The sequence below is a fragment of the Oryctolagus cuniculus genome, chromosome 7 (assembly GCF_964237555.1).
Source record: "Oryctolagus cuniculus chromosome 7, mOryCun1.1, whole genome shotgun sequence".
NCBI lineage: Eukaryota > Metazoa > Chordata > Mammalia > Lagomorpha > Leporidae > Oryctolagus > Oryctolagus cuniculus.
Window position 1 is genome coordinate 51,432,971 of NC_091438.1, and position 288,358 is coordinate 51,721,328.

General features: G+C 42.3%; 1 protein-coding gene and 4 long non-coding RNA genes across 11 annotated transcripts; 1 reads left to right on the forward strand and 4 right to left on the reverse strand.

Moving 5' to 3' along the window:
• Positions 1 to 6,686: 6,686 nt before the first annotated feature.
• TBX15 (T-box transcription factor 15) lies at positions 6,687 to 149,614 on the forward strand. 5 transcript variants are annotated; one of them, XM_008264587.4, is made up of 9 exons: positions 20,106 to 20,464; positions 23,008 to 23,144; positions 92,245 to 92,458; positions 97,624 to 97,725; positions 99,827 to 99,998; positions 101,033 to 101,200; positions 114,410 to 114,474; positions 130,982 to 131,079; positions 147,201 to 149,614. In XM_008264587.4, the coding sequence occupies exons 3-9, from the start codon at positions 92,358 to 92,360 to the stop codon at positions 147,983 to 147,985; spliced, it is 1,491 nt and encodes a 496-aa protein (XP_008262809.2). In that variant the 5' UTR covers positions 20,106 to 20,464; positions 23,008 to 23,144; positions 92,245 to 92,357; the 3' UTR covers positions 147,986 to 149,614. The 5 variants fall into 5 exon arrangements, with proteins under 5 accessions (XP_051714716.2, XP_002715743.2, XP_008262809.2 ...); XM_051858756.2 differs by lacking the exons at positions 20,106 to 20,464; positions 23,008 to 23,144 and adding an exon at positions 6,687 to 6,823; XM_002715697.5 differs by lacking the exon at positions 23,008 to 23,144 and having other exon boundaries at positions 19,782 to 20,464.
• LOC138850562 (uncharacterized) lies at positions 15,557 to 21,110 on the reverse strand. The gene is made up of 2 exons (XR_011390496.1): positions 20,601 to 21,110; positions 15,557 to 16,599 (listed from the first exon to the last, which is right to left on the reverse strand). It is a non-coding gene; the product is annotated as an uncharacterized lncRNA (long non-coding RNA).
• On the reverse strand, positions 101,532 to 135,228 carry LOC138850563 (uncharacterized). Its single transcript, XR_011390497.1, has 2 exons — positions 135,093 to 135,228; positions 101,532 to 101,668 (listed from the first exon to the last, which is right to left on the reverse strand). It is a non-coding gene; the product is annotated as an uncharacterized lncRNA (long non-coding RNA).
• A 5,478-nt stretch (positions 149,615 to 155,092) lies between the features above and the next one.
• On the reverse strand, positions 155,093 to 183,307 carry LOC138850564 (uncharacterized). Of its 2 annotated transcripts, XR_011390498.1 has the most exons (4): positions 182,546 to 183,307; positions 175,385 to 175,531; positions 156,304 to 156,439; positions 155,093 to 156,160 (listed from the first exon to the last, which is right to left on the reverse strand). It is a non-coding gene; the product is annotated as an uncharacterized lncRNA (long non-coding RNA). The 2 variants fall into 2 exon arrangements; XR_011390499.1 differs by lacking the exon at positions 175,385 to 175,531.
• Positions 183,308 to 183,394: 87 nt separating this feature from the next.
• On the reverse strand, positions 183,395 to 213,161 carry LOC138850565 (uncharacterized). Of its 2 annotated transcripts, none has more exons than XR_011390501.1 (3): positions 212,989 to 213,161; positions 184,472 to 184,586; positions 183,395 to 183,924 (listed from the first exon to the last, which is right to left on the reverse strand). It is a non-coding gene; the product is annotated as an uncharacterized lncRNA (long non-coding RNA). The 2 variants fall into 2 exon arrangements; XR_011390500.1 differs by lacking the exons at positions 183,395 to 183,924; positions 184,472 to 184,586 and adding exons at positions 190,822 to 191,333; positions 199,908 to 200,026.
• Positions 213,162 to 288,358: the final 75,197 nt, after the last annotated feature.

Here is a 288,358-nt window from a genome sequence, read left to right on the forward strand (position 1 = left end):
AACTCTTCTCCAGAAATGGCATGAACTCCAAAGAAAGCGACCTAAACTGCCCAGAAATGTTATTGCTGGAAACCATCACCTGGGGGCAGTCTTGTGACTGTTAAGTCTCTGCCTCACAGAGGAAACTTAACTACTTCTCCCGGCCCCCCAACACCTCCGCGATGTGCTCCGTTTCTTTATCTGAAGTTAAGGGGTGAGGAGAGAAAGGGGCAAAAGGGTTAGACGGCTTAGGGGCTAAGCCTGACACCCTGCTCAGCCAGCCAGGAGGCGATACCACGCGAATGCGCTCGACGTGGTCCGTGGTCCCCAAAAGGTGTCTTTGTCTTTGAAACGCGAAGGCGCAGGAGCTGAAGCGGCGGCGTGGTGGGGGCCGCAGACAGCGCATTGAAGTCACTAAGGACCTTCGCGCGGAAGCAGGGCGGGAGAGGCCCAGGGCCCCAATAGGCGCGGGATCCCGACTCACACGCGCGCCCCGCTCTGCCCGCCCGCTCGTCGCGCCGGGTCAGGCCTGGAGCGTTCTAGGACCCTTGACTCGGGTCCACGACCCCGCAGAGCCCTGTTAGCCCAAGAGAGGAAGCAGGTGTGGACACCCCCTCACCCCAGGCGGCTCACTAACACGAGCCCAGGAGGCGTTGCCTCGGCCTCTAGGCCTGCCCCTAACGGCTAACTTCGGCCACTGAGATCTGGAAGCGCTGGTTCACACGCTGCGGGCTTCCTCGGCTCGCTCCCGGCTGGAGCCTCGGGGCTTGAGGCGCACGGTGGCGAGGTCGGGCCGACTCACGGACCGCCCCCTGAGCCCTACCACTATTTGTACCTGTCGCGCTGTTTCCGATTCAAAGGGGCTAATGTCTGAGCATGTAGAGCCGGCCCCCCCCCAAGACTCACAAAGTGCCAGAGGATAAAATCCGTGGAACGGACACAGCCAGCGGCCTCCACCCGGGCCTCAGCGCGAGCGCAGCGGGCCTGCGAGTTACGCTACGACGGCCACAGCCACACGCTCGCTCCGGGCCGGGCTCTGGATTTGTGCAGGAGATGGCTGCGAAGCTTTTCCCTTCTGCACCCCCCCCCCCCCCGCCCCGCCATGGGTCACCGAGTTAAAAGGGGGCAGCCTCAAAAGGAGGAAAAGGATAACTTTCGGAGGGAGAGAATGTCTCAACTCTTCGAAGGGCTGGGCCTACGGTTTCAGCCACGTCGCGGCCACGGAGGCCGCGGCGGGCCCAGCTCTCCACGCGCGGCGGGCGCGGTCTGCGCGGGCGGAGCGCCCAGGCGAGGCCCAGCGGCGGGCTCCACCGAACTCGCGCGCGCCCGCCCGCGCGTGTCTCCGGAAGTTGTGCCCTGCGAAGTAGGCCCTTCTAGGAAACAGGAGACAGGCAGCCGCCGATCAAAAGCTAAAGAAAAAAAAAAAATGGTCGCAGTTTAAAATGGCACTTCTTCCTCCAAAAGGCGAGGAATTGGGCAGCACTCGAGTTAGAGAAGACGAGAAAACCCCACTCTTCTTCATCTCCGAGTCCCTAGAAGCAAGGCGAGGACATCCTTTCGCCCAAGTGGTCGGCGGTAGCGGGCGGGACGCGGCGCAGGGCGTCGGGGAGTGAGAGATCGCCGACCCTCTGGCGAGAAGGAGCCCGCGGCCGAGCGGCTTATTCGGGGCGCGGAGTAGGCGTCCTTGAGGCTGCGGCGAAGAGCTCAGCCCCGCCGCTGTTTTCCTGATTATTTATTTTCCCCCTTTACACCCTCACCCCCAGCTTCCCAGAGGTACCAGAGCTCCGCGCTGCCGGGCTGCCCCGCCTGGAACAAAGGCAGGCAGCACTCCCGTCAGTGTCTGAAGGTCCAGAAAGCGCGGGATTTGCGCCAGGCGCCTTCGGCTTCGCTGGGTGAGGGCCGGTCCTGACCTGGACGCTCTGCGCTGCTCCTGGAAGGGTGGAAAGCGCAGAGCTGCGAGGCGAGCGTTTCGCTCCTCCCGCTTCCTGCGCCGCAGCGGCAGACGGCTAGACTCCCTTTCCCGCCTCGCTCAGGCGCCAGGCTGCAGCGCAGGGCAGCTTCGCTGCCTCCCCCACGGCGGGCCGAGCAGCTGAACTCGAGCCAGGGGAGGAAGGACCCTCCCAGCGTCGCAGCCGCCCTGCTAGGAAATTGAGCGATCCGACGCCGCAGGGCTATGAGCCTGGCTCACCTGTACAGGTGCACTGAAAATGATCGTAGGCGTTTAAGTCTGAGCCTATGTTCCCAAAGGCTAAGTGGAAAAATAAGAGCGATGCCCAGAAAAGGAAAACCCGTTTGCTCAACTCGTTTAAGGTGAAAGTAAAAATGTTTCCAGCTTGTTAGAGCCGGATAGTTTTCTCGGTGGTGTACTTCACTAGACGTGGCTAGGACGAATGGTCCATTAGGAGGTCCAGTGCGTTCCACAGTGCAGAAAGCGAGTCTTCGTGGCGTTTTCTCGTCGCTGCCTTCCCATTGGGGTAGTTGTACTTAGCTCCACCGCGGCGCGGGGGTGCTGCGACACAGCCGCGTCTGGACAAGGTCGGTGGCATTCGGCCCCCACCCTCGACTTTGCCCCCAATCCTTCTAATGACATTTTCTTCTGTAATTGATTGCTGGCTTTTCTATCAATTGGGTCGATTTTGCCTTCCTCTCCACTTTGCTCCACACACCCTCCCCCAATCAAACCAAAAGGAAAAAAAAAAGCGGATCTGGACTGAATCCCTGTATTGGCACCTGTCTTAGTGTAGACTGGATTGTAGAATTAGAAAACACTGCTCAGGAGTGTTTGTACTCTCAGATCTCTATGCCAAGGCTGCTCAGTCTCTTCTATCAGCTCCTGCTAGCAAAAGATCTGATCGTCCAGTACCAAGGAGAGGCGATTTGACTTTCCTGACTATTCCTGAACGCCACAGGCAACTGGCTCATCTGCTGCTACATGCCCAGGATAGAATTTGCTGGCCTGATAAAGCACTGATCAAGCAGCTGCCTTCCCAAGGGCATGTGAAAATGTTTTAGCGCTGTGTGACTGGCTGGTCAAAGCGTACAATGTTTTAGTGGGGACTGAGTTCAAGAGACCTATAGTACATGGTGACTACAGTTTCTGACAGTGTATGGCATCTTCCAAATTCCAAATACAATGTTAGTTATCTCAGCTTAGCCATTCCACAATTTATAAATATTCCAAAACAACATATTGTAGCTGATAAGTAGTCAGAATTTTTGTCAGTTAAATTTTTAAGAGGCTAAATTATACTTTAAGCGTTTCTTAAGTTTCTGAATTTGAAAAGTGGGAAAAACTAGGTCTAGGTTCAGGGTTTTCTGTTTTCTTTTTATAATTATACTCCATGTAAGTGAATCTCTGTGGTCACATGTACATTTGTGTGTACATGTGCCTGTGTGTCAGTGCTTGTCGTTGCAAGTATACACTTGTGAAGACTGTCCTAAGTCAGGCTTTCCTTCTCTCTGCCATATCCATTGAGAAGAAATTCGTTGATTGCAGGGCTTGTAATTCCCAAGCTCCCTAGAACACTCCTGGAAGAGGAAAAGGCTTTAGGAATGGGAAGCATTATTTAAAGGGGATTTAGCATTTTCTGCTTCTCAGCATTACCCCCAAAGGTAGTAAGACTGGAAGTCAGAGCTCAGGGCTGTCCCTTCCCCACTTGCACAACTGCACAGGAGGAAAAGTGCGAACTCCTAGGGCGCCAGCAGACTCGTTACCACCTCTGGCAATGACCCAAAGTGTGTGTGTATCCTGTCGTGTGAGCCACATCACACTGAGGATTCAGAAAGCCTCACAAACTAGCTAGGAAGCCAAATTGGAGTTGTTGGCTGAGTTTGTACTCAGATACATGTACATACATATGCATTTGTATTTGCAGTGGAAAGCCTAACAAAATGTCCTGTTTGTGATTGCCATTTAGCGATTGTTGAGGGAATGAATAAATTTATGTACATATCTATTCTGTCCAAGTCAAGAGCTTTTTTTTTTAAAGTAAGTAGGCTTGTATATGCATATATATAATATGTGACAATGAACTGTGTGCACAGATATAGCAGGATTTTTTTCTTTTTAACATCCGATTTTTACCTTCCAATTCTGAGCATTCCCTCCCTGTGTCCCTGCTAGGGATGTGGGTCTCTGGGTTGGTCAATGTTTCCAATCCCCACCAAAGCCTGCTAGTCAGCCAGTAAAAGCAGATGAATTGCTTCTGTCATGTCCTTACTTTCCTTGCAGATCACACTCATGTTTCTGTAGAGGTTCTTCTGCTGATTTCATCTTGCACACCCCCACATTTCTTCACAGTTGCACCAGGATGGGTACTTGTTGGGGTTCACAGCCTGCAGTCAGGGAAGCAGCCCCTGGTAACTCACCGCTGCCTCATCAGCAGTTTCAGAGTCCCTAAAGTTCTCAGGAAAGCTTAAGGTCTTAGTCTGAGAGAGGACTGCCAGTTCCAGGAAGGACAAACGCCGCGGTTTCCACTTCAGCTGAGAGTCCTCCCCGTGTTCTAGGTTTGTTTTACAAACCATGCGTTTAATCACAAAAGTGTGTGATTTAGAAATTACAGACCCTGCACCTCGGAGAAGGGGTCTTGTGCCAGGACCTAAGAGCTCTGTGGTTTCACTCTTGCAGTATACTGGAGTCCTCATTCCTCTGAGCGAGTTGGGCTATCCTTTCGTGTGCCCCAGCCAGGCCTGCTGCCACCTAGAGGATGCTCACACCCTCTTCTGCCCATTCCTCAGACCTGCTGCGCCCTGGAGATGGCAGGATAGAAGGAACAGCTAGTCAGTGCTCTGGTCACTGCAAGGCAGGCATTCTGCCCCCTTTAAAGCAGAATGAGTCTGCTGTGACCAAAGAGCCCCCAGAAAACAAGAACAAAGACTCCTCCCTTTCCCTCTGCCTTCCCCTTCCTTGTCTCCCACCTCTCCCCCTAGCATTTGGGAGTCCCAGAGGTCCACGAAGGAAGTCCTCTCTAAAGGCTTGGCCCCCAGAGCAGCTGCCTGCTTAATCACGAAAGGAGTATTTTAAAAGCTCTTCTTAAAGCCATAACTGCCACACGCACACGCACACACGCGCGCGCGCGCACACACACACACACACACACAAAGTGTGACAGCTGTTTCAGACCTCATCCCAGCCCTTCAGCAGGGACCATATCCCCTTCTTTAAATGAGATGGAGCAATGATCAAGACTCTGAGCCCAGCGCGGAAGAGGTGGGGCAGCGGAGGGGATGTCAAACTGCTTTCCTTTGGAGCAGCTCTGTGGTGAGTACCTTCTCACCTCCCCAGTGTACTCCTAGTCAGCCCTGCGCGAAAGGGTGTTGAGGATCCACCCAGGAGACAAGCTAGAACCCGAACAAAGTTCTTGCAGGGAGGCCTCTGATTTGGGGTGAGAAACCTGCAGACCTCAGTTTCCTCACACCTGCCCCGTTACATCAGAGGCTGGAAAGGGGCACTTTGCAATTTGCTAGTGCTTTACTGTTTATAAAGAATCAGAGTGTTGACAATGCAATGGCGTCTAGCGCAGGGACCTCTACAGCCCGCAGCCTGCCTTCTAGAAGTTCTCTGGGGGCTACTTTCTAAGTCGCTTAAAAAAAAAAAAAAGGAAACCAAACGCCAACTCAACAGTGTTGAATCAGCTGCTTGCTCTACCTGGCCCGCCCCGATGTGATCTACAGCCGCGGTCGCTAACGGTCACCTGGGGACAAATTAAGGCATTGGAAATGCTGAGCTTGAGAAGTCGAATTCCTTACACTATCTGGGGTCGTTAATCAGCCCGCAAAAACAGCAAGCAGGGAAAGTAGCCCGAGGGATGGAAAGACAGCATAGGTCTGTGCTGGTGTTAGCAGGGCTCAGATGGGATTCAAATGTAGGTGTGCACACGTGTCAAATGTGCTCAGAATGGGAGCCGAGGCGTCCCAGGAAGCCTAAGGCCGCCCCTATGGCCCCAATTATTACAGACGAGGAATGTGGACTCCGTAATCTAGAGACTTGTGCAAAGTTATCTCGCGATCCAATGAGCCAGAGAGTCGGGTCCACACCTAGATGCAGCTGTTTCCCGAAGAAAGGACAGTGGCTGGTTTCTCCCCCAAGGTGGTGAGAAGAATAGAATATTCGCGTAGGCAAGTTGCCGGTCCCCTCGGGAATCCACCTTCAAACGGGAGGTGGGGTTAAAAGTGGTGCGCCGCTGCGGAAAGTCGCGCCCTGGGAAAAGTGGGAGCCGCGAGATTTGCAGAGACCGCGGGCAAATATCTGCGCGCGCGTGTCTTCTTTCTGTGCCGACCAGGAACAGGGACGCTTCGCCACAGGCCACTCTACAGGGTAGGGGGTGGGAGCTTGGGACAAATTCCATCTCCTGGAGATTCTGGGCAATCTGGCTTTTAGGGTGGGCAAGGGTCCTCCAAGGCACACGCGCTCTCTGCAGGTGCCTGTCGCTGCCTGACTGCAGCCCGGTACCGATTCGGAACCCAGGAGTCCAGGCCGGGACCTGCCGCCTTCAGAGCCTCGACGCCGGGTGCTCAGCTTCCGGCCACGCTTCCCAGCAGGCTGGCTGTGGGCACCAGGCTCCTCCAGAGCTTGGCCAAGCCCGCTCCTCTCTGCAGCCCTATACTTGTAGGGACAATTTGTTCAGTGAAGCTCCCTCAGACAATGGAAAGTTCCGAGGTTTCCTGGACTTTGTGTTCAGGAGGCGGGGCCGGGACCCGCTGACGGCGGCTTCTCCAGCCCCGTTCCCCCTCCTCTGCCCCCTCAGCGACCGGGCAGCAGAAGGAGGAGGCTAGCATACTCCTGCCCTTCGGCCGGACGACCTGCGACTGCCGCTCGCGCCACCTCTGCACCTGCCTGGCTGAGGTGAGATGCCTGGTGCGCATGTTGAGGGCGGTGCTCACAGACCTGTGGCGAGCGCGGGCTGCCCGGGGTCGACGACCTCAAGTGATGGGCGGGAGAAGGGATTGCGAGGCGGGCTGAATCAGCCCCGGAGGAGTGGGACGAACAACAACTACAACAACAACAAAAATTAGGTGACCTGGGCAAGGGTCCTGACTGCCGCTCAGGAACTTGGGACCTATCAGTGAAGTTAAAGGGACGTTGGTTTCTTCATCTAGAAACGAGAGTAACACCGCGTTTCCTTCTCCCTCCACAAGGAGTGAATGCTATCTGGTCCGAGGTTCGGGCTGATGGGAGGCTGGGGAGGCGCGGAAACCACGGCAGGAAAGAGCAGGGGCGCTCTCGGCTGTTTTAATCCATCCTGCTTTAGTAGAAAAAAAAAAATCAAAATTTTAAAGCATCAGAAACAGCCACGCAGGGACAATTCAGACCAAGTGCAATCGGGTGACACTGCGCACTTGGTCTTTACGGGAAAGACCGCCTGCACCTTGGCGGAAGCCGAGTCCTTCGGCTCGCCCCGGGGCCCGCCCGCAAAGCGCGCAGGGAGCCCGGTGGGGACGTGGCGGTCCCTCTGCGTGTCTTGCTCAGGAGGCACGGTCCGCAGGCTGGGAGAGAAAGAACCCTCATCTGCCACTTGGCTCCAAAATAACCTCCTCGCGAAAGCGGGGAGGCGGCTAGCCCCTTCCCGGGTACTCAGCCCCGGCTGAAATCCAGCTGCTTCCGCCGCAAAAGCTTCTCAGTCCAGAGAACTCCCCGCACGCCCATGGCGGCTTCCGGCGTGGGCACCCGGGCCACACTTGGCAGCTCTCGGTGTAGCCCGCGCCTTCCCTCTCTACCGTTAAGGAAAGCGAATGGGGCCCCAGGGAGATTTGCCCTCACCAACCAGGCCTGCATAATCACCCAGGGGCCGGGGTCATATAGAAAAGTCCACAATTAAGAGCACAGCTGCCTACGTCTGGGACTGACCCGGGTCCCCCGAATAGTCTGATAAACTTAGTTCGCCCCAGCCCTTCCAGTGGAGCTGCCACCCTGAGAGCGAGGGAAACGACACGGAGTCTGCGGCAGTTAGACGAATAGGGGACAGGGCGACTTCTTGGGGTTTGCGCAGTTTATTGGAGTATTCGGTGACTCGACGGCCGGAACCAGCGCTCCCTCCCCGTCCTCAGCCTCACCACGCCCCCGGCGCCCTCTGCAAATGCGCGTCTCTGCCAAGCCTAAGGACTGTGAGCTCCGCGAGGGCGCTCAGAGTTGATCGGACTGGGTACCTTGGCGCTCCCGGAGCGCCGTTTCGCGCTGCCCCGCTGCGCGCCTTGCGCGGTTGGAGGGGAAGGGGATGTAAAACGCAATGGCCAAAATTCACTGCAGAGAACACTTTGAAGTTTGGCAACCGTGACCGCGCCACTCTCCCCCTATTTCTCCTCCCCATCTCCCCACTCTTCCAGATGCACCAGAAAACGGCACTTTGATCTTGCATATATTTCTTTATTTTTTTCTGTAAAAAGATGATTGGACCGGGGATAAAATAATGTAATTCTGCGGGCGCAGGGCTGAGAAGCGGCTTCCTGGGCCGGCCGGGGCCTGAGTCGGAACGCCAGGCACATCTGTTCGCCCGGGTTTGCCTCGCATTCCTCCTCGCCAGGGCTTCCACCCACTTCCCCCGGCGGACCCTCGGCCCGACTCACCCCAGGCAGGAAGCTGGCCTTTATTTGTCTTTGACTAAGATGCTGGGAAAGGTAGGGGGCGGGGAAGGGAACGCCGGCGAGTGCAAGAGGAAAAACTGACTGAAATCCAGGTTGGGTGGTGAATTCGACCAGAGTGTGGGGGTAACGCAGAGAAAGCCCCCTAGCTTCGCGGAGAACTCTCCGCCCCACACCCTCGGCCCCAGTGGTGGAGGCGTGGGCGCAGCTGCAGGCCTGGGGCGGGGGGCACTTTTCATCTGTCTTGCCCGCCACGGGGAGCACAGGGATTTACTGAAATAAGATCGACCTGCAACCTTTCCCGGCACTTGGCCTAATAAGCTCAAATTGGATTAAGATTCGGGAAAATATTAAACCACGTAAAGAGCCAAACACCGGCTGCTCCCCACTGACTCCTCCTACCCTCATACCCAGCCAGAGGTCCCGCCCCCCTCTGCTTTGGCCAACCTGGCCCAACTCTCTGGGCTCTAGGGGCTGACTCCAGGTCTCCCATTCTCTGAGGCCCTCAGCCCTTTCTCCCCAACATCACTTTGATCGCTTTCTAGTCTCTGGTAGGGATCCCTTTTCTTGCATCCCTCTGCTACTTGGGGGTCTCGGGCCCAACTCTTAGTCCTTGAGAAATGGCTGTGGGAGACCTGCCCTCCCACAGGCACACTGGCTCTGCCCTGCTGCGTGGGTCTCTGTGGGAGTTTGCTGTGTTCAGCACCCTTACCTTAGCCAGGGGTTTCAAACCCCAGGTGGTGGGCCACCTGGCCCTGCCACACCCGACAAGAGATGTGAGCTCAAAAGACCCATTCCAGAACCGTAGTCCTCTACCCTGACTCACTCCAAACCCTTACACTGTGGAGATGTGGGGGGCAGACCCCTCAGGGTTGGAGGTGCAGGCTTTCTGCTTTTTGCAGGGATAGGGTCAGAGTTTCCATAACTGAGAGGCAGTCATGGCCTCTTCCCCTCTATTTTTCTTTCCTTTTGTTTCCTTTGTCCTTTTCCTTCCTTTTATTTATTTTCCTTTCCTCTCTCTTTCTTTTTTTTTTACGGGTAGAGTGGACAGTGAGAGAGAGAGACAGAGAGAAAGGTCTTCCTTTTCCGTTGGTTCACCCCTCAATGGTCACTGCGGCCTTTGCACCGTGCTGATCCGAAGCCAGGAGCCAGGTGCTTCTCCTGGTCTCCCATGCGGGTGCAGGGCCCAAGAACTTGGGCCATCCTCCACTGCCTTCCCGGGCCACAGCAGAGAGCAGGAGAGGAAGAGGAGTGACCGGGACTAGAAACCGGTATGCCGGCACAGGATTAGCCTATTGAGCCGCGGCGTTGGCCTCCTTTTCTCTCTTTTTAAGTTCTGTCTTTTCCTTCTACTCACTCTCCCCTGCTTCCCTAGCCTTTACTTTCTTGAGCCTCTTTCTATCCTAAAGGCTATAATCCACTTTACTCATGCTCCAAGAAAACACCTGGTTGACCTGCCTAGACAGAGCACACAGGGGACGCAGTGGGAAACTGGGAGAGGCACGAAAGCTCCCCCGTGGCAGAGTCTTCAGGCCCAGGTGAAGGGCTGAGAGGCCCTCCTAGAACACAACTTTCCTCGCCTTGCCCTTCTGACAGCCACATTCACACCTCCCTCGCCTCACCTTCCCCAGGAGACGCAGGAGGACTGCATTTCCAGTCACCCATAAAAACTCCGGAGAAATAGGAGAGACCGCAAGTAGGAGTCCCACGCTGGACGGAGAGCCGGCTCCCAGAGTTGGCTGGCAAGGACGTACATCTTAGCACTGAGGGTAGCTCGCTGGCCGGCAGACCTGGCATAGGTGACCAGTGAGGACACGAGGGGATGGAGGAGTGGTTGGCGGCTCAGGCCTGGAGTTTGAACGCAGTGTTTGCGCAGAGCCATGGCTGCCAGTCAGTGAGACTGGATTTGCCATCAAGGGGAGAGAAAAAAATAGCCCACGAAGAGAGGCTGCCAACATTCCACTGAGAAACCTAAAAAGGGGGAAGAGGGAAAAATTAAAGAGGAAAGGTCTTCTTGCATTTCAGGCTCTTCTCTCTGCCCCTGGATCCCGCCAGAAGCGGCCAGTGGTGGCTAGGGCCAGGGGCAGGCCCCGGGGAGCTGACTGTTTCCCAGCTAACCTCCTTCACACACCAGCCAGGACCCCCCAGGCCAGGCTTGGTTGGGGGTGAGACAGGGGGTTGGGAGAGCTCTGTCCGTGGCCTCAGCAGCGGGAAGAGACTGCAGCTAGCCAGGAGCCGCCGCACCACAGACCTCAGGCCGCACAGTCTCAGAGATGCGCCCTTCGAACCACCAGGACTCCGACGGCGGCCCGGTGCTGCCCGCCTAGCAGGGTTTCCAAGGCTGTTCTGTGGCCTTTGGGAACCCTCCTTGGGCGCCTGGGTATGTTTATCTCCTTTTCCCGAAAAATTAAGCCAAGAACAGTCTCATAAGCCGAGGCTGTTCTTCAGGTCGCCAGAGGTCTGTGCCCTTATGCTCAGACTCATGGACTTGGGGGTTTGCTCTCTTTATCACCTCTCCTGCGAAGACTCTGATCTCCTAGGCTTCTGCTGCGAGGAGATACACACCACTGTCACCAACAAGCGCTCTGAGCTTGTTGAGACCAGTCCTTCATTAGCATTTCAAGTGGATCTGGGCAGTAGGGACGGTGATTGAACTGCAGGAAGGACCCCCTAGTTGAGTCCTATGAGCACGTGTGGAGGGGGGGGCTTCAGTGCGGACGCACTTGAGGGCCTGGCACAGGCGGATGCGCCTCGCTAGAAGCCATGGCATTAAGCAGCTAGCTGCCTGCCGGATTAACGCACCTGTCCGCTAGTCCGAGGGCGAACACCATCTGCTGGGCACTGGGGGCGCGGGAGGGGGGACGGGGTTGGGGAGCATCCACCAGCGCGAGGACAAATTCCACGGGACGCCAGCAGGTGCTTCAAACCGAGCTGCAAACAGAACGCTTCGCGGTGCCTCCGAAAGCGTGTGTGTGTGTGTGTGTGTGTGTGTGTGCGCTCGCGCGCGTGCGTCTGCAGCTGAGACTCGATGACGGGTGCGGCTGGACGTTAGGAAACCTTCAGAGAATAGGTGCCTTTGGAGTTGAGCCAATAAAGGATCAGAGCCATGAAAAACTGAGCTTCTAGGGTAAAGCCAACTGGGGCTCGGCGCCGCGAGCGAAGGCCAGGGGCGGGTCTGAGACGGGCGCCGCAGAGCCCCAGGAGTCGACCCAGACCTTGGCAGCAGCTTAGTTAACCGATCCTAGCCCAGGGGCCAATGCTTCCCGGAAGCAACCACGGAGGCTCAAATGATGACACCCTCCTGTTGAGCACAGGGCAGCGCCTCCTCCTGAGCAAAGAGGAGGCGGGGAGCCCCTGCTCCTCCAAGCTCTCGCTCTGGGGATGCTGCCTTCCAGGTAGACTTCCGGGGCTGCCCTGGCCGCTCATCCTATAGACAATTCTATCAGTGCCTCCCAGACTCTGCCCAGGTCACTTGCAGCCAGAGAGAACCCAGGTGTGCAAGTCTCATGCCCCTGTGCACTGAGAGAGGCCAAAGGTATAGAGGCTGAGAATTCTGTCCCTAGAGCCAGATGGCCTGTCCTAAAAGTTGTGAAACTCCTACCAAATTGCTTAACTCTAACGCCCCTTAGTTTTCTTGTATGTAAAGTGGGGCTGGAACTGCTGGCTCTCAGCTGACAGATCCTGAAGTGAGTGCAGAGAGACAGTGGAAGTAAAGCATTTAGCATGAGATCTGGCAAAGGGTAAAAGGCTGAGGAAGTGTTAGCTCTTCAATAAGTGGTGCAGGGCAGAATGAGGGGAAATACAGAATGAGACTTGATGCCAAGGGAAAACAGTGATAAGCATGTCTTATGTTTTCTCTGCTTTTCCCTCAAGGAGAAACAGCATTGGCTTCTATTGTATTTTAACTGGGTTGGAAATTCTTATTTCCAGTGGTGAAGATTGTCAAGGATAGTGATACTGGGATTTGGTGCAGTTCTAGTCCTCCCTTGTACCACTGGCCTTTGCCCTTGAGTTCTCAATGCAGTGGACACCACTGAGAAGCAGGAGAGCATAGATTTGCTGATTGTTTCATTCTGGGAATACTTTATTAACCTGGATTTGTTGGCTGTCCTCTGAAGTCCTTGGGAAATATGTGAATTAAGTGAGTGTTTTCACTGATTGGCCATAGACAACTTTCCTTGCCCCTGAATTTTGGGGATATTTGGCTGTGGGCCACAATGCAAAGCTTCCTAGGGCTGTTTGAGTGCTACCTCCCTGTGATGGGACTGCTCCATCCTCACCACATTCCCAGCACCAGGCCCAGGGTCTCTGGCAGTGCCTGCCTGTCCAGACACCCACACATGTCTCTGCTTTGAAATACTTACCAGGTTAATAAGGCATTTAAAAATCATGTAAATACTGATCAGGTTAATAAAACATGTAAAAATGTCCATCTGCCTCAGCCATTCAAAAGCTCAATTGAAAGGGCAATCAGGCCTCTGGTGTTGGTAATCTCTTTACCCTGGCTACTCTCAGCATCACCAGAGATGCTATCCAGGTCATCCAAGAGGTCTGGCTCCTTTTCACCTGCTTAGGTTTGATTTCGGGATGAAAAAGCAGCCTATGAATTATGGGCCAAAGCCAAAGAAAAAAACTGCCATGAGCCAACTCCCATCCCAGGGCCAGCTCTCCCTGCTGCCTCCCCCAAGTCTGAGGTCAAAGGCAAGCACAGGCCTGGACACCTCAGATACTCTGACCTTGGAACGCTGGAGGATATAACTCCCTGGCAGCTCCTTGCAGTCCTGTGTGCTTTTTTACACTCTCCTGGAATAATAGACATTTCATTCCGTACTAATGTGGAAGGGGAGACTGATCACAAAGAGCTATAAAAATCCATGTCAGCCTTTGTGAGTGATGGCTCAGAGAGGCTAAGCTCCCTCAGTTCCACTAAGGACATTTTTCTCCTTTTTATTAGTGATAAATGAAATCCAGTCACTTGGGGAGGAGGAGTCACCATTACATCAAGGTATGAATGCCTCCAGTTGATTGCATTTAGCTGCAGGTCCTCATGCCCTGATGAACTTAGGTATTAGGTGCCTCTCTTCTGCCAGCCTCAGCCTCCACCACTCCCAGGAAACTGCAGTCTCTGTGTCATGTGGCTGCCATGGAATTGGATTGCTGGGACTGTTGCTTTTTCCCTACTAAGTTTTAGACAATGCTTCCTTTTGGTGGAAAACCAGAGAGAACCCTATACTTTTGTTTAGCCAACTCCCTGTAAATCCAGCACAAAGGGGGAAATGGAGTCACATTAGGGGACAATCCTGCAGGGAGTCCTAGTACCAGAAAGAGCTTGAAAGAATTCTCTACATGGGAGATGTCTGGTACCCCAGTTTGCTTTCCTGGCTGAAGGGCAGGAAGGGCTGCATGTGATTAAAACCAAAATAAGACAAAACCCTGCTGCTACCACTCAGCCCCACCATTTCTTATTGTCCAGTCCACCGATCCCTGCCGGGGCTCAGGGGCTTAGGACAAAGCCTTGGTCTTCCCCAGGCACTGGGTGACTTTTTCTTAAGATTTACTTTTTATTTGAAGAGCAGAGTTACAGAGAGGGAGAGGGAGAGGAAGAGAGAGACAGCACGCACGCGAGCGAGATCTTCCATCCCCTGGTTCACTATCCAAATGGCTGCAATGGCCAGGGCTGGGCCAGGAGCTTCATCTGGGTCTCCCATGTGGGTGCAGTGGCCCAAGGACTTGGGCCATTTTCTGCTGATTTTCCAGGTGCATTAGCAGGGAGCTGGATCAGAAGTGGAGCAGCTGGGACTGGAACCAGCACCCGCTGCAGACGGGTTAACTTGCTATGCCACAGTGCCAGCCCCTGGGTGACTTGTAAGGGGTGAGGCCTGAAGACTGGATGCCCCTCTTTCCTCACCTTCTTTAAATGCTTCAGGGGCCCTGACTACAAAGGCAGCTCTGTGCAGATGATGGAGAGGAGGTTACAGGGCAGCCACATGGACGAAACTTCAGGCTGCTAAGGAGAGCCAGAGGGAACATAACTGGAGACAAGAGATGCAGCACACAGACCCCTAGAGATTTCTAGTCTTTTGGGGACAACTGAGTGTGTGGCCAGGATGTTTCTCCGTATGCCTGTGTGTGACACTGTGTACCCAAGTACTTGTTTCCAAATTCACGTTCAATTTTAGAAGGGCCTTGGGTCCCTGGGTGTGAATGTACAAGATACACACAAAATGCCTGTCCCTGGAAAGACACACACATGGCTTTGTGTTGTCATGCATGATACATGCATGCACTAACTTTGTACTTACAAGTTTTCTTTAAACAAGCACCCACATTCATTCCGGGGTGCACGCTGGTGGCCTCAAAACCCGCCCACTTTGGGTTAGATTCTGTAGGGTTGCCAAATAACACTGAGTTCCCCAGAGTTCGGAGCGCAGGTCCAGCCCCGCGGAAGAGAGGCCAGGCAGAGGGGCTGTGGGGCCTCCCAGGAAGCCCCCTGGGTCTCGCGCAGCGCCCCAGGCCCACCACACCACAGCGCCTCGGGATCCAGGGGCAGGTTCCTCCCTCGCGCTCCGTGGGCTCCAAGTTTCGCTTCCTGCGAAGGCGGGCAGGCCCCAAGCCCAGCCCCGCACGGCTGGCGCACGCTGAAGGCGAAAGTGGCTGCAGCGTTGCGCGAAACGCCGGCGGTGGGGAAGAGGAGCTGTCCTGGGGGAACAGGATTTCCTCGCCTCTCGGGCGCGGCCGCTGCGGCCCTGGCCACACAAGGCTCCCTTTGTGGAGGGGCCCTGCTCTTGCGCAGACCCAAGTCGGCCAACAATAGCGCAATGTTGCCGCCCGCCGGGCCCGGCTCTCCTGGCCACACTCGGGCGGCCGAAGGCGAGGAAACCGGGTGGCGCTTTTTTATAGTCACAAATATAAAATCGGGGCTTTCCCCCCTTTCGTTCGCCTCTTACCCCAACGCCGATAGAAAGCAGATAAATTTATGAAGGGCGAGCTAAGAGAATAATTACAGGGTGAAGGCCGTTAAATTTTATTTCCAGTCCCAAAGGCAAAACCTGCGATTTTATTGCAAACATCTGGAAAGACCGAGAGGTGGGCATGCTGCTGGTTTAAAATAAAAATAGAAGATTTTATTTCGCGAAAACAAAAAAACATCATTAAAGACCTTTTGCCCCCGCGGACTTTCATTTTTAAAAAGTATGGGGTGGGGGGCATTGAATTTCACTTAGCCACGCACCACGGCCCCAGCAGCTCCAGACTTAAGGAATCCGGCCTGGAGATGCGGTCTGCGCGGGAGAGTGCGCGCTGCCTCTGCGGAACCCGCGCTGTGCTTGCGTTTCCAGAACTCTTACCCCCTCCCCCTGCGCCCAGGAGTCCCGGCCAGTTACTTGGCCCCCTTCCGTGCCTTGTTTGCTCGTCCAGCCAGTTTGGGGGGCGGGGGGAGAAGAAGTGAAAAGTGGGAGCGTTCGTCCGACATTCTCAATCACATCAAACAATAAAATGCCAGGTCTGTCCATCTTCCGAACGAACGAAGGTCTCGCCTGCTCTGCGTACTTATAAGGTACTTAGAACTGCTCGCTCTGCAGTCCGGAACCTGAGTCCTTGATGGATGGACCTGCCTGAAGTCACACCGTTCCGGCTGAGCTGGGCCTGGTCGGTCCCTGGCTGCCACCTCGCCTTGGAGTTCCGTGGGTTTCTTCCCAGCCCGTAGTCGCCTCATAATATTTTATTTCTCCCTTCATGACCAAATTCATTGCTATTCGCTTACCCCAACGGGGCGTCCGGCCCACGTGTTTAGGGGCAACCTAACATGCCCCACTGGTCAACTGTTTTTAACTTTGTTTTCAATTACTCAGGACTCCAAAATCAAAGCCGGCTGGTGGGTCACCTTGGTCTTGAGGCTTTAGCAGTGCCGGTGTTTAAGGTGGTGTTTGGTGTGGGGTGATGGGAGGAAAAGACAGGTACCTGTGGTGGAGGTGGGGTTCCATTGCCGGGAATGCCCGTTTCTGTTTGTGACTGTTGTCCTAATGCTGCAGAACTTTTTTCCCTCTGGAAAAAAAAAAATCAAAATATCTGGACATGATCAGTTTTAGGTGAGCACTTACCTTGCTACCCTTCCCTTCTCACCAAAGCAAAATCTGGGCTTCCCCTTACCCTATGTCCCTGTAGTGGCCAGAGACACTCGGAGGGTCTCTCCTACCTCCTCTGAGTGCAACAATCTCTGCTTGTTCCTTGAAGACCTGCAGGGGTAGGAGGGCAGCTTGTATAGAACTCTGTTCTGGTCAGTCAGCTTCAGGCCTGAAATAGACCAGACAGGGACTCTGCTTGGAGGATCCACCCAACCTGCCAGATTTGAGCCTGTTTTTGGGAAACTGGCAAGTGCCCAAGGAATTAGCAGTGTATATTGGGGATACTACTCTTATCCTTAAAGGTAAAAGGAAACAGAAACAGGTAATGAAACATACTGAAAGCCCTTTGACACCACCAGTGGAAGGCAAATGCATATCATGCTTCCAGATTCTACCTTTACTTGCACAAATCCTCCCTTTCTACTTTCCTCTAACCACATACAATTATGCACTTAGGTCACACATTTTAACCATTCCTCCTGCATCTTTCAGTAGACCTGCCTCAGCCATCAGCAGAGTTACACACCAAGAAGTATGTGCCCTTGGAAAACCCTTAAAATTAACCTCCGTAGCGCCACAGAACATTTCACTGCCTCTCCCATTTACCGAGGGCATACTCCTTATTTTCATGACATTGCCAAATCAACCTGTCTTCCCTTGGGTCCAATTGGTTTTAGGGGCCTAACCCACATTTCTAGGATGTGTGCGTGTACAGGATAGGAGTGGGAAAAATCCATGTGCAACCTGCAGGAAGGTGGATGAACTCCCCCGAGAACTCTTGGTAGAGCACATGTTTTGGGTGGGGTGAAGAGACGTTGCTCGGGGTCCTCTTTGCACCTACTCCAGACACTGGGCATGTTTCTTGGTTAGTAGGTAACTTTTGGAAAGGCTTTTGGGACATCAGGGAGAGTGTGTGGCCTATGGCGTACATACATGTCTCAGCCCAAACCAGGCCTGTGAGAAATTGGGTAGGCTCCAGTCTGTCAGAAGATGGTGTGGCAGAAAAGCTGGGAAAGTCCAGGTGCTTGCCTCTTTGCTCCCTCCACAGGGCATGGGGCATGGGCCGTGGGCCTGGTGAACCACACAGTTGGGAGCGGAGGAGAGCAAGGCCTGGGTTGTGGAGGAAGAAACCTGTGTGCTCTCGGCTACCTTGTCTCCAGCTCCTTGGCTGAAGCCCCATGGCAATGACTGCTTGGTCACTTTTAGTGGTGGCTCCTGGAACCCACACATAGTGGTAACTGAGGTGGGAGACCTGCCACTGGCCACCCAGGTCCCTGGAACCTAGAGGCAAGGTGGCAGGAGACACTGCGGGCCTCAGTGCCTGGCTAGAGCTGCCCAGGGCTCTTGTAGGAACTCCCTGGAGACCTGGGAGCCTGAGGGTCAGGACGCAGGCTCTGGCAAGGCCCAGGGGGCCAGCCCTGGCTGCATCACACCCTTCCAGTGGCTGGGCTTTTCCCTGTTCTTCCCTGCATTTGCGTTGCCAGCTTTTCTCTCCATGGGGGTTGGAGCTCAGCTGGGGAGGGGATGGATGTACAAAAGTGGCCTTTTCTCTGCTGTCTTCCAGAGAGGCCTAAGGCACTCATGACAGTACGTCCTTGCTTCAGCACCAGAATTCTTCCAACCATAGTTCATTGCAAGGGCTAGATTTCCCCTCCCCCTCAGCAATGCAGCAGCAAAGGTGGCAGTTCAGAGCGACAGGCCATCCCTTCTCCCCTCAAGGTGGAAGGACACGACTTGGCAGGAACGGGTTTTGGGGGCCTCTAACACGTAAATTTAGAGGTTCAAGCCCTGCTCAGGGCCTGGTTGTCAGCACCAAGCATCCCTCAGGCCTTTTGGGTCTGCAGCCTGCCCTGCCCCCCCCCCCCCCCATGCTGTCTCAGGCTTCTCGCAGGGATAGAACCCTCCCGACCAGGGCACCAGGGCGCTCGGACTGAAGTATCAGTCTCTGTCTAGGCCGAGATCGGCGAAATTCGAGACCTTTTCCAGCTTGGCAGGAACCGCTCCTCTGCCGGACTGAGCTGGCCCAGCACAACACCCCGCTCAGGGTCTCCTGCAGCCCACGAGTAGTGGCTTGGCTTCGGAGGAGGGGATGGGAAATAAAAACGGCCGGCCTTAGGTTTTAAGTTACCCAGAAATCCCTGATGAATACATTCTCCTGAAAGTTTTGGTTTTTGTTTTTAAAGGGAGGAGGATGAGCGGGGCGAGGGTAGCTACTCTCTCCAGTAGACGGAATTGAAAGGGAATACTGAGACAGGGCCTTCGCTGTCACTAGTTTCTAGCTGTCCTTGTCCAATATCTCTGTGGGTTTTCTGCGGAATAAAAGCCCGGAATAGGCGAAGCGCAGCCCAGCGGCCGCACCGCGGGGACAACTAGTATCCTCGCGTGCGGGCCCAGCCGCGAGAAGCCTGTGGAGCGCGCTTTACACCCGGCGCCCCCCAGTCCGCCTCCAGCGCCCCGGGCGCCAGTGTCTCCGCCACCAGGTACAGCTGGAAGGAAAAAGCAGTCTTAGCCGTTTTCGAGTACAAGGCTCAAGAAGGTGACGGGATTTTGGTGTGTTTTGTTTTGTTTCGTTTTGCTTTAACCGGAGCTGCTTTTAAAAACGTTCCACAGGGACGCAGGAACCTGTGTGGCGAAATCCGGGCAGAACCGACAGATGTCAAAGCACCTGGAGACAGGCGCGAGATGATCAGAGTCGTATTCTGCCTTTTTGGGGGGACAGTTTAACATTTTGTGATAGCGCCAGAATTCGAGATCTGCATCTAAAGTGACCGCGAGCCTTTGTAGGGTCTATGAAACCCAGCAGTTTTGGGAGGAAGACGTGCGGATTAAAGATTTGCAGGAGTTTGTAATCGCAGGGTTCGGACCTCGACTTTCCAACATCCATTCCAGTAATCCAAGGAGGCCCGGGAAGCCAGGGGTTAAAGTGGGTCCGGGAGCGTCCGGGGGACGACCGGCGCGCGGCCTTGGCCCGAGCCTCAGTCTCTCCCTTCCTGCCATTGGCCCTCGCTCTCAGGGTTTCTCTTGTTCCCTCTTTGCCATTGGTTGGGGGCTGGCCCTTTTCCCCCCTTCGTCTTTTTCTTCCTCCCCCCTCCCTCTCCCTCACCCCTCGGACAGGAGCGCACCGCCTGCCCCCTCTTCCCTGGGAAGGGAGGAATTTAGAAAAAAAAAAGTTTCCCAGAAGTTTGGATCAGAGAAGGACGGGAAGCCCGAGAGAGGAAGAGGGAGAGGGAGGAGAGAAAGGGAGAGGGAGGGGAGAGCATTAAAAAAAAAAGGGAGGGGGGGGAATGAAGTCCAGTCTGCACAGCCTGTGAGCGCCTGCCGGGGTGGGTGGGAAGCAGGACTTGGGCGCTCATGCAGCGGGCGGGCGGCGCTCCGGGCGCTTGTTCCTAGCGGCTGGGGCAGCTGGGCGCGCCGGTCCGATCCGGCGGCGGAGGGCGGGGGAGGACGCAGGGGGAGGGCGCAGAGGACCAGCGCAGCCGCCGCCTCTCCCGGGCCCGGCCCGGCGGGCGCTCGGAGAGTGAGGGCGCGGGCTGCTCCCTCAGTAGCGGGGGCCAGCGGGGTCGGGGTGCGGGCGGCTAAAATGAGTGAAAGGAGAAGATCTGCAGTCGCCCTGAGCTCGCGAGCACATGCCTTCTCCGTTGAAGCCTTGATCGGCTCAAATAAAAAGCGGAAACTGCGAGACTGGGAGGAGAAGGGGCTGGACCTGTCCATGGAGGCGCTGAGCCCCGCAGGCCCACTCGGAGACGCGGAGGACGCGGCCGCACACGGTCTGGAGCCCCACCCGGGTGAGTGCGTCGGCTGGTACCACGGGAGGCGGGTGGAGAGGGGACGCCAAACGGCCAGCCCGCGGGTGAGGGAGGCCCAGCCGCTGCCGCCCTGCCTAGCTCCCCAACACAAGTTTCTTTTTCTTCGTGCAAATACCTCGAGTCTTCCTAATCTCGCCGGAACCAATCTGGGGGAGGCTGGCCCAAACCTTGCATTTTCATCGCCAGCCTCAGTCGAGGAGGGCCTGCTCTCTCACATCCCCCTTCTCTTCGGAGCAGAGCGCAGCGTTCAGGGACGGGATGCAGGCCCCTGAGGTTAGGAGGGGCGCGGGTCGGAGGCGGCGGCGGAAGCCGGGAGGAGCTGGGACTCGCCTGCGGGAGGAGAGGCGCGGCGTTCCAGGGCGGCTTCCTAGCTCGAGAGTTTGTCTCTTTCTCGGCCGTCCACCGCGATCCTCGCCCTTGGTGGTGGTGGAGCATACTTTTATTTCTCCTCGGTTGGTGTTCATGTAAGCAGGAATGGCTGTCAGCCCGCTTACCCTGCGCGGTCTGTGGGTGTGTGTGGGGAGGGATGCAGTCCTTTGGGTCTCGGTTCCGCGCACCTTCCGCGCTTACACTTGGAGTGCAGGGACATTGTCGATGTGTGCGTTTTAACCAACCCCTAGGAAGGGGGGAAGACAACATTTCGTATTAAGTGCCAAGATTTCAACTGTGCAAAACAGCCTGGGGGAACAGCTGTTGCCGGAAGAATCTTGTGCGCGCGCACAACACACACACACACACGCACACACACACACACACACACCGCTAGCAATTTGTTGTGGCGACTTCAGAAACGGTGCAGCCGGACTTCTAAGACCATGCCGGAGGTGCTCCGGCTGACCAGCCTGGGATGGGCCGGTCCCGGGTCTGCTCCCCGGCAAGCCCAGGGAGGAGGCGGCTGCCCGCACATGGGGTGGGAGCGGCCACGGGCTCGGGAGCTTGGGGATCCCGGCCGGAAAGCTGGCCGACCAGAGAAGGGACAGCTGTCGCTTACATTTTCTCTTTAGGCAGTGACAGTTCAATTTCCATGCTCCCGAGGCTAATAATAACGCGATTAGCGGGTGACCTGTAGAGACAGGGTTTTATGAATTCTCCGTGTTCTTGTGGCCCGTTACGGAATTTGGGTTTAGTGCTGGGGAATTATTTTTATTAGTCGATGAAAAGAAAATTAAAAGGAGATTTATTTCATCCGTTCAAGTGTTTCCCTGCCTTTGGATGCGGGGGCCGATCCACGCCGGCCCCTGCGTGGACAATCAGGAAAGGAACGCGTGGCTAATGCGTGTTTCCCTTCGCGGGCCAGACCTTGCTTCTTCACCTCATTTATCTGTTGTCAAGGTCTGGGCAGGGCCTTCCCACGGCTAGTGGAACTCGCGGCAGGTCTCTGACAACTCAGGCTTTGCAAGGTCCCGTTACTTTCCCGAAGGTGGCAAAGCTAGAGTGACACCTCTGACGCACGGCAGACGCCCCCCAGGCCGGACCTTTTTCTCCTGGGAGGCTCCCAGGTCGTTGGGAGTCTGTCTGGAGTCCCATTTTCAAAATCTGACGGTCGGGGGCTCGGCTCAGGGTTTCTTCTCATCGTTCTCTGCAACCAGAAGTGGGGAAGAAAGCCTGAGAGGCTTGGGGCAAAGAGAGACCAAGAGAGGGGCATGAAAGTGGGGGTGTTTTCTCCAGCGTTCTGTTCACTCGCCCCGGCGGGGAGGAGGTGGCGGCGACCCAACATGGAACTCGCTTTATGTAACAGCCTCGTGGACCCGTTCCCGTTACTGGATCTTTTTTTTTCTTTTAAAGAAAAATATGGGCTTTGGGACTAGGGAAAACGAAATATACTTGTGGGCGAGGGTGCTGCAGGAGGAAGAAGCAGGAGGCTGAGCGCCTTCCGGCTTTGCCTGTCCTCCTTGAGGGCCGAGGTCACCCACACGCGCGAGTCTCTGCAATGGCTAAGGCTTTCTCAAGCTGCATGTAGGACGGGGAAGGAGCGCCCTGGCGTGGAGACCCAGCCGTCCCAGAAGCAGAGGTGAAGGTGAGGCCGCTGGGCGTGGGTGAGAGCAGAAAGCGGCAGCATGGTTTGGGTGGTTTTTAGAATTGTCTTTTTCTTCTAAACAGCGCCCTAACAAGCTAGGTGCACGGAGAACCAACACAGGCGACCCTATAGCGGCCAGGGCTGCGTCTCGCAATTCCTTTTAAAGCTCTCTGCCTGTGACAGCAGAGAGATCACTGCATGGCTTGCCAGCTCCAGGCCTACAACAAGTCCGGGACAGGAGAAAAAAGGCAAAAATATAAACAAAATTTGCCACTGGACAGGGAGAAAGATTACACACACACACACACACACACACGAGCGCACGCGCGCACGTCACACCCGAGACACGCTATCATTTTCACCATCCCCTTTCTCTGACTCGTATCACCGATTCAGTGCGCCGGATCCGAGCGCACCTTAAAATCCTGGGATCCTCAGACAACCCGAGCGTCCGACTCTAAGTTGTAACTTGTATTCAAAGACGCGGCCTTTTGCTTTTTCACAGCCCGTTTTTCTTTCCGCGTCTGGACAGAGCCGGCTTTAGTTGGCGCCTGAGGACCCGCAGCCTGGGGCGCCAACCTGCAGCTGCGGGGGACCAGCCCGGCCTGCGCGCTGTAGGCACTCACCCCGTCAGAGGACACAGTATGTATTTCAAAAATTTCCACCGCTCCTGGTGGCCCGGAAAAATCCCAAGGCCTCTAGGATTTGGAGAGGGGCCTTTGAGCTACTCTCACTGTCAGACCCGCGCGGGCACTCGCTTTCGGAGAAGCCTTGAGGAGGACTTCATCGCCACAGACTGGAGGGGGCGGGGGGGGGGTGGTGGTGGTGGTGGTGGTGTGTGTCTCAAGACCCGTCTCCCAGGAGCCTAGCTCTCGCTTGTCCCCGCCTCCCGCCCGGCAGCAACAGAGGAAACTTTCCAGCCAGGAGCAGCCGGAACAGCTGCTCAGGCTGCGGCCTTGGAAGTATATTTCAGGCGCCCAGCGGCGCCATCTGCACTCGGACCCCAGTCCCGGCTCTGCCCGGCTCCCCCAGCTCTGGTTTGGGCCTTTCCAGCTCAAAGCCTCAGCCGAATGCGGCCGAGGCCAGGTCTCCTGCGGAGCGAAATAATTCAAACCTTCTGCGCAGGGATTTCCCCCCACCATAGTCTGCGGGCCTGAGCTCTGCAGCCGCTGCGCTCGGCGGCGCACGCGGGTGGGCATACACAGGCAGGCACGGCCAGGGACGCGCGGGCAGCTCGACACTGTGCGCACACGTGCCTGCGTCCTCGCCGCGCGCGCTGCTCCGCGCAACCCCTAGTGGAATGAGGCAGGAAACCCTGGCTGCTGCCCCAGGCCGCTTGTATCTTTCCAGTTACCCAGATCAACCAGTCACTTGAATTAACCTGCTAGTTTACGCTTTGCTTGCTCAGAGTAAAACTCCGCGATGTGAATCCTGAAATTACCTCTTTACTTACCCTGCCCCAAACCTCAGCAGGGAAACGGGGTGACGTTTAAGGGGATGAGTTGGAATCTAGTCGGGGAGCAGGTACTTAGAGAGGGGCGAGCACCGGCCAGGGACCCAGACTGACAGCAGGGACCGGATTTGCTGCGCTCTGGTAGAGGCGCTCGAGGTTCTGCCAGGAGAAGAGGACCGGGTAAGAAACCCTGGCTCCTCAGTGCTGCGAGTATTCCTTGCATGGGGCGGGCCTCCAGGATGCCTGGCTCGGACGCTAGCCAACAGCCGAGGGTAGGGGCTTTGGGAGGTTAAGAAAGGCTTTCGCCTCCTAGGTCAAAACCGGCGTCAGTGAAGGCCACCCCCTTGGTAAGTGACCCAGTGTGGAGAAGCAGCGAGGGGGAGGGAGCTGGTCGGGGGATGTGGAGACTGAATTTGTCACCGGCGTGTGGGGATGATTGTCCGCTGGGGCCGAGCCTAGCGCCTTTCTCGCGTGCAGGTCGGGCGGTGGCTGAGGCAGAGCCCTTGGGAGTGCGCACTGCTCTGGCTCCCCGACCGCAGTGGGGATCGGGTCTGCGAGACTCTCTTTCGGTGTAAAACTCTGGCCCTGGCGCGGTGGCACCATGGAAGCCAGTAGGAAACGGAAAGTCATTCGACTATCTCTACCCTCAAAGAAATAACAGTGAACTTCGCGTGGAAAATGGGGAGCAGAGGGAACAAGGGAAACCTATTCGGACGGACGTCCGGCCTTTGGGCTGGGATAGGGAGGAAGGCGGAGTGTGCTGTGGCTTGCACTCGGGAGGTGACCCCGTCAAGCTTCTGGGGACAATGGGATAAGCCCAGGAATAGCAGGCGGGGCCTTGGGGCACTGGCCTCTGCCTTTTGCTGCCGCCCACCTCTGCGCCTGGCTGCAGTCCGGCTCCCGCGGGAGAACAAGCCTGGCGGGCCGCGATGGCTTTCCTAGGCAGCTGAGCTCACAGCCCAAGGTGCTGCTGCAATTCTGAATTCGGGTCTTCCACCCTGCACTGTGTTCAGAGCTGGCCGTCTTGGGTTTTGGTTTTATGGGTGGAATTCCCGGAAAGAAAGGTTCACTGTAGTAGAGGTGTGTACGTGTGTGCGTGTGTGTGTTTGGGTGGGATGGGGAGGCTTCATGGAGAGAGAAAGAGAGAAGTAAATTTTTGCAAGTGGAGTTGGGATTTAAATTTTTCCCGTTTTGACACAGATCCGCTGTTGTTTTCCCGACAACTGAGCCCCTCCGACCAACTTCTTCAAATGGTATTAAACATCTTTCCGTGATGAAAGTCAATTAGTTTAAAATATCTCCAATGAGTAACAGAGCATGTGAGGAGAGGGCGAAGAATGGCAGAAATACCTACCCTGGGTGTTGAAACGAAACAGATATTGGTGGTTTGTGCTGCCCATTTCTCTGCCTATTTTCCTGTGCGCGGTGGACCTGAGTTCAATGGAAGCAAGTCCCCCATCATTAATCCTTCATGTTGGGCCACGTGGAGAGGGACAAGTACATTCTACTCAGAGACCTCAACTTTGTGTCTGTGTCCAAGCCTCTCCTAGTGCCTCCACTGCTGTTACTCAAGAGTGAATTATTACAGATCCACCACATTCTACTGCCAAAAAAAAAAAAAAATACAAAATTAACAAAATGAGAGAAATTTTTGGGGATCCCGATGATGGATTCTGGTAGATTTTTATTTCTCATACTTGAAGAAAAGCAATTACTTTTTAAATCAGAGAATTCCTTCTTAGGATGACTGTAGATAAAAAAAAAAAAAAAAGGCTGAACTGTGCGAATTCCACAGGGATAAAGGGCAGATTGGCGTGTCACTTTCTTTTCTCTTTTCTGCAAATACAGAAATCCATTTGATGATGTTTCTGGAAGCGTAGCTGGTTATTACTTTCTACTCTCAAAGACATTCAATAGGGGCTACTACTTAAGTGGTTTTCCCATCTGAGGTTTATGTTTTGACCTTTTGGGATCCTTTCCACAAAAGAGGAAAACAGGGAACTGGTGGAATGTGGAATCCCTTTCCCTTCTCTTTCATCCATGTGGTTTACTTTTGCTTTGCTTTTTCTGGTTTCTAATAAGCCTGGAATTTTATATGTGCATGACTGAGATACTCAGGGGTCTGCACAGGGAACAGCAATTAGCAAATTTATAAATCAGGGTCTGTTTACACTTCTTTGGAGGGAAGGATAATGATTAGTTAATTTAGGTGAGGCCCTTGCCCTAAGTGTCAGGGGTGGAAAAAGACTGGGTAGGGAGAACCTGCTGTGCAATGGAAAGCAGTGAGAAACCCAAGCAACTGGGGAGGACCAACCCACATCTACTCAGAGCCATTCATGGCTTCACTTTGCGGCAGGCATCCTGCTTACTACCAGAGGGAACACAGGCCCTGCAGTCATTGTGTTTTATTCTACACTTTTTATATAGTAGTGTCTAGCTTTGTGCTCTACAGATCAATGTACCCACATATACACAATACACACATTTATAAACAAGTTTATGTGTGTGAACACCATATACCCCCAGAAAGCTACGTCCTCATCAAAATACCAATTCTGAGTGGAATACAGATAATATTTCAAAGACAAAAAACCACCTTTTTTTGTACAGCTAGTTTAAAAATTGGGAACTCCAAAAACTGGGGAGAGCAAAAGGTTGTCCCTTTGCATATCGTCGAAAAGTCAAAGAGAATCTCAGATTTGAAACTTGTAGGCACCTGAGTGTTTTCATTTAATTTTTCAATGAACTGAAAACTTTGACCTAGAGTCTAGGAGAAAACGCCAAGAAACGAGCCGTACCGCGGTGCTCCTTAAAGGAACCGGGAGAGGAACGTTTCCCAGCTAAATGTGACGCTTTATTTGAATTAGGCCATCTTCCTTTTTGCTGAGAACGGTGCTTTTTATTCTGAAGAATAATTTCATATACCTCCATGTCAAAAGTAAACGGACTCACTAAAAAATCTGGAGAGTAATCACGGCTTATATAAATAACGAGAGAAACATCACTATTTGGGGAAATAAAGAACATAAGCAGAAAACGTGAAACCGTCCCCTTTTTTCTCTGCCTCTAATTTCTCTAACAGCAGCGGTGTTGAAAAAGTTCACGGAAAGGACGCAGTCTCTTCATTCTAGGTTTCCTAGACCTTTTTGAAGTCCCTTCGCACGGCTGCCGAGCTGATTCCAAAACGCCACCATACAAAGTAGAGATTAGGACCCAAGCAACCCACTACAGGAACCAATAGAGCTGCCTTAGAAGGGGATTGGCAGAAGTCGTCGTTGGGCACCTAGCCGGGAGCCTTGCAGTTTGGACCTGGTTCTTCTGGGTGAACCGATTTTCTTACCCGGCAGGGCCACCTGGTCTTGACGGCCCCTCCGCCTGGAACGTTCTGTTCAAGCCCCAGAGGAGAAATTAATCCCTTCGCTCCTCCTCCTCCACGGGCATGGAGAACGTCCATCTTTATCCCCGTCTCCAAAGATTTCCTATGACTTTCGGCAGCGGAAGGAACTGGGACGGCATTTCTTTCCGCGAACTGGGCAGTAGGCGACAGCATACACAACTTAGCATCGGGCCGTGGCCGCGACTGCGGTCCCTCGGCCCCGGGCTCGGGCCTCGGCGGCGCCGCGGGGTGCGGAACGTGGCGGGGCCAGGCGCACCCCGGCGGCGCGGTCTTCAGCGCGCCGCCCCGAGTTCCTGCTCGCGCGCCCCGGCCCGAACCGCGCACGCGGGGCTGCTTGCGCACCGGGCTGCTGCGGAGCCTTTGAAACCCTGGAGTCCCGAGCGGGCTGGGGGTCGGTACTCTTCTTAGCTCTAATTACATCCTGGAGAAATGCGGGGACCCTGGGAATACCCGGGAAGGCCTTGGTAGAAGCCATTCCTCCCCCAAAATACCAGAAAAAATACGGAACCCAAGGAGCTTACACCTCGAGCCCTGAGGGGAGTTGGAGTTTTTGCTTTCATCAGGCTGAACAAATTTCCGAGGAATCAAACCGACTTCAAACATTGGCAATTAGAAACCAAGAATCCTTCGGCCCGAAGAACTTTTAATCCCTAACCATTTCCAAATGGGTAAATTCTAGGGCCAGTAAATATCCTAGTCCGCGTGTTAGAAAGGAAAGTCGTCCTTTGGTTCGAGACACACAGAGGTCTCTAAAGGGTCCCTAAAGGCGCACAAGGGTCCCTAAAGGCAGAGCTGCCTGAGGCCCAGATGCCAGGAATTGTCTTCCAGGGCAAAGGGACAGCCAATGATGTCTTTCACGCTGTTCTTGGGGGAGTACAAGTGATGAAGGAATTGGTTTCTTAAAAGAAGAGGAACTTCCCAACTCTACGGAGTACGTTGAGGAGCGAACGTTCGTGTTAAGGGACAACTGGCTTCTGTAAGCCTGCGTTCCGGAACTTGGCGTTACTGAGCGGAGGGGAAGAAGCCGCCGGAGGCATCCTGGCCCGGCAGCCCCAGCCCCATCAGGGCCCAGAATTGCAAGTCGAGGGATTCAGGGACTTGAGTTGCTTTCAAGATTCCATTATCGCTTCTGAAAAATAAATAACTGATTTTCACAGAGGGGAGGGCCAAACATTTATTTGTGCCAGTAAGTGATTGTGAGCTTAGCAGTACTTTTTTTTTTTTTTTTTTTTTGGTTCAACAAAGTTTCCTCAAGTCGTAAGCAAATCATTTGATTTGTTGTTGTTGTTTCTGACAGCAAAACGCAGAGGGGCTGTACATAGAAGGGCTATCCCTTTGTACAACTTCAAAAATGGGATTTGGTTAGAAAATTAAAGATAGAAGATTTTCAGAGTAATACTAAATTTTGAAACGCTTCAGAAACCTTAGTTGCTACTGTGGTTCTTGGCGAATCTTCACTGTACTACAAAGCTTTCCAAAGAGACCTTCGTGGTCTATATTGTCTCTGTGTTTTGGGAGGGAGGGAGCTGGACTTAATTAGGAGATCTAGGTCCTTGCGCTGGCTTTGCCATCAATGTTGGAATCAGGAATGTTTGTCTTAAAGGTAGACATGGCAGTGCTGAAAAAATATTTTTAAGTTGTTTCTACCCGTGGATGAGGCCTCAGTTCCTGGTTTGTGAAATGATGGAGGTGGACTCAGATGAAACCTGAGTCCTCTTATGCTATAAAATTATGTAATCCTGATAATTTTCATTTTGTTGCACAAATGTTAACATTTTCTCCTAACTCACCTTGGCTGCCACTTGATCCATCCCTTACTTTGTTGGAACGAGGGAAGTTTTATGCTATAGTTGTGGAAAGTAACAGTAAAACAACAGAAGGAAAAACGGGGGGGGGGGGTCTAGAATTAAGAGCTTTAATAAAGCTCTTGAAAAAGTTTTATATTAATATCACATGTTCAGAAATCCTGGATCATTGACTTTCAGTCCCTTGTGTTTGATGCAAATTATTGCTTCTTGTGTGAATGCTGCTGAAAGGATATTAGTGAATTTAAAAGAAATGTAAATTTCTCATGCTTTGAACATTTTCTGTGCCATTTCCAGAAATAACTGGTAAAATTGAGTATTTAAGAAATGAAGATTGAGGAAAACAACTTCATTACTGGTACACTGAAGTGGTGCCCCCTCATCCACCCAAATGCGTCGCCCCCACAACTACTTGAGCCTGATGGAAAGCACTCGTAACTATTTTCCATGTCTAGTCTGCTAAGCCGAGATCTTGATCTGGCAGAGACGTGAGAACGCTAAAAGGATGACTTAGTAACAGGCAAAACGCTTGTCAACAAGATAGATCAGAAGACAGCTTAGTATTCAAGACCTCTATTCATAGCTCCTGAACTTGAGGGCAGGGTCAGACGCAAAACTGGGCCCAGTACACACCTAGGAGGGTTTCTCATGTTTCTGTCCTGTGAGAATTTATGCCCTTACAGACTTCTGCAGCTGGGTTCAAACCCCACTGACCGTTCCCCATCCTCATCCGATGCCCTGTGCTGTGCTGCCCTGGTGCAGACTTGTGTAATCACGGGGCATGTGGATTTACTAGTTGTGCTCTCTCACTCCTACCCTATAAACTGCTGTAGGTCGGGAACTTGTCTTCACTGTTTCAGCGTGAGTGGCTGCACAGAGGAAGCACTCAGTAAATCACAAAAATACGAGGCATTTTTTTTAGTTTGTAGAAAAATGGAATTAAAAGATAAGTTTATTTTGGTTAAAAAATTGAAATTCAAGCAGAGTTTTTTCATAATATGCATTTTCCATGAACTCTTGAAGGCCCCTCATAGGCATGGATTTCAAAATAATTGTACAAAAGTAAACTTCTTTTTTATTTCAATTTTTCCCACAAGCTTTCTGCAGTACTCTTTTATATATGTATATATGTTCATATACACTTACGGATATATATTAGTGCAGTGGGTGGCACACAGTACCTGTTCAGTAAATGTTGCTATTTGTCATAATTGTCCTGACTGTGCTGTCACTGTTCTTACTCTTCAAAATATTCTGGAAAATGGAATTCAAACATAAGTTTATTTTGTTGCAAAAAATTGAAATCCATGCATATATATGAGGGGTTTTGAAAACGTTCATGGAAACTGCATGTTATGGAAAAATTATGTATGGATTTCAAAATGTTTTTGCACCAAAATAAACATGTCTTTAATCTTATTTTCCATGCTCTTTTGACAAAATGCTCTTGTGAGATACTGTTATTATCTGAATAATATTTCTGTTCGTTGCAATGAGAGAGCGAATTCTATGGTCCAGTGGTTAAAAATCTCAGATTCTTAGATTGTTTGTATCTGAGCCCTGGTTCTAACACTTGCTAGCTGTGTGACCTTGGAGCAATTGGTCCATCTTTCTCAGCTCTGGTTTTTGTATCTGTGAAACTGGAATAATAAATGTGTTTATTAGGGTGTTGTCCTGAGGATTAAATATGCACAACAGGAACAAAAGATTTAGTCCAGTGCCCATTACTCCTGTAAGTGGAATTGGTTGTGATTATTCACCCTAGTGAGGAGCGTGGGTAAGAAATCACTTTAAAGTGTAAGCTATGACAGCCCCCCCATCCCCCCAACCAATTCTTTTGCTTTAATGGAATGTCAGGGACTTGGCATGGGATCCTCACTTTGTTTATAGCCTATGGTTAGAATCTACAACATCTCAGTCCATGTGGCTAATAAAGCCAAACAGAACTTTGAGAACTGTTACTATTCAAGCTTCCACTGAGGCAAAAAGCTAGCATGTGAGTGGGCATCTGAGGGAGGGTGGGCCTCCAAGGGAGGGGATCCTCTAGCTGGCATGGTAGGAAGGGGGATGGGCAGAGGCTGCTGCTGGAGAGGCTCAGCTTTACCAGCGACTCCCAGGGGACGGAAGGGCCTTTCTGGGTGGAGGAAAGTGGACTCACACCACAAGGTCTTGCTGACATTTTTACCTGGAGTCTAGAAACCTCCCAGAGGTCATGCTTTATCTGATTGGAAATAAACAGCCTCGTTCTTTGCAAAGCTGTGTTCTGATGGACTCCCAGGAGTCTAGGCAAAATATGCTAATTAGCTGAGGTTGCAGTAAAGGATGAGTGTGTATTGCTTGGTTGAATAAAAAAAAAAGTAAAAAGTAAAGAGCCTGAATTAAAGGAAGATCTATAACTAAGTGGTACGTCAGGGAAGAAGAGCCCGGGAGGTCTTCTTTAAAGAGGAACAGCGGAAGTCCCAGCCGTTGTGCTAGAATCCACATCTGTCTGCCCTTCCAGAAAACAGAAGCCTGGATTTGGTCATTTACTATTTCTTAAAAAAACACTTGCTACACCCTAGGATTTTTTGTATTGTTTCCTGGCAGCAGAGGAAGAAGGTGCCTTCCCTGGGGAAGAGGAACAGAGAAGAGATCCTTTCTTGGACTCCTTCAAGGAGCCCAGGACCCTTCCTCAGAACTGCTCAGGCCCTGACCATTCTAGTAGAGAAAGGAGCTGCCCTTTCCTGCTGGAATCCAGACCTCGGTCTTCAAAACTCTCTGCTCAGCCATTGCATATCCCTGACAGGTGTTCCCGCACTTCCCTAACCCCACAAGTGTCACCTTAGCTCAGAGTGCCCATGACTCTCATTAACAGAGGTCACACTCTGTACCTGGTACAATCTGATGGTTGTACTCACATTCTCCCATTACACCTACCCAGCAGGACTCAGAAGGAGGTAACTGTGTCCCCATTTTATGGAGGAGGAAATTGAGGCTCAACATAAGGAATGACTTAGCCATAGTCACACAGTTCCATTCAATTTAAGGCAGGGGTGGGGAGCCTTTTTTCCGCCCAGGGCCATTTGGATATTTGTAATATCATTTGAGGGTCATACAGAATTGTCAGCTTAAGAATTAGCCTACCACAGATTTATTGAATTTTGAATCCCTGACTTCAGTTGCCTTGGCAGGGCCAGACCAAATGTTCTTGTGGGCCTTGTGCAGCCCATGGGCCAGATGTTCCCCACTCCTAATTGAAGGAATCCAACCAGAATTTAAATCCAACCACATGTGGCCCCAGAATTCATATCCTTGACCACTATGCTACCTTGCTATTGGTGATTCTCAAATGTTCTAGGGAGAAGTTTTAACTTTTATAGATGGAAGTTTCATGTTTGTTGCCTGTGCTGTCCCCCAAACATAAGTTGTTGATCATAAGTGAATGAGAGCTTATGTACTGTTTCTGGGTCTCTCCCTTCCTTTCTTGTCGGTGGTAAGTCCCTTTAGTGCTAAGGCAATTCTCTGTGCCTGCAGGTGTAGACCTCTGTGTGATGGCAATGTAGAGTAGAATTTCTACGCCATGATCTTGGAGTGGGACACTTTGCAGCTTTCTCAAGGTGACTTGTTTTTCTTTGACTTCAGTGCTCAGAAATCTCGGTGTCTGAAGCATCATGGTTACACATTGCACTTGGTCTAAAACGTCCCTGTCTTAAATCCCTTCATGCAGTGAAATTCAGGGGGAAACTTGAAGTGTTCTGTTTTACCCATTCCCTTCTCCATTCACAACAGGATGGATGGAATCTTATTGGTAATTGATTCAAAATGGAACAGCTTAGAAACGTATCAGTTGCAGTGACAGGCAATTCGTGCATTTCTAAGTACTGTTGATTTTTTTCAAACTCAGCAATCACAGCTGAAATCCCTTTGCCATGGATTGAATTTACAAAGGAAGAGATTCTGATTTCCACAGTGGCTTCTTTTTAATGCCCAAGGATTAGGAAACTGCCTTGAGGACCCATGGCAAGTACACCAGCTCTTAGAGTCGCGGCTTTAACTTTAACCTTTGAGTGACTGCTCTGATTCATTTATTTTGTAACAGCTCTATTTAGAGCGGCCTTGTTTGGTATGGGATCAGTTATTTGCAGAAATCTCTCATCCAGATAAACACTTACCGTCTGTACTCCATTACTCTTCTAAGACTGTAAGTGGATGAGATGCCAGCAGTGAATTTCAGAGTACTTTACAGTGGGTTTCAGATTTTTTGGGTCCACCTGTTCATTGTCTTTCCATCACTTTTCCTCCCACTCCAAGTAATCTTCCTGTCTTAGGAAGTCTGATGTCTCCAACAGGGATTTGGAGAAAATCTATTGCTCTCCCCATCCCACCTGATTCCATGTGTGGACTTTGAACATTAATGTATTTCTTGGGTATTTAATTGCACAGTCTGTCATATTCCTGATTGTTGTTTTGTTCAATGATAGACAAGTGGCATTTAGAAGCTACAAAGAGAAAGATGTAAAGTTGGACTCTGTTATAAAGCTTTGCTTTCTCCTGTTACTAGCCCCACTCCGTGCAGGCAACTGATTGATGGGATTTGATACGCTCTTGCAGCAACAGAAGCATATGAGTCTCTAGGCCCATTTCCTTTCCCAAGGAACCCATATGGAGCCAAACTCTTGAAATATAGAATGTGGCAGGGGATGAGATGAATGCTGCAGTTTTGGGTGGTTTACAGGATCTCATCCATGAGCTCTGTCCAATTAGATATGTAGATTTTGCAAGATACAGAAGCAGCCAGGTGCTGGCCGGTTCACCTCTCCTTCAGTGTTCTGTCCGGTAGTTGCATGACCCGATCACTCCTGGGAACGTCAGACCCCATCTGGTGCAACTGTGCATTACCCAGATTAGGCTGCAACATCACAGAGATTTAAGGCATCTCTATGATATTCTGACTGGGTGGTAGGTACTGCAGGAGGCACTTCCTATGGACACAGGCAAATTTGGTTGTTGTAGCGGGAACAAATTAGTAAAGAAAGCCTTGATGTGTGTGTGTGTGTGTGTGTGTGTATGTGTGTAGAGGATGGTGGGGGGTGCTCTGGGGTGTTATGGAGAGCTGAGTGTAATGGTTGCTCAGCCTGCGTGGGTGAATTGGTTCCGGATGTTAACATTTTTTCCTTGGGGCTTGACTACATTCTTCTTTTTCTCTGCCTGTCTGTTTTCCTGCCCAAACTGTTAGGCGTCCACAGCTGTGTGGCTCATTGCTGGTGAATATTGAAAATGCTAGATCCTCTTTATTGCACAGACAACTTTGGAGTTTGTGTATAGGTATAGACTTTTGAAGGTTTTCCACCCAGCATATTTTTTTTTTTTTTCAAATTTCGAGGGCTTTTTTGTTCCTCGTCTTGGCAGCCGAGTACTAACCCTGGAGTGCATTAGATGGCCTCTGTTGGGAAATGAGTATGAGATGTTATGGAAAGCAGACCGCCCTTCATATCCTAGAAGCAGAAAAAGTTGGTTGGTGTGGAAAACCAAGACAGGCAAGGAAGCAGCCTTGCCCAGTGGAGAGAAATGTGGGCTTCAGAGACAGGGAGACCAGACTTGAGCACCTGCCTCTGGCTGTGTGCTCTTGGAAAACTGACTTAGACACTCTGTGCAAAAATGAGGGTAATAATACCTAGTGCAGGACTGTTGTGAGCATACAGCAACAGATACAAATATTAAGTGTTTGGCACAGTGCCCAGTATTATCATCAGTTAATTATCCTTTGGTTTGGGGCTAGTGTTGTGGTGCACCAGATTAAGCCACCGGTTTGAATCCGGTCTGGTCTGCTTCTGACCCAGCTTCCTGATAACATGCCTGGGGAAGCAATGAATGACGGCCCATGACACCCATGCGGGAGACCTGGATGGAGTTCCTGGCTCCTGGCTTCAGCTTGGCCCAGACTTGACTGTTGTGGGCATGGGGTTGAACCAGTGGATGGAAGAACTCTCTCCCTCCTTTTCTCTCTCCTTTCTCTCTGCTGCTCTACCTTCAAAAATAAATACATAACTACATTTTTAAAAGATTATCCTTTTGGTTAACTGAGAAAACTCAGAAGCTCTTCATTGTTTTTAGGAGAAACCATTTGGAGAATATTGGACACAAGATCTCACTAAACCGCCCTGCTTTCCTTATCATCTACTACTGCCTTTATCATTGCATAGCTTTCTCATTGGCTGGCTTTTTTGCATCTTTCGTGCCATCATTCCTGATCCTGCTTCTGTTTGGAGCATTTTTCTTATTGCTTTCCCCTAAAATTCTTTCTGAAGAAAGTTTGTCTCACTTTTAAGACCCATCTTAAGCATGCAATGTGACAGGAACTCAATCCAGGTCTCTTACATGGGCAGTAGGGATCCAACCATTTGAGCCATCATTGGTGCCTCCCAGAGTCTGAATTGGTAGGAAGTTGGAGTTGGGAGCTGGAGTCAGGAATGAAACCCAGGTACTCTGACGTGGAATGCAAGTATCTTAACTGGTATTTTAATTGCTAGGCTAAATGCCTGCCCCTTTTCTCCATTTTAGAATTGATTACAGAAGAAGGAGTAATTCAGAAACCCATAAATATTAATATTTTGTAACTTTCTTATAACACATTTTGCCTTGAATTACAATTTTTTGGAGAACATATTTATTTTACAAACCCTGGCCAGACTGAAAAGCCCTAGAGAGCACTGTATCTTACTCATCTTTGAATTCCCGTTAGCACTCAAGGAACGTTTGCAAAACTGAATGGGTAGTGGTCAAACTTGAGTGATGGGTTTTGTAACCATAGATGCCACTTTATAGATGACTTGGATTCAAGATGATTCTGGGGGCCCAGCATGAAGTGCTTGCCAGTTGCCTCTAGGTGTGATCTTCCATGTGTCAGTTGATCTCTATATTCCAGAGTGTCCATCTATAATGGAGCTAAGACCATTGTATTCAAGTAAGAATGAAATAAAGTTGTGATATTAGCAGGCAGTCTTATAGATATAAATGGCTGCATGCTTTTTGCATGGAGTCTGTCTTGGAGCTTTTGCTGATGACTTACTACTTAGAGGCAGGACTCATTAGTGGAGGTGTCTCTACTCCATCTCTCCCTGTTTGTTTCAGCTCTTGGGTCAACAGCAGACTCTGTTTTTTGCCCAGTAAGAGAGAAAAAGTAAATAGAAAAAAAGGCAATTTGAAAATCTCCTGTGTTAAACAGAAGTGCAAAGAATATTCCTAAATGAAAGACAGATTGCCTATGTTGTCTGAGAAAACAGAGTTGGGTTAGGTGCACACAGAATGATAGAAATTCTTCTGGCTTTTCCTCCCTATGATCAGTGGGGAATAATGTGAATGAACTGACAGGAGGCCCCCGCTCAGAGCTCAGCCTCATGAAGGGGGAGAAAGCAGGTTGTCAGGAGAAGAAAGGGAAATGCTTCTGAAATGCAAGATCTTTAAGCAAGCTGGAGGCTGAGGAATAAGAGGGGCTCTGTGGGCATGCTTTTCAGAAACAGCACAATCACAGAGTCAGGGGCAGAGATAGGAGGAATATCAGATACGTTTTGCTCCTTGTCAAATTACATATAAAATCGTTAGCATTATTATGGTCTGACTCAGAGAGTCAAAGAGAAGAACAATGTCATTTTGCTCTTTCTCTTTGTCCCTTATGCCTTATGGTCTGCTTTGCTACTGCCTGTAGATGGAACTTGCTATGGAAGAAAAGGGCTTGCAAATTTATATTCTGGCTACTGTGCCTTCAGTGGCTAACCCTGTGTCATTGTGGGGTCTGCAGAGCTGGTGGCTTCCAAGTCACTGAACTGCAGAGTGGAGAGCCCCAGACTTACACAGCAAGGCCAAGCTACCTAGGGCAAGTCCATGTCTTGAACTCCAAGTGGGAGAAAGAGAGTTTTTCTGTCCTCCATATGTAAGGAAGCAGGGTAGCTGAGGCTTTTTTTTTTTTCTGGTTGAAGATCTTTGATCCTAAATTATGAGGATGTTTCTTCAAGATGACTTTGTGGTCTCTTAAATTTTAGTAGCCAATAGGCCCTATATGTGTCCTGGTACATTTTTGCAATCTACTGCTCCAACATGGTGCTTATTCCTGCTCCTCTTTAGAAGGGGAATGTAGCCCAGGAATCAGTGCTGGTGGAGTGAGGAATGTGATAATTCCAATTGTTGGCCATGAAGAACCCTGTTTGCACACCTCAGATGCTGAGGCAGGTAGATTCCATGCATTGCCCATAAAGATTTGAAAGTTCATCATTCACTCATTGGAATTTTGATTCTTTTTTTAAAAGGCAGAGTTGCAGAGAGGAGAGAGAGAGAGAGAGAGAGAGAGAGAGAGAGAGAGATCCTCTATCTGCTGGTTCACTTTCCAAATGGCTGCAACAACTAGGGTGAGCCAAGCTGAAGCCAGGAGCCAGGACTTCTTCCCTGTCTCCCACATGGGTGCCGGGGCAGAAGGACTTGGGCCACCCTCGGCTGCTTTCGTAGGCACATTAGCAGAGAGAAGCTGTAACTTGAACTAGTACTCATATGAGATGCTGGTGCTGCAGGTCTTGGCTTAACCTGCTGCACCACAGTGCTGACCTCTGATTCTTTTTAAAAAAACTTATTCAAGTTGTCAGAGAGAAGGAGAGAGACTAAGAGAGCAAGAGCGAGCTCCCTTCCACTGGTTCACTCCCCAAGTTCTCCCAGCAGAAGTGGGCTGCACCAAACCTGGAAACCAGGAAGTCAATCCAGGTCTAAAATGTGGGTGACAGGGATCAATTATTTGAGCTATCATCTGTTGCCTTCCACAGCACACATAACAAGAAACAACTCAGGAACAAGATTTCAGGTACTCAGATACAGGACTTAGGTGTCTTATCCACTAAGTGAAATGGCTGCTCAGGCATTCTGATTTTTAACTAAATTATAGATTTATGTTGAAGAGTCTGCCATAGTCCAGAGAAGCCAGAAGCATCAGCCACAGACTAATGCTTGAAGGGCATTGTCTTGAGCTCCCTTCTTTTCTGTTTCATGAAGATATGGGCACCACTGAGTAGGGGGCAGGTAGGATAATGCCTGAGGCCTATCCTTTGAGCTGCATGAGGTTCAGGGAGTAAGTTCCATGTGCTAAGGAACTTGGTGCAGGGACTCTGGGGAAAGATGTTCTGACCACTGTGCCAGCTCCTCTTCATGATTTGCAAAAGACTTATTAACCCAGATCTTGTTACTGGTCTATGCCAGATGGTGTATTGATTATAACATCTGGGTTGTTCCACTTTAGGAAAACCCCAAAACTGGCTTTCTAATCCTGTCTACATTTATATTTTTCAAAAAAGCTTGAAGTACCTGGTACTCAAGATTGAACTTAAGGCCTGGTGTCTATCTGGAAAGGAATTTGGCCAAACAGGAAGCTCCCTGTGCCAGACTCAGTGGCCATGCCCACTGCAAGCTATAGTCCAGCATCTCTATCACATGCTTCTCTTTGGATGGGGCCTGTGGCACCAGTACCCTGTTTTGGAAGCCCAAACCGGAAGCTAATTTCCATGCTGAGAGCTTCTGGGTCATCCCTTCTTCTTCCAGCAGCATCAGCAAAAACAATCTCTTTATCTACAAGTGCACAATGCTATCAGCACCAACACTTTTGATTTTCTGAGTAGTCTTGGTATTCATACCTGTACTTTATTTTAGCCGATGGGACTTAACAGCTAGGTGCTGCTATATCTCACTTTTTGAAGCATGTAAATTTTTTACAAAAAAATCATTTGAGTGATAAACTTACTTTGTCAATGTACAAGGCATGTTTGCTATTTTCAGTTGTTTTACAATGGAGTGCCATGCAGGAAAAAAATCCATTAATAAAATGAAGGAAATTCTTATTGCTTTGGTAGAACCAGATTTTCATATGCCAACTTTGATAAAAGTTAGCTATATTTTCCCATAACAAATTCTATATCTTGTTTTGGGCTTGGAAATTGATCCATTTTGTAAACTTGATGGCTTAAAATTCACCTTATGCTTTGCCAAACTCTCAGATTCAGTGTGTCCATTCTTGAAAGTGACAGTGTCAGTTTGAAGGAATTAGAGAAAATTGATAAAATATTTTCTTACGTTATGGCTAGGGACAAGCCTCTAATTCCATTTTCAGAGTAGAATATTGAATAGAAAGAAAGTCTCCTAGGGGCCGGAGCTGTGGCGTAGTGGGTAAAGCTGCTGCCGTCTTCAAAGCCAGCATCCCATATGGGTGCTGGTTCGAGCCCCAGCTGTTCCTCTTCTGATCCAGTTTTCTGTTCTGGCCTGGGAAAGCAGAAGATGGCCCAAGTCCTTGGGCCCCTGCACCCATGTGGGAGACCTGGAGGAAGCTCCTGGCTCCTGGCTTCAGGTTGGTGGAGCTGTGGCTGTTGTGGCCAACTGGGGAGTGAACCAGCAGATGGAAGACCTCTTTCTCTCTCTCTCCCTCTCTCTCTCTCTCTCTCTCTCTGCCTCTCCTTCTCTCTCTCTGTAACTCTGACTTTCAAGTAAATAACTAAATCTTAAAAAAAAAAAAACTCCTATGAGGGAAAATCTCAGACACCCACTAGGAGCAGGGAACTGGCAAACAGATCAGTCATTTGCCCACTCCAATTCATCATTTCTTTGTGTAAATGAGGGGGAATGAAGCTTGACAACAACAATCTTTCAGAGATAAGGAAGATAGCCTTGTGTGGCAGAGAAGGGCTCTGGCTATGTGCTGTTCTTTTTCAGAAGATGAAAAAAGCCTCTGCTGTGAGAATTTCTACACACAAAAGTACCATGAACCCTCATGGGTTCTTTTTCTTCTCCCTCCTTCCACCCTGCCTCCCTCCTTCTTCTCTCTTTCCTTCCCTCCCTCCCTCCATCTTTCTGCCTCTCTCTCACTTTCTTCTTTCTCTCTCTCTCTTCCTCCCTGCCTGGCTCATTTCCATGTTTGCCTCAGAGACTGTGAAGGCCAGTTTGAGACCACTCAGTGGTTCGTCCTGCCAATTCGGTGGCCTGAGTGGTGGGAGCTGCAGACCAGTCTTCAGTGGTGGGTTGCGCACTCTGGTCTTTAGTAGGGAACTGCTGAATAGGCACAGAAGGCACCTGCATGCCTTCAGATCAGTCTGCAACCTCACGGTGAGCAGCCGTGAACTCAGGAGCTGGGGCCGCCCATTCACCCTGAAACTCCTCCTCGCTTACAACTTTTTCGGCATTGGCCTGCTCTTCTTTTTCAATCTTTCCAGGATTTCTGTAGAAGCAGAGATCAGGCATGACCTCCCACGGGTGTGCACGAGAGATGGTACCACATATACACAGAACCTCCTGGGCCAGCATCAGGATCCACTGGAGCATTTTAAAGCAAACCTCAGACATCATGTCATTTCTCCACTCAGTGCTCAGTAACTGAGTGGATCTCAAAAAAAAAAAAAAATCACTTTCTGATGGAAATACAATCTCATCATCACACATAACATGAGTAATACTAATTCCTTGTTTTCATCTTAGTCCATTTTCAGTTTGTTCTGATTTGTTCGCTAATTGCTAAGCCATCATTGCCATCAATTTTTCTTATCCTCATACACAGTTCTTTTAAGGACGCCACATACCAACAAGATTCTGTCCTATTTGATGTACCTTCTGAAAGGTGGGTCATCAGTACAGATTTGTGGACCCCAGAACCAGAGACTCCTTTCAGGAGTTAAAGTCTGTGTTTTAAAAAGTCATTAGATGATTTTGGAAAACTGGGTTTGGAAACCACCATTCTAGTCCACTTTCTTATTTTTTTTTCTTCTCTTTAAAAAGTGTGTCTGGAAGAAAAGGGAGTGGAAAGTACATGTTTGGCACTGGTCAGAATGCTCTGGAACCTGTATTTTAAAAGTCGTTGTAACAGTTCTACCAGCACCCAAACAAATGTCATAACTGAGAACATTCATTACTTTAGCAAAGTCAGGAAATTGCTTTTCGTTTTAGTAGGAATGGCTTGTGGCTGTTGACATAGTGTGGGGCAGTGAGTAACATCTGATTACAGGCTCCCTCGGCAAATGAGGCTCGGGATGTTCTTCTGGTTGTGGAAAATGCAACTTGTTATTTTATGGAAGTCATGGAAAATGAAACTCCACCAGGGTTTCAACACTGACAACAGAATACTATTCTGGAAATGAACTAAATTAGAATTAAATTTAATTTTATGCAGGTTAGCTCTGGGAGCTCTGCTCCGTATTTACAACTCTCAGAATATTTAGGCCTGAATGAAATGGCGAATGGAATAAAATGCAAGTTTAAAAGTGAAACATTTGGTTAACCTTTTCTTTTGTCTCAATGACTGTAAATGACTGTTTTGAGTATGTTTTTAATCTTCTACTTGTGACTGTTCTTCACTGATGGATTTGCTTTACTGGATTGGTGGATTAAATGCTCTTTTGCTGGAATGCAACTATATTTCATCTTGATTGAAATATTGCCTAATGATACGGCATGCAGGTCATTTCTATAATACTTTAATACAGTGCTCCTGCATTTGGAAATCTGAAATAACCACCAATTATTGAGCCATTTTAGTTCTGCAGTTTTGGAATCATTTAATTAAGCCCCTGACTAGGTAAAAAATAATACTAAACAAACATGTTGGTTACTATGCAGTCATGAAAATTTACTACAAACTATTTGCAGATTCCTCAACAAATAAATGTACACTTTGGTGAGCAATTGTTAGTGGCCTATATAACTTGATATTTGGTGAGTTTGTATGTGAAGGTCAATGCTGTAGACATCATGGGATCAAGCCTTTTTTTCCTCCAGTGACACTTTGCTAGCACCCTTATAAGAATATTGCACTTTGCTTGCACCCCTATTAGAATGGTGATAGTTTTGGAGTACAATTGTTTGTCTGTGTCTATCCATTTCATTATGCCTGGTCTTTCTTGTAGATCAGGAATCTGTTCCCAATATCTCCATGTCTCTAGCACCCATACCATCCCTGGCTTGCAATAAGTGCTCAATAAATGTGTGTGACAATAAACGACTTGATCATATCTTTGGATTTTGTTTATACCAGGCTGTCAGATTGACTATTTTGATTGAACCAACTGACTGCAAAGTCCTATAAAATTTCTTTCACTGGAAAAATCATTTGAATAATATAACTAGCATTTTACATTTGGATAGCAGTTTTTTTGTTTTGTTTTCTTTTCCACCTGTCCCCGGATGGAAAATCACATTGATCATTTCATTTGATTCTCTCAAAATTATGCAAAAAGAAGCCACTAGTCATCTTGTCTTAGAAGTGGGAAACAGATGAAGGCAACATGTCCAAGATCACAATCAGGTATGAGCAGAGCTCTGGGATATACCTGTTGCTCCCTCATTAGCCCCAGCCTCAGTAGTCTCTTTCTCTTACCCTGGGCTGGGAGGTGGAGGTGAGAGTGTGCTGCATTGGGAAGAATGCCAGCTGGCCTCAGAATGGAATGGGCAATGGTTTTTCTCCCAATTCTCTAGGGGTCTAATTGAGAGCTGGGCCTGTAGGCACATGGTGATGATGAGGAGGAACCAGTGTTCCTAGACCCAGAACATCTACCTTACGTTTCCCCGGCTACTGCCCAGGAGGTCCAGGACTGCCTGCTTTGTGCCACTTGGTAAATCCCTGCCAGGTTCCAGTGATTGTTAGATACCTCTCCTGGGCTGGGTCTCTGGTTACCTCTACACCTGTCTGAATTCCTGTCTGCTTGTCAAGTGTTTTCTTGGGTTTTTCCTGAAACAGTGAATCAAAGCCTCACCATTGGCCGGCGCCGTGGCTCACTAGGCTAATCCTCCGCCTTGCGGCGCCGGCACACCGGGTTCTAGTCCTGGTCGGGGCACCGGATTCTGTCCCAGTTGCCCCTCTTCCAGGCCAGCTCTCTGCTGTGGCCCGGGAGTGCAGTGGAGGATGGCCCAAGTACTTGGGCCCTGCACCCCATGGGAGACCAGGAGAAGCACCTGGCTCCTGCCATCGGATCAGCGCGGTGCGCCGGCTGCGGCGGCCATTGGAGGGTGAACCAACGGCAAAAAGGAAGACCTTTCTCTCTGTCTCTCTCTCTCACTGTCCACTCTGCCTGTCAAAAAAAAAAAAAAGCCTCACCATCACAAGATTCATCGTTCTTTTCTTCTTCAAGTACCAAGTCCACCTCTGAGCCTCAGAAGATCTTGCTGACCTGCCAGTTTCCATTCTCTTATAGGCGATTCTTCTCTTTTACATATACTTTTTAAAAAAATCAGATAATTTGTACACATATTTAAAAATTCAAGTGACCCAGAAAAGTAATCAGTGAAAAGCATAACATGAAGAACTATTCCCATCCCTAGTCTCCCAGCTTATCATCCCAGGATAACCACTGCTACCGGTTTCTTTTGCATTATTCCAGGTATATGTATGGTGTATAAGAGTCATTATATGAGGGGTCAGCGCTGTGGCTCACTTGGTTAATCCTCTGCCTGCAGTGCCGGCATCCCATATGGGTGCCAGGTTCTAGTCCTGGTTGCTCCTCTTCCAGTCCAGCTCTCTGCTGTTGCCCAGGAAGGCAGTGGAGGATGGCCCAAGTGCTTGGGCCCCTGCACCCACATGGGAGACCAGGAAGAAGCACCTGGCTCCTGGCTTCGGGTCGGGGTAGCGCCGGCTGTAGCAGCCATTTGGGGAGTGAACCAACATGAACCAACGGAAGAAAGACCTTTGTCTCTGTCTCTCTCTCTCTCTCACTGTCTATAATTCTACCTGTAAAAATTAAAAATTAAAAAAAAAGTCATGGCCGGCACTGCGGCTCAATAGGTTAATAATCTGCCTGCGGCGCTGGCACACTGAATTCTAGTCCCGGTTGGGGCGCTGGATTCTGTCCTGGTTGTTTCTCTTCCAGTCCAGCTCTCTGCTGTGGCCCAGGAAGGCAGTGGAGGATGGCCCAAGTCCTTGGGCCCTGCACCCCATGGGAGACCAGGAGAAGCACTTGGCTCCTGGCTTTGGATCAGCGTGGTGCACTGACTGAAGCGCGCTGACCGCAGTGGCCATTGTGGGGTGAACCAACGGAAAAGGAAGACCTTTCTGTATGTCTCTCTCTCTCACTGTCCACTCTGCCTGTGTTAAAAAAAAATCATTATATGAATGATATATATGAACCATTATGTACACATGTACACCCTCAAAATAAAAACACAGATTGTGGTATGTAGTGCTTTGGGCTTTACAGCTTTAGTTTTTGTCCAAAAGATTTATTTATTTATTTGAAAGGCAGAGTTAGAGAGAGAGAGAGAGAGAGAGAGAGAGTGCAATCTTCTGTCAACTGATTCACTCCCCAAATGGTCACAACAGCTGGGGCTGGGCCAGACTGAAGCCAGGAGCCAGAGCTTCTTCCAGGTCTTCCACATGAGTGGCAGGGATCCAAACACTTCTGCTGCTTTCCCAGGCACATTAGCAAGGAGTTGGATCAGAAGTGGAGCAGCCAGGACATGAACAGGCGCCCATATGGGATGCTGGTGTAGCAAGTGGTAGCTTAACCCACAATGCCATCCCCTATAGCTTTAGTTTTGAGTTGTTGTATTAGAGATTGATAAACAGATATATTTGCAAGTTCCTCTCTGCCCCTATTTTAAAAGTCACATGGTAGTCTGTTGTGTGGACCTACCAGAATGTTTATCACCTCTATTTTAATGCCTCTTCAGGTTGTTTTCAGTTACTTGCTTCTTTAAATAAAACTCCATGATTATTTTGGGATGTTCTTTGATAGCATTTCTTATTTATTTATTTATTTATTGACAGGCAGAGTTAGACAGTGAGAGAGAGAGAGAGAGAGAGAGAGAGAGAAAGGTCTTCCTTTTTCTGTTGGTTCACCCCCAAGTGGCCACTACGGCCGGCGCGTTGCAGCCGGCACACCATACTGATCCGAAGCCAGGAGCCAGGTGCTTCCTCCTGGTCTCCCATGCAGGTGCAGGGCCCAAGCACTTGGGCCACAGCAGAGAGCTGGACTGGAAGAGGAGCAACCAGAACAGAATCCGGCGCCGCAACCAGGACTAGAACCCGGGGTGCCGGCGCCGCAGGCAGAGGATTAGACTAGTGAGCTGCGGCATTGGCCTTTCATAGCATTTCTAGCATAAATTCTAGAATCAGAGTTGTAGAGTTGAAATCATGACATTTAAAAATTTGATGAATATTCCAGATTACCCTCCAAAAAAGTTGTTCAATTTATGCTTTCACTCTCAGTGTGTGATGGCTTATTTTTCCATTTGCTTGCCAGTGATATATTAGAAAACATTTCATCTTTGCTAACTAATATCCTTGTCTTTTGAAAAGAGCTTGCAGAAAACATTTTTTTTTTATCATGGATTCTCTTTAGTTCTCCCCCCATTTCTCCCAAGTACAGAGCTTAAGTTTATAGATCTGGAAGGCAATTCCTTCTCCCCTTTAAACAGGCATTAGGTTTTGTTTAATTTCTCAGGCTTCCCTGCTCCTCCATTTATTACCAATCATTACTTTAACTTGTTCTTTCAGGATCCTAGGGTGCAAGTCTTCAGTGCCAGAGGCTTTCAAGGTGTTGAGTAAATAAGAAATGGCAGCAAATATTTCTTGTTAGAGAAGGAGAAAACAAAAGGCATGTCACTCAGAATTTTTGGGTGCAACTGTGGTTCAATTATCTTCAGATGTTTGAAATCAAGGCTGTTTCCAGATCATTTCAAAGAATGGCAGGGTAACCTGCTGAGACCCGTGTGAAATGAACACCCTGTTACAACTAATTAGTGTTACTGTTTTCCTTGCAGTTGGGGGTGAGAGGAAATATATGAAGGGTGTTTATCCCTTCCTGTAGTAGGGAAAGCATTGGAACCACTGGAAGAGCCTGGAGGGGACTCAGACTCTGACTCTGACTGGCTAGTCCCACCTTTCTCCAAAGAATGACTGTGAGTGGTGTATTTAACCCCAGTGCTTTTGCCTCCTGACCCATGCACAAGTCCTTTGGGTCGTTTCTACAAGAGGCCCGAGACAGTCTATTCAACCAAATTCAACAACTATTTACTGAACACTCATAGTGTGTACATTGAAGTATCTTTGCCCTGAGGACCTTGAAGCTAGATGAAAAGGACACTTGTGTAGATAATTTGGAGCTGCTGCAAGTGTGTGAAGATAGTGTGATGGGCTTAAGCTCGATTTAATCCCAACTCTATCCCTTACTAGCTCTGAAAACTTGGGCAGGTTGCTTAACTGCTCTTGACCTCAACTTCCCTATCTATAAAGGTTTGTTCTAAGAATGACATAAAGTCATCCACAGTGATCATTTCATATTAGTAAGCGTGATGTAATCAGGGCTGTGCTTTAGGAAGACTCATGTGACAGCAGTAAATCAGGTGCTAAATCATGCAATGGGGAAAGAAATAGGGAGATCAGAGTTTAGTCAGGATGGGTTGTATCTCCTGGCAGTGACAAACCAACTATGAAATTGTAGTGTTTTAATATATAAAAGCTTATTTCATGATTTGTCTATGCTCCGTGATACCTGGGACCTCAGCTGGCTCAAATGGCTGGCTGAGGTGGTATAACAGAGAACATATGTCTGCATTCTCAGTTTTTGCCATTGGATAGTCTCCTCTGTGCTCTATATGGTTCCCCCCTGCCCCGTCTCTCTCTTCAATATTTCATTTATTTATTGGAGAGGTAGAGTTACAGAGAGAAGAAGAAATGGAAAGAAGGGTCTTCCATCTGCTGGTTCACTCCCCAAATGGCCGCAATGGCTGGTGCTGCTCTGAACCAAAGCCAAGAACCAGGAGTTTCTTTTAGGTTTCTTATGTGCGTGCCCAAGCACTTTGGCCATCTTCTACTGCTTTCTCAGGTCATAAGCAGAGAGCTGGATTGGAAGTGGAGCAGCCAGGACTCAAACCGGCAGGCAGAGGCTTAGCCTACTGTGCCAATGCGCTGGCCCCTCTCTATGTTTTTAACTTGGGTTCCTCACTGCATGAAAGCTGGGGTCTAAGAGCATGTGTTCTAAGAAGATAAGCTTTGTTGTGCAAATACATGTCAAGCCTTGCATCTTGCTTACAAAAGTCCAGTTGGCCCAAGCAAGTCACATGGCCAAACCCAGAGGAAGTATGAAGTAGACTATAAAAGGTTCCAAATAGTGGGAGGTTTTGCTCACCCATTGGGAGCCACTGCTAGAAGTGCATAACACATGGAGAGAAGTCTGGACACCCCCAGCACGGCTGTCTTCTGAACAGTGACTGTAGACTGTAGGACCCAGTCTGCTTCCATTTTGTAGTCCTGTGGTCTCAACACATAACTTCTAGAGAGGCTATGGAAAAGGAATAGGATTGCACGGGGCCTTTAAGTTAAGCGTGTCACAGTCCTTTGGTCAAAGAGAGTCATTTCCCTGAGTAAATAGGGAGGGCCTAGATGGTATGGTCTGGTGCTCAGAAGATGAGGAAAACAAATAAGAAGGAGACTAGGAATCTCTTTCATGGACCTTTAGGAGGATGCCTGTGTTGGTCCATGCAAGAGGCAATTCAGGTCTGAAATGAAATGTTTAGAGAGAGAGTACTAAAGAGAGGACTGGTTTGCTAAAAAGAACCCTTCAAATGCATGTTAGTAACCACAATACTTTTGCAATATTTTAGATAAAATAATGTTCTGTATTTGCCACCTTTATGCTATATATTTTTTTAACCTTCTAAAACCAGCATTTATTCTTTTTCTTTTCCTCTGTTAATATCATAGTTGGGTTTTTCTCCATGAATGCAAGGACCCCTCATGGATTATTCTATTTACTTAGGGATGCTTTCTCTATTCTTATTATCCAACAAAGATGTTAGACTTCATAGCATCAAGTGGGACTTTAAGAGATTAGACAACTTAGTTGCAAACATGAATGCTAAACTCTTAAAAGGAACTTGATTATTTAAAAAATTTGTTTAATTTGAGATGTAATGAGAGAGAGAGAGAGAGAGAGAGAGCAAGCTTCCATCTTCCAGTTCACTTCCCAGCCTGAGACTGCTAGAACCTGGCTAGGACTGAAGCCAGGAGATGGGAACTCAATCTGGTCTCTTACATGGGTGGCAGGAACCAATCGTCTTGAACCATCACTGCTTCCTAGGCTACACATTAATGGGAAGGTAGAATTGGGAGCAGAGCCAGTATTGGAACCCTGACACTCCAGTGTGGGATGTGGGTGTCCCAAGTGGCGTCTTAACTGCTGTGCCAAATGCCCACCCCAGGGACTTGATTTTTATGTCCACTTTGAGTGTTGAGAGATAAATCCCATAAAAGTCTGCTTCCTTTTTCTGGAAAACATTAATTTTAACAGAAATGAGGGATTGACATGAATTAGTTCTACTTTTGACATCTCTCCGAACTTGTAATTTAATCATGTGATGGTATTCCTAAATTTATACATTTTACTGATGCAGTGGCCAGTGTTTATGATTGATATTTCTCCAAAGACCATCATTGGCAGCAATCTTACAGGGCCCCATTGAAATAGGAATGGATCTTGTGCCACCATTGCACAGCTCAATAAGCAAGTAAATGGGCTGAGGAAGTTATTTAGAGGGGTAGAGAGAGGTACTTCAAATCTCAGAGGTTATATTTTATGAGGCCATGACAGTTTTAGCTTGTCACTTGGTTTACCCCTTTTTGAAAGTCCACGGTCTTTTATAATTTCTTGGGAGTGGTGATGGAGCTCATTGAAATTTGTGGAGCCTAATCAGTCCTCTTACCCATCTAGATGATTGATTTTGAGGCCGTGGGACAATGCATCACTGTCTTTTTTTTTTTTAAAGATATTTATTTAAAAGGCAGTGTTACATCAAGAGAGGGAGAGACAAAAAGATCTTCCACCTCCTGGTTCACTCCCGAGATGGCTGCGATGGCCAGGGTAGGGCCAGGCCAAAACCAGGATCCAGGAGCTTCTTCTGGGTCTCCCATGTGGGTGGCAGTGACTTGAGGATTTGAGCCATCATTTTTGCTTTCCCAGGCATATTATCAAAGAGATGGATCAGAGTGGAGCAGCCAGGACTCCAACAAGTGCCCATTTGGAATGCTGGCATTTCAGGTAGCAGCTTAACCTGCTACACCCCAAAGACAGCCCTTGCATTCTTGTCTTTGAAATACAGAGGAAGCATTGGAGTAGAAGCCTGCTTGACTTGGGAGTAGTGATAATCCTTAGCCTCCTCTTCTTCATCTGAATTGTCATTTTGCCTTAAAGGTATATGGGTGCTGTTTGAAATGCCAAAGTTCCAATCTGTTTCCAGGCTTTACCTAAAAAAAGCTACAGTCTACTCCTATTCATTGGAATTTGGAACAAATTATAACCTTGCATAGCCAACGTTTTTGGCAGTACTAGTCAGCAATAATTGACTCTTATACAATCTTCCTTAGAGTTCTGCAAAGCATGAATGTACCTTCTGTAGAACTCTGTCCTTAAAGAATAAAGAAATTTTGTTTGGTAGGATTTGTGTGCAGTGTATCAGGATTTTTGGAAAATTGGCATGTTCCCATGATATAAATGGTAACTGTGGCTTACTCCTTATAGTCCTTCAGTAAAAATGGAAGTTGACCATAACTGAAAAAGTTGTTACCTAAACGTCCACATATTGAGATGCAGGAGGGCCACAACTGTCGCTGTCTGCTTCTGCATGGGTACCACAGTCTGTCTTGATGTATGAGCATGTCCTAGCCTAGACTGCATGAATCTTGATGACAAGGAGCATGCCTTAACTGTTTCCCATGCTCCTCCTCAGAACTCAGCAAGAGCTCTCCTGTGTAGCAAGTATTCAGATGTTCATGAAAGTAACTCAGCTTATGGTAGGGAAGAACTGGGCAGAGCAGATTGTGCTCCCAGCTCTGCCAGTGCTAGAGACAAAACTTTGGACAAATCAGTTTTCTTCCCTAGGCATCAGGACTTTCATGTGTAAAATAAGAGGGCCTAGTGAGATGAAACTTTTGGTCTTTATTAGGTCTTCCTCATCAAGTTTCTTGTTTCAGAAAATTGGAAGGAAGGCCCAGGAATATGAATTTTAGGTAGTAATGGGGCATTCCTCTGACACCTCCCTTTCCCCATGCACTTCGAATAATGCCCCTTTGCCCCAGAACAGATGTCTGACTTTTCCAGCCAGTGCTGTGCCAACATTGAGGCTGCTCTGTTGCATGCCCTTGGAATGAATCTCACTTCATCATAGCTGTAATTCATTCACTCATTCAACAAACATAGCTGTAATTCATTCACTCATTCAACAACCCAGTACTGGGTGCCGGGAGGCACAAGGATGAAGAAAAACAGTCCCTGCTCTTATGAAGATGGGTACATAATCGGAGAGAAGGGATGGATGTCCTGGCAGGATATGGCTGTAGGTGCACAGAGGCTGGGGTGAGAAAGAGGAGCCAGAAAGTAATTTTTAATCTCCTGATTCCCATCAGGTTTCCATGCCACAGGGAAGAAGGAGGATCCTGCATCAATTCCTAATCCTTCTCACAGCCCAGCCCCATTACCATCCTGTATTTCTGTTCCACAGCCTTTCCTGCTCCTGCTGTCTACAGACCTGTGGCTATGGCCACCCAGCGTCGATGACAGCAGGAGTAACAAATTGCTCCTCCTTCACACCGAGAGGATGGACTGGGCCAAGTCCAGGATGATTAAATTGCACTTCTAGCCACTGCCTGTTGAACAGACTTCGTTCCTGCCCTCCCTCCTCCCTCCAAAGCAACAAGTAGCAAACATTCAGCGAGACTGAGTCAGAGTGGCCACTTGTCCCTGTTTCCTCACACCCACTCAACTTTAGAACATGAAGCTCCAATCCTCAGGGAAACTCTGCCGACTCACTCAATAGCCTACTTGGGCGGCTGTGTCATCCTCTAAAAATTACAACCTTTGTCTTCCTGCCCTGGCAAGCCTCCCCCACAGTCCTTCCCCTCACTCTCCAAAGTGGCCTCCCAGTCACGCTACTGTGTTGTTTGCAGACTTGGGTGCTTTTTGTGACTGGTTCCCTTTTTTTGAGGTCCTGGGAGGCAGGAGAAGCTTGGTCGCTGACTCTGGCCACTTAGGTCAGTCCTCTCAAAGGCTGCATGGTGAAGGTGCCAGTGCAGTGAAGGGCTGCATGTGTCCTCCAGGTCTGATTTGCATCCAGTTGTTTCCATTCATCTGCAAAAATGCATGGAGCTCTTGAAACCAGAGCTTCCTGGTGTGAATCAGATGAAACCTGAACTGGGCGGAAGGTGGCAAGTTTTCCAGTGCAAGCCTAGCGGGTGTGCTTGGGTGGAAAGTCACGTCAGACCCATAAACACAGCAAGAAGGAGAAGCCGCCAAAAGCAGAGGCAGAAATAGCCGAGGGGTCCCCCATCCCGCCTCACTCAAACCACCAGCTCCTGCCAGACATTCTTAGCCCTCGCTTGGCCTTCCCTCTTTCTCTTTGTTGCACTCTCTCTCTTCCTCCAAGTTTTGTTTTGTTTCAGGGACTCTTCTGCTAGCCTGCAGGGATACACTTGCCTTGCCAATCACCAGGTTGCTGGACCTTTTCCTGGAGTGCAGGGGAGACTGAGAAGCTGGTCTCTGTCAAGGGCTTCTCCTCTTGAGGAAGCTGCAGGAAACATGCCTCTCGACGCCAGCCCAAGGCAATATATTCCAGGTGTCTGTACAAGAGGGAGAAATTGGCTCCTAACTCCCGTTTTAATCAGAATGTTTTTGGATGTGCTGGATTTGTTGCAGATATTCATGCTTATTCTGGTTTTGAAGTCAGATTTCAACTCAGTCTCACTTGGTCTCTGTGTAGCTCTCAGTGCTCAGTGAACTGAGTTCACTTGCTACTTAATAATGATGAATTAGGGGGCTGCAGTAGGACTGACACTGTTCTGGAAAACAAAGCTCTGTGCTTTGCTAGTGCTCAGAGTGTTAAGGTGGTTTTCGGAGCGTGGTAAAACTGTATTGAAACAGGTGCTGCAGTGGCGGCAACTCCAGGGAGGGCTCAGCTCAGCTTGGCAGGGATGGTGTGTTTTTTCCAGCTACAGAGACTGCAGCCCCTGCAGTGCTGACAGAGGTCAGGTACTGGAAATATCAAGGACCATCATCTCCCAGGCACCAGCTCGAGACACCTCGTACATTTCATGTTCAGACGCAGAAGCCTTGAACACCTGGCAGAACACAGCTTTCTGCCTTCCAAGGGAGAGCTGACAGTCTCTCTCGCAGATGTCTATAAATACATACTCTTATTCCCCTGAAAGCTTTCTGGCATGGGGCAGAGCAAATCCTTCACAGCCCAGCATTCGGAGTTGGGAGGCCTCGGTGAGGTAATGCGGGAGGCATCTAGCACAGACCCTGCTGCAGAAGAGGCCTTCTACTCTCGCCCTTCCTCCCTCAGTTGCCTACTCTTCTGTCCCTTACTCTGGCCAGGAGAGTGACCAGATGTGCATTTAACTTCACATTCTGTCTGTCTGTCTGTATCTATTTATCCATCTATCTATCTATCTATCTATCTATCATCTCTGTATCTAATGAAAGATGTTATGCCCTTTGATGAGTGGAGAGGCATCTTTTCTCCAAGTTAGAAAGACACCCTATTCATTAGTATTGATACTGCGGTATTGATACTGCTAGGTAGTATTAATACTGGGGCACTAATCATGGTCTTCTACCCGTTCTTTCCAATTTCCTCTTGCTTACTATTCTTTTTTTTTTTTTTTTTTTTGACAGGCAGAATGGATAGTGAGAGAGAGAGACAGAGAGAAAAGTCTTCCTTTTTGCCATTGGTTCACCTTCCAATGACCGCTACGGCTGGTGTGCTGCGGCCGGTGCACCGTGCTGATCCGAAGGCAGGAGCCAGGTGCTTCTCCTGGTCTCCCATGGGGTGCAGGGCCCAAGCACTTGGGCCATCCTCCACTGCCTTCCTGGGCCACAGCAGAGAGCTGGCCTGGAAGAGGGGCAACTGGGACAGAATCCGGTGCCCCGACCGGGACTAGAACCTGGTGTGCCGGCGCCGATAGGTGGAGGATTAGCCTATTAAGCTGCGGTGCCGGCCTGCTTACTATTCTAATCTCCGTCTCTGCTTCTTTTAGGGCGAGGTCACTCCTTAATGCTTTCCTTCTCTATAACCAGGCCATTGCAAAGCACAGGATGAGGAGTGGCCAGGTGGGATTGGTAGGAAGTTGGTGAGAACCTCAACATGGCCTAATAAAATAATAAATTGATAAAATGAAGGCTAAGGAGCTATGAGGATTTTTTAAATTCTCTGTGGGTGTAGGGGCTGGTGGGAATATAAGAGGATGTTGTGGTGGGACCAGGTTAAGCCTTAGATTGTGTATTCTAGGACCAGGACAAGGTGAAGCAAAACTCGCCTTACTAATTGAATAAAAGAGTACTTTAATGTGCTATTTTATTATTTTAAAAATGATTTCTTTATTTAAAAGGGAAAGAGAAAGCGCCAGAGAGAAAGAGAGAGAGAGAGAGAGAGAGAGAGAGAATGTATGCCTCATCTGCTGGTTCACTTCTCAAATGCCTGCAACAGCTGAGGCTGGCCCAGGCCAAAGCTTGGAGCCTAGAATCCAATCCAGAGCTTTCCTATGGGTCTTAGTAACCCAACTACCTGAGCAATCACCTGCTGCCTCCCAGGGTGCTCATAAGCAGGAAGCTTGCTTTGGAAGTGGAGTTGGGATTCAAACCCAGGCACTTCACTGTGGGATGCAGGCATCCTAAGTGTCCTAACCATTATGCCAAATGCCTACCTGATAGTGTAATATTTGAAAAACTCAAAATAAGTGTAAAAGATCTATGATAAGCTAAATATAAAAATATTAGAGTGAAATTGGAACCAGAGGCAAAGGAAAAGTCAGTAATATTGATCCTGTCTGCCTTAGACTGCTCAGGCTGACCTAACAAAATATCATCAACTGGGTGGCTTAAACAACAGGAGGAAATATTTTCATAGTTCTGAAGGCTGGATGTCCAAGAGCAAGGTCCAGCAAGAATAGTTTCTGGTGAGGGTTCTCTTCCTGACCTGCAGATGATTGTCCTTCTGTGTCCTCACAAAGTGGAGAAAGAGAGATAACAAGTTCTCCACTGCCTCTTCTCGCAAGGGTACTAATCTCATTGGACTAGGGTTCCATACTCGTCACTTAGCTGAATTACCTACCGAATGCTGCATCTAACTGTCACATTGGGAGTTAGAGTTTCAACTTAGGAACTTTGAGGGGACACAGACATTCAGTTTATAACACTGCCTTTAATAGTCTAATAATTTTTTTCATTATCCATTTTGTATTAATTTTGGACTTTTAAAAATATTGCATCAAAATACTTATCTTGTTTACTCAGTTTTACACTCCAGGCTACTGTCTTGCTCATCTCAGCCTAGACTTGGTCCTGACCTAGGGAAATCCCAATTCCCAAGTTTGGAATGGGTCCATGTACCAAAACATCACTTTGAGCTAAAGGAGTAGTCTGACCACCAATTGGACTGGGTCCAATAATGACCAAATTCTTCATTTCCTTTTTCTTTCCTAACTATTGTCAAGTGTATGGTTGCATTTTCAACACTTAATTATGTTCATTGTTTCACCATGGTTTGTATTTAACCCAGTACTGCAATAATTAATTAAATATAATATTCAGTAACCCACTCTAATTTCCTAAATTTCTCGTATGAATGGAGGTAGGCAGGAAACAGAGACCCCATTATGAATCAACAGCTCTGGTAGGCAAACTTTTGTTGTGACTTCTGTAATTTTGGAATGTCAGCAGCTCCAATCCAGTTTGAAAGACTATAAATGTCTTTGGGTTCTCTGATGGTATGGTTATCTTTTCAAAATCTTTTGGATGTTTTTCCAAAGTGGTTAAACATTTTTAACTTTTAGTTTTTGATATACTTTCAAATTCACAGAAATAGTATAGGGACTATACAAGGACTTCTGTTTGGATAGTCTTTTCCCAGTTTCACAAATTCTTTATATTTTGTTCCATTTGCTTTCTTCATGAGTGCATATGCACACATTTATACATACCTGTACAAGATCTTTTTATGATGTTTATTGGTAAATTGTGGGCCTTATACATTGACTTAATCTTTTATCTGACCCACAGTCCATATTTAGATTTGAAGTTTTGTCCTAATGTTCATTACCAATATTCTTTTTTTCCTGATGCAAGATCATGGTCTTAGTCTAGTCCGGCTGCTTACAACAAAAATGCCATGAACTGGTAGCTTACAGACAGAATGTCTTATAGTTCTGAAGGCTGGGAAGAGTACGTTCAAGATACTGGCACATTCAGTAACTGGTGAGGCCTGTTTCATGGGCCTTTCCAGTTGAGTGCTCACCAGGTGGAACTCTGAAGGCAAGGAAGCTCTCTAGTGCCTGTTTTAAAACGTTACTAATCCAGAGTCAACACTGTGGCACAGCCATTTAAGCCACCTTGGGATGCTGGCATCCCATTTCAGAGTGCTGGTTCAAGTCTTGACTACTCCACTTCCAATCCCACTTTTTGTTCCTATGACTTGGAAGGCAGTGGAGGATGGATCAAGTGCTTGTGCCCCTGTCATCCAGCTCCTGGCTCTTGGGTTCATCCTGACCCAGAAGTGGATGTTGCAGCCATTTGAGGAGTGAACTACCAGACAGAAGATCTCTCTCTTCTCTCTTCCCCTCTCCCTCTCTCTGACACTCTGCCTTTCAAATAAGTAAGTAAATACATCTTTTTTTTTTAAAGGCACTAATTCTACTCATGAGGTATATGCATCCTCATGACCTAATCGTGTCCAAAAGCCCATCTCCAAATATCACCATATTGGTGATTAAGTATAATATATAAATGTTGGAGGAACTTGAACCTTCAATCTATCACATATTGCATTAAGTTCTCAAATCCTTTTAATTTCCTTTAATCTGGAACTGTCTCTCAGCCTTCTTTGTCATTACTGACTTTTTGCAGTGCACAAACCAGTTATTTTGTAGACTATCTCTCAGTTTGGGTTTGCTAGCATTTCTGCATGTTTAGATTCAGGTCATACATTTTGGCAGGAATGTCACAAAAGTGATGTGTCAGGCAGCACCGCAGCTCACTAGGCTAATCCTCCACCTGCAGCGCTGGTATCTTGGGTTCTAGTCCTGATTGGGGTGCTGGATTCTGTCCCGGTTGCTCCTCTTCCAGTCCAGCTCTCTGCTGTGGCCTGGGAGTGCAGTGGAGGATGGCCCAAGTGCTTGGGCCCTGCACCTGCATGGGAGACCAGGAGGAAGTACTTGGCTTCTGGCTTCAGATCACCATAGTGGCCACCTGGGGGGTGAACCAATGGAAAAAAGAACACCTTTCTCTCTCTTTCTCTCTCTCTGTCTAATTCCACCTGTCCAAAAAAAAAAAAAAGTGATGTGTCCTCAGTGTCTCATATCAAAAGCACAGGATGTTGGTTTCTACACATTATGGTCATATTAACTTTGATCATTTGGTTAAGGTGGTGTCAACCAGTCCTTTTAACTGTAAAATAGCGTATAAACTTTGAAATTAATATGAATTATGGGGAGATATTTTGATGTGAACATATTGTTCCTAATCAAATTTTCATTCACTCATTTCAGTGTCCATGTACTTTTTCTTTATCATTTCTTCTGGGTTTGTTAGTGGTCCTTCCACTGTAAGGAGAGCTTTGCCTTCTTATTAATTAATTAATTTATTGTGGACTAAATTAAGTTCTATTAACAGATTGTAACCTGTTATCATTAGTTATTTTGATACTGAAATAAATAATACCTGAGTTGGTCCATGGGAACCCCTCCTCCCCTTCCTTTTTTTTCTTTTAAAGACTTATTTATTTGAAAGTCAGAGTTGGAGGGGGGAGGAGAGAGAAAAAGAGAGAGGGAGAGAGGGAGAGAGAGCGAGATCCTTCATCTGCTAGTTCACTCCCCAGAGGGCTGCAATGGACAGGGCTGGGGGCCAGGCCCAAGCCAGTAGCTAGGAGCTAGGAGCCAGGAGTTTCTTCCAGGTCTCCTACATGGATGGCAGGTGCCCAACTACTTGGACCATCTTCCACTGCTTTTCCCAAGCTATCCACAGGGAGCTGGATTGGAAGTGGAGCAGCCAGGCTTGAACCAGTGCCCTGTGGGATGCTGGAATCACAGGTAGTGGCTTTACCTGCTACACCATAACACTGGCCATTGTGGAAACTGTTTCAAATGAGCTTCTGTGTGACATGCCACCATAATTCTTTCAGTTGCTTGCATTCTACTGCAGGGAGACTGACAGGCTAACCTTTAGTTTTCCAATAAAATATGATTAAATTTTAATTTATTAATATTTTATATATTTTTTATTTTTCTCCTTGTGGAAAACTGGATGTTGTTAAGTTTGTTATACTATGAAAAGTATTCTATGATGCTATCAGTATTTACCCTTAAAAGGCATCACCAGTGAGCCTTATTTGAATCCATTTTTCCGATTTTTTAAAAAAAGATTTATTTATTTACTTGAAAGTCAGAGTTACACAGAGAGAAGGAGAGGTGGAGAGGCAGAGAGAGAGAGAGAGAAAGAGAGAGAGAAAGAGGTCTTCCATCTGCTGGTTCACTCCCCAGATGGCTGCAACAGCTGGAATTGTGCCGATCCAAAGCCAGGAGCCAGGAGCTTCTTCCGGGTCTCCCACGTGGGTGTAGGGGCCCAAGGACTTGGGCTATCTTCTGCTGCTTTTCCAGGCCACAGCAGAGAGCTGGATCAGAAGTGGAGCAGCTGGGACTAGAACTGGCACCCATATGGGATGCCAGCACTGCAGGCGCAGCTTTACTCCGTAGCACCGGCCCCTCATTTTTCTGCTTTTGTTTGTAATCACAAGCCTGGATGTGGTCTACCCACCTGCATTAATACATCATTTTGATTTAAATAGTTGGCTTACTTATGTTATGTTTGTTACTAATTGCAACAAGTCCTCCTACTAACTCAATTTGCTTCTGTCAGTTCTGTGCTTAGCTCTTCTTGATTTCATGGAACATAAAACTGGCTCCCTGCTCCCAAGTTTATGTTCTGGTAAGGGAGACGAGAAGGACCTAACAAAGCCTTGACAAATACCATATAAGAATATGTAACTCTACAGTATGTTACATGGGTGCTCAGAGCAAATCTCCCAATGCTGAGGAGGAAGTGGTGGGTGGAGAAGGCAAGCAAGACTCACAGCTCATAACCATTAGGATGCGAGGTCTTTGTAGATGTAGGATGAAGTCTATGCCTATTTACATTGCCCTGAAGGATGAACTGTTTTATAGACATCCTTTTACATCTGGACTATAAATCTCTACGGGACACATGTAAGGAACAGTAGACTACTGTATGTAAGCCATGGGTCTCACTAAATTTCTGTGCACAAGCAATTAATGGAGCCCAGGTTAGGGTCCTGGAGTTAAATCAGAAGAGTGTTCTTAGATAATTCCCTTTTTTTTCTCTTCCTAGTGACCCCGGAAAAGGGAATTCTTGCCATTTGTAAACGTTCTCTGAGAGCTGTATTTCTAGATCCTAGCAGAAAGAGGATTGTCCAGCAGACAAACACTTTCTGTTGTAATAGTTTTATATTTCCACATTGTGTATACAAGATATTGTAGCTGCCTTGCAGGCAGGGCCCTATGTTATACTTACTGGCAACTTACATTAGACACGACTAATAATTATACCTTGATTGATTTTCTGGAACAGTCCCAACTGCATTGGGATGTGTGATATGGAAGATAGAGTGAGATTTATTGGCTTGCATAAATACAAAGCTTTTGCTCTGTTAATGTCATATTGAGGCCCTGGTATGGGTTTGGGCTTTCTTTTGTAGAAACAAAATCACTATAGAAGTTCTAGACCTCCCATTTCCTAAGCATTCGTTTTTTTTCTTTTGTTTTCTTTAACCCTTTCTCTCTCTCTCTCTTTCTTTCTCTCTCTTCCTCTTTCTTTCTTTCTTTCTTTCTTTCTTTCTTTCTTTCTTTCTTTCTTTCTTTCTTTCTTTCTTTCTTTCTTTCTTTTTCTTCCTTTCTACTATATTGTCCCTATTTAAATGACAGATTGAGTTTTAAAAGAAGAGGACTCCCATGTATTAAAAACTCTTTTTAAATAGAAATAAATCATGGCCTAGATGATCTCCAATAGTATATATAGGCAAAGTTAGAGCAAGAGATACCTTCCTGTCAACTGCTATGTAGGTGACACCTATGCCACCGGTGAACATAGATTTTTACATTCTTGTTGGGCATCAGTCTTTGGCATGATAAAGCCTAAAGCTTGATATCTTACAATTTTTTCATCCAAGAAGATTCTGGAACTTTCCTTTCTATGGTTGAGGGGTGGGTGCTGGTGGAACTTGAAGGCTGTGCTAAACAAGGACCTATCCAATCATTCAGTGTGCCCATCTGAGATGCCTATGTGCATCCATTGTGGAAATCAACAGTTGGATTAGGGAAATCCCTCTATTTGAAATGAATATCGGCTTGAGATATTAATCCCAGAAATATTTCCTGTCTTTGAGATTTGCTAGTAGGCCATGCTTGCTTAAGTTAAAGGGTCAGATTTTCTTGCAAGCACTTGAGCTCTCTTGCTATTTTGGGTAATCATCTCTCCACGCACACATGCTTAATCAGGAACTGGAGCATAGTGAATTTCATTGACTTTGCCCCGTGCCTGCATTAGGATCTCTTCCTTGGCCAAGGGAATGCACTTGATGGGTTTGCCCCCTTCTGTGATCTTGTTATAGGGCTTTTGGTTCGATGTTGTTGTATGTAATCCTCCCCTATGTTAACAGGCATCCCTCCAAGTGAGGACAAGATCTGGCCCATGGAGAATGATGGCTTTGCCACGGGATCTCCTGGGGACAGGCTGGTGCTTTTAGAAGTGCCCTGTGCCTTGATCTTAATTTATCTTGTTGTATTCAATGTCACTGGAAGCCAGGAAAAGGCCAAATACCTGACCTCCATTCCAGGGCTGTGATATTGCACCCACTTCAAGCTTCCTTTGATCCTTACTTTGGCAAGCCAAACAGGGGAACTCCTTAGCTTTCCTTGGTCCCCAAAGATTCATCTGAGTTCGTCTATTTATGACAGTCTTTCTATTACAGTGTGGTTTAGTTACAGATTGGGGAAAAGGAAGACTTTGCTAGCCTGCTGGAAAGCAGCTGATCAGCCTGTTGATAGTCTAAGTGTCCATGTGAAGATTAATGTTCCTCCCTGTCACTCCCTAACTGTCATGTGACAATTCTTGAGAGTACAACTTTGACTTTTTCCGGTCTTCCTGGTTATGAGAACTTAGAAGGGTGGGTAAAGGCTACTATAGACAGCTTACAATATTGATGTTAAGTTCACTCCCACTCCAAATAAAAATAGCCCCTTGGTTCCGTTAATTTTAGGTTGTTTATTTGGAAGTAATTCAGAGCTGCTAAAATAATGCCTAACTTTGTAGAGTAGATGTGAAAATATTCATCTGAATTCATTCATCAAAACTCTCATGTAATGAAGAGAATTATTGATGTTTTTGTGAGTGAGACCAATAAACAACAACAACTACAAAGAAATTTGTAACAACCCTGTGTGAAAAAGTTAATGCTGGGTTAGTAAGACATTGCACATATTCTAGGCATGTGGTATTTCTCCTCTTTCTTTACCATAGAAAATCTTACTGTGTGAACTGTGAAATAATGAGACTTCACTTTAAATGTGTTTTATAATTAGAATTTTGAGTCAGTCCTTTATAGCTTTATTTCTAGTTGAAGTAAGGCTCTGAGGGTCCCTAGGCCCTGAGTGTTGGAGGGTGGGAGGTTGGGAATGAGTGGGAGGTTGCAGACCCCATGTTTCTACTGGGGTTGTGGAAGAGTTGGAATTTTCCCAGAGTATTTTTATATTCCATTTTGTATTTATAGTATATATATATATATATATATATATATATATATATTCTTTGGGTAGCTGACTGAATCTGGTGTTACAGGGATTAAAACCAAAAGGGGGCACTGAGAATGAATTAAATTCCAGTGACTCATTGATGAAGGTAAGATTTAGAGGACAAGCAAGAAAACAGTCTGAAAATATATCAATAGCCTGAACATTTAGTTACAAAATCAAATCCTAAAGAGAATACTCTTACCTGGCCACAGTTTTTCCCAGAAACCAGCCCTTGTTGATATGGGAAAATGTCAATTTGTGGGTATGTGTTTTTATTTTACTTTTAAAGAATTTATTTATTTAAAATTAGAGAGAGAGAGAGAGAGAGGAAGAGAGGGAGAGAGAGAGACCAAAAATGCCTTTGTAGTCAGGGGTCTGGGCCAAGGTTGAAGCTGGGAACTGGGAACCCAATCCAGGTTTCCCATGTAGATGGCAAGAACTCAATTATATAAGCCATCATTACTACTTCTCAGGGTCTTCATTTTCAAGAAGTTGGAATCAGGATCCAGAGCCAAGAATCAAAGCCAAGTACTCTTTTTTTTAAAATTTTCAATTATCTTTATATACAGAAGATCAATTTAGTATATATTAAGTAAAGATTTCAACAGTTTGCACTCACACAGAAACACAAAGTATAAAATACTGTTTGAGTACTAGTTATAGCATTAATTCACATTGGACAACACATTAAGGACAGAGATCCTACATGAGAAGTAAGTGCACAGTGACTCCTCTTTTTGACTTAACAAATTGACACTCTTGTTTATGGCGTCAGTAATAGCCAAGTACTCTTATATGAGATGTGGACATCTCAACTGGTATCTTAACCAATGGGCCAAACAACCATTCCTATGTATTTTTCCCCCCGTTTCCATGTGTTTTAAAGAAATGAAATACTTCCCCTTCCCCTAACCTCCTTTTCGGCTGTTTTCTCTATTTTTGCACTGCTGTAAAAGGCATGAGTTTGGGCTGAATCTAAATATGCAGTGCACCATTCTTTTAAATGCTACAGGACTTTGGCTGATGACAATGTTCTCTGGTGATTTCCTATGCTTCATTTCTGAGACATTTCAAAGTTTCACATAAAAGAAGTATCTTATTTCTGTCTTTTGTGGGTTCTATTGCAGATTATTGGCCAAGAAAAAAGTCCTTGGTAGCTTTCTGGGCCAAAGGGTAGTTATTGTTCCATTTTAGAGGTCCTATTCTAGTTCCCTTACAAAGTTTATCCATATTTCATGTAGGTATCCAGTCTGGACATTTGTGGATGTGTGAGTGTTCAGCTCTATGTTAGGGCAGACTGCTCAGGTGAAAGAGGGACTAAATACTTGGAACTGAATGGTTGGTCCCAGGAGTATATGTATTTTTCTTTAAATTATTTTATTTATTCACAAGTTGGGGTGGAGAGGGAGAGAGAGAGAGAGACAGAGAGAGAGAGAGAGAGAGAGAGAGAATCTCTTCCATCTGCCTTTTTGCTCTTCAAATGGCCGCAAGGGCCTGAGCTAGGCCAGGCTGAAGCCAGGAGTGGGGAACTCAGTCTGGGTTTTCTATGTGGATGGCAAGGGGCCCAACTACTTGAGCTTCCACCTGCTACTGTGTACAAAGTCTCACAAAAAGAGTAGAGCTGAGGCTCTTACCTCTTAAGGAGGACTGTGTAAGTGAGATGGAAACTCACACTTAGTAATTGGGAATTGAGAGTCTGTTTCAACACGAAGACATCGTTTTTAAGCACAGAAAGTAGGTTCCTGTATCATCTTCTACCACAGTTCTACACTCCTGGAAACTGAAGGCATTAATAGAAAATCACATCAGATTTCTAACATTGGTGAGACAAGACCCTCTCACACTTGCAGAAGGCACAGGACAGAGACGTAACCTTCTGAGGGCTGTAGGGGTAGGGAAGCTTTCAGACCTATCTAGGGATGAGAGACACTGACACCAAATTGGTGACCTTTGGAGTGTGTGGTAAAAATTGGAAGGATGGGAGCAGGAAGCAGTTGTGGTCCAGCCTAATGGTGACCTTTATGTTTTGCCTCCTGGAATCAGAAACAATGAGGTGCTGCAACCAGGGCCACAAGGCAAAACAGAAAATGGCACCTGTGATTACAGCAGGTGAACGTTAGTGACTGCCAAGGAGAGCTGCAGAGCTATGCAGTGACACTGCCAGCCGGAGGGGGAGGTCCAGGGCCTGGGATTTCACAGATCTCCTGCTCTGGGCTCAGAGCCAATGACTGTTATTATTGTTAACCAAAACCCTTTCAGTGACCTTTCTCTGGTGGTGAGAAGTAAGAGCAGCACAGGTTACCCTATTTCTTTTTCTTTTTCTTCTTCTTCTTCTCTCTTTTTTCAAAGATTTACTTATTTGTTTGGAAGGCAGAGTTATAGAGAGGCAGAGACAGGGAAGAGAGAGAAGAGAGAGAAGTCTTCCATCTGCTGGTTCACTCCCCAAATGGCTGCAATGGCCAGAACTGGGCTGATCTGAAGCCAGGAGCCAGGAGCTTCTTCCAGGTCTCCCACACTGAGTGTTGGGACCCAAGGACTTGGGCCATCCTCTACTACTTTCATGGGCCATCACTGATGCTGGAAGTGGAGCTGCTTGGACTTGAACTGGCGCCATATGGGATGCCGGCACTGTAGGCGATGGCTTTACCTGCTAAGCAAAAGCCCCGGCCCCCATGTTACCCTATTTCTTGGCAGAGATATGTTGCTGTTATCCTGAGGAGTTGCACATTAACTGTTACCTTGTGTGTGGAACTCTACAGAACTAATGTAGGACTATTCTAAGAATTTAGAATACCAAGCCAATAAGGGGAGGTATCACCTACTGTTGTTAGGTAAACTTTTTCTCTATTATTTTGCTATACTTCTTTTTTTTTTTTTTTTTTTTTTTTTTTTTTTTTTTTTTTGACAGGCAGAGTGGACAGTGAGAGAGAGAGACAGAGAGAGAAAGATCTTCCTTTGCCGTTGGTTCACCCTCCAATGGCCGCCGCTGCAGCCGGCGCACCGCGCTGATCCTGGCAGGAGCCAGGAGCCAGGTGCTTTTCCTGGTCTCCCATGGGGTGCAGGGCCCAAGCACCTGGGCCATCCTCCACTGCACTCCCTGGCCATAGCAGAGAGCTGGCCTGGAAGAGGGGCAAGCGGGACAGAATCCGGCGCCCCAACCGGGACTAGAACCCGGTGTGCCGGCGCCGCAAGGTGGAGGATTAGCCTATTGAGCCACGGCGCCGGCTTATTATTTTGCTATACTTCTAAAGTTAGAGTTTGTACACTTTTAGTCTCTGGGTAAGGGGACTCTTTTCCTTCCTGTCAAAGAAATTTGTTCCAAATGAAGTATTTATAACGTTATAGATAGTTTCTAGTCATTTGGTTTCTGGAGTATTCTGCTCTTATTGCAAATAGCCACATAGCATCTAAATTGTGTAATGATTCAATATCTGTTATTAAAAATTTAAGTCTGTTGCCTTATGAAAATTACTTACGTTGCTTTTGGGGTGTAGTAGATGCTAGCACCTTTTCAGAATGTCTCCATGACATGCTAGACTTCCTTTCTCACTGTCCTATTTGGTAAAGAACCAAGATCACATGCTGGTTTTCTGACTGGCACATCTGCTCCTCCATGAGAACTAGCAAGCATATTGTACTTTTATACCAGCAAGCTTGGAGAAAATGAAACTGTTCTTTGTCTTATTTTTCTGATGATGGTCTTTGGACTCTATCTGGCATTCTGAGTAAAGCTTTTCTGTTGGAGAATGGCCCATACTTATCGAGACAAAACATCTGATGTCCATTTAAGAACAAATGAGCAACAACAAAACCACTTTAGCGGTCATGCAGCTCAGGCCAGTGCCACTGACATGGGCCTCTCTGGGAAGGCCTTGGCCTGGCCCTGTATGTAGAGTTTGCTCTAGGGAAGTTGCTTCTGTATTTTCTTCTGCTGTTATTGGCAAGTACTTTAATGGTCCAGTGTGGTTCTTGACCTCATTTAAACCACGTTTAAGGCCAAAAATGAGACCACATCATGTGGGCTCCTGCCCCAAGGATGCATGGAGAAAGAAGTCCTCTTCACACCACCAAATCTTGGCTCTGTATTCACTGGCTTCGTCTTGGCACCTTTATCCTCAATCCCTTCTTTGTCCCCTCTCAGTGGAGAAAAAGCTGGAGGTGGGTCATCCTCTGTAGAGCCACAGGCCTTAGATCAGCAGAGAAATCTTTCCTTCACAAGCCACCTATGCCTAGATCCCAAGACTGTGTGTCTGTTACTGTGGAGAGGGACCCATCTATTTCCAAAGTGTACTTCTTCCCTCCTCCTCCCCATGCACTCCTCTAAGTTGTGCCATGTATCTATAAATTTTAAAAAAAATTAATTATTTTTGAGATAACATTTTAAATTTACATTATAGCCAAAGGCTTAATGCTCAACTAAGTAAAGAGTTCAACAAATGAAAAGAAAAAGTAAAAAGACCACAGTTCAGCAGGGAAAATAGGCAAGAGCTATAAACCGTAATCTGATGAAAAGATGTTCAGACTCACTCATATATAATAAATTTTAAAATAGTCACAAAATAATTAAAACTATAGTGGTATATAATTCTTAACAGTTTGATGAATATTTAAAACAAATTTGACAAAGTACCATTTTTACAACAAAATGGATACCCCCAGGCATTTCTTTCTTTTTCTTTTTGTTTTTTAGTTTATAACAATTTTTGAGCTCACATATAAAAGGGAGAGCATGTGGTATTTGTCTTTCTGTGTCTGATTTATTTTACTTAACATGAAGCCTTCCAGTTCTGATCATTTTGATGCCAGTGATAGAATATCATTCTTTTTAATAGCTGAATAATATTTCATTGTATATATACCACATTTTTTTGTCCATTCACCTGATGATGAACACCTCAGTTGATTCCTTATTTTGGCTGTTGTGAACAGTGCTGCAATAAACATGGTGGAGTAGGTATCTCATTGATACAGTGAGTTCATGGTTTTTGGGTGTATGTGTATATATATATATATATAAACAGACTTGCTATATAATCCAGCAATTCCACTACTGGAATGTGTGTATATATATATAGGAATATATATGTATATTTTAAAGAAATCATCATATTTTTTTCCACAGTGGCTGCACCAATTTACTTTCCCACCAGCAGTATATAGGTGTTCCCCTTGCTCCACATCCTCACAAGCATTTGTTGCTCTGCCTTTTGGATAATAGCCATTCTGACAGGGGTGAAGGGGGTATCTCATTGTGATTTGGATTTGCATTTCCCCAATGGCTAGTGATGTTGAGCATTTTTTGGTATATTTGTTTGCCATTTGTATTTGTTCTTATGAGAACTGTCTACTTAGGTCTTTTGTCCATTTCTTAACTGTATTGGTTGCTTTTTTGTTGTTGGGTTTTTTGAGTTGGAAAGATATTCTGAATATTAGTCCTTTGTCAGATAAGTAGCTTGCAAATATTTTTTCCAATTCTTTTTATATATCTTCATTATATTGATTGTTTCTTTTACTGTGCAGAAGCTTCTGAAATTGATATGAGCCCATTTGTCTAGTTTTGATTTTGTTGCCTATGGTTTGGGGGTCTTCTCCAAGAAGTTATCACCTACACCAACATCTTTGTGTGTTTCTTCCAACAATTTCTTTTTTTTTTTTTGACAGGCAGAGTGGACAGTGAGAGAGAGACGGAGAGAAAGGTCTTCCTTTGCCGTTGGTTCACCCTCCAATGGCCGCCGTGGCCGGCGCACCGCGCTGATCCAATGGCAGGAGCCAGGAGCCAGGTGCTTTTCCTGGTCTCCCATGGGGTGCAGGGCCCAAGCACCTGGGCCATCCTCCACTGCACTCCCTGGCCACAGCAGAGAGCTGGCCTGGAAGAGGGGCAACCGGGACAGAATCCGGTGCCCCGACCGGGACTAGAACCCGGTGTGCCGGCGCCGCTAGGCGGAGGATTAGCCTATTGAGCCGTGGCGCCGGCCTCTTCCAACAATTTCATAGTCTTAGGTCTTATATTAAGAACTTTGCTCCATCTTGAGTTGATTTTTGTATGTGGTGAAAGGTGGGGATCTAATTTCATTCTTCTACATTTATGCATCCAATTTTGCCAGCACTATTTCTTGAAGAGATTATCCTTCCTTCAATATACTGTCTGGGTACTTCTGTCAAAAATCAAGGAAGGTATTTATTGTGCTTTCATATAGGGTTTGCTTTTTCAATCCAACAACTAGGACATATATTAATATAAATATAACTCAAAGATCATAGAATGGAAGTTGTGACTATCTTGGAGTCTGTGTTGGGTGATGACTACAACTGTGGGTCATATAAAAGAACATAAAGATTGTTCTTACCTTAAGGTTGTTTTGAGACTTGTTAGCTCACTGAGAGATTCAGAGACAACTTGCATTGGGGATCACAAATTCAAAGCTTCTGTGTTTTCCTCTAGTATCCTCCCAACTCTCAAGGTCCTGAAAATCTGGACCACCTTGGGCCACTAGACCAGTGCTGACAGAGAGGCAGAAAAAGTAGCAACTGCTTCTGTTACTCTCAGACTTGAAGGCCTCGGCTAAGGGCCTCAGCCAGGATCCTGCCAAGGTCCTTGGCTTTCTTGAATGACTTGATCACACACTGATGTTTCAAGGCTGGGTGCTCCCCAGCTGGAGTCCTGAAAATGCTTGCATGGCATCCCTGGAGAAGGAAACTAACTTGAAAGAAACTCCCACAAAGTAAATCACCAGGACCGGATGGTTTTCATCCAAGAGTTGGGGAGGAAATGAAGTGTGAAATAGCACAGATACTGATGAAGACATTAGTTCTCCATTAAAACCACAACTGTGTCAGAGCAGAGGAAGTTTGCTAGTGTGATGATCTTATTGCTAGAGAAGAGAGATTACTGGCAGCTCTGATGCCCCTGGAAAACCTGGAAAACTTGGAAAGGATAACATAAAATATGAGCAATGACAGAATATCTTATATTCCCTGACAGCTAGGTAAGAAGGACATAGAAATCTTAGAATATGGTAACAAATGTTTAATATGTATGCTGCTGTTCCCTACTTCGGTGTCCTTGACAGACATCACTAATCAATCGAGTACTCTTCTCATTAAGCCTGGATTGGGCCTCATGGTCCTCTTTTTTTTTTTTTCCTTCTCTCAACTGCTACCATCAAATGACTGGAGTTGACACATATGTTGAAACTCATATGCCATTCCTTGCCTAAGAGAGTTTATTTTATCATGGACCACATCAGTTCATAGTTAAATTGAAAGGAATGACAAGAAGGAAGGCTTTCATAAGTAGTTTAAAAGCATGACAAAAAACTGTCACATTCTTTTCCCTAAGAACTGAATGACCAGATCACCTATCTCCAGAGATAAATAATTATGTAAGCATTAAATACAGGTGTGTAACCCCAACCCAAACCATGGTAGACCCCCTGGACAGAAGCAAAGTCACTTCCTCTGAGGCAGCAAGCCGAATGTTGCAGGAGGTCCTTTTGAGAAGGAGAACCAAGGGCCACATGTTTCATTAAATATTTCCTTACGGAGCTGAAAGCAAGTTGTAAACCCTGAGCCCTGCCACAGTATTTGCCTCTGTGAGGCAAACAAATGGGTATACTTTAAGAGAACTAAACAGAAGCTCAGAGGAGAAAAAAGTCAGGATTGTTGGGCCCTGGAGAAACTGAGTAACTTTATGGAGAACCTGAGTTTTCACTGGGATTGACTTTTCACACCGAAGGAGCAACATGACAGCTCTGCCACAGGTCTGGAAAACCCATGGGCCTGTCCATGGAACATTTTGCTTTGTATTGAGCGGTGTCTCCTGTTGCTGATAGTGAGTAAAATAACTTGGCTCTCACAGTTATCCTGCAGCCTGGCGAATGCCTGCGATGGAGCTGATATGTGGATTGCAGTCTAACCATTTATTTTTTTAAAAGATTTATTTTATTTATTGAAAGATAGAGTTACAGAGAGAGGTAGAGCCAGAAAAAGAATGAGAGAAAGAGAGAGGTCTTCCATTTCACTGGTTTACTCCTCAGATGACCACAATGACGAGAGTTGAGCTGATCAGAAGCCAGGAGCCAGGAACTTCCGGGTCTCCCATGCGGGTGCAGGGGCCCAAGGACTTGGGCCATCTTCTACTGTTTTCCCAGGCCATAGCAGAGAGCTGGATCGGAAGAGGAGTGGCTGGGATTCGAACTGGCACCCATAAGGCGCTGCAGGCTGGGGCTTTAACCTGCCACGCCACCGCGCCAGCCCCAGTCTGATCATTTAAAGAAGATATCTGCCTGCCCCTATTGGGGATACAGGTATTTTGTTTGATCAGGAAAATGTTACTACATAGGTTAAATAGTGAGAATCAGGTTATAGTAAAAGCTGCTTGACATGGGAAGAACCCTAAATGTGCTTTGGTTTCCCACTGGGGAGATAGCCAGGTACTGTGGTTCAGAGACTGAAGGAACAATAATATGTTGGAGTTCATTGTTCAGCAAACCCGGCTATGAGTTGCCACTCTACCATAAGATAATCCGTGACCTTGTGCACATCTTGCAGAATCATAGGTCATGTAATGAGATGCTAGAGAGATAATTTTGTCTAGATCTTTGCCTCCTAGTAGCAAGCGATTATCATCTCTATTTTAGAGATGAGGCAATAGTTGCTTAGCAAGAACTAATGAAGTACCCACCCTGGGGGAGGGGTGAGTGAGAAGAGGAAAGAGAGGAGAGGAGAGGAGAGAAGAGGGAAGAGTCCGGGCTCCCAGCAAATAGTGTTTCCCTCACCATTCTGCTTCTCAGGGACTCAGCTTCCTCATCTCTAATGGGCTCTGAAGATTTAGCAAGTATGGATTTAGCACCATGTTAACATGTTAACAAATCCCTGTGGGCTAAATGGTTACATGTATTGCTGGTAACTCACATTTCTAAAGCCTTTATAGTTTACCAAGTGCTTTCATCTGCCTTATTTTACTCTACTGGTGACTCACGGAGTTGGATAGGTGGTGTGATTTCTTACGCACTTTTCAGCAGGGACGCCACAAGGTTAGATGGCTTGCTCAAGGTTGCATGCTGAGGAAGGGTCAGAAACCAGGGCCCCTGCTTTTGTCTTGTGATTCTGAGTGCAGGGTCCCTTTCACCATAGTATGACAAATAATGCAGAGTGGGCTCTATTTATTACTCACTTTAACAACAGCAGAGTCTTCAGCGTCACAGTGAGGTAAAAATAGATGTTTAGCTGTGAGGGCGAGGAGATTCTCGGTAGCAAACAAACTGAGCTCACCAAAATGTTCTTCTCGCTGGCAGACTGGGTTTGCCGTGGCCTTTAGGAAAGCCTTGGCAGGCCTGCAACAGGCTGCCTCACTGACCTGCTGTGTCCGGTGTCCCCTGGGGAGCAGCTGCCTCTTGGCTCCACTGCCAGATGCAGGCTCCACCTTAGAGGACGTGGGGTAGGGGGGTTGCTTTTGAGGCGTGGGGACCACCGGCTGAGAGCACAGCATCAGGGAGGGCACTGGGCTGTGTCCCACAAGAGCAGACCTGCTGTGGTTTTGGCACACATGAGAAGGAGCAGCGTGGCCAGCCTGGGATCCCTGTGCCGCTGAGGTTTTTCTGTGAGATGGGGGCAGGAAAATGAGAGCATGAAAGAATAGAAGCAGCAAGACTAGAGGAAAGTCCTTACTTTCATTGCATTTTATTCTCTTAAAGATAATTATACTCCACCGATTTCCTAAAAAGATTGATGTGGATTATAATTTGCTCAGCTTACATACACATGTATTTGTGGTTAACATAAAGGTAAATGGGAAATAAGGAAAGAGAGAGAAAATGAAATGGTCTCATGGGATCATTTAACACTCAGTACTGTCACAACCACGTCTTCTCCATAAGGGAGACAAAAACACTTCTTAAAAGATGCACCACTAGTATACTAGGTCACATTCTACTGAATATTTGTCCCATCGCAAATATCTGGCAGAGGGGAAATACTTTACATTATAGCAGAGGAGAACTTGGAAAAATGATGCTTGTGACAGTTGAAGGAAACCCAGCAAACCAATGTGGCCCTTGGCCTTTAAAAGTCAGAGAGTCCTTTGATAAACCCATAAATTCCAAGCATCCTTATCCCAGAAAAACACAAGCTCTTACAAATTTATCTTCTTCATTTTTTAAAAAATGAGATTGCTTTTTAAAAAAGATTTATTTATTTGAAAGGCAGAGTTAAACAGAGAAGAAGAAGAAGAAGAGAGAGAAAGAGAGAGAGAGAGAGAGAGAGAGAGAGAGAGATCTTTCATCATCTGATTCACTGCCTAAATGGCCAGGCCAAAGTCAGGAGTCAGGAGTTTCTTCTTGGTCTCCCACATGGATGCAGGGGCCCAGGAACTTGAGCCATTTTCCACTGCTTTTCCAGGTGCATCAGCAGGAAAGCTGGATTGGAAGTAGAGCAACCGGCACCCATATGGGATGCTGGTGCTGCAGGCAATGGCTTAACTTGCTGAGCCACAGTGCTGGCCCCAACAAATTTAACTTTTTTTTTTTTTAAAGATTTTATTTACTTATTTGAGAGGTAGAGTTACATACAGTGAGAAGCAGAGACAGAGAGAAAGGTCTTCCTTCCGTTGGTTCACTCCCCAAGTGGCTTCAACGGCCAGAGCTGTGCTGATCCAAAGCCTAGAGCCAAGTGCTTCTTCCCGGTTTTCCCAGTCTCTCAAGTGGGTGCAGGGGCCCAAACACTTGGGCCATCCTCTACTGCTTTCCCAGGCCACAGCAGAGAGCAGGATTGGAAGAGGAGCAGCTGATGCCGCAGGTGGAGGATTAACCTACTGCACCACGGTGCCGGCCCCTTAATTTTTTTTTTTTTTTTTTAGAGATTTCATTTATTTATTTGAAAGTCAGAATTACTTAGAGAGAGAAGGAGTGGCAGAGAGAGAGAGAGAGAGAGAGAGAGAGAGAGGTCTTCCATCTGCTGGTTCACTTCCCAGTTGGCCACAATGGCCAGAGCTGTGGTCTTCCATCTGCTGGTTCACTTCCCAGTTGGCCACAATGGCCAGAGCTGTGCTGATCCAAAGCCAAGAGCCAGGAGCTTCTTCCAGGTCTTTCCATATGAGTGCAGGGGCCCAAAGACTTGGGCCATCTTCTATTGCTTTTCTAGGCCATAGCAGAGAGTTGGACAGGAAGTGGAGCAGCCGGGACTGAAACCGGCGCCCATATGGGATGCTGGCACTGCAGGTGGCAGCTTTGCCCCTTGTGCCACTGTGCAGACCCCAACAATTTTAACTTTTAATTTTAAATGATTTACAGCGCCCAGTTCCTATTCATTGACTTCAGGTTAATTATATTTTCATTTAAATAATTAGAAATAATTTCATGGAATAATTTTCCTTCGTAAAAAGATTCGCTGCATGTATTTGAGATGATTATAGTTAAAATATAGATGAACAACCATCATCACACAAAACTTCAGATTTCCAGGACATTCCAAAGCCTATATTATCTGTATTTTAAATATGCTTTTATTTAATGTTCACTTATAACTTTACCTTAGTCTTTTATTTATTTTTAAAAAAATCCTATAGGCTGTATACTCTATGGTAATTTGTGTCTGATAACACCTGTGTTAATACTTGGTATAATAAGGAAAATCTGCCTTCACTGTTAAATCAGTTTTGATTATGTGTAGAATATGGTATACAAAGTAATACTTTAATATATACAACTGCTCATATGCCATCAATAAGATCTCATCCTCCAGACTTGTGAATTCTTGGAAAAAATTGCTTCCACATGTTTCTAAAACTACTTAAGGTTTTGACTGGTTGGTGGTCCATTGATTCTAAATATGTGACCTGTCAAAACGCCATCTTTAAACTCCAGTGATGCATAGAGGCTTGGAATTAGGCAGGGCTGAATTTATTACAGAACAAAGGGAGGTGATGATTAACACACCCATCCGAGCAGTAGGGGGGAAAATAATCCTTGAATGGATTAGATGCCACGATCCTAAAACCACATTCTCTGAGTGTTGGGTCCTTGCCCAGAAACGGGGAGAGGCCAAACACTGATGCCTTTTAAATGACAGGGTATCTCCATGGGACTCTGCTCAGGGACACTGGGGCAGAGAGTTGAGGGTCAGCTGGGAAAAAGCCTTTCTCTCGTGATCTATCAGAGTTGAGGATGGAGACTCGCTCTGTGTGCCATAATCTTCAAAATGGACAGCCCACCTGATTAGTGTTCTACAGTTATTTGTCTGGGTGGGCATTACATTGAAGTGTGAATAAATGGGACTTAATTTTTTTCTAACCAGAATTAGCATAACTTTTATTTTTGGATTTTAGGCTACTTTCAAGACTGGCATAGAGGCTGCCAGTTAGTGTACATCACTCTTCTAAGTCAAGTTATAGATGGGTGTTCTCTGTTCACTGGCAAGCTCTTGTAGATTCTGAGCACTCCCAGGATGTATTTTCAGGGAAACTTATAAGAATAGTCTATGAACAGAGCACTAAACTCATCTTCTGATTGATTTTCCTTTTGCTCTCTCCTTTGCTGTGCAGTGCAAGCTGCATAAAAATCCAGTTTTTAAAAATAGCACTGTATACTAGAATTGATGGAGACCTACTCTCTCAGAAGAGGCCTCCAGTAGAAGGGTGCCCCCTTGAGAGGGAAAGAGGCCATCAGAAGACAGTTGTTTTGATTCCAGTTCCCTGAGAGGAGGAGGAGGACTTGAATCACAAGCCCAGGTGCTCAGGAAATCTCCTGTCACTCTGTGATGGGCTGGAACATGGTGCCATGTCCGAAGCTTCTAAATACAGTTCAGGCTGGGTCATCATGACAGATGCTGAACTGGCACTGCTACGGGAATTGAAGTGGGAACTCTGACAGTGTTTAAATGCCATGGCCTCTGGGCTCAAAGTCTTCCTAGGCCAGGACAGGGAGAGGCAGTGCAGAGTTATGGAGAAGACGATAGGAACAACTTTGGCAAGGAAATCCTGCTGCCTCGGCGACACTACCACTCCTTCAGAAGGCAACAGACACCCAACAACACACCAGCTATTTTAGAAGCTGTCAGTTTCTGAATTGCTGACACACTTGGAGGACACTGTCTCTTCAAGGGTCATTCTGACCCTTCAAGGTAGGTAACCCTGGGGAAAAGAAAGAGGCATGCTATAGCCAAGGTGTAGACTGAGGCATGTATGGAATTAAGTGACCTGGTCAAGATGACACAAAGAGTCAGGAATGGAGTTAGGAATAACATGTTGACTTTGGGATTCCCAAATCAGTCTGAACACAGGAGACAGTGTTAGGCAATTCCTGCACTCACCTCTTCTTCTTGGTCATACCAAAAATCCACCCTGGGGTTAGGATCTTTTGATGACTCATTCCCTATTAGGAAAGATGTTAGAGGAACACGGAAAAAAGACAAGAGAGATTTGACAAGTGGGCTTTTCCTGGTGGGTCTGGGGACATGGGATGTAAGAGTAGGTCATAATTTTCGCTAACGTCCTAAGCTGCTATTGCTGAGGTGTAAATATAGACACCATTATTAATACAATTAATTCAGGGTCTTGCATTCTCAGTGCTTGCCCTGCGCCTCGAAATTTTTTTCTGCTTTCAAAGCATTTGACTTTAGGTTTTGTGAAATTAGTGTTGGGTAGCAGATAAGTACAAATTCTGTAATAAGAAAGATCTGAGTCCTTCTCTTCTCTCTAATACTTCTAGGTGGGTGGTGCTGGGCATGTTATCCTAGCTAAGTCTCAATGATTTCACTAGGTAGAGTAACAGTGCCTGCCTCTCAGTCTTCCCCCTCATCCTCCCCGGGAGCTTCACATAGGCACTAGATCTTTGGTGTCTTCCCAGTAGATATTATCCTGATCTTGGGGCTGAGAGTGAGTGCTCCTGACAAGGTTGTTAACCTGTAGTCATGGCTCCCTGCAACCTCCCAGCTCTTTTCTGTCTCTCTGACCTCTTAGGAAACCATGCCTCTGGTCTGCCTTGTCACCCTTGGTTGCTGTCTGTGCCCCTCTGTTGAAGGCTAGAATTTGATTCCCTGGCCCCTATTCCTTGTGGAAGATTCAACATACATCTTTTGGGGCTGGTGCCATGGCGCCATAGGTTAATCCTCCACGTGCAGCGCCAGCATCCCATGTGGGCGCTGATTCTGGTTCTGGCTGCCCCTCTTCCAATCCGGCTTTCTGCTAGGCCTGGGAAAGCAGTGGAAGACGGCCCAAGTCCTTGGGCCCCTGCACCCGTGTGGGAGACCTGGAGGAGGCTTCTGGCTCCTGGCTTCGGATCGGCTCAGTTCCTGCTGTTGCGGCCATCTGGGGAGTGAGCCAACGGAGGGAAGACCTTTCTCTTTGTCTCTCCCTCTCACTGTCTGTAACTCTACCTCTCAAATAAATAGATAAAATCTTAAAAAAAAAAGAAAAAATTAATCTTTTCTCAGCGTTCTCCTATTTCTGTCTTTTTTCAGATCTAGTTTTCCTTCTCAAATAGTGTGGCAGCCACTGTGGGTCAGAACATCATTCAAGCAGACACACAAGGTTTCTAACATGGCATTTTCATTTTTTTCTTTGATTTCCCTTTTCCTGCCTTTTTACCATTTCTACTAACACCTTCCAGTTTTGACAGTTTTTGCTCAAGGTCCTGAAATATTTTCATTATGTGATATTTTCCTAGTCTACATGTTATATTTTCTTTATTGAGATTTACTTTTCTCCATTTGAAAGGACACAAACCTTATTTCTTCTTCCCAGGAAGGTGGTTGGGAAAAGATAGAACCCTATGGCCACCTTCCTTTCTGAATGATAGAAGGGATTCATATTTAATATGCTCCTCCCATGCGCCAGTGACTACTGAGAGTCATCAGTATTTCCCTATTATCCTCATTTTCAGATGAGGCGAGTGACTTAGAAAGGTTATGTTACTTACCTCAGGGTGTGGGTGCTGCTAAAGATGGCCTGTGCTCTTTCCCTTATGTCACAGCATCCCATACCACTGCCCACAACTGAGGCATGGGGTGTGGGGTGATCTCATGAGAACACTGTACTGTTTGTGCAGGAGGCCTTCTGTTCCCTGGGGAGGAGGCTAGCTCCGCCTCTCCATTTTCTCTCAGTGTCACTGGCATTTGTGGAAGGGCTTGATTCTTTCCCATTTTATCTTAATGTCTGTAAGCACCTTCTCTTTTTAGGTTCATGTGGAGGAGAGTGAGTGTCTTGAGTATTTTCTAAGTGTTTGACTGTGACTGCTGCTCCCAAAAGTGACTAAACTCACCAAATTCATTTGAAGTTCTAAAAACTTTCAAGTTGGACCTTGTCAATGCGTTCAACCCAACTCATAGTCATGAAAGGAACAAGACAGTAGAATTCCAGTAGTTCAAGTTATGATGTCAGGAGGTAACTCTGATATTTACTAGGGATTTCCTTGAGGATTTGGCATGCAATTAAGAGACCTCATTATGACGAATATATTTGTCCCTTGGAAGAAGATCAGAAGACTAGCATATTCACGCTTCTTCATCTGGTTGCAGTTTGCCCCCTCTCCTAAGCTCTTCTCTGGTTGTGTTCCTTGTCTTGCTTTGCTAAACATGCAGTCATTCACTCATTCATTCAACAAAAACATTTTATTAACAGCATAGTAGGTATTAGTCACTGTTGCAAGTGCTGAGGAATAACACAGATGGGTCATGGATTATGTGGATTGCTGTTATCTAAACAAGTCTGGTAGAGTTTATTGTCATGTCAATGACAAAATTTCCTTTTTTGGGAAGATCTTTTTCCTTTTGTCCCATCTCTGCCTTTGTATCTCAAAGATATTTCTTCATTAGACCCAGAAAAGGTCTCTGAGCTGAAAGGTTTCTCTGACAGCCGAACTCCTACAGCATTTCGTTGCTGTTTCTCTTACATAATGGTGCGTGAAAATTGACATTCATTATCTGAATCTTCTTCTATTGATAATCAAGATAAATACATCTTGTTAGAGATTCATAAAACTTTATGAAGTAGGCCGGTGCCGCGGCTCACTAGGCTAATCCTCCGCCTGTGGCGCCGGTACTCTGGGTTCTAGTCCCTGTTGCTCCTCTTCCAGTCCAGCTCTCTGCTGTGGCCTGGGAGTGCAGTGGAGGATGGCCCAGGACCTTGGGCCCTGAACCTGCATGGGAGACCAGGAGGAAGCACCTGGCTCCTGGCTTCAGATTGGCGCAGTACACCGGCCATGGTGACCATTTTGGGGGGTGAACCAACGGAGGGAAGACCTTTCTCTCTGTCTCTCTCTCACTGTCTAACTGCCTGTCAAAAAAAATAAAGAAAAACCTTTATGTAGTAGGTAATAATGATCTCCTCATTTTACAAATGATAAAACTCAGGTTTTGAGAGGGAAGTGATTTGCTCAAGATTAGACAGTTGAAACAAGAAGAGGTGAACTCTAGAATTCAGTCTTGAATCCCAAGCCCCAGCATGCCATGTGCCATGCTGGTTTTCTACTATTATATGCTTTTATTAGACTTGCATATCCTGTCTCTCTAAAAGACTGTTTAAGTTCCAGAAGGCATGGAACCATATTTTATTAAAATTTGGGCATTGTCAGACCCAGGATAGATATTAATAATTCTTTGATGAACAGATAAATGATTCATTGAATGGATGAACTTAGACAATTACTAGAGAGTTGTCATGTACTTGTCACAAGTCATGAACCTCTTATATTCACTGAACGATGTGGTCCTCTGTTTGCAGAGTGGGGTGGGTTACATTTTAAGCTTGGTGTATCTCGTATTCTTGCATGTCATTTGAAAGGCACTGTATGTTCCTGTCTGTGCTCAGATGTTTATCCTACTTACATGTGTGAAATTGCTACCTCTGTGTTCTCTATGATCTGTGGTAACTAATAGAGTACCTAAAAGGTAGTCACTAGCTGCAAAACTGACACTTTGTGTTTTGATGGCTGTGAACAGCCCTTGTCTTGACTGTTAAGGAACAACATTTTTTTTGTTTGTTTTCTTTCTTCTTCACACTATTTGTTGAACTCAGTGTAGGGTTGATCTTAAGAATATAAAGTTAACTGAAAATAGATCTTTGTAAAAAATAAGAATGGGAATGGAAGAGGAAGGAGGAAGGGTGGGAGTATGGGCGGGAGGGAGGTAGGGTGGGAAGAATTACATGTTCCCAAATTTGTATATATGAAATGCATGAAGTTTATATTCCTTAAATAAAATAAAAATAAATAAATAAATTGCTACCTCCAGAAGTGCTGTCTCTAGGAGTTCTAGTTAAATTAAACTTATTGCTTAAGAATTGGCTGACTAGTTCTTCCGCTTTAGTGCATCAGCATGAATTTGCTTTTTTTGTTTAAAAACACTTATTTATGTCAGAAAGAGATGACAGAGATAGAGATAGAAATAGAAGTAGAGATAGGGATGGAGATAGAGATAGAGACAGAGACAGAGATAGAGACAGAGATAGAGACAGGGACTCTCCTATGGGCTGATTCAATCCCAAATGCCTGCAACAGGCAAGGCTTGGAAAGGCTGAACACAGGATCTGGCAACTCAATGCAAGTTTCCCATGTGGGTGGCAAGAACTCAGTTCCTTACACCATCACTGCTGGCTGCTGTGTTAGCAGGAAACTGGAGCGAGCCAGAGCCAGGACTCAAACCCAAGCACTTCAATATTGGATGCAGGCATCTTAACTGCTAGGCCAAACACAAGCCCATGAATTTTCTTACTTAGTCAGTGCTTAGTGGGAGCATTCTGACAAAGCATAAAGCAAGTGATCCTAGGCCCTGGGAGGAAGGTCCGCTTTTCACTTCACAGAAATTCAAAGACCACTATACCAGATATATAATGGTGCTATAGCAGTGGGGCTGAGGTTTAGGTGGTGGTGGGAGGTTGGAAGTCATGTTTGCAAAGAGCAAATAAGCACTGACTTTGGGACGAGCTAATGTGTCACTTCACCTAGAAAAATGTCAAGAGCATCAGAGATAGGCCTGTTTTGACAGCTGCTGGCCCATCATTGACTGGTGGATCTTGAAGACCACCCAGTTGATCAGAATCAACTTTTGGAGGACCTCTGGTGCAAGGGGGGTTTAGGCTGGATATTGCCATGTGGCCTGTGGCCAATTTTTGATGATCTATTTATGTGTTATCTGTGCATTGATCAGGAGTTTTTTTTCTGAATCAAAAGTTGGTCTCACAAATACAATTTTATGATGAGAATGAAATAAAATATTTAATATCTGGGCTGTTTTAGAAAATCCAGGACCCATATTTGTCCATTATTTTTTCTTGCTCTTCCTGATATGCATGACCATTGGCATGGAATCTTATATATTATTTACATTTTTTATTTAAAAAATTTTAACTGATATGTTAAAATTATAGCATTTATAGGGTGATGTTTGAAAAATGTATACATTGTGTAATGTCCAAATCAGGGTAAACATATATCTGCTCAAATTCTATCATCTCAATCTCAACTTTTTTTTTTTTTTAAAGTACACTCTTGGTTTTTATGGTCACCTGGTGTGCAATGAAACCCCAGAACTTGTTTCTCCTATCTAACTGTAATTTACTATTCATCAATCAACATTTGCCTATCCTTCCCCACCCCTTACTCTCCCAGCCTCTGGTAACCATCATTCTACTCTCACCTTCTCTTTTTTTAAGATTTATTTTTTATTTTTAAAGATTTTTTTAAAGATTTATTTACTTAAGATTTATTTAAGATTTTAAAGATTTTTTTTTTTTAATATTTTTTAAGATTTATTTATTTATTTGAAAGGCAGAGTGACAAAGAGGAAGGGAGAGACAGAGAGAGAAAGATTTTCCATCTGATGTTCACTCCCCAAATGGCCACAAAGGCCAGAGCTGGGCCAGGCTGAAGCCAGGAGCCAGGAGCTTCATCCAGGTCTCCCACGTAGGTACACTTGGATAATCTGCTGCTGCTTTCTCAGGCACATTAGCCAGGAGCTGGATTGCAAGTGGAACAGCCAGGAATCGAACAGCTGCTCATATGGGATGTTAGTGGTGCAGGCAGTAGCTTAATTTTCTGTGCCACAGTGTTGGCCCCTGAGATCAACCTTTTAAGATTACACAGGGGCTGGCGCCACGGCTCACTAGGCTAATCCTCTGCCTTGCGGCGCCGGCACACTGGGTTCTAGTCCCGGTTGGGGCGCCGGATTCTGTCCCGGTTGCCCCTCTTCCAGGCCAGCTCTCTGCTGTGGCCAGGAAGTGCAGTGGAGGATGGCCCAAGTGCTTGGGCCCTGCACCCCATGGGAGACCAGGAGAAGCACCTGGCTCCTGCCATCGGATCAGCCCCGCGCTGGCCGCGGCGGCCATTGGAGGGTGAACCAACGGCAAAGGGAGGACCTTTCTCTCTGTCTCTCTCTCTCACTGTCCACTCTGCCTGTCAAAAATTAAAAAAAAAATTACACAGGATCTTACATATTAATTTGACACTTTACTGGTTGTCAAATACTTTTACATTCATTACTATCAGCTGAATTCTATTCTAGCATAAATGTCCATTTGGGACTACCAAGGGCCCTGAACTCTGACTTCAGTCTAAAGGAAGCAAACTCTGCACAAGTGAGAACTTCACCTTGTCCTGTCTTTCCGTGCAATTAAAAATGTCTCAAAGTCCAAATATCTTCCAAGTACCTTCCAATGTCACTTTGCTTGTTGATTTAGGATGAAGCAAAAGGATGATTTGACATTGACGGTGATTTCAATATCTGTTACATTTAGATCTTTTACTCAGGTTAGATTGGGGACAGGAAGTGAAATACAACAAAAAAGTCCTTTTACATTTGCACTTACTTATTAAATAATGTGAGCTAGTGAAGAGGCCTAAAATATTCCTGAACATAACTGCCTCAGTGCTCAAAGAGGAGAATTTCCACCTGATCTTGGTTTGAATTTTATTCTCTTCAGAAAGAACTGACAATGTTTTTGTTTTCATGGAGTTATCTTCTGATTGAGTAATCTGAGCATGAACTTTCATTTCTTTTTGTTGTTGTCGTTTGTTTTAATGCATTTTATTAGAATCTGTAAGCCTTAAGCCTTCCCAATCTTCACTGTTTGATTTTTAAAAGTTTTTTTTTTTAATTTGAACTTTGCATTTCTTAGTTCACAGCAGGAAGAGCACAGTGCTGCAGTTCTAGTTCTGAAAAATGGGCAACCGAAGCTTCAACCTCAGTGTCAGACTAAGTCACATCCCATTCTGGTACCTCCTACGTGCATATTATTGCGAAAAGCACCCCCCCCCCTTTTTTTTTTATTTATTTGAGAGGCAGAGTTATAGACAGAGAGAGGGAGAGCCAGGCACAGAGAGAGAGGTATTCCACCAGCTGGTTTACTCCCCAGATGGCTGCAACATCCAGAGCTGGGCTGATCTGAAGCCAGGAGCCTCTTCCAGGTCTCCCACGTGGGCGTAGGAGCACTTGGACCATCAATCACTGCTTTCCCAGGCCATTAGCAGGGAGCTGGATCAGAAGTTGAGTAGCCATATAGGATGTAGGCACCACAAGTGGAGGCTTAACCTGCAATGCTCCAGTGCCTGCCTGTGGAAAAGCCTTTTATTCAAGGCTCAGTTCCCACATTTGTAAAATGCAGCAATAATGTGTAGTTCATAGGGCTTCTGTGAAAGTTACCTGAGAAATGTACATGCATTATAGAAAGTGTCTAGTATAGTGATTGCTGCTTCTCTCTTTTTTGCCTATATCTTCAAAACAAACTGGAGAACTAGAGATTGGCTCTTTAATGGCAATGAGCCTTTGTCTACTCAACAAGAAATAGATACAAAAAATTACTGCTGCCACTTCTTAGCAAGGCCTCTTTAAAGGCTTAGGTCTCAGAGGTGACTTCGAGTCCTTGCTCTGGTTCTATGTGTCCCTGAAAGAAGTGCTGGTTGTTAGGTGGAGAGTGCTTTGGTTGGCTAAAAAGATATGTGCTCTTAGTCTCCTTAATTGGCTCATTGGCATGGGAATTGCAGGCTTCAGATTACCTCCCCCTTTTTCCTAAATAGAACTTGGAGAGCATGAAAAGCTCAGAGACTCCTTTCCATTACTGAAGTCATCTAACAGGCTCATTTGAGTGTTTGCTATCACCATAATTTTAGTTTAATCCGACCTGGGTTATAGTTCATTCCCTTGATGCTCTAGACTGAGTATCAAATTTGGGCTCAGTTCGTACTCAGGTCAAATGTTCTGCTTCTGCCATATTTAGAATTAGTCCATGAAAAGTTTTATCACCAGCTTTCCCTGAGCTATGCAAAAAATCAGACAGCCCAGAACCTATTCCCACTGTAGAAATACTGTAGAACTAGGAATTCACTTGCAATGGTATTTAGAGTTTTGCTGCTGTTGATGATGATGGGCATCCCAACGTAGCTATAGGAGTCTTGGTTTCAGAGGCTATGCGACTTAGGAACTAGAACAGGATGACTGTCCTACCAGGATGATAGGAAATACCAATCAGTATCTGTGCACCAGTTTCTGACCATTGTTTGGGTTGAGTCTCCTTCATTTCAAATGACAGCTAAATTCTACTTGTGGAAATGCATTGTACATCTAATCTCAGAAACTTCTACATTTCTTATGTGACTATAGTTGTCTTCTACCATCTGCCTTTTTTTTTATACTAAAGGAAACTCTTTATTGTAAACAAAATATAAAGTACAACAAAACAAACATTGTGCAAATTTTGAGTCATGAGGGTTTTTTGAGAGACTATTTTCCAAAGAGTCCAAGTTTTTCTGTCAGAAATCTATACCCAATGCACAGAAAAATATTGAGTGGGAATATATAGTGACATTTTTCACTATATAGTTTAAACAGTTTATGGTTTTACCACCATGTGTATCATCCACTACACAACAGAACAGACATACTGTTAACAAAAGGGAATGTTCTTTTTTTTTTTTTTTTTTTTTTTGACAAATAGAGTTATAGACAGTGAGAGAAAGGTCTTCCTTCCATTGGTTCACTCCCCAAATGGCCGCTATGGCCGGCACTGCGCCGATCCGAAGCCAGAAGCCAGGTGCTTCCTCCTGGTCTCCCATGCGAGTGCAGGGGCCCAAGCACTTGAGCCATCCTCCCCTGCTCTCCCGGGCCACAGCAGAGAGCTGGACTAGAACCCGGCACCCTTATTGGATGCCGGTACCGCAGGCAGAGGATTAACCAAGTGAGCCATGGCACCAGCCCTGGGAATGTTCTAATAATAATTTTTCTATCCATCTACTTTATTTTTTTCTTTTAAGATTTTATTTATTTTATTTGAGAGGTAGAGTTACAGACAGTGAGAGGGAGAGACAGAGAGAAAGGTCTTCCTTCCATTGGTTCACTCTCCAAATGGCTGCAACGGCTGGAGCTGTGCTGATCCGAAGCCAGGAGCCAGGCACTTCTTCCCGGTCTCCCACGTGGATGCAGGGGCCCAAGGACTTTGGCCATCCTCTGCTGCTTTCCCAGGCCATAGCAGAGAGCTGGATTGGAAGTGGAGCAACTGGGACTAGAATTGGCACCCACATGGGATGCCAGCTCCCAGGCAGAGGATTAACCTACTGTGCCACGGCGCTGGCCCCCCATCTACTTTCATATCCACAGAAACCTCCTATAAATTAACAGGACAACATCTGTCCACCTGTGAATAATGCTTGCTAACGTTCTTTTTTTAATTTTTATTTTTTTAAACTTTTATTTAATGAATATAAATTTCCAAAGTACAGCTTATGGATTACAATGGTTTCTACCCCCCCCCATAACTTCCCTCCTACCTGCAACCCTCCCCTTTCCCTCTCCCTCCCCCCTTCCATTCACATCAAGATTCATTTTTTAAAAGATGTATTTATTTATTTGAAAGGCAGCATTAGAGAGAGGCAGAAGCAGAGTGAGAGAGAGGTCTTCCATCTGCTTGGTCACTCCCCAGATGACCACAATGGTTGGAACTGTGCTGATCTGAAGCCAGGAGTCAGGAGCTAGGAGTCAGGAGCCAGGAACCAGGAGCCTCCTCTGGGTCTCCCAAGCATTTGGGCCATCTTCTACATCTTCTACTGCTTTCTCAGGTCATAGCAGAGAGCTGGATCACAAGTGGAGCAGCATGGACTTGGACTGGCGCCCACATGGGCCAGTGCCACAGCGCCAGCCTTGTTAATGTTCTAATTCAGTAAAGCACACATTATAGTCTCATCACATAAGGGCACTTCACTGATGACACAACCATCTTTTTCAAGGAGTTATCTAAAATTCTTGCTACCCCTTCTTCACAATATATATTATGATCTTCATTTTTCCCCTAAACAAAGTGCAGTGTATCTTAGAATCTACAGAAAACGCATTGATATACAATTTTCAAATCTACACAAGAAACTGCAGATCAATTAAAGTTCAAAGCTTAATAAAATGCCTAGATATAATCATCTGTTAAGTTTTTAAAACAAAAGTGGGGGTGGAATTGTAGCTATACATTGCAAAGAAATTAAATTAGTGAGGATTCCAATTCTTTGGGCCTTCTTTAGCAATGTATAGCCATTCAATTCCAAATATCAACAATAGTGTAAAAACACCTGCTGTAGATGTACTTAATAACTACATCCACGAAGGTGGCCAGAAAGACCAGGAATAACAAACAAGATAACTCCAGGAAAAGATGACACTGTCTGAATAATGCAAGTCAGCTCTGTAGCTCCACCTCTTTACCATAAGATTTCTTTCTAGTCTCTCAGTTCTCGAAACTAGTGCTTGAGAAGAATCACATTGAAAAGTTGGTCTCAAGTATCAACAGCAAAAGAAAGTAACAAATGTGCACACAGTCTCCAAATGTGTGCTGCCTGTGCTCCATCTTACACACTGGAACCAGGCTATTGTACCTCATTTACACAGGAGAGGTGGCAAATTATTGACACCAACTTGTTATGGAATTTGTGGTCTGGAAGGGAAATAGAATTATCATTACCTTCATATAAAAAGAAAATTTTGGCTGGTAGAGAATAATGTTGGACATCCAGCATCCTCCTACAATGTAAAATCCATGTGTTCAGGAAGTTCGGTTTGTTCCCTGATGTTTCTAGGTTCCAGAAGAGTGACTAGCAGGTAGTTAATGTTCCATATTTATCATTTAGTGGAGTTGAACTTGGCTTTTTACTTTCATCTCTTAACTTATCTAGCCTCTTCCCTTATGGACTCTAATCTGTGGCCATGGCAGTTTACTTATAATTTTTTTAAGAATGCCAAATCTGTACATATGCTCTTCCTACTACTTAAAATTTCGGGAGAGGGGAGGGTTGCAGGTGGGAGGGAAGTCATGAGGGGAAATTTATATTCGTTAAATTTATATTTGGAAATTTATGTTCATTAAATAAAAGTTAAAAAAAATGAATGCTAAAAAAATTTTCCCTATCATTTCTTTGCTTGCTGATATTGAACTTGTATTTCAAGTCCATATTCAAGTGGCACCTTACAGTCTTCTTGATCTTCTTATCAATGACTTTCTGCCTCCTCTTAGTTCCCTAGAATTTTGTTCTTACACCTGTTGTAGTGCCTATCACACACAGTTTGCATGTCCTGCCTACCAGATGGTGAGCTCCTTCAGAGCAATAATTTGTTTTATATTTTTTATTTGTACTTATTTATTTTTAGATTTACAAATTTTAACATTTGCCATGTTAATTTCTTTTTTAAAATAATGATTCATTTTATTTATTTATTTATTTGAGATATAGAGTCACAGACAGTGAGAAAGAAAGAGAGAAGAGTCTTCCATTTGCTAGTTCATTCCCCAAATGGCCACAATGGCCAGAGCTGAGCAGATCCGCTCTGACGCCAGGAGCCAGGAGCTTCCTCCAGGTCTCCCATGTGGGTGCAGGGGCCATCTTCTTCTGCTTTTCCAGGCCATTAGCAGTGAGCTGGATCAGAAGAGGAGCAGCCAGGACTAAAATCGGTGCCCATATGGGACTCTTGCGCTGCAGGTGGAGGATTAACCTGCAGCACCACAGTGCTGGCCCCTTGCCATGTTAACGTCATGTGTGGGCTTCACATACATATATATGATACCATTTTTCTGGAGGAAGAGTATGTTGCAGTACAGAGAGTACAGGTCAGTGATTATAACATTTATAACTCCATATACCATATAACATGACATCAACATGTATTTTACACTTTATGTATGTATTAACTTCCACATATGGGAGAAAACATGAGGAATTTATATTTATGTGTCTGGCCTATTTCACCTCATATAATAATCTCCAATTCTGTCCACTTTGTTATAAATATCAGGATTTCATTCTTTATAAGGCTGAGTAATATTCCATTGTATATAATACCATTTTCTTTATCTAGTTATCAGTTGATGAACATTAGGTTGATCCATGTCTTTGCTATTGTGAATTGGGTTGCAATAAACATGGTAGTACAGGTATTTTTTTTCATATATTGACCTCATTTCCTTTGGATATATTCCAAGAAGTGAGATGGCTGGGTCATATGGTAGATCCATTTTTTTGTGTGTGAAATTTCCATATTGTTTTACTTTTCCCACCAATATATGACCCATTCTGTGCAAAGAAGAAATAAAAATGCAACAAGATGTAGTCTTTTTTTTTACAGGCAGAGTGGACAGTGAGAGAGAGAGAGACAGAGAGAAAGGTCTTCCTTTTGCCGTTGGTTCAGCCTCCAATGGCCGCCACGGCTGGCGTGCTGCAACCGGTGCACCATGCTGATCCGAAGGCAGGAGCCAGGTGCTTCTCCTGGTCTCCCATGGGGGGCAGGGCCCAAGCACTTGGGCCATCCTCCACTGCACTCCCGGGCCATAGCAGAGAGCTGGCCTGGAAGGGGGGCAACCGGGACAGAATCCGGCGCCCTGACGGGGACTAGAACCCCGTGTGCCGGCGCTGCTAGGTGGAGGATTAGCCTATTGAGCCGCGGCACTGGCCCAAGATGTAGTCTTTACGTGCTTGAAATCCTTAGCCAGTAGAACTGATGTAATCTGGATTTTGTCCTCAATAATATAAAAATGTAGGTAATAGCAATAACTATTAGTTTTATATGTTAAATTTGTTATGTGTTCAAAGTGTAGGCAGAGAGCCTGACACGCAGTAGGAGCTCAGTAGATGTTGACCATTAAACTGTTTGCATAGGATAGCTCTTATGAGCTTATATTCATGTCACTGTTCATAGTCAATAATAGTTATAAACCTAATCATCAGATTGTGCCTTATCATTAAGATGTACTTTTTGATCAGGACAATATCTTAGACCCAGCTCATGCTAGTAAAGACAAGGAAACAGGTCCAGAAAGCCAAAGAGACATTCAGAAATCCCACTGCTGGTAACTAACAGAACCAAAGATGTAAGCATGCTTTACTCACCATAGTGAAGAATGATTCCTCAGAATTATCTGTTCAGTGGAGATGCAGAAAACCTAGAACACTGTAAAATATGCTTTAATAGTGTCTAATTTTGATACTAAGTGTCATTAAAATGAAACCTTTTGCAATGTAGGTATTTTCTATTTATGTAACTGAAACAGATTGTGGTTGGTTTGCTCTTGTTAGATTTGGTGGTCTCTCAGCTGCATTACTAATGCATCCATTAAACATTAAAGTTAAAGGGGTATAGCACCTCTAATTAAATGTGCATGTGCTGTGCTATAAAGATTAAGGAAATTGGGGACCAGAATAGTTATGTGACTTGCCCAAGATCAAACATATTTAAGCCATTTCAGTTGTAGGAGTGGTTAAAACAGTTGAGGGTTGTTTCAGAGTTATTGGTTGCACTGATCAAAGTTGAACATGGTAAGATTTTGGGAAGATTTGATCATTTGATAGGAAGGCAGAGAGCTACATTGCACTTTTCAATTTCTCTTAGTCTCAATTTCCTTACCCACAAAATAGACAGAAATTTATATGTTGTTGCATCCCTATGGGCTGGAAAGATGAATCAAGAATTAAGAAGCTGTTTTATTACTGCTATCATTGCCATGGCTTGAGAATTGAGCTTACTCTAAACTAAACAACTGTCTGTGGGAACTTAGTATTGTCAAAGCAAAATAGGCTAGAGATAGAAAGTGAGGAATTTTATAGTTAAGAAATATTTCTGGGCCATTCAAGTGAGTTCCTAATGGTTAATTTTTAAAAACAGGGAGTCACGAATTTCCAAGAATAAAGAAACTCAAAACCAGAGGTATTTTTGATTTTCAAGGAACTTACTGTATTTCTGGATAGATGTTATTTGATTAAAATAACCATCTATGTTTCTTATATTCATAATTTAGCTAACCTGATTACACATTCTGATTAATAGTTAAAATTGTTGATCTGGTTAGCTTAAATATTTTATATAACTATGATTTAGAAATGTATTTTTACAAAAGGTTAAGCTTTATTTTTACCTAGGCAATTGGTATTAACTCTGCAATTACTATTTTAGGGACATTGTAGGATAGCTTACCTTACAGGTGGCCTTAACTCCCGTAGAGGTTTTAAAATTACTGTGCAAAGTATAATGTTCATTCTGAATTATCGCATCTAAGAAATAGTTGAGAATGGATAATTGCATGGTACATTCATGTTACTGCAAATGTGGGCTGGTGCATATATTCAGTATATAAAAGCACTGAGCTCCATTTTGTGAGGGAGTAATTACCTTTGAAAATGCGTTTCCTGGGCACATACTACTCTTCCTCCACAGACTTGTCTGTTTCCTTTCTAGTAACTAGAAGTTTCCCAAGACTGTTCTGACTCCCCGAGATTCCTCTCTGTTTTGAATTTCTATGAGAAATAGGATGTGATATGTAATGTTGTGGGAAACTGGGGAGCTAATTATTTGTGTTGATTTCTGATTATTTGTGAAGGCTCCCTGTCTCTGTCTGTACTGTGAATACCTTAAAGAGGGGTCTTAATATGTACTTTGGTATTTTTCAGGGTATAGCACAGTGCTGGGCACACAATAAGCACTCAATAAACACATAATTAATCAGCACTAACTGGGAAACTTCTCAAGGTCTGAGATTCTGTTTCTAATTATCCACATGGTACCTCATCGTGGGCCATATGCTGATAGGTGCTAATTGATTTGATTGAAACTGTAAACCCTTTGAGAATACCCACTCAACTCTTTAACTCCTATGATCATGTGAATCTGGGTCCCTAGCCTTTTTGTTCATTTAACTTGTCTTGCCCAAGCAGTTGTAAATCTGATGCTTCTTATAGAGGTTGTCTGAGTTATCATTTGCACTCAAGAGGATTCTTAAATTCTTGAAGTCACTAGAGGTGGAAGAGATTCTACAAGATTTTAGTTCAGTCCTTCCATTGCATGATGAGGAAATAGGCCACCTGTGGTTAAGTGACTTGTCTAAGGTTCTTCATTAATCCATTTAATGTTACATTTTGAGTCCCTATTTTATTACAGTTGACAAGTGAGTTAAGAGCAGAGTTGATTTCTGGATTCTCCAGCTGTAGTCCCCCTTCTAACCACAACTTCAATATGGCTATTATTAAATATTTATCACTTACCGAAATGATCCCGTTTCATACCTTTCTCTCTTCCTAAACATAGGTTGGAGATATTATTTGTCCATAACTTCTACTGGGCCCTACTTAGGGTGTTTATTTGCAACTCTTTCATAATTGTGGCACTTTAAGATGAAGAGATTTCATAACACTTTACTCTCAAAAGTAGATCAAAGTTATTTTAAAAATCCTTGTCTTGGGAAGTTTTGGAGAAATTCAGTAGATTCATAAGTGAGGAGCTCTTGGACTATCACAGAAACAAGTGGGATTTGGAAATCTTTGTCTCAGGGGATCTGAATTATTGTATTTGACTGAGTGTGTGATGCTGCAATGACTGTGCTACTGAAAGGAACAGAGATCAGGCTAGGATGCAGATTTGTTACTCTGTAGTATCTCTCATCTTAGAGAAGTGGTTCTTCTTGAAAGAGAACACAGGCCGGTGCTGCGGCTCACTAGGCTAATCCTCCGCCTGCGGCGCTGGCACACAGGGTTCTAGTCCAGTTGGGGCGCCAGATTCTGTCCCAGTTGCTCCTCTTTCAGTCCAGCTCTCTGCTGTGGCCCGGGAGTGCAGTGGAGGATGGCCCAAGTGCTTGGGCCCTGCACCCCATGGGAGACCAGGAGAAGCACCTGGTTCCTGGCTTTGGATCAGCGCAGCGTGCCAGCTGCAACACGCCAGCTGTAGTGGTCATTTGGGGGGTGAACCAACGGCAAAAGGAAGACCTTTCTCTCTGTCTCTCTCTCTCACTGTCCACTCTGCCTGTCAACAACAACAACAACAACAACAACAACAAATAGTTGCTACTTAGTCCAAGGTATAAAATTATATGCTTAGACAACTGAAACCTAATTAGAAAACTTTTAAAGTATTCTCCCCCCGCCCCAAAGATAGTGACTAGACTAGTGACTGTGGGTAAGCTAAAGTTTTTGGACTGACTTATCCTAGATTTGTAAGTTTCCTTTAGTTCTGCATCAACATGAATGTATTTAGAAATGATGTATGAGGGATTGGGGAGGACAAAAAGAAATGACAATTTTCTCTTAATTGGTTTTGACAAAGTCATGGAATGCTCTTGCCAGAGATGCTGCCTGGGTTTGAGAGAGAAAAAGTTGAAGCAAGAAGGAATAAAAATAAGAAACTGTGGGATGTATTGTTCACAAGTCTAGAGACTGCTACAGCTAATAGAGGCTGGCAGTGAGATGGTCCGGCATTCTGTCCCATCCTTCTTCCATGTTCTGAGTGTGAAGGACTTATGTCCCAGAAGTTCTGACTGTTGGCAGCATTGATAAGTGATCTGTCAGAGCAAAATGCTGCTGTTCCCAACACTTATTCTTTTTTTTTTATTATTTGACAGATAGAGATAGACAGTGAGAGAGAGAGAGACAGAGAGAAAGGTCGTCCTTCTGTTGGTTCACCCCCAAAATGGCCACTACGGCCGGAGCTATGCCGATCCAAAACTGGGAGCCAGGTGTTTCTTCCTGGTTTCCCATGTGGGTGCAGGGGCTCAAACACTTGGGCCATCCTCCACTGCCTTCACGGGCCATAGCGGAAAGCTGGACTGGAAGAGGAGCAATCAGGACTAGAACCCGGCACTGCAGGCGGAGGATTAACCAAGGGAGCCACAGTGCCGGCTCCCCCCAACACTTATTCTTATATGTGTCTATTTATAGGGAAAGCAATTAGAGTCCTAGATGTTAAGGGTGGGTTAGAGAAATAGGTGCTTAGGCTTGGCTTTCAGCATCTCTTGACTTCAGAAAATCACTCTAGCTAATCTGAATTTGGAAATTTTAGGACATACAATTCTGAGCAACAGGATCTTAAAAGTAAATTTCCAGACAGCTATTTTCTGATAAATCTTATTCCAGCCTTCTTCACCAGTCCACTGCCTCGTCCCCCGTCCCACTTCTGTTCACAAGTACAGAAGACACAGAGAGGGACCATCTGGCCCAGCATGCCAGCTTTTTATTTGGTTGCTCTCAATCCCACCTTCCTGTTTGGATCACCCCTCCCTTCTTCCCATACTTCAGAAACCAATCAAGGTGTCTCCTGAACTCATTTATTCCCTTTGTTTCAACCGCTTTTTTAAGTAACCTTTTCCATATGCTTATATACTTGCATATGGAACAGAAGCTTTTTCTCCATTCAAAATGGCCTGATCGGACTCTTAGGAAAAGCCATTTACTCAAACATGTGACAAAGTGCTTCTAAAGATCCTAAACAAATTTTCATTACTTTTGATGACTAGGGCATATATAAGTGGAGGAAAAACTACTGTGTTTAAAAGTAGGTGGCTGACGGACACTGATGCTGAATGATACGGAATTAAAGATCTCGTTGCTGTTAGCTTTGACTCTTTTTCCCCCAAATGAAATGGTCTAAGTCAGATTTGGAGCAGAAGTCTGTAATAATTATTTTACTTTAATTCAGCACTTATTTTGATACCCCTGTTTGGCCTCATTTGCTTCAACATGGGACATTAGTACTCTTATATTGCCTGTTGTGGACCAATTTTTTTCAGCTGTTGCTAAAACTTACTAAAATGCCAGATGTCATGTTGAAAACATGAAACCTGAAAGAAGGTCATAAATCACAAAAACAAACCATAAAAAAAATAATAAAATACCCTGAGTGCCGTGCTCTGGAGCTTCCCAGCTTTAAGTCTCCTTTTGTTCACCCCTCTCCCCAATCCACCGCATGCCCCAGCCCCCATCTTTTAGGGCCAGGGGTGGGGGCAGCCCAGCGGTTTCTCACCTAAGGCTTGATTGTTTGTTTTGCAGATTCAGAGCAGAGCACTGGTTCAGACTCTGAGGTACTCACCGAGCGGACTTCCTGCTCCTTCAACACTCACCCTGATCTGGCCTCAAGTGCTGCAGGCCCTGTGCCTGCTGCCATGTCTTCCATGGAGGAGATCCAGGTGGAGCTGCAGTGTGCTGACCTGTGGAAGAGGTTCCACGATATTGGAACGGAAATGATCATCACCAAAGCAGGCAGGTAAGGACAAGTTCTGCTGAATAACCAGATTCAAAGAATCGAAAGAAGTAGGAGCCATTCCACCCCTCTTCCCCCGGCACATTTATTCATGGTAGCAACTTGCACTCACCATTCTGCATTTGGACATCTTGGTTGTGGTCCTATTGTATTTGCTGTGATTTTACCATTTTCCTCCAGGAGCCTTTCAAATCTGAATCACCTCTACCTTCATAAACACTTTACAACTACAAATGTTATTTCAGTGAATCCAAGGTACCTCAAAAGTTCATGAAAACAGAATTAAAGATAAATTTATTTTGGTGGGGAAAAATGAAATTCATGTATACAAAGGATCAAAGTTCATGATATGCAAAAATGATGCATGAAATAAAAAATTGTTTTATACTAAAATAATTTTTGTAAATTCTATTTTTCTACAAGCCTTTTGAAGTACCCTTGTACTGAAAAGTTACGGTATCTTAACAGCCAAAAGATTAATTTCTAAAACAATTGTTACCTCACTATCCAATATCTTCAAGGAGTTTTTTCTGCAAATAATAACATATCTTCTTCTTTTTAAAAAAGATTTATTTGTTTATTTTATTTGAGAAGTAGAGTTACAGAGAGCAAGAGAGGGAGAGACACAGTCTTCCAACCTCTGATTCAATCTGCAAAAGGCCACGACAACCAGGAGCCAGGAGCTTCTTCCAGGTCTCCCACGGGGGTGCAGGGGCCCGAGCACCTGGGCCATCCTCTGCTGCTTCCCAGGCTATTATCAGAGAATTGGATTGGAAGTAGAGCAGTTGGGACTCAAACCAGCACCCATATGGGATGCTGGCACCACAGGTGGAGGCTTACCCTACCATGCCACAGCGCCAGCTCCATAACTTATATCTTCTAAGACATTAAAACAATAAAATGCTTTTAATATTTTTTTGGGTAAGAACTGGGCTTGGTGAATCTTCTGAGTCCTTTTTTGTTGATCTATTGTATTTTATTGTTAGCTTTAAATTATTAAAAAAACTTTAATAGTACCCATGGAATATCTTGAAAAAGTTGAATCTCTTGAAAACAATTTCTTTTGAAATAAACACTTTTAGTTAAGTTACTCCTTTATTGTTCTTTCTCAGCTTTCCATTCTTAGTTATCTGTTTTGTGCTGGACACTCAGCAAATATTGTGCCATTTCAGCTTCATAGGAATCCTATGAAATAAGACATGGTCACCCTTTAGACAGATGAGGGTGCAAAGGGTGAAAGAGGTCAGTTAACTTGACTAAGGCACAGGGGAGTAAATTGTCACTCCAGAATTCTACATAAAACTGTGTGCTCTAAAACAATAGTTCTAACTTAAGAAATGATTGAGTTCTTGGCTTTTGTATTCAAAATTAACATGATTTAGATAAAACTAAATTTGGACTAAGCTTGAGCATATAGGAATGTCTAACTGAAATTAAGTAAAAATAATTATACCATTTTCATATTTTCAAAGCCAGTCTGCTCTACATAGTCTCACATCTTCTGCAGACCAGAAAAGATCTACCTCACTGCTCATAAGTTGTTCTCATGAAAATGGCTATTTAAAGTGAAATAACATTTTGATTGGATCCAGTTCATCTACATGATGTAGAAATTTCCAAATACAAAAAAGATATCACAAAAGCATGAGGTTCAACTGAGCCTGAAATGTTATTTTCTTTCTTTTCTGGAATCTTCTTCCTTCTGTAAGTTGTAATAGTGAATAAAACCATTAAAAGACTTTTTAGGAGGAGCAACTTTGAAGGAGAATTACTGTCTATGTCAACTCTTTTTAGGTGCTTGGGTTTTAGTATACTCTTGTTCTACATTTTGTGGTATTAGGCTTTGAAGAGAAGAAAGTAATTCAAAGGAGACTTTTTTTAGTGTTTCATAAGAAAGGAGAAATATTACAATTGATTTTTTTCTAGAAAATGTTTCAGTTTTGGTGTTTTCACTTGAATATTATTAGGCCTTTTTTTTTTTTTATATAAAAGTGTTTCTTTGAGAGAGAGAGACAAAGAAAGCTCCCATCCACTGGTTCACTCTCCAAATAGTGACAACAGTCCCTAGCTGGGAGCCAAAGCCTTGAGCCAGGAACTGACCCCAGATCACCCACCTAGATGGCAGGAACTCAATCACTTGAGCCATCATTGCTGCCTCTACAGGTCTGCAATAGCAGGAAGCTGAGATTGAGATCATAGCTGGGTGAGGAACCCAAGCACTTTGACATGAGATGTGGGTATCCAAACTGGTGTCTTAAATGCTAGGTAAATGCTTTCCCCAATACTATTATGTCTCTGTATTTCTCACTCTTGTTTCAGATATTGCTGCCTTATTACCTATACTCCAGTGAATTTAGTTTATGATTTCCTGTGAAAACAGCTGTAAGAAAGAAATACTGCAAAAATAAATCAATAACTCACCTTGATACCTGAATATATCAATCTGTTCCCCAACACAGACACACAGTTTGTTCTTTAATTATATCAAAATCTATTGTTTATCTTTAGAAACTACACTCATTGTCTGTGTATTGGGTTGCCTCAGCAGCTGTTGTTGCTGCTACATGTAACTGCTCAAATAAGTCTAGATCAACTCAGAAGCATACAGAGGGCTCTCTCTTCTGTGAATCTGTTGCCCTGGTTAATTTCTTCCTTCTCACATAATTTTCTTCCCTATACAGTATTCATTTCAATTTTAACCCCATGTTCTTATTCTCACTTAGGAAATCTTAGTCACTTTAGGGGCTAATGTTGTGGCACAGCAGGTTAAGCCATGGCCTGTGACACTAGCATCCCACATGAGTGCTGGTTTGAGTCTTGGCTGCTACACTTCCAATACAGCTCTGTGCTAATGGATCTGGGAAATCCGTGGAAAATATTCCAAGAACTTTGGTCCCTGCCTCTCACGTAGGAGACAGCTCTCTCTCTCTCTTTCTCTCTCTCTCTCTCTTGCTCCTCCACACTCCGTGTAACTCATTTAAGTAAGCAAATAAATCTCTAACAAAAAGAGAAAATCTTAGTCATCATAGACTTCACATACCAATAATCTGGTTGATTCAGAACTACTGCAGTCTACAGAGCCCTTGATCTTTGAATGTACCAATACAAGCTGTATAATCAGCACCACGGACAGAGCTGCTTGTAGGGCTGAATGGATTTGGAAGACAAAAGAACTGGCCTAAATTTTGCTATTAAAATTAAAACCAAACACATTTATTTTTGGGAACTATGAAAGACTAGTTTTTCTCCAGAGTGTTGTGTTGTGATTGCACTTAATATTCTGTACTAAAACACTGACATAAAGAATAGGCATGTTGCAAAGATTTTAAAAAGAGAATTAACTTTAAGGCAGGAAGGCACTTTAGAGATTATCTAGTCACTTTGCTTTGTTTTATAGATGCTGAGGTTGAACTGGCTTATCCATAGCCATGCAGTTCATTTATATCATAACTTGGGCACTAGGAATAGATGGGTAGCTTTGTATATTTGTCCCAGACAAAGCAAGTATCAGTTTTTAAAATATTCAACCCATTTTCTTGAAGCCACAAAGAACAGAAATCCATTTCTTACAAGGCAATAGAGCTTCTATAAGTGGTTGAAAGGAACCACATGTCTTTAGCAAAGGCAGTGACTTAGAGAACTGTCTTCCCATTCCCTACAAGATGTCCTCCAATCATTTATATTTAAGACAATGAGAAATCATTATTAGTGAAAAGGGAATTACTGAGCTCTAACATGTGTATAGGCCAGGGTTCCCAAATTTTTGAAAAAAAAAATGTAGATCAAAGTGCCTGATCTATTGTGAATATTTGATTTAGTCATTATGAGTAGTTCACCATCAAAATTTCATTAGCCCAATATAAGACTAAAATATGGGGCTTTCTAATTAATAATTAGCCTCTGTGCTTTTGCTCGTATATGACTGTGATGTCATTGACCACATGCCAGGGTATATTTGGTCTTTATGTTGCTGTTGCTGGATGAGTAGTGAGTGTGACACTAGTACAGAAAGTCTCTCCTATAAGCAACAAGTACACACTTGCAACATGGCTGCCTGGGGTCAGGGTATGGTCTATGGCCATGAAATGGGGCAAAGCCAATTAGGCCATATGTGGATCAAGTCTGTGACCTTGACCTCATTAGCACCGTGCTCTGCCCAGCTCAACTAACTAGCCCCAGATGGTTAAGCTTAATGCCGTATTTTGTGTACACATACCCTACAGCACATTCATGGAAATCCAAATTTTTGAACTGAGAACTTTTTATGTCTGGCCTGATTGAAAAAAAGCTAGATGTTTTTCTTTTTTTCTCATGGTTACCGAAGAATGGTGAACTTTATTCTGGACTTGCTGAAACTCAATACTTCTTTTGGTCTGCTGCCTCTCCTCCTCTCTTCAATTATGAGAGAAGTTGTAAAGTTCCATATCCTGACCTCACTTGCTTTGGCGAGTTTAACAAGCCATTGTGGTAGAAACAAGGTATTGCCCAGAGGCCACTAGAATTCATTTGGTATTTGCTCCCCATTCCACAGGGTCCTTCCTCTGACACACACGTTGACAGCCTGAGAACTTGCAGATTTTTTTTCCTTCAGTTTTCTGCATAAAAAATAACCTTTGGTGGCCCTTTGTTTGGGGACTGGTAGCACCTTATTCTTTTTCTTCTTTTCTAGAGAAATTATTATCAGAGTGGTCATTTTCAAATAAAATCAGTCAGTCAAAAGCATTTTATGATCACATACAATAAACTGCAATTTACAAATTTACACTTTACAATAAGTAGAGTATAAGATACCATATCTATCTTTAAGATGATTATAGTTAACAGGAACTATATATGTGGATATACACATACACACAAACACCTACATATACATATATTATGTTAAAGATTAACTAGAAACATGGAGCATTGTATTGTATGAGCCCTTTGAATGTATGAATCTTCAAATTGGCCAATTTATATTAAAGAGATATGTTTGTTTCAGCAATAAAAGTCTCTAACTTATTTTATAATTTCCAAAGTGCAAACAACGAGCCAACTTTGAGAATTAGAGTGCACTGGATAGTAATGAGTCTAGAGTATCTTATAAGAAGGTGCATTTCAATATTTTACCTCTACTACTTCTACCTCTCTGATTGCTGAGTTCACTACCTTATTTCCCTTCATAGGAGGATGTTTCCTGCCATGAGAGTAAAAATCACTGGCCTAGATCCACACCAGCAGTACTATATAGCAATGGACATTGTACCTGTGGACAATAAAAGATACAGGTAAGAATGACTGTGAGATATGGAATTGTGGGCATCACCAGCATACCAAAATAGTTTTTAAAGTCATTAGATGAAACATTTTAGCATGCATACTGTACAGGAAACATGAAATGGAGGATATACAAATGGCCTGTGGCAGAGCACCATGCAGAAAGAAGTGAAGGTAGGCAAGCCGAATTCAGTAACAATTTGGCCTGGCAGTCTCCCTTTGTCTCTGAATAGAATGGGGTTGTATATTGTCTCCCCCAAATCATATAGCTCTTCAGCCTAAAATTAATTTAATTAACATTGAAAGTGATTAGCCTACTGAATGATTTGACTTCTGAATGCCAAGTGAGTAGGGATGATTCATTTTGGAGAGCATAAGGAGAAGCAGACCAGTGGAATAAATCCAATCATATTTCTAATGGATCACCCTGAATGTGATGGGGAAGAAGAATATACTCGGGTAAGACTTAAGAAGAACATTTACTTAAGGAGAATTATTATTCTTAACATGAGTTCTGCATAAGTTTGTAAATAACTTTCCCTCAGTCATTAAAAATGTAGTCTCCATGTCTCTTGGGTGATTCATACAATGATACTTAAAAAGTTTGTGGAAAAGGAATTAAAAAATAAGTTTGGGACAAGGGGTTATTCTAGTGGTTGAGACACTTGTATCTCATATCAGAGTACTAGGGTTTGATAGCCAGCTCTGGTTCCTGATCCTGGCTTCCTGCTAATGTAGATTTTGGGAGGAAGCAGTGATAACTCAAGTATTTGTATTCCTGCCATCCATGTAGGAGATCTGGATTGAGTTCCCAGTCTTGGCTTTGGCCCTATCCAGGGGCCATTGTAGGCATTTGGGCAGTAAATTGGTGGACAGGAACCCTCTCTATTTTTCTGTCTCTTCCTCTCAAGTAAAAAATAGAATAGAAAAAAAGATCAACTTATCTTGAGGCAAAAATTTTTAAATCTATTTTTAAATCTATTCATAGTTTCATAATATGCATTTTCCATGGAGTTTCCTGAAGTTTCCTCATATGTAGTTCTCATCAGAAAAAAGTAGCAGTTTCTTAGATATCTCAAGGTTTCCATCAAATCATGGAATCATGGCTTGTTTTTGAAGTATTTGGGGATCAAGGACCTGACCCAACACTGATGATTTGGAGATGAGAAATGAGTGGGGAAGGCCAACACTAATGTGTCAGGGGGACAGGTACATGGCTGGGATTGCAGGACTCAGCAAGAAAGATAATCTGGTCAGTTCTAGAGGATATTGGGAACTGTGATTTAGATCAAATGCCCCAGGCTGCCAGGTCTGGGTCCCGGTCCTGTGGGGTCCTTCAGGACTGAGAACGTGGGTAGTGCCAGATCTATGGAGATGGAGATGACTCTTCAGAACTATGGGAAAATTGGCAAGGCCTGGGACAGAACTGATTTCCTTTGCTACCAACAACGTCTCATTTCCAGTGACTTTGAGAGAAAATAATGTGGAGGATGATGAAGTCCAAAACTCGATTCCTCAAAGAAAACACTATATGGGAAGATTTGGTGGTGTTTCTAGGAATAGTTGCACTAAGGCAAAGACCTTCCATTTGTGTAAAATGACTCAAAATTCAAATTGTTAGCAAGGAAATGGTTAACAAGTGAAAGACTTGGAGGGTCTGTGCACATGGCTGCATTTTTATAGGACAATATGGAAGATGTTTTTAATAAGGAACAAAATCCTGAACAAGTGGCCAAGGGATTATATGGTTTGCATTTGAAAGGTGAAAGGTTGCAGTAAAATACCTTTTCCATAGCTAGACACGTGGGTTCAGGATGCCTGCATGCACACAGGGGTGCATGGTAATGAGGGGGAGAAGAAAGAAAGAGAACTGTGAGAATGTTTTTCCACCTTCCAGCTGTAGCTTTGATCATTAACCACAACCCTTATCTGCCCTCCCCTTTCTCATCCCATTGTCCATTTCACTTTTCCTGGTTATCTACTTTCTCTTTTTCTCCTTTGCATTCCATTTCATTCCCATTACTTTTCTTTGTCTCCCCCTTTCCTGTCTTTATATGTTTCCTGGGCCTCTGCATCTGTCTCTGAATTCTGCTCTCTTCTTGTCCATCTCAGATATGTGTATCATAGCTCCAAGTGGATGGTGGCTGGAAATGCTGATTCCCCTGTGCCTCCACGAGTTTATATACACCCTGATTCTCTAGCTTCTGGAGACACCTGGATGAGACAGGTGGTCAGTTTCGACAAGCTCAAGCTAACCAACAATGAATTGGATGATCAAGGACATGTGAGTCAAAGAATCCTATCTCTCCCTCTTCCACTCTTCACTCATTTGCTTTAAAGCTATTTAGTCCCCTACTTTTCCAAACAGGTAAAAATAAGAATCTCTATGCCACTGTAAGTTATTTTAAGTAAGTAAGCAAGCATTAAAGTATTTTTTTCTTCATCTAACATTTAGCAGACATCTGCTATGCATCAGGTTGTGTTTATCATGCAAAGTTCTTGTACTCAAGGGAGTTACAGTCTAGTCATGGAGGCAAGATAGGAAAACAAGACAAATTAAGCAATGGTAAAAGAAATCATAACATTCAGTGAAATAACTCACAAGGCAATAACCTAACACAGGGAAGTGAATAACAATTTTGGCTGATTTGTCAAGAAATTTATGAATTAATAGGAGACAGTTAGGTCGTAAGGCTTTCCAGGCATAATTAGAGCAATAAATGTTGATTTATCTTTGGCAGTAAAATATGTACTGAATTTTCACTGAATGCCAAGATTCATACTGGGTAATATGGGAAGACTGAAGAAGTTAAAGCCATAGCTCCTGTCTTTAAGGAAATGAGAGTTTCCTGAAGGGATGAGAACACTCATACACCATTCACTTTTCATGTGACATAAAAGGATGTCCATAAGTTCAAAAAATGAGTGCAAATAATATCAAGTAGAATTTAAAGACAGTGTGAACCTAGGCTGAAAATTCTAAGCTATAGTGAACAACTTTTTGTATGTAGAGGTTGTGAGGTATTTCAATGAAGTGTTTTCTGTGTGTGCTAGAACAGTCATTCAGTGTTTATCCAACTGAAGCAAACAAAATGCATCTACTACCCAGGACAGGGAATACCCTGCTCCATAGTTCCATGAATGCTATCCTTCTCACCATGGGCAAATACACTGCTTTCCAGTTTCCTGTATAACCCACTCCCAATCTGTGCTCTTCCTATAATGCTTCCTTCTTGTGATTTATATTGCATGAGATCTACAAAAGATGTAGCAACCTTAAAGCCATGCCTGTCATAATGGTTTTCCTTTTCATTTCAGATCATTCTGCACTCTATGCACAAATACCAGCCTCGAGTTCATGTGATTCGCAAGGATTTCAGCAGTGACCTTTCGCCCACCAAGCCTGTCCCTGTGGGGGATGGGGTCAAAACGTTCAATTTTCCTGAGACCGTGTTCACCACAGTCACAGCATATCAGAACCAGCAGGTAAGTCTGCCTTTGTGAGTATCCTGCTAAATAAGCTTTTTTTTTTTTTTTTTTTTTTGTCAGAGATGCTTAGTCCCTCTACATGGTACTGGGGAGGTGGAATGAAAGACACCAGCCTTGCAGTGCACACAAGACATTGGCAATAACAATATGGTAATGCTCAGTCATGGCTGGCATTATCTAGATTTGGATCATAGGACCAATGTTCCTAAATTGTTTTCACGTCTCTCTTTACTTGTACCTGCCTTTCATTATCTCTACTATATTCTGAAAAATGATTGTCATAGTTTGGAATTCCTTCTCAGTATTGAGGCTTGATATTCTATGTTACCTGCCATTTTCTATGAATCCTTCCACCAGGCTACATCAAAGTCATCAATCTTCTCAAATGCGATTTGAGAGCCATCTTTTCCATGTACACTTTTGGACTAAATTTACTTCCTGTGTCCACCATTCCCATCATGAGATCTGTACATTCATTTAAAAAAGATGCGTTTATTTATTTGAAAGGGAGAATGACTGGGAGAGAGCAATATAGATAGGTAGGTAGATAGATAGATAGATAGATAGATAGATAGATAGATATTCCCTTTGCTGGTTCACTCTCCCAGTGGCTACAACATCCAGGGCTGTGCTGGGCTGAAGCCAGGAACCAGGAACTCCATCAAGGCCTTCCACATGGGTGACAGGGTCCTAGTATTTGGACCATCTTCAGCTGCTTTCCCTAGTGCATTAGCAGAAAGCTGAACAGAAATGGAGTAACCAGAAATGTAACTGGCACTTCAGTTTTGAATGTTGGTATAACAAGTGGTAGCTCAACCCATTGCACCACAACATCAGCTGCAGATATGTGCATTTTTATGCCTGTAACACATTCAAGCATTTCATAAAGATTTATAGAGAACTTACTATGTTCTAGTGTTTGTAGAAAAATAAGAGGTGGTTAGAGCTAATTAAGATGGTTCTTTTTCTTAAGAAGAATTTTAGTTGAACAAAGACACCAAAATATATAATGATTATACAGTGGAATAATTCAAGGATAGAAATGTGGACATGGTCTCAATTTGGGAAATAAGGGAGGTTTTCCTGGAAGATGTGACACCTTTTTTGATGATAACATATATATATGAACTAGTCAGACCAATGCAGGAGATGTGTGGGTGGGGGAGGAGCCAGAAGAAGCCAAGTGTGGAAGTATCATGGGCATTCTAAACACTGTTCTCTTTTTGAGAGGGTGGCTAGATGGATTTATAAGCATTTTCACTTTATGTAATTTTCTAAATGTTGTATATGAATACCATTTTTTTAAATTGGATTCTATTTTATCTTTGAGCAAATTGTCTGTTAAAATATTTATTTATTTTATTTGAAAGAGTTACAGGGGCTGGCGCCGCGGCTCACTAGGCTAATCCTCCACCTTGCGGCGCCGGCACACCGGGTTCTAGTCCCGGTCAGGGCGCCGGATTCTGTCCCGGTTGCCCCTCTTCCAGGCCAGCTCTCTGCTGTGGCCAGGGAGTGCAGTGGAGGATGGCCCAAGTACTTGGGCCCTGCACCCCATGAGAGACCAGGAGAAGCACCTGGCTCCTGCCATTGGATCAGCGCGGTGCGCCGGCCGCAGTGCGCTGGCCGTGGCGGCCATTGGAGGCTGAACCAACGGCAAAGGAAGACCTTTCTCTCTGTCTCTCTCTCTCACTGTCCACTCTGCCTGTAAAAAAAAAAAAAAAAAAAAAAAGAGTTACAAGGATAGAGGAAGAGGCAGGGAAAGAGAGATAGAGGAAGCGGCAGGGGGAGAATCTCTTCCATCTGCTGGTTCACTATGCACATGGCTGCAATGGCCAACACTGGGCCAGGCTGAAGCCAGGATCCAGGAACTTAATCCATATCTCCCACATGGATGGCGGGGCTCCAAGCACTTGGGCTATCTTCTGCTGCTTTCCCCAGGCCATTAGCAGGGAACTGAATCTAAATTAGAGCAGCTGGGACTTGAACCAGTGCCCACATGGGATTCTGGTGCTGCAGGAAGCAACATTACTTGCTATGCCACAACACTGACCCCTGAAACAAATAGATTTTTTTCTGTTTATCTTGCTTAAAAACTTGCTTTCTTTTATTTGGAGCCTTCTTGAAGCAAAATAAGATTGTATTATTATGTTCCATACTTTTTGTATTGCTTACATGCAATTGAGCAAAACATTCATTTAAAAATTATTTTTCGTGTGCTTACTATGTACCAGGAAGATAAAGGTGAGTTACAGAATCTTTGGCTCACATAGAAAGGCCATTTCTATCTTTTGTGGTGCCTCTGAATAAGATTCCTTAAATATCTTTACCTACAGAAGACTCTGATATATGACAATATCTTACTCAGTAGATGCTAAGTAGTATAAAGTTGCCAGACTTTCTTAGCAGCTATAAAATGTTTCCAACTTCAGATTTTTCTTGTGGTTGGCACATTTGATCTAAGGTAGAAGATGTGGATGCCTCATCTGATCTAATGTAGACGATATGTAGTTTGCTTTTGTTGTTATTTTAAAAATGGTTAAACTCTCTCAAACTCCTTGGATAGTAAACTGTCAAGGGCCATGGAGGGTCTACATGGAAAAGCTTACTTATCATGGTTTTTAAAGCCTTGATACAAGATATGGCAGTAATATAGATATAACCTTTGGAACTACTGGAACCTTGGGATTAACTCTAGCTCAGAAGAGGGGAAGTAAGTCCAAGTTCTTTGAATAATTGACCGGACTTTTCCAAGACTACCCCAGCTACAATTGTAACCATTGGTTTCTTGTGAAGATAGTGATGGTGATGTGGCAATAATTATTCCAACTTTAGGATTTCATTCGTAGAACAAACTAGAACACTGAAGAGTCAACATTATATCACCTCAATGGCATCAGTTCTGGAGGCCTGGAGAGCCATTGTTATAACATGAATTGAAACTAGAAATCTGTAGCTCACTTTGCCAATGAAAAAGGACCAAACATGAGTACCAGAATTTCCCTACACTTCTGTACCTTCTCTTATAGCAGTGTCCCCAGAATCCAAGCAGATTCCTTTTGTCTAAATATGTTGTCTACTTCTAGGTTGAGTTGGTTAAAATGCAATTTGGCAGTTGATATACCTGGTTTAATTTCTGACCTTTCCACTTACAAATTATGTGACTTTGAGCAAGTTGCTTAACCCTTTTCAACTTGTGTTTTCTGGTCTAGAAGTGTGCCTGCCTCATAGAGTTATGAGGACTAGATGATGAGGCAGCAGACATAAATTCACTGACACAAACCTGGCATATAATAGTCAGCCTACAGTGCTCTATGGCTGAATCTACACAGACAGAAAAGAGAGTGGGAGAGTTGGAAGAGCTGCACGGGCTCTTGAAAGGGTTATGATTAATAGATGACTACTTTGACCTTTCTGTCCTCATGTCATGCTGATGAATTCATGATTGCTAAAATTCAAAATAATTGAGTCATACTCAATTCTGCTCATTTTAAGAAAGATAACAGTTTTTACCTATTTAATAAGCCCACAATCCCTGGATAAATCAACCAGCATGATTGATTAACATTGCTTTTGGCTGTGTAGATATGATTTAATATAATACAATGACTTCTAATATAACAAAATAGACTCAGGTATTTCTTTTGGGAATCTTGAAGTCTGTATCCCATAGGATGAGCTGTTACCTAACACCAATTTTCAGATTTGTCCTGAAGATGAGTGTACCATAAATTGATCTCTTTTGTGTGCTATATTTACCTATTACTGTCTTTTTATTCCCTTGGCATTCTAAAAATGACAAAAATAAATATTTTCTGAAGAAATTATTCACTCTCTTTCTTTCTTTTTTTTTTTTTAAATTTGACAGGTAGAGTTATAGACAGTGAGAGAGACAGAGAGAAACGTCTTCCTTTCATTGGTTCACTCCCCAAATGGCCAGGTGTTTCTTCCTGTTCTCCCATGCAGGGGTAAGGGCCCAAGCACTTGGCCCATCCTCCACTGCCCTCCTGGGCCACAGCAGAGAGCTGGACTGGAAGAGGAGTAACTGGGACTAGAACTGGGGCCCATATAGGACGCCAGTGCCACAGGCAGAGGGTTAACCAAGTGAGCCACGGTGCCAGCCCCTGCTCTATTTCTTTTTAAGGGGTTGGTTATGAGTCCTGTGCATGAGCAAGGGGAGGAAAGTCAGTGGTAGGTCCTCAGAAGCTTGTTTGGAGAAGCACAAACAAGGAAGGACAATAGAACAGATATAGTCAAAATAGTACCCAATCTTCCTAATGAGAAGTTGTGTCCTGTTCCACAGATAGCAATGGACTAGACACTTGGATACCTGTATTTCAGTCCTGTATGTCCCACTAGTTACTCTGAGCAATTTATTTTGTCTTTCTGGGCTTCAGTTCCTTTTTCTAGAAAATGAGGGTTTGACTGATGCTTTCCAAAGTCCCTGATAGCTAGAGCCTAGAACTCCATCCAGGTCTCCCAGGTGGATGGCAGGAGTCCAAGTACTTGGACTTTTATCTGCTGCCTTCCAACAGGCACCAAATGGATTGGAAGCTGGACTGTAAACTGCACTCTAATGTGCAATGGGGCATTGCAAGTGAAGATTTAACCTGCTGTGCCATAGCTCCTGCCCCTCTGCATAATTTTTTAAATGAGAATTTGGAGCAATTGTCATAACACTGAGGCAGCTGATACATGATTTTCAAACATTAAAAATTATTAAAGATTCATGCTTGTAAACTTAAAGAAAGTCCTACAACAACCTAGACCAACACATTTTTAGCGCATTCATATTTGAGAGATGGGACCATGGTGTTTTGTTGCTGATAAACAAAATATTCCAAACTGTTCTGTTCCTGTGTGACTCCTCTCAGTCCAGCCCATTGTGAAAGCCTGTGTCCCTGTTGATTTGCATCTCATTCCCCAGGCTGGACGCTTGCCTCTTCCCACATCCCATCTTCCAGTAAACTCTGTCGCTTGTACTGACAGAATCTTATCTTCTTTCTAATCTCATTACTTCTGTCCTTGTTCTGGGCTGGCCGTCTCTGCACCCTGCACTGAATAGCCTTCAATTAGGATCAGCGCTGCAAGCTTAATATCTCACAAGCCATCTCCTACATCATTGTTAGATGGACATTGCTAAAGTACAGTGCTGATTGCATCATTTTCTCCAAAAAACATTTATTTATTTATTTGAAAGATTGGGTGGAGGAGAGGGAGGGAGGGAAAAAAGGAGAGAGAGAGAGAGAGAGAGAGAGAGAGAGAATGAATTAGTTCCCATCAGCTGGTTTACTCCCCAAATATTGCAACAGCTGGGGCTGGGCCAGGCCAAGATCAGAAGCCAGGAACTCAATCCAGGTCTTCCAGGTGAGTGGCAGGAAACTAAATATTTTCACTGTCACCTACTAGGGTGTGCAATAGAAGGAAGTTGGACTCTGGAGCAGAGCTGGGACCTAGACTCAGGCAGTCTAATATAGTATGTCAGCATCCCAAGCTGTGGCTTAATTGCTGGGTACCAAATGTCTGCCTCATAATCACATCATTTCTCTGTCAAAAATTGTCTATGACTCCTCAGTGCCAAGGGAGAAAAGCCCAGGATTTGAAGTCTTTCCATTAAGGTACCCAGAGGCTGATCACCAACTACATAGGTTCAGCTTCTATTATTCCCCACCATACATCCACAAGAGTGCAGCAAGTAAGTTCAGTTTTTACTGTTGCCTGGACTTTGTAACTGCCTTGATTTTGCATGCATGTACATACTCTTTTCTTTTCCAGGAATGCATTTCCCATTCATTTTTTTATCTGTCTGCCTCCCTTCTACTCTTCAAATTTGGTGAAAATACTATCTGTTAAACCTTCTTTACCTTTTGCAACTGCAAATAATCATCCCCTCCTTGGAAATGCTAGGGCACAATACCTCTCTCATGGCTCTTACTATATTTGAAACTAGGTGTGCCCTGTACAGTCTTCCTCTTATACATTTTGAGCTTTTGAGAATAGCAGTGTGCTGTGTATGTAATATGATGTAACATACCAGTTGAAAATTAAGAGATTGGAATTATAACTGACAGACTAAACTACCCTTCAGGAATCACTCCATTTCACTGTTCTTATCTGCAAATTGACGCTTTGGTCTGAATTAGTACCATTCTGTTTAGAAGTTTTTTATATGATCCACTAGATAATGCACAAGATAAAGACAATGTAGGGATTTCTTATAGATGTAAACATTCAATTTAATAGACTGCCCATTATTCCATTTCATCCTTTCTATTTTTTTGATGCAAAGATGTTACTTATTTCATAAAATAAGGGCGGCAAGAGAGAATAGATAGAGGCTAACTCCCTTCACCTGATAGTATACAAAATTGGGATATTAATATTCATCCTTCAATCTTGGGGAAGGAATCAAAATTGTCTATAAAATTGTGAAGCCCATCTCCATAATTCTAAGATATTCTACCCCATCATGCATGGCATAGTATGTTTGCTTGGCAAATGACCACATACCTGAATGAATGATTAGCCAACATACCTCTCCTATTGGTTCTCTTATATACCTGTGGTTCTACTTCTTTAAATATAAGTAGTAGTGAAGTGTGAAGAAAGCATTTCTATTTTAATGCAATATTTTATGCTTTCTGTTCTTCTTTTTCCATCTCTGCCTCCCACCCTTTCTGACTGACCTATAGATTCCCAGGACTGCTAGCTAGCACACTAGAGCTATTATTGCTATTATTTGCTTTTGGAGTGCCAGTTTGGCAGGTCTATGGCAGAGAACAAGGTACACCATGACCAGAATCTCATTGTGGAGAATAAGATGTCCGAAGTGGGAATAAAGGAGACGGTACACTATATGCTTTTTTTTTTTGGAAGAAGCTGATGCCAACATGTCCTCATGGAATTAGTGGGGAATTTCCGTTGCAAGCTCTTGCCTCCTTTAAGGGAAAAAGACTAGAGAACATTGGTATTTTTTCCCCAAACACGGAACTAGATTTCAAAAACGCATAGTCTCTCCAGGTAACACAGTCATATTTCTTAATCAGAATTGGCTACATGAACCAGATAGGAAGTCTGAAACCACAGCCAGAAAATCCTTTTCTGAGCCACTCATTATACCCTAAGCTATTGAGCCAGTTTTACTCTAACTTTCCAATCAAATCAGTGTAGAAATATTTTTCATACAGGCTAAGGTTTTTTGCTTTGCATTTTTCCCCCAATGGAAACCCTTTCAGGCACATGGTTAAAAAAATAAAAATAACTAAGTGTTAATAAGGGAAGGCCTTGGTACTGTAAAACCATACCCAGGATATTCAAGTTTCATTTCCTTTGTAGGTTGTGCTATTTATGTCTGTACTATGCGTTGTGAGCTATATTTCATTTATTAACTGCTTCTATATTACTGGGCAAAAAAGTCAGTGACAATGATTAAAATTAATGGTGGCAAGCCGACAGCCACCCCCTTATGTGTCACAGCCTTCAGTAAGTCAGATGACACAAATCAGTATATGGTTATGGAAATAAAATCAGTGAGGAAAAACGCTTTCACAGCCTCTGTATTTTCCATGTCTTCTCATTATCACTGGACCAAGTTTGAACATGACTGCTGTAGAATAGCTTTAGCTGTACAGGAAATTACTAATGGACCTTGTTCTGACTGGAAGGATATTTAAGACTTTTGTCTGTAATGCCTGAAGTGAAAGCAAATAGAACTGAGAGAGTTGTTTGGTCTAGATTCCCTAAAGTTTGTCATGGTTTGGGAATAGTTATCCCTGGTTCCCACACATTCATTCATTCATTTGCTCATTAACTGATTCATTGAATGCATATTCACTGAGCATGAACAGTATGTCATTCTAGGTTCTGTTTGGTAAAATGGTATATAATATAGATAGTGTGCTTTTTAAAATTATGTGGATGCTTTTTTTAAAAAAATATTTTATTTGAAAAGTATAGTTACAGAGAGAAAGGGAGAGACAGAGACAGGGGGGGAGTTCTTCCATCTGCTGGTTTTCTCTGCAAATGGCTGTAACAACCAGGGCTGGTCCAGGCCAAAGTCAGGGGTCTGGAACTCTGTCCAGGTTTCTTTCATAGGTGGCAGGGGCCCAAATGCTTTGAGCCATCCTTTGCTACTTTTCAGGTGTATTGAAGGGAGCTGGCTTGGAAGTGGAGCAGCCAGGACATGAACTGGCACCCATATAGGATGCCAGTACTGCACACAGTGGCCCAACCTGCTGAGCCACAATGCTAGTCCTTTAGATACGTTCTTACCTGTGGTCCTGGGGGAGAGTGACTATATATGGTAAAAAATAAATATATAGGGATGGGCATTTGGCTTAGTGGTTATGATGCCTTAACCTAATCAAAAATGTCTGGGTTGGGTCCAGTGCTGTGGCATTATAGGTTAGGTCTGCCTGTGGTGCTGGCATCCCATATGAGCCCTGATTTGCGTCCCAGCTCCTCTTCTTCTGATCCAGATCCCTGCTTGTGGCCAGGGAAGACAGTAGAGGATGGCCCAAGTGCTTGGGCCCCTGTACCCATGTGGAGGACCCTTGGAAGGTTCCTGGCTCCTGGCTTCAGATCAGCCCAGCTCCGGCCTTTGTGGTCATTTGGGGAGTGAATCAATGGATGGAAGACCTCTCTCTCTCTCCCCGTAACTCTGCCTCTCTAGTGAATGAATAAATCTTTTTAAAAAAGTGTCTGGGTTCATGTTCCTGCTCCACTTTCAGTTCTGGGAGGCAGCAAATTATGACTCAGGCAGTTGTGTTCCTGCCACCATATGGGAGACCTGGATTGAGTTCTGGTTTTTGGCTTTGGGTTGACCAAGCCCTGACCAACATGGGCATTTGGGGAGTAAGCTAGCAGATGTGGGCTCGTTCTCTCTCCCTCTCTCTCTCTCTCTCTTTCTCTCCCTCTCTCTACCTCTCAAATAAATGAATACATACATACACACATACATACACAAAAATATATGATTACCAACTGTATAAGATCCATTTTGGAAATAAAAAGGGTGCAGTTAACAAGAGCAGCAAAGTTGTCTTGTTTTAGAGAGATAACCAGGGAAGATGTTTCCCAGGAGATAACATTTAGACTGAAACTTAGGATAAGGAGTCAGTAATGTGAAATGTAGACTATCCGTGAACAGGAAGTGTGAAGGGATGGGAAGGGACAGAGCTTGGTGCCTTCCAGCACTGCGAGTAGCTCAGTTTGGCTGCAGCTGAGGGCCAGGGCAGAGGAGAGTGGCTGGGGTTGGAGAGTGGGGCAGAGCCGGGGTGTGCTGGCCCTGAGGCTGAGTCAGGAGCTTGGATAGAATTTTAACCAGTGGTAGCCACTAAAGAGAATGACATGGTCTAGTTAAGTGCTGACAAAGATCACTCAGGCTGCTGTGTAGAGAAGAAATTGGAAAGGAACAAAAATCAAAGAAGGAAGATCAGTTCTCAGGCCTTTTTGAGTATTTTAGACAAGAGATAATAGTGACCCTGTCTAAGATTGAGAAGGTGGAGCAGCCAGCCATATTTGGGACTGACTGATGGGCGTCATTGTCATGCAGCATTGGAAATTCTACTCAGATGTGCCATATGCACATACACATATATGTATGCAAGTAAATGTTATATAACTACAATCCAACATGCACATGTATGCACATATAGAATGTATTTTTCACGTATGTACATATATGAATATATAATTTATGAATTTATATGTATATGTGTAATTCTGTCTTTCTTTTTTAATGGTTAACAGAGGAATATGATTTATAAGCAGCAAGCAAGTTCAGTTTTTAGTGTTGCCTGGACTTTGTAACTGCCTTGATTTTGCATGCACACACATACTGTTTTCTTTTCTAGGACTGCATTTCCCATTCTTTTTTTATTTGCCTGCCCCCATTCTACTATTCAAATTTGGTGAAAATACTATCTTTTGCAACCTTTATTTTTTTGCAACTGTAAATAATCTCTCTCTCCTCAGACCTGCTGGGGAACAGTACCTCTCCCATGGCTCTTACTGTATTTGAAATTAGATGTGCCCTGTACAGTCTTCCTCTTAGCCTTTTGAGCTTTTGAGAAAAACAGTGTGCTATATACGTAATATGGTATAAAATACCAGTTGGGAGTTATGCTGGCTCAGCCCCATGTCAGATCTCACCCAGGTCCTGTGTTGGGCTCCAGATGACACAGTAGCACCTCTGTGTCATGGTCACCCTGCCTTCCCTGCCATGGCATGAAAGGCTATCTGAGTCCTTCCCTACCACAGAGGGCCATGGAAGACCTGGAGAGCCACACTCAGGCCTCTTCCTGTTTAATCAGGTCAGGTTGTCAGTTTTACTTGGATGCAGCCACCCCCACCTATATGTGGTGGTCACCCTGCCAGTTCTCCGTGAGTCCTACCTCACCCCTGGAATTTGATTTGAATCAGGAGCTCAAGCAACTGAAAGCAGTTTGTTTCCCCTTTGTCTCTTCCTTTGCTGTACTCCACTGTGGTGTGGGGCAGGCACAGTTTTTACCTACCCTTTCCATCTGGATAGAATTCACCTTCCATCATATCTGTGTCTTCCACAGGGCAGCAAACCTGTGGCCCTGCTGTCATCTTCATCCCTTCTTGTTTTACAGGGGCACTCCTCAGACCTGAATCAACCAGGCTGCCTCTTGATATGGGAACTGTAGGACTAAACTAAGGATTATCAAGGTTAAAGATACATTGATTTAATCCTTCCTTCAATTTTTTTTTTTTTTTTTTTTTTTTTTTTTTTTTTTGGTATTTGTGGCCCATGTTGTCAGCACTAGCATTAACTGAGATCTTGTTTGGCTTATGTAACTAAAATTGCTCTCTTCTACTGTTGAGTAATCTGAATGCCCTAGCCAGGTAATGAAGGTTTCCATCATGTAGTCTCAAGCCAGCTTCTCTCTGGCCTTCTCTCTCATTGCTCCTCTTCCTCAGTGGAATTGGGCTCCTTCATGTTTCTTGAATATGCATAATTCGTTCTCACTTTGATGTTCCGGCTCACATTTTCCATTAAAGTTCTACACATTCTCAAGGCCTGGCTCATGCATACTTCTAACAGCAAAACTCAGAGCCTTTCAACTTGGAATAATTGCTCCTTCCTCTTAGCTCTCCTGGAACGTTGCCTTTATGGTGAACCTTATCACCTTCTGGTTTACATGGTAATTATTAGTGCTCATGTCTGTTTTTTTTTTCAATTAAATTATAAGCTTCTTGGGAAAAAAGTGGACACTTCAGAGCCATCTACTGACTATCCATCAATCTGTGTCACTTGTGTTGCCTGGCACTTTGCTTTGTACACAAAAAAGCACTTGATAAATAAAGAGTGGTACAACCACATTCTTCATAAAGCTCTCTAAATCTCACATTAAAAACTTTGAGACAAATGTAGAGGTGTTGTCCTTCCTCTCATTTGGTGAAGCTTGTCTATTAAATTTTCATGCAGATCTCCTGGCCTCAGCTCCAAAGAGCTGTGGGAATTAGGTTTTCAACCGTTTCTTCAGGCCTATGAAGTAGAATGTTGTTATATTTATAAGGGTCTGTGGAGGCTCCCAAAACATGGCCGCACAATCATATATCAGAAACCCCTATCATAAATGAGTCGGACAGGATAAGCCAACTTGAAAGAGAAAATAAAATATTATAACCCCAACTTGAAAAGAAAATATGGTGCATGGTTTATGGCTGTGGATTATGGAGGAAGAAAGAGCTGATTTTAAGTCAAACACAGAAAAGCAGTGACACTCTTTAAACTCAATACAGTATTCACATTTCAGACACTGGACTTCAGAAAAGCAAACCTTCAGGCCCTGCTCTGGTCTATAAAATGGATGTAAAATTGCTTTTGCTACATTATTAGTGCTACATTATTAGTGTGCCATTCTAGAGGCAAGGAATGTTTAGGAAGAAAAATAACCTTGAAGTCAGAATAGTTCTTTCAAGTCAGAGTCTGTTTGTCAGAATCTCACATTGCATTTTAGAGATCTTTAAAGACTGTGGCTTTGTGAAATTCCACTGTGACGAAGTGAGACAGAAGACGGGCTAGAAAAGATTTGTAACAGAAAAGTACATGAGCTGTCTTAGTGGTAAGTTCTGCAATGATCAGCAAAATGAAGATGGTCTGAAATAATGAGATTTCTTTGTTTCTGGAATTACATTTCTTTGAGGATGCCTCTCCTTTCCTGAGCTTCCTAGTCCCTACCTACCCACTAAGTCTTCATTGCTTGAATGTAGTGAGTCATTGACATCTGGTTCAGACACAAGGTGTCAAAATGCTTCTATGACCAAGGCTGAAAACAAAAACATTGGGCACATATGGAATCTGTTGGTCAGGCTTGTTCCAATGTAGAGGTACAAGAGTAATTTATACAACCATGGGTAGGATATGTTGGGACTAAGACAGGATGCAGTGGAGGGGCACTTATACACTGGCTGGAGATGGGGCCAGATGGCCCCTGAGGACCTGTCCAACCCTGGTGGCACAGTTGGATCTGTTGGGTTTGCTCATCCTTGTGAGGATTCCTCTATTTCTTCTGATTTGCTTGTAATTCTTGGAGACTAGGTGAGGTGTGCTGCATCCTGCCCCACACAGTCTCACATTTTCATGTCAGTAAAACCCTGGTAGAAGTCTAAATACTTTCTTTGTCTTTACATGGACATTTCAGGTCATTAAATGAACAATTCCTAATGACAGGAAAGGCAGAGCTTAACTGCAATAGGAAATGAAGACAATGATTTGAATTTTTCAGGCTGAGAAAGATTGTCTCGTGGTCTGACTTGAACTGACTGAATCCATCCATTCATTGTTCACTCACTTGCTCACTATTCACTTACACATTCATTCAGCAAATATTTTTTAAGTGCCTTCTGTGTGTCGAGCACCAAGGACTTGACCATTGCCCAGTTTTCCATTTCAGTGTCTGTCTAGGCAAGTGATTTATCACCACTTTGGGACAATGAAGGTGAGTAGAAGAGAGTTTATGGAGCCACACACCAGGCAAGTCTTGGTTGTTAAAAGCGAGGCAGTTGGTCACACATCTGTCTGCCAGGCCATGTCCTATATCAACTTCAGTTTAAATCCTAAACTAAAAAGAAACTAAATAAAAGCAACAGCTGTTATTAAAAAGTAGTTTTTTAAGTTTCTAGGAATAATTAAAAAACAGTTAATATAAAAACAATTAATACTTGTTTATTTGTTTTTAGATCACCAGATTAAAAATTGACCGAAACCCTTTTGCTAAAGGATTCAGAGATTCTGGGAGAAACAGGTAAGAATAATTGGAGAAGAAACTCACTGAAATTTCTTTTCTATGTGACATTACTTTCTAACACTTCATTGGTGGCTTTTGGCTCCAGAGTTTTGGAAAACACCTGTCACTCTGCTGATTCAGGCAAAGAGAAATGGGTAGCTGATCCAAGAACAAAAAAGCTGCCCCCTAAAGTAGAATTTTCCAAGTTCTTGGTTGACACCATCTAAAACACCACATTAAATCTCTCACAATATTTTCTCCCCTATGTCATACTTGGCGATTCAGTCACTTAACACAAATTATATAATGATTTATTATTATCAAAGGATTGATTTTTTTATAAAAAACAGGCTATTGTACCTATAATGATATCTCATATATTTTGCATTAATTTAATGAAGACAAGTAAACTTTTTCAGAAAATTTTACATTTGATAGTGAAAACTTTGTATGAAATGTAATCATTTTTCTCCTAAGAAGTCAATCCAAAATACGTTATGTGTTTTCTGTTTTAGTGAACAGAATTAAAAAGCATCACTTTTCTTGATGATCTAATGCCTTCATTATGACTAGGATATTATATAGTAAGACTCTTAGGAATTCCTGAACATTGTAGAAAAGTTAGGTCCCATTGTGAATGGCCTTAGAGCTTATGGTGGTTTTCTGTTTGATAATTCTTTCTCCTTTATAAATTCTTCTCATCCTACCTTTTCTACATAAAATTTAAATCTGTTATAATGGAAAGTTAGGAGACAGGTGAAATGGCTTGGGAAACCAGATATCTTTTAAGGTAAATCAATCAGAAAATTTCATCTTATTTAAATGATGTTGAATCAGCAAACGTGATACATATGTCAACAACTATTTACATTAATGGTCATATATTTCTTTTAAAGATTTATTTATTTATTTTAAAGTCAGAGTTACACAGAAAGAGAAGGAGAGGCAGAGACAGAGAGAGAGGTCCTCCATCTGCTGGTTCACTCCCCAGATGGCCTCAGTGGCCGGAGCTTCATTGATCTGAAGCCAGGAGCCAGGAGCTTCCTCCAGTTCTCCCATGCAGGTGTAGGGTCCCAATGACTTGGGCCATCTTCTGCTTTCCCAGGCCATAGCAGAGAGCTGTATCCAAAGTAGAGCAGTCAGGACTTGAATTGGCACCCATATGGGATGTGGGCACTGCAGGTGGTAGCTTAACCTGCTACACCACAGAGCCGGCCCCTGGTCATATATTTTTAATAATTTCAAGAGCATTTCATTTATTTATTTCTGGATGACATGTTGTGAGGAGTTATCTTTGGCATTCTCTGTGTAAGAATTGTTAGATAAACTGGAAGCATATTTAAAATAATTTCATCAAATATGTAGTGCACTAATACAGATTTATGCTAAAATAAATTTTGATGATCATTTTTTTATGAAATGGTACATGAAGCACTTCCTTTTTCTCTATTTTTTTTAAAGATCTATTTGTTTATTTGAGAGTCAGAGTTACAGAGAGGGAGGGAGAGACAGAGAGAAAGAGAGAGATATCTTCCATCTGCTGGTTCACTCCCCAATGCAATGACCAGTGCTGTGCCAGGCTGGTGCCAGGACCAGGAGCTTCCTGCTGGTCTCCACATAGGTGGCAAGGGCCCAACCACTTGGGCCATCTTTTGCCTTTTTCCCTAGGCCAGTTAACAGGGAGCTGGATTGGAAGTGGAGCAGCCAGGACAGGAAAGGTCCCTGTATGGGATGCCAGTGTTGCAGATGGCAGCTTTATCCAATGTGCAACAATGCTGGCTTGAGCACTTCTTTTTAGAATTCTTATCATAGATTTAAAATACACTTGGATTTTTATAAAATTTTATTTACTTCAAATTTTTTAAAGGTCATGTCTACTGAGTAAAGTAAAATTCACTTAAACTTACAGTTTGCAGATAGCATAATTGAGCGATCTGCTTTAGATTAAGCAACTTGTTAGTAGTAGAGCACACTAGACCTCAGGCCCATGGGCCCAAGGCCGAAGGTTGCCTCTTCAAAGGTTCTGTGCTTAAAATAACACAGATGCCTTTAGACTCAAAGTTTAGTTAATGAAGAATGAATATCTACTCCTTCCAGGCAATTGGACCATACACTTCCTCCTCTTTTTTATTTAAAATTTTTATTTATATAAATGGAATAAATTTCATACATAGAGTTTTAAGAACATAATGACACTTCCCACCATGTCCTGCCTCCCTTCCTCACTTCCACCCTTCCTACTACTTCCTTTCTTGCTTTCTTTTAAGTTTTGTGATAATATACATTTTTTTAAAATTTTTTTTTTATTTTTTGACAGGCAGAGTGGACAGTGAGAGAGAGAGACAGAGAGAAAGGTCTTCCTTTGCCGTTGGTTCACCCTTCAAGGGCTGCCGTGGCCGGCGCGCTGCGGCTGGCGCACCGCGCTGATCCGATGGCAGGAGCCAGGAGCCAGGTGCTTTTCCTGGTCTCCCATGGGGTGCAGGGCCCAAGCACCTGGGCCATCCTCCACTGCACTCCCTGGCGACAGCAGAGAGCTGGCCTGGAAGAGGGGCAACTGGGACAGAATCCGGCGCCCCAATCGGGACTAGAATCTGTATGCCGGCGCCACAAGGCGGAGGATTAGCCTAGTGAACCGTGGCGCCGGCCTCGTTTTTTTTTTTACTTTGAGAAAAAGCTTTATCACTAATTGAAGAAGCACCTAAGGAAACAAGCAATGGATTTGGGCACTTAGGCTTATCTAAAACTATGAGACATAAGAATATCCTCCATTTGATACACTATATAACAAAGTAAATCTTTGAGAACAAGTTTACTGTAACTATCATAATACAACTCTTTGAGGACAGAGCTCCTGCATAGGAAGTTAGTGATCAGTGATTCTTGTTGATTTAGCAATTAACACTGTTATGTATGATGTCAGTGATCACCGGAGGTGCTTGACATGAGCTGCCTAGGCTATGCCTATTTTACAATGCTGTGCATTTGGGCTTAGTGAGGATATTGTTAGTTATAAGGATCAAAAATGGAAGCTGCCCTTTCATAAACAGCCACTGGGTCTTTCATAAGCCTCCAGTGATTCTTTGTGACAGGACATTCACATGGGGTTATTTCTGGAGGTAGGGCATGCATGACAAGCGTGTTTAAAATCTTAAATTTGATGGGGCTGGCATTGTGGCATAGTCTGTTAGGCTGCCACCTGTGACGCCAGTACCCCATTTGGGTGCCGGTTCATGTCGTGTCCTGGCTGCTCCATTTCTGATCCAGCTGACTGCTAATGGCTTGGGAAAAGCATCAGAAAATGGTCTAATTGTTTGTGTACCTGCCATCCATGTGGGAGACCCATATGAAGCTCTTGGTTGCAGCCTGGTCTAGTGCTGGCTGTTGCGGCCATCTGAGGAGTGAAACAGCAGGTGGAAGATCTCTCTCTGTCTCTTCCTTTCTCTCTGTAATTCCGACTTTCAAAATAAATAAATAAATAAATAAATCTTTAAAGTCTTTAACTTAGAGCTCATGGATGGATTTCAAGTCCTCTGTGAACTCCTGTGTATTAAGTAAAAGCATGTGTGGATGAACAACTGTGTATTTTTCTGGGGAGAAGTCTAAAACTTCCTTCAGCTTTTCAAAAATGTCTATGATCAAAGTTAAGAACTTCTGCTCCAGACATAGCTATCTTTTTCTAGGGGCCAAGACTACTGATATTAATTTTTCAATAATTTCTTTCTTTTTCCTTCCATCTGTGTTTCCAGTAGCATTTGGTGGTATGTATTTATTTTCTTCTTAGCATTTGGAAATCGTTTTCTGTGCCTTTTTCTCTCATTGAGTCATGTTTTTTAGAGTTTTTGGTCACTTTTTCTGAGCCTGAATTTGTTTCCTTAGTTAGTTCTTTCCTATTAACAGGTATGCTTTCCTTGGAAATTGCCATCCAGGTGTACTTCGACCACTTATTTTCCATATTGCTCAGGCAGTGATATAGTGCAATATTACATACTGCAGTACATATGTAAATTATTGCTAAGTGCTTAGAATAAGAATATTTCAGGTTGGGGGTTTGAGTGACAGTGGCAGCCGTGTTTTTAGGGTGACCACAGATAATCTGTCTGACAGGATTCCAAGAATGATGTAAGAGAAGCTTCCAAGGTTGTACTTGATTACAGGTAGAGGAAACAGCAAGTGGAAAGACAAGCATATGCTAGGTATATTTGTGCAGCATCGGGGAAACCCTGTGGCTACAAAGTATGGCCCCTGCCCAGGAACGTGGCTGGGCAGCATGAGATGGAAAGTGCAGAGGCATGACTTAAAACAGCAAATTGGAATAGTTTCTGTTGATCAGTATTAGAACTTTGCTTGTAGGATTGGAACCTCACTTTGACCTTGAAAACAAGACTACTGCATATTGAAGGATTTGCTGCTGGTCGGGAAGTGTGATGGCATCTCAGCTGAAGTGTTGGGGGCCTCCTGTCTCCTCACTGGTTTAGAAGGGACCTCAACATATCTTTTGCTCCTGACCTGTGCCAGTCTGAGTGTTGGTGTGTGTCTGTGTTACTGTTCGGAGCAGACAGTTATTTTTCTATTCTGCCTGGTGGGATGCTCTTTCCCATAAAGCATCCAGGAAAGGAAAATTATGGATCTTTATTAGTTCATTTTAATGTTCTATTTATTTTTTCTTATTCAATTTTACAGATCTCTCTCTCTCTCTCTCTCTCTCTCTCTCTCTCTCTCTCATCTCTTGAGAGCTCTCATGTACTGGTTCATTCCCCAAATGCCCACAGCAGTTGGGGATGGTCCAGGGCTGAGGCCAGGAACCAGGAACTCCATCCAGGTCTCCTACCCTTGTGACATGAAACCTAGCTACAGTCAGGAGCAGAGCTGGGACTCAAATCCAGGATCCCTGAGGGTATGTGGGTGTGTCCCAAGCAGTATCTTAGCTACAATACCAAATGCTTGTCCCTAGAACATGAGCATTTTAACCAGCATCTTAACTGCTGGGCTAAATGGATACCCCCCTCCTTTTGATAACATTTGTCCCATCAAAATCTGCAGACTGCTTTCAATACTACATATGTGTGTGTGTATACACATATACATATCAGTTGATTGTAATAAAAAACTTAGTGTGTTCCAGACCCTTCACTTCTGTTCTGATTTTTAAGACAACCTATATTTTACAAATGAGGAAACTGAGACTCAGAATGGTTAAGCAGCTTTCCTACTGTCATGTAGTAAGGCCGGAAGAGCATGGATTAAAACCTAAGTCTACCTGGCCTCAAAGCCAATGCACTTTTTCTTCTGTCATGCTAACAGTGTACACTTGAGTTATTTAATCTTCGAAGGATATGAGAACAAAATCCTCTCCCTGAAAACCCCTCATCTCCTTAAAAATACTACTCAAGTTACCCAGAACCTTCCATTTCCCAAGAATCTGTCTCACAAACATTCTGTCTGGTCTCAGCCTGTCTCTGAGCATACACCCCAGGACTTTGTCATCTACTTTTGATTACCCCATGAACCAGTAGAGGATAGGAAGCAAGGATGAACTTACCTAACAGGTGGAACTAATTTGATGGCACTGATATCACATGTCTCACGAGGGGCAAGGAAGAGTTATTAAAGGCAGAAGCCATTTTCATTCTCCAGAAGATTAATGGGCGAGGATATAGCAAATTATTTGCAAACCTTCTAGGAACTGGTGGTTCTGGGCCATTATCAGGACCTAGCTTACTGCCTCCCACCCAGCACCACAACTGTTGCCTTTCTTTGCTAACAGAACTCAATCTCACATCTTCCCGAGGCATATTAGACATCAAGTGACTCACACAGAGGAGCATGGTTTGATGAGTTGCATACAAATGTACCCAAAACATAAGGATTACATTTCCTTTAAAAACACATGGGCTTAAAAATTAGGGGGGAAAGTGCTTTGCCAATGTTTTTTGGTTTTGCAGAACACAAAACATTTGTGGAATACTTTGGAGTTACAGAGTTTGCCAAACCTCAAACCAAAACACGTTCAGGTTTGTCGACCTCAATTCATCCTGGTGCAATCTGGAGGCCCAGGATGGGGGGAGTGTGACAGGAAGGATGGAAAGAACACAGCCACCCCTCTCACACCCTTTAGACACCTCATGAGAGCCTCTCACGGTGAGTGGTGGCAGCTGTGTCCACTCAAGGGTAGACAAGAGTGCTTGAGGGAGCTGTGGCTGAGGAGCTGGCTTCCAGGTCTTCATATTTTAAAGCAAAGAGATGTCCTCAGGGAAATACTCTTGGCTCCTAGCCTCCATGGAGACCAGAATGACTAATCTGATTGCTGAGTCAGGGAGGAGGGTGCTGGAGGACCTGCCTGCCTGCAGAGGGCACATAGCTCAAGCTGTCTTTTGTGGTGTGTTTGACCTAGCAGAGGGGGCCTGTAGATTTTTGGGGGGTCAGCTTATTTTAAGGGTTTTCTGGGCAGCTCATTGAGCTTTCAGTCCTATCCTGTGGTCCCCAGACACCTTTATTAATAATGAAATTGCCATTCGGGTCTCCATTTCATTAGGCTCCTATGTCTTTCTCAAATTTGATTATCTGCTTGGATGAAGACAAAAGATGATGTTCATTGGACTGTCTGCAGCCTGCTTAGAAGACCCTATGAGTTCACATTTTCAGTCCTGTGGAGTCGCCATCATCAGAGACTTTCAGAGTTCCTCCTGCATCGTTAGGAAGGGTCTGGTGCACACTTTAATATGAAGAGGGCTCCACTCTTCACACTTGACTTATGGAGTTGCTACTTCTCATTTTCATGTAATTATGCCCATGATGAGAAGTCTTCACAGGGAGCATGAGAGAGAGAGAGAGAGAGAGAGAGAGAGAGAAGAATGCACATATGAACATGCTTCTGTAAGTATGTGTGTGTGAGAGAGAGTGCTGTGTGTGTGCTCTGTGTGTGTGTGTATGTGTGTAAAGTTTTCATCTTTAATTAGCATTCACTCCACAATACAGTGATCAGAGTTATCTTTGGGAGATTTGTTCTGCCAGGGGGCAGAGTGACTTGTTCCTGGGGGAAAGCGAATGCCCTCTGCTTGTGAGGACTTTTTGTTTTGTGCTCTGTGTTCTTGAGCTCTGCTCCTTGCTGGAGTATAAAGCTCCTGGAAGACTGGCACTGTGCATTCTTCCAGTTTCTATTCTCAAATTAGTTTCCCATAGTACTAGTTATATATAACAAAATAATACTAGTTAACCAAACAGTAAACACAGTGCATGAATACTGGAGAAATTAAAAACCAGGACCTCTTGGATGAGAAAACCACATGTCCACCAAGGGCAGATCAAGGAGAATAGCAGCAGGAGTGAGTTTTGGTCACCAAATAAGAAGGAAAGAAAAAGTGAATTTACAATAGGCTTAGTTTGAAAGACCAACAGCACTTTGGAATCAAACCTGAGTCTGATTACTACTGTAAGATATTGGCTTAGTTTAACTTACTGGGACACACTCCCCTCTGGGACCATCTCATTAGCTTCTGGAGCGTAGGGGTGCATCTGTGCTTCCTGACTCTCTAGAGGAGGACACACACCACTGCGCAGTATGTGAGTTCCTTAGGAAAGAATAGATTCCCTGAGGCTGAGCTAAGAAAAGTTACCCAGTAGTGAATGAGCAGCTCAAATTATATCTATGGGGATGGCTTCAATGGGGAACATGTACCATAGGGAAGACAGCCCTCTCTTCATGAGGCTGATGAGAGGCCACAGTGTCCTGCTGACTCTCACTGTAGAGCTCAGGAGCTCTGGCATGTCCCCACATGTCTAGAGTGCCCACTGTGCCCTCGGAGGGAGAATGACAGTTGTCAAGACCCTACACGTTGAGGGGTAGCCACAGGAGTAAAAGGGAAGGGGATTCTGTGGGTTCTCCAGCCCACATGTGGTTGTCTCTGCTAGGATTGCTGCCAAGATTTTATAGAAAGCCCATCAGTGTGGGATATTTTCTGCAATTCCCAGGGCCTTCCTCGAAAGCCATCATATACATAATAAGGAGAAGATTAAAATGCATATCTGTCTGTTGAGAGAGAGGTTCTAGAAGCTTGTATTAAAGCTCTTCTATCAAAATTTGGTGCCCTTTGTCTTGTCTTTGACCTTTGTCTTCACCCTCACTCCCAGGCTCCATTTTCTCTAAGAAATACAGGTGGGACTATATCACATGACATGGTTTCCTCCAGGTATTTCCAGCTGGCCTACCAATCAAGAAGCCATTGCTTCTAATAATACCCAGATAGAATGGCTCTTCTGTGGTCTAGGGAATTGGTGAGGATTTTTAGGAGCATATGTTTTTATCTTTCAAGTCCACCATTGAGGTCTGAGACAGACACTCAAATTCCATAGTTCAGGAGTGTGAGAAAGGAACCCGTGGCAGGCTTTGTATCATGAGGAGGTTGCTTTGTACGGGTAAATAGTTTTCACGGGCTACCCCTCACTGAAGAAACAATGAGGCCTGCAGGATGAGGTACCAGGGGAAATCTGAGTCTGAGCTCATTCTGAGTGCATTCAGCCAGCGCTGCTGTCTGCTGGAATGTGGCTGGCCACAGTCCTTCTTGGTGCCTTGTGTCCCTTTGCATAATGTACCAGGGGACAATGATCTAAAAACAGCTACTCTTTGCCTTATGGGAACGGATATATTTGCTTGCTGAAAGAGGATGTTGAATGAAGCTAAAGGTTAACCTAAGGGAAGGAACTACTCTCTAATGGTGGTAGGGTGGTAGGGAAAATATTTGGGAGTAGACAATTTTCCCTGGTCCCCTTCCCCCACTGGCAAGCAGCTATTGTTCCAAGGCCCTGTTTGGAGAGTGAAGAACCACTTTTCTTGGGCACAGCAAAGAACTCCCTGTTATGGCCCAGCCCTTCCTCGCAACATCCCATAGAGAGAAGAGTGTGAAATGAGGAATTAACATGCCTAATATCAGCAGAAGGAAAAGGAGAGATGGGGAAAAATCAGTTAAAAATTAATCCCAGGGCCAGATCATTTTTGTTTAGATCTGAAACAACACTTCTTTGGGTGTGGGAGTGGAAGAGTGCAGGATGGATGGCAACTAAAATCTGTTATCAGAGTTCTCTATAGTAAACAAGTGACTCAAATCTTGTCTACACCTTTTATTAAGCTAAACATTGGAAATTACCACATTTGTAGGTTAGAAGTGACAAAATGCCATAAATGCCATATAATTCAACCTCATGTGTTTGCTTCTAGCCATTCAAATCATAAGTATACAAAAATAGCAATAGTAATTTTAAGAAGTATCTGTAGTTGACATCCATTTTTACCTCTGCATTGATGGAATTGGTGTATTATTTCCCATTTCACTGATGGTAAAACTGAATACAATAAAGTACTACCTTTAGGAATTTGCAAATACAGCTAGTGATGGCATCCAGAGAATGATTTCACACCCCTCTATTAGGCACACTTACTATGGGGTGGGGTGGAGGGCCACACCCTCATCTACCTCTGGCTCCCTGTTGCTCCTGAAAGCTCACTAGCAAGCATAAAGCCAATGAACTGACCACTTGCCTTTTGTCAACTAACATGAAGCCCAAGTGTCTCCATCTGTTTCAATTTCTGTGTGTTCATTTGTTTTCCCTAAAGCCATTGGCTGTATTTTCCCAGTCAACCTCATCCTGCTCTTTCCTGGCAATCTCACTAGGCCATGTAGATTTTGCATATTCTTTTGTTACCCCTGGCATGAGTGGCTTCTGCCAGTTAGCAGATGTATGGACCTGATTAGTGCTGGGCTTCCTCTCAGGCATTGCTGCATCTGGGATTCAGGGTACCTGGCCTTATACTGGATTCTGGCTGCAGTGTCCAGCCGACTCCTCCTAACTCATCCAGACCATGGCTATTGATCATGTGCCCTGCTTATGGTCTTTTAGCCTCATTTTTCTCTGCCTTGCTATTTGTTTGCCTTGCCTTGTCATGAACCATTTACACCATTGTCCTCTTTGCCATGTGACTTTGCCAGGGAAAGTTGGCAATTGCTTTATTATCCATGGCACTTGTCCAGGGATGGTGTCATTGAACAGAGTGACGTCTTTTTAATGGCTAACATATTTGAGTCTGAAATATCTGCAAGATAATGAGGCCTATAGGGGCTTGAGGGACATGTTTCTGGTTGTCTGAGGAGAGAATGAGAAATGGAGTTAAGTAACATATTGCTTCCCCCACATTTAATCCAGGGCCAGAATGCTGACAAAGCTTTGAATTTCAGAGCAATGAGAATGTATTCTCAATAAATAAAAGAAAAACATTTAAAAATGAATATATTCACCTACTATAGGCCACAAGCTAAACAGAATGGTTGAATTTTTTTTCTTTGCTTGAGCTAGACCACTGGTCCTCAAAGTTTCATCATATTGTCTCTCTTTCTATGACGTATTTTATCTTTAATCAATCTGTATTTAATAAGTAATGGCTAGGACAAACTTTTATCATATCCATTTTTTAGATAAGAGATTTAAGCATGAAGAGATTATGTAATTTGGTTCAGATTGCACTAGGGAGCCATAGGATCTCAATTTGAACCCAGGAAGTCCAGAACCTGTGTTCTTAACCAGAGTATTAATCTGTCCATTATGAGATTTTAGTATTATCAACTTAAGGGTAGATCATCCCAGTTAGCTTGCTTAGTGTTATTATAGATTTTTACTACATTTTTCATGAGTTGCTGTTACTGCCTATTCACTTTCCAAAGAGGAACAGAGTTCATAATTGGAAATCACTGGATGAGGAATGATTTTAAGCATCTCTCCATTGGAAACCTGTCTTTCCAAGTTATTGGAAGAGGCATGTTAATAATACCCTACTTCATCCCATAGATAGGCTTATTGTACAATCTCAAGCCAAATTTTGATTGGTTGTTTAGTCTTTGGGCAATTTGCAGACCTCTGTTGAGAAGTCTTTTAGAATATCCCTGAAAAACAAATATCTTGAATAATCTGGATTTAGGAGCTTATTCTAGATCCAGTGAAGGAGAAGGAAATTTGGAAAGCTTTATTTCACCTTAATGCAGCAAGAATGTTGGTATAATTCCCAAAGAGTTAATATATTCTGGTTCTCAGTCTCTTTTTTTTTTTTAGGATTTATTTATTTATTTGAAAGTCAGAGTTACACAGAAAAGGGAGGAAAGAGAGAGAGAAAGAGAGAGAGAGAGAGAGAGAGAGAGAGAGAGAGAGAGAGAGAGAGATCTTCCATCCCCTGGTTCACTCCCCAATCAGCCGCAATGGCCGGAGCTGCGCCGATCCAAAGCTAGGAGCCAGGAGCTTCTTCCGGGTCTCCCACACGGGTGCAGGGGCCCAAGGTCTTGGGCCATCTTTCACTGCTTTCCCGGGCCATAGCAGAGAGCTGGATCGGAAGTGGAGCAGCCAGGACTAGAACCGGCGCCCATATGGAATGCCAGCATTTCAGGCCAGGGTTTTAACCCGCTGCACCACAGCGCCAGCCCCTCCCAGTCTCTTGAAATCCTGGGAAAGGGAGGAAAAGGAAAGGAGATCATAGGCACAGCACCACCCATAGGTTAAAATCTAGGCACCTAACATGGAATAAATATCCATGGTGTCTACCTGCCACCTTACATCCTAAGCTCCAGTCATTCTGACCTATTTTCAGTTTTGAAACATTCCTCTAGGTCTCTGTACATACTGTTAACTCTGTCAGGAAAGCCCTTTCTCCCTCTGGGCTGTGCAGAAGCTTGCTGAGTACTCTTTAATATTAAATTTGAATAATTGCCTTCTGTGTAATTTTCTTTGAATTTTCCAGCTGTATTAACTACTTCCTGCTTGATGCTCCATGGTGTCTTATACATATCTCCAGGGTAGCATTTATCTCATAGTTTAGAAATTAGTCATTTATAGGTTGTTTTCTTTTAATTGAACAGGACATTTCTAAGGGTAAAGATCTTGTAGTTTTTTTTTTTTTGGCTTCCTATCTCTTGACCTTTGTGCATAATATTTTCTTGTTTGGATAATTCCTTTATGACTTCAAGAGTCCTATCTCATTAAGCTTCCTGTAGCCCTTTACTGTATTCTTTTGAGAGATGACTAATGACATTATCAATACATAGCTTATTATCCCTTTGTCACTAGTACCACCTGCAAATAGTATGGAGAACAGTTAAAATTGAGTAGGAAAAACAGAAGCAAAGAAAAAGATAGAAGGAAATTGCCTATCTCACCATAAGTGAACAGCAGGAATCATGTTTTTATTTGCTGCCTATTTGGCCCATGAATGTTTTATAAGTATTGTAATCATCAAACATTTGCTGAGCTTGAAAAGGGTGATCCTAACCCATTTTTTCTTTTGGAAACAGTAGGATAATTCTTTACAATCTGGTTACTTTTTCCAGATCATTGAACCTTGAGGCATTGTCAATGTGTAAAAGAGTTCTTTGGCTTTCTTCCTGTCCTTCCTCTTCTCCTGCCTTTTCAGCACATTCTGTTGGTTTGGCCAGTGAGCAAACTGAGAAGTCAAAAGAGAAGAGGCTTGGAAATCAGAGAGCCAAAGGATTATAGCCAAAGGATTGAACATAGGGGGTTTGGATATGGCCTCTGTTGTCACTGGAGTAACAGAGAAAAGTAAAAAAGAGGAGAATACTTGCCAATTTGACCATCTCTGATTGGAAATGTTAGAAATGATGTTAGGTCTCTGGTGTGCAACAGACCATGTGGAACATGTTAATGCTACGTGGTTACCTAAGCCAGCTTATTCCATTTATTAGACAATGAATTCACTTTTAAAATCTTGGAGATAGAATTTTACAAAACTAGTATAAAATGATGACAAACATTGTGTAGCACATAATAAACTATGAGTAGACATCCAAGTGACTGAAGATGTTAATGGGTAGATGGCAAGGATTTTTGGAAGAGAAGAAAAGGGGTAGAATTGAATGGCCTCTACTAGGAAACTCAGAGATTCCATGCCTGGACCCGAAGAAACCAAAGGAAAATGAAACCTCTCTGAGACATCTGTTAATAAAGGCATAATCATAGTCAGCTACAGAAAGAATTCCCCAAACTCCAACACTAGAGGACTCCTTCTGTCTCTAAAGATCTTATTTATTTATTTTAGAGGTATAGTTACAGACAAAGAGGGAGACAGAGAGAAATGTCTTTCATCCGCTGGTTCATTCCCAAATGGCCACAATGGCTAGAGCTGGACTGATCTGAAGCCAGAAGCCAGGGGGCTTCTTCTGGGTCTCCCATGCTGATGCAGGGGCCCAAGCTTTTGGGCCATCTTCTACTGCTTTTCCAGGCCATGGCAGAGAGCTGGATTGGAAGTGGAGCAGCCGGGACATGAACCAGCGCCCATATGGGATGCCGGCACCTCAGGCACAGGCTTAGCCTACTACGCCACAGTGCTGACCCCTTCCTTCTGTTTCTATATGCCACAACACTAGCCCCCCAGAAAGAACTTTCTAATAGATCTACAAAAGAATAACATTTTCCAGAGGATCCAAGGTGGTATCATGAAAGGTAGAATAGATGACTCCCATGAACAGTCCACAAGTTTCAAAAATTTTTATTTACTTATTTGGAGTGTGTGGGGGGAAGAGAAAGAGAGCTTTCAACTGCTGTTTCACTCCTCTAATACTTGTAACAGCTGAGCAGCTGAAGCTGGGCCAGACTGAAGCAAGGGGTGCCATGCACATGAGCGTAAGGACCAAGAACTTGAGCCATTACCTGCTGCTTACTATTGCACATGATAGCTGGAAGCTGGATCCTAAGTGAAGAAGCTGAGACCCGAGCCTGACCCCCTCCCCCCCGATATGGGAGGCAAGTGACTCAAACCAGTAACTTAACTGCTGTACCACATACCCAATTATTTTCAGTTGGATTTTTCGATTTGGATACATGGACAGATGGTCACTTTTTATAGTGTAGAGTGGACTACTTAAATAAAATTACAGGGAGCAGACAGTGGGCACTGCAGGTTAAGCCACTGCTTGAGATGTCCACATCTCATATTAGAGCACTGGCTTGAGTCCTGGATGCTTTGCTTCTAATCCAGATCCCTGCTAATGTGGTTGAGAAGCAATGAATTGATGACCTCAGTACTTAGGCCCCTGCCCTCTGTGTGGGAGATCCAGATGGAGCTTTTGGCTCACGGCTTCAGCTTGGCCCAACCCTGGCTGTTGTAACCATTAAGGAAGTGAAACAATGAATAGAAGATCTGTCCATCTCTGTCATTCTGCATTTCAAATAAATAAATAAATAATTCTAAAAATAAAATACAGTTGCTAAAACCTTTGCCACAGCTTCACACCTTTTTTTGGGATATTTGAAAAACGAAGTAAAGTTTACTTTAAATTTGTTTAATAAATATAATATTGGTACTATACTAGTGTTTGATTACAACTTCACAGTCATTTAGCACTTTGTTGTGAAATGAGAAGGGACTGTTGTTTGTCCTTGAGCTAATCTTTTGTCCGCGTTACTGGTACACGTTCCTGGGAGGAATGGGATAGGAGATGGAACAGTAAAGAAGCTGCCATTTGCAGTGAGCCTCCTGTGCCATTAAAGGAAATCCTAAGATGTTCTGGAGGGTCGCCAACATTCCATACCCAGGCAGTGAGATCTAAGCCTGGCCTATCTATTTCTTCTGTCCACTAAGGCTCAGCGTGGCTTTATCTGCCTATCCCCTTATTATTCTGAACTCCCTAATTGCCTGGACTCTTTCTCTCCACAAATAGTTTCATGTACTGTATTCAGCATTAATGTAGAGTGACTATGTGGAGATGTCTTCTGTTCTACTTCTAACAGATTAACAGCTAATAAACACCATGCAACACGCTCTCCTCTGAACCTCTTCTTAAAATACAGAGTTTGGTGTGCCAACATGGGTGTATTTAAAGCCTCCACGATTCCAGGGAAGACTTTAGAAAGTTAATTGTGCAAGTAATGCCGATTCAGAGAGGAAGTGTTCCGATCATGAAGAGTCAGTCGGTGTTATCAGCAGCTTGACTGAGTGAGAGTGACCTCAGGAGATCCTCTAGTCATTTATAAGAAAAGGATATTTATTTTCACTTAAAATAGAACTTCTCATTTTATTCTTGGCTTGTAACACTGAAGATAAGTCAGGAAACATATTGCCGGGGAGAAGGTAGGGAGTGTGAGTTTCATCCCAAGGGACAGCCTGTCTTTTCCAGGCAGGGGCACTATGCCACCTTCCAGGGATGCCGTCATGAAAGGAATTCTGCTACCTACTCCTCCCCACTCGCCTCCTCCCACCTTTTCCACAGTGCCTGAATTTCCCCTCCCTTTACTGAGACAGAAATGAAGCAGTCGGCTTAATGAAAAGTCTGTAATTAGAGCTGTGTTCAAAGCTTTAAACAAAGCCCCAGTCAACCCTCTGTCTGGAGTAGGATATAACTATCAGCAAGTTATGTGAAAATGATGTGTGTATCAGTCCCTCACATGCAAGGGAGACACACAGTTAATTGAAGGATAAAATAGACAGGATGCACATAGTCCAGTTTATAGTATGTCCAGTTCCAGTGACCCCTAAAGGAATATACTTGTAAAATATTTTATATTTCCTGAAGTCTGACAGAAGGTGACTCTCACAGTCCAGCTTGATTTATAGCTTATAAAAATGCGGATAGGGGCCAGCAGTGTGGCATAGCAGGTAAAGCTGCTGCCTGCCATGCCCGCCAGTTCAGGTCCTGGCTGCTCCATTTCTCATTTGGCTCCCTGCTAGTGGCCTGGGAAAAGCAGCAGAAGACAATCCAAGGTCTTGGGCCCCTGCATGTGCTTGGGAGATCCCTTGTAACTCCTGGCAGCCATCTTGGGGGCATGAACCAGCAGATAGGAGATCTATCTCTCCCCCTTTCCCCTGTAACTCTTCCAAATAAATAAATCTTTAAAAAATGCAGATAAATATTTAGAGCAGTGATGAGTATTGGATTCCCCCCCACCCCACCCCAGAGGTCTAAGCTCTGAGAAGAAGCCCTTTCTCTGCTTTTGAGTAGATGTTTTTTTTGTTGCAACAAAAACTCAGGCATATTTCTTACCTTTTGTTATATTTCTTTCGCCCTGATCATCACCATTGATTTCAGAAGCTTTTGAAGCTACAGTGACTTCATATTCTTGGGATGGGAGTTGACTTTGGGACAGGCTGTCAGTGCACTGTGAGAATGATGAGGCATTGTTCTGTGGTGAAGCAGTCAGTGCTACGCTGCTCATCTATACCCTCTGTATTAGTGACCTTGACCTCCAACACCTAATATGATTTTTGACGCATGCCAAACCTCCCTTGAAGAAAGATCAGAGTGAAATTCCATCGTAGTTGTGGAGTTGTTTGCAGATCACCTGAGCTGGGTAATTTATTCTTTCTCCTGCACCGCCCCCCCACCTGCCCACTGCACTTGTACAGAATTGTTTACCCAGATGGGGACGTCTCTCAGTGCCTGTGTATATACCACTTGTCAGACAGCCACCTCTGGAGCTCTGAAGCTTAAGTGCATGTCTTGGGATTATTTACAACTTCCTTTGCTGGCTTTTCTCCCTCCAGAACCGGACTTGAAGCCATCATGGAGACTTACGCGTTCTGGAGACCTCCTGTGCGCACACTCACCTTTGAGGATTTCACCACCATGCAAAAGCAGCAAGGTAAACCCTGGGGTGAGGCTTCTGCTGAGTGATAGGGCTGGGAAAGGAGTGGGACATGAAGTGAATGTAGCACATCTGGCCCCAGACCAAGACACAGGTTATAGCATTCTCTTTGTACAAAAATAACTCGATAGCTCCGTAAATAACCGAAGCCTCACCACTTGTACAAACAACCTTGTTGCAGAGGCAGCATTTCTTTTGACACTAAAAATTCTCTCTTCCTTAAAGCATTTTTATGATTGTGACATAATTATTACTACTGTTACTAAACACTCTCGTAGGCCATGGTATTTAAAAAAAAATATTTGTTTATATGGGAGGCACAGAGACAGAGGGAGAAGAAGGTAGAAAGTGCTCCCATTTGCTGGTTTACTCCTGAGATGCCTGCAAGTAGCTGGGGCAGAACTGGGTCAAACACCGAAGCTGAGAATGCAGTTCAGGTCTTCCATGTGGGTGGCAGGGATGCATTACTTGAGCCATTACTGCTGTTTCCCAGGGTCTGCCTTAGCAGGAAGCTGGAATCTGGAGCTGGAATAAAATCCTGGGCACTACAGTATGGCAGGCAGGTATCTTAACTGCTAGGATAAATGCTAGTTTCCAGACTATGGTATTTTGAGAGATCTCTGCAACAGCTTCATTCATCTCTCATGGCAGCCTTGTTGGTTTTTTTAATCCTAGTTTTGTAGATGAGAAAAAGCTAAGCTGTTGTATCAGATCTCACAGTGAGGAGGGGGCTGATGCAAGCCCTTCTGAATCTTGCAACTTCTGCTCACCCCATTTCATTTACATGAAACAATGCCCATCTCAAGGTGATGGGCTAAGTGGACTCCCTGATCCTTCCCCCCGCATTGCTTTGAGCTCTTCATCTAATTTCTACTCTTCTTTCTTTTATTTATTTATTTGAGAGGGAGAGTTGTAGACAGAGAGGGAGAAAGAGAGAAAGGTTTCCATATGCTGGTTCACTCCCCAAACTGCCAAAACGGCTAGAGCTGGGCCTATCTGAAGCCAAGAGCTTCTTCTGGGTCTCTTATGTGGGTGCAGGGGCCCAAACACTTGGGCCACCTTCTACTGCTTTCCCAGGCCATAAGTAGAGAACTGGATCAGAAGAGGAACAGCTGAGACACAAACCAGCACCCCTATGGAATGCCAGCGCCCTAGGTGAGGGCTTAGTGTACCACACCACAGTGCCGGCTCCTACTCTTCTTTTAGCTTCTGTTCTCAGTTCCATCTGTGCCCTACACCTCCCTGGGCCCACCCACCTGGGTACCTGAGTAAAAGCTTCCCAAAGTGTCAGATGCTTTATGAGTCTCCTTGTCCAACCTCCACTGCCCAAAGGAGACACTGATTCAAATTTACTGAGCTCTTTCTGTTCCAATGGCTGCTGTTAATAGAAGCCTGATTTTTTAATTTATGGTTCTGTTATTTGGGAAGCCATTCTAGGATTTGATAATATACTTTGATAATATACTTTGCTCTTGGGAGCTTCTAGCACTTTGCACAATGAATTAGGTTCGCAATCTACATTGCTGAAGCGTCTCAGGTTTTTTTTTTTTTTTTTTTTTTTTTTTTTTTTTTTTTTTTTTTTTTGACAGGCAGAGTGGACAGTGAGAGAGAGAGACAGAGAGAAAGGTCTTCCTTTGCCGTTGGTTCACCCTCCAATGGCCGCCGCGGTCGGCGCGCTGCGGCCGGCGCACCGCGCTGATCCGATGGCAGGAGCCAGGAGCCAGGTGCTTTTCCTGGTCTCCCATGGGGTGCAGGGCCCAAGCACCTGGGCCATCCTCCACTGCACTCCCTGGCCACAGCAGAGGGCTGGCCTGGAAGAGGGGCAACCGGGACAGAATCCGGCGCCCCGACCGGGACTAGAACCCGGTGTGCCGGCGCCGCTAGGCGGAGGATTAGCCTAGTGAGCCGCGGCGCCGGCCGCGTCTCAGGTTTTAAGATGAGTGTAGTGATGAAGAGCATGACTCTGGAGGCAGACAATTGTTACCCACTGTTCCTTCCTGGTTTGGAACCTTGGTCAAGTTCCACAACCTTCCTGGTAGTCAGTTATCTCTTCTGCTTTATATGGAAGAATGTAATAGAATTCTTAGGAGCATTAAATGAGATAATGCATTTAAAACCATAGTATGTGATCAACATGTGCAAGTTATTGTGTTCATCATCACTACTATCATCTTCATCTCCCTATGTCCCTGTATGTGTACACCTAAGAGGAAGATGTATCCGGGACAGGGAATATTACCTTTCTGATGATTAATTACTCAAAACATGATCAGATGATTCCTCTCCATAGGGATCTGGTGAGGAAAGTGATCCAGAATTTTCACCTCTTTTTATGTAGGCGGGGGAGAAATGGAAGATTTCCACATGGGAAGCCCTTTTGCTCCCATAAAGATGTGATTAGAAGCAGAGTCACCAATTATTCAGGGTGTTCCAACTGCAGCTAATTCATCATGGCCTTTAAGACTCAGAGGTTTTATTGGAGTCAGGAAAATCTGGGGCCTTGCCTTTTTTTTTTATTATTTGAAAGGCAGACACACACACACACACACACACACAGATTTTAGATCTGCTGGTATCCTCCTCAAATGATTGTGACAGCAAGGGCTGGGCTAGACTGAAGCCAGGAGCTGGGAATTTAGTCTGGGTCTACCACATGGGAAGCAGGGACCCAACCACTTGAGCAATGATTTGATAATCCCCAGAGTGTGTATTAGTAGGAAGCTAAAATCAGGAGCAGAGCCAGGACTCAAACAACGACATTCAGCTGTGAGGTGCAGGAGTCCTAAGCATTGTCTTATCTGCTTCACTAAACACCCTTGGGCCCTCACTTTTGGTGATCACTAACCCTCTTACATAATCTTGGGCAATTTATTTCCACTCTGAATGCCAGTTTACTCATCTACAAAAAAGGGGTTTTCTTCTGTGAAGACGTTTACATAAACATGACCTATAAATGAAAACATGTCATTGAAAGACACTTGGTTCTGTTTATTTCTGGGGTGGGCTCTTTGCTTATCTTCACTTTCCAATCTCTAGCTAAGCAGGAGTCGGTTTCATTGAGGCTGGAATGAGAAGGTTGGAAGGGATCCTGCCAGTTCCTGAGGACTGGCATTGATGGCAACCATGTGAACAGTGTGCACTGCTATGCAACAAAGGTCTGGCATGGTGCCTGGCACACAGGAAATACCTAATGAGGGGTGAGTGATCGAGATCACTTGGTGGCACTGTGGCTCAAGAGGTAGGCTCACTTTAGTGACCTCCATCTTGGAGCACAACTACCTAGTGTGTATGTGGGTGTGGGATGTGAAGTCATCATTAGAGGTGGTGATCTGCCCTATAATCACATGTGGGGCACAGGCACAGGGAGCTTGCATAGGCTGCATGGCTGTACAGTGCAGTAGGTTTCATGGTAGTTCCACAGAAAATTTATCAACATGAAGACTTAGCTATTGACACACTGAAAGCAACAGCTTAAGAGAAACCAAACTTTGAAAGCATAATGTCACAACCACTTCAATGACCCCCTTTTTTCTTGCAGAGGAATGAGCATGAATTATTGGATACATATGGTGGTGAGATGGGCTAGAGGAAAAGCTAATTTCCTAAATCATATTAAAATTTCCATTAAATTGTCAATGAAATTTTCTATTAAATATTTTAATTGGAATGTATTTTTGAAGCCTTGATCCAGATTCTCATTATTAAAAATATGACTTTGTTTTTTGACATATGTAAAAGCAGCAGTGTCCATTCCCTCTTCCCTTAACTACTAAGAATCCCAGTAATTCTGAATAGTATTACTCATAAAATGAAGAAAAAAGACACAGCCATCTGTGTTGAATGCTTTGTGTCTCAGATGGAATACAGAATGATGAGAAGAAAGTTTGTAGTGGAAACTTCAGTGGCAGAATGATTTTACGGTAATTTCGTTTTAGTGAGGGAAGTGTAGACAGTATTGGTCCCAACATAAGATTCACATAGTAACTGACTCACCCAGGTGTTTGTATTACCTTATTGCTTCAAACAGATGAATATCTGGCATATAAAATAGTAGCCCTGGCATGGTTTTGTGCAGCTACTGACGGAGGCTGGATCAACCTTTATGCTTAGATGAGGTTAAGGATGCTTTGTCCATCTTTGCCTTGTCGTTCTTATCTTTATTGCATTAAGAATCATCTGCTGATAAAATTTCAAGGAAAATAGGGCAATTAGTCACCATTTTGCAAAAATTCAAATGCTTCTGTTTAAAAACACATATTGAATAGAGTGAATGGAGTGTTCTAAATAGTTGCTTTCTCTTATGGAGGAGATGCATAGGATTCATTAGCTTGTACTTTTGATCCCCAAAAGAAATGAAGGCATAGAGCATTATAGGAATATAACCGCACTAAAGTGGCAGAGCCAAGTTGAGAATGCCATCATGGATCTCCTGTTGGACAGGACAGTCTCCTTTCTGCCAGACCACGTTACTATTCTTCATTCTTATTTACTGGAGCTCTAATTTTGCAAAATAATTTAGTTTATTCTTCCTATTGTTGGCTTATTGTTCAACAGCTTGAGCATTCACTCTAAATGGGTCTGCATTTCACTTTTTAAAAAATATAGTCAAGTGTATGTTTTTATCTTCAAATGTCTTCATTTAGAATCAACAAGGATATGTATATGTTTAAAGAGTTTTGATATGAAAATTCTATGTCATGAATGGCTTCTGCTTGAAGGGAGGAGATAAACTAACCACATTAAGTTATGCTTGAGGAAGGAGACTGAGGCAATATAGACAAGGAAGGAAGAAGAAATAAGAGTCCAGCTAGGTTGCAGATAAGTGCAACAATCCTATTGTTCTGATGGATAGTCTTAAGTAGAATTGGTGCCTGGATTTCTTCCTGTAAACAATAGATCTTTTATTTTTAAGATTTATTTTATTTATTTGAAAGAATCATACACACACATACACATACACACAGAGAGAGAAAGAGCTGGGGAGAGAGAGAGAGAGAAAGAGAGGAAGAGAGAGAGAGAGAGAGGTCTTCTATTTGCTGGTTAACTCCCCAAATGGCTGCAATGGCCAGGGCTGGGCCAGGCTAAAGCCAGTAGCCATGAGCCTTGTCTAGGTCTCCCACACGGGTTCAGGGGCCTAAGCACTCGGGCCATCTTCTGCTGCTTTACCAGGCACATTATTAGGGAGTGGAACAGCTGGAATTTGATCAAATGCCCATATGGGATGCTGGTATTGCAGGTGGCAGCTTAACCTGCCACACCACAACACCAGCCCCTAGACCTATTTTACAGCTAAAATGGAGAGAGCTCACGTGAGCAATGACTCCAAGTGATCTGTCAACTGTTTGTGCTAAAAGAAAACCTTTTAGTGTGATCAGAGCTGTCAATACATCTCTATCTGTGGAAACAAGGAGGCCTTCCATTTACAGAAACTTCCCTTCTCCTCAAGTGCTAACAGACATCATGGTAGATTTCAACACTGCTGAGTGTTTGTCAAGGAGTTAGTGTTAGGATTATAGGGTCTTTGATTTGTCTGATGTTGATCAGTGAGAGGAATAAGATACTGAACAAGTCATTCTATTAAAATGCTAGAAAAGAACAATCCAAGGGACATCAACCACTGAACTGTGAGCTCACTGTAATAATTCAAAGATAGCCAATTTGTGGCGATCTCAGTGGTCACTGAGATAAGGAATAATGTCCATCTGCAAAGCTTGCAACTAACTATTCACAGAGAACTTTTTAAAAAAGCACTCCCTATTTTAGCTGTAGAAGATCAGGATCTCAGTTCTGCAGCAGGGTTTGCACTATAAGAATGAGAAGCTCCTGACAGAAGATAAAGAGCACCTCAATTCCATCCATTAAAACATTGGTAATTGATTACATATTGTTTTTTGCTTTCAAAGTCCCTTATGATCTGTGTGCTTAAAACTGAGTTCATCATCTGCCTCATAGACCCAGTGCCCTCTCCTAGGAGAAGAATACTACTATCATTATTCTGGAAGTTTGCTTCCTCTTCCACCCCTATATCCCATCATTGCCAAGTTCCTGAATCTGCCCAATTCTCTAATCTCCCTTGCTACCATCTCTATCTGAGCTATTGTCATCTCTCACCTGGATGACAATAATTCCCTCCATAGCCTCCATTTTTCCTCCAAGCCATTCCTCACATAGCAACCAAAGTCATTTGCTGAAAAACACATCTATTGATATCAGCCTTCTATTCTAAAGATCCTTCAATAGCCACAGTTTACTTTCACTTATGAAAGGCATAGTCCTTAATATAGCCAACTGGACCTTGCATGCTCTGGCTATAGTTCCTTCACTTCTAGAATGGAGATAGTGTCCATCAGAATTAAACAAGGTGGGGCTGGCACTGTGGTGAAGTGGATAAATCTGCTATCAGTGATGTCGGCATCCCATATAGGTGTCAATTTGAGTCCTGGATGCTCCACTTCCCATCTATTTCCCTTCTAATGGCCTGCGAAAAGCAATGGAAGGTGTGGGTCAAGTGCTTGGGCCCCTGCCACGCACATGGGAGACCCAGATGAAGCTCCTGGCTTCAACCTGCCTCAGTCCTGGCCATTGTGGTCATCTTGGTAGTGAACCAGTAGATGGAAGAGCTCTCTATCTCTCCTTCTCTTTCTGTAACTCTGTATTTCAGATAAATGAGTGCATCTAAGGAAAAAAAAGAATTTGGGCTGGTGCTGTGGTGCAGCGGGTTAAAACCCCCTCTTGCAGCACCTGCATGCCGTATGGGCACTGGTCCAAGTCCTGGCTGCTCCATTTTCTATCTAGCTCCCTGCTAATGCACCTGAGAAGGTAGCAGAGGATGGCCCAGGTCTTTGAGTCCCTGCACCCAAGTGGGAGACCTATAGGAAGCTCTTGACTCCTGGCTTTGGATCGGCTCAGCTCTGGCCATTATGGCCATTTGGGGAATAAACCAGTGGATGGAAAACCTCTCTCTCTGTGTTTTCTACCTCTCTCTGTAACTGTCTTTCAAATAAACAAAGTGAATCTTAAAAAAAAGAATTAAAGAATTAAATAATGCATGGAAAGTGCTTATGAAACATCTAGGACTTATGAAGTATTCAATAAATATTCTTCGTTATTTTTCTTATTACCATTCCAGTTTTTTTTTTTATCGTTACCACTTTCCCTTTCCACCTGTAGTTCCAGCATCACTCATCTTACTTTCATTTTTCAAACATGCCAGGTACTTTCTTTTTCTTTCTTTTTTTTTAAAAGATTTATTTATTTATCTGAAAGAGTTACACACACACACACACACACACAGAGAGAGAGAGAGAGAGAGAGAGAGAGATCTTCCATCTGATAGTTCACTCCCAGTTGGCCACAACGGCTGGAGTTGCACCAATCCTAAACCAGGAGCCAGGAGCTTCTTCTGGGTCTTCCATGAGGGTGCAGGGGCCCAAGGACTTGGGCCATCTTCCACTGCCTTCCCAGGCTATAGCAGAGAGCTGTATTGGGAGTGGCACATCCAGGTCTGGAACCGGCGCCCATATGGGATGCCGGCACCTCAGGCCACGGTGTTAACCCGCTGTACCATGGTGCCAGCCCCGCCAGGGGTTTTCTTACTACATGTTGTTTCTTTCCCTGTAAGGCTTCTTCACACCCACTCATCTTACTTAGTGCTTCTATCTTAGAGATATAAGCAGAGGAGAAATATCACTTCCTTGGGAAATTCTCTTTGCCAACTAGAGTAGACCAAATGCCCTTGGTTATTTGCACAATCCTTTCATTAATATTTTCATCCACATTGTCCTCATCAATTTTCCCTCTCAAAATGAAATCTCTAGGTCCAGGCATGATACCCAGATACTCAAATAGTAGTTGAATGAGTGAATTAACTCTGCTAAGTTCTGTATCAAGGGATTGGTGTCACTGTGCTTGGCAAAAAGTTACCAAATTGAGAAAACTTTAGGCTAAAATTTGAAGGGGAGGGCGACTTGAAAAGAAAGAAAAAAGAACAGAAATCAAGACACCAGAAGAAAACAAATTTGGTAAAAGATTGTGAAAGTAGTGCCTCATGATCCTGAAGTGAAAACGACAGGACATGAAGTTGGGAACAATTAATTATAGACTCAGGGATCCATATGATTAGGGAGTGCATATGATTTGGGGAGTTAGTAAAATGGCCTTAAAATTTTAACCCAGAGGAATAAGTAAGTTTTATTAATTTACTCATCTCTCAACTAATATTTGTGCTGTCACAGATAACATTAAATCTTCTTGGAAGGGGCTAAGGACAAGAATAGACAATTAAGACAATATAATTCTTCCTTGAAAAAACATAAACCGAGTATCTGGAAGAAAATATAGATATCACTATTTAGGGAATCTGCAAACTTCACTGAAAAATTCTGATTATCCTATGTGGGTATGGGTTTTTTTGGTCTGTATTTATGGATGCTTCTGTGGGTCGTTATCTAACGTGCTCCATAAATCCAGCAGAGGACAGCCACTTTGGCATCTTTAGGTTCCCCCTCTTTTACTCTTTGTGTGTTTATTGTTAGTTTTTGGAACCACCTTTCTGTTCAGATTTGCCATTGATGTATTTGTGCATCTCTTTCCTCTGGACTTCTAAAAACCTTTTTAAAAAACCAGTAGTTTTCTGTTTTCTACATTATATTCCTTATATTTTTATGAACACTAATATTAAAATCATCTTTTCAAAAGTTGCCAGCATTTTTACTTCATTGTTTAGCCTGTTCTTACTTATCAGAATGAGGTCAGGGTAACAACTTCTCTTATTTCTTCAAACATTTAGGGGGTTATATATATTTTTAAGGAAAAGTAGGCATCTTAGGTATCTTTTTAGATCCTCTTTTGCCAGAGGCATGTGTCCATCAGGCATCCAGATAGCTGAAATCTCTTTTTACTCCTTTTTGGGGATTTCCCTTATTTCAGGAAGAACCCATCCATAGCTTCCACAGGAGATGGTCCATATTCTGTTTGTTCTATCTATTTCCGATTCTCTTGCCTCTGGTTTTATCTGAATATCCCCAGCCTTTCACCATCATAGTGGGGTCACCTATGGAATTAGGGAGCTACATTGATTGGAATCCTTAGTGATCTAAGTAAAGAAAACCCAAATGGCAAGAAAGAAAGAAAGGAGGGAGGGAGGGAAGAGAAATGTGGGCGAGGAGAGAGAGAGAGCAAATGAGAGAAAGACTCTTGGAAGCAAGGAAGGAAGGCAGGAAGGGGGGAGGGAGGGAGGGAAGAAGAAAGAAAAGAAAGAAAAAAAGAAAGAGAAAGACATTTATTAGCTTACAAAACTGAATGGATTCAAGTAGCTGACTGCAGGCAGAGTTTGATTCAGGGTCACGAACAAGATCACCTAGCTGAAGTCTTTTCTCTCCCTCATTCTCAGCCATCTCACACAGGCAACATGGCTCATGGCATTCTTGGCTTCACATAATTTTAGGCTTAAATCTGATGGGAAAGGACATGTATCTTTCTTATAAGATTTCCAGCAAAATTTCATTGCATCTCATTGACTATACTTGGGTCATTCTTGAAGCAGTTCCTGAGGAAGGGGGAACATGATATTTTGATTGTCTGGGCTGTGTGACATCCCTGGAATTAGTGGAGGAGTGGCAGTACAGGAGGGGATATTTCCAGTGGAAAAAGTGGATGCTGCTGTCAGGAAAGGGGCAGAAGAATTCTATCAAAAACATAGGATGTGGGGCCAGTAAAGCCACTGCCTACAGTGCCAGCATCCCATATGGGCGCCAGTTTGTGTCCTGGCTGCTCCACTTCCAATTCAGCTCTCTGCTGTGGCCGGAAAAGCAGAGAAGATGGCCCAAATTCTTGGGCCCCTGCACTCATGTAGGAGATCTGGGGGAAGCTCCTGGCTCCTGACTCCTGGCTCGGGATCATCTCAGCTCTGGCCATTGCAACCATCTGGGAGTGAGCCAGTAGATGGAAGACTCTCTCTCTCTCTCTCTGTAGCTCTGCCTTTCAAATAAATAAACAAATCTTTTTAAAAATACAAAAAACTGGATGTATATTGCAGCAAAGAAGGCAATGAAACAAAAAGCATTGAAAACAAAGAAGTGAAAGTCATGGGAATATTGTACCTACAGAATGTGGTAGGTGTAAAAGGAGAGAGACTCAGAACCCAGAGCACCAATGAATATATTAAAAGTTGATTTAAAGGGAAAGAATTTGGATTTATGCATAGCTTTATATTTTATGGGGGAAGGATACACTAGGCACCTTTCTGAGAGTCAAACCACACAATTCCCATTAGCACAGTCATGTTGACATTTGCATTATGAGAAGGTATTCATCTCAACTAAGGAGTTACCCCTAGTAGAGATGAACAGTGCAGTGCTCATTAAACCTTATGGCCTCTGGGTTTAGTGCTGATATTTTTACCTCTTACCTGTTTGAAAGTTTCAAGACACACAGTGAATCAGCACTCCTCAGAGATAGATGCCACAGAGTTATGAGAGAAGAGTCTGGCTTGAGGAACTGAGTAATTACATGGAAATTTGTTCTTTACTAGCCCAGATGGGGTTTTGTCTTACTGTTTTTCAATTTTTTTGGAGAAAAAATTCACCACAAAATAAACCCAAAAGAAAACTGTATGAGAAAGTCTCCATATTACAATCTGGAAGTGATCAATTTAAAGATGCAAAAGTCAGCAGGTTTGGTATTCAGAATTTTCACGGTCACATTGAACTTGTCTTCATGGTACACAAGTATATTCTGGGTTATTGTCCTCGTATGGGTTCACTGCTAAGCATGTACTCCTTTTGGTTGTTTTGGCTCTTAGCCTCACATGTTGGGGCAAGTTAATGCTGTATATGAATTTTAATGTGTATTTCCTCACTTTGGTCCAGGGCCAAAATAGCATGCAGGGAGATAGGGCAGTGATTGATCCTGGCACTCCTGAGAGTAGTAAGCTCCTTAGGATATTAAAGTTTAATCACCTCTCAGAAGTGGATGAAGACCACTGAGGACACCGGGAAGGATACCAGTCTACCTACTTGTGTGCTTTTAGTTTTTTTTTGAAGCACAGGACACCCCATTTTTTTCCTGGGCTGGAAATGGGGAGGAGGAACAGGTAATTCAGAGAGAAATTAGTGTAGGATTAGTCTGGGAATATAGCCTAGCTAGGCCGCTAGCTATCAGTTGGCCAGATTCTCCATCATCCACAACCTTGGAGGCTCCCCCAGCCTGAAACAGCAGGGTGTGTGGATGTTGTGACACAGAGCTCGTCAGGGTATGTAGATGCTGGGATGCTGAGCTCCAGTGACAGAGGCTAACACCTGAGAACTCTCCCTGTTAGGGCCCAAGCACCCCCAGATGCCTTTCTCTTTTTCTCATAGGAGTCTTTAATGCCTATGTACCTAGTGTGATATGAGACCTTTATAATATGTATCATCTCATTGATTTCTCAAAACATCTATTCAGGGTAGATATTATTAATTTAATTTATATTGTTAAAAAATAAGAGGCTCATAGAAGCTAGCTGGCTAAAGTACCATAGTCAGTAAGATAGCTGGGGTTGGTTACTGGGTTCATCTGATTCTATAGTCATGCTTGTCCATGAAATACAGTTTTCATCAAGACTTCTAGAACATTCAGAGGCTGGCAGGTGCAGAAGAGTTGAGGTGAAGGGCAGATAGTGCCCGGCAGGAAAGAGAGGCACGGTTTTCTTTGAGAGGCAGCTGTGACCCCTTCTGTACCCTCGGGCCTGGCCTCCCACTCTGCCCTAGCTTTGCTGTGGTGAAAACTCTGCAGGGTAGGGGTGGGGGGTAGCCTCCTTGTGCTTCTTTAGCACTTGGCTGGCACTCCCAAGCTTGTTCAACAGGTGGCAGCTGTTGGATCACTCAAGAATAAAGACTTCTCAGGATCTCAGTTTGCTTCTCTGAAAAATGAATCCCATAGTCATCTCTGTCTATGCACTGTGTACCTGGAGAGCATGAGAGCATTTCTTCAAAGTGAATGGAAGCGGTGTGACTTCTCTGGGCAGGCTGTGTCCCCCCTCCCAGCACTGGTTCCTGTGCAGGCACTCACCCCGCAAAGCTCAGCAGGCCACCAAGTCTCATTTCTAGTGAATGTCATTTAAAAGCCAAAGCAAGCTGACTACAGACTTTTTAACATGCGTCTCTCATCTGCTAAGCAGAAATCCCTGTAACTTGTTAATAGTTCTCCTCTTATTTTTTTGTAGTGAAACCAATTGAGGCCCTAAATCAGTACCATTCATTCCATCATGGGCCATCTGAGAAAACCATTTAGAGTTGTGGAAAGTCATCTGCTCCATCTTGCACTTCCTGTAGCAGAGCCAGAGTCAGGCCCAATGGAGCATACCTATCCCAGGACAGTGCCGTGTGCTGAGCAGGTGGTCTCCTTGGGGACCACATAAACACCACATCAGGGAGGGCAAGGGCAGACCTTCAAAGAGAGGAGAGCATATACATATCCTGTAAAACACAAATCTCTGTACAGCAGGAGTCAGGTTTCTCCATGTGTGCCATAGCCCTAATTTCAGTGAGGCTCATGGCATTTAAGGTGAAAAGGAGGAAAACATGTAGGATACCTCCAAGAAGATAAATGGATCCCTGGGCTTTCCACGAGGCACAGCCCGTTTAGCCACACAAAACCATGAAGCATGAGATGTGCTTCTTCCTCCTTCTCCAATCTTCCTTTTCCCAAAATGCCTTCATTATATTGAAGTGATTGCTTGTGTAGTATTTGGACTTGCTCATTTGCACTTTATATGAGTTTGATGTTTAGATACAGACATAATACTGACAAGGACAGAAAGGAGGGGACTCTAGTTCAAATCCTTCATTTCACAGCTGAGGAAAATGAAAAGGTAGTTGTGTTGCTTGTGACACAAGCTGCGCAGAGGTCAACGGACCTGTGTTTGAGCCGAGAGCTCTTCTCAGTGTGGCTTTATCTCTAGTTGTAGAATAAAATCTAATTTTCTGAGGTGGGCACTTACTCTAGTAGTTAAGCTGTCAGTTAAGATGTGGGAAACCTGGATTGAGTTCCCGGCCTTAGCCCTGGAGTTCAGCTCCAGCCATTGTGGGCATTTAGGAAGTGATTCAGCAGATGTTTCTCTCCCAATCTCTCTGCATCTCAAGTAAATTTTCAAAATATTATTTAAAAAATCATCACCCTTCTCTGGAAGGAATTTAAGTTCTGAACTGGAAATGAGGAATGAGTTTCCTGAATGGAGTCTAATATCAACAGTTATTTATATTTAAACCCAATTCTACCTTGAAGGCTTATTTGGGGAATTCTTTTGACCAAGAGAAAGGTGATTTTAGTTGGGTTTTATAAAATTTAACTGAAAAAATCAGCAAGAGCCACATTTGTGCTTTTCTTGCCAATACCACTACCTGTATCTGTGAATGTAGGCTAATGAATTTTTTTTCCTGCTAAAATTAACTTTGGGCTTCTCTTGGAAGAATCTGATTCTTAATTCACACACCTGGGTTGCTCCATCCCTGCACACTGGGAGGGTTTCTTTGTAGCCCTGTGACTCTGGAATCCTGTCAGATTTCTTCACATTTTCCTCATTGACAAAAATCTGATTCCTGCTCCTTTCCACCTAAAACCTCCTTAATCATTTTATAGCCCTCAGGTTCTAAGGGTGCCAATATGAGTTGTGGGTGAACTAAAGGGTATCCCACTCCTTAGGGGCTAGGGTGGAGTTGGGTGCTCAGCTCCTAACAGTTCTGGGAAAGTTCCAACCTTCCCTGAAGGAAGATATTCCGTCAGAGGAGATTCCCCACTGAGGACAAAATGGCTGCTCCTGCTGCAATCAAAACGTTGGCGCTGCAGCCCCAGCATGCACCACTGTCTTTAAAGCCCACTGGGCGAGGCAGGAAGTGGATGCTGCACTGTGCTTCTTGGTCCCTTGAAAGAAGATGCTTGTAACAAGAGAACATATGTGAAATAGATTGGTGCATGAACCACGAATCCAGCTTCGACATCCAGACATCATGAGATCAGTTATGTCAAATACTGATTCAGGGACTTTTAGAAATGAAAGAAATCTGTACATCCTCTAACCTGAAAACTTGTTAGAGATGCACGTTCTCAGGCCCTGGCCCAGACTTGCAGAATCAGAAACTCTAGGGAGGGAGTCACAAGTCTGTGTCTTCATCAGCCCTCCCCCAATTCTCATGTGCACTTTAGTTTAAGAATCACTCCTCTGAGTACTTTGAAATATGGAATTTGGGTTGTGTAATTTGTTCTCAACCTTTGATGTATATTAGAATAATTTGGAAGGACTTTTGAAGTAATTCCGATGTGGTGGTCTCCTGCCCGGGAACCCTCCTCTAGATGGTCTGAGGTAGAATCCTGGAACACTGGCGTTTTTTTTTAAAAAGTGGGCAAGTTCCTCTTGGCTTGAAAACCAGCGATCTAACTCACTCCCTCATCTCTGGGTGTGGAAATGGACACCTGGACAAGGTGAGTGAGGGGCTCAGGGTCATAAGGTGGGTTAGTGCAGCAAAACTGTGAATAGAACCTTAATCTCCCAGCTTGCATGGCCTTTTGTCTTCACAAATATCTAAATCTTAGTCAGGCTCCTGTCAAGAGAAGACAGCAGATCTTTTGAGTCCTAATGACTTTGTTTCTGGATAGCCTTGCTGTCTTCCAACCTCATTTTTTTTTTTTTTGACAGGCAGAGTGGACAGTGAGAGAGAGAGACAGAGAGAAAGGTCTTCCTTTTTGCCGCTGGTTCACCCTCCAATGGCCGACGCAGCCGGCGCGCTGTGGCCGGCACACCACGCTGAAACAATGGCAGGAGCCAGGTACTTCTCCTGGTCTCCCATGGGGTGCAGGGCCCAAGGATCTGGGCCATCCTCCACTGCACTCCCGGGCCACAGCAGAGAGCTGGCCTGGAAGAGGGGCAACCGGGACAGAATCCGGCGCCCCGACCAGGACTAGAACCCGGTGTGCCGGCGCCGCAAAGCGGAGGATTAGCTTAGTGAGCCGCAGTGCTGGCCCCAACCTCATTCTTATGATACTCCTGCTCCTAATGTCTTTCATATGACAAAACTTTAATCTCTTACCCCAGTTTCCACTTGGGTCCCTCTGTCTGCCTTCCCAGTCCCAAGTCCTGACTTGGAGCCCTCCACTAGTACCCATTTTTTCTTGAGATTAGGGTCCTGCTTTGGCATCTTACGTGTTGACTGCAAGACTGAAAATGTCCAAGTAGACAACAGTCTCTGTTGAAAACTTAATGCATTTTCTTTGCTTTGAGAGTGGGACAAGCTGATGGGTGGATTTGAATTATGATCACCAGAGGTGTTATTAGAAAGTGAATTTGGGCTGGCGCCGTGGCTCACTAGGCTAATCCTGTGCCTGTGGCGCTGGCACACCGGGTTCTAGTCCTGGTCGGGGAACCGGATTCTGTCCCTGTTGCTCCTCTTCCAGTCCAGCTCTCTGCTGTGGCCCAGGAGGGCAGTGGAGGATGGCCCAGGTCCTTGAGCCCTGCACCCGCATGGGAGACCAGGAGGAAACACCTGGCTCCTGGCTTTGGATCAGCGCAGCGTGCCAGCTGCAATGCGCCAGCCGTAGCGGCCACTTGGGGGTGAACCAACGGAAAAGGAAGACCTTTCTGTCTCTCTTTCACTGTCTAACTCTGCCTGTCAAAAAACAAAACAAAAAACAAAACAAAACAAAACAAAAAAAAACAAGAAAAAAAAGAAAGTGAATTTGATGGATGGTGAAGAGAATATTGAAAGGTTTATATTATTTTTATGTTCTTAGAACTGTATCTAAAAATCACATTGTCTGTTAAAAACTAATTAAAAATTAAGAAAAACTTGGACTTACTAAGGCTCTTACAGGGAGACACAAACCTATGAGTTCAGTGTTCAAAAGAACATTTTTTTGTCCTGCCTTGTGGAGTGTGTATGTGTGTGTGTGTGTGTATGTGTATGTGTGCCTGTGTGCACAGGTGGAATCACTTAGCAGAAGTCTGCTGAGTTAAGAGAAAGCAGTGATTCTGTAGAAAACAGCCCATCTTGGACATCTGAAGGCACCTCCTGCATGGCATGCACTTGGCCTAGACAGACATATCTTCAAAGGCCTCTGTCTCAATGGTATCCTGTTTTGCTTTTCAGGAGGCAGCACAGGCACTTCTCCAACCACCTCCAGCACTGGGACACCATCCCCTTCGGCTTCTTCTCACCTGTTATCTCCATCCTGTTCTCCTCCAACTTTTCACCTGGCCCCCAACACCTTCAATGTGGGCTGCCGAGAGAGCCAGCTGTGTAATCTAAACCTCTCTGATTACCCACCATGTGCCCGAAGCAACATGGCTGCCTTGCAGAGCTACCCGGGGCTGAGTGACAGTGGCTACAACAGGCTCCAGAGTGGCACCGCTTCAGCCACTCAGCCCTCCGAGACCTTCATGCCTCAGAGGACTCCATCCCTGATCTCAGGAATACCAACTCCTCCCTCGTTGCCTAGCAACACCAAGATGGAAGCTTACAGTGGCCAGCTGGGGTCCTTCCCCACTTCCCAGTTTCAGTATGTCATGCAAGCAGGCAATGCTGCCTCCAGCTCCTCCTCACCACACATGTTTGGGGGCAGCCACATGCAGCAGAGCTCCTACAATGCCTTCTCCCTCCACAACCCTTACAACCTCTATGGATACAACTTTCCCACCTCCCCTAGGCTAGCTGCAAGCCCAGAAAAACTGAGCGCCTCTCAAAGCACTTTACTCTGTTCTTCTCCTTCCAACGGGGCCTTTGGCGAGAGGCAGTACCTGCCCACGGGGATGGAGCACAGCATGCACATGATTAGCCCTTCGCCCAATAATCAGCAGGCAAGCAATGCTTGTGATGGCCGGCAGTACGGGGCGGTCCCAGGCTCCTCCTCCCAGATGTCTGTACACATGGTTTAAAGGCCACGGAGCCCACAGCAGTCAAGACCCCAGAGTCTCCATGGGCAGATCCTCCTATCTGGGAGCCCAACACCTTTGGAAAACAGGAACTTTGTATTTTGTTTGCTGGTTTGTTTTTCTGGAGGAGGAAGACGCATACACAAGAGCAACAAGAGACACTTGTAGGCCACTGAAGGATACTTGCGGTGCATCATCCACAACTCAGTGGTCCTTCTCCTGCCTTCCCAAACCTTAGTGTAAAGCATAGTCTATGCCAGAGTGGCCTTTGAAGTGACTGAATCATCATTTTATAATAATGTTAAGGGAGATGCTAGCGTGTAGCAGCCATGAAAAGTTACACACACAGACCTACCTATACATGCACACACGTGTATTCGTACATAAACTTGTGCAAACACAAACATACATGTACCCCGACTCTGAACTGGGTGAACTCTGTGCAGGGAGGCCCAGAATGGGTGCTTTCACCAAGAATTTGTTGATGTACAACACTAGATGGACTGGGCCGGCCGTTGCTGCCAGCCTTTCTCCCCTGCAGCTTGCCGTGCTTCTGGAATGAACCATGTATCCTGGAATCCTTACCCGTTGATGAAGGTGGGACGACATCAGTTACAACTGGACTTGGCTTCCTGACAAAGATCGCTCTTAATCTCTGGCTGTCTGCACTCCCTGTGCCAGCATTGACGTTCCCAGTGGTGCCTGTGAAAGAGGGAGTCAGGGCAGCTGAGCAGGACAGAAAGAAAGAGAAAGAATAGAGGGCAGGACTGAGTTGGTGAGCAGGACTGGGAAAGTGTGAGCAATGGTGGGAGTTTTGATTCACCAAGGAAATGTGGTTTTGGTTTGTTCTCCCACCTGCAGGTTATAGGAAGAATCTTGGCATTACTGAAGAGTGAACCTCCCAGGGACACTGTATGGTCAGGGCACTGCGGGCAGGGACTGGAGCAAGTAGTGCTACCTGATCCCACATGACAGATGTGACCCAGAAGGGAGGCGCACCACGTGGGGAGTGCTGATTCCACAGCATGCAGCCTGGCAGGGGAAGGGGACTAGGAGTGTGAAGAAGGAAGAGTTTTACCATCCCCTCAGATGACACCGAGAGCAGTGGCAGTGGTGGCCTGGTCTCCGCATGCCAGATCCAGATGCCCGCCCTGGACCTCCTGCCTGCTAGCCCCTGTGGCGGGAGAAATCCTATCTTGGTCCAGGGAATCGCAGATGGATCTTCTCCACTCTTCCACCTGCCCTTAGATCTCCATTTTTATCAAATAGTTCTTTGCATTTTGAAGTTTGGGTTTTTTTCTTTTATTTTTCGTTTTCCCTTCAAATCCTTTAATGATAAGCAAACAAGTGAAGCTTGGTGCAAGCTACAATTTTTAAATGGTGTGGAAATGCAAATAATACCAAGTAAAATAATACAGATATTATTGAGATTTGTGGTTTTGAAGTGTTGTAGATAAATGTATTTATGTGCCTAGTGGGGAATCCAATATTATGAATATTAAAAAGGGGGCAATAAAAGGGTATGTAAAATATGTATGAAGAAAAGGTGTATAAAAATTTGCCCTTATGCACGGAACTCTGTTTCTAAGTGCCAAGCACAGAAAGCCGCTAAATAAAACCTTTGCAATTGTGTCCTGTGTGTTTGTTCCTACAGAAGAATCACATAACAGCTTTATGCATTTGCATTTTGTGTTACAATGAGCATAGCACTTGCAGATGTACTATTCTGTACGAGTCTTATCAGATCACATGAAATAAATATTACCAACCTCATTTTACCATTAGGAACTGAGCCGGAGGGATCAGGTGAATTAACTAGGATGATACCACTCATTGTAGAGGGAGTGAAGACTTGAAACCTAGTCCTTTCTGTCTCTCAGGAGATGTTTGCATTCACATTAGTGGCAGAAACCTGTACAAGACTAACAGGAATCCTCATTTGGTTGATATTTACCAGTGAATGCACGGTGTGTTTCATGCGATTGTCTCAGGTAACCCTTCCCCCACTCCTTGTGAGCTAGGTGTCATTTAATCACTATTTCATAGATCTGTAAACAAGGTTAAAGGGTTAAATACTTGACCAAAGGCTCTCGGGTGGTGAGTAACAGGGCTGACTGGCTGATCTTAGGGCTGTGTAATCAGCTCAGTGTTGTTGTGCTGGTTCTAGCAGCACTATGTGGCACTTTGACGATGACATAGCTAAGGGGTTGAGCCAAGGGTGCCTCTGAGGCTGGATTTTACTCAGTATGTTTAATCATAAATTTGTACTCTCCTCCTCGAATGAATCATCACAATGTGGGAGGAATGTTTTTTTTAAAGATTTATTTATTTGAAAGGCAGAGTTACAGAGAGGGAGGGAGGGAGGGAGAGAGAGAGAGAGAGTGAGAGAAAGAGAAAGAGAGAGAGGTCTTCCATTCATTGGTTCACGCTCTGGATGACCGCAATGGCTAGAGCAGGGCCAGGTTGAACCAAGGAGCTTCTTTTGGGTTACCCACATTGGTGGCAGGGGCCCAAACACTTGGACCATCTTCATTGCTTTCCCCAGGGCATTAGCAGGGAGCTGGATTAGAAGTGGAGCAGCCTGGTCACAAACCAGTGTCCATATGGGATGTCAGCATTGCAGGTGGCAACTTTACCCACTATGCCACAACTCTGGTCCCTGGGGGAGTAGTTTTGAGTTGTCGGCCACAGAGTAACAGCTTTGAATGGTAAAGGTATAGGGCTCTGCCTTTTGAAAGTGCTTTCACATATTATCTCATTTAAACTTCATAATAAGCATGTCAAGTGGACAAGGCAGGAAGTGTTTTGCAAATGGGGAAGCAAGACTATAAAGGTTGTGAACTGCTTGCACTTGAGTGGCTGGGAAGCAGCCGAACAAAACTTGGAATCTCCCGCTCTTATCCCTACCCCTGACAGTTTCCCAGGGAGAGTTCACCGGCAATCTTCCTGTGGCTTCCTAAACAACTGCATTATGCCCAAAAACAACGACAAAAACCACAGACAAAACACCACCCCAATACATGAACCCTGTGGTTTATTTCTGAGTTAGCAGCACACCAAGCATTGTTCACTGGTCTGGAACCTTTCAGGTTTTAGGTAACAGAAAATCAAAGTATGCCCAGCAAAGAATTTGAAAAAAATAAGAATAATAATTTCAACACTTATGTAGAGTGTTAAGTACAGAATATTTTTGTCATTTGGGTTCATCAGAACAATCAAAGCCAGTTACATGAGTTATGACATAGGTTTCCATCTGGAATGAGAAAGTAGTAAAAATAATTTTTTAAAGATTTATTTATTTATTTGAAAGAGTTACAGAGAGGCAGAGTAGAGAGAGAGAGAGAGAGAGAGAGAGGTATCTTCCATCTGCTGCTTCACTCCCCAGATGGCCACAAAAGCTGGAGTTGTGCCAATCTGAAGCCCAGAGCCAGGAGTTTCTTTCGGGTCTCCCAAGCGGGTGCAAAGGCCTAAGGACTTTGGTCATCCTCCACTGCTTTCCCAGGCAACAGCAGAGAGCTGGATCGGAAGTGGAGCAGCCAGGTCTCAAACTGGCAGCCATATAGGATGCTGCTACTGCAGGCGGCAGCCTTACCTGCTACGCCACAACGCTGGCCCCAGAATAATTTTTTTAAACATATATGTTTCTTTGAATATAGACATCTTCTTGCCATGCTCTTCCCAGTTGTCTTGAACAAAATAGTGAAAATTCAGTGTAATTGGCACACTGATTAACTACAAAAGGCTGTTCACTACAAGCATTATTCTTCTATAGGGTCAAGTGACTCTTGCTCACTTTTTTCTTGGGAAAACCTGTCTTATTCATCCTTACATTCTCAGTGACTTTGACAGTTTCAGGCATTTAACAGAATCTTAGTGCATGCTTACTCTTACTGCTAGATTTGTTGATCAAATCCATTTTTAAGGCTATACAAAAGGGCCACATGGCTGAATTATTATTCACTCCAAATTAAAGGGTTTTAAATTAGCAAAAATCTCTCCACATAATTGTGATAGATTAATGTAAATTTAATGAGATGGAAGCTATCAAGCATTCACTGCACATAGTTGAGGATAATGAGTGAATAGATGCCATAGTTTCTGTCTTTAAATTTCTATTTCTCACTTTTCAAGCAGTCGTGAACATATGATGCTTCGAAAATTCAGAGAAGATGCTTGATGCAGGAAACAGGTTGAGACTGTTTTCATATCAGAGGTGGGTGTTGAACTGAGCATTCAGAGATGTTTGGAATTTTTGTAGAAGTAAGGAATGGTAGGCCGGCACTGCGGCTCACTAGGCTAATCCTCCGCCTTGCGGCGCCAGCATACCAGGTTCTAGTCCCGGTTGGGGTGCCGGATTCTGTCCCGGTTGCCCCTCTTCCAGGCCAGCTCTCTGCTGTGGCCAGGGAGTGCAGTGGAGGATGGCCCAGGTCCTTGGGCCCTGCACCCCATGGGAGACCAGAAGAAGTACCTGGCTCCTGCCATCGGATCAGCGCAGTGCGCAGGCCGCGGCGGCCATTGGAAGGTGAACCAACTGCAAAAGGAAGACCTTTCTTTCTGTCTCTCTCTCTCACTGTCCACTCTGCCTGTCAAAAAAAATAATAATAATAATAAAAAGTAAGGAATGGTGAGTTAAGAGTGAAAGAACATTTCAAAAGACAATGAGGCCGGCGCCGCGGCTCAATAGGCTAATCCTCCGCCTTGCGGCGCCAGCACACTGGGTTCTAGTCCTGGTCGGGGCGCCGGATTCTGTCCCAGTTGCCCCTCTTCCAGTCCAGCTCTCTGCTGTGGCCCGGGAGTGCAGTGGAGGATGGCCCAAGTACTTGGGCCCTGCACCCGCATGGGAGACCAGGACAAGCACCTGGCTCCTGCCTTCGGATCAGCGCAGTGTGCCGGCTGCAACGCGCTGGCCATGGCGGCCACTTGGGGGGTGAACCAATGGCAAAGGAAGACCTTTCTCTCTCTCTCTCTCTCTCTCTGCCTGTCAAAAAAAAAAAAAAGACAATGAAATAGATTTGGAGGAAACATGATATCTTTCAATTTCAAATGAACAATTAAATCAATGTAGAGACATTTAGTATCTTCTGTGGCCTGGGGACTAATGTCTTCTGTGGAATCTCTTTCTATCAGTGAGATTGTGGGATGCTGGGATTCAAAGCAGGGCTGCTTGGCTGATGCCAAATGTTTGATTCATTGCTTAGCACTTTGAGCATTTTAGAGAAACTCTGCTGTAACCATTTGCTTTCAGTAAACTAAAGGAATTTGTCTTCTAGAGGAAACTTCATCACAAAGGTAAATTTTTTTAAAGATTTTATTTGTTTACTTGAAAGAGTTCTACAGAAAGAGGAGAGGCAGAGAGAAAGAGAGAGAGATTTTCTATCCGATGGTTCACTCCCCAATTGGCCGCAATGGCCGGAGCTGCACTGATCCAAAGCCGGGAGCCAGAAGCTTCCTCCGGATCTCCCACGTGGGTGCAGGGGCCCAAGGACTTGGGCCATCTTCCAGTGCTTTCTCAGGCCATAGCAGAGAGCTGGATCAGAAGTGGAACAGCCAGGACTTGAACCAGTGACCATATGGGATGCTGGCGCTTCAGGCCAAGGTGTTAACCCGCTGTGCCACAGTGCTGGCACAAAGGTAAATTTTAACTGAAGCTTGTTTTGTTTATGTTGTTCAGTTGGAGGAATTGGTCTCTATTCCTATCACCAGCTTCCTTCCTTTATCTCATTCAATTTGATAAAAACTTATTCAATGCCTAGTGCATCGATTACTGCTCTAGGGAAAGAAGATTCAACAGGGAACAAGCAGACACTACCCTGCCTTCAAAGGAACTCATGATTGGTGGGAGGCAGATACTAAACACACTGGAAAGTAAATGAATAATACAATTTTGAGTTGCAATGGCTACTTTGAGGAAATTAAACGCAATAGGATGAATGAGAGTGAGTGGGGAATGATGACAGAGGCTTGATTGATACGGTTTGCCAAGGAGGCTGCTCTAAGGAGGTGATGTCAGAGCTAGTGCACACATTATCTTAGAATTTTGTTACTCAAATGCATGCTGTGCAGTTGTATCTTCATTGAAAGGTGTGCTCTGGTCACCTTGCATCATCTGAGACCAGGCACTTTTGCCCTTACAGTGGCTTTCTAGCATTGATACTCACTTGCCAGTGCCTTCTGGGACTGGGGACGTTTCAAAACTGCAAATCTGGATCTGTCTTCGACATGGGTCCAGTAGAGTCATATTTTCCTGACTTCCTTAGCAGACTATGAGCAGCATTCCTTCTAACTCACTTTGGTAAAAGATTAAAACTAGTGATCAAAAATCAATAATAATCAAGTTCATGAGGAACAATAATTAAAGAGACAAACTTATTAAATATGGCTCAGTACAGTGTTCTCAGAAATTTTTTTATATAGTATGAGGATATAAGAAATTTCTGTCTTTAGAGATTTTTCAGCCTACTTGAAGAATCAAGATATACACGTACTAAATAGTGAACATAAAGGCATGAAATTGGTGGTAAAGACCATATTTGTGCTTTCAAGCTTTGGAAGGAAACTAATTTCTAGTGAGTGTTTATTACATGTTACACATTGTGCAATGCAGTATCATATAAGCCTTGCAAGTGTCCTGCAGGGTCTGTATCTCAGTCCCTACTTTATTGATGGGAAAACTGAAACTCTTAGAGGTTTGGAATGTGCACAAAGTCATAGAGCTTGCAAATATCAAAGGTAGGGCTCCAGCCCAGGTCTTTCCACTGCTATAGTTCTCCAAAACTGAGATTTATAGGAACTGTAATAAAGAGATTGATTCATGGAGAAGGTAATTTTTTTTTTTTATTTTTGACAGGCAGAGTGGACAGTGAGAGAGACAGACAGAAAAAGGTCTTCCTTTATCTTTGGTTCACCCTCCAATGGCCACTGCGGCGGGCGCGCTGCTGCCGGCGCACTACGCTGATCCGAAGCCGGGAGCCAGGTGCTTATCCTGGTCTCCCATGCGGGTGCAGGGCCCAAGCACTTGGGCCATCCTCCACTGCCTTCTCAGGCCACAGCAGAGAGCCGGACTGGAAGAGGAGCAACTGGGACAGAATCCAGCGCCCCGACCAGGACTAGAACCCAGTGTGCTGGCGCCGCAAGGAGGAAGATTAGCCTATTGAGCTGCAGCACCAGCCAAATTGAACAGTAATTTTAAAAAAATGTTATTTAAGGTATACAAATTTCATGTATTTCATACATACAGATTTAGGAACATAGTGATACTTCCCACCCTACCCTCACTTCCACCAATGTTCCCACCCTTCTTCCGCCTTCGTCTCCTAATCCCACTCTTAATTTGTACAATTATGTACTTTCAGTGTGCTTTATACTTGTAAAATTAACGCTACACTGAGTTCAACAAATAGAAAAAAAGCTATTCAGTTGTATTTTGAATAATTCATGGAAGCTCTAAAAACCGAGGGAAGGGGAAGGCATCTCAGTGTGAGTGTGGGGACAGCACAGTGAAGACAAGAGTTCTCTGTGGGACAGTGAGCTATGGCAGTGGGCCTGCAGAAGAGAACGTTCACTCTCAAGTCAGATTCCACAGTGTGCTCCCTGCTGCTGCAGGCACCGGGACTCCTTTTCCTGTGTGAAGTAACCTGGCTCTGCTACTTGGGCAATTCAGGATTTCCTCCAGTGTTTCCATGGAAACCTTCAACCTGGAAAGGACCAGCAGGGGCTGGGACCAGTCAATCTCCACCCCTTCCTAACATCCTCACCCCTGCCCAAGCCAGGGCCCCAGGCATAAACTCAGCTGCCACACTCCCTGAGTGAGGCTTTGTATAGGGCCCCTTGCTTCCTCCAGCCAGGCCTGCAGTGCCATATGTGATGGCTGAAAGGAGACCTTGCTGCTTAAAGCCGAGAAAACATTCATCATGTTTTCCTTCTTAGCTCATTTTATTGCTTATAGCACTCATCTTTTATGGACCAGCCTAGCGGTATTTCCCACTTCAGATGCTTCCTTCTCACACTTTCTACTTTTATTGGACTTTATGGCATGACCCACAGAAGCACAGAAAGCCAAAGGGGGGTTGGGTCATTTTTACTATTTTCCTGCAGTGACACCAAGGTGGACAAAGGAGACTGTCAAGGGATTGCCAAGTTTGCCTCCAGCAGCTCTCATTCTAGGGAGGTTTCTGGACCCTGTGAAGAGAATTCTTTGACATTCCCCCATCTTGCCACACTGCACGTCCTTTCTCCACCCCCGGACAGGTAAAGCCTCTTTTAAGCTTTCTATAAATAACGTAACATATAAGCTTCCCCAATCAGAACATATTATTGCTTACTTCCTATTCATTGCACACTCCATCATGAGATTCCTGGTTAGGTGGCTCTTCTCCAAGCAGTGGTTCAGGAAAGCAGCCTCGTTTTATTTCACAGCTCTCCTGTCTGCAGCACTCAGCTTGGCACCTCTCCATTCAGCTAGAGGATGGAGAAGGAATGAAAATGTGAACATGATGCGACTCCCGTCTCCACATTATAATGATTAGAATGCCAATGACCAAGGGTAACTGCAAGGGAAGCTGAGTGCTTAGGCAGAAAAAGCCAACAGAGCTGTTAAGCATTAGGGAGTCTCTGTCAGCCCCTGCACTGATCTAATCTGCTTTTCCTATAAACTTAGCAGGTAAGGATAAGGCTAACTTCTAGTCCCAGCTTTGCTGCTGCTATGTGAAAGAATCTGGAAAAGCTGACTTCACCCTACTGGAGTTCAGTTCATCTGTAAGAGGTGTCTTTCAGAAGGATTTCCTTCCCATTTTCCTAATACTTCTTGAGGATTCCTAAGATTCAGAGTGAGCTTTTATTCAAATGGTAAGAACTATAAAACAAGAAACATTTATAAGGTGCTTTATTACATGCAGCTGAGTATTTTTGGTATACAGTCTTATTTAGTTATCAGCAGTAGCCTTATGAGACTGATATTACTATTATAACTACATTGTAGGTGAAGGAGAAAAATACAGAGAAGCTGAAAATCTTACTGGAGGTCACACCCAGACAATCCTACTTTAGAGCCTGCCTATTAATTAATATACAATAGGTTAGTTTGTTAAAGCACACTCTGTAATTTAATTTAATTTTAAAATTTATATAAAAGGAACAAATATCATGTATTTCATATATGCAGTTTTTAGAGTGTAATAACACCTCCCACCCTACTCTCCCTCCCTCCCTCTCTCCCATTCTCCCTCCTCCTTCCTTTCTTATTTTATTTTTAATTTTTACAATGGCATATTTTAATTTACTTTATAATTGCAAACTTGACCCTCCAATAAATAAAGAATTCAACATGTAGTAAGCAGAAAAACCACTGTTCCTCAAGAGTATAGACAAGGGTAAAGCACACTTTTATTTTTTAAAATTTTTTATTATTATTTTTAAGATTTTATTTATTTATTTGAGAGGTAGAGTTACAGACAGTGAGTTCCGATGGTTCACTCCGCAAATGGGTGCAATGGCTGGAGCTGTGCCAATGTGAAGCCAGGAGCCAGGAGCTTCTTCCTGGTCTCCCCAGCAGGTACAGGGGCCCCAGCATTTGGGCCATCTTCTACTGCTTTCCTAGGCCACAGCAGAGAGCTGGATTGGAAAAGGAGCACCCGGGACTAGAACTAGTGCCCATATGGGATGCTGATGCCACAGGTGGAGGATTAACCTACTGAGCCACAGCGCAAGTCCCATACACTTTAAAAAATATTTATTTACTCTGAGAAAATGCTGAAAATGCTGTAGATGAGTCATGGTCTCTGACTTAAGAAGCTTGGAGTATAACAGGAATCACCTTTTGCGTGGCTTCATCTAGAAAGATTGCATATATGACACACATGAAGTCACCTCTAGAGTGGGAGGGTCACACTCTACTCAGCCTGGAGTTCTGCAGGTCTTGGGATGACTCCTTTCCATGCAGGAGCATGGAAAGCCTGTAATGTAACGTTCTTTGCAATCCCCAAATGTCTAATCTGTTTGGAAGCCATATTCCTATGTGGCTTCTAGACTGGGTTTCTGGAAGCTGCTTTGTCTAACCCTGTGACAGTGCTGAGGACTTTGACCTCAAGATATTGCTCATGAGAGAGGAGCCTCAGAGAGTGAGGCACCTTGTGCAGTAAACCAATAGCAGTGCCAGTCTCCTTACCAATGAATCCTTATTTCAGAGGAAATGTAGCTCTCCTTTGTTGCAGACTAATTCCCAGAAACCTGTAAGCAAACTACTACAGATTCCATTTTCCATTTCCAGAGTCTGCTGGTCTACAAGGGCATCATGCTTCATCATCAAGAGCATTTTTCCTAATGCTGATTTCCTCTCTTTACAGGAACAGCTTATGTACATTTTCTCATTCAAGCTTCTCTTTTTTTCTTTTTCTTTTTTTTAATTTATTTGACAGTTAGAGTTATAGAGAGAGATAGAGAGAAAGGTCTTCTTTCCATTGGTTCACTCCCCAAATGGCCGCTACAGCCTGCACTGCACCAATCCGAAGCCAGGAGCCAGGAGCTTCCTCTTGGTCTCCCATGCAGGTGCAGAGGCCAAAGCACTTGGGCCATCCTCCACTGCCCTCCCGGGCAACAGCAGAGAGCTGGACTGGAAGAGGGGCAACTGGGACTACAACCCGGTGCCCATATGGGATGCCGGCGCCGCAGGTGGAAGATTAACCAAGTGAGCCATGGCACCTGCCCCCGTCATCCAGGCTTTTCAAGTCTCACCCTAACGAGGGCTTGCTCTCCTGAAACACGTTCAGGGCAGGGTTGCCTTACCTGTTCGGAATCAGAAGATTGAGGCCTTAGTAAAATAATCAGGTCAAATGCCAGAGGATCCAAGGATGGAAAAATTCATTTTTTTCTGCTCAAATCATATGCAACACTTTCCAAGCCTTAATCATTCAGGAAGATTCTCTATTATAAAACTGAACAGTGCTATTGTCAAGCAAACTGAAGGCAAAGAGACTGGCAAAAATGATCTTTGGAGCTCCCAGTCAGTATCTAACACAGATGCTTTCCTGTATGCTTGAAATGTGGCTGGGAAGTTGAGAGGGTAAGGGATCCATACCTCATATCAAGCAGTTTGGTTTGATAAGGCCCATGGGACTCAGCATGGCCTTTTGGGAAGGTTTATTTTATTATTCTATTTTTTCAGTTTTTAATTGTGTCTTTATTCATCTTACTTCATTAAAGATATAGTTGTTTTAAGATCCTATAAATAAAGTGATCACCCACTAACATGGGATAAAAGTCACACCTATTAGCATTTTTTTTTTTTTTAAAAAGCAGGCCGGCGCCGTGGCTCACTAGGCTAATCCTCCGACTTGTGGCGCCAGCACACCAGGTTCTAGTCCCAGTCGGGGCGCCAGATTCTGTCCCAGTTGCCCCTCTTCCAGGCCAGCTCTCTGCTGTGGCCCGGGAGTGCAGTGGAGGATGGCCCAAGTACTTGGGCCCTGCACCCCATGGGAGACCAGGATAAGTACCTGGCTCCTGCCATTGGATCAGCATGGTGCGCCGGCTGCAGTGGCCATTGGAGGGTGAACCAACGGCAAAGGAAGACCTTTCTCTCTGTCTCTCTCTCTCACTGTCCACTCTGCCTGTCAAAAAATAAAAATAATAATAATAATAATAAAAAGCAGTTATGGGGCTAGTGCTGTGGTGTAGCCAGTGAGGCCACCATCTGCAGTGCCAACATCCTGGGTGGGTGTCGGTTTAAGTCCCAGCTGCTCCATTTCCGATCCAGCTCTGTGCTGTGGGCTGGGATTGCAGTGAAAGATGGCCCAAGTCTTTGGGTCCCTGCACCTGGAAGAAGATCCTGGCTCCTAGCTTTGGATCAGCCCAGGAATAGACAAGCCAATGAATTGTAAATTTCTTCCTGTCTCATTTAGACAGGTCTTTATGGTTGCTGCATTCTTGTGAGCAAGTAAGATATCATCTACATAATGCATGACCAAGCACTGATCATTAAGTGTGCTGGTTGCATGAGAAACGTATCTTTGGCAAATGGCAGGGCTGTTTTTCATGCCTTGTGGGAGTACTGTCTACTGAAATTTTTTTGTGGGGAGCTGAGAATTGGGCTCCCATAATGTAAAGGCAAAGTAGGCCTTATCCTCCTTTGTGATGGGAATGGGAAAGAAGCAATCTTTGATATCATTGGTAACTATGTGGCATCCGTTAGGAGTAGCCCCTGGATGGAGAATGCTAGCCTGGAATGTTCCCATCTTTTTTATGATTTTGTTGATGGCTCTCAAATCCTGTAGTAGCTTTTATTTTCCATGTTTCTTTGGTATCACAAAAATGGGCATGTTGTGAGGGCTAGTGGAGGGCTCTATGTATCCCTTTTCCAACTGTTCCATTGTGGCCATCTGGGGAATGAACCAGTGGATGAAAGATTCTGTCTCTGTCTCTGTCTCTGTCGTCTTTGTCTCTATCTCTTCTTCTCTATAGCTCTGCCTTTCAAATGAATAAATAAATCTTAAAAAAAGCAGTTCTTATAGGAGTATTAAAGATTACACAGAAGTTACAAGAGTGTCAGATATAACGATACATACAATCTAAATGAGACAGACTGGTTAAGAATTTACATAGTGTAAAATATACATATTGAAATTTAGGCATGTGGCCAGATGCATGCACAGGAAGGGAACCCCTTCAATGATCCATCCTGGGCCCAGATGCAGTAACACTGCTTCTCTCCTCGGATAACTTGCACCAACAGATACAGGTATTGCATACACATCTCAGCACACAAAGTGGATTGCGGCCTGCTATATGTGGGATAGCTTTGATATATCTGTGATACTCACAAGGAAACAGTAACAGATTTGGGTCAAACAATAGTTCAGAGATGGCTATCTGGAGATAATGATGGACAGATTAAAGAAATGCTACTTAACACAGATATAGAATAAATTGAAGAACAGTGATTATAATTAGGGTGAACTGCAGTAAAGCTCCGAGGACACAAAGAAGCCCACTGCCACATGATGCAGAATACCTATGGAATTCTGGAAATATTATATCCAAGTAAATGGCTCTGGACTGTTAGAAAATAATGAACGGTCTAAGATTTAGAGTCTAAGGCATGAGACTGTTAGCTATGTGGGAGCTTGGTTTGATAAAAATTACTTTGCAGCTCAAACATCATGGAGACAAGCAGGGCATTCATCATCTTTCCATACCCTTATATCCATAATTATCCCAGAAAGCATTGCAGGAGCTCAAGTAGAACTTCATCCCTCCTGCATATCTGAAGAGTAATATCATGTATGACCACATCATTTTCACACTGGAAACCTGATGACGTGAATGTGTGCAGACACTTAACCCACCACAGTAAAAGCCAAACACGGAGTGAAAAGGTCACTTGTGGTAAGGTGTGAGATGTGTGGGGAAAGCCAAATCATAGAGGAGCTACCTATGCAGGGCCAAGTCAAGCAAGATTCAACAGGGGCTGCCTTGCCTGCCCAGGCATTTCGTAAGCCCTCACTCAAGGGGGCTAGTAGGGCCCAGAGATTCAGAATTATGAGTTATTTAACTTGGCCTTTACCATGACTAGCTCTTTTGTGACTTGGCTGTTCTTGGGGATGTCACACCTCGAATCTATTGGACTTTACTGAAGAGTATTTTTTTAGGTGCAGTTTATGCTTTCAATGACATAATGCTTTCTGTTTAGAAAAATCATTAATGGAGAATCAATAGTAGGGGTGTATTCATTACAGTTCATTATCATAGAGAAAGGGCTGCTTGGCAAGAAATGGTGCTATAGAAACACAAGTTTCACTAGGACTTGCTGTTGCAAACAAAACTATCCACCTACCCCTCAACTGTATTATTCAGTAGATCCTGATCAGAATGAGTAACATTAAGGAGGGAATGAGAGGATGGTGGGGTAGTCTTTAGATTTGAATGAATCTACTTTTGGCTTTAGCTATTCTAGATGCCCATCACAAGAAGCTCAAAGGACAAAGTTTGTAGGAATTTTAAGCCTTAGGCCTGTCATTTATTCAAGGAGAGCATCAGTTTAACATATCGTCCAAGCTCAGAGTGGAGTACTGCTGTGATTACAGGAGACCAGGGAGTTAGCCTGAAGACAAGATCAAAATCTGGAACAATGAGAAATGAGCAGAGAGTCTTTAAGGCCTGGAGGCAGTGACTCTCCAGGAGTCTGGTCTTCTCAGTTTTATAGGACAGGAGATGACAGAATGAAATGTACACTCAATTGATTTTCATTGACATCCCCCTGGAAGCATAGATTTTATTAGAATACTATGCTACTAAAGAAACTTCAGTCTCTGGGCCATATCCAATACTTTTTATGCTACACCATGGAAGGCAGCATACAGAGAAAGAGTTCTAGACCTAAAGAAAGCCCAGGGTTTGAACCTTTGGCCATATTATTCATTAGCAGTAAGATAGAGACCACACTCTATCTCCTATATTGTTAGAGAATGTTAGGATAATGCAACCAGAGCCCTAATCTCAGTATAACAGGTACTTGGTAAATAAAGTTGTGTTGGTATTTGTTTATCAATCTCCCTAATTGAAAATAACCTGACAATAAAAGCTCTTTCAATACAGTCATTATTAGAACAAAAGGGCTGCCTGCTCCCCTGAAGCTGACTAAGAACCTGTGGACAGTACAGATCTCATATAGGTCAGTTTGCAATTGGTGGGAAAATGCTCTTGGTAAAATAGATACCCAGTAATGCCAGACTGAGATTTCCCTGGATCACTCATAATGATGAGCAAAGAACAGTAGACTCAAGTGTCAGTTTCACCACTAATCAGCCATTAGGATAGTTCAGGACTTCCAGGGCCTCAGTTTTCTTCTTGAAAATAAATATCGCATGAAGTGATTTCTAAGGTCTTTGCCACCTCAAATATCCATGAAAGAGAACTGAATCTTGTCCTCAATTTGTGACCAATCTTTGGAGTAGATTCTTTTTAAAGAAGTAAGTGAATGGGGGCCGGCGCTGTAGTGTAGTGGGTAAAGCCACCGCCTGCAGTGTTGGCATCCCATATAGGCACTGATTCCAGTCCTGGCTGTTCCACTTTCGATTCAGCTCTCTGCTTTGGCCTGGGAAAGCAGTGGAAGATGGCCCAAGTCCTTGGGCCCCTGTACTTCCTGCATGGGATACCTGGAAGAAGCTTTGGATTAGTGCAGCTCCAGCCATTGTGGTCATCTGGGGAGTGAACCAACCAATGGAAGGCCCCTCTCTCTCCCTTTCTCTCTCTCTCTCTGCTTCAGCTTCTCCATAACTCTGCCTTTCAAATAAAATAAATAAATCTAAAAAAAGAGAAGTGAGTAAATGAAAGGTCAGTAATGAATCGACAATTTGAGTAGAAAGTGAAACTACTTTCTATTGAAATAGCTAAGTATCTTCTCCCTTTATAGCCATAGCACCAAGAAATACGGAATCTCAAAGAAGACATGACCATTGAGCAACTGGTGGAGAAACTTCTAGATTTAGAATAAGATCCCAAATCTGTCACTTTCTGTAAAACAGAAGCAATGATGACTTCATTTAGTTATGAAAGGGAAAGGGCTGGATTACCAGAATTTGAAAAGTATTTATAAATACATGCTCCCCAATAGGCTAATGACACTTAAGGACAAAGGGAGGTTTATTCATTTTTTTTTAGGATCACGAAAATTTATTTAGCAAAAAGTTTAATATGAAAATGTACAGAATCAACTTTTATATCATAATAAAACAGGGACAAGGATTTATCTACTAAACAGCCATTATTTTATTCATTCCAAGCTTTTTGCATGAGTCTATTTCAGTATTGTTCTGTTGCCCTCTTTAATGGCATTTCCACACATTCCTTTATCACAAGATTCATATAAGAATCAAATCTCCACAATACTCATTGGATATATACTCCATTATTTAATTTCAATGACAACTTCTTGTGCATACATTTTTTCAACTTGGGAGAATGAGTTCTGCTTATGGTGTCCATTCAGTAGGCTATGAGATTTCTTCAAATTTTTCCTTTTTATTTTCTTGATGGTATATGACACTATAAATTCATTGACATGATATAATAAAGACTATTTTCTTTATTCACCTTTTAAATTTACAAAATCACTTCTTGATTTTTGTAACAAAATGAGATGCAAAAGTACATTCAACAACAATAAAAATTTTCAGGGCCAGTTTTGTGGAGTAACTGGTAAAGTAGCAGGTAAAGCCACCACCTGAGATACTGGTATCCCTTATGGGTGCTGGTTCATGTCTCAGCTGCTCCACTTCTAATCCATCTCCCTGCTGATGGCCTGGGAAAATCAGTAGAAGATGGCCTAAGTGTTTAGGTTCCTGCCACCCATGTGGGAGACCCGGATGAAGCTCCTGGCTTCAGCCTGGCCCAGTGCTGGCCTTTAAGGCCATCTGGGGAGTAAGCCAGCTGATGGAAGATTTCTCTCTCTCTCTATCTCTCCCTCTCTTTTTGTAACTCTTTCAAATAAATAAATAAAAATCTCAAAAAAAGATAGTAGTATGTTTTGAAATCAGGTATTATGATGCCTCCAGCTTTGTTTTTGTTGTAAAAGATTGCTTTAGCTATTCAGAGTCTCTTGAGTTTCTCTCTGAATTTTAGCATCATTTTTTCTATATCTGCAAAAAATGTCATTGGTATTTTGATTGGGGTCATATTGAATCTGAAATTGCTTTTGATAGTATGGACATTTTAATGATGTTCAATCTTCCAAACCATGAACATGGAAGATTTTTCCATTTTTTAGTGTCTTCTTCTATTACTTTCTTTAGCATTTTGTAATTTTCGTAGATTCAATTAGCTAATATTTTGTTAAGGAATTTTTACATCTATGTTCATCAGGGATATTGGTCTACAGTTCTCTGTTGCATCATTTTCTGGTTTAGGAATTAAGTTCATGCAGTCTTATTACAGGAAGTTTGGGAGGATTACCTCCCTTCCAATTGTTTTGAATAGCTTGAGAAGAATTGGAATTCATTCTTCTTTAAATGTCTGGTAGAAGTCAACAGTGAAGCCAACTGGTCCTGGGGTTTTCTTTGTTGAGAGGGTCTTTGTTACTGATTCAATTTCCGTCTTGGTTATTGGTCTGTTTAGATTTTCTATGTCTTCATGACTCAATTTTGGTAGATTGTATGTGTCTAGGAATCTATACATTTCTTCTAGGTTTCCAAATTTGCTGGCATACAGCTCTGTGTAGTAATTCCTGATGATTCTTTTTATTTCTGTGGCATCTGTTGTTACATTTCCTTTTTCATTATTGATTTTATTGATTTGGGTCATCTTTTTTGGTTAATTGTACCAATGGTGTATCAGTTTTATTTAGTTTTTCAAAAAAATCAGCTCTTCATTTCACAGATTTTTTGTATTTTTCTTTTTTGATTTCAAATTTGTTTATTTCTTCTGTAATTGTAATTATTTCTTTTCTCCTACTAATTTTGGGTTCGGTTTGTTGTTTTTTTTCTATGTCCTTGAGATGCATTGTTAGTTCATTTATTTGGTACCTTTCCAACTTCTTCAGGTAGGCACTGATTTCTATAAACTTCCCTGTTAACACTGCTTTTGCTGTATCCCATATGATTTTCTTTAAAGATTTTTTAAAAAAAATTTATTTATTTGAAAGGCAGAGTAACCAAGAGGCAGAGAGAGAGAGAGAAAGAGAGAGAGAGAGAGAGAGAGAGAGGTATCTTCTATCTGCTGGTTCATTCCCCAAATGTATGCAGTGACCAGACCTGAGCTGATCCAAAGCCAGCAGCCAGCAGCTTCTTCTGGGTCTCCCATATGAGTGCAAAGGCCCAAGCACTTGGGCCATTTTCTACTGCTTTCCCAGGCCATGGCAGAGAGCTGGATTGGAAGTAGAGCAGCTGGGACTCTAACTGGCACCCATTTTGGATGCTGGCACTGCAGACAGCAGCTTTACCTGCTACACCACAGCTCCAGCCCCATCCCATAAGTTTTGATATAATGTATTGTTGTCTTCATTTGTTTCCAGAAATTTTTTGATTTCTCTTTTGATTCCTTCTATGACTCACTGTTCATTCATGACCATGTTGTTCAGTCTCCTTGTGTTTACATATGATTATGATCTAGAGATTCTTGAGTTGTTGATTTCCACCTTTATTCCATTGTGGTCAATGAAGATGCATGGTATGATTTTCGTTTTTTTGAATTTGCTGAGTCTTGCTTTATGGTCTAGTTTATGGTCTATCCTAGAGAAAGTTTCATGCACTGATGAGAAGAATGTGTATTCTGCCCCTATGGGGTGAAAAATCCTGTAGATATCTGTTAGGTCCATTCGGTCTCTAGTGTTGATTAACTCTGTTGTTTTCTTGCTGATTTTCTATCTAGTTGATCTCTCCATCGATGAAAGTGTGGTGTTTAAGTCCCCCATTCCAATTGTATTGGAGTCTATGTCTCCCTTTAAATCCGTTAACATTTATTTTAATTAGTGAGGCACCATGTAATTGGGTGCATATCCATTTATTATAGTCACATATTCCTGTTGAATTGATCCTTTAATCATTATGTAGCACTTTTTGTCAATTCTTTTAACAGTTTTTATGTTAAAGTCTATTTTGTCTGATATTAGGATGGCAACACCAGCTATTTTTAGTTTCTGTTAGTATGGAACATCTTTTTATCCTTTCACTATCAGTCTGTACATATCTTTGTTGGTAAGACGTGTTTCTATTTTTTCCATAAATATTCTTATTGTTTGGATTTATTTTGTTCTCCTATTGGGGGATTTTTCTGCCTTCTCATTCTTTCATAGTGATGGCTATCTTTCTGTGTAGACACCCTTAAGCATCTTTTGTAAGGCTGGATAAATGGTGACAATTATTTCAAATTCTATTTGTTATGAAAGGTCTTTATTTCACTTTCATTCATAAATGAGAGTTTTTCAGGGTACAGTGTTCTGGGTTGAAAACTTTTTTCTTTTAAGACTTGGTCTATGTCTCTCCATTCTCTCCTATTCTGTACAGTTTCTGATGAGAAAGCTGTGAGTCTAATTGGAGATCCTTTGAAAGTACTCTGGGATTTCTGTTGTGAACATTTTAGAATCTTTTCTTTATATTTTACTGTGGAAAGTTTGACTACAATGTATTGTGGTGAAGATCTTTTCTGGTCATGTTTGTTAGGCGTTTCATGTGCTTCCTCTACTTGGATGTTCCTTTCTTTCTCCAAACTGGGGAAGTTTTCTGTAATTATTTCACTAAGTAGGCCTTAAAATCCATTCTTTTCTTTCCATGCCTTCAGGAACTCCTAAAACCCATACGTTGGGTCATTTTATAGTATCCCATAAATCTCCAACAGTGTTTTAAAGTTTTCTATTTTATCCTTGTTTTTCTTTGGTCTGGCTGTAGAATTTCCAAAAATTTTTCTTCTAATTCAGATATTCTTTCTTCTGTCTCACCAAGTCTGCTATTAAGACTTTCCACCACATTTTTTATTTGGTCTATTGAGTTCTTAATTTCTAATATTTCATTTTTATTTCTCTTTAAAATCTCAATTTAATGGGAAAATTTTCATTCATGTCATGTATGATTTTCTCCAATTCATGGATTTTCTTCTAATTGCTTTTAAGTAATCTTATGATTAATTTTTAAATTTTGTTTCCATCAATTCTCCAATCCACTCATTTTTGCATTCTAATATTAAAATGTTGTTGTGTTTCATTGAGGGGAGGTCATTATGTCTTCCTTATTCTTGTTTCTTGAATTTTGTATTTGCTTTTAGGCATTTGTGGACTCGATTTTTGCTTTTTTTTTTTCCTCTGATGGTTTTTATTTTTGTGCTATGCCCATGTGACCTAGTAGAATGTCTGCACTTTTAGTGAATACCAAGAGGTGTGTGGTATGTGTGGCCAGGGAGCTGCGGTCAGTACTCTAGGGTGGGGTGAGTATCCAGGGTAACACCCAAGTTGGGCTTGGTAGATCCTATTACCCAATTATATCCTGCACCTTCTCTTCTGTCACCAATAATTCCCCACAGTCTCAACACACAAGATTTCCAGTCTCTGGGTCTAGAGGTTTTTCTAGTTCCTACCAACCTGTCTAGTCAACAGAGAGGCAGATGTTTCCTGAGACAGCCCTACTTAGGCATCTTGACCCTGGGAGGCTGTGGACACCCCATCATCCCATCTGGCTGCCCAGCCACCTCGAAGCCAGGCTCAAAGTCAGTGGGGACTGCTGACTGTTCCCTCTGATAGAATCTCTGGATCACATGCATACACAGTGCCATTGGCTGAATATTGCTGCCTGCCTTCCACTGCTGCCAGCACTGCTGATTAGATATTCTGTCTCAGTCAGCTCTTGTGAATGCACACAAGGGCTTCCATAGCTGCTGCCCTAACCCAAAATGTTGCCTGCCCTCTCTCATCTGGGCATTTGGAGCTATTGTTGGGAAGCTGGGACAAGACAAACATACTATTTCCACTGGTCTGTGGGCAACCGCCTTACCCAGGGCTCCAGTCCAGACCCACGCCATGCTCTCCTTCTAGCTCTATCACTACAGGTAGCTTCAGACCAGTCTCACCTCCATCTCTAAACTGCCACCTCCTCTGGCTCTCTGCCTTTGCAGCTCTCTGGTGCTCATGCTGTGGGTCCGCACCCTCCACAAAGGTCCAGGGCATTCCTCCTTCTCTCATAGGACTTCACTGTGGTTTTCTCTCCAGTTCTCCCCTGAAAATACACATCCTCCACTTTTCTCTTCACTGTTTATCCTTAGCCCAGCACAGCATGTCCCTCCCTAACCTGCCATCTTGAAATCCCTGAATATGTATTTTGATCACTTGTAGGAATTATATGTTAACTAACTCTAGGCTGATTGCTCCATGGATCAAATCTGCTGGAAAACTGTGTTGGAGTCCAAAGATAGATTTGGCTCTTGGTGAGTTATCACGGCTTCTTTAGCTCTCTCATAATCCTAAAATGAACAAGGCTTACTCAACAGCTGCCACCAGCCCTGGTTTCCCCATATGGATCATCTTGTGGGTTTCAGCAGACTTGAACATGAACCTGTTGGATGCTGGCTCTAATAACCTTCTCTCCTCCACAGTTGCATAGGGCAGGGTGAGATTCTCCCTGCTTGTAACATAGATAGACAATTTTAGCAACAATTTTCCTAGCATCTGTTTTACCAGATTCTTAACCTCAAGACCATTAGTAATTGACACCATAAATAAGATCATTGGTGAGTGGTTGGAATCTTGGGAGGCGCCAGGAATTTAACTTGGAGATTCTGAGTGATTTGAAAAGAACAGTCTTGTGGTAAGATAATCTCTATGGCAAAATAAGGGTGACTTTGGTGTCTCTGGTTGAGTGGGCGCACAGGTTTCCCATCCTGGAGATGCTCCATAAAAAAGATAAAGTTTCTTGACCTGTCTCTGGGATTATTTGTAGTCACAAGTACAGCTGATACTAGAGAGTGGGGTTTCACACTTCAGGCTTTAGGTAAAAGGTTGCAGACCGATTAGCAAATACATAAGATGATAGCTATTTAAATAAGTAACTTGACTAAATTTAAAAATTGGGAAATTGCTACATGTAAGTCTGAATTTTTGACATCTCTCAGAAGAAAAGCGGAGGAAGATTTTTGGTAATTTTGTTGTTGCTCTCATTTTTGAACATAAGAGAGGCAGTGATACACTCAGAGACAGAAAGACAGATAGAAAGAAATCTCTATCTGCTGGCTCACTTCCCCAGTGCTTGGTGGGTCAGGCCAAAGCGGGAGCCAGAGCCCAGTCTGCTGCTCCTACACAGGGTTATAGAGACCCAAGCACGTGAGCCATCATGTCCTGCCTCCCAGGGTGTGCAGTAGCAGGAAGTTGGCTTGGAAGTTGAGGAGCCAGGCATGGAGCCAATCACTGTGATTTGGGAAGAGGGTGTCCCAAGAATAAACAGCTGTGCCACAAGTCTGCCCCAGGTAATTTGCTGCCCATAGTTTCATGTGAATGTTGAATAGCACTGCCATTTCCCAAATGACCATCAGCTCTCCAGTTTGACCGTTTTCATCTGGTCTGTTTCGTCAGTATTTTCTTTAGTAACTTCTGGCTTTGGTATGATGACATTTGCAACTCATAAATTCTATTGCTGCTTCTTGCTAAATGGAACAGGTAACTACTCACATATTACAGATTAAGTGGTAACCTTCAGAATTCTCAACCTTCTGTAGTTTCTTTTTTCATTTGTAGAGAACAAAAATGTCAACATTATAATTCCCTTTATGATAATTAACAGTCAACATTTATCTTAGCAAAAATTATTATCTCAGTTCTACAGATAAATAAACTGGGGTTCAGAGATTGTAAGTAAATTGCTCAAGTTCACCAAGCCAGCAGATATTAGCATTAGTGTTTAGATCCAAGCAGTCTCTCTTGAAGCTACACTTGGAATCACTGGATCTCACTTCATCAATCCCTTCTACAGATGGATTAAAGGGAGAATTGGAATGAGCATCAGCTGATAGCAAATGATAACTGACAGTTCTGTTTTCAGCTTGTAAATGTATGGGGGTTTTAGAATGGGCATGGCACTGAGAAGACTCTTCTAGTTAAAAGTAAGGACTATGCAGAAAGAAGGGCATAGGAAGAGTCCTGGTGATTACAAGACAGGGTTTCAACTAATAATAGTGATAGAAGATTACCAGTGCATAAAGATCAGAATGCACATCCCAAGAATCTAGAGGAACTAAGGCTCACCAACATGACCTATGGGATTTCAGCCTGAGTATGCAGGGGTGATGTGGGGTCAGGCTGAAAATACAGGTAAATTGAAACTGGTGCAAACTTGAGACATCTCCGTTAGAACATGCTCTATCACTTGGTGAATATTTATAATGTATGAGAATTGAAAAGGGCTGGAGAGCATCTCAGTTTTGACCAATTTCCACTTTCTTCACCAAAAAGTGTCTTAAATCTGTGAGGTGTAGCAGAGAGATAATTAAAATTCGCTAAAGCCTGGGATGGGTGAGAGACAGGACAAGAGCCCTAGTAAGAAGGTGTAACTCAATGCGGGCAGAATCTGGCTGACTTCTGACTCAGCCTGACTCTAGCCATGGAACCTTGGTCAACTTTCTTTTCGGAACCTCAGTTTTCATAGTATTCTTATGAGGATTAGATGAGTTATGTGTTTAAATGCCTCACATAGCAGACCCACAGTACATTGATAAGTAGACACGTAGGTTCCTCAGCCTGGAGGGGCTCCATAAATAAGATAAAGTTTCCTGACCTATTTTTGGCATGATTTGTAGTCATGGTTACAGTATTTGGTAGCTGCAAGTTCCTTCTGTAACTAGGAGAGAAGGGCTTCAGAATTCATGAAGCTCAGTTTGTTAGATCCAAATAAATAATACTCTGGGTATGAGAGGAATTTATAGATAAGTTGCAGAAACCATTGTTGGTCATGATTAAGAAATCATGGGTATTGAGAGAGGGCCTATAAAAATTGGGGAATTTTGTCTTTATTATGATTTTGAGAGAGGAGCTGAGCGGAAGAAAGTTTCAACACTACAGACTTGATGTGAAGCCATGAATACTCTGAAATATATTAATAAGCAGATGATGTGAGAGTGCTGAGAAAAGACAGCAATGATTACTAGGAGTCAGCTCAGGATGGTTAAGAAATAGCCATTCCAAGAAATTACCATTCTGTCTTGTTGCCAAAATTACTAAACTAATTGAGTAGGAGATTTCTATGGCTTAATCATACTGTTAATGTGGCATTTGACAAAGATTTCAAGACATTTTGTGGACACAATAGTAAGACAAGGATTGAAAGTTCAACTCAAGTGTGTAGAACTCAAATACTGCTAATGAGTAGATAGTGCTTTATTTGTGAGGAAGTCCTCATGGCCACACCATAGGATTCAATACCTAGCCTTACCTTCATCAATGTTTTTATCAACTGTTTGGATGAAAATACGTTGCCTATGAGAAAAAAAAGTTTGTAGTTTATACAAAAACTGAGAGAGGAAAATAATACCTTGAATCAAGATTCAAAAATAGGGGCCAGTGCCGTGGTGCACTAGGTAAATCCTCCGCCTGTGGTGCCAGCATCCCATATGGGTGCCGGTTCCGGTGGCTCCTCTTTCAGTCCGGCTCTCTGCTGTGGCCTGGGAAAGCAGTGGAAGATGGCCCAAGTGCTTGGGCCCTTGCACCTGCATGGGAGACCAGGAAGAAGCACCTGGCTCCTGGTTTCAGATCGGCATAGCTCCGGCCATTGCAGCCATCTAGGGAGTGAACCAACAGAAGGAAGACATTTCACTCTGTCTTCTCTCACTGTCTGTGACTCTACCTGCCTAATAAATAAATAAAAATCTAAAAAAAGGTTCAAAAATACGCCAATAGTCTTCAAAATAGTCTTTAATAACTAAAATGAGAAAAATCTAACAGGCACATATTTATTTATACTTTTAAATTCCAAATATTTTAACTCTTAAAAGTAAATAAAGGAGGAGAACTATACGGAAAAAGCCATGTGAAAAAAGTTCTAGTTTTGTCTTTCTTTTCAGAATTGTTGACTGATATTTCCAGATGACTCAAGATATGTTTTGGCTCTTAAAACGGTGGATCTGACTCTAGGTAGAAGTGACCAGCTCAAGTGAGATACTGTATTAGGCTCTAGTCAGACTATGTCTGTGGTAGTAATAGCAGCAGCAGCAGCAGTAGCAGTAGAGTTGTTATTAGTGGTATGGTAGTGAATTACCTATGGAGCACTTCTCTCCATTTGGTACTGTGGTTTCTACACAAAAGTATTAACTTTATCTACAAAGCACTATTAGGCTAATTGTTGAAACAACTTTTAAATCTTAGTGACTTAATATACTAACTTCTATTCTGTTAAATTTTTGTTGTCTAAAACTTTTGTCTTTTGAGAGCAGAGTGGGAGAGAGAGAAAGAGGGAAGGAGGGAAGGAGAGAAAGGAGAGAGAGAGAGCGAGAGAGCGAGCGCCCTCCCATCTTCTGGTTCATTCCTCAAATGTCTCAAAGACCATGGCTAGGCTAGGTTAAAAATGGGAACCGAGAACTCAATCTAGGTCTCCCACATGGGAGACAGGAACCCAATTACTTGAGCCATCATGTGCTGCCTCCCAGAGTCTGCTTTAGCAGACAGTTGGAATCAGGAGCAGAGCTAGACTTTGAACCTGGGTACTTTGACATGGGACACAGGCATCTTAACCACTTGGATGAATGTCCCTTCCCAAAACTTTATTCTTGTCTCTGTTGCACAGCAGTAGAGGTCCAGGGATAAACAGGGGTATGGGGGAAGCAGTATGCGTAGACTCAGGATCCTTTGATTTTACACTTCAGCTCTCCCCAGCGGGCATGCAGTTTCCAATCAGTTGAGAGAGGCAGGAAAACACACAAGAAGTTTTGGAGGAGAAGGTAAGTCTGAAAGTGGTATGTGTCACTCCTGTCCATCTTTCATTGCCTAGAATGTAGTCACATGTCCTGACTACAGGGGTGACTGGGACATGTACTCCAGCTATCTGCTCAAGAGGATGAATGGAGTCCAGATACCAACTGAAAAGGGTCCCCAGTCTGCAGTTGTTTTCTTTTAATATCCAATGCACTTCCATGAAGTAGATAGTAACTATTAACTTTGGTTTGAAAGGAAAATAGACGCAGCATTGGCAAAGTTAAGATCTATGAATCACACTTAAATAATAACAATTACATGTTTCAAAGAAATGAGACCTTTATAGAAAAATTTTGACAGGACTGTTCATGGATAACCTAGAAATAATACAAGGAATAGATGCTATGATAAGCATCTTTTAAATGGTTATAAGTTGATTTCAACTTGATGCAAAGAAATGCTTTTCTAGAAGTTGTGGGCGTTCTGTAAAGAACCACAATTCCCAGCATTACGAGCTCTCTGTAGGAGGCTTCCAGTGGCAGTATCTGGAAAAGGAGTATCTGGAAAAGATATTGTTGAAAGGGCTTCCCAGTGGGGTAGAAGTTTCAGCTCTGGTTTTGTGGGATAAAAGACACTGTGCTTATTTAAAATTTTTGCCATGGTCTGTCACTTTCTCACTTGGCACCATGGATGGAAACACTTTCTACAAATTTACCACACAATTTAGATTAACTGTGCAGGGTGTGTATGTGTGAAATTATGGGGGTGGTGGTAAAGAGGAAGTAGGATATAAGAAAGATGGTCTAAATTAGGTATTAAGAATTAGGAATTAGGAAATGTGATTTTATTCCATTATTTTCATCTTCCTGTAGGACCGGTTTTAATGAATAAGTCTGACAGTGAGTGGATGTATTTTTGGCAAATAAAATAGTGCTTCTAAATGGGAATTTTTTTTTTAGCTCAGTGGGCTAAAATCAAATTCTCTCAGTTTTGTTGGGTTTCTCCCCCACTTATTGGGTTAGTTCGTCTCAGCTAGAAATGCAAACGAAATTTCAGGTCATGTTCTAAGCAGCAAAACACAGAACTAGGGACATTTGAGAGCATGGGAAACACATATTATAAATCAATTTTGTTCCTCAAGAAAAATTTTTGAGGAATTTTTACTAATATCTCATAACAAAGTAAAATTGAATTTACTTTTAAAACATTCATTTATTTAGATTCATTCCTGAGTAGGCTAAATTTCTTTTTTCCCTCGTTCCTCCCTCTCCTTTCTGCCCACCATCTACATACCCTGGGTTAATAAATTTGACTGTGAATTTTTTGTGATCTTCTCTCTTCCATAAATGTTGGCAGTGATTCTGTATCCTGGGCTTTAGAGCCCTACAAATGCTTGGGAGGAAGTGCTTGGAAGTGAGGGAGAGCATTGAGTTTCCAGAACAAGTTTGCTGAAATCACTAGCATTTTCCATGATTCAGTTGAAGGAATTTGTTGCTGTTGTATACACCTGGTCTCATCAGAGGTGGGCAGCAGCTGTGAGCTAGAGTTTCATCACTGCCAATCATCAACTATGAAAACATGGGTGAGTGATTTAAGCTTTCTGATCTCAGTTTCCACATTTAAAAATGGGAGCAATAAGATCACATGCTGTAAATTCACCTACCTCTCAGAGTGTGTCACCTCTCATTGCATTATATGGGCAAGTGTTTGAAGGTAAGATAGTACTTCCCTACTCTCTCTTTCCTGTCTCCCTTCCTTCTTCCATTCTTCCTTTTCCTCCCTTCATTTTTTCTTTCCTACCTTCCTCCATTCTTCCCTCCCTCCCTCCCTTTCTTTCTTTTTTTTTCTTTCTTCTTTAAAAATTATTTCATGAATTATGACCGTTTTGATACTTCAACACAACTGAATCACCCTTGATATCTTACAGGATAAAGGTAGCAAGATATATTTCCAGGACTGAATGGGTTTCCTCTCCTGACCTCAGAAAACCCAACCCAGGGTTGGGCTGGGTATGATAGAAGCATTCAGGGGAAACATTTCACCTTTTCAGAAGCGATGGAACATTTCACTTCCTCAGAAGCAATGGAACATCTTTCCTCAGAGAGATGGAACAAAGGCCTCCTCGGCTGACAGATTCTGTGTGTCTGCCACGCAGAATATCAATTTCAGCAAAACACTGCTCTGCTTTTCTGAGAAAATAGAGTCGAGAACAACTTCGTTCACATTACAGGAAGATGTTGGGCTAACGGAATTTTTGGCAGGTGAGAGTCCAGGGTGGATCTGGTTTTGCCAGTATTTCAGTGTGAAGTTTGATGCAGTGGTCTGAAAGTACACCCAACTTACCTTCAAATCCAGGAGGCTGATTGGCCACGCATCTAGATGTGGTTCACAGCGTTCATGCCTCTCATGAGCTGTTCTAGCTGATGACTGGGACACCAAGGCAAGGCCACTCCTAGGAGATGTCCGACTCCACTGAGAACTGACTCTGGCTGACTTAGGGGCTCCCCAGTGGCCTCACTAAATTTTCTGGAAGTGGAACGTAGTTAAGACACTTCTGCCCAATATTTTCTTATTGTCTGCTTTAGGGTCAGACTTGCTTCCTTGTCTCATGGCTCTCCTGAATTTCTCATTATGCTCATATAGGCATTTCCTCTAATAAAATCTTCATACATTTAATCCAAGCTCACCTCTGATCTTCATATGACTCAGAGTAATATAGTTTGCAGATGATTGAAACCTCCTAGTTACAACTTTTATATATTGTAAGTTGGGATTGTAGGGGGCAGAAGGAGGAACATGTGGAGAAGAGGAGAAGTGAGCTTTATACCATGTCTACCATGATCTGGGCCTTGTCACAGGCATTGTTTCACATAATTCTCTCATCCACTTTAATGTGGCAGGTAGTTTTGCTATTTTGTAGAAGAGGAAGTTGACAACCAGGGAATTGAAAACCAACCCAATATTACGTAGCAAATAACCTCAGAGTCTGAAATCCAGAACTCTCTGAGTTCAAGATTTTTGTCTTCTCTGCCATAGTTTCTCCTTTTCTAACTGCTTTACTGTGAGGATTCATTAGTTAACAAAGGTTAAATCCCTTTGAAAATGTGAAAAAAGGATTACTACAAAGCCAGAGAGAATGGTTTCTATTGGCTGCAGTTAGGTTCACTACCTATTATGTAGGACCAGTGCAAAATTAAAAGGTGGGACTCCTTAAAATTTACTGAGAATTTCAAGGTGACAACAGCAGATCATTGAACCAATTGTGCTATCTTCTCAGTGAAGCCAACCCTGGTGACAGCAGAATTGGCAACACAGGGACAGTTGATAGAAACTTTTCTAAATGAATAGATTCAAAATAAACTGTTCAGATAATGCAGGAAATAAAACCTGCTCGTTGAGACTTTCAGTGCCACAGAATTGATCTATGGATATATTTAGGAGAAGTTGCTGTATGTGTCAAACAAGAAGCAGAGGCATCTGGGCCAAAGGAACGCAATATTGTATATGAGACAGCATGGAGAAAAGGGCAGGATGACCCTTTAGTTATTGTACTGCTGGTGCTGAACGCCCAGGCTTCATCTAAAGGCAAGGAGTGGCCTCTCTTCCAAGCGTTAGCTCATGGAAAGTCAATTTCTTTCCCTAGTGAGCTACATAATGCCATGCCTGCAGAGTTCTCCTGGAGCAGCCCATTCTTCTTAAGTAAGAGGCAAATGCTAATCTTGGCCCAGTAAAACCCTGCATCCACTTTACCTCACTGCCTGGGCAGTGCCATGATTCTGTGGAATCTTCAGATCCAAGCAGCCTCACCAAAAGGGTGTCTGGATACAGCAGGATGATGCCCCTTTAAACAAGTATGACTCCTTCTGTGGCCGGGGCATCTATGGTTGAGTCAAATATCAATTTGTCTGGACAAACCTACATGGATCTCTTTGTAAGGCACCACAAGGTACATATGCACATTATCCCGGCCCTTGGTATAGCTAGTTTCCAGTGAGCATACGGATCCTCTTAAACTGGGCAGGGACATCCATCAGCATTGTCCTCATTTCTGCTTGGGTTTGACCTTCCACTTTGAGCTTTTGACATGGTTAATAAGAGCTACTCTATCATTTCATGGCATAAAAGCTGGTGACAGCCTGGAGGAAAATGGTCATGAATCTTGGAGTTATTGAAGGTAGGAACCTCAGTTACCCACTCCTGTGCCTCTGGGCAATCTAGCACCAGCCTCATCTCTCAGCACTTCTTCATTCGTTCTCTGTACTGATTGTGTCATAATGTTTTACCCTTGTTCATTTTTGTGAAAATATTTAATCAGCCTGCAATGAATTTGTCTATCTTGCTCCTTCCATGAGAACTCTTGCTTCTTTAAGATGCTGCTAAAATAATAATAGCTTGTTGCATTTGCCAGGTTCCAGGTGGAAGCTGAAAATCTGTCCATCAGGGAGAATAAAGGTGGGGCTGGATACACAAGACTCAGATTTGTTTACATTTGCCATGATTCCAAATATCTTGTCTCATTTTTAGACCATTCCAAATCATGTCAGATAGCATTGTATGATTTTTAATTTAAAATTGTGATTATGAACCACAAGGATAATTTTCAAAGGGCAACATCCATTCTTCAGATGATGGTATGCTTGTCCCTGAGGGATCCCTGAAAACTGGTATCTTAGCAGTGCAGTGCACTGGGTCTCTGACACTACAGAGAAGCATGCTCCAAATAGCTTTCTAAGAAGTTGCTAAAGGGGGCCAGCATCGTGGTAGAGTGGGTAAAGCTGCTACCTGTGACACCAGCATCCTATATGGGCACAAATTCGTGTTGTGGTTGCTTTGCTGCCAGTCCAGCTCCCTGCTAATGGCTTGGGAAAAGCTGCAGAAGATGGCCCAGGTGTTTGGTCTCCTGCTACTCTAGTGGGAAACCTGGAAGGAGCTCCTGGATCCTGGCTTCGGCCTAGCCCAGTGCTGGTCATTGCGACCCTCTAGGGAGTCAATCAACAGATAGAAGATCTCTCTCTCTCTCTCCCTCTCCCTCTCCCTCTCCCTCTCTCTGTAGCTCTGACTTTCAAATAAATAATAGTAACAAAAAAGTTGTTAAAGGTGTTTATTAAAAATGAGAGGCAGTTGCTTCTTAAACAGGGGCCATTAAGTTAAAGTTGAGTGGACATCTTTATTCAGGGACTTCTCAGAGTCCTTAATTTGCTAATATGAGCTGTGACTTTCTGAGACAAAATGTGTGATATTTCCCAAATTTATTGTCTAAGGAAGCATATTCTGGTAGTATTCAAAACAACTCTCTTTACAAAACGTTTTTTGGGGGCTGGTGTTGTGGCACACCAGTTTAAGTTCTGGCCTGAAGCGCTGGCATTCCATATGGGCGCCAGTTCTAGTCCTGGCTGCTCCTCTTCTGATCCAGTTCTCTGCAGTGGCCTGGGAAAGCAGTAGAAGATGGCCCAAGTCCTTAGGCCTCTGAACCTGCATGGGAGACCCGGAAGAAGCTCCTGCTCCTGGCTTCGGATAGGGGCAGCTCTGGCAGTTGTGATCATCTGGGGAGTGAATCAGCGGAAGGAAGACCTCTCTCTCTCTGTCTTGACCTCTCTCTATAACTCTTTCAAATAAAATAAAATAAACCTTAAAAAAAAACAAAAAACCAAAGCATTGTTTGGAAATACCATATCTGATAACCTGTCATCCAAGTATATATTTTAGAGAAAGGGGCATACTGCTAAATATTAATCAGGACTGTCATATGAAACTGGGAGATAGGCTAAGCTTCCCTCAGAACAGCCTGGACCAGAGAACACAGGGATTTCTCATAAGGAGCTGATATTATTAGAGGGTATTTCTGGGCATGCAGTGGACATCAATAGCAAGTTCACAATTGCCTTAGGGATTCTCAGTGTACAGCAAGGAAAGAGACTTTGGAAGACTCCTTGGCCATCAGTAACAGAGGTGAGAAATGAATGGTGGGTCTTACTGCCACTTAGCTGACCCTACCCAAGCTCTGCATTTAATGCACAGCAGTGGCACTGGGTCCCAGTTTGAGTGCCCATGACCCCTTCTTGTAAAATGGCCAATTGCAAAAGCAAACAAGCAGCTTCAAGCACTCTGGGAAAAGAGGACACCATTTCACTCAGGATTTGCCAAATAAAACAGTCTGAGAAAAACAAAATAAATGACTTTTTGAGACCTAATAAGAAACAGAAAATGTTTCTAATTCAAGCTTCCTCAGAGCCTCCTTTCCCGGATGGGACTCGGAACCTGGTCTTGAGGAGGCTGTTGTTTCTGCCCAGCTAATTGGTCCTGCTTCCCAGTTGGCTTAGATACTCTGAGCTTCCTCTGAATGGTTGTGTGTATTCTGTGTAGCGTCAGGTCCTCTTCCTCCCCTTGTATGTCACACAATTTTTCATGAACTAAGTTCTTTTCATTTTTCTTGACTCCTTACACTGGGGCCTCAACTGGAAGGAGACTAGCAAAAGACCATCCTCATCTCTCGCTCCCTCTTTCTCTGAGTCAGAAGTGGGCAAGCACTCTCATTTAATAATTCATTACATATTTTAAAAACTTTTCAGTGGGAGAATGACATGATTAGATTTTTTAAAAAAACTCAAACCTACAAGTAATCCTTTTACCACTGTGGAAAGACTGAATTGATAGGGACAGTTTTGGGAGCAGGGAGTTCAGAAGGAAGGATTTGCAGGAGTATGTCTCAACCTGTGTTAGAAGTTGAGAAATTCCAGATCCTCCTGTTTCTCTTGACACGACAGAGAAGGGAGCAGTGTCAGCAGCACCGGTTAACAGAGATTTGCATCTGTGTGTAGATTACTACTACTTTTAAAGACACTTTCATAATCATCCCATATGATCCTCACAGTGAGTTTGTGAACTGGGATGTGCAGGCATTTGTATTTTTTGGTGCAGAAATAAGGATAGTAAGGTCCCGACTGGCTTGACATTTCTGCTGATGGTCACTGTGGTGGTTAATGACAGATCCAGAACCAGAGCTTGAGTATCCTAATTTCGATTCCTGTGTTTTACCTTGACAAGCTCCTCACCAGAAAGCAGTTCTTTAGGGGTCCAGGGTATGTGTGGTGAGTCTGGCCAGACACACGGCACTCATGCCTCACCACTCAAGGCTGAGAAAACACATCTTCTTTGTAAAAAGGAGGCACCATCTCCTGCTCCCTGCAAAGGACAGATTTAGTCTTTTTGCTAGGTTGGATAGTTTCCGCAACACTCATGTTCTTCTTGGACCACAGAATGTGGGCTTGTTTGAAAATAGGATCTTAGCAGATGTAATTATTTAACATGAGGTCATAATGCAGGAAGGTGGCACTACATGTAACATGACTGCTATCCTTCTAAGAAGAGGAGAAGGCACACACACACACACATACAAACAGAAGCACAATGAGAAGAATGCCTTTTGATGATGGAGGCAGAAATTGGAGCAATGCATCCACAAGTCAAGAGACTCCAAAGATTGCCAATAACCATGGAATACAGAAGAGAGGAATGGGCCAGAGTCTCCCTCAGATGGTCCAGGAGGAGTCAACCTTGCTGACACCTAGGATTCAGATTTGAGGCCTTTAGAACAGTGAAGGGAATAAGTTCCTGCTGTTTAAGCAACTGGTGCACTTTATTATGACAGTCCAAGGAAACGGACACAGCCGTGCTCTGCAAAGAATTGTGCCTTAGGTGTGCAGATATGATTTGGAATATTTTAGGATCCATATTAACAAAATAAACAGGACAAATTAACTTCAGTAATATACTTAATTTTACTCAATATAAATATAGATTATTAATTAATCCATAAAATTATTACTGTTATACTGCAAATATTTGGATCTGATGCTTATTTTACAAACATTTCTTTTTTATTTTTAAAGATATTTATTTATTTGAAAGGCAGACTTTACAGAGAGGCAGAAGCAGAGATAGAGAGAGAGGCCTTTCATCTGCTAGCTCACTCCTCAGATGGCCACAATGGCTGGAGCTGGGCCAATCCGAAGCCAGGAGCCAGGAGCTTCTTCCGGGTCTCCCATGTGGGCCCAAGCACTTGGACTATCTTCTACTGCTTTCCCAGGTCATATCAGAGAGCTGGATCGGAAGTATAGCAACCAGGACTCAAACCCGGCGGCTTTACCCACTACACCACAATGCCGGCCACTTACAAACATTTCGAGTTCATCCTGGTCATTTTAAGTTCTCAGTTGTCATACACGTCCAGGGCTTCCATGTTGGGTGATGCAGCACTGGACTTTCTTCTTCCTGTGTCACTTTGGTGTGCATTGGTTTGTTTCAGTGAGGGCAGGGAAGGGAGCAGAAAGAAAGGCCTTTCCCTTTGGCTGTGCTGCCTGTGCTCTCAGTTCCTACTGATTTCTTTTAATCACACAGCCCTTCAAATGCTCACTGGTGCTCTACAAGTGAGTATCCCAGCAGCACATCTGGGACAGATGGAACAGGGCGGAGTTCCTTTCCAGGCTTGCTACTTCCTCACTATGGTTCCAGGACTTGTCCAAAGGCCGTTTCCTTGGCATGGATGAATCTTGGTTTGCTTCTGCTCTCTTCCAGGGGCAAGAGGATGTCAGTCCTATGTTTTAGCTGATCCCCAAATATCCATCGTCCTGAGGCACATGTTCCCTCTTCCCTCCTTATGTTGCAGCTGGGAGTGAGGCAGCAGGAGTGGGTCTGACTCTGACACTGACAGATTCTCATGCTGATTCCAAAGGGATGCCCAAGACCAAATGTTGCAAAGACAAACCATATGGGAGCCCCAGCACTCTGGGCCATTAACAGGAATTTTTAAAAGACTGTGATTGATGGTGCAGCTCTTACAAGTCCAAGATCAATGAAAATGCATCGTGATCTTTTGAACTCTCTCGTTTTATCTTGGATCCTTTTCCTGTACAACGAGACCCATTTCTGTGGTGCCTGAAGGCATCTGGGGCCCTGCAATGGATTTGCCATCCACGCCCTTGCCAGCCATCCCATCAGTGGAACAGAGCAGAGTGAGGGCCTTGGGAACCAGAGTGCTTATGGTGAAGCTGAATGCCAAACCAGGCTTTTCAAAGGGGGAAATCCCACATGCTACCTAGGAAATGACTCCAGATCAAATTAAGAACACTTCTCACCTTGATACAGACCAGGGGGTCATAGGATTAAGATATACATTTTGTTCTTGACTATGTGTGTCCTCTTACCTGGTAAAAAGAAGTTGCCACCCTGGGGAACTGTACCAAGGCATTGAGGAAAGGCTTGGAAGAGAATTTGCCTTGCCTTAAAGTCTTGAATTCCTTCCCAAAGCTGCAGTTGCCTCTCCTGAGAACAGATGCATAAATACAAGTTTGCAAGACATTTCAGGGCTTTCACAAGCCTCCTGGAACCCATCCATGGACCTCACAGTAAGGACAATTGGAGAAATTATTGTGGGATTGAAGACTGAGACTGAGGTGGGGCATAGGACATTTATTTGAAAAGAGACAAGAAGCCATACATTTTTCTAGTTTTTTGTGCTTCTCAGAAACATACAATGATGCTTTAAAGAAATAGATTCCTTGTTCAAATGAATTTGGGAAACATTGTGTATTTATTCTCTCTCCACTCCCACTTTTGAAGTTCATGATGCAAAATAACACATTGCACACTCTAAGAATTATTTTTTCTTAAAGACTTACTTAATTTGTTTGAAAGGCAAAGTTACAGTTCATGAGAGAGAGAGAGACAGAGACAGAGACAGAGACAGAGAGAGTCCATCTGCCGGTTCACTCCCCAAAGAGCTACAGTGGCCATGACCAGGCCAGGCAGAAGCTAGGAGTCAGATCTGTGTCTCCCACATGGGTGCAGGGATCTAGGGACTTTGGCCATATTCTGTTGCTTTCTCAGGCACATTAGGAGGGAGCTGGATGGGAAATGGAGAAGCCGAAACTTGGACCGGCACCCATATGGGATGTAAGCATGGGAGGCAGCAGTTTAACCCACCAAGCCACAACACTGGACCGCCCCCCCCCCAAGAATTTTTGAAGAAATCTAAATTAGTTTGACCCCAGAAAACCAATACCACCTTTTTTACAACACCTTAATCATACCGCAGAATATTCTTTGGGAAATACTGGCTTGCATTAAGTCTGGAGCAATGCATAGACCATTCCACATCTTGATTTCTCCCATAGAAAGCACAGAGTCCTACTTTTCTCTCCTTTTCAAACTTCAGTGCATGTGTAGCTGTCCCTGCTGTGTCCTGGGTAGCATGGTCATTGATGCACATGGCTAAGCATGGGGACGCAGGGCCACAAACGAGTGCAGCACATTGTGTTTTGCTAAAGAGGGTGTCAGTCTCATGGAATACACTGCTCGCAATGTTCCCTGGAGTTCTGCTTGGATGACACTGGAGTGCACATTTAGTTCTCAGAGACACTCACTGGCCTTTTCTTATCCTTTAGTTTGTGGACAATAGGGCTTGACTTAGGTGGCAGCTGCCTGGAGCCACCAAACAGGAAGTGTAGTTGTCAAGCAGGGAGCAGGACCTGGTTGAACGAGGGTTAAAGATGATGCCTCCCAGAAGCAGACGTTGGAGGGGAACCTTGAGAGAGAGGAGAGTTTAGTTAATCAGTGCGGGACCTCCTTGGTGGAGGAGATGGCATGAGGAAGGGCACAGGGCTTGCATCATGTGGAACTAGGCACCCACGGAGCACATACTGGGAAATAGGTCTACAAGACTAAAGAGAAGCCTGACTGCACTTTCCACGGTTCATATTTGGGAGAAGGCTGAAGCACTTAATTTCATTTAAGCTTCCACAGTTATGGTATGGAGAAAATAAGGGACCCAGTAGAGCTGGGCGTTTGGCAGAACATCCCAACCCTCCTGAAGGATTCTAACTTGGATAATCACCATAGTTTCCCTTCTTCCCTTTTAAAAACCATTTGTTGTTGTTGTTTTTAATTGTTAAACCCTGGTTATACTGTGGGAAACTCAATCCATCTGTTTCTGATTCTTTCACACTTAACTTATCGAAACATTTTGTAAGAGCTTTTGGATAGTCCACCAGCCTTCAGAACAGTTTCCATAAGCCTGTTAAGCCTATTTACTTTGAAGCAGGAAGTTGCTATTTTGCCAAGAAAACACAAACCTTGGGCTTGCTCCACTGCAGGATATTCCGCCCACCTCCTGGAGATCCCCACCTGGCCAAAGCTTCTCCCGGTTCTGGGCTGGAGGCTTCAGGGTTTTCCCCAGTCCATTGACTTCTAGAAAGAAGAAACTCAATTGTTGCCATCCTCGCCAGGGAGGTCACCACATCCAGGAGACTGATCAGCTGCTTGGCACTTTCAACTTGCTTAGAGCACCAGAGGAAGTGAGCTCAGCATGCAATTTTCAAACCTTCCTTCCATAGCAGATTGGTTTGAACAAGGCAACTTACAGGAACAAGTGGACACCCATTCAGAGGGCAGCAGCCTTTCCAGTTTCTCTTTGGCAGTGAAGTCAAGAACCACCTCTTACCTGTGAATCTAGTGTTCATTGTGGGACTCAGTGTAAGACAAGTGCTCGGGAAATGGTGCTAACTGCTGGCTCCAGGATCAGTGTGTGAAAACAAAAATCACAGACGTTCTCTTCAATCAGATTAAACTGTTTCCTTTCCTTTCCTTTCCTTTCCTTTCCTTTCCTTTCCTTTCCTTTCCTTTCCTTTCCTTTCCTTTCCTTTCCTTTCCTTTCCTTTCCTTTCCTTTCCTTTCCTTTCCTTTCCTTTCCTTTCCTTTCCTTTCCTTTCCTTTCCTTTCCTTTCCTTTCCTTTCCTTTCCTTTCCTTTCCTTTCCTTTCCTTTCCTTTCCTTTCCTTTCCTTTCCTTTCCTTTCCTTTCCTTTCCTTTCCTTTCCTTTCCTTTCCTTTCCTTTCCTTTCCTTTCCTTTCCTTTCCTTTCCTTTCCTTTCCTTTCCTTTCCTTTCCTTTCCTTTCCTTTCCTTTCCTTTCCTTTCCTTTCCTTTCCTTTTCCTCCCTCCCCTCCCCTTCCCTCCCCTTCTCTTTCCTCCCTTCCCTTCCCTCCTCTCCCCTCCCTTCCCTTCCCTTCCCTCCCTTCCCCTCCCTTTCTCTTCTCTTCCCTCCCCTTTCCTTCCCTCCCCTCCCCTTCCCTTCCCTCTATCAAGGGACCCTTGTCTGTACATACTTTAAGTCTGTATCAGTTTTACTCCTACTATATAAAGAAAAAAATTATGCTTCACTGAAAAGAATACCATGCTTACCAGAAACCCAGGTGGTTTAACTGCCGTGAGGGAGGATAGAGGTGTTAGACCCTCGGAGTGAGGATGCTAACACGTCGAGAGGCACACTCCAGAGACTCAGACTCCAGACCAGCTGATGCAAAAGCAAGAGGATTTATTTGGCATCTGCGCAGACGGGCCTCCTGAACTTGGGAGTCCAGAGAGTGCCCCCAGTACAAAGCCACACGGTTTATATACCTGCAGCGACCAATCAAAAGCACTATAGAGTCCATGAACACAGCAGTCCAATCCGCGAGTTGTTCATGTGAAGGGCATGCGTCTTCTATCCAATCAGCTACGGGATCACATGGGAGGCATGCACCTTGTTGCCATTTTGTTGTTTACTTCTTTAGTAGTTCCTTTCCCTGCCAGCACCATCTTATTCACCCTGGGGGGGGGGTGGGGGGTGACGTCTCGCTCCCTTTGTTCCCCTGGTGGGAGAGCGGCGTCCCCCTTCCCACACCGTTATTTGAGTATTAGGATGTATACAAAGTGGGTTAGGTCTTAGCACAGCCAGGCACAAGTGTTGCAGCTAGCTAAGCATAGGGTCCCTTATTTTATAGCTGCACCTAATTTTTAGCTTTGGGGGAAAAAGTTTAGGGCTGTAATTTTAAACTTTAATTTTTGTTTGGGGCAAAGGTGACTTCTTGTTTTTAATGGTATTGGTTTAGGTCACTGCATCTTGGTTTGATTTTTAAGGTTCTTCAGAGGGACTTGGAAAATACAGCTACTTTTCCTATGGAAAATGAAAAACTTGTTAGACTGTATTGGTTTATGGCCACCAATCTTAAGGTTTTTGCCGTACGAGTTTTGATTAGCCTGGTCAGAATTTCCAGCAGATTCTGAGAGTTAGAAATATAAATATTTCTGATCTCAGGGAGCAAAAGCCCTGAGCAGAATGGAATCACACAGGAGTTACGGACAGAGGCAGCAGAGACTTTGGCACCAACAGGCTGAGAATAATGATAATGGAGAATGCTTGCTAAGTACGTACGAGCTGCCAGACACTGTTCTCAGTGTAGAACTTGCATTACTTTATTTAATTTTCACAAATCACTGAAGTAGGGACTATTATTTTTTCTATTTACCTATGAGAAAATTGGGGCACATAGATGTTGTTATTTGCCTAAAGTCACACAGCAGGGGCAGGATTTGAACTCCAGCTCCTGTGCTCTTAACCCCTGCCCATACTGCTCCTCAGCTATGCAGTGTTGGGAAGGGCATATTGAGGGGCTGGTCTTATGGTGCCTTGGGTTAAGCAGTTGCTTGTGACACTGGCAGTCTGTATCAAAGTGCTGGTTTGAGTCCCAGCTACTTTACTTCTGATTCAACTTCCTACTAGCGCACCTGGTGGTCCCTGTACTTGGGACCCAACCACCCATGTGGGAGATCCAGATGGAGTTCCTGGCTCTTGGCTCTGGTCTGGCCCTGACTGGTCATTGAAGCCATTTGCAGAGTGAACCAGTAGATGGAAGATCTCTGTCTCTCTGTTTTTCTTTTTTTTTTTAATCTTCTCTGTCATCTCTCTTTCTCTGACTTTATGTGTGTGTGTGTGTGTGTGTCCTCTCTGTTGCTCTTTCAAGTAAGTAAATAAATAAATATTAAAGAAGAAGGGCATTTTGAATTTTTGATCTTGAGTTCTTAGAAATATGATAACAATAACAACAACAACAATAATAATTGCTTTATCTATAATACAAGATAATTTTTTGGGGCTGGCGCTGTGGCTCACTAGGCTAATCCTCCACCTTGTGGCGCCGGCACACCAGGTTCTAGTCTCGGTCGGGGCGCCGGATTCTGTCCCAGTTGCCCCTCTTCCAGGCCAGCTCTTTGCTGTGGCCAGGGAAGTGCAGTGGAGGATGGCCCAAGTGCTTGGGCCCTGCACCCCATGGGAGACCAGGAGAAGCACCTGGCTCCTGCCATCGGATCAGTGTGGTGCGCCGGCTGCAGCATGCCGGCCGCGGCAGCCATTGGAGGGTGAACCAATGGCAAAGGAAAACCTTTCTCTCTCTCTCTCTCTCTCTCTCACTGTCCACTCTGCCTGTCAAAAAAAAAAAAGATAATTTTTGGACCATTTCAGGTAATGAATATGAAAAAATTTGCAATGAAGAATGAGTAATATGATACTTATCACTTTATCTGAACAGACCCTGGATCAAAGTAATGGCTTAATAAATATTTTTTGATGAACTGAATGAGGAATAATAGATTTACAATAAAGAAAGTTCAAGTTTCTCTACAAATCTACTGTTATTCACATAGGGACTTTTAACATGGGGGGGAATCTTCCATCTGCTGATTTATTCCCCAAATACCTGCAACATCTTGGCCCAGGAGCCAGGAATTTCATACAAGTCTCCCACGTGGGTGGCAGAGATCCAAGTACTTGTGTTGTTACCTGCTGCCTCCCAGGCACATAAGCAGGAAGCTGGATTGGATGTGAAAGTGGGACTTGATGCTTGGTACTATAATACGGGATGTGGGCATCCCAAGTGACTTCTTAACCTGACGTGCCACCACACTCACATAAAAGTGGCATAGAACTAAGCACACCTCTAGAATCTACATTTCAGGCAGATTTTTGGATCTATATGTCCTTAAATCATCTCATTTAATAGGGTTCATGGATTTCTGACTTAGAGAGTTAAGAATTTTGAACTGGGAGGATAGGGTGTGAAGTATCACTATATATTTTGTATGTATGAAATACATGAAATTTGTATACTTTAAAGTTAAAAAAAGAATTTTAAACTGTGTACCCCAAATATTAAGAGATCTTGTTTTAAAATTTAAACAGATAATTCTAAAAAAAGATTTATTTATTTATTTGAAAAGCAGAGTTACAGAGAGGCAGAGTCAGAGATGGAGAGATGGAGAGTCAGAGAGAGAGGTCTTCCATCTGCTGGTTCACTCCCTAGATGGCTGCAACAGCAGGAGCTGCGCCAATCCAAAGCCAGGAGCCAGGAGCTTCTTCTGGGTTTCCCATGCTGGTGCAGCAGCCCAAGGACTTGGGCCATCTTCTACTGCTTTCCCAGGCTATAGCAGAGAGCTGGATTGGAAGTGGAACAGTTGGGACTCAGACTGGTGCCCATATAGGATGCTGGAAGCGTAGGTGGTGGGGTCACCTGCTATGCCACAGTGCTGGACCCTAGATAATATATTGTTAATCCTGCCCCATTGTTGAAAATTATTTTAACTCAAGAGGTACATATTTTACTGAAGAATACTGTGAGAGCTGGAAGTGTATCTATCTTATTCATTGCTGAATTCTGGCTCATAATAGGTGCTCAAATGCCCACAGAATGAACAGATCTGACGATGGTCATTTTCCTGTCCTCTCCCTTCCTAGTAGAAATGGCAGCGCAGGAAGAGGTGTGGCAGAGGGAATAGCAGCAATTCATCATAAAACACCTGAGCTGTGAGCCAGCGCTGCAGCTCACTAGGCTAATCCTCTGCCTTGCAGCGCCGGCACTTAGGGTTCTAGTTCCTGTCGGGGCGCCGGATTCTGTCCCGGTTGCCCCTCTTCCAGGCCAGCTCTCTGCTGTGGCCAGGGAGTGCAGTGGAGGATGGCCCAAGTACTTGGGCCCTGCACCCCATGGGAGACCAGGAGAAGCACCTGGCTCCTGGATTCGGATCAGCGCGATGTGCCGGCCGCGGCGGCCATTGGAGGGTGAACCAATGGCAAAGGAAGACCTTTTTCTCTGTCTCTCACTCTCACTGTCCACTCTGCCTGTCAAAACAAACAAACAAACAAACTAACTAACAAACAAAAAAACCACACACACACACCTGAGCTGTGTGAAAACCAAAACTCAGCCTGATTCAGGAGAAAAACTTGCTGTACGTGTATGTTAGTGAGGTTACTTTTTAAGTAAACTAAGATAAAGAAATAAAAACTTATTTAAAAGGTAAATCAGGATCTCATTGCTCTTGTCGTAAGTAGAATCTTTATAAAACTATTCAGAATGAAACTATTTTATATATCACATTCCCCATTACTTCTAAAATATGCTTGGAGGCATATTTTGTTTGGCACAGCAATTGAACTGTCACTTAGGATACCCATATCCCCTACCAGAGTGCTTGAGTTCAAGTCCTGGCTCTGTTCCCAACTCCAGCTTCCTATGAATGCAGGTCCGTGAAGGCAACAGATGATGGCTCATGTAGCTGGGCCCCTGCTTCTGGCTTTAGCCTGACCCAGTTATATCCATTATAGCCATTTGGAAAGTGAACCAGTGGATAGGTGGTCTTGGTCTTGGTCTCTCACTCGCTCTCTTGCTCTCTAACTTTCCCGCTCTCCCTCCCTCTTTCTCTTTCCCTCAATAAGTTAATAAATAAATATCTTTTATATCTTAAAAATAAATGATATGCTTGATTCGCAAGTATATTTCCACTTCCCTTTATTTAACTATACCTTTGGCAAAACATATACTGTAGCTACATTTAAATGAATTTAAATGGATGAAATATGAGTTTGATTAATGATCTATTTGGACAATGTTTTGTCTAGCACTAGGAGTGTTTTCATTTCATTGGCATGCATATGTGTGTCTGAGGATTATTGTTTTCAGGAAGAGACTGGTAAGCAGTTTCTGTTTCATTTTAGTGACTTCAGCCATTGCTGGTGCTGTTTTCTTTAAATTTAAGTTTTTAACTAATAAATGTTTTATCTGTACTGTCTCTTAAGTGATAAGGAGTTTGAGGCTTCGAGAGGTGAAGGAACTTGTCTAAGATCACATAACTAGGAAGGGAGACTCAGAAATTAAGCTTTATCTGTTTGACTCCTAAAATGCATGTGTATATCAGTGGTATACTGGAGCTAGCCTGAACCAGCTCTAATTGTTAATTCAGCATCCCTCTTTCTAACTCTACCTTCAGTGACACCACACTGATAGAAATGCTGTATTCACACTGCAAACACTTGTCAGTTCTGTAAATCGGAGATTTCTGTCCCCTTTGTAGACCTCTTTTTACCACTCTGGCTGTTCTACTTAGCCTAACTGCTTCTCTGTGGGGAAGAACACAGAATAAAGTGATGGGAGTGGTGAAGGGAAATAATTTCCAGAAACTTTTGTCCAAAGATGTCATACTAGTTTTTGTGACTAAATGAGCTATTAAAAAATTCCTTAGCCAGAGAGTTCCCATTGACGAGCACTCAAATCCATCATCAGCCTCCTACAAAGCATTTTATGGAAGCTGCATCGATGCTTGCATGCTCCTAACAAGGTCATGTCTCTACTCCTGCCACTTAAACATCTCTTCTGAATTTCTCAATGCTCTTAGGTAGAAAGGGGATTCTGCAAATCTAATTAAGCCAAATCTTCAGGGGCTGATTATATAGGCCATGGATAATCCAGCCATTCTTTCCCCCTCCTCCTTTTCACCTTCTGGCCCTTTTACTGCTCATTAGCACCTCAACCAGAGACTTGGGCTTGGGAAGGAGTGAGTGGGTGTGGAAGTCCCATCAGCCCATCTGGCTTCTGGCCAGCAGCTCTTGTGTGGGTTTTGTTAGAAGTAACCTAGAGACAAGGTAAATGGATCTATGGCATATGTGAATTTTATTCACCTGTGTTACTGACCTCTGCCTCACCCACTCCCAATGCTACCTACCATGATGTCACAGACCATTCAGTGTTGGTTGCAATAATGGCTGTCCCATTCCATGGTTGTCTTATTCACTTCAGTATATTTCAGTGGTGGCCAATTTAGTCAACACTATTTCTTGGATCTGGCCCAGCACTGTGCAGGGTAAGGGTGGAGAGAATATTCAAGTTAAATATTGTTCACAGGATTGATCTTGGGAACAGCAAAAGGCTCCATACTACATTAAGATTTCAGGGGCATCTGATGAGATGTTAACATTTTATTTTGTGCATTTAAGATTTTTAATTTAAAAATTTTAATTTTAATTAGTTTTTTAACAGATTTAATATGAATTACAGATACAATTCTAAAACTGTAATGATATTCTCCTCCCTCCCTTTTTTCCTGTCCCTCCTCTCCCTTCCACCCTCATTCCTTTTTTTTTAGATTTTTGAGGTAGCACATTTTAAATTTATATTACAGTAAAGTGGCTTAATATTTCACTGAATAAGAAGTTTAAGAGGGGTCAGAGCTGTGGCGTAGCAGGTAAAGCCACCACCTACAGTGCTGACATACCATATGGGCACCCATTGGAATCCTGGCTGCTGCACTTCCAATCCAGCTCTCTGCTGAGGCCTGGGAAAGCAGCAGAAGATAGTCCAGGTTTTTGGGCCCCTACATGCATGTGAGAGACCTGGGAAGCTTCTGGCTCCTGGCTTTGGATCTGCACAACTCCAGCCATTGCAGCCATCTGGGGAGTGAACCAGAGGATGGAAGACCTCTCTCCCTCTCTCTTTACCTCTCTGAAACTCTGCCTTTTAAATAAATAAATCCTTTAAAAAAGGAATTTAAAATGTAGAAAGCAAAAAGACCCTAGTTTAGTGGGAGTATAGACAATGGCTACAAACAAAAATTGAATGGAAAAAATGATCATTTCACCCATATACAGTAAATTTTAAAGTAATCACAGATCATTATAGTGGTATAGCATTCTTTTTTTTTTTTTTTTTTTTGACAGGCAGAGTGGACCGTGAGAGAGAGAGACAGAGAGAGAGAGAGAGAGAGAGAGAAAGGTCTTCCTTTTGCCGTTGGTTCACCCTCCAATGGCCGCCACAGCTGGCGCACTGCGGCTGGCGCATCGCGCTGATCCGAAGCCAGGAGCCAGGTGCTTTTCCTGGTCTCCCATGCAGATGCAGGACCCAAGGACTTGGGCCATCCTCCACTGCAATCCCGGGCCATAGCAGAGAGCTGGACTGGAAGAGGGGCAACTGGGACAGAATCCGGCGCCCTGACCGGGACTAGAACCTGGTGTGCCAGCACCGTCGGCGGAGGATTAGCCTATTGAGCCTCAGTGCTGGCCTGTGGTATAGCATTCTTAAACATTGGTTTGACAAAGGCATAAAACAAAGGTTTACAAAACTATATTTGTAGCAATACTGGTATACACAGACATTTCTTTTTTTGTTTGTTTGTTTTAATTTTCTGGACTTATTCTAGGAGGATCAAATATTTTCTCCTATACCACCCTGCTATGGTGTGAATTCTAAATGTCCCCCAAAGAGTGGATCTGTGGGGTAGTGTTATTGGTAGATGGGTAATCTTTATGGAGTGAGATCTGGTGGAAGGTACTCAGGGCTTGGGAGTGTGTCGTGAAAAGTTAGTTCTTGTGAGAGGTTTGTTATAAAGGCCTTGTTTTGGCTCTTCCCAGCCACTCTCTCTGCTCCAGCTTGAGATGTGACCCTTCGCTCCTAGTCTCACTCCCACCATGATGTGCTAGCACTGCCCTCACCAAATCATTGAGATTACCCTGTCATGAACTTAGATCTCCAAAACTGCAAGTTACATTAACTCCTCTCTCCCCCATAAGTAGCTTATCTTAGGTATTTCAGTGTAGTAATAAAAAGTTGACTAATACAGAGTTTGATATCAGGAGTGAGGTGTTACTGTAACCATACCTGAAGATGTGGTGAAGCCTTTGCAATTGGTTAATAGGAAGAGGATGGAGGGTTTGGAAGAACAGACTTAAGACGGCCTAAACTTCTTCTTCTTTTTTTTTTTTTTTAATCTTTTATTTAATGAATATAAATTTCCAAAGTACGACTCATGTGTTACAATGGCTTCCCCCCCCATACTGTCCCTCCCACCCACAACCCTCCCCTTTCCCACTCCCTCTCCCCTTCCATTCACATCAAGATTCATTTTCGATTATCTTAATATACAGAAGATCAGCTTAGTATACCTTAAGTAAGTATTTCAACAGTTTGCTCCCACACAGAAACATAAAGTGAAAAATAATAGATGATTTTTTTTAAATGATGATGAAATCAGATCAGACCTATTGTCATGTTTAATCCCAGTGAGAGTCAAGTTGGGAATTGATAATTTCTTTCTTTCTTTTTTTTTTTTTTTACAGAAGATCAGTTTAGTGTACATTAAGTAAAGATTTCAGTCGTTTGCACCCCCATAGAAACACAAAGTGAAATATACTGTTTGAGTACTCGTTATAGCATTAAGCCTCAGTGTACAGCACGTTAAGGACAGAGATCCTACATGAGGAGTAAGTGCACAGTGACTCCTGTTGTTGACTTTACCAATTGACACTCCTGTTTATGGCATCAGTAATCTCCCTATGCACCAGTTATGAGTTTCCAAGGCTATGGAAGCCCCTTGAGTTCTCCGACTCTTATCTTGTTTAGACACGGTCATAGTCAAAGTGGAGGTTCTCTCCTCCCTTCAGAGAAAGGCACCTCCCTCTTTGAAGACCTGTTCTTTCCACTGGGATCTCACTCACAGAGATCTTTTTGCCAGAGTGTCTTGGCTTTCCATGCCTGAAATACTCTCATGGGCTTTTCAGCCAGATCCGAGTGGACGGCCTAAACTTCTATAAGCAAAGTGTTATGGGCTATTCTGGTGAGGACTTAGAAAACCGGAATTCTAATAGAAATGTCCACAGTAAAAGCCATAGTTTCAGAAGGAAATGACAATTCTATTGGGAAATGGGCTAAAAGTCACTTCTTTTTTTTAAATAAAAGATTTATTTATTCATTTGAAAGGCAGAATCAGAGAGAGAGAGAAGAGAGGGAGAGAGACTGGGAGGGATCTTCCATCTGCTGGTTCAACTCCCCAAATGGCTGCAATGGCCAGGGCTGAGCCAGGCTGAAGGCAGAAGAGAGGAACTCCATCTGGATCTCTCACATGGGTGGCAGGAGCTCAAGCACTTGGGCCAACTCCTACTGTTCTCCCAGGCACACCAACAGGGAGCTAGAAAGGAAGTAGAGCCATGGAATGCTGATGTTGCATGCAGTGGCTTAACCCACTGAGTTACAATACCAGCCCCTAAAGTCTCTCTTCTTACACTGTGGCAAGGAGGCTGGCTTTATTGTGCCTACGCCCTGAGACTTTGTGAGAGGTTGAACTTAAAGATGATAGGTTATTTTATTTGGCAAAGGTGATCTCAAGGTGCAGATTTCATTGGCTGTTTTTATTTAGTCTAATGGAATGGTGAGAATCAAGCAAAATGGGTACATTACATTTTAGGTACTCTATTAGTTGCATCAGATCAGGGAAAACATACAGTATTTGTCTTTTTGGGCTTGGCTTATTTCACTAAGTATAATGGTTTCCAGTTGTGACCATCTTGTTGCAAAAGACATGATTTCAATTTTTTTTTTTTTTTTTTTTTTTTTTTTTTTTTTTTTTTTTTTTTTTTACAGCTGAGTAGTACTCCATAGTGTTGGAGCAAAACAGACATTTTGAGAATGGATGATTGTTTCTAGCCCTTGTCTCTTCCATTGAGAAACAATCTTTGGTTTAGTTTAGTTTTGTTTTCATTCTCTTCATAGTTTTTGCTGAATTCCTTTACTTAGAGTAAGGTGAACTATATGATCATGAAGTATATTGATAATGGATCATTGTAAAAACTAAGAATGGGAATCCGAGGGCAGAAGGGTTGGAATGTGGGTGGGAGCGAGGGGAAGTCTCACCATGTTCCTAAATCTGTATATATGAAAGATGTGAAGCATACCAGGGGATTCCAATTCAATCCCATCGAGGTGGCATGTACCAATGCCATCTCACTGTTCCAGGTGATCAGTTTCAGTTCACAGTTGGTCATGGTGGAGGGACTGGGAGTCAAAGGGAGCACATAGACAAGTCTAGTACCTGCTAACGCTAACCAATGGAGTAAATAAAGGGGAGAGTGATCCAACATGGGAAGTGAGATACTCAGCAGACTCATAGAATGGCAGATGTCCTAAATAGCACTCTGGCCTCAGAATCAGCCCTAAAGGCACTCGGATCTGGCTGAAAAGCTCATGAGAGTATTTCAGGCATGGAAAGCCAAGACACGCTGGCAAAAGATCTCTGTGAGTGAGATCCCAGTGGAAAGAACAGGTCATCAAAGAAGGAGGTACCTTTCTCTGAAGGGAGGAGAGAACCTCCACTTTGACTATGACCTTGTCTAAACAAGATAAGAATCGGAGAACTCAGAGGGCTTCCATAGCCTTGAAACTCATGACTGGAGTATAGGGAGATTACTGATGCCATAGACAGGAGTTTCAATTGGTAAAGTCAACAACAGGAGTCACTGTGCACTTACTCCTCATGTAGGATCTCTGTCCTTAATGTGCTGTACATTGAGATTTAATGCTATGAGTACTCAAACAATATATTTCACTTTGTGTTTCTATGGGGGTGCAAATTGTTGAAATCTTTACTTAATGCATACTAAACTGATCCTCTGTAAAAAAAAAAAAGAAATTATCAATTCCCAACTTGACTCTCACTGGGATTAAACATGACAATAGGTCTGCTCTGATTTCATCATCATTTAAAAAAAATTATCTATTATTTTTCACTTTATGTTTCTGTGTGGGAGCAAACTGTTGAAATCCATACTTGATGTATACTAAGCTGATCTTCTGTATATTAAGATAATTGAAAATGAATCTTGATGTGAATGGAAGGGGAGAGGGAGTGGGAAAGGGGAGGGTTGTGGGTGGGAGGGACGGTATGGGGGGGAAGCCATTGTAATCCATAAGTCGTACTTTGGAAATTTATATTCATTAAATAAAAGTTTAAAAAAAATAAAATAAAAAATTAAAAAAAAATTTAAAAATCAAAACAAAACAAAACAAAAAGGAAAGCAAAAAGGTAGAGAATGGAACGATTTGAGAAAGTTGCAGACTGGCTAGGAAAGTAGTAAAACTGACTGTGGTTGCTAGAGGTTTGTGCAGATAAAAAGGAGGCAAATGTTTTGCCTTCATATGATATGAAAGATGCCTTGAGGGCATCTTAGAAATCTCTGAGGCTGGGGCCAGTGTTGTGGCGTAGATGGTAAAAGCCTCCACCTGCAGTGTCTCATATGGGTTCGAGTCTCATATGGGTTCGAGTCTCATATGGGTTCGAGTCTGCTGCTCTGCTTCCAATCCAGCTCCGTGCTAATATGCCTGGGAAAGCAGTGGAAGATGGCTCAGGGACTTGGACCCCTGCACCGGCGTGAGAGACCCAGAAGAATCTGCAGACTCCTGGCTTTGGATCGGTGCAGCTCTGGGCATTGTGGCCATTTGGAGAGTGAAAGAGTGGATGGAAGACCTCTCTCTCTGCTTCTGCCTCTCTGTAACTCTATCTTGAAAAAAAAAAAAATCTCTGAGGCTAAAGCCACTCCCACCCCAGGCTCAGAGGGCTGACAGTGCAAATGTGATTCTAATATCTTCAGGGGCAGAATGCCTTCAGGAGGGTATCCTGGGGTGCCCTGTTCACCTAGGGCAAGCTCTCAATTCTGGCTATACAAGGAGGTGCTCCATGCTACTGTAGCTGTGGTTCAAGGGTGCAAAGTGCAACTCATGCAGGTGGTAGACCTTGGCATCATCCTCATGATACTGGTTTTGCAGGCCTGCAGAAGGCAAGAATTGTGAGGTCATGGTAGCTTTCACCGAGATTTCAAAGGAAGTCCTGGGAAACCAGACAAAAGATTGTTGCAGGGTTGGAACCTCTACAGGGACCACCCTCCACCTCCCCCCACCCACTGCCCTGGATTTGTAGTATCATAGTGGAGCTGCGAGAGTAGAGCCAAACAGGGATCCCAGAAAGGTAGACTGACCAGCAATATGCAATGCCTACTGGTGAAGGCTGTAGGCAGCTTGCCATGAAGGTCTTAGAAAGTTGCAAACGTCGATGTGCAGCCTGTGAGAGCAACCACATGGATCAAAGTAGTTGCGGGGGAAGGACTGCTGCTGAGATTCCAGAACTGTTGAGCTACCAGCATGCAACACCAGCTTGATAGAATTGCAGACATGATTCCAACCTATGAGATCCAGAACATGGGCAGAGCCCAGGCAAGCCACTTGGATAGGGCCGTGGGCTCTGGGAGTTAAACTCTCACCCCAGTATGTGCAGAATGCCAGATAAGAGGCTTTTAGACTTCATGTTGATTTTGCTTTGACCTGATTAATCCTTTCTACTTGCCTGTTATCCTCTTTTGGAATGGGAATGTATATTTTGTGACTGTCCATTGGATCATGGAAGTCTGTAACTTGTTTCTACAAGGGCTCACAGTTAAGGAAGTTTACCTTGAGTCTCAGATGGGAATTTGGACTTCTAAGTTAATGCCTTGGTGAGTTAATACCTTGGAATTATTGAGGATGGAATGATCCATATGTTGTATGTGTGAAGCATTTAAGTTTTGAAGGGCCAGATGCCAAAAGCTGTGGTCTGAATATGACTTGGTCCCCAAACTTAACCAGGTGTTAGTCCCAATGTTTTAAGTTACTGATACCATGAGGGTATGTGGAGATGTACTCTAATTATGGTGTCTAGAGGTGGGGTCTTTAGTAACTGATGAGGGTTAGATTTGGTCATTAGGATGAAGTTGCCGTGGTTGAATCCTGGAGGTTTTATGAAAAGACATGTATGTATATGCATGCCTCTCTATGTAGAGAGAGGCACGTGCTCTCCGTCTCTTGCAATGTGATGCACCTTGGGACACTGCCAGCAAGAAAGAACATCATCACCAGAGGCTGAGCCAATGCAGCTGCCCAGTCTTGGACTGTGGATCATCAAAACCACGAACCAAAATAAGCCTCTTTTCATTACAACATTAGCCTCACCAGGTATTTCATAATTGAAATGAAAAGCTAACTAAAAAAAAAAAACCACCTTCTCTCCAAACCCTGCCCACATACATCGAATCATTGGAAAATAAAAGCATGTGCATTAGTAAAGTCTTTGCATATGATTGCGTACTGGGCTATGAAATTACCTCTTTCCTTAATGTATTAATTCATCAAAATTTTGAGCATCTATTACAATCCAGATATAGTGCTGGAGATGAATTGCTGAGTAAAACAGACATAGTCTTCACTTTTATATTACTTGGATACTTGTTGAGGAGATAAATAAATATACTAATAAAGATAATCACTAGTTACAATACTAACAAGTTCAAAGCTAACAAGCAAGGCACAGCTATATAGAATAATGTAGGTTCATAGTTTAGATGTCATGGGGATGGTCAGAGAAACTTCTCTATGAAGAGACATTTAAACTGAGATTTGAGAAGAGATTTGTCATATGAAAAGCTAGGGGAGGCAGGCACTGTGGCATAGAGGGTAAAACCGCCGCCTGCAGTGCTGGCGTTCCATATGGGTGCTGGTTCAAGTCCTGACTGCTCCTCTTCCGATCCAGCTCTCTGCTATGGCCTGGGAAAGCAGAAGATGGCCCAAGTGCTTGGGACCCTGCACCCGCCTGGGAGACCTGGAAGAAGCTCCTGGCTCCTGGCTTTGGATTAGCTCAACTCCAGCTGTTGTGGCCATTTGGGGAGTGAACCAGTGGATGGAAGACTTTCTCTCTCTCTGTCTCTCGCTCTCGCTCTCTCACTCTCTGCCTCTGTAACTCTGCCTTTGAAATAAATAAATAAATAAATCTTAAAAAAAAGAAAAGCTAGGGGCAAGCAATCATTTTTCCTGATTGAGGGACTAGTAAGCTCAGTGGCTCTAGGGTGAATTTTACATGCTGAAGAACACATGTGTGGCTGTTGTGTGCAAGTAAAAGGCAGTGGCAGGAAACTACTGGAGAAGAAACTGGAGACAAGGCTGGAATGGAGATAGCTTATGCAGTGTTAGTAGGCTGTCATGGGCCAAATATGATTTCGCTTCCCAAAATTCATACAGATGTTTAAATCCCAAAGTACAGTTAAGGATGGAAGTTTTATCCAACTGTGTCTGAAGGTAGGACTTTTACAAAATGATAGGATTGAATTAGGATGTTAAGGTGGAGCCCCATGATTGAATCACAATGTTTTATAGGGAGAGACCACAGGGAGGGCAGATGAAGAGTATGTTCCCTTGTGTATCCCCTGGCTCATTATATGATCACTCCTCCACCATCTTCCAGCCTCACTAGATGCCTAAATCAATGGGCTCACCCGATCTTGTACTGTGAACCCCCCAGGAACTGTAAGTCAAAGTAAAGCTATTTCTTTCCTAAGAAGCCCATATCAGTAATTTTAAAGTAACAAAAAACTAACCAAAATGTGGGACATAATCAGGAATTCAGACAGTATTCTAAGTGTGATGGGAGGGTATATTAATCAGGGTTTTCAAGAGGAACAGAGTAACACACACACACACACACACACACACACACATATATATACAGAGAGAGAGAGAGAGAGAGAGAGAGAGAGAGAGCAGGAATTGGCTGACTTAGTTATGGAAGCTAAGAAGTACAAACCCAGGAGAGCTGGTGGTACAGTTTCAGTACAAGTTCCAAGGCTGGAAATCAGGAGAGCCAGTGATGCAAGTTCCAATCCAATTCCAAGTCTGAAGTCTGAGGAAGGTCAATGTTTGAGCCTTAAGGCAGTCATGCAGAGAGAGAGAGAGTTCTTTGTTACTCTTTTAAAAACCTAGTCAGGCCTTTAAAGGGGTGCATGAGGCTCAGTTACTCTGCAGAGAACAATCTGCATTAATCAATGCTGTGGTCTGAATGTTCATGTCTCCCCAAAATTCTTATGTTGAAACTTACTCCCCAGTGGGATGATATGAAGTGATAGGCTTTTGAGGGGTAATTAGGTCCTGAGGGCTCTGCCCGTATAGTAAATAATCTGGTTAGATTTGTGCCCTTACAAAAGAGGCCCATGGGGGCTTGTCAGCTCCTTTAGTGTATAAAGATGCAAAAAGAAGGCACCGTCTATGAGGAATGGGCCCTCACTGGACACAGAATCTATAGTATCTTATCTTGGGCTTCCTTGTCTCACAACTGTGAGCAATAAATTTCTATTCTTTATAAATTCCTCAGTCTAAAGTATTTTGCTATCTCAACCAAATGGACTAAGATACTCAGTCTACCCATTCAAATGTTCATCTCTCCTGGAACCATCATTATACAAACCCTGAGAAATAATGTTCAGACAACCTCTTCTGGATCAACTTCAGGGCTTTCCCATATTTTCATGCACACTTTAACTGCAGAGTCTTTCACAGCAGATGGGTACATTTTTCATGCTAGGTTTAAACTTTACTGCTTAGTCCTGATACTTTGGGCCTACATTTTTATTCTTTCCTGCCAATCTTCTCATATAAAGAATTTGATGCATAATAACAGTCTCTTTATGAGGGGATGCAGGCAGATTTTTATGTCCTCATTCAGTGTCAAAAACATTGACACAGTATCGGTTATAATTGTAAAAAAATTTTATCTTTTAACATTAGGCCAAATTTAGGCAGGCTTCTTCCCACATGAAAAACACAGTTAATCTTGGGAGAGTTCTTGGGAAAGTTCATCTCTTCCAATGCTTCTTGAGGAATGATTTGACTCATATACAGATTTCACCCCAGGGACATAAAGGGCAGCTGCTTAGATAGTACATGACAAACAATGCTTCAAAACTTGGTTTCCAACTTTAAAACAATACTTTTTCATTTTTCTCTATATTCCTTCTCAGTATGTGTCAAAGTGATACATGTGAAAGTGACTTTTAGACATCGGCACAGGCAAAGAGTTCCTGGAAAAACCTCAGAGGCACAAGCAACAAAAGCCAAAATTAACAAATGGGATTACATCAAATTTAGAAGCTTCTGTACTGCAAAAGAAACAGTCAGGAAAGTGAAGAGGCAACTGACAGAATGGGAGAAATTATTTGCAAACTGTACAACTGATAAAAGATTAATAACTAGAATCTACAAAGAAACTCCACAACAACAAAACAAATAACCCAGTTAAGAAATAGGTGAAAGACTTAAACGGACATTTTTCAAAAGAGGAAATACAAATGGCCAACAGACACATGAAAAAATGCTCAGGATCACCAGCCTTTAGGGAAGTGCAAATCAAAACCACATGAGGTTCCACCTCGCCCCAGTTAGAATTGCTTCCATATAGAAATTAACAAACAATAAATGCTGGTGAGGATGTGGGGAAAAGGTACCCTAATACACTGTTGGTGGGAATGTAAACTTGTAAAATCACTATGGAAGACAGTTTGGATATACCTCAGAAATCTGAATATAATCCTACCATAGGACCCAGCCATCTCACTCCTGAGAATTTACCTAAGAGAAGGAAAATCAGCAAATAAAAGAGTTATCTGCACCCCCATGTTTATTGCACCTCAATTCACAATAGGTAATACATGGAATCCACCTAAATGCCTGTTAACTGAAGGCTGGATAAAGAAATTATGGGATATGTACTCTATGGAATATTACATAGCAGAAAAAATAAAATGAGATCTGGTGTTTGCAACACAATGGATGAATCTGAAAAACATCAGACTTAGTGAAATAAGCCAGTCCCAAAGGGAAAAATACCGTTTGTTCTCCCTGATCTGGGATAACTAACAGAGCACCTAAAGAGAAACCTGTAGAAGTGAAATTGACACTTTGAGAAACAATGAGTTGAACAGCCCTTGTTTTGACTGTCAAGGAACAGTTTTTAAAAAATTTTTTTCTTTTTTTCCCCCCTTCTTAATGCCATTGGTTGAACTCTCTAATTAACATAGAATTAATCATATGTATATAAAATCAACTGAAAATAGATCCCAGTAAAAAATAAGAGTGGGAGTAAGAGAGAGAGGAGCTGTATGGTTCTGCATACATTCCTACAGACTTACTTCTAAGGAGACAGCTAAAAACTTGCCATGGGACTCCAAAACCCAGTAATAATGTCATCTTAAGTGTTAAAGTGATCATATTAAGTGTTAAATTGATCATATAGATAGGATTAAGTGTTAAAGGGATCATATAAATATGATCAAGTGTCTGGTCATAACAGTAGATAGAATTAAAAAGCAGAGAATGTTTGAACATGGGACACAGTCCACACAGCAAACTCATAGAATGGCAATCACTCTAAATAGTACTCTGACCTCAGAATCAGCCCTTAAGGCATTCTGGTCTGGCTGAAAAGCCCACAAGAGCATTTCAGATATAGAAGCCAAGACACGATAGCAAAAAAATAGTCCTACATGAAGGGTCTCTGTGAGTAAGACCCCAGTGGAAGAAGTGGCCATCAAAGAAGGATATACTTTTCTCTGAAGGGAGGAGAGAACTTAATTATGTTTATGGCATTGTCTAAATAATGATGGAGATGTGGACTCAAATAGCCTTGACAGCTTTTGTCAAGAGCCTTGGGTGATCACTGATGTCATACATAAGAGTGTTAATTGTTAAATTAACAGCAGGAGTCACTGTGCACTTACTCACCATGCAGAACCTCTGCCCTTTATGAGTTCTACTGTGAGAATTAACAGTAAACTTGTTCTCAAATAGCTTTTAATATTTTGAGTGTGTATGTTCAAATTGTTGAAATCTTTGCTTAGTATAGAGTTGGTCTTCTGTATACAAAGTTAACTGAAAATGAAGCTTAATGGATAATGGGCCTGGGACTTGGAGAGGGAGGAGGAGGTGGGTTGGGAGTTGGGGTGGGAGAATGGGTATGGTGGGAATAATCACAATATTCCTAAAATTGTACTTATAAAATTTGTACTCATTAAATTAAAGGTTTAATTTTTTAAACATTGATTTAATAAATATAAATTTCCGAGGTACAGCTTATGGATTACAATGGCTTTTTCCCCCCATAACTTCCCTCCCACCTACAACTCTCCTATCTCCCACTCCTCTCCCATTCCATTCACATCAAGATTCATTTTCAATTATCTTTATATACAGAAGATCAATTTAGCATATATCAAGTAAAGGTTTCTTGCCTAATAGCTCTGGCTAAAACTCCCAGAACTATAATGAAAAGCAGTGGTGAGAGTGGGCATCCCTGTCTGGTACCAGATCTCAGTGGAAATGCTTCCAACTTTTCCCCATTCAATAGGATGCTGGCTGTGGGTTTTTTATAAATTGCTTTGATTGTATTGAGGAATGTTCTTTCTACACCCAGTTTGCTTAGAGTTTTCATCATGAAAGGGTGTTGTATTTTATCGAATACTTTCTCTGTGTCTATTGAGATAATCATATGTTTTTTCTTCTGCAGTTTGTTAATGTGGTGTATCACATTGATTGATTTGCAAACATTGAACCATCCCTGCATACCAAGGATAAATCCCAATTGGTCTGGGTGGATGATCTTTCTGATGTGTTGTTGCATTCTATTAGCCAGAATTTTATTGAGGATTTTTGCATCTATGTTCATCCGGGATCTCGGTCTGTACTTTTCTTTCAATGCTGCATCATTTTCCTGCTTAGGGATTAAGGTGATGCTGGCTTCATAAAAAGAATTTGGGAGGATTAACTCTTTTTCGATTGTTCTGAATAGTTTGAGAAGAATTGGAGTTAGTTCTTCTTTAAATGTCTGGTAGAATTCAGCAGTGAATCCATCTGGTCCTGGGCTTTTCTTTGTTGGGAGGGCCTTTATTACTGATTCAAGTTTTGTCTCAGTTATGGGTCTGTTTTGGTTTTCTGTGTCTTCGTGGTTCAATTTAGATAGGTTGTATGTGTCCAGGAATCTATCCCTTTCTGATAGATTTCCCTGTTTGCTGGCATACAAGTCCTTGTAGTAATTTCTGATGATTCTTTTTATTTCTGTGGTGTCTGTTGTTATATTCCCTTTTTCATCTGTGATTTTATTGATTTGGGTATTTTCTCTTCTTTTTTTAGTTAGTGGGTCCAATGGGGTGTCAATATTGTTCATTTTTTCAAAAAACCAGCTCTTCGTTTGGCTGATCTTTTGTAATTTTTTTTGGTTTCAATCCTATCGATTTCTTCGCTGATTTTAATTATTTCTCTTTTCCTACTATTTTTGTGTCTGGTTTCCTGCAGTTTTTCTAGATCCTTGAGATGAATTGAAAGCTCATTTATTTGGTGCCTTTCCAATTTCTTGATGTAGGCACCTATTGATACAAACTTTCGTCTTAACACTGCTTTTGCTACATCCCATAAGTTTTGATGTGTTGTGTTGTTATCCTTATTTACTTCCAGAAAATTTTTGATTTGTCTTTTGATTTCTTCTATTACCCAGTGTTCATTCAAGAGCATGTTGTTCAATCTCCATGTGTTTGCATATGCTGTTGGGATTCCTGAGTTGCCAATTTCCAGCTTCATTCCTCTATGGTCTGAGAAGCTGCATTGTATGATTCTAATTCTTTTGAATTTGTGAAGACTTGCTTTATGGCCTAGTATGTGGTCAATCCTTGAGTAGGTTCCATGTACTGCTGAGAAGAATGTAAATTCTTTAAGTGTAGGATTAAAAGTTCTGTAGATATCTGTTAGATCCATTTGGGCTATAGTGTCAATTAAATCTGCTGTTTCCTTGTTCATCTTCTGTCCAGTTGATCTATTTATTTCTGAAATGGAGTATTGAAGTCCCCCAATACTATTGTATTGGAGTCCAAGTCTCCCTTTAAGTCCCTTAACAAATCTTTTAAATAAACCGGTGCCCTGTAGTTAGGTGCATATACATTGATAATAGTTACATCTTCTTGTTGAATTGATCCCTTAAGCTTTATATGGTGCCACTCTTTGTCTCTCTTAACAGTTGTTGTGTTAACGTTCATTTTGTCTGATATTAAGATGGCTACACCAGCTCTTTTTGATTTCTGTTGGCATGGAATGTCTTTTTCCAATCTTTCACTTTCAGTCTGCATGCATCTTTAGTGGAAAGATGTGTTTCTTGTAGGCAGTAAATAGATGGGTTATGTTCCTTAATCCATTCATCCAGTCTGTGTCTTTTAACTGGACATTTGAGGCCATTAACATTCAACGTGACTATTGATAAGCAGCAACTTTGCCCTGCCATTTCTTTTTCTTTTTTTTTTTTTTTTGACAGGCAGAGTGGACAGTGAGAGCGAGAGACAGAGAGAAAGCTCTTCCTTTGCTGTTGGTTCACCCTCCAATGTTTGCCACAGCTGGCATGCTGCGGCTGGTGCACCATGCTGATCTGATGGCAGGAGCCAGGTACTTCTCCTGGTCTCCCATGGGGTGCAGGGCCCAAGCACTTGGGCCATCCTCCACTGCACTCCCTGGCCACAGCAGAGAGCTGGCCTGGAAGAGGGGCAACCGGGACAGAATCCGGCGCCCCAACCGGGACTAGAACCTGGTGTGCTGGCGCCACAAGGTGGAGGATTAGCCTAGTGAGTTGCGGCGCTGGCTTGCCCTGCCATTTCCCCAAAGATATTTTCTAATATATGCTTTGAACTTCCTGTGATCTTTTGCTGTGAGGTTTCCTTCCTTTACCTTCTTTCATATTGATGGCTGTGTTTCTGTAATTCTGTGTGTATCACATCTTTAAGCATCTTTTGCAGGGCTGGACGAGTGGCGACAAATTCTTTCAATTTCTTTTGCTATGAAAGGTCTTTATTTGACCTTCATTCACAAATGAGAGCTTTGCAGGATATAATATTCTGGGCTGGCAGTTTTTTTTCTCTTAGTACCTGGGCTATAACTCGCCATTCCTTCCTAGCCTGTAGGGTTTCTGAGAGAAGTCTGCTGTGAGTCTAATTGGAGATCCTCTGAGAGTAATGTGAAATTTCTCTCTTGCACATTTTAGAATCTTTCTTTATGTTTCACTGTGGTGAGTTTGATTACAACGTGTAGTGGTGAGGATCTCTTTTGGTCATGTTTACTAGGGGTTCTATGAGCTTCCTGTACTAGGATGTCTCTGTCCTTCTCCAAACCCGGGAAGTTCTCTTCTAGTATCTCAGTAAAAAGGCCTGCTAATCGTTTCTCTCTCTCCATGCCTTCAGGAACACCTAGAACCAGAATGTTGGGTTTTTTAATAGTATCCTGTAGATTCCCAACAATATGTTTTAGATTTTTGATTTCCTTTTCTTTGGTTTGACTGTATAATCTCCTGTGCTCTGTCTTCTAAGTCTGATATTCTTTCTTTTGCTTCACTGATTCTGTTTTTAAGGCTCTCTAATGAGTTTTGTCATTTGATCTCTTTTATTTTTCATTTCATTTTGATTTCTATTCAATATCACAATTTCATGTTCTATTAGACTCTTCATTTCATTTTGATTCCTCCTTAAGATGTCATTTTTATGAGAGAGATTTTCTGTCCTGTGCAGTAAGGATACCTGTAGTTCAAGAATTTGTTTTTGAGAACTTCTAGATGTTCTTATCATAAATTTTTTGTAAATCCGTATCTTGTTTTTCTTCTATCCCATCATCTTCGTAATCTTGTATTGGAGTGTTGTGTTTATTTGGGGCATTTTAATGTCTTCTTCGTTCTTGTTTCCTTGGTTCCTGCATTTGTTGCTTAGTATTGTGGAAATATTCTTTGGTTTCTTCTCTTTTTTTCCTCGCTGTGGTGGCTTTTCTCATTATACTATGACCCTTGATTAAGTGGACTGTCTGCTTTTGGTGGATATTTAGAGGCTTTTGAAGGGTGTGGCCAGAGAGCTCTGTTCAGTTCTTCAGGGTTAAGGCTGTGCTAAAGGACACACCCAGGTTTGGCATGGTAAATCTTCTCTCTTTCTTTTTTTATTCAGAAGGGAAGTAATTCCACACAGGTGACCTATTCTCCTTGAAGGCAATCAGTGTCTGAATGCTGGCTTCTGTGGGTATAATATTCGTCTGCTCTGTCCCAAGGACCACACAAAGGATCTGTGCAGTCCTCAGTGTAAGCCCAGATTCCCCTGCAATTTCACACCGGGTTGCCAAGGTTACTGAGTTTATGGCGTCTCCCACCAAGTACTCATGAGTTCTATCACACACCCTCAGTTTTTTTTTTTTTTTTATAGTCTCAGTTCATAAGCTCCAAACATTCACTAGGTCTTAACCTCCTGTTACTTCTCCCCACCAGAGTCAGTTTTTTTCTGGTTGGCTGAGGGTGGGCACAGTCCTGAGGTGGCACAGCTTTTACATATGTCCAAAATGGTGCCTGCTCTTTGTCTTGCTCACCTTTGTAAGGTGAGTGGAGAGTGAGAATCGTGTCCATACCAGTCCCTTTTATTTCTTTTTCTCTCCTCTAGTTAGCCTGGTGAACTTTCCCTCAGGGTGCTTCAAGCCTTGTTCCCTCTAGGCTCTTCTTGCCACTTCCCAACCAGTGTCTCGGGCTACTGAGGTTTCACCTCACCTCCCTTTCCAGCGCTGGTGCATAGACTTGGTGGCTGGGGTCCCAAGCCGTGGGCGCCCGTGCCCTCCATGTAGGTCCACCGTGTCCCACTAGTTCTGGGAGAGTTTCCTCTGTGTTTTTTTTTTTCCCTAACTCTTCCCTGAAACTACAGTATCTCCACTTTTATTAAACTATCTTTTCCTGGACTATCAGTGTGCTCCCTCCGTATTCCGCCATCTTGGAGGACTCCCCTCTAAATTAAAGGTTTCTTTGGAAAAAAAAAAAAAGAAAATGGCTTTTAAATGTTAAAGGGCTGCAAATACAATGGGGGATGGTGCTGGAAAATCAGCTGAGATGCTAAATGTGGCATTTGAGGTAGGTGTAAAAAAGGATTGGAAGTCCTTGTTTTGTCCCATATTATCCTCTCTTTGCACTGTGATCTCTTTCTGTGGACTAGATTGTAAACATGTGCTTATTTCTGTATTTATCTTTTTCATATTCAGTTTTTATTTAGGCTTCTGATTTTATCTTCTCCCATGCACTTTGCAATATTGGTAATATTTTTCCAGTTTGTAAGTTATATGGTGTGTTTCTTCCCATTTGTGGGATTATATAATACATCTCTTAGAAATGGGATGCACTTTTGTGTGTGTGTGTGTGTGTGTGTGTGTTGGGCAGGGTGCAGAAATTAGATATGGAATCATGTAAGAACTGGCAATTAAGACCTGACAGGCATAAGACCTGGAAATTTAGACACTATGGGGTGCCCACAACCCCTATAGCAATGGCTAGCTTCAACTACTGGCTCTGCTTCTGGTTCTAGTTTCCACCTAATGTGCCATTCAGGCAACAACAGGTGACAGCTCAAGTAGTTGGGTTCCTGTCACTCATGTGGGAGACCTTGATTCAGTTCCTGATGCCTGGCTTTGACTTGGCATAGCCCAAGCCATAGTGGGCATTTGAAAAATGAACAAGCAGATGGGAACTCTCTCTCTCTTTCTCTCATTCCTCTCTCTCTCTCTCTTACTTCTTCTCTCTCTCTATATATATATTTCTCAAATAATTAAGTAAATTAATAAATATTTTTTAAAGTTTGTGGGAAAATGGAACTAAAAATAAGGTTATTTGGGTGAAAGATAATGAAACTATGTATAGTTTTTCATAATAAGCATTTTTCATGAACTTTTTGAAAACCTGTGTACAAAATAAATCAAGGAGCTTATGGAGCTGGTGAAGATTTAGAAGTTGTCTTCTTTAACCTTCCCTCCCCTATTATTTGATAGACATGTACCTTTTTGCCATTTATCTTTCTTAGTTTTGCCCTAACTTTTCTATTACTTCCTCTTTTCTGCTCCTTGTTTGTTGTTGCCACTACACTTCAAATGTCCTACTTTTCTTTAGTTAACCCTGATAGTTGTCCATCACCTTTTTTCCCATTCATTTTTGCTACCATTTATAGTTTCAGCTTGCATCATTTCTTGAGAGTAGTAAATTCCATAGTCATAAAGTTCATCAAGGGATTATTTTCTCTGATTTGCGTCTTGAGGAAGTTATCTCCTAATAAAAGAGTATATTCCCCAAATAGACTTACAACTTAGTAGGCTCATGGTATGCCTTGTTTCAGTCTTGCTAGTCTTAACAACTTATCCAATCACCCCCATCCCCAGATTCTTCAATTATTTTGATTAATATACTCCAGGTTTCTAGGTAAACATTGTATATCATCTTGCAAGTGGAGCTCTATACCATATCAGGAATGGCATAGAAAGATGGTAGGAGAAAGCAAAGATAAAGAAGAAATATAAGGTGAGATTCATATCCTAAAGGAGCTTGAAGTTCTTTTCTTATTTTTTTATTTTTATTTTTATTTTGTTTTTTAAAAGATTTATTTTATTTATTTGAAGGACAGAGTTACAGAGAGAGGTAGAGATAGAGAGAGAGGTCTTCCATCCGTTGGTTCACTCCTCAGATGGCCGCAACGGCCAGAGCTGCACCGATCTGAAGCCAGGAGACAGGCAGGAGCTTCATCCAGGTCTCCCATATGGGTGCAGGGGCCCATGGACTTGAGACATCTTCCCCTGCTATCTCAGGCCATAGCAGAGAGCTATATTGGAAGAGGTGCAGCCGGGACTAGAACTGGCGCCCATATGGGATGCCAGTGCTTTTGGCCAGGGCTCTAACCCACTGCCCCACAGCGCTGGCCCCCAGGAGCTTGAAGTTCTGTGAGGAGTTTTAGTACATTTGAGGTGTGGGTACCTCCTGCCTTTACTTCACTGAAAGTGGAAACAGGAACTCTAAACTTTTTGGGGTATAAGTCATATGTAAATATTAAACAGTATGTGAATGTGAAATGTGAGTTTACCTGTATAATTTGAGATTTGATTATAAATATGATTGGACCATTGAGGTAATAATTTATGACAACTGCAATTCTAATAGGTATCATTCAAAAAGTGTTGAATTTGTATCAAGTAGGCACCATATGTTTTTCTCACTGTTTTATTTCATTTTCCATGAGAACATGGCAAGGTTGGTATTGTCATTTCCATTTAAAAATAAGACTGCTGAGACTCAGAAAAGGTTATTAATGAGGCTAAATCCTTCAGATAAATTGTAGGTGAAGCTAAAATTTTAAACCAGATTTGCTTAAGTCCAAAGTTCATCATAAGGCACTTCCTCCCCACCCCTTAGGAACTTAAACAGTGAAGCTACACATTTAGCTTTTCCATGAGAAAAGAGATTTTGAAGGACCTATCTTTCTTGAGAATCTTTCCTAGGAGTGAGAGATCCAATGAATTGTCAAAACTGACGAAGTAATTTGCCTAGGGTGCTTAATGTTTGCCCTGCTTAAGGACTAGCTAACTTATATTTATCTAAAAATAAGTCGGATTCTGATTGAAATGCATTCACTCTTTCAGGTCACTAGGGTATCACTTAGATAATATGAAAAACTGTTTTATTATCAAGTCAATATGTTGTTCAAGACACATTGAGTCATGTCAGTGTTGTGGTGCAGGAGATTAAGTTGCTGTTGAAATGCTCCCAACCCATATCATAGTGCCTAGTTTGAGTCGTAAATTGCTCTTCTTCCAACCTAGCTCCCTGCTAATCCACCTGAGAAAACAGTGGATTATAGTCTAAGTTCTTGGACTCGTGCCACCCATGTTGGAGACTCGGATGGAGTTCCTGGCTCCAGACTTCAGCCGGATTACAGCCCCAGCTGCTGTAGTCATCTGGGGAATGATCCAGTGGATGGCAGATTTCTTTCTCTCTGTCATTCTACCTTTCAAACAAGCAACAAACAAACTTTTTTTAAAAAAAATCTCAAACATACTGAATAATGTTGTAACCTGGAGGATACAATGATTTTTAATGGGGCTGATATCCAGCCGAGATCCTCTCACTCTAGTGACTCTGCTGTACTACTGCCTAAATATTTTGACTAGGACCTAAAGGTGTTAGACATAATTTCTATCCTCAAGGAAATAGCAACCCAGTTGGAAAAATTGGACATAATGATGTAAAACTTTTGTGAGCAACACTTTGTCATTCTCAGCTTGCTTCATTTTCTTCCAAGCATGTATCTACCACTCAAAGCATTTTATATTTATTTATTTTGTATTATTTACTGCTGTATCTTTAGCAGTGACAACACAGTTTGAATGAATGTGTAAACAAATGGGTAGCCATTTAAAGCAGTGATTTGTGTTGGAGTGGTCAGGGAGAGTGCCATGGGTGAGGAGAGACAGGAACAGAATCTGTAAGAAAGTTTTGGAGAGAATAGGTCCAGGCTTGGAGGATGACATAGCCACCACGTGGAATTTACCCTTCGAGTATGGGGTTTTGAGTAAACTACTCTAATTAGAAAATGGCATATTTATTACAAAAGGTGTAATACATGATCTGCAAGAACACCTTGAGAATTTAGTATGATAAATGACTGTCAGAAGCACCAAGGAAGTGAAATCTGTAATGACTGAACCCTGTAACTGACAATGCCACAACCTCATTGCTTCTTATCCCAGTGCACAAGTAATGTGGATTAGTACATTCTTTATAGGAAATGACAAGGAGAGCTTACAGATATTTTTCAGGTGAAGCTTAGGGAAGGAACATCACTAATGAAAAATGTTAAATGGATACTGCTGACTGAGATTTTCATGAAAATAAATTTTTTAAAATTTTAAATAATAATTTTAAAATTATACTTCTATTTTCTCTTGGTGTCTGTCTTGCTGTATCATGACTTTCTCATTTAAGACTAGCATTTAATACAAATATAAAGACAAACACAAGTACACATAATTGTGCACCTGCAGAAGTGCATGAGTGCATATGTGTGTGTCTGCACACACACACATACATACACACATATGTTCATGCTCACATTCACACAGCTTCCTTCAGCCTACCCTCTATTTCCTCTCATCTGGCAGCTTTCAGAATAATCTCACCCACCTGTTAAATCAGAGAATGTCAAGTTTAATTTATAACAGCAAGTAGAAACAGGATGCTACAGAAAGCATTTTAATTAAAATCCTTTAATTGGATACATGCTTCTTGTGAAAAGGGAGCTGTGGAGAGGGCCTCTTTGTCGGCACCTTTCACTCCAGTTGCCAGAGATTGTTGCAGGAATGGCCTTGCAATTGGAACCAGCCCTCTGAGGTGGTAGAGGTAAGGATGAGGGTGGAGGCCAAGAAAGGGAAATTGGGAGCAATAGAGGAAGGACGAGGGGCAAATGGCCGTGGATTTTGTGCAGAAACACAGCCTTGGTGTTTTTCCAGAGGTAGTTATGCTGAAACTTACTGGTACTCTTTCAAGTTGGTTTCTTCTTAATTCTTTCATCATCCTGAGGATGGGATAGTCTCCAGGGGGGAAGTACACAAATACTCTTGATTTCAAGTACTGGCTGAGGAAATCTTGACAGTGTAGGTCAACTGGCAAATGTGGGAGGTGGGCAGATGACAGGGTGGAATTGGGGGAAGCCCTGTCTTTGCACCTGGGGTACCTTAAGAGACAGCACTTAGCACTCCACAACCCACACTGCAGGGAAGAAAATGTTGGACTCAATTAAAGCCTAGTTTAAGGAAGGGACTCTCTGCTAAAGTAGGGGGCCAGTCTGGAAGACATCACAAGAGCTCATGTAGGATGCCAAGAGAGCAGAAAGGCATGGAAGTGTTTTACTGGATACATTCAAAGTAGCTGAGAGAAGTGGGAACTGGAAGCAGTTTCAGTGTCAGGTATGTTTCCAAGGAAACAAAACTCTAAAACTGAGCTCATGAAAGATAAGGTAGGATTAATGGGTATTTACCTTCTTGGTTGTGCTTCAACTTGCTGTGCCAGAAGGTGATTCAAATGGATCTCATGGATTCAGATTCTTTCCTCTGAGCTAAGAAAATCAGCACTTTGTCTTTTGGGTACAGTGAAGACACACACCTTGAAGGATTTTTAAATGCTACTCATCCCTTGCTGCTGCTGGCTCCCTGGTGTTCTGGTTGCCAAGGAAACAATGGTAGCCAGTTTTGTTTGTTTACATCTATTGGTTCCCTCTAGTGGTGTGCTGGTAAATGCTCATCAACCTGTTGGGTAGCTAGGAGAGGTGAGGAAGTCCAATGTGCAGCATTTCCAACTTCCATGGTGTGAGTATTTCCACTGAAATTCTTTACAAGATACTGATGGTTTAACAATTGGCTGTCCATATTCCTAAAATTAAAAAAATTCTGAAGGAAGGCAATATGAGCTGGATCTAGCACACCACTGACTTTTTCTTGTCCTTGCTAAGTTTTTCTGTAGGAGATATTTATTCCCTCATTCCAATGATTAATTTGTTTTGGCCACTGGAATCTAAGCAGATTCCATAAAACACATCAAAGAAATATTTAAATGTGCGTGCACAGGTTCATTTTGTTTTCCTCACTCCTCTGTGCCCTCTACTTGAGAACACCATAGCCTAGTTAGTGGATGTTCCTTTACCCTGAGTCACAGAATGAGAAGACATACAGAGTTGCCTAAACTGAGGTGTTCCCAGTGCACCCTTGCAAAGCCATTAGTCAAACTGAAATCCTCATGTCTGGTGAGCAAAAATAAATGTTGGTTGTTATAGGTCACTGAGATTTCAGGATATGAATAGCACAGAAATCCTCTTTACATAATTGATAAACAGGGAACAATTGTTGGCATCTAGACAATGCCATAAAATTCTATCTTTGTGATGCAAAGGAATTAGAGATTTTTCTCTTCTGGAAGAAACCTAAAATCTCAATCATTTCTTTCTTTCTTTCTTTCTTTTTTTTTTTGACAGGCAGAGTGTACAGTGAGAGAGAGAGAGAGAGAAGGTCTTCCTTTTCCATTGGTTCACCCCCCAATGGCTGCTGTGGCTGGCGTGCTGTGGCCAGCACACCATGCTGATCCGAAGCCAGGAACCAGGTGCTTCTTCTGGTCTCCCATGCAGGTGCAGGAACCAAGGACTTGGGCCATCCTCCACTGCCTTCCCGGGCCACATCAGAGAGCTGGACTGGAAGAGGAGCAATCGGGACTAGAACCCGAGGTGCCAGCACCACAGGCGGAGAATTAGCCACGGCGCTGGCCAAATCTCAATCATTTCAACAATCATATGACACCTGAATTCCCTCTACAACATCTCTGATAAGTATTTGTCTACTTCAGTTGTCTTCCTTATGCTTCCATTATCCTATAATGATGGGGATCTTAGTAGCTCTCGACGGATTCCATTCTGTCTTTGGCTGTTTCGAATGTTGGAAGATTTTCTATGTGACTGGAAGCCATTCCTTAGTAGACACTTAGAAGCACAAGTTGTATAAAGACACTTCAAAGAGTTTATGGAAAAAGCTGGAGTGCTAGCACCAGGCAGGATGCCCAATAACCCCGTGAAGAGGGAGTACATTTCTTTCTCTCCATCCTCCTAAAAAGGCACTTGGTGACTAGCAGGGAGAAAGTGCCATCTTAATGATGTGAATAGAGGCTACATACAGATCTAGGGAGTTTTATCACAGGGATAAATCAGTGGTCCCACTGACTTTTTTTTTAAAGATTTATATTTTTATTTGAGAGACAAAGTTATAGAGAGAGGGGGAGAGACAGAGAGAGATAGAGAGAAAGAGGTCTTCCATCCACTGGTTCATTTCCCAAAAGGTTGCAATGGATAAAGCTGAGCCAATCCAATGCCAGGAGTTTTTTCTGGGTCTTCCACATGGATGCAGGGGCCCATGCACTTGGACCATCTTCCACTGCTTTCCCAGGCCATTAGCAGGGACTGGATTGGAAGTGGAGCATCCAGGGCTTGAACCAGTGCCCAAATGGGATGTCTGCACTGCAGGAGGAGGATTAACATTCTATGTCACAGTTCTGGCCCTCCCCCAACCCCTCTGACTTTGAATTTGGCCTGGAAATTTGGCAGGAGGTTCAGCTGTACACTTAGGGCTGTGCATTGCTTCCCTCTTCCAAATCTATCACAGGCACCCTTGCTCAATCTGCCAAGGCAGACCACTGATGAGCATCTGACACTGGGAATACCTCTACTGTTTCTGTATGTGGGGCAGGCTCATGGGCCGAGAGTGGATTCCCCATACCCTGTGACTGCAGGGAATCTACCACACTCAACTTGGGTGTTACCCTGGATTCTCACCCCAGCCTTAAGCACTGGCCAGAGCTCCCTGGCCACCCCCAGGATGTACTACTGGATAGCCACTGAAGGATTAGACACTCCACTAAGTCACAGAGGCAAAGTTAAAATATAAAGGCTATCAAAGGAGAAAACCAAGTGTTTCCATAAATGCGTATCAAATAATAACCTTGATTATAAATGACCTAAATTCTCCAATTGAAAGATACAGACTTGCTGATTAAAAAACAAAACTCATGGATCTGCTGCCTAGAAGAAACACATCTCACTAACAAAGATACACATAGACTGAAAGTGAAAGGATAGAAAAATTTTCTCCATACTAATGGAAAGCAAAAATGAGCAGGTATAGCCACTCTAATGTCAGAAAAAATAAGCTTAAACACAAAAACTGTTAATAGAGACAAAAAAGGGAATAATTTAATGATTAAGGGGTCAATTCAACAGGAAGATATGACTATGGTAAATGTAAATGGACCAAATGCCAGAGCATTTGGCTATTTAAAAAATAGTTAATAGATCTAAAGGGAAACATAGACTCCAATACAATAATAATGGGGGCTTTTACGCTCCACTTTCATCAATGGTCAGATTAACTAGACAGAAAAATCAACAAAGAAACAATAGAGCTAGTCTACACTATGGACCAAATGAAGCTAACTTATATTTACAGAACATTTCATCACACAGCTACAGAATATACATTCTTTTCGTCAGTGCAAGGAACTTTCTCTAGGATAGTCCATATGTTAGGCCATAAAGCAAGTCTCAACAGATTCAAAACAATCAAAATCATACCATAGTGGCTGGTGCTGTGGTGCAGTGGGTTAATGCCCTGGCCTGAAATGCCAGCATCCCATATGGGCACCAGTTCAAGACCTGGCTGCTCCACTTCCAATCCAGCTCTCTGCTATGGCTTGGAAAGGCAGTGGAAGATGGCCTTAGTCCTTGGGACCCCGTACCCATGAGGAAGTTTCTGGCTCCTGGCTTCGGATCTGCATAGCTCCAGCTGTTGTGGCCATCTGGGGAGTGAACCACATCGGTTGGAGGACCTCTCTCTCTCTCTCTGCCTCTCATCTCTCTGTGTAACTCTGACTTTCAAATAAATAAATAAAAATAAATCTTTAAAAAATCCTACCACATATCTTATCTGACCATAACGGAATGAAGCTGGAAATTAACAAGAATCTCTAGAAAATATGCAAATACATGGAGACAGAACAATGTACTCCTGAATGAACAGTTTGTCATAGAAAAAATCAAAATGGAGGTCTGTGCCATGGCTCACTAGGCTAATCCTCCGCCTTGCAACGCCGGCACACCGGGTTCTAGTCCCGGTCAGGGCACCGGATCCTGTCCCGGTTGCCCCTCTTCCAGGTCAGCTCTCTGCTGTGGCCAGGGAGTGCAGTGGAGGATGGCCCAAGTGCTTGGGCCCTGCACCCCATGGGAGACCAGGAGAAGCACCTGGCTCTTGCCATCGGATCAGCGTGGTGCGCCAGCTGCAGTGCGCCGGCCGCGGCGGCCATTGGAGGGTGAACCAATGGCAAAGGAAGACCTTTCTCTCTGTCTCTCTCTCTCAATGTCCACTCTGCCTGTCATACATACCAGGGGATTCAAATTCAATCCCATCGAGGTGGCATGTACCAATGCCATCTCACTAGTCCCAGTGATCAATTTCTGTTCACAATTGATCATAATGATAGGACTAAGAACCAAAGGGATCACATAAACAAGAATCGTGTCTGCAAATACTAGCTGATAGAATCAAAAAGGGAGAGAATGATCCAACATGGGAAGTGAGATACACAGCAGACCAATAGAATGGCAAATGTCCTAACAGCACTCTGGCCTCAGAATCAGCCCTCAAGGCATGCGGATCCAGCTGAAATGCCCATGAGAGTATTTCAGGCATGGAAAGCCAAGACACTCTGGGGAAAAAAAAAAAACCTAAATGAAAGATCTCCACGAGTGAGATCGCAGTGGAAAGAATGGGTCATCAAAGAAGGAGGTACCTTTCTCTGAAGGGAGGAGAGAACTTCCACTTTGACCATGGCCTTGTCTGAATTTGATCAGAGTCAGTGAACTCAGGGGGCTTCCATAGCCTTGGCAGCTCATGACAAGAGCCTAGGGTGATTACTGAGGCCATAAACAAGAGTGTCAATTGGTTAAGTCAACAACAGGAGTCACTGTGCACTTACTCCTCATGTAGGATCTCTGTCCTTAGTGTGCTGTACATTGAGATTTAATGCTATCACTAGTACTCAAACAGTATTTTTCACTTTATGTTTCTGTGTGGGAGCAAACTGTTGAAATCTTTACTTAATGTATGATAAACTGATCTTCTGTATATAAAGAGAATCGAAAATGAATCTTGATGTGAATGGAAGGGGAGAGGGAATGGGAAAGGGGAGGGTTGCGGGTGGGAGGGGCGTTATGGGGGGGAAGCCATTGTAATGAATATTCTGTACTTTGGAAATTTATATTCATTAAATAAAAGTTAAAAAAAATAAAAAAAGAAAAAAGAAAAAATCAAAATGGAAATTAAAAAAATTCCTACAAATAAATTAAGATGACAACACAACTCATCAAAAATTTTGATACACAGAAAAATTAGTGTTAAGAGGGAAGTTCATGGCAATTAGTGCCTACATCAAAAATTGGAAAAGTATCAAATAAATGATCTAACAATGTATCTCAGGGACCTAGAAAAAACAAGAACAAATCAAAACCAAAATTAGTGCAAGGAAAAATATTAAAATTAGAGAAAAATAAATGAAATTGAAACAAAAATATGAAAAAAATCAGTGAAATGAAGAGCTGGATTTTTAAAAAAAATTAACAAAATTTATACACCATTGGCCCATCTAGTCAAAAAAGGGAGAAGATCCAAATTAATAAAATCAGAGATGAAAAAGGAGATGTTATAATGGATATCACCGAAGTAAAAAAAAATCATAAGGAATTGCTACAAACAGCTATAACCAACAAATTGAGAAATCTAGAAGAAATGGATTTCTATAAACATAGAATCTACCAAAATTGAGTCATGAAGACATAGAAAACCTTAATAGAACAATAACTAATCAGTAATAAAGACCCTCTGAACAAAGAAAAGCCCAGGATTGAATGGCTTCACTGCTGAATTCCATCAAACTTTTAAAGAAGAACTAATTCAAATTCTTCTCAAACTATTCAAATAGTTGAAAGGAATGGAATCCTCCCAAGCTCCTTCTTTTTTTTTTTTTTTTTTTAAAGATTTATATTATTTGTTTGAAAGACAGAGTTACAGAAAGAAGTAGAGACAGAATGAGAGGTCTTCCATCTGCTGGTTCAGTTCCCATTGGCCGCAATGGCTGGAGTTGTGCCGATCTGAAGCCAGGAGCCAAGAGCTTCTTCCAGGTCTCCTACATGGGTGCAGGGGCAAAAGGACTTGGGGCATCTTCCACTGATTTCCCAGGTCACAGCAGAGAGCTGGATCAGAAGAGCAACCAGGACGAGAACCGGCACCCATATGGGATGCTGGCACTTCAGGCCAGGGCTTTAACCTACTGAGCCACAGTGCCAGCCCCTCCAAGTTCATTCTTTAAGTCCAGTGTCACCTTAATTCCAAGACCAGAAAAAGATACAACAGAGAAAGAGGACTATAGATCAATAACCCTGATGAACATAGATGCAAAAGTCATCAACAAAATACTAGTTAATCAAATCCAACATTAGATAAATAATTCTCCAGACCAAGTGGGATTTAACCCTGGTATTCAGGGATGGTTCAACATAGGCAAATCAATAAATGACATTAACAAATTGAAGAATATAAACTATTTGATTATCTCAATATATGCAGAGAAAGTAGTTGATAAAATATAACCTACTTTCATGATAAAATCCTTAAGCAAATTTGGTACAGAATGAACATTTCTCAACACAATCAGGGTAATAAATGGCAACATTACAGCCAGCATTATATTGAATGGGGGAAAATTTGAAGCATTTCCACCAAGATCCAGAACCAGACAAAGATGCCTACTTTTATCTTTGCTATTAAAAATAGCACTGGATTTTTTTAGCCAGAGCCATTAGGGAAGAAAAAGAAATCAATGGGATACAAATTGGAAAGGAGGAAGTAAAATTATCCTTGTTTGCAGACAACAAGATTCTAGATATAGAAGAACCCAAAGACTCCACTGAGATTATTAGTACTCAAAAGAGAGTTTGGTAAAGTTGCAGGATATAAAATCAACATACAGAAGTCAATAGCCTTTGTATACAAACAATGTCATGTCTGAGAAAGAACTTGTACGGTCAGTCTCATTTACATAGTTACAAAAATCTTTATATACTTTGGAATTAATTTAACCAAGTATGTAAAGCATCTCTACAATATAAATTATAAAACGTTAAAGAAAGGAATACAAGAAGACAAAAAATGGAAAAATCTTCCATGTTCATGGATTGGAAGAATTAATTTCATCAAAATGTCCACACTCCCCAAAGCAAATTACAGATTCAATGCAGTCTCAATCAAAATACCATCAACATTTTTCTCAAATATAGAAGACAATGCTAAAACTCATATGGAACTACAAAAGACCCCAAATAGCTGAAGCAATCCTAAACAACAAAAACAAATTTGAAGGCAGCATAGGATCAGATTTCATGGTAAACTACATGGCAGTTATAAACAAAACCGCCTTGTCCTAGCACAAAAATAGACATGTAGACCAATGAAACAGAATAGAAACCCCAGTAATTAATCCACGCATATACAACCAACTAATTTTTTACAAAGAAGATATAATCAATCCCTGGAGAAAGGACAGTCTATTCAACAAATGGTGCTGGAAAAACAGTGTTTTCAAATGCAAAAATATGAAATAAGACTCCCACCTTACACTTTATACAAAAACCAACCCAAAATAGATCAAGGATCTAAATCTATGACCTGATACCATCAAATTACTAGAGGAAAGCATTGGAGAAGCTCTGTAAGATATTGGCATAGGCAAAGACCTCTTGTAAAAGATCCCAGAAGCATAGGCAATCAAAGCTAAAATAGACAGATGGGTTACATCAAGCTGAGAAGCTTCTGCACTGCCAAATAAACATTCAACACAATGAAGAGGTAACCAACAGATTGGGAGAAAATATTTGCAATCTATTCAAGTGACAAAGGATTAATATCCAGGCTCCATGAAGAGTTCAAGAAACTGAACAACAATGAAACAAATAATCCAGTTAAGAAATGGACAAGCTACTGAACAGGTGTTTTTCAAAGAATGAAATTCAAATGTCCAACAGACACATGAAAAGATGTTTAGGATCGCTAGCTATCAGGAAAGTTCAAATAAAAACCAATATGGGGTTTCACCACAACCCAGTTAGAATGCCTATCATCCAAAAATCAAAATAAATGCTGGGGAAGATGTGGGGAAAAATAGCGTATTCCACTGTTGGTGGAAATGTAAAGTAATTAAACCATTGTGGAAGACAGTGTGGAGATTCCTCAGAAAGCTGACAATAGATATACCACATGACCCAACTATTCTATCCTGGAAGTTTACCCAAAGGAAATGAAATCAGCATATGAAACAGTTATTTGTACCTCCATGTTTATTGCAGCTCAACTCTCAATAGCTAAGATATGGAATCGACCCAGATGTCCATCAACTGATGACTGGATAAAGAAAATTTGATAATTATACACCGTGAAATACTACTCAGGCATAAAAAATGAATTAAATTCTGACTTTAAATAAAATGGATGAAATTAGAAGTCAGTATACTTAGTGAAATAAGTTAGTCTCAAAAAGACAAATATCATATGGTTTCTCTGTTATGTGGCAATTTATATAGATACAAAAATATACAGGAATGGGCCGGCGCCGCGGCTCACTAGGCTAATCCTCCGCCTTGCGGCGCCGGCACACCGGGTTCTAGTCCCGGTCGGGGCGCCGGATTCTGTCCCGGTTGCCCCTCTTCCAGGCCAGCCCTCTGCTGTGGCCAGGGAGTGCAGTGGAGGATGGCCCAGGTGCTTGGGCCCTGCACCCCATGGGAGACCAGGAAAAGCACCTGGCTCCTGGCTCCTGCCATCGGATCAGCGCAGTGCGCCGGCCGCATCGCTCTGGCCGCGGCGGCCATTGGAGGGTGAACCAACGGCAAAAGGAAGACCTTTCTCTCTGTCTCTCTCTCTCACTGTCCACTCTGCCTGTCAAAAAAAAAAAATATACAGGAATGAAATGCACATTTTGTGATTTGATCATCATCTTCAGCCATTGTTCACACTCCTGTAGAACAGTGGTGTTTCAACTTTTTACTTGTTGCATATTAGTGGTGAATTAAGCCTGTGAATATAGAGTGGATTAAAATTTTCTCTTTGCAAAAATATATATTATAAAAAAACTTAAAATGAATTTCAAAATATTTTGCATCACAATGAACTTCTCTTCTTATTCTGATTAAGCACAAACTTTTTTGCAAGGTGACGCAGGAACTTTAATTATTCTTCTATAATTGAAGCTCTTCAGATAATTGAAGACAAGTTATATTATCCACACTGAATCTTCTTTCCATGTCAAACTTTCAGAATTCTGAAGAAAAGAAATGTAAACCTTGAATTCTTTCTCCAGTAAAAGTATTATTAACGAGAGTGAGAATAAAATACAGAATTTCTTAAACAAAGAAACCCCTTCATTTGGCATGATTTTGAGGCTTGTCAGCATCCTGGTCCATTCTGTCTGAACCTCTGATGATTGTATATTTTCATAATCATGGGCTCCCTGGGCTTATATAGAAGGGTACTGTATAGGCCCAAGAAACCAGACTCTGAAGTTTGAATACTATTAAGGCAATGGGAAATGTAGATACAGACCTACAGAAGAGGAATTCTAGAATGTAAACACCTGTGTAAGGCCAGTACTTGCAAGGGTAGAGCTGACACGTACAAATGTCGCATGAGTTTATAAAAGAATGGAAAATATGAATGAGAGATCAAGACACAATGAGGTTAGAATTAAAAGGACAGTATTTATGTAATAGGAGTTACAAAGAGAAAAATGTGGAGACTATGGAATAAGGTCATTGTCAAAGATATATAATGGTAAGCTTTTTTTCAAAATAAAAATTCCATATTTGAACACCATTTTGAAGAGCACTGAGACTTGAGAAGACCAAGCAAAAATATATTCATATCTTCTAGTAAATTTTTCTTGCAAAGAGTAAGAGGAATATTTAAAGGCAATCAATAGAAGAAGAAATCCTATCAGCCTACAGTTCTGAAGTCTTTATTCAAAAGTTTCGTTTAGGGCTGGCACCATGGCACAGTGAGTAAAGTGGCCACCTGTAGTGCTGGCATCCCATATGGGCACCGGTTCAAGTCCTGGCTATTCCATTTCTGATCCAGCTCTCTGGTATGGCCTGGGAAAGCAGTGGAAGATGGCTCAACTCTTTGGGCCCTTGTATCAACATGGTTGACCCAGAAGAAGCTCCTGGCTCTTGTCTTCAGATCAGCACAGCTCTGAAAGACATCTCTCTCTGCATCTCCTTCTCGCTCTGTGTAACTCTGACTTTCAAATAAATAAATAAATAAATCTTAAAAAAAAAGAGTGAGTGTTGACTGTTCATGTATCTCACTGGAAGAACTTCCGAAAACTGTTTTTTAGAAAAAAAGAACTCGGAAGGAAAATAAAGATGTAAAGGAATAGAGTGCAAAGGGATTAATAAATACACAGATTTTCAAAAATGTAGATAAATCTAGCAAACACTAATTGTAAAAAAGAAACCACGAATAATAATAGAGTCCTACATAAGGCACTTTGGTTCTTGTATCTTTTAGGGAGACAGAGATATTTATTAATTTCAAACTTTGTTACATTAAATAAACAAGTTAAAAATAGAGGATAATAATTGTAAAAAATAATGATAGAATATGCGACTTCCATACTAGTAGAGTGATTATAAATGTGAATTCAGATCAATATATTTTTGGTAAAAGTACAAAAACTCTCATGAGAATATATATCAACCCCAGGCTAATGTATATCTGCTATAAGGATGGGAAAGAAATGGTATATATTGAGTTTGGTGGGGGAGGTGAGATTATGTACCATATTTATTTATATAACAATATCTAAGACAAATCAGGCAGAATTTTAATATATTAAATCTAGAGTATGAGTACATTGCTATCTCATATTAATTTTTGTAATTTCCATATGCTTCAACTTTTTACCCTTAGAATTATAACTAAGGGAGACTGACATTGTGGTATAGTAGGTAAAGCTGCTGCCTGCGATGCTAACATCCCATACAGGAACTAGTTCAAACCCTGGCTGTTCCATTTTTGATTCAGCTTTCTGCTAATGTGACTTGGAAAGCAGGGGAGATAAGCTCAAATCCTTAGGCCCCTGTACCTGTGCAGGAAACCCAGAGGAATATTCTGGTTCTTGGCTTCAGTCTGGCCCAGCCCTGGCCATTGTGGCCATTTGGGGAGTGAACCAACAGATGGAAGATTTCTCTTTCTCTGTCTGTTCCCCCCTCTCTCTGTAACTCTGCCTTCCAAATAAATAAAATAAATGTTTAAATTGGATAAAAGTAGCTCCAAAAGCCCACAATCTTATGAAAATATGCTGAAATTCACTGGTGATCAGGGAAATACAAATTCAAATAATGATGAGAAATTACATGTAGAGCGTCAGATAGACAAAAATTTAAGGGACTCAGTAAGAATTACTGAAAGAAAAATATAGAAAAAATAATCTTTTCTGGTAGAAGCATTATGACTTTTAAAAAGTGATTAAATTAAAGCTCATAAACTTTTTTAAAAATTTATTTGACAGGTAGAGTTATAGACAGTGAAAGAGAGACAGAGAGAAAGGTCTTCCTTCTGTTGGTTCACTTCCCAAATGGCCTCTATGGCCGGCGCTGCACCAATCCGAAGCCAGGAACCAGGTGCTTCTTCCTGGTCTCCCATGCTGGTGCAGGGGCCCATGAACTTGGGCCACCCTCCATTGCCCTTCCGGGCCAGAGCAGAGAGCTGGCCTGGAAGAGGAGCAACTGGTACTAGAACCCGGCACCCATATAGGATGCCAGTGCTACAGGTAGAGGATTAACCAAGTGAGCCATGGCACGGGCCCCAAAACTCATAAACTCTTAAGTTTAAAGATTTATTGTAGGGGCTGCTGCTGTGGCATAGTGGGCTAAGACTCTGCCTGTGATGCCAACATCCTGTATGGGCTCAGGTTCAAGTCCAGGCTTCTTCCCTTCCAAGTCCTTGGGCCCCTGTACCCATGTGGGAGAACCTAGAGGAAGCTCTTGGCTCCTGGCTTTGGATCTGTGCAGCTCCAGCCATTGCGGGCATTTGGGGAGTGAACCAGCAGATGGAAGACCTCTCTCTCTCTGCCTCTCCTTCTCTGTTCAACTCTGACTTTCAAATAAATAAATAAATAAATCTTTGAAACAAAAAAAGAAAGGCAGAGTTACTGATACCGAGAGAGACAGGGAGAGTGAAAGAGACAGAGAGAAAGAAAGAGAGAGAGAGCTTCTTTTGTTGGTTTACTCCCCAAATAACAACAGCAGGGGCTGGATCAGGTATATGCTAGGAGCTTGGAACTCCATCAGGATTTCCCACATGGTATTCACTGTACTCCATCTAAATGTACAATATTACATGTTAATAAAAAGTTTATTTATTTGAAAGATAGTTACAAAGAGAGAAAGAGGGACAATCTTTTTTTTTTAACTTTTATTTAATGAATATAAATTTCCAAAGTACAGCTTATGGATTACAATGGCTTCTCCCTCATAACGTCCCTCCTACCCGCAACCCTCCCCTTTCCCACTCCCTCTCCCCTTCCATTCACATCAAGATTCATTTTCGATTCTCTTTATATACAGAAGATCAGTTTAGCATACATTAAGTAAAGATTTCAACAGTTTGCTCCCACACAGAAACATAAAGTGAAAAATACTGTTTGAGTACTAGTGATAGCATTAAATCTCAATGTACAGCACACTAAGGACAGAGATCCTACATGAGGAGTAAGTGCACAGTGACTCCTGTTGTTGACTTAACCAATTGACACTCTTGTTTATAGCCTCAGTAACCCTAGGCTCTTGTCATGAGCTGCCAAGGCTATGGAAGCCCCCTGAGTTCACTGACTCTGATCATATTTAGACAAGGCCATGGTCAAAATGGAAGTTCTCTCCTCCCTTCTTTGATGACCCGTTCTTTCCACTGGGATCTCACTCGTGGAGATCTTTCATTTAGGTTGTTTTTTTTTTTTTTTTTTTTTTTTTTCCCAGAGTGTCTTGGCTTTCCATGCCTGAAATAGTCTCATGGGCTTTTCAGCCAGATCCAAGTGTCTTAAGGGCTGATTCTGAGGCCAGAGTGCTGTTTAGGACATCTGCCATTCTATGGGTCTGCTGTGTATCTCACTTCCCATGTTGCATCGTTCTCTCCCTTTTTTATTCTATCAGCTAGTATTTGCAGACACTAGTCTTGTTTATGTGATCCCTTTGGTTCTTAGTCCTATCATTATGCTCAATTGTGAACAGAAATTGATCACTGGGACTAGTGAGATGGCATTGGTACATGCCACCTTGATGGGATTGAATTGGAATTCCCTGGTATGTTTCTAACTCTACTGTTTGAGGTAAGTCAGCTTGAGCATGTCCCGAATTGCACATCTCTTCCCTCTCTTATTCCCATTCTTATATTTAGTAGAGATCACTTTTCAGTTAAGTTTCAGCACTTAAGAATAATTGTGTATTGATTACAGTATTCAACTAAAAGTATTAAGTAGAACATAGTCTAATACACAATTGGAGCTAGAAACATTAAGAACAGGTTTTTCAAAATCAAAATTGCAGAGTTTAATCTTAGGATAGATTTTTTATATATGTAAAAGAAGGGGTATATACACACAATGTAAAATTTATCTTAGAGTGTACTCCAACCTTAAGCAATTGTAAAATGATTATTTTTACACCCTTTCAAGTGTGGTGTTCTATCATTCCCTCAAAATGTGGAATGTTCATTTACTCAATCAAAATGTATAATGTGGAATCAGTGTTGTCTTTGTCTGAATATTCACACTTGGTGCAGAAATGTTGTAGTGGACTTGTTCCTGAGAGGAGGAACATGGTGAGGGCAAGAGGCATGGAGTCACCACACAGACCCCGGGAGTCGGGTGTAAGCGGGCCTGAGGGAAGCAGCCTGTAGACTCGTTTATTTCAATTGCTATAGCTGCTTACATGGCCAAGGCAGCCAATCCGGTCAAGGGGCAGTCTATACCCTAACCAATCACAGCCTGTTGCCAGGCAGTTTCCAAAGCCATCCAATCACGGCCTGTTGTCAGTCAGACTCTGTTGTCATGTGGTTTCTGAAGCCATCCAATCACAGCCTGTTGCCAGGCAGTTTCTGTTGTCAGCGGCCATCTTGGCATGACCTTCTCACCTTCTCATTCCACCACATTTGTCAGTGGCCATCTTGTCATGGAATCAGAGCATTGCCTTTTGTCTGAATATTCACACTTGGTGTATAAACTTGTAGCCCTTGAAGTTCATATATGTAACATCTGACTCAGATGTGTTGAGTCACATGAGGTCACACACAAGGTGAGGCCCAGTGTGGACCTCTATTTTCTAGGTTTTTCATTTTATAAGCCCTCATTTAGTCCCTTGATTCCTATAGTATTGTCTCAAGAGAGAACTTCCTATGACCTGAAGGATGATCCTAAGTAACATTTGTCTTTTTATAGCATTTAATGCTACTATTGTGAATCTCCAAAGATTATTTATGATGTTTATTATAGTCTAAGAATCTGATTTATGTCATCCCAAATAGAGGATTACTGCATTTTATTGGGGCTTTTCTTGTCATACAGGATACTTAACAGATCTTTAATTCTGTTGTAGTCCACAGGCTAATGACCAGAATTCTTGAGGCAAATTAAAATGCCCTTTTTGTTGGGTGTTGTGGTGCAGAGGATTAAATCACCACTTGGGACACATGCATTCCATACCAGAGTGCCTGGGATAGGGTCTTGCATCCACTTTCAATCCAGTTTCCTGCTAATGAACTTGGAGACAGGAGTTTCTGGCTCCTGGTTTCAGCCTGCTTCAGGAATGGCTGATGCAGGCATTAAGGGAGTGAGCCAGTGAACCAGGGAATGGAAGATTCTCTCTCTATTTCACACACACACTCTTCTCTCTCTCTCTCTCTCTCAGTCTCCCTCTGGCTTTGTCTCCATTCTTTCAAATAAAAAAATGAAAGAAATGAATAAACATTTTAAAAAATGCCCCTTTTATGGTGTGCAAATTTAAAAAGTAGTTTAATATTGATAGGCTTACTGAATAATAATATATTGTAATTTCCAAGGTCGGTAAACATCTTGTGATATTTTAAAAATCATTCTTGGTGCACTAGACAAAATATGGAAATATAAGAGGCTATCTATCTCATCTATTCTTATCTATTCACAATGTCCAACATGGATATCAACAAAGGTAAGACAATTTTACTTCTACGGGTTTACCTTATAAATGTTAGTTATTGATTGGCCCTTTTGTAGCAACACCGCTGTTTCACCTGCATTAACTTGTATAATTCCAAGGGACTTCAGAAGTCCTCAGAGAAAATGAATTTCTACATTCTTTCAGAATAAATATGTCTAGATAATATAAAAACACATTGAATAAAAGTTCAAAAATTTTAATCAATTGAGCATTTTTTTTTTTGAAAATGAGTACTTTCTGAATATTTTTGTCTCTTTTCCCTCTCTCCATTTCATTTAGCTGGTAGGTATGGCCATTAAGAAGAATGTTCAAACTGAATTCAACAAAGCCATATCTTCTAATTAATGACTATTTTTTAAGATTTTATTTATTCATTTGATAGGCAGAGTTACAGACAGTGTGAGAGAGAGAGAGACAGAGAGAAAGGTCTTCCTTCCGTTGATTCACTCCCCAAGTGGCTGCAACGGCTGGAGCTGCGCCAATCCAAAGCTAGGAGCCAGGTTCTTCCTCCTCATCTCCCACGAGGGTGCAGGGGCCCAAACACTTGGGCCATCCTCTAATGCTTTCCCAGGCCACAGCAGAGAGCTGGACTGGAAGAGGAACAACCAGGACTAGCACTGGCGCCCATATAGGATCCCAGCACCACAGGCGGAGGATTAACCTAGTGCGCCAAGGCACTGGCCCCTAATTAGTGACTATTAATAATGGTATATTTCTACCCAGGAAGATCTCAAAACACTTAAATTTTTTACCATGCTCTAACACAAACTTTTATCATTCAAATCATTTCCCTTCTCCTACCTGCCTCTACATAGAAGTGGAATATGGCAGCTGTTTATGGGGAAACCTGTTGAAGTGAAATGGACATTATGAGAAACAGTGACTTGATCAGCCCTTGTCCTGACTGTTGATGTACAATGTAATACATGATCTCTTTTAGTATTTTTTTTTGCTCTAGTACTATTGGTTGAACTCTGTAATTAACACACAACTATTCTTAGGTGTTTAAATTTTAACTGAAAAGTGATCCCTGTTAAATATAAGAGTGGGAATAAGAGAGGGAGGAGATGTACAATTTGGGACATGCTCAATCAGACTTGCCCCAAATGGTGGAGTTAGAAACGTGCCAGGGGATTCCAATACAATCCCATCAAGGTGGCATGTATCAATGCCATCTCACTAGTCAAAGTGATCAATTTCTGTTCATAATTGATCACACTGATAGGTCTAAGAGTCAAAGGGATCACACAAACAAGACTAGTGTCTGCCAATACTAACTGATAGAATCAAAAAGGGAGAGAACGATCCAACATGGGAAGTGGGACTCATAGAATGGCAGCTGTCCTAAATAGCACTCTGGCCTCAGAATCAGCCCTTAAGGCATTTGGATATGGCTGAAGAGCCCATGAGAGTATTTTAGGCATGGGAAGCCAAGACACTATGGCAAAAAAAAAAAAAAAAAAAAAAAGACCTAAATGTAAGATCTCTGCAAGTGATATCTCAGTAGAAAGAATAGGCCATCAAAGAAGGAGGTACCTTTCTCTGAAGGGAGGAGTGAACTTCCACTTTGACTATGACCCTGTCGGAATAAGATCGAAGTCAGCGAACTCAAAAGGTTTGCATATCCTTGGCAACTCATGACTAGAGCCTAGGGAGATTACTGACGCCATAAACAAGAGTGTCAAATTGTTAAGTCAACAACAGGAGTCACTGTGTACTTACTTCTCATGTGGAATCTGTCCTTAATGTATTGTCCAATGTGAAGTAATGCTATAACTAGTACTGAAACAGTATTTTACACTTTGTGTTTCTGTGTGGGTGCAAACTGATGGAATCTTTACTTAGTATATACTAAATCGATCTTCTGTATATAAAGACAATTGAAAATGAATCTTGATGTGAATGGAATGGGAGAGGGAGCGAGTGGGAGAGAAATTATGGGGGGGCATTGTAATCCACAAACTGTACTTCGGAAATTTATATTTAATAAATAAAAAAATACCAAAATCTTCACAGAACTTGAAGACAGGAAATGAAGAAAAATTCTATATCCTGTTCCCTCTTTGGCTTCAAGAAGCCAATCTAGAATATGGTGCTATAATTCATAGATCGGAATCTGTCATGTCTTCTAACCTAGTGTTACCCAATCAGTAGGAGCTGAAGAAGCACAATGTTAAAGGCCTTGTTTCATATAATGATAGAGGGTGGTAGCTACTTAATTTCTCCTCACTGAGGAAGCCTGTGGGATCAGAGGCAAGTCAGAGGCAAGTCCACACAGTTAATTTTCAGAGGAGGGCTGAAAGGTAAAAGTGAAAAAGTTCAAAGCTGTGGGAGTCCTTCATCATGTGTGAAGACGTAGTTTGTATATGAACCCCAGGAAGTTGAGTCCCACATAGTGAAAACCCAGCTAAATAATAATTAAAACCTACAACCCTTCTTCAAACTTCATGGTATACATATATTTGGTCTATTTTCTTTTTGTCTTTTTTCAACTTTCCCCCTTTATTTGAAATGTGATATATTATTCTAGTAAAACATTTAAATGATCAGCATCTAAAATATTAGAAATATATAACTTCTTCCTATTATCCATAGCTTATTATTACTAATATTTGGATGACTTTTTTGGTAGATTTTTATTGGCATATGAAGAAAAGAAGTAAGAGAGGAAGTCCTTAGCATTTGTGATCTGTCTAGGCATAAAGCGGTAGCGTGTGGCCCATCATCAATCATCATCCAAATACAGGATTTTCTTTAGTCCAAAAGATGTATAGGAGGGGCTAGTGCTCTGATGTAGCAGGTAAAGCTGCCCCTTGGAGTGTTGGCATCCCATGTGAGTGCTGGTTAGAATCCCAGCTGATACAGTTTTTTAATTCAGCTCTCTGGTATGGCCTGAGAAAGCAATTGAGGATGGCCCAAGTACTTGGACCCCTACACCCATGTAGAAGACCCAGAAGAAGCTCCTGGCTCCTGGATTCAGATCAGCCCAGCTGAGCCTCTGTGGCCATTTAGGGAGTGAACCAGTAATTGGAAGAATCTCTCTCTCTCTACCTTTCTCTCTCTCTCTCTTTCTCTCTCTCTACCTCTCTGTAACTATTTCAAATAAATAAATACATCTTTAAAAATAAAAGAGAGTCTAGGATCTGGAATGCATTATTAATAATAATAATCTACAGGGAATTATCTGGAGAATTTTCTGAGTTCTTCAATTCTCTGTAATAGACTTGTCTTATGATCATATATTGGAGATCAGGGATTGGTTGGGACAAAAGCAAGACAAGTATATATTGGAACTCTGAAATACTGGGAAAATTATGATTTTATTTAGTGTTATAAAACCTTCTGACACATCATTCTCTTATCCTCAGTTCCTTTTTACATTTTGTGCTCCAGGAAATGAAGGTGATGGGGAATTGAAAGTTTTGTACAATGGCACAAGTTTCGAAGAGGCTCCAACTCAAAGCCAAATGATTTCTGCCATTTAGAGTTAACATTAAGACTTATGTGACTCCTTTGTTTCTGTTCATCTATTGAAAAGGAACACATGGTATATACTTGCATTTCTATCATTTTACCTAAAGTGTATTTGGCTAAAATGATCATAATTAAGAAACAACAGAGATAATGTATTGGTGAATGCTCATGCTAATTGTAAAACGGAGATGCCCTAAGTATTTTTTTATCAGATGTTTATTATGCTAAACTTAATCAAGATGTTCAGTCATCATTTCAGGTGCTGGTAAGTGTGCTAAATTGTGTGGAATTTTATGACCATAAAAGGTCAAGTTTCAAGAATCTTATTTTTAATGAAAATTTCCTGGAATCTAAAATGTGAAGTCCAACCATACTGAATTCATTGGCAACCAGACCTGCTTAAAAGTGAAACCCCATGTTCCTGGGGGGTTTCAAGTCAGGGAAGAGAAAGTCCCCTTAGATTGCTCCCCTGCCTGCCAGGTTTTAGTTATAACAGAGAATCTTTTCACAAAATGTAGTCAATTTATATTTCAGGCATTTAGAACATATTTCATTGGCTCATCTGGACACTGGAAAATCTTATATTTCTTCCCAAATGATTTGGCACGTTACTTTGGCACACACCAAGAACTTGCACACCTGGCAAACCATCTCGCCTTTCCTGATACTCAGAAGGAGGTCTTCGAGCCTAGAAACATTCTAGATGGTGAGTTATGCTCAATATGCCCACACCCAAGGAATGTGAAAACTACCATTCACATTTAAAGAGAGGGAGCTAGGGCTGAGGACAAGGGCAGTTGGAGAGGAAGACGGGTTCAAATGAGAAAAAAACCCAACATGTTCTCATGATCAGAGTTTGATAAAGTAAAAAAAAAAATTATCCTTGCGCATTTATTCTTGATCTCATTCATGCTTATTCGTAAACACTCCATCATTCCCTCTATGACTAACTTTAAGTTGGATTTTTTGTAAATTCTGAGTCATACAAATCTGCTTTTCTAACTTTGAACAATATTCCAAACGAATTTCCTTTGGTGAGATCACAATTCTGTAAACATAGGCAAGATCTGTAACTTGACATTCACTGCTGCTTCTGTTATCTGCAACTCAGTTGTTGATTTCACAACAGCCAATCGACTCTGGAAATTGGGGAGTTCTCTTGCACACATACAAACTCAATAAAGATTATCACACAGGGAAAGTGTCCAGTACAGTTTTGGCACACAATATGAACTGTCATTTTTATTTCCCTATAATCATCATCACTGAAGTCAGATTTAGCACAAGGAAGAGCTTGGTACTTTGATATTAGTAACAAACATTTTTGCCAGATTTTGATTATGGAACTATAATTTATGGAAGTTCTGTATTGGATTCATGTTTGTATTATCAAGAATGATAACACTTAAAATTCACTCAATTACTTGTCGCAACAATGAATAGACTAAGATAATGAATACATCAGTGATTGAAATCAGATTTGAATGGAGGCAAAGGAAGGCGAGTAGAAGTTATTTCCCTAGGCACAAATTTTTCTTGGACATAATTTAATTTTGTCTTGCACTTGGAGATAGAAAAAAAATCTGTCACATATGTAGGGATCAATAGAGACTGAAAGGAAGTTGGAAGGGAGAAGTGAGTTGTCCAGGTGTCTGGAAAACAGGGCTAGTTGGTAAGGAGATAGTGGGTGGGTATCCAGATGAATCTTGGGTGTGCAGCTGGCTTAAAAATTTGAAAAAATCCATAGACTTAATGGAGTAGCAGATCACAGATAATGAGAAGGAAGGATCATAATACTGTTCATTGACCAATTGCATCATTAATTATTTATGTTTATTCGTTTCATAAATATTTTACTTCAATGCTTATCAAGATATGACACTGAACACAACAGACATAGTCCTTTAAAATGTAATTGAAGGAGGAAGGCAAAGGTTACTACTTACAATTATCTTGTTCCCACAATGTTCTGCATTCTGAAGCATCTTGTTAGAGATGAATATTTCACCAGCACTGGCTGCTTGGGAAAGGCTCCTCTGAAGAAAGCACCTTTGTCTACGCTGGTGCTTTAGGAATTTTTCTAAGCTTGTTTAGTGTGTGTCTATGTCATTTCTAACTGGACCAATGGAGTTTTCTCTGAAGTCTAAATATGAAATATTTGGTTGCATGTGGGAAAGATGGCCTGTAGGAACACTCACTGGTAATGACAAAAACGATATCTTGTGGCCACAGCTAATGAGGGAAAAAGAGATGGAAGCAGATTTTTTTTCCCCTAGCAGAGAGGATGTGGTAGCATAGTTGGTTCTGGCAAGAAAAATAGAGACATGGCAAAGGAATTAGGTATTATAATATCCACACTTCTGAAAATTATAGTCTGTGAACTATATATCTTAAGTCAAAGTTAATTTTAATAGTGACTATTTCCTTGGAATGATTTTCAGGTATTTGGGAGTGATCTTGAGCAATATTTGAGTACAACCAAATTACAGAATGTCGGAAACATTTGAACACCCCTACACGCTTCTTGAAGTTCAGAGTCATGGGATTTGACCTAAAACACTCTTTATGGAGCCAGCTCTTAGTCATTTGTGGGAATACAGGCCAGGGTTGGTACACTTTTTTTCTGCCCATCTGGGACAATTCCAGGTGGTGTAAGAACCAGGAGAAGCGTGGCAGCAGTAACTCACTTCTGGTCCAAGCATGCTTTTGTGACTGTGTCAGCACAGAGCTCCATGCCATCTTCTCTATCTCCATCCTCCTACTGATTCTATCTTATGTGACAGCTGTTAATGGTTTAGCAACCGGGGTAACATGCACAGAGAAGTCATTCATCAAAAGGCACAGGTAAATCATCATCTAAAACTATAGACTTTAGACACTAGTCTAAAGCATCACATTTCTTTCAATTACTAATTCTTAACTGCACTCTATTTTAGGATCCATTACTATTCCTTGGCTACTCTGTCTTGCTTTCTTTCCCTCTGAACTGCTGTGGGATAAGTGTGGGTCCTGGAAAAAAGGTGATGTCAGTGATTTTACTTCCACTACCCTGGAAACCTCTCCCATAATTTTTAAAGGCCCTTTCCACTTTCTATTTGTTGCCCAAGCTCTATGAAAGCTTCTTCTCAGGAAAAGATCTGTCACAGATCATTCACACCTCGATGCAAATTTAGAGTAATATATTGCCTCTCCCTGGAGCATTTGCACTTTAAGATTTTCCTCTAAATATGTGACAGCATTTTCCTTGTTTCTAGAGAAATTTCAGCATTAGTCACAAAAGAGAGGGACTGATATTTGACTGGCTAAGAACCTTCCTGGATATCCCTGGTATTCCACCAAGTAGTTCTCATGTGTAAAGCTAGCTCTTCCCATAAACTGTACTTCAATTACCCATCTTGGATGCAGCCTAAAAACCTGAATTCTCCCTGATTTAAGCTCAATGGAAGCCAAGGAGAGGCTAATATTCATCTCTGTAATGAGACCCTGTCTAGAGAGAAGAATCTATAGAAAACTGGCTGAGAGCAATTAATTTTCTTTGTTTAATATGGTAGCTAGCCTCCAAGATGCTCCCCAATGATTCAGGTTTCCTGAAATACACATCCTTGTTTGATGTCCTCCAAATTTGAATCAAGGCTTTATTTGTGTGACCAATAGATCATGGTGGGAATGATAGTATGCGACTCTCATGGTTGGCATTGCAGCTTCTATCTTTGTGTCCTGGATCTCTCACTCTGATAGAAGCTAGCTGCTATGCTGTGGCAATACTCTAGTGGCTCCATGGAATTGCTCATGTGGAGAGAAACTGGGGTCCCATCAACAGCCAGAATCAACTTGACAACCATGTTATTGAGTCACTTAGTAAGTGGCTCCAGCCCTAGTCAAAACTTCAGTTGATAGCCTTCACAGCCAGTATTTGACTACAACTACATGAGAAATTCTAAGTAAGAGCTTCCAGCTGAGTTACCCTTAATTCTTGATCCACAGAAACCATTTTGGTAAATTATTATTGTTTTAAACTACAAACCATTCCAATACCCATCACCTACTCTGGAAATTGTGAAATGAAATGCCAACAAGAAGTTTGCTCCAAAGTGAGATATATTTTTGCTAATGGGATAAGGTGATTTAACTGAGGACAATTTGGCCAAATGAAATTTCTTATGAAGAAAATTGACCAATATAATTATTTGCTGGATTATTAATAGCCTGTCTCTAGTTTCATGACATTGTTTATTTTGGTACATTGCAGAATTGTTTCTTTTTCACATATTATGAATCATCAGTACTTTGCATCTGCCTTTCAGGATTTGGGGACTTTAGACTTATTTAACTTTTATATTTCTATTTTCCCAGTGACTAGGATATTTTGACTAAATTGATGTTGAACTATTTTATTTCCACTAAATCATTTTTGTTAAATTGTTTTTGGCTGTATCATGCATCATGTGGTATTTTTTTGTACCTATTCTCTAACTGATATGATATGATATATAAAACTTTAAGAGACACATTCTGTAAATTTATGTAAAACACAAACTGTTAAATTAGCATGAACCAATAATATGAAATTTAAATACAGCTTCTAAGGTAATCTCAGTGGGGGATGGCATTTGACACATCTGTCAAGACACTGCTTGGGATGCCTTCATCCTGTATCACCATCCTTGGTTCAAATCTGGCTCCACTCCACATTCTGGCTTCTAGCTAATCAGCACCCTGGGAGGCAGCTGGTGACAGCCCACGTAATTGGGTCCATGCTACTCACATGGGAGAACTGGATTGAGTTTTGATCTCTTGATTTTGGCCTGACCTGCTTCTAGGTATTTAGGGAGTGAATCAGCAGTTGGAAGACGTCTGTCTGTCTATGCCTTTCAAATACGTAAAGATAAATAAAAAGATATTCTTAGTGATCTCTAATATTCATGCTTTTGCATGATCCTCCCATCATGAATAGGGCCTGGAGTAAACGTTGCACATCTGAATAGATAGGGATATAACTTCTAAGTTATTATAAGCTTCTATGATTAGGCTATAAAAAGAAGATACTTCCATTTTGGGAAAGCTCTTTAGTTCTCTTTTGGGTTGCTCACCCTGGGGAAAGCCAGCTGCCATGTTGTGAGGCAGAACTGTGAAGATTATATGAAAATGAGGGGTCGGCGCCATGGCTCACTAGGTTAATCCTCCACCTGCAGCGCCGGCATCCCATATGGGCGCTGGGTTCTAGTCCCAGTTGCTCCTCTTCCAGTCCAGCTCTCTGCTGTGGCCTGGGAGGGCAGTGGAGGATGGTCCAAGTGCTTGGGCCCTGCACCCGCATGGGAGACCAAGAAGAAGCACCTGGCGTCGGATCAGTGCAGTGGCGGCTGTGGCGACCATTTGGGGAGTGAACCAATGGAAGGAAGACTTTTCTCTCTGTCCCTCTCTCTCATGGTCTATAACTCTACCTGTCAAATAAAAAAAAAAGGATTATATGAAAATGAGTTTGGAACTAGAGAGGAAATTCAGTAGTTGGAAAAGCAATTGTTTTTCTGTTTTAATAACAGCAGAGTCTAAAATCATGAGACCAGGCCTGCCCAAGGATTGCTAACAGCCTTGGTATTCACTGATGTCCTAATTTTCGCAAGTGTTTTCACCAAGTTAGCAGGCAGTGGGCCTAGCAGAACCCTTGGCATGAGGGATTATGTCCTGCCAACAACTACGTGAATAAATTTGGAAGTAGATCTCCCTTAGTCAAGTGCTCAGATGAGACTATAGCCCTGGCCCATGGCTTGATTGCAACCTCCTGATGGAATTTGAGCCAGGTGCAACCATCTAAGTTCTGCCTGGATTTCTGATCCACAGAAACTATGAAATAATGAATGTTTGTATTTTTAGTCTCTTGTTTTGGAATAAACCATTACACAGTAATAGGAAACTAATTCAGGAGGCAAGAGAGTTGAATTCACAATAGTGTACTAAAAGGGGAATTTAGACTCTTCACATCTTCTGTGGAATCAAGCCGTACCCCTTGCCTGATAAGTCAGCAAAATGGCTTGTTGGGGTTCCTCACCAATTCTTCCTTGTTTCTTCTTATCCCTCCCTTGAGCCAGTTACACCCTATCATAAGCTTATGATCTCTGCTTCTTGCTACAAATGCACTCTTCCTCTACCTCCTTTTTTTCTCTCATTTTGGTTAAGTAGGGATAAGGTTATTTCAGTTAAGTGAGACATCAATGCCACTGAACAGATGCACTTGGGGGAGATGTGACAGAATGTCCTGGGGAATGTGCTGGGGTCCTTGGAATTTGGATCAATGATGCAGCTCGTAATCACTCAAGGTGGCTTGCAGAAGCTGGGGCTGGGGGTGGGGGACCGAGGTGACAGCTGTGGTTTTTATAGCTTCATATTAGTGACAATTTGGGAAGGATCTGTTTTGCTGTCTTGGGGAAGGAATTATGCTTGCCTTAAAATCTGGACTTTTTCTGATTAACAGTGAATGCTGAGCTGGAACTGGTTCTCTTCCTTTCTCCAGAATCAGTTCTGTTCCTCATTTCTTGGGTCAAAGGTAGGAGTGGTCAGTCAGTAAACAATGTCTGTGTTTTTCAGAGGAAGGAAACGCCTATTCATGCAACACCCTGACTTACTTTCCAAGCTTGAGAACATATGTCCTAACAAAAATATGGCCATTTGAAGTAATTTCAAAAGTCATAAGGGCACTCTCCAGTAGATGACAGGGATATTTGGATGATACCTACTATGCAGAAAATCAGAAGGGCATTATCTGAATGGCATTGATACTATTTGGTGGCAACTAAACCTCTAATGTTTGCTCTTGCCACAGATAAACTCCTATTAAAGGTTTATTAAAGGATCATTGAGACAGAAATTAATAAAAAGTTCATCACTGATCAGGTATTTCTTACTGGGCTTGAGTTACAAGGTTGCTATGAACAAAACTATGATCTTGAGGGAGATGGGCTTTTCCCTCTCTCTGATCCAGGGTTGGATGGAAAACTTTGGAATGTATCACAGGGCAGTGATGTTGCTAGACTGGAACCATGAGGTCAATTCCTATCCCTCAAAGCACACTGTGCAACATCAGATCTTGGGCATTCAGTCCACCTGAATGGATGACTGGCTATTCTAGCACCAACCTAAAATCACAAGCATTCAGAACAAAATAGCATGGGAGGATGATACCAGAGAGCAAAAACAAAAGATAGCAAGACATTTAGGAAAGGAATGGAAGCATGATACCAGCAAAAGGTTGCATTCCCTCCCACTTTTCTACTCCTCTTCCTTCCAGGGAACTGTTCCCTTGTCATTGCTCTCTGAGTTCTCAGTAGAATAAAAGGCACTGGTCTGAACCTCAGAGAAGCCTTTCCTATTTTAATTCCTATCAAAGAGAAGCTTGATTAAAATGCTACAAAAAACAGATTGGGATGAGAGAGAAGGTTGAGTGGTTGGACTAGTAGCAATGGTTTTCTTGTTTTAATAATTATGAACTCCCAGACCAGGAGGTCAGGTCTTCCTGAGGACAGCTGCATGGCCTCATCATTTGCTGGACTCCAAATGTGCAAAGCAATTCTCTTTGAGTCAGCAGACCCTGAGTTCAGTTATTGCCTTCATGTGTGTAGAAGGTTGAAACATGAAGCTTATGCTCTTCAGCCACCTGCTTCTTAGCTAGGCTAAACCATAGCACCAAAAGAGGTGTGTATGAATAACTGTATCTGCACAGAAGAGTATTTTCACATTTTGACTGAGGTACAAAATTCAATTTATTAATACATAGCTTTTGCCTTAAGTTTGACAAAAATGATCAGATCCTGATTAGGCAATGATTAGTGCTCAAGAAAAGAATCAGGCAAGCAAATAGACAAACTAGCAAACAAAGCAAATGTAACTGGGATTGTGGCATTGGAAAGAATTGTCATAGAGACATAAGTTTTGTGATCTAATTTATCACTGTATAATAAACATCTTTTAAGCCCCAAATATGTTTAAAAATTTCCTAGTAACTCCCTAAAATAAGTGATTTATTTTAATAATATATTCTATTTAAGCCAATATAATAAAATATTATCATTTCAGTTTATAATCAGATGAAAATTTTTGAGAAATATTGTTTTTTAAAGTTTTTTTATTTTTTATTTATGTATTTTTAACTTTTTAACTTTTATTTAATGAATATAAATTTCCAAAGTACAGCTTATGGATTACAATGGCTTCCCCCTCATAACGTCCCTCCTACCCGCAACCCTCCCCTTTCCCACTCCCTCTCCCCTTCCATTCACATCAAGATTCATTTTCGATTCTCTTTATATACAGAAGATCAGTTTAGCATACATTAAGTAAAGATTTCAACAGTTTGCTCCCACACAGAAACATAAAGTGAAAAATACTGTTTGAGTACTAGTTATAGCATTAAAACTCAATGTACAGCACACTAAGGACAGAGATCCTACATGAGGAGTAAGTGCACAGTGACTCCTGTTGTTGACTTAACAATTTGACACTCTTGTTTATGGCCTCAGTAATCACCCTAGGCTCTTGTCATGAGCTGCCAAGGCTATGGAAGCCCCCTGAGTTCACCGACTCTGATCATATTTAGACAAGGCCATGGCCAAATGGAAGTTCTCTCCTCCCTTCAGAGAAAGGTACCTCCTTCTTTGATGACCCGTTCTCTCCACTGGGATCTCACTCGCGGAGATCTTTCATTTAGGTTTTTTTTTTTTTTTTTTTTTTTTCCCCAGAGTGTCTTGGCTTTCCATGCCTGAAATAGTCTCATGGGCTTTTCAGCTGGATCCGCACGCCTTAAGGGCTGATTCTGAGGCCAGAATGCTGTTTAGGACATCTGCCATTCTATGGGTCTGCTGTGTATCTCACTTCCCATGTTGCATCATTCTCTCCCTTTTTTATTCTATCAGCTAGTATTTGCAGACACTAGTCTTGTTTATGTGATCCCTTTGGTTCTTAGTCCTATCATTATGCTCAATTGTGAACAGAAATTGATCACTGGGACTAGTGAGATGGCATTGGTACATGCCACCTTGATGGGATTGAATTGGAATCCCCTGGTATATTTCTAACTCTACCGTTTGAGGTAAGTCAGCTTGAGCATGTCTCGAATTGCACATCTCTTCCCTCTCTTATTCCCACTCTTATATTTAACAGCGATCACTTTTCAGTTAAGTTTCAGCACTTAAGAATTGTGTATTGATTACAGTATTCAACTAAAAGTATTAAGTAGAACAAACAAAAAAAATACTAAGAGGGATAACATATTAAGTTGTTCATCAACAGTCAGGGTGAGGTCTGATCAAGTCACCATTTCTCATAGTGTTCATTTCACTTTAACAGGTTTCCTTTTTGGTGCTCAGTTAGTTGTCACCTATCAAGGAGAACAAGTGGTATTTGTCCCTTTGGGATTGGCTTATTTCACTCAGCATAATGTTTTCCAAATTCCTAACAGGGATCACTTTTCAGTTAAAATTTAAACACCTAAGAATAATTGTGTGTTAATTACAGAGTTCAACCAATTGTACTAGAACAAAAAAAATACTAAAATGGATAAAGTATTACATTGTACATCAACCGTCAGGACAAGAGCTGATCATATCACTGTTTCTCATAGTGTCCACTTCACTGCAACAAGTTTCCCCTTTGGTGCTCAGTTAGTTGTCGCTGATCAGGGAAAACATATGATACTTGTCCCTTTGGGACTGGCTTAATTCACTCAGCATAATGTTTTCCAAATTCCTCCATCTTGTTGCAAATGACTGGGTTTCATTTTTTTTGACTGCTGTATAGTAGTCAATAGAGTACATGTCCCATAATTTCTTTATCCAGTCTACTGTTGATGGGCATTTGGGTTGGTCCCAGGTCTTAGCTATTGTGAATTGAGATGCAATAAACATTAATGTGCAGACAGCTTGTTAAGGTTTTTTTTTTTTAACTAAGTTTTGATACTCATGTCAACATTCCTAGTAGTGGCTTTCTCAGGGTTCAACCATAGCATGTGACTGCTGACTGTCCCAGCAGGAAGTGCAGCTGTAGACCATCATGGCCATTAACTCACTCACTCTTTCTATCTGTCTCTTCCTCCTCTTTTCACTCACTGTGTGATCTGGGCCAAGTGACTCTTTTCTACAACTTATTTCTCATTTCATTAAAATAGGAACACTGGTCCACATCATTTTTTATCAAACATCTTTTTAATTTATTTTAATTTTGTATTTATGTAAGATGAACAAATTTCATGTTCTTGGTATACACAGATTTAAGAGCATAATGATACTTCCCTTCCCACCCTCCCTTCCACCCACACTCCCACCTCTCATCTCCTTCTTCTCTTATTTTTCTTTTAATTTTTACAATGACATCTTTTTGAGAATGACTTATTTACTGACTTAATTACTTAGGGATTATCACAAAGTATTTGTGTCTGTAATTATTCTATGTCTTAACTTTTACATCATCTTAATGGTACAGTTTATTTTAGTTACATTAACAATATAAATTTTAGTGATAATAACAAATTATATTAACACTTTAAATTATGTTATTGATTTCTCCACTCTACTGTTGGAGACTTCTGTAATAAAGACTTATGATAATTTTTATATTTTAATTTAAAAAGTGGTGGAGACCTGGAAACAATTTGTAACTAAAAGCACTAGATGGGGCATCTGAATTCAAGTCCTGACTTTAGTACCTGATTAGCTCTCTAACATTTCTCACCTGCTTTTTTTTATTTTGCAAGCAGATTTGTAAGGGACTTTGTAGCTTTCAACACCACCTGAGAGCTTCCTTAATGTAGTAAAGAATCTAGATACTGTATTTCTTTTTTTTAAAGATTTATTTATTTATTTGAAAGGTAGAGTTACAGAGAGGCAGAGGCAAAGGCATAGAGAGAGAGCCTCCAAAGGCTGGTTCACTCCCCAGGTAGCCACAACAGCTGGAGCTATGCTGATCAGAAGCCAGGAGCCAGGAGCTTCTTCCGGGTCTCCCATGTGGCTGCAGGGGCCCAAGGACTTTGTCCATCTTCTACTGCTTTCGCAGGCCATAGTAGAGAGCTGGATTGGAAGTAGAGCAGCCGGGACTCAAACTGGCGCCCATATGGGATGCTGGCACTGCAGGCAGTGGCTTTACCCACTATGCCACAGCACCGGCCCCCAAATCAATGGTTTTGGAAATAAGTTTGCAACCTTAAAGGCATCACGCCAATCTGTCATAAATGTTTCCATCACATCTTGAAAGTTCTCTCTTATGTTCTGGATGATGATGGAGATGATAACAGAAGATCTATCCTTTTACTAAATTTTTAAGCATATAGTACATTTTATAATCTATTGTTGACTGGGCACACACTTTAAAGTAGGTCTCTAGGACTTCGTCTTCTTGCATAACAGAAACTTTCACCCTGTGTACAATACGTCAGCTTCTCGTTTTCTTAACCCCTGCAATTCCTGGCACCATTGTTCCACTGTCTGCTTCTATGAATTTGACTATTTTAGATTATTCATATGGCTGGTATCATGTAGTATTTTGTCTGTGTCTGACTTATTTCACTCCATATAATAGTTGACATGGTCTTGCAAACTGCATGATTTTCCTTTTTAAAAGCTGAATAGTATCCCATTGTATGTATATATCAAATTTTCTTTGTCATTAGTCTGTCAGTGGATACTGAAGTTGCTTCGGTGTCTAGGCTATCGTAAATCATGCTGCAGTGAACTTAGAGTGCAGATGTGTCTCTGAGATCCTTATTTCAATCTCCTTGTGTGTATCCCAGAAGTAAAATTACTGGATCATGTGATAATTTATTTTGAATCTTTTGAGGATCTTCTGTACTGTTTACAATGATGCCTGTACCAATTTGCATTCTCACCAACAGCATAAGCTTCCTTTTTCTCCATATAGTTCCATATATAATTATGTGTGTGTGTGTGTGTGTTTAGCTATTGTAACAGAACTGAGGTAATATCTCATTTTGGTTCTCATCTGCATTTCTCTGATGATTAATGAGAAGTTGTAATCAGAGTTTCCATATACCTACAACTTCTTGCTCTATTATTAATATTTAATATTAGAATATTAGTCACAATTAAAACCACACCCAGCTTCCCCCATTTTGCATCCAAACTCCTTCTGTCCTTCGCACCCTAACCAGCCTCTAGTAACCAAATTTCTGTGTTAAGACTGTTTTTAGTGCCCACATATGAAGGACAACTTGTCCTTTTGTGTCTTACTTTGTTTAACATGGTGTCCTCCAGTTTCATCCATTTTGTTGCAAAGTATAAAATTTTGCTCTTTTTTATGTCTGAATGGTATTCCATTGTGAATATGTACTATATTTTCTTTATCTATTCATGTGGTGATGAACACATTGAGTGATTACATAATCTGGTTATTGTGAACAGTGTGTGATAAACATGGTGGAGCAGTTATCTCTTTGATCCAATGATGTTGTGAGATTGCTGGATCATATGCAGTTCTTGTCCTAGTTTTTTTTAGATTAATTTTTTTATTTGAAAGGCAAGTTAGAGAGAGAGAGAGAGAGGGAGAGAGAGAAACAGAATCTTCCATCTGCTGATTTACTTCCCAGATGGCTGCAACAGCTGGCGCTGGGCCAGGCTGAAGCCAGGAGGCAGGAGCTATTTCCAGGTATCCCACATGGGTGGCAGGGGCCCAAACATTTGTGCCATTCTCAGCATCCTCTGTTGCTTTCTCAGGTGCTTTAGCAGGAAACTGGATTGGAAGCAGAGCAGCAGAGACTCAAAATGCTCCCATATAGGATGCCAGCATCACAAGCAGTGACTTTACCCATTACACCACAATGCCACCTCCTTCCCATTTCTAGTTTTTAAAGAAATCGCCACACTGTTTCCTGCAGTGGCTTTACATTCCCATCAACAATGTATAAGAGTTTCTTTTGCTCCAAATCTCCATATCCTTGCTAGCAAATGTTATTTTCTCTCTTTTTGAAAATAGCCATTCTGAGAGGTGTGAGATGATATTTCACTATGGTTTTGATTTACATTTCCCTGATGGCTAGTGATATTGAGCATTGTTTCATACATTTGTCAGTCATTCATATTTCTTGTTTTGAAAATTATCCAAACAGTTCTAACAGGTCCTTAGCACATTTCTGGATTTTTTGTTTATTTTTAAATTTTTCTGTTGTTGATTGATTGTGTGTTTACTCAGTTCTAACATTTTATTGCATGTAAGTGTACAGATAAATGTACTTTTAAACATATCTATCATCTCCAATACTTATGATTTCTTTGGGATGGGAATATAGAATCTTCTTGTATTTGTTTTGACATATTCATTACTACAGCTATAGTCACTTTGCTGTGCAATAGAATCTCTCCTTCCTAATTGTAAATTTATAACTCATTGACCAACATCATCCCTTCCTCACCCATACCTTCCTTCCCACCTATGGTAATCACCATTCTATCCTATATATCTATGAGTTTAATATTTTAGATTCCACATAAGGGACATCATATGGATTTGTTTCTCATGTCTGGCTCATTTCATTTAACATAAATGTCTTCTAGTTTCACTCATCCACCTTGTTGCAAATGACAGAATTTCCAAGTTTATTTTATTTAGGTTGAATAATATTCCAATATCTATCTATCTATCTATCTACCTACCTATCTATCTATCCATCCATCCATCTACCTACCTCATAGAGAGATATATATAGATATATGTATATATCTCACATTTTAAATTCCATTTAACTGTTGATGGACACTTAGGTTGTTTCAAAATCTTGGCTATTATAAATAATTCTGCAATGAACATGGGAGTGCGTTCATGACTAATGCACCCTGATTTCAATTATTTTGGCTATATACCCAGAAGTGGAAATGCAATGTTGGAACATATGGTTAATCATATCTTTAGTTTTCCAAGGAACTTCCATTCTGTTTTCCAAAATGATTGCACTAATGTACATTCCCACCAACAGAATAAAATGCAAGGGCGTGGAATGTCTAGTCTGCCAGCTGTATAAGGCCCACACAATTATTTGGTCTGGTTCTGCCAGGGCAACTTTAGAAAGGAATTCAAATCCAATAAATTTGGAGACTATTCAAGATGGCTGAATATGGAAATGACATGCTAATTTTGACTATGAGAAGGTACCATGAGAGCAGGGAATGGACTACATTCTGAGGGGACAGTTAAAGAAGTTTGCAGTGAAAGCCTACAGGATATAGAGGAATCTTGTGGAGCAGCAAAGACTGTACAAACATGAAGCAGCTAGTAATATGCTACCAGTGACTACTGCGTCTGGCAGCTGGTGGGAAAGCCATTCTCTCAGAGAGAGGAATCTGTAGCAGTCTGTGAGCCATGTTTTTTTTTTTTTTTTTTATCTGAGGGAAGAACCCTGCCATCCCCACTGGTTTTGAGTCTGGCCTGGAGAGCTGGTGTGGGGCACCCACTTTGTTATTTGAAAGGAGGGCACATTGCTTTCCTCCTCTCCCCTCACCAAAGGGCTTGGTGGCCATCAGTAGAAAAGCACTATCTTCTAAGAACAAGGCTAGTGGAGGCTGCTGTGGCCTGCATGCTACTTGTAGATTGTGTCTGAGGGAGAATGGTGTGGTCTCCACTGACTTTGAGACCAGCCTGGAGAGTTGGTGTGGGGCAAGACACCCACTTAGTTCCCAGAAGGGAGAGCATGTTGCCTTCCTCACAGCCTACACCCACTGCACCCAAGCAACAGACTCAGCTTGCCTACGCAGAATACACACTGACTTCTGTTGGGCCATCAGCTGGCTCCAAAACTGTGAGATTCAGAAGACAGAGAGCAGATCCACTGTACACCGTGACCATGGGACTGTGTGGCTTCTACATAGCCTGGGAAACTGAAAAGTGTGTGGGGTGTGGCTGTTTCTTTGGGCAATTAGCTGGTTGACTCCAGAAGCTCCATCTTTCTGAGTGTTGGGGATGGGCATCACAGAGGCCTTCATACTCATACTTATGGAGCACATAAATCCTGTGTGCAGTTCAGGTACCTGAGTGGACGGGATATGCATGAACAGTGGAGGTGACCCTAGCTAACCAGAACACCTTGGATCAGAGAAAGGCTGAGGATGTGAGAACACAAGCCAGCATGATCATCCTCTCCCCCTACTGATAATAGAGGATAGTTATTATTTCTAACTTGGGGGTCACTTTGGACTCTTGCTCCATCCACAAGTGCTGTCCAGTACTTCCTGGCCCCAGCCAGGACACACTTCTAGATATCTGCTGGAGGTGTAGGCATGTCAATAAGCCACAGGGGCACATTTCCAAGAACAGACCCTTCAGAGGAGATGCCAATGAGTGTTTACCCACACATGTAAAAATAAATGTAGAAATAAAAGAAACATGACTCCCCAAACACAATAATACCTCAGTACTAGACAGTGGAGACAAGGAGGTTGATGAAATGCCTGAAAAGGAATTCAAAAGAATGTTTTTAAAATTGCTCAAAAGCAGAGAGAAGCAGTTAAAAGAATTAAGGAAAACCATACATGGCATGAATGAGAAGTCTTTCAGGAGATAGAGATATTAAAGAGAAATCAAACTGAAGTATTAGAAATAAATAATTCTGTATGTCAAATAAAAATATAGTGGGAAGCCTTAAAAACACATTTGGTGAGGCAGAAAAAAGAATATCTGAGCTAGAAAACAAATCTTTGGAAACAGCTCAGTCAGACAAAAAGAAAGAAGAAAAAACTGAAAGCAGTGTTTAGAATCTATGGAATACCATCAAATGACCAAATATATGTGTTTTAGGAGTTCCTGAAGGAATGGAAAAACAGAAAGGCTTAGAAAACTTATTCAATGAAATAATAGCAGAAAACTTTCTTAATTTGGAGAAAAACAGACATACAAGCAAAGGAAGTGCATAGAAACCCAAATAGATATGATCAGAAAAGATGTTCAACATAACACAACATTATCAAACTTTCAAATGTAAAACATAAAGAAAAGATCCTAAAATTTGCAAGAAAGCATAATGCCAGTTTATCTTTCAGTTGTTTCTAATTAGAATCATGGCATATTTTTCATTAGAAACTCTACCGGCTAGGATAGAATGGACAGATGGACAGATACAGTCCAAGATCTAAAGAAAAAAATTGTCAACCTAGAGTACTGTTCCCAGAAAAGCACTCATTTACAAATTAAGGGGAAATAAAGATATTCTAAAACAAAAAATTTTGAAAGAATTTGTCGCCGCTCAGCCAGCCTTAAAATTGAAACTTAAAGATGTGCTATATAGAGAAACAGAGATAGAGAGTCAGCATCGTGGAAGAATGTGAAGGCAGAAAACCTAATGATAAAAGAACAAAGGAGATCTGAAACAAACAATAGAAATATTAATGCTAAACTGACAGGACCAAGTCTTTATGTATCAATAATAATCTTAAATGATATGAACTAAATTCTCCAATTAAAATATACACATTGGTTGAATGGAGTAAAAAATAAGACTGATCTATATGCTGCCTACAACTAATACCTCACCAACAAAGACACACACAGATTGATAATGAAAGGATGGAAAAAGATACTCCATGCTGATAGAAACCAAAAACAGAACAGGAGTAGTCATCCTAATATCTGACAAAATAGACTTTAAGATACAAACTGTTCAAAGAGGCAAAGAAGATCATTATGTAATGATTAAGGGATCAGTTCAACAGGAAGATGTGACTATAGTAAATGTATATGCACACAAAGATGGGGTACTTGGTATTTAAAATAAATGTTGATGGATCTAAAGGGATGCATAGACTCCAATACAACACTAATGGGAGAATTCAACACTCCACTTTCATCAATGGATAGATCAACTAGACAAAAAAATCAACAAAGAAATAGCAGAGCTAATCAACACTACTGACCAAATGGATCTAATTGATATCTACAGAACATTTCATCACACAACTGTAGAATACAAATTCTTTTCATCAGTGCATAAAACATTCTCTAGGATTGACCATATGCTAAGTTATAAAACAAGTCTCAACAAACTCAAGGAAATTGAAAGCATACCATTCATCTTTCCTGACCACAATGGAATGAGGTTGGAAATTAACAGCATAAAAAATTTCAGAAAATATACAAACACATGGAGACTGAGCAACATGTTCCTGAAGAAAAGTGGGTTATAGAAGAAATCAAAAGGAAAATTTTAAAAATCCCTAGAAATGAATGAAGATGACAACACAATTTATCAAAATGTATGGGACTCAGCAAAAGCAGTTATGAGAAAGAGTAGAGAAATTATTGCCTACATCAAGAAATTGGAAAGGTATCAAATAAATGATCTAATAATGCACCTCAAGAACAAACCAAATCCAAAATTAATAGGATGAAAGAAGTAATAAAAACTAGAAAGGAAATAAACAAAATTGATATTAAAAACAATAGAAAAATAAGTGAAATGAAGAGCTGGTGTTTCAAAAAAATTAACAAAAAATGATAAACTATTGGCCCAACTAGCTAAAAAAAAGGGAGAACATACAAATTAAAAATCAGAGATGAGAAAGGAGAGGGTAAAATTGATACTGCAGAATAAAAAGAATCATCAGAAGTTAAATTGCTATATGCCAACAAGTTCAAAACTGTAGAAGAGATGGATAGATTTTTGGGCACACTAAATTTATCAAAAGACACATAAAACCTAAATAGACCAAGACAGAAATTGAATCAGTAATAAAGATGCTCACATTACAAAAAAGTACAGGAGTGACCAGCGCCGTGGTGCAATAGGCTAATCCTCTGCCTTGCGGCGTCAGCACACTGGGTTCTAGTCCCGGTCGGGGCGCTGGATTCTGTCCCGGTTGCCCCTCTTCCAGGCCAGCTCTCTGCTGTGGTCAGGGAAGTGCAGTGGAGGATGGCCCAAGTGCTTGGGCCTTGCACCCCATGGGAGACCAGGAGAAGCACCTGGCTCCTGCCTTCAGATCAACGTGGTGTGCTGGCCGCAGCGTGCTGGCTGCGGCGACCATTGGAGAGTGAACCAATGGCAAAGGAAGACCTTTCTCTCTGTCTGTCTCTCTCACTGTCCACTCTGCCTGTCAAAAAAAAAAAAAAAAAGTACAGGAGTGGATGGCTTCAATGCTGAATTCTCCCAAACTTTTAACGGACTAATCCTGATTCTCATAAACTATTCAAAATATTTGTAAAGAAAGGAATCCTCCAAAATTTATTCTTTGAGGCCAGCATTACTTTAATTTCCAAACCAGAAAAAGATACAACAAAGAAAGAGAATTATAGACAAATATCTCTGATGAACATACATGCAGACTTCCTCAACAAAACAGTAGCTAACCACATCCAACAACACATCAAAAAGATCATCTACCCAGACTAAGTGAGATTTATCCAAGGGATAAATGAATGGTTCAACATATACAAATAAATAACGTGATACATGACATTAATACACTGAAGAATAAAAACCATATGATTACTTCAATAGATGTAGAGAAAACATTTGCTAAAAATACATCCTTTAATGACAAAAACTTTTAGCAGACTGGGTACAGAAAGAACATTCCTCAACACAATCAAGGTGATTTATAATAAACCCACACTCAGCATTTTATTATGTAGGGAAAACACTGGAAGCATTTCCACTAAAATCCAGAACCAGACAAAGATGCCCACACTCACCGGTATTATTCAATATAATTCTGAGTGTTTTAGCCAGAGTCATTAGGCAAGAAAAAGAAATCAAATGGATACAAATTGGACAGGAAGATGTCAAATTATCTCTGTAGATGACATGATTCTTCATATTGAGAAATCCAAAGACTCCACTAACAGATTATTGGAACTCATAAGAGAGGTTGATAAACTTGCTAGATATAAAATCAACACACAAAAATAAATAGCATATGTATATACTAACAATTGGCACAGTTGAGAAAGAACCCATTTACAATAGTTATAAAAAACTTAAATATTTTGGGATAAATTTAGCAAAGAATGTGAATGATATTTACAATGAAAATTAAAAAAAACATTAAAGAAAAATAGAAATAGAAGAGGACACAAAAATGGAAATATATTACATGTCCATAGATAGGCATAAATAACATCATCAGAATGTCTATACTACCCAAAGCAATATACAGATTCAATATGAGTCTACTCAAAGTACCAAGAACATTCTTCTCAGATCTAGAGAACGATTCTAAAATTCTTGTGGAACCATAAGAGATCTTGAAAAGCTAAAAAAAATCTTAAACAACAAAAAGAAAGCTGGAGGCATCACAATACAGATTTTAAGATATTTTACAGGACAGTTATAATCAAAACGGTTTGGTACTAGACCAAAAATAGACATGTGGACCAATGGAACAGAATTTAAACCCCAGAAATTAATCCAAGCAGCTACAACAAGGTAATCTTTGAAAAAGAGCTAAAATAATTCCCTGGAGAAAGGACAGTCTCTTCAATAAATGGAGTTAGGAAAATTGGACCTCCACATGCAGAAGTATGAAACAAGATACCCTCCTTATACCCTATACAAAAACCAACTACAGTGATAAAGGATCTAAACCTAAGACTTAAAACCATCAAATTACTTGGGGAAAATACTGCAAGACATTGACATAGGCAAAGATTTCTTGGATAAGGCCCCAGGAACATCAGCAATAAAAGCAAAGTAGACAAACGTGATTACATCAAGCTAAGAAGCTACTATACTGCAAAGGAAACACTCAACAAAGTGATGAGGTAACTGTCAGAATGGGAGAAAATATTAGCAAACTTTACATCTGATAATTGATTAGTATCCAGACTATATAAGGAACACAAGAAGTTCAATAACAACAAAACAAATTATCTGGTTATGATATGGGCAAAAGAAATGAACATGCAATTTTCACAGGATGAGATACAAATGGCCAACTGACACATGAAAAATTGCTAAGGCTCACTAGCCATCAGGGCAATGCAATTAAAAACCATAATGAAGTTTCACTCACTCCAGTTAGAATGGGTATCATCCATAAATAAAAAAATAGAGAATGTTGGACAGGATGTGGGAAAATGGTAGCCCAATACACTATTGATGGGAAAGTAGGCTAATAAAACCACTGTAGAAGACAGTATGGAGATTCCTCAGAAATCTGAAAATACATCTACCATAAGACCCAGAAATTTCACTCCAGAGAATTTACCCAAAGGAAATGAGATCAGCATATGAGTTATTTGTACTCCCAAGTTTATAGTGGCTCAATTCAGAAAAGCTAAGATATGCAATCAACCTAGATGTCCATCAACTGATAACTGGACAAAGAAAATGTGGTTTATGGATATGATGAAATACTATACAGCCATAAAAGTGAAATCCTATATTTTGCAATAAAATGGGTGCAATTGGAGATGATTTTGCTTGGTGAAGTTAGCCAAACACAAAAAGACAATATTATATGCTTTCTCTGATTTTTAATTGCACCAAGAATCCCTAAATGTATAAAAGTAAAATTGACATCATATAATTTAATTATTTTTGTAGCTCTTGTCTATATTCCTATGGAACAGTGATCTTTCTACTTTTTACTTGTTGAATACTATATTTAGTTGTGCATTAAGTATGTGATTACAAAATAAATTTAAAGTATGTTATCAAAAAATTAAAAGAAAAAATAAAGAAAGGAGGAATGAAGGGAGGGAAACATCATTATGTTCTTAGAATTGAATCTATGACATACATGAATCTATTCTGTTTATATTAATAATAAAATATGTTTTAGAAAACAGAAATTCAATTAATCTCTAGCAGGTTGTTAAGTTGATAGTTTTGTACGATCCACAAGTGATGTTAAAAATATCCAAATAGCCTTAGGGAAGAAAAAGTTTTACCACTCCCAATAAGGGTTCCCTTTATCCCATATCTTCACTAAGGCTTGTTAGGGTCTTATATGTATAAAATCCTAAACACTTCAAAAATAATAAACAAATTCACAGTTAAATAGCAGGACATATAGTCAGTATCATTTTTTCACTATTATTTAATAACATTTCTATACGGTATCCTACTCTAATAACAAGCAGTCTGAAAAAAATCATGAAAATAATTCAATTTATAATAATATAAAATATAATACTTAGGAGTAAATTTAGGCAAGAAAATGAAAGATCTAAATACTGGGACTGTTGTTGTGGTATAGTAGGTTAAACTGTTATCTGTGACACAGGCATCCAGTATGAGTGCTGGTTCAAGTCCTGGATGTTCCATTTCTATCCAGATCACTGCTAATGTTCCTATGAAACCAGAAAAAGGTGACTCAAGTGGGAAACCCTGATAGAATTCCAAGTTCCTGCCTTCAGCTTGGTCCGGCTCTGTCTGTTACAGCCATTTCAGGAGAGAACCAGCAGATGGAAGATTCTCTCTCTCTCTCTCTCTCTGTAACTCACCCTTTCTAATAAATAAATGAATCTTTAAAATTCAAAATACTAAAAGCTATGAAAGATTGATGAAAGAAATTTAAAATGAGGCAAAAAATGGAAAGATACTCCATGTTTGTGTATTAGAAGAATTAATATTGTTAAAATGTCTCTACTTTGTGAAGCAATCTGCAGACTCATTGCAATCTCCATTAAAATCTCAATGCCATTCTAAACACGTATAGGGAAAAATCCTAAAATTCATAATGAACTACAAAAGTTCCCAAATAGTCCAAGCAATCTTCTTCAAATTGAACAAAAAATTTGGAGGTATCACATATTGGATCTTAAAATATACTACAAATATGTAGTAATGAAAAGAAAGAATGTGGTATACATTGACCAACGGAGCAAGATAGACAGCTCAGAAATAAACCTACATATTTACAGTTGGTTAATATCTGACAAAGTTGCCAAGAGTACACAATGGACAAAAGACATCTATTCAATAAGTGGTGTTGGGAAAGCATATATTTACATACAGAGAACGAAAATGGACCTTTATCTTAGTATGTAAGAATAACCTCAAAATGTGTTAAAATGTAATTGTAAGACCCCAAACTATAAAAATAGTAGAAGAAAATACAGGGGAAAACTCCATAACATTAGTCGGGATACAAATTTCTTGGATATATCCCCAAAAGTGCAGACAATGAAATAAAAGTAGACAAAAGGATTGCATAATCAATAGAAAATAATGTTCAAAGGAAGGAATGATTAATCTGGGCATTGAAGGTGATAGGTGTTGGTATGTGGAGAGGGGAAGAAAACAAAGCTCACAGAAGACATGGCTTTTATCCAGCAAACTAGCTCTTTGACAAAATTGGAAGTCACATGAAGAACGTTACATGGGCTAGTGCAAGAAGTGAGGCAATGTGAACTCATGATGGACTCAAAGGCTGCTCACAACATGGAACAAAACTCAGCAACCATTTCAGCAACAGGTTTTCTCTGATTTGTGGAAATTAAAATATGAGGGAGTACAAAAACTGTGTGGATGTCATATTTGGTATTTAGATATAAATATTGTTTCATTGAATCATACCATGTAAATGGTAGGATACTCTTCTTTCCCATGTTAAAGAAAAAGAAGTGGATGGGCCAGTATTGTGGCACATGTGATGCTGGCATCCCATATGGGTACTGGTTCATGTCCCACCTGCTCCACGTATGATCCAGCTCCCTGCTAATGGCCTGGGAAAGCAGTGGAAGATGGCCCAAGTGTTGGGCACCTGCCAACCAAGTGGGAGACCTGCATGAAGCTCCTGGCTCCTGGCTTTGGTTGGCCCATTGCTAGCCATTTGTCGCCATCTGGGGAGTAAACCAACAGATGGAAGACCTTTGTCTTTGTCTTTCCCTCTCTCTTTGTAACTCTTTCAAAATAAATAAATAAATCTTTTAGAAAAAAAGCAGTGGAGAGGCTGGCACCATGGTGCACCAGGTTAATCCTCCACCTTTGGTGCTGGCATCCCATGTGGGCGCTGGTTTTAGTTCCAGTTGTCCTCTTCCCATCCAGCTCTCTGCTATGGCCTGGGAAAGCAGTAGTGAATGGCCCAAGTGCCTGGGCCCCTGCACCTGCGTGGGAGACCTGGAGAGGCTCCTGGTTCCTGGCTCCTGGCTCGGATCGGCACAGCTCCGCTGCTGTGGCCATTTGGGGAGTGAACCAACGGAAGGAGGACCTTTCTTCCTGTCTCTCTCTCTCACTGTCTGTAACTCTACCTGTCAAATAAATAAATAAAATCTTAAAGAAGTGGAGAGGCCAAAATAATGAAGACCCTTGGGTTACAGTAATCTTTTGTTCTTAATTTGAGCAATGGTTAGCAGTATACTCAGAGAACAAAAAAACCCCACATATATCTGTACACTTATGTGCATTTCTTTTTATGTACACTGTATTTCAATAAAATATGGGCATCGTGATTGCTAGGCCAAATACCCAAGTCCTGGACTTATTTTTTAAATTAATTTTTAATGAGCTGTTTGAAGTCTACCCTTCTTTAATTTAAGCATTTTATTGTCATGTGCTCAGGTGAAAAATCACTCTATTATATATCTGAAAGCTTTACAAAAATAATTTATAAAAATGATGGAATATGGCACAATGTTTGTGCCAAAATATGTTCATGGCTTAAAAAAGTCAGTATATCTTTCATTTTTTATAATAGCTAATCTAAAATGTATGAAATTATACTTCAATATGATTTTTAAATTTGTATATCTCTGATGATTAGAGATGTTGAGCAGTTTTTCATATTTCTATTTGTTATATCTGTGTCTTTTTTGAGATGGCTATCTTTGAGACTGTATTTCAGGTTTTTTTTAAAAAAAGAAACAGTTTATTTGAAAGGCAAGAGAGAGAGTGAGAGAGGGAGAGAGAGAGGAGGAGGAGAGAAAGATTATCCATTTGCTGATACACTCCACAAATGCCTGCAACAGTGAAATCTAGGCTAGGTTGAAGCCAGGAGCCAAGAACTCCATCTGGGTCTCCCATATGGGTGGCAGGGACTCAAGTACTTGGGCCATCTTCTGTTTCTTCCCAAGTGCATCAGCAGGAAGCTGGATCAGAAATGTGGAGTGGTCAGGATTTGAACCATGCACTCTGGTATGGGATGCAGGTGTTCTAAATGGCAGCTTAATCCACTGTGCCATATACCTCCTTGCCAATTTATTCAGTTTTGACAACATTTTAATCCGGTTGCTTTCCCTGTATTGAAGTAGCAATAAATTTAGGAGTTCCTTATGTATTTTAGATATTAATCCCTTATCAGATATATGATTTACAAATATTTTCTTTCCTTTCATATATTGTCTATTCAGTATGTGCATTTCTTTACTGTGCACAAACTATTTAGCTTGACTCAATCCCTCTTGTCTACTTTTGCTTTTGTTGCCTATGCCTGTAGGATCATGTCCAAAGCATAATTTTCCAGACCATGTGTTGGAGCTTTCTCTCTCTATTTTCTTCTGGTATTTGGTGTCTGGTGAATGCCCTCTTCTTGTTCACAGAGAGTAATCTTCCTGCTATAATTTCACATGGGTAAAAGGATGAGGCTCTCTTTAATTTTTTTCTATTTTATTTGAGAAGGAGAGAGAGAGAGAGAGAGAGAGAGAGAGGAGAGGGAGAGAAATCTTCCATCTAATGGTTCACTCTTCAAATGCCTACAACAGGGTTGAGCCAGGACAAAGCCAAGAATCTGAAACTCTATTCATGTCTCCCACATGGGTGACAGGGATCCAGGTTTTTGAAACATCATGTGTCCCAAGATGTGAATTACGGGGAAGCTAGATTGGAAATGGGGGAGGCAGGACTTAACCAGGCACCCTGATAAGGGATGTAGACTTCCCAAGTGGTAACTTAACTATTGTTCTAAATTACAAGAATGCTGCTCCTGTTCACGAAGACTTTTCCTTTAGGAGCTAATATCTTCTAGGATATTCTAGTACCATCATTTTAATTATGAGGATTTCAACATGTATATTTGTGAAGGGCATAAACATTCAGACCGTATCAACAAATAATTTTTAAAAATTCAACCAGTACTTAGTACAATGAAATTAAATCCTTCATCAAATTTTATTTTTAGCATCTACTAAGAGCCTGATATATTCAAAGCAGTTTTTAAGTGCCTGGTCTGAGTCTGGCCTATCTTCTACAACTTGCCAGTGTCTGGTTTATTGACTCCACCTTAGAAATGTGCTGATTAATTTGAAGCTTATTTAGTTCAGGTGTCACGGATCTTCTCACTGTTGATTGAAGAGTGCATTTCCTTCTAAGTAAGTAGAAGGACCTGTGTCTAGGTGAGGGAGAAGAGGACATGTGCACTCCCACTCACAGTCTTCAAGACATGGGTAATGCACAGGGGCTCCTTGTGTGATCATGAGGCATGCTGTTGCCCTGTAGGGAGGATGGTACATGTATTTCCTGGGCTCTGCTGCACCAAGGAGATTTCTGTTTCCTGCGCATTGCAGTTCTCTCCAGAAACATACACCAACACAGCTCTAAGAGCCCTTCCTTCTCTGAAACTTCACCCATTTTTATTACACATTCCAAGTGTGTCACTCAGGAAATACTTACTGGATACATGCTATGTTGTACTGACATATACAGATGTGTAAATAATCAGTATTTGTATCTTTTTAAAAATGATTTTATTTATTTATTTATTTGAGAGGTAGAGTTACAGAAAGAAGCAGAGAGAGAGAGAGAGAGAGGTCTTCCATCTGTTGGTTCATTCTCCAGATGGCCTCAACCAGAGCTAAGCCAATCTGAAGTCAGGAGCCAGGAGCTTCTTCCAGGTTTCCCATGCGGGTGCAGGGGCCCAAATACTTGGGCCATCTTCTACTGCTTTCCCAGCCCACAGCAGAGAGCTATATCGGAAGTGGAGCAGCTGGTATATGCACTGGCGCCCATATGAGATTCCAGTGCTGCAGGCAGAGGCTTAGCACACTACGCCACAGAGCCAGCCCCAGTATTTATATCTTTACGGGAATTTTCTAGAAAGACTTCTAGTAACATTTTCACCACAGGAAATACTCTGATACCAGGACTATGATGGTTGAATCATTCATTCATGCGTTCAGTGGTTTTTAAATAAATGCTGACCACATAGCAAGAACTGAGTTGGCCACTGGCAAACTGTTGGGAGTAACTGTAGATGTGGTTTCTGATAAAGTTGTTTATGCTTTAGGAGAAACAAACTTTTCAGTATCTTGTGAATCCTATAATACAGGATGTTTTCTGTGCTACTTTCTTGCAGGGTATTTTTGCATGTAATGTTGGAGTTTCGAGGCTTAAAAGTTTGTTTTGCCTTCACAGTACTTCTAAGATGCTCGCAAATCTTGCTGATTCACTGATCAAACCCTCACCCTAAGCTCCATAGACCCATATTTCTCAAGAGTTCCACTTTTCAGTTCATCTCTAGGCAGTCACAGGAAAATAAATAGGGGGATGGTCAGTCAAGGAAGCTTGGGACGGTTAGGAGGGGTCGTTGATGGTAGCTTGAGCGGACAGACTCACCCAACGTTGGCTCCTTTTCCTAAGTGAATTAGAAGGTTTCTTTAGCTCTCACACAGATTCGATTTCTGAGGTGATGAGAGGAAAGGTGGGTCTGCTCTTCACAGCTTCATATTGGTCCTGTTCTGTAGGGAAGGGAGCAGTCCTTGCCAGCAGCAATTTTTCATCATTTCCTCCATGCATGCAGTTTCAAGTCCTTGCAGAAAGCTGTGCGTGACCCAGGCCTTTCTGTAAGTCAGCTAATGATCGCCCAATCCGCTGGAGAAAATTGATTGTGTCAAAACTCATGAAGAGCTGCCGGCTGATCAATGTCTCACTGAAGTCAAGTTTCACACGAAACTGCCCAAAGCTGGAATTAAATGTCAGGTACAATTTAGCACTGATGCCCTAGCAGTGCCTTTGGAGAGGGAGCCTTGCTCCTGATTCTGCATGTCAGGTTAACTCCCCCATGGCGCGTTCCCCTGGCCAAGTGATCAGGGCCTGGCAAGCTGCCACACCACAAGTCTCCTGCTTGGATCTGGGAGAGTGGGAACTTGGTGCTCAGGGCTGCTCTGAGGCTGTGGATTCTGTCAAGGCTAGAGGGGAAATGTCTCAGGGAAGAAAAAAGAGAGGTGTTGTGTGTCAGTTCTGATTTAAACGAGGATGTGGCATTGAATGGGAAGCCCTGAATGGTAACTTTCTGGAAGGAATCCTGCCAGGAGCAGAGGAGCGCTAATGGGGAGCGGGAGGAGGGCTGCTTTGTGCCCTGTTGTGAGCAGGCTTTGAGTCCATCATGAGTTCATGCTGCCTCACCTCTTGCTCTACGTCCAGTAATGTTCTTCACATGCTTTCCAATTTAGCCAAAGAGCTAGTTTTCTGAATAAAAGCCATGATTTCCGTGGACTTTGCTTTCTTTGCTTCTGCACATATCAAAATCTACCACCATCAATGCCCAGATTGATCGTTCTTTCCTCTGGACATTATTTTCTATTGATTACTCCAGTTTTACATCATCCACTGAACTCGTACATAACCTAGCTATATCCTTTTTGTTTCATTTTCATTTTCCATTATGGTTATCTAACTTGTGTTTTGCCTGTCTATTACATAGATGGCTTGAGGATAGGATCAGGTATGATTTTTTTCCTGTCTCCCAAACTTTCTATAAAATATTTGAATTATTTAGAAATACATATCACACTTCTTATCTTGTGCATATAATATTGAATATCTGAATCTTTCATTTCTAATTCCTCAGTGGGACCTACAGTCCAACTTGTCCGATTAATAGCATTCCCTTACCATTCTGCTTGAGCTTTTCCTCCATGTTCATAGTTAACACCTGGTTTCTAAATAAGAAACTTTGTTTTTTTGATTACAAGTAGAGGAGAGACTTCCTCAAATACCAGACCCTTTTGGAATTAATATTGCATTTCTAAAAAACCTGTACTACATCTTTCAGCTTCTGAAATTGTTCCAATTGTCTATCCACATATTTAACACTTATACACACTGGTGGATGCAATGTAAGGTCTTACATATGAAGGAAGAAGAATTTTCAAGAACTCCTTAAGATAAGCCATCAAGAAGTCAGCACCAAGCACCATCTCCCTGGCCTCATTGCACTCATTCAATGAAGTGAAATAAGATCGCAATATTTGGAAGACTCCTATTGCATAACATTGGCTAGGTCTTTTAGCACTTGCCTGCATTTTCCAACATCTTTGTTATGACTGTTGTACTCAAATAATGGGGACTATGTTCACACATTGTCTAAGTCACTTTAATGTACTGCGGCTAGTAGAAGAGGACATTACTAATGTTATTAACTGCATTAAGGTTGGTTGAAAAGAACAAAGGCCAGGGAGTGAGCCAATTGCATTTGCTTTATATTATTGTCGTATTAAAATTTTGAACAATGAAAGAAAAAAAAGGAAAAGTTGAGAAATAAAAGAAAAATGGAAAGAATATTATGGGATTAAGAGTCAAACACTTTGGTTGAAATTTTGGCTGAGATCTTAACTGCTTTGTGACTCTGGGTAAATTCCTTAAACTCCTTGAGCCTAGTTTTCTTTATCAAAAAGATAAAGGCTAAGCCTCCGCCCACTGGTGGCACCAGCATCCCATATGGGTGCTGGTTAGTGTCCTAGTTACTCCTCTTCTGATTGCCTGGGAAAGCAGTAGAAGATGGCCCAAATGCTTGGGCCTCTGCACCTATGTGGGAGATCCAGAAGAAGCTACTGACTCTTGGCTCCTGTCTTTGGATCGGCTCAGCTCTGGTCATTGTAGCCGTTTGGGGAGGGAATCAGTGGATGGAAGACTTTTCTTTCTGTCTCTCCCTCTCTTTGTCTGTAACCCTACCTCTCAAATAATAAATAAATAAAATCTTTAAAAAATTGGTGGTATTAACCACCTGGTTTGTTATGAGAACTGAAATTGTAAAATGTCTAGTGAAGTGCCATTTTATAGAGGCTCAAAAGTGGTAGATATTTGTTGAATGAGTTATTTGATGGTGTGTGGTTATGTATGTGTGTCCATGACCATTCACTTTTCAGTTTTAATAAGAATAAAATTTCTAGTAATTTCATGAATGAGCTCTTAATCACAGGGGAAAAATTCCTAACATATATTGATAATAAAAGAAGCTTTTTACTACATGTAAACAGCATTAAACTTTTATTTTGCATTTACTGTGTCTAGGTATAGTCCTAAGTTTTTATAGGTATTTTTTTCTTTCTAAAAATTTATTTATTTATTTTCATTTTATTTGACAGGGAGAGAGAGAAAGATGAGAAAGAGAGAGAGAGAGAGAGAGAGAGATCAATCTTCCATCCACTGATTCACTCCCCAAATGCCCACAACAGCCAGGATTGGGCCAAGCCAAAGCAAGGAGCCTGAAACTCCATTTGAGTCTCCCATGTGGGTTTCAGGGACTTAACTACTTGAGCTATCAAGTGTTGTCTTCCAATAACAGAATTCTGTTATTGGAAGCAGAGCTGGAATTTGAACCCAGTCATGCAATATGGGACATAGGGGTCCCAACCAGCATCTTAATCATGGTGCCAAATGCTTACCCCTATGTTCATTATCTATTTACTAACCCAGTCTTACTAACCCGGTCTTATGGGGAAGGAAACCAAAGATGGAACATACTATGTTACTTGTCTGGGTCAAGTTGGTCTGCCAAGATATCTATCCCCAAAGCCTGACCCTTCTTAAAGAAGTTTAATTTAGGGGCTGAAAGAGTGGTACAGCGGGTTAAGTAGCCACTTGCAATACTGGCATCCCATATCAAAGTGTTGGTTTTGGTCCTGGTTGCCCTGCTAATGAGCTTGGGAAAGTAGCAGAAGACAGCCAAGTATTTGGGCCCTGTCATCCCTGTGGGAGACCTGGATGGAGCTCTGGGCTTCTGGCTTAGGCCTGCCCAGCCCCTGCAGTTGTAACTACATATGGTGTGGATCAATGGATGGAAGTTCTCTCTCTCTCTCTCTCTCTCTCTCTCTCCCCCCTTGTCTCACTATCAATCTGCCTTTCAAATTGATAAATCTTTAAAAAATAAATAAAAAGAAATTTAATAAATACTTTTTAAGCTTAGAATTAGGCTTCACACATTTATATAGTGCTTAATAGTTTACAAAGTAATTTCATATAATTTTTATTTGGTCTTGCCAGCCACCAAAAAGAGTCAACCAACTCTTATTGTTATATTTTCATTGATGGTAGTAGATTCTGAGTACAAGTTAGTGACTTATTATTTTTTTTTTACTAGAGAGGCAGAGAGTTAGAAACACACACACACACACACACACACACACACACAGACTTCCTATCCACTGGTTCACCTCCCAAATGCACACAATGGCTAGGGCTGGGCCAGGTGGAAGTCAGAGGCTGAGCAACCAGTCCAGGTCTCCCATGTGGGTGCAGAACCTCAGTACTAGGGCCACCATTGATGTCACTCAGTGTGCACATCGCAGGACTCTGGACTCAGGAAAAAGCCTGGGGCCCAAACTCAGGGATGTAGACATCCACAGCAGCATCTTAACTGCTGTGCCAAATACCCACCCCAAACACATCAACTCTTACAGATCAACCACTCAGGAAAACTAGACCTAAATAAATTGAGATCTGTTCAAGGTAGCACAGTTAGGACAGTAGCAGGCCTGAACTTGGAAACTTCTGACTCAATTTCTGGGGTTCTTTATTTCCACACAGCTATTCATGGAGTTTAGAAAGCATACCTCATTTGAAATTGCAGTTTTATCTGTAAATCTTAAGAGAACAGTCTTCTCTGAGTGAGCACCAGTGAATCCATGGTGATCAAAATGAATAATTCTGCAAATTGTACTAAAGTCAAAAGACTTGGCTGTACATTTGTATGTGTGTGTGTGTGTGTGTGTGTGTGTATGTGTATTTAATTTGTAAAAAGGATTTAACAAAAGGCTTTGAGCCATAGCAGTATTTTGGGGTTGACTAAAGCAGTTGACTGAAAATGAATATGTATCAAACTAGTTTTTCGGGTGTGGACCATAGTCTTGCAAGAGTGACCTCATGTATTTGTCAGGAAATCCATCCTGTTGGTGGGTAGACAGAGTACATGTTCACTTGAAAGCCCTTTGGGTGGGAAGGAGAAGCTACAAAGAGTAGAAGAATATAGAAGACAGCCTTTGTCTTTTGATGATTTACTAGCAAGGTGGGAAGACAAGAATGGCAAGAGGCCAGATCCAGTTTTATTCTACTTGGATTGTGGAAGACAGTTCTTTGGTCATTTTCTCACAGGATCACTTCATATGTTCTGACTCTTGTTATTGAAGTACTAAACTTTGGTTCCTTGCCTGCTGTCTCAGGATTGTAGCAGGCAGATGTTGAGAGATTTTAGCACTTGGGAGCAGCCCTCTTCATCAACATCCTAATAACCATGGACAAATGCCATTAAGAATGTCTCCCTTTCCTGCTGGCACATGTAGGGAGGCTGCTTCCTGAGATTCCCTTATGCTGGGACACATGGTGGCAAAGAGCCACAAGAAATTCTTTATAAAAATGTGCAGTTCTCATGCTTTCAGTTTAAACTCACTCTTGCTCAAGTTTTTTTTTATCATGAATAAATCATGAATGTCACATAAAGGACAGAGATCCTACATGAGGAGTAAGTGCACAGTGACTCCTGTTGTTGACTTAACAATTTGACACTCTTGTTTATGGTGTCAGTAATCACTCTAGGCTCTTGTCATGGATTGCCAAGGCTATGTAAGCCTTCTGAGTTCACCGACTTCAATCTTATTTAGACAAGGTCATAGTCAAAGTGGAGGTCCACTCCTCCCTTTAGAGAAAGGTACCTCCTTCTTTGATGGCCCATTCTTTCTACTGGGATCTCACTCGCAGAGATCTTTCATTTAGGTCCTTTTTTTTTTTTTTTGCCAGAGTATCTTGGCTTTCCATGCCTGAAATACTCTCATGGGCTCTTCAGCCAGATCCAAGTGTCTTAAGGGCTGATTCTGAGGTCAGAGTGCTGTTTGGGAGATCTGCCATTCTATGAGTCTGCTGTGTATCCCACTTCCCATGTTGGATCGTTCTCTCTCTTTTTGATTCTATCAGTTAGTATTGGCAGACACTAGTCTTGTTTATGTGATCCCTTTGACTCTTAGACCTATCAATATGATCAATTGTGAACAGAAATTGATCACTTTGACTAGTGAGATGCAATTGGTACATGCCACCTTGATGGGATTGAATTGGAACCCCTTGGTATGTTTCTAACTCTATCATTTGGGGCAAGTCAGCTTGAGCATGTCCCAAATTGTACATTTCCTCCCTCTCTTATTCTCACTCTTATATTTAACAGAGATCACTTTTCAGTTAAAATTTAAACACCTAAGAATAATTGTGTGTTAATTACAGAATTCAACCAAAAGTATTAAGTAGAACAAACAAAAAAAGGTATATACTAAAAGGTATAAAGTATTAAGTTGTTCATCAACAGTCAGGACAAGGGCTGATCAAGTCACTCTTTCTCAAATTTATATGAACTGTGTCACAGTATGTATATATTTTTATATATTTATGACCTAATTTTCCTTTCCTAAGATTTTCTTTTTTAAAAAAAGATTTATTTTTTTCATTTGAAAGAGTTACAGAGAGAGGTAGTGACAGAGAGAGAGGTCTTCCATCTGGTTCACTCCCCAGATGGCTGCAATGGCTGGAGCTGTGCCTATCCAAAACCAGGAGCCAGGAGCTTCTTACTGGTCTCCCACATAGGTACAGGGGCCCAACGACCTGGGCCATCTTCTGCTGCTTTCCCAGGCGATAGCAGAGAGCTGGACCAGAAGAGGAGCAGCTGGAACTAGAACTGGTGCTCACATGGGATGCCGTTGCTTCAGGACAGGGCTTTAACCTGCAGCGCCACAGCGCCGGCCCAATTCCCTAAGATTTTCTTTGTGAAATCGACTATGTTAACGTGGTAGGTAATTTATTTTCACTTTCTCCATTTTTGATGTAACATAATTAATTTATCTCTTATTATTTATGGTTGTTTAGCTTTTTCCCCTTCTGCTATTCTGAACAATGTTGCTCTGAACATATGTATGTGTGTCTTGGTCCTCACACATACAAAAATTCACACTAGGTTGTGTATGCATTTAGAATCCAAATTTCTAGTCACAAATTATAAGTATATTTCGATTCAGCCGGTAATGTTGAACTTTTTTCAGAGTTGCTCAAACTTATACTTCCACTACTAATGAATGAGAATTCCATCTTTATGCCCTTGTCATCTCTTGACGCTTCAAACTTCATATTTTTGCCAGTCTAGTGGGTGCAAAGTTGCATATTTCTGTGGTTTTTCAATTTTTATTTTTTACCTCCAATTATGAGATTGGATATATTGTCATGTTTAAGAACCATTTGTTAACTTATGATTAACATTTTTATAAGTTAATTATTTTATAGCCTTACAATTTAAGTTTTTAACATTTTGCCACATTCACTTCATACACAGACATATAAATATCCACATATACACTATTTCTTCTTGAAAACAGGGATACCAATATCACAAAGTGAAGGAATTCTGATAATAATAATAACATTGTGAAAGCAGGGTGTTGTATCATGTAGATGGTATGATTCAGCAGAGCAATATTTATAACTATTCTAAATGGTATGACAGTTTTTATACTCCACAGTTTTTATACTCTATTAACTTCTACAAATAAAGAGAAAACAAGTGATATTTGTATTGCTAGATCTTGTTTATTTCACTTAATAAAATAATCTTTTAGCTACTTTTTAAACAAGTTGATTATCTTTTTCATTTTGATAATTTCCATGCCACCACTATTGTTTTGAAGTAAGCAGATTTTGGTTTTCAGGTATATTTATATAGTAAAATTCAAGGCAATTATAAATTTATTTGGAGACAGTTAAATTCATGACGAAGTGCCATGAGGGATCCAAAGTGGGTAGAGCACGATCGTTTCCATTAAAGCTGATATTTTTTAAAGTTTTAAAAATTTTATAGAGTTATAAAAGTTTCATGTATTTTATGTATACAATGTAGAGAGTATTTGGAGAATTAAATTTCTAAAAAGTTAAAGTTCTAAAGTTTAGAAATTTAATTCTTCCATCTTCCTCTGGGTAACTAGACACAAGTCACTTTGTAGCAGAAAACTTAGCTGAGGCAGTCTTTAGAATGGCTCCTCCTAATTATGAAAATTTACCACTGATATGCACTTGTTCTTCCTTCTCTGTTGATTCCTGAGGCTTAGCAAACTCAGCATTCTTCACTTAGAAGCCAGAGCTTGGAGGAGAGTGGCTCTGAGAGTTGTCTTGTACTTCTCTCTTGCAGCATGTTTTTTTTATCTACACTTTAGCCACATTCTCTTAGTTTTCCCTTGCTTCCCCTTCCTCTGTGTTCACAACACTGAATGCACACTGCCACTGCTTCAATCTGGACTATCTTAACTCTCAGTGAAGCATTGGCATAGAATCCCAATGGGACCCTTCCCTCCATCCACATGGCCCCCTACAATTCATCGCTTATCCTATTGCCAGAGAAGGACAGATGTTTTAAAATCTTAAATACAGGCCAGCGCCGCGGCTCTATAGGCTAATCCTCCACCTTGCGGTGCCGGCACACCAGGTTCTAGTCCTGGTCAGGGCGCCGGATTCTGTCCCAGTTGCCCCTCTTCCAGTCCAGCTCTCTGCTGTGGCCTGGGAGTGCAGTGGAGGATGGCCCAAGTGCTTGGGCCCTTCACCCCATGGGAGACCAGGAGAAGCACCTGGCTCCTGCCATCGGATCAGCGCGGTGCGCTGGCTGCAGCGCGCCGGCCGCGGCGGCCATTGGAGGGTGAACCAACGGCAAAAAGGAAGACCTTTCTCTCTGTCTCTCTCTCTCTCTCTCACTGTCCACTCTGCCTGTCAAAAAATTAAAAAAAAATCTTAAATACATTATGTAACCTTCATGCTCTAAGCTTTTTAATTTCACTCATGGCCCAAGAATAAAGTCTTGAATCCTCAGTATGGCAGACAAGATCAGTTTGACTTATCTCATTCCCCACTCTTCATTCTAAGCTCAAGTGCCAATAGTCTCTGAGGCTGTTATATGGTTACATGCCTTTTTCTTTGATTCATGATCTTGTATATCATCTAATACTTTGCTTGTCTGGTAAGTTATTGGTTATTCAACTCTTATCCCAAATATCAACTCCTCTTTGGAACCATTCTTGAACACTTTAGGAGACACTAGAACTCCTCTAGGGCTCATATCACTGAGTAAATATTTCTATTATGGTACTTAATATACTTAAAATCATTGTAAGTTGATTCTCACTTGTTTTCCCCCACTACAAGGTACTTTTTTGTGCCTCTTGTATGTAGCAAGGTAGCTATTAACAAGTGATGAAATAAATGGATGAAATGAATGAAAGTTTCAAGGGGAAAGTCATCTTTGATCTTGTTTTTAAGAACTGTTTACTGATGCCATAAACAAGAGTGTCAAATTGTTAAGTCAACAACAGGAGTCACTGTGTACTTACTTCTCGTGTGGGATCTGTCCTTAATGTGTTGTCCAATGTGAAGTAATGCTATAACTAGTACTGAAACAGCATTTTACACTTTGTGTTTCTGTGTGGGTGCAAACTGATGAAATCTTTACTTAATATATACTAAATCGATCTTCTGTATATAAAGATAATTGAAAATGAATCTTGATGTGAATGGAATGGGAGAGGGAGCGGGAGATGGGAGGGGTGCGAGTGGGAGGGAAGTTATGGGGGGGAGCCATTGTAATCCATAAATTGTACTTTGGAAATTTATATTTACTAAACAATAAAAAAATGCAGCTATGCTATAAGGCACTAAAAAAAAAGAGTGAATCAGTAGATGGGAGTTCTTTCTTCCTGTCTCTCAAATAAATAAACAAATTTCTAACAAAAAAAAGAACCGTTAATATTTCAGTAAGTGGATATGGGTAAAGGATGTTTAAATGGATTGAGCTGGTGTGAAAATCCCTGGAGGTGTTAGAATCCAGCACTACTGTGAGTTGTGTAGTAGGGTGTAAAGACAGAAAAACTGTCTTAGGGTAGATGCTAAAGGATCTTAGATGGCAATTTTTAATGTCTAAGACTTATTTGGTAAAGAAATGGCCTCTAACAATTATCTTTGAGGTAAAAATCAACATGATCCAATTTTCTTATGTGCAGCTCTATATAAACTGAATGAAATCACAAGAGACAGGGAGTAGGGAGTTAGTCATGATACTATTGCAAGAGCCCTAGCCAGAGGTATTGAGAACCAAACCCTCAATTTATGTGGAATTTCAAGGGACCCCAAGCAGCAAAATGAATCTTGCATAAGATAAATAAAATCAGAAGACTTATACTTTCTCAGTTCCAGACTTATTATAAAGCTATAGAAATAAAAAAAGACTAAAATGTGATACTGGCATTAAGACAGACATGTACATCAATGGAATCAAATAAAGAAGCCAGAACTAAATTCTTGCATTTGTAGTCAAATGATCTTTCAGCAAGACTGCCAAGATAGCTCAAGGAGAAAAACACAGTCTTTTCAACAACTGGTTTTAGAAAAGCTGGATGTCCACATGCAAGAGAAGAGAATTGGACCTTTACTGCACACCATACACAAAAATTGACTCTAAATGGATCATAGATTAACACCAAGAACAAGATTATAAAATGCTTAGAAGAAAACAGAAGGGAAAGGATTCATGACATTAGATTTTGACAATGACTTCTTGGATATAATACTGAAACCAGATAACATACCTAAAATAAATAAATTGAGTGGTTTATCAGAACTTAAAATTTGTGTATCAAAGGACATCAGCAAAGTAAAAATTCAGCCTAGGGGATGAGAAAAAATGTTTGAAAAAATCATTATCTGATAAGTAGTTAACAGCCAGATTACATAAAGTATTCTTGCAATTCAACAACAAAAACAGATAAAAAAATAAGTGGGGAGAGAACTGTAATAGATACTTCTCAAAAGAAGACATACAAATGGATAATAAACACCTTTAAATATGGTCACCATTACTAATCATCAAGAAAATGTGATTCAAAACCACATGAGGTCATTTCAACTTAAAAGGATGGCTAATATTAAAAAAAAAGAAGAAAATGATGGTAGTTGTGAATCATGTGGAGAAATTGGAATCTTTATGCACTGTTCTTGGGCATATAAAGTGGTATAAGTACCATGAAGAAAAGTGTGGAAATTACTAAAAATAATGAAAATATTTTTACGATCCAGCAATGTCACTTCTATATATACATACACAAAATTTGAAAGTAAGATCTCTGCTTTAATAATTATTATTGAGAAGTCTGATTTCCATTTCTTTGTACATAATCTGTTTTTTCTTCCCCATTGGAATCTCTTCTTTATCTCACATTCTGAAATTTTATATGATATGCTCCTTTCAGTCATAGCACAGGGCACATAGCATTGCTATAAATTGGATATTTATCTGTAAATGGATATAAGTAATAATTCCTAACTTCTGTTGGGTGTGTATTATGAACCGCACACTGCATTAAGTATATCTGTTTAACTGGTACACACTCCACACTGTCTTATTATATAGATACTATTATTATCACTATGTTAAAGAGGAGAAACAAGTACAATAAGGTAAGTAGCATGCTAATGTGATTGCTCATTACAGTAAGATTACAGTAAACACATACCCACTATCAGGTTTTCAGTAGGAAACCTCACAAGCTTGGACTCTAGAGCTCATGAAATTTACTCTGCAGATTCTTATAATGCTATGTAAATTTTACAGTTGATTGTCAGACATTAACCTCAAAGCCATTATCTTGGCGAGGAGTGAGGTTAGAAGAAAGCATCTAACAGAGAAATTTTAATTTGATGCAGGTATCAGTGAAGAAGCCTTTGGGCAAAAAAATCCAAATGATGAATCTGATGCCTGAAATGATTATGTTCAAACATAATACAATTAAAAAAATTATGTTCAGTCTCTCTTATCCCAGAAAGCCTGTTGGGTACCAACAGCAGTAGCATAGTGATGAGCAAAGATGAAGTTTCCCACTTGTCATGCATCTTGAGTGAACCCCTTATTGTGAGGACAGTCACAACCTGCACAAAAAAAGTAATGCCAGCAATGCAACTGCCAATTTACATGGATCCAAGTATTTATTGAAAAATTTAAAGTGTTCTGGGGTAGGCAATTTTGTTGGAAACTGAGGATCCAGCAGAGTGCAAAACTGGAAAAAGATTGGAAAGCAAACCAATTCAGTCATATGTGATATTCTTTTTTTATATGTGTAATTATTTTTAATAAAATTTTAATCAATAAGAAGTAAAATATACTCAATGCAAAAACATAGATGGATCTGTTCTTTATATAGCACAGTAGGATGGCTATGGTTAACTTTGTATATTTCTTTTTTTTAACGTATTTTTTTTAACTTTTATTTAGTAAATATAAATTTCCCAAGTACAGCTTATGGATCTTATGGATTACAATGGCTTCCCCCCCCAATAACTTCCCTCCCACCCGCAACCTTCCCTACTCCCGCTGCTTCTCCCATTCCATTCACATCAAGATTCATTTTCAATTCTCTTTAAATATTAAGTTAAGATTTCAACAGTTTGCACCCACACAGAACATAAAGTGTAAAATACTGTTTGAGTACTAGTTATAACATTAATTCACATTGAACAACACATTAAGGACAGAGATCCTACATGAGGAGTAAGTGCACAGTGACTCCTGTTGTTGACTTAACAAATTGACATTGTTGTTTATGGTGTCAGAAATCTCCCTAGGTTCTAGTCATGAGTTGCCAAGGCTATGGAAGCCTTCTGAGTTCACTGACTTTGATCTTATTTAGACAAGGTCATTGTCAAAGTAGAAGTTCACTCCTCCCTTCAGAGAAAGGTACCTCCTTCTCTGATGGCCTGTTCTTTCCACTGGGATCTCACTCACGGAGATCTTTCATTTAGGTCCTCTTTTTTTTTGCCATAGTGTCTTGGCTTTCCATGCCTAAAATACTCTCATGGGCTCTTCAGCCAGATATGAATGCCTTAAGGGCTGATTCTGAGGCCAGAGTGCTGTTTAGGGCATCTGCCATTCTATGAGTCTGCTGTGTATCCTGCTTCCCATGTTGGATTATTCTCTCCTTTTTCATTCTATCAGTTAGTATTAGCAGACACTAGTCTTGTTTATGTGATCCCTTTGACTCTTAATCCTTTCATTATGATCAATTGTGAACAGAAATTGATCACTTGGACTAGTGAGATGGCATTGGCTCATGCCACCTTGATGGGATTGAATTGGAATCCCCTGGCACATTTCTAACTCTACCATTTGGGGCAAGTCCGATTGAGCATGTCCCAAATTGTATATATCCTCCCTCTCTAATAAATTATTAGCCAACTGAATTGACTGATCTTCCCGGGTAAAGCTTTCTGAACATAAATGAGAATTACTAGGGAGTTAATTGTACTTCTTTAGAATAACCTTCAGGGTTGTCCAAAACAAGCATTTATACACAGCACTTACTTCTGAGAAATTAATGTTGATCTGGATAACCCAGCAGCTTAATAGCTGGGGTGTAGCAGGGGCACACTGAGTCACAGGAGAATCCCAAAGACTGGCTGTGAACATAGCTCCTTGGCTTGCTGGGGTTTTGGTTATTGTTGGAACATTTTAAAGGTGCATCATTATTGAGTCCCAGCCTAAAGACATATTGGCTCAAGGCAGGGTTTCATGTATTTTATTGTATTGCAGATACAAATGCATCCTTTGATTAATTGTGACAATCAACTTTTATTTCATCTATTGCCAAATTTTTGAAAGCATATGTGTAGCAGTAAATTAGATGAGCTGATTGATAGATCTGGCCCACAAACCAAAATAATCAAGTAGACAATCCTTGGTGTCTCCGTTTGCAGGCCATTTCTCTCCATTTTAAATCATCCTTTGGCATACTTCACAATCACTAATATTTTCATCTGGAACTATGTCCTTGTCACGAGGAATATTTTAATATCTTACTAATGGCAATTACTGAATTAGTATCACAACATGAAACTCTACCCAAAAATATTTCCATTTAATTTGTTCTGTATTAAAGGATTCCAAAGGAAAGACTTATGGTAGACTCTCAGACAGTTAGTTCATTCATGGAACATCAATGGATACTCTACCATGGGTCAGATGCTGTAATAACACAGATTAGTAAGATATTTCTCTAACCTTAGAGATGTTCACTGTAAAGCCAGGGAAATAGAAACAGAAAAAATGAATTGCACAGTAGAATATTATCAGTTTCAATATCGAAAAAAGTTGAAGGGGGATGATTTATTACAATGGGACCAGAAGACAGAAGTGTAGGAAATAATGAGAGGCTTCACAGAGAAAGTGACATGTGAGTTAAATCATGTGCAGGATTAATAATCATAGAGAATTTTAAGCATTCAATTCATTTATAGGGTGAGGTTGATTGTCTGCCAGGAAGGGAAATAATTCTGGGCCTGAGGACTTCCTAGGACTGTGTTGAGTCATATCAGGTGGATGAACTCTTACTCTGCCTGCTCTAAAGCAGCACAAAGAGTAGCACAACCAGAAACTCACAGCACAGCCAGAATGACAAAGAGGGGGAAGTGTTTTACTTAGCTCTCTCTAAGGGAAACAGCAATGCCTGCAACCTTAAAATAAAGTTGGGAAGACTACTCTCCATGCTCATAAGTCTAGATTTATTAAGTGCACTAAAATTATGCTGCCAAAAGGAAATAACTGGAGAATTTCTGGAGCCAAAGGAGACAGAATATGCAGTGATGAGAAGTTGGAAAGTAGCATTATCATTTTCCAGACTGGATTTCACTTTGTTCTGCTTCAACCAATGGCCACCTTGGTCCAACACAAAATTAAAAGAGCCATAGCAAGCTTTTGTTCCAAGTGAGAGGATGGAAAATAACAAATGCAATAGAAGCAAAGGAATACTCTGCAAGTCTCCTTGGCAGGAAAATGTGCTAGGGCAGGGCAGGGAAAAGGTGGAGTAGCAGTGGGAGGAAGAGCTTGGACGCAGCGGCTATCTGGGTTTTATGTCAGGTTTTGTATAATGGATGAATACATTGTGGAAATGTACAACAGTCAATTCTTCCTTACTTAAGAACTGACTTTTTGCTTGGTGCATTGTTTAGTGAGCTTGTCCCCACCCTGTGTCAGAGTTAGCTCTTGGCAGGGATGAAGTGGTGGCAGTGGGTAGCTAAAGGAAGAAGCAGCACTGTGAGCTTGAGCTTCTTTTCATCATTTGGTTGTTTGTGCGACATAGTGTTGTATCTACGAGAAGGAAAATGTAGAATTTATTGACTATTTTTGGCTCTCATAACTGCTAAATATAGAAGTCTGCACAGAGGAGTTGGTTTTTTTGGATTGACCATTGTTGACAATTAAAGAAGTTCTTTAGGAAAAGAAGTATTACTCACAATCATAGCTTTTATGCTTACCAAAGAGAAGAATAAATTATTTTCTGTTAGAAATTATTTTCTTCAATACATTCTTTATGTTTAGTCATTCAGGATGGCTTCACTCATTTTTTTGAACTTTTATTTAATGAATATAAATTTCCAAAGTACAGCTTATGGATTACAATGGCTTCCCCCCCATAACGTCCCTCCCACCCGCAACCCTCTCCTTTCCCACTCCCTCTCCCCTTCCATTCACATGAGGATTCATTTTCGATTCTCTTTATATACAGAAGATCAGTTTAGCATACATTAAGTAAAGATTTCAGCAGTTTGCTCCCACACAGAAACATAAAGTGAAAAATAATAGATGATTTTTTAAATGATGATGAAATCAGATCAGACCTATTGTCATGTTTAATCCCAGTGAGAGTCAAGTTGGGAATTGATAATTTCTTCTTTTTTTTTTTTTTTTTTTTTTTTTTTTACAGAAGATCAGTTTAGTATACATTAAGTAAAGCTTTCAACAGTTTGCACCCCCATAGAAACACAAAGTGAAATATACTGTTTGAGTACTCGTTATAGCATTAAGTCTCAATGTACAGCACATTAAGGACAGAGATCCTACATGAGGAGTAAGTGCACAGTGACTCCTGTTGTTGACTTTACAAATTGACACTCCTGTTTATGGCATCAGTAATCTCCCTACGCACCAGTCATGAGTTTCCAAGGCTATGGAAGCCCCCTGAGTTCACCGACTCTGATCATATTTAGACAAGGCCATGGTTAAAGTGGAAGTTCTCTCCTCCCTTCAGAGAAAGGTACCTCCTTCTTTGATGACCCGTTCTTTCCACTGGGATCTCAGTCGCGGGGATCTTTCATTTAGCTTTTTTTTTTTTTCCCCAGAGTGTCTTGGCTTTCCATGCCTGAAATACTCTCATGGGCTTTTCAGCCGGATCTGAATGTCTTTAGGGCTGATTCTGAGGTCAGAGTGCTGCTTAGGACATCTGCCATTCTATGGGTCTGCTGTGTATGTCACTTTCCATATTGGATCATTCTCTCCCCTTTGATTCTATCAGCTAGTATTTGCAGACACTATTATTGTTTATGTGATCCCTTTGGTTCTTAGTCCTATCATTATGCTCAATTGTGAACAGAAATTGATCACTGGTACTAGTGAGATGGCATTGGTACATGCCACCTTGATGGGATTGAATTGGAATCCCCTGGTATATTTCTAACTCTATGGTTTGAGGTAAGTCAGCTTGAGCATGTCTTGAATTGCACATCTCTTCCCTCTCTTATTCCCACTCTTATATTTAACAGCGATCACTTTTCAGTTAAGTTTCAGCACTTAAGAAGAATTGTGTATTGATTACAGTATTCAACCAAAAGTATTAAGTAGAACAAACAAACAAAATACTAAGAGGGATAACATACTATAACTAGTTCTCAAACAGTATATTTCACTTTATGTTTCTGTGTGGGGGCAAATTGTTGAAATCTTTACTTAATGTATGCTAAACTGATCTTCTGTATATGAAGAGAATCGAAAATGAATCTTGATGTGAATGGAAGGGGAGAGGGAGTGGGAAAGGAGAGGGTTGCGGGTGGGAGGGACGTTATGGGGGAGGAGCCATTGTAATCCATAAGCTGTACTTTGGAAATTTATATTCATTAAATAAAAGTTAAAAAAACATACTGTTTGAGAGCAAGTGCTGTTTGAGAACAAATTTTGCAGTTAATTCTCATAGTACAGCTCATTATGGACAGAGGTCTTACACGGGGAGTAAGTATACAGTGACTCCTGTTGTTGATTTAACAATTAACACTCTTATTTATGACATCAGTGATCACCAAAAGCTTTTGCCATGAGTTGCCAAGGCTATGGAAGCCTTCTGAGTCCACAAACTCCATCTGTATTTAATCAGGGCCATAAGCAAAGTGAAGTTCTCTCCTGCTTTTAGAGAAAAGTACATCCTTTGATGGCCCTTCTTTGCAGTGGAGTCTCACAGAGATTCTTCATATAGGCTCTCTCTCTTTTTTCTTCTTCCACTTGGCTTTCCATGCCTGAAAAGCTCTCATGGGCTTATCAGCCAGTCCAGAGTGCTTAAGGGCTGATTCCTACCCTAGCTTTTGTTTGTGTGGGACAGTTGTTACTTTATCACTTTTGAAAGAAATTTCTCCATATATGGATGTTCTAAATTGGCAGGTTTTTTTTCTTTCAGCAATTTGAATATGTCATCCCACTCCTTTCTGGTCTATAAGTGTTCTGTTAAAAAATCTGCTGATAGTCTAAGAAAGGTTCACTTCTACATGACAAATTACTTTTCTCTTGCTTCATTCAAAACTCTGTTTTTGATTTTTGACTGTTAGATTGCAATGTGTCTCAGTGTGAACCTTTAGGTTCATCTTTTTTTGAGATGTTTTAGGCTTCCCATATTTGCATATCCATTTCCTTTTTATTTTAGATAGTTTCCAGCAATTTCAGTTTCAGTAAACTTTATTGTCTTTTCTCCTTCCTGAACCTTCATAATAAATATATTAATATATTGTATGGTATCTTAAAAGTTCTTAAGATTTTTAAGTTTTTTCTTTTTGTACTTCAGACTGAATAATTTCCAATAAGTTTTTTTGCTCATTTCTGTATTCCTTGATTCCAAGATTTATGTTTTGTTCTTTTCAAAACCAATTATTTGTTTCTTTTATGAGAGAGAGGGAGAGAGAGGCAGAGGAAGAGGGAATGGGAGAGGAAAAATGGAGAAAGGGAGAGAGGGAGAGAGAGGGAGAGGAAGAGAGAGAGAGAGAGAGAAAGAGAAAGAGAAAGAGAAAGAGAAAGAGAAAGAGAAAGAGAAAGAGAAAGAGAAAGAGAAAGAGATATCTTATCCACTGCTGGCTCACTTACCAAATGCCTGGTATCCAGTAACTCAATCCAGGTCTTCCACGTAGGTGGTAGGAATCCAACTACTTGAGCTATGACCTGCTGCCTCCCAGGAAAAGCATTATTAGGCCACTGGACTCAGGAGTCAAGGGAGGACTCAAACCTAGGCACTCCAACATGGGATGCAGGCACCCGTTACACCATCTTAGTCATTGCACCAAATGTCTGCCCCTATGATTTGTTCTTTTTAAAGTTTTCTTTCTTTTTTGTTGGAATTTTCATTGTTTTTTATTAATATACTCCTGAGTTCATTGAGTATTTTTACAATAGTTCCAATGAATTCCTTATCAAGTTACTCATATTTCTATTTCATTAGAATTACTGTTTGTGTAGTTTCATCTTGTTCTTTTGCTTCTTCATTTCCCCTCACCCTTTGTGTTGGTAACTATGCATTAGAAAAAAGTTGCCACTTCTCCCAGTCTTTACAGATTGATATCATACAGAAGATCTTCACCAATCAATATGGCCAGAACTCCTGTGGTCCTTTATCCTACTATAAGTTACTATATTTTTGTCCTACTAGCACATGACAAGCAAGACAGAAGGCAATCTGTTTGGGTACTATCCAAATGTTGGGTAGTTGGTTGTTGGGTTTATATTGTCCAACTCTTTCCAACCATAAGGAGAAGATAAAAGTTGGAACGTTTAGCCCACCATGAGTGCATTTGACTAGGGGGAGAGGTTTTGGTGAGTTCTACCACCTTCCTCTCACTGGCCCCTGGGTGTCAATAATGTGCCACTCCATGGCAATCTTCCAGAAAAGGTAAGACAGTTATTCAATACATACCTGGATAAGTTGTGTGTTGTATATGTGTTCAAATTCTTTTCTGCTTTACTAATTCGGGAGCCGGAATTCTTATCTTGTTTATATATTTCTGTGCCAAAAGGTGGTGATTATGATGAGGGGTTGTCTCCAACTTTCCTATCAATTTCAATGTGGTTGGTTTTGTATTCCTCTAAGGTATAGAAATCTCTCAACAAGTTTCTTGATTTCTCCTGAAAGGTATTGATTCATGTTGAATTAGCTAAGGTGTGGGAAAGGGAAGATTCTGGGGCTTCCTATTCCTCCATCTTACTGACATCACTCTCTGGGGAGCTTTTTTATTTAAAATTCTTAAAGGATTTGCTTATTTATTTGATAGAGATGAGAGAGGAGGGAGGGAGGGAGAGAGGGAGAGAGGGATTGAGATCCCCACATGACTGTAAATGTCAGGTTGGCACCAGGCTGAAGCCAGGAGAAAGGAACTCCATGCAAGTCTCTGACACAGGTGGCAGAAACCCGAGCACTCGGGCCATTTTCCACTGCCTTCCCACTACATTAGAAGGAAGCTGGATTGTAAGTGAAGTAGCTGGGACTCAAACCACTATTCTAGTATTGGATGCTGGTGTTGCAAGCAGCAGCTTAACCTCCTGTGCCACAACATTGGACCCTCAAAAGTCTTTTGATTATGACATTGATAAAATCAAAGAGGAGATTTCTGAGTATTTATCTGATGTGAATGTGATGGGGTTGGATAAAAGGAACACTGATGTAGAAGGGCCATAGCCAGGTATATGTACCTGAAAGTTCAGTTCTTTTCATTAACACAAGGTCATAGGACTTCTCAATTTATTGATTATAATGTATACTGATCATTAAGGATGGTTTACAACATGTATTTTTAATTCTTTTTTCTTTCATCTATCCGTCCATCTATCCATCCATCCATCCATCCATCCACCCATCTATCCATCCATTTGTTCATCCAAACAATATCATTCAAAGAAATTAAAATTTTCTATGTTCCCAGGACATATATTTTGCTTATACCAATTCCTAAATCATGTGAAATGGATGCATTATTTCAAGGAATTTTTACATATAGAAAATAATATCTGACTCAGGATCATTAGCCATCAGAGAGATGCAAATCAAAACCATGGTGAGGTTTCACCTCATTCCAGTTAGAGTGGTTCTCATACAGATATCAACAAATGACAAATGCTGGTGAAGATGTGGAGAAGAAGGTGCCCTGATTTACTGTTTTTGGAAACTGGTGCAACCACTGTGGAGACAGTGTGGAGATACCTCAGGAATTTGAATATAGATCTACCATATGATCCAGCTATCCCACTCTTGGGAATTTACCTAAACCAAAATAAATCAGCATCTGAAAGAGTTATCTGTAACCCCATTGTTCATTGCAGCTCAATTCACAATAACTAAAATATGGAATCAACTCAGGTGTCCATCAACTGTTAACTAGATAAATAAATTATGATAAATACACAACATGGAGTACTACTCAATTGTGAAAAAATGAAATCCTGTCTTTTGCAGCAAATATACTCAACTGGAAATCATTATACTTAGTGAAATAAGCCACTCTCAAAAAAGATAGATATCGTATGTTTTCCCTGATCTGAGGTACCTAATAGAATACCTGAAGTATAATATATTGGAGTGAAATAGACATTTTGAGGTTTGATGATTATAGCCCTTGTCTCTTCCTTTCAGAAACAGTGTTTTTTTCTTCATACTATTTGTTGAAATCTTTTACTCAGTGTAAGGTCAATTATGTGATCATTAAGTAAACTGAAAATAGATCTTTGTAAAAATTAGGAGTGAGAATGTGAGAAGAAGGAGGAGGAAGGGTTGGAGCATGGCAGGAGGGAAGGTAGGGAAGGAAGTGTCAGTATGTTCCTAAATCTGTATATATAGGAAATACATGAAATTTGTATAACTTAAATAATTAAAAAAAGACTAAAGGCAAAATCAAGTATCCCAGTTAAAAGTTTTTGTTTGAACTGGTCAAATTAAAAATAACCTGTATACTGACAGATAAACCTTTAGATTTTGGCTATGGAGATTTTATACCAAGAAAAATTATCCCAAACTCTCTTTAAAGATAAAGTTGGATTTAAAAAATATTTCCAGTAGTGGATACTGTAGCTCAACTAAAGTTAGCCAAATTAGTAAACTCTAGTAATAATTCACAGAATAATTATTTGATTTTTATTCATTTTTCCTGTGTAGACACTATAAATAATAAAATGGCTTGTTTAGAGGATAGACGAGCGCTTAGCCTATTTGACTTCTTTAATGTATGGGAATAGCACCATAACGATCACTGCTGCTTTAGCGGTTGGTTGTGCCAGAATGTCCCTCATAACCGTCCTCTGGAAAATGATATCATCATGATGAAGATTTGTGTCAGAAGTGTCCCAGTGTCATGATTTAGACATCTTGTCTTTTTTACCAAAACGTAGCTGTGAGGTGATTCCATCTATCCCTTTATTTTAAAGCTCATTCATATGCTGATGACTCTCAAATTTGTATCTTCCAGTCTGAACCTCTCTTTAGAAACTGAGAGTTACAAACCATTTGACTACTTGACGATTTTCTTGAATATTAAAAGACATTTCAAATATGACTTCAGCTGGGTTGCTTTGTGAACCTTGCATTTCAACAAAATAAATAGCAACTTTGTTCATCCAACTGGCAAGGACACAAACATTGAAGTCATCCTTCTTTCTCCTATTTGTACCTCACATTAAATCTATTAGCAGATCCTCTCAGCTCTATCTCTGGGCTCTGTATAGAATTTTCGTCACTTCTACTGCTGCCATACTAATTTAAACCATTATTGTACCTTGGATGGATTATTGCAATGCTATCCCTAACTTGTTTCTATGCTTCTGCTGTGACCCTCCTGTGTTTTTCTTTTCAGCTAGTAGGTAGAATGATTTGTCACATATAATGGCTGCAAGCCTCTCATCTCTAGATTACCTTTCTGGCTTTGCAGAGGTTACCTACCATGCTCAGTTCTGGTTGACACATTATGTCTGGATTGGTGTGGCTCTGTGCCCAGAGGAATCTGGTTTTATTCACTGGCAGCAGCTTACAGTTTTATATGTACCATTAGAGAAAAATGTGTGGAACTTCCCAATCAGCATAATGCTACAACGTATAACAGGACTGCAGCATGCCTTTCAGAGCTATCCAGGTATGACCGACTAGAATTTAATGACTCAGTTTATTTCATTGAGTCTAAGCTGTGGAATATATGCATAATTTTGTGTTTTCTTCCTGTTCAAAAATCTTTACTTTATTTTTAATTAATTTTTTAACAGATTCAATATAGCTCATAGATAGTTCTAAGAATATAATGATATTTCCTTCCTCAGTCCATCCCTCATCCCCCCAACCATCCCTCTCATTTTCTTTCTTTCTTTTTATAGTTTTTGAGATAATATCTTTTAAACTATTTTGATAAAAAGGTTTAATGTTCCCAAAATAAGAAATTTAACAAATAAAGAACAGAAAGACCTAGTTTAGTGAGAATGTGAGTTCAGGTTTTTGTGTTACTTGACTGGGTTAAGTTAAATGTATTTGCTTATTATAATTATGTATTAGCTGATATCTTATACGTGTATAATAGGCCTATAATAGGCTTTTTTGATGACAATCACCTATGCTGGGAAGTTGTCTTGGTATTTATTCCCAGGAGAGGTAAGATTGTAATTGCTTCTCATCCATCTTAGAAAGCAATTGTGGCACGCTGTTCCTCTCCGTCTACCCAATGTGTGGCTGTTTGTGCTACACATGGAAATATATGTCTCCTTCACACTTAACATAAGCATTTTCCTGCTTAGTTTTCAGAGCCCCTTGAGGTGTGGTGTTAGTTGTAGGACATGTAAGCTGGCAGAGGAATGAGTATCAATCAATCAAATATTTATTGAGTGCTTACTACGTGTAAGGCACTGTGCTAAGCTGGGTTTAAGCAGAGTATTAAGAGGAGTTGGAGGAAAAGTGTTCTTTTTTTAGAAGCTCTCAGAGGCTCAATGTCAGACAGAAGGGGAAAGCTGTATAGAGTAATAGTTTTCCAGACCCTGGAAAATCATGAATTAGGTGTTTTCATCTCCCTATTTTTACTTATTTCTCATTCTTGATTCCTTTTTACTCACATCTTTTCCTATTTACCCAGGCACTTCTCACTCTCAATTTTTACGAGTATACTACATAGTACCAGCATAATTTCCTTCAATTGAACTTGAATCTTTCATCCCACCCACTTGCACTGAACAAATGTCTTGTTCCTTCAATCCTATCTTAGTGGATTATAGTCTTCTCCCTAGTTTCGTTCACATAGTAATGATTAAAAATGATTTAATATATTGATTTGCCACATACATTTATATTTTAATAGGCAGCTATACATGACAATACTTCTTAAACACAACTTCCAAGCCTCTAGTGATGACATTAAAATATTCAAGAAGATTAGAGAAGGAGATTTGCCTTTTAGGTAAGTATGTACTTCTGAAATCCTTCAAATCACACTTCTATTTGCAGCTACTTATTTGTTCTTAGGTGAAATTAATCCTATCCATTACTCATTTATGGTTTTTTTCCCACTGACTCAATTTTAAAGAAGCTTGCCATTACTTAAAATATTTAATTTCCTCTTCACATTTTCATTTAGTTGGTTGCTGAAAGGAAAAAAATACAGCAGTTTGCATTTTAGATCCTAAGAATCTGAGAGTTAATTTTATTATTTTTCATATATTTGGGAAATATCTATTGATGTGCAGGGAACTGTGTCTTCAAATTTGCATCTGCATATCCTGATAAGAGTTCTCACATGAAGGTCATGCTGAAATCTCTTTTTTTTAAACTTTTATTTAATGAATATAAATTTCCAAAGTACAGCTTATGGATTACAATGGCTTCCCCCCCCATAACTTCCCTACCACCCCCTCCCTTTTCTCTCTCCCTCCACCCTTTCATTCACATCAAGATTCATTTTCAATTCTCTTTATATACAGAAGATCAGTATATATTAAGTAAAGATTTCAACAGTTTGCACCCACATAGAAACACAAAGTGAAAAATACTGTTTGAGTACTAGTTATAGCATTAAATCACAATGTACAGCACATTAAGGACAGAGATCCTACATGAGGAGTAAGTGCACAGTGACTCCTGTTGTTGACTTAACAAATTGACACTCTTGTTTATGGCATCAGTAATCACCCTAGGCTCTTGTCATGAGTTGCCAAGGCTATGGAAGCCTTTTGAGTTCACCAACTCTGATCATATTTAGGCAAGGTCGTAGTCAAAGTTTTTTTTTAAAGACTTATTTATTTATCTGAAAGGCAGAGTTACAGAGAGGCAGATGAAGAGAGATAGAAAGGTCTTCCATCTGCTGGTTCACTTCCCAGATGACTGCAATGGTCAGAGAAGCACCAATCCATAGCCAGAAGCCAGGAACTTCTTCCAGATCTCCCATGCAGGTGCAGGAGCCCAAGGACTTGGGCCATTTTCCACTGCTTTCCTAGACCATAGCAAAGAGCTGGATAGGAAGTAGAGCAGCCAGGACTCAAACTGTCACCCTATGGGAAGCCAGCACTGCAGGAGACGGCTTTACCTGCTATGCCACAGCGCCAGCTATGCTGAAGTCTTGATGGGACTCTATAGATAGTTTCAAAAACCATTGTGCTCTGTTGAGAAGTTGACTATAATTCTCGAAAAAGCAGAAAAAGGAAAGATAGGCTAGCTGCATGGTGGATGAGAGTGAAGAGCTGCCTAGAAGGACAGCAGCCAGAGAACGCCAGGACAACAGCAAACCCTCAGGGTGGAAGCTCTACTTCAATGCATGTGCAGGTCTAGTCCTTGCACTTGAGAGACCTTGTGTGCTCAATGGGAGTTGCATGAGAGGAGTAAGAACGAGAGGGAACTGTGAGCTCTTCTGACTGCAGGGAAATAGCAAAGTGCAGAGAGAGACAAGGGCATCCTGGGATGCAGGAAAGGACAAGGTCTTGTGTAAAGAAGTAGCAGAAGCAAGACATTACAAGTTTTGATGAAATGCAAATGAAATTCAAAATGTTGAGTGATCTTAAAATGTTATGAAGCCAAAAAACCTCAAAGAAGTGCAGAAAGCTGGAGATCAGCAGTTAGAACTAGGGGAGGTTTTCCTTGTGACAAGCAGAGAACATGAGTTAAAGGCAACGAGTAGAAAATATGAACATGAGTAAGTTTTTTTATATATAAAGCTTTTATTTAATAAATATAAATTTCAAAAGTACAACTTTTGGATTATAGCAGTTCTTCCCCCATACATGCCCTCCTATCCCCAAACCATCCCACCTCCTACTCCCTCTCCCATCCCATTTTTCATTAAGATTCATTTTTAATTATCTTTATATACAGAAGATCAACTCTATACTAAGAAAAGATTTCAACAGTTTGCACCCACATAGACACACAAAGTATAAAGTACTGTTTGAAGACTAGTTTTACCGTTAATTCTCATAGTACAACACACTAAGAACAGGGGTCCCACATGGGGAGCAAGTGCGCAGTGACTCCTGTTGTTGATTTAAAAATTGACACTCTTATTTATGGCATCAGTGATCACCTGAGGCTCTTGTCATGAGCTGCCAAGGCTATGGAAGCCTCTGAGTTCACAAAGTCCAACCATATTTAGACAAGGCCATAATCAAAGTGGAAGTTCTCTCCTCTCTTCAGAGAAAGTTACTTCCTTTGATGGCCCAATGTTTCCACCAGGATCCCACTCACAGAGATCTTTCATTTAGGTCATTTTTTTTTGCCAGTGTCTTGGCTTTCCATGCCTGAAATGCTCTTATGGGCTTTTTAGCCTGATCTGAATGCCTTAAGGGCTGATTCTGAGGCCAGAGTGCTGTTTAGGACATTTGTCATTCTATGAGTCTGCTGTGTGTCCTGCTTCCTATGTTGGATCATTCTTTTGTTTTTTAATTCTATCTATTATTATTAGCAGGCACTTGGTCTTATTTAGAACGTGAGTAGGCTTTAATTCTTTTCAGTTTTGCTTCCTCATGGTCCTTTACATATAATCTGTGTAAATTTTTTTTATTTATTATTCTATTTATTTGAGAAGGAGAGAGAGAGAGAGAGAAAGAAACTCCCATGTGCATCTGCTGATTCAGTCCTCAAGTTCCTGAAATAGCTGGCACTGGACTCGACCAAAGACAGGAACCCAGCACTCAATCTGGGTCTTCCACACAGGTGGCTGGGTCTGCATTGCTTGAGCCATCACATGTTTCACTCCAGGAAGCTAGAATTGAAAGTAGAGCTAGGACTTGAACCCAGGCACTCCAAGACATGGAACATGGGTACCCCAATGCTGATCCTGTTAGGTCAATTGACTGCCCCTATATATAATCTTTGAAAATCATTTGAACCATAATAACTTTATAGAAATTTAGATTTTTGTGTATTTTCTCCTTTTCTACGTCACATATTACTATAATATTGGACCTAGATTTCCACAAATGGCACCTACAAATGAGAGAAATAGTAGTGTAAGAGGCAGCACAACATAGGTTTAAGTTTTGCAAGTCTGACTAGTAAACAATCATAAGCTACAATCTCCCAGAACACTATTTGAGACAGTATTTCTGGTGGGCAGGCTTCAGACAAAAATTTTTAAAAATTTAGAACTTCCAAGTTAACCAGAAAAACATCTTTGCATCCTGGTGCTTGTGGATTTGCAGATGCCTGGCACTGACAATATTTGTCACATTGCAGAGTGGTTAAGACAAATGTCATGCATATTAACAAATATGTTTTTCATTCCCCTCTAACAGTCTTGTTGAGACCGCAGGCTCAGACCACAGGTCAGAAACCCAGACAGGACTCGGAATGTGCATTCAACTGACTTAGAGTCACTGTACTTTGAGAAGCTGACTGTTTTTGTGATTGAGCAATTAAAAGAAATTTCCCCCATGTGGTAAAAGAGCCCACTCCACAAGACTGAAGTTTATGTATGAAAATTCATGTATTAGGTGTTTTTTGGTTCTAATTTGGTGGACTTTTTCACGATTTTATCTGTGACCAAAATAAGTGTTTGGTTCTTCTCTTATGAGTTAAATTTCTCTCCAGTGATTTTTTACAAGCTCCTCAAGTGTATGTTAATTACTTAATTAAGAAGAGTCTTCTAATTAATAAAGTAAAAGGAAGACACTTGTGTCATAGGGCTTTCTGAATTTCTGAATGTGATATGAGTAAGCAAGATATCAGACACAGTTCTTGGCATACAGAGATACACAATTATTGCAACAAAGTAATTCTCTTTCTATCCTTCTATTCTTTGCTTTCTCTCATTTCCCAAGATAATTATTTACTTTAAAATATCTCTCATGTGAAACAAACAAAAAACCATAAGTGTGCTCTGAAACTTTAAACCAAGGTTTCTCAGCTTTGGCACTGGTGACATTTGGGGCTAGGTAGTTATTTGTTATAGAGAGCTGTCTTGTGCAAGGTAAGATGTTTAGCAGCATCCCCAGCCTCTAGTCACTAGATGCTAGTGGCACTCTCTTGTTTCCGCTACCTCAACTATCTCTAGACTTTACCAAATGCACCCTGGAGCACACTTTCCAATTGCTTTCAACTAATGAGATTCCTCAAACACACCACCTTATGCCTCTCTTCTGCTTTTTCCACCTGGTTCTCAAATCTTCTACCTGTAGTCTTGGGCAAGGAGAATCAAGATTCTCTGATACAACAATGTTTCCTTAAGGCTTTGCTTATGTGTGTGTGTGTGTGTGTGTGTGTGTGTGTATTTCATTACACAGCTAGCTGCATTTTATCCATAAGCATAAAGTGCCAAGCAGGCAAAGCTGAGGTTCACGGAGGGTATTGCATACTTTCTCTAACAGGTACTCAGAGTTCAACCAGAGTAAACAGATGACCCCAGTGGCAAATCCTCTGGCCCTTTTTTTCAAAAGTAGCCATGGCCCCCATGGCCAGTTTCTTTAGATTTAGGAAATGATGCCAGGGAACTGACTGCTTGTTTTGTTTTTTTTTTTTTTATTTAATAAATGTAAATTTACAAAGTGCAACTTTTGCATTGTTGTGGCTTTTTCCCCTATAACCTCCCTCCCATCTGCAGCCATCCCATCTCCCACTCCCTCTCCCATCCCACTCTTCATCAAGTTTCATTTTCAATTATCTTTATATACAGAAGATCAACTTAGTATATACTAAGCAAAGATTTCAACAGACTGCACCCACACAACCACACAAGATATAGAGTACTGTTCGACTAGTAGTTTTATTGTTAACTCTCATAGTAAAACACATTAAGGACAGAAATCCTAAGTGGGGAGCATGTGCACAGTGACTCCCATTGTTGATTTAACAATTGACACTCCTATTTATGACGTTGGTAATCACCTGAGGCTCTTGCCTTGAGCTGTTGAGCCTATGGAAGCCCCTTGAGTTCACCAACTCTGAACTTATTTAGTCAAGGTCATATCACAGTGGAGGTTCCTTCCTCCCTTCAGAGAAAGGTGCCTCCTTCTTTGATGGCCTGTTCTTTCTGCTGGGATCTTGTTCACCGAGATCTTTCATTCAGGTCGTTTTTGCCACAGTGTCTTGGCTTTCCATGCCTGTGAGACTCTCATGGACCTTTTAGCCATATCCGAATGCCCCAAGGGTTGATTCTGAGGCCGGAGTGCTGTTTAGGGCATTTGCTATTCTCTGAGTCTGTTGTGTGTCCTGCTTCCCCCGCAAGATTATTCTCTCCCTTTTAATTCTATCCTTCATTATTTGCAGACACTGGTCTTATTTGTGAAATCTCTTCGAAACTTACCCTATCTTTTTGATCAATTATGTACTTAAACTTATCACTTTATTAAGTGAGATGGCATTGGTACATGCCTCCTTGATAAGATTGAATTAGAATTCCCTGGCACATTTCTAGTTCCACCATTGGAGTTAAGTCCGAGTGAGCATGTGCTGACCTGTATATCTCCTCTCTCTCTTATTCCCACTCTTATAATTTTTAACAAAGCCTTAAGGGCTCTGTTCTAATACATTGTTTATGCTGGAGTGAAAATTGACTGCACATCACTTGGGTTTGTGCAATTTACTCCTGAAATATTCCTATTCAGGAAATCCTGCAAATAGCAATATTCATCTTGAAAATCACCTTACAGAACCCTTAGGTGTAATCACAGCCCTTTCCCATCAGTCAGCCCACTAGAAGGCATGCCTTTGAATTTTGATTTTCAAATGTAGTCTCAATTTAGACATAAAATATGTTGATTTCAGATCTCAAAAATGATAATTGAAGGCTAAGATCCAGGGAACAGTTTAGAATGTCTATAAAAGATCCTATGGTTTTAATCTTTAATGAGTGCTTTCACTAATGAGCTAGAGGTATGCTATTTATCTAACACAAAACTGCTAACTACTACTTTCCAAACTTTTTATTACAATATGATGGGGAATGGGGGAATGCATAATTTTATGCTAAAGTTTACTAAGTGAAATACTTTCATAATGATGAGTTTTTAAATTTAATTTTATTTATTTATTGGAGAGAGACAGAGAGAGAGACAGACAGACACTGGTTCACTCTCCAAATGGCCAGAACAACAAGGTCTGGATCAGGCTGAAACCCAGAGCCCAGAACTCAATCTGGGTTTCCTATGTAGGTCACAGGGACCCAATTCCTTGAATCATCATATGATACTCTCTAGTGTGCATATAAGCAGGAAGCCAGAATAAGCACCAGAACTGGTTCTGGAACCTAGGTACTGTGTTACAGGATGTGACTGTACCAAGTAGTATCTTAACTTCTACACTTTACTGCCCACCTGTCACATTTTCTTTTTATTTGAGAGACACAAAAAGAGCGAGATTCCATCCATTTGTTTCACTCCCCAAATGTCCTCAATGGCTGGGTTAGGCCAGGCTGGGAACTCAATCCAGGTCTCCCATATTGGTTACTAGAATCCAATTCCTTGAGCTGTCATTGTCATCTCCCAGGATCTGCATCAGCAGAAAACTGGAATTAGAGCCAGAGCTGGGTGTCAAAATCAGGGATTCTGAAGTCAGATGATGGAGACGTAACCACAAGACTGAATGCCTGGTCTGTTTGGGGTTATTTTTTCCCTCTTCCTTCAATAATGAGTTTCCTTCTGTGATCTATAAATAAACACAATACGATACACTGATGGCTGTACCTTAATAGGTAAGACACATAAATGCCTGTGTTGTCAACCCCACACTGAATACTACCAAAGAGCACAACTGTTGTGAGTGACCATTAAAGTTACTGAATATCTAAACAAAATAAAACAAAACAAAACAAAAAAACCCCAATGTTTCCAGACAGCAGAAAAGCTCCATTTTGTTCACCATACTGTATAGAAAATGGCAGGGAATAATTTTCAAAAATATAGTAGAGAATCACAAGGGTTTTTATGAATAATTTTTAGTTTACCAGTTAGTACCCTTTGAATAGAACGACTCATACCTTAATTATTCCAATTACTTGCTGGAGTTGTTACTATGATAGTTTGGCAAGCTGTGGAAATAACTCTTGGTTTTGGAATGGGATAGTTAATTGATTGACATTTGTCTAAGGATAAATTACCACCTGATAAAATTCACAATTCTATATCCTGCCAGCAGGTTCAGGTACATCTGTTTGTGATTATCCTATCATTTGCTAGTCATTTCTTCTGATGTTCATTGTTCTCTATATTCTCTGAATGTAAAAAAAGCCAATAACTTTCTCCTTGGCTTGAATTTTCCTCCTATTCTTTAGCCCCATCCTGAGTTCCCACATAAGCCTCTTTAATACTTTATTTATATATTTATTTATTGACAGGCAGAGTGGACAGTGAGAGAGAGAGACAGAGAGAAAGGTCTTCCTTTGCCGTTGGTTCACCCTCCAATG

What these genes read in the sequence shown, in the direction of transcription:
- TBX15 (XM_002715697.5), top strand. Translation starts at nt 20,260, where the DNA reads ATGAGTGAAAGGAGAAGATCTGCAGTCGCCCTGAGCTCGCGAGCACAT. An exon ending in CGGTCTGGAGCCCCACCCGG is followed by an intron (nt 20,465 to 92,244) that starts GTGAGTGCGTCG and finishes TTTGTTTTGCAG; the next exon opens with ATTCAGAGCAGAGCACTGGT. An exon ending in AGAGATTCTGGGAGAAACAG is followed by an intron (nt 114,475 to 130,981) that starts GTAAGAATAATT and finishes TTCTCCCTCCAG; the next exon opens with AACCGGACTTGAAGCCATCA.